The sequence below is a fragment of the Bubalus kerabau genome, chromosome 7 (genome assembly GCF_029407905.1).
Source record: "Bubalus kerabau isolate K-KA32 ecotype Philippines breed swamp buffalo chromosome 7, PCC_UOA_SB_1v2, whole genome shotgun sequence".
Lineage (NCBI taxonomy): Eukaryota > Metazoa > Chordata > Mammalia > Artiodactyla > Bovidae > Bubalus > Bubalus kerabau.
This window is the reverse complement of record NC_073630.1, coordinates 86,415,201-86,703,558: the sequence shown is the minus strand read 5'-3', so window position 1 is coordinate 86,703,558 and position 288,358 is coordinate 86,415,201. Positions and strand designations below refer to the sequence as shown.

At 37.1% G+C, this 288,358-nt stretch overlaps 2 long non-coding RNA genes across 2 annotated transcripts; both read left to right on the top strand.

Moving 5' to 3' along the window:
• The first annotated feature begins 60,615 nt into the window (after positions 1-60,615).
• LOC129657922 (uncharacterized) lies at positions 60,616-201,500 on the top strand. The gene is made up of 3 exons (XR_008717170.1): positions 60,616-60,740; positions 201,033-201,136; positions 201,266-201,500. It is a non-coding gene; the product is annotated as an uncharacterized LOC129657922 (long non-coding RNA).
• On the top strand, positions 67,498-70,412 carry LOC129657923 (uncharacterized). Its single transcript, XR_008717171.1, has 3 exons — positions 67,498-68,173; positions 68,267-68,370; positions 70,215-70,412. It is a non-coding gene; the product is annotated as an uncharacterized LOC129657923 (long non-coding RNA).
• Positions 201,501-288,358: the final 86,858 nt, after the last annotated feature.

Here is a 288,358-nt window from a genome sequence, read left to right as displayed (position 1 = left end):
AGTCCCCCCTGACCGCTAATCCATTCTTCATACTCATTAAAACATTTGTACCTGCTTTGTTTCTGATGATTAAGTGGACCATGTTAACGTTATTAAAGGATTCTTTTCTCTTTCTTGCTATTTGTGAACCCAGTTCCTGAACATTATCTCCTTCAGCCTGGCCTATAGGAAGGCAGCTACCACTGAGATTCTTGGTGATGCTGGTGTCCTCCTCACCAAGGCATTCCTTAATGCTTTAGTAAATGAGTGCCCTTCCATGGAATATATTAAGCTTTGAAATATATCTTGATATCAGTAAAATTAGTCCTATCATATTTATCTGTTTTTTACTATTTTCTTTCCTGTTATTTATCTATTAATTTCCATATTAACTTTATACTATATTTTTCAATTTCCACTCAAAAACTATTGGGATTTAGATTGACATTGCATGCTGTGATAGGCAGTAACAGTCTTAACTCCTGATTCTCTGATGGCTCCCAAGATAACCACTTCCTAGTACATATGTCTTGTATAATTTCTTCCCCTTGAGTGTGGGTAGAACCTGTTAATATGATGCAACATTATTCCCTTGATGATGTTATGTTTTATGAGAATTATAATAAGATTGTTACACTTATGGTTGCATTATAAAAGACTCCAATTGGCAGAATAGAGTGAGGATCACCTGCTGGACTTAAATAATAAGCCAGCATGTTATGAGAGGACTATATTGTAGGAACCTGTTTTTGAACTGTGGTGTTGGAGAAGACTCTTGAGAGTCCCTTGGACTGCAAGGAGATCCAACCAGTCCATTCTGAAGGAGATCAGCCCTGGGATTTCTTTGGAAGGAATGATACTAAAGCTGAAACTCCAGTACTTTGGCCACCTCATGCGAAGTGTTGACTCGTTGGAAAAGACTCTGATGCTGGGAGGGATTGGGGGCAGGAGGAGAAGGGGACGACAGAGGATGAGATGGCTGGATGGCATCACTGACTCGATGGACGTGAGTCTGAATGAACTCCGGGAGTTGGTGATGGACAGGGAGGCCTGGCGTGCTGCGATTCATGGGGTCACAAAGAGTCGGACACGACTGAGCGACTGAACTGAACTGAACTGAACTGAACTGAGTCGTCTATAGGAACTGAGAGCAGCTCTAGTTAACAGCCAGCAGAAAAACAGAGACTTCCACTGTTGCTGTACAACCTTGAGGAACTGAAATCCACCAACATGAAGCTCATTTGAGCTTCAGATGAGACTGAAGACCTGACTGACAATTTAATTTCAGCCTTAAGGTACCTTGAACAGAGAACTTAGTTGAGCCCTGATCAAACTTCTGGCCTATAGAAAATGGTAGGTAATAAATGGGCATTATTTTAATCTGTTAATTCTGTCATAACATGTTACTCAGCAATAGAAACTTAACAAACATTCTATAGCAAATTGATATCAGTATAATATTGAGCTGCTGATCCTTACATAATTTAATACTTTACTTATGATGTCTTATTTATCTCAAAACTGAATTTATGACATTCTGAATAAACATATTAAACATGCTATTTTAATTTCAGAACAACAGTTTGTGGTAGCAAAAAAAAAAAAAAAGTAAATCACCCAAATTCACAAATAAAATCCATCAATATTAGAAAAGATACATTATTTGTGCTAGACCTTATACTGGAATAAAATGATAAAATGTAGCTGACACAAAGACAATTGCACTAATTTTATCAACATATAAATAAAGATAGATCTCTGGAGCTAAAGTTGAGTCAAAAAGCAGTTGTGGCAGGGAAGATAAAGTACAACTTCATTATTTAAAATTTGAAATGCACAGAACTCAATAGTACAATTTTTGAGATATAAACATCAGTAAATCAAGGAAGAAAAATGAGTTTAGTAAATACAAAATTCAGGAGAGTAGTTACAGCTAAATACAGAAAGCTACATAGAGACCCAAGAGTGCTTTTCAAACTGAGAAGTAATTTGGTTGATTTTCATGTATTTTTATTATTTTATACCATTAATATACCATATAAATATCTGTGTATATTCAACAATCGATAAGAATAAAATAAAAGAGTGCTAGAAATCCCTAGGCTAATTGTTCATGCTTTATTAACAGTGTCATAATAATATGTTATTTATGCAGGACATAGTCAAAGATTTATCTTCTCAGTAATGTGTGAAATGAGAACTGTGACATTAGAGACATAGACTAATGTATCGCCATTTCTCCTCTCATTTAGAATTGAGATGATATCAGAAGATAAATTAGTTCTGTGGTCTCTTAGACTTGTGCTAGGTAACATGAGTTTCTTTTACCAACGCATTGTCAGTCACCATCCTGAGTTTAGATTCATGATGATGCTGTTTCCTCTGTAATAATAGCCCAGAGAAAGACAACAGAAACCTTAATGCTTAGCTTTAGCCGTATCTAATGGAAGAAAATTGCTGCTTTAACTTCTTACTAACTGAGATTGACTGGCAATTACTCACCTCTTTCCTATCAGTGTGTATACAGAGATTAATGTGAAACTAAATATTCTAAAGTATCAGTTTCTCACCTTTTCTTTTTACTTCTAAGAAATCATTAAAATAAAATGTGGTTACTGCTAGAATTTTGGAAAACATATAATACAGAGAAACTGAAGAAAAAGCTAGAATAACAATATCAGCATTTTGAGTGCAATTCCTTTAGTTTTTTCCACATAAAAATACTGTCATAAAGAAAATTTTGTTCCACCCTGGTTTTTTTTTTTTTCCACTTAGAATTCTCTCATGTCATTGCTATTCAAATACATGATTATAAATCACTGCGTATTTCCTATATGAATGATTTGTAATGTAATTAATTTCTATCCTATTAATAGACATGAATTTGAGTTCAATGTTTTGCTATTATTTAAATGCTGCAAGTGAATCTTTCTTTGAAAACTGTCTTTGACAGTGTATTGATTGTCTTCTACTCTTTGTAAAATATTAATTTAGATGCATTTCTAAGTCTTACATCTACCCTTATCATGAAAGGAAATTCCAGTTCTATTCCTTCAATTTATTGTTTTATTTCTCTTGACCTGCTTTACTCTGTCAAGTTTCTGGTTTGCCACATTCATTCTGTCTTATTTTTTGGTGTAGAATTGAGGAGCCATGGAGAAAATGTATAGGGATATCATAGAGTTGGATTAATCTAGTGGGAAAGGTTTTTGTTTTTGCTGTTTTTTAATGTCATCTTGAAAGAGGGCAGCTTCACCAAGTGAGAGAGTAGGTGGAAAAAAGGAAATTTTTAAGAATGGTTGTTCTTATCTAAGATAAATAGTTCCACAGGAGTGTTATAAAAACAGAATAAATTGTTTTGCTTTAAATTTTATATTGGTTGATGATTTGGTGCCTTTTTTGACTATGATATTATTTTAAACTGGAATATGAAGGTCATTGTTTCATTAATTATATACATCCATAAGGAAAGATCAAAGTACCAGCATACCTTGGATCATGGAGAAAGTAAGGGAGTTCCAAAAAAACAGCTTCTTCTGGTTCATTGACTCCACAAAGCCTTTAACTGTGTGGATCACAACAAACTATGGAAAATTTGTAAAGGTATGGGAGGACGAGACCACCTTACATGTCAAGGAGCAACAATTAGAACTGGGCATGGTTAAAAATTGGAAGGGAGTAGTATATTACTACTCTGCTTACTTAACTTCTATGCAGAGTACATCATGGGAAACAAAAGGATGGATGAATCACAAGCTAGAATCAAGATTGCTGGGAGAAACAACACCAACATCAGACATGCAGATGATATCACTCTAATGGCAGAAAGTGAAGAACTAAAGAGCCCCTTGATGAAAGTAAGACAGAAGAGTGAAAAAGCTGGCTTGAAACTCAACATTCAAAAAACTAAGATCATGGAATCCAGTCTCATCACTTCATGGCAAATAGAAGGGGGAAAAGTGGAAGCAGTGACAGATTTTATTTTCTTGGGCTCCAAAATCACTGCTGAGTGTGACTGCAGCCATGAAATTAAGGCATTTGTTCCTTGGAAGGAAAGCTATGACCAATGTAGACAGCATATTGAAAAACAGAGACATCACTTTGCAGACAAGTCAAAGCTATGGTTTTTCTAGTAGTCACATACAGATCTGAGAGTTGGATGGTAAATATGGCTGAGCACCGAAGAACTGATGGTTTTGAATTGTAATACTGGAGAAGACTCTTGAGAGTCCTTTGGACTGCAGGGAGATCAAACCAGTCAATCCTAATGGAGATTAACCCTGAATATTCATTGGAAGGACTGGTCTTGAATCTCCAATTCTTTGGGCACCTGATGCACAGAGCTGGATTATTGGAAAAGCCCCTGAAACTGGTAAAGATTGAAGGAAAGAGAAGAAGGAGGTGGCAGAAGATACGATGTTTTGAGAATATCACTGACTCAATGGATATGAATTTGGGCAAACTTGGGGACAGAGTTGAGGACAGAGGGGCCTAGCTGCAGTCTATGGGGTCGCAAAGTCAGAAATGACTTAGTAACTGAACAACAACAGTCTCCATATTCAGTGAATCAAAAATGCTAATGATCAAATCACTTTCAAATTAAATTTAAACTATGAAGGAAACTATGGCAAACACCTCATATCAATACCGAAATTGTACAAAATGAAATAACCAGGTATCATTTTTCCAACTATCAACTTTACAAACAGTTTTGCACAATGAGAATATTCCACTTATGTATGAAATAAGTACTATTGGCATTCTTAAATCAAACTACTGAAGAGGATATATTGACCTAATCTTTAGAGAAAGCAATTTTGAGAGGTCATGAGAGAACAGTGATCTTTCCTTTTTATTGTTGTTCAGTCTCTAAGTCGTGTCTGGAGTTTGCTCACATATATATCCATTGAGTTGGTGATGCTCTTTAACCATCTCATCCTCAGTCAGTCCCTTCTTCATTTTCCTTCAGTCTTTCTCAGCATTAAGATCTTTTCCAGTGAGTCACTTCTTCACATCAGGTGGGCAAAATATTGGAGCTTCAGCTTCAGCAACAGTCCTCCCAGTGAACATTCAGGGTTGATTTCCTTTAGGATTGACTGGTTTGATATTGCAGTACAAGGGACTCTCAAGAGTTTTCTTAAGCACCATAATTCAAAACCATCAATTCTTTGGTTCTCAGTCTTCTTTATGGTCCTACTCTCACTTCTATACATGGCTACTTGAAAAACCACAGCTTTGACTTTGTTAAAAATGTAATGTCTCTGCTTTTTATTTATTCATTTTTTCTGCTTTTTAATATGCTGTGTACATTGGTCATAGCTTTCCTTCCAAGAAGGAAAATTAGTCTTTTAATTTCATGGCTTCTCTCACTGACGGCAGTGATTTTGTAGCCCAGGAAAATAAAATCTGTCACTGCTTCCACTTTTCCCCCTTCTATTTGCCATAAAATAATGAGACTGGATGCTATGATCTTAGCTATTTGAATGTTGTTTCAAACCAACTTTTTCACTCTCCTTTTTCACCCTCATCAAGAGGCTTTTTAGTTCATCTTCATTTCCTGCCTTTGGAGTGGATTCATCTGCATATCTGAAGTTGTTCATGTTTTGCCTGGTAGTCTTGATTCTAGCTTGTGATTCATCTACCCTTTCATTCCTCATGATAAACTCTGCATAAAAGTTAAATAAGCAGGGTAGCCGATCTACAGCCTTGTTGTACTTTTTCCCCAATTTTGAACCACTCAATTGTTCTATGTCCAGTTCTAATTGTTGCTTCTTGACCCACACACAGGTTTCTCAGGAAACAGTTAAGGCAGTCTGATATTCCCATCTCTTTAAGAATTTTTCCATAGATTGTTGTAATCCACTTAGTCAAAGACTTTTGCATAGTCAATGAAGCAGAAGTAGCTTTTTATGGAATTCCTTTGCTTTCTCCATGATCCAACAAATGTTGGCAATTTGAACTCTGATTTCTCTGCCTCTTTGAAATTCAGCTTGTACATCTGGAAGTTCTTCATTCACATACTGCTGAAGCCTAGTTTGAAGGATATTGAGCATAACCTTGCTAGCATGTAAAATAAGTGCATTGTCCAGTACTCGAATATTCTTTGTCATTGTCCTTCTTTGGGATTGGAATAAAAACTGACCTTTTCCAGTCCTGTGGCCACTGCTAAGTTTTCCAAATATGCTGACATATTGGGTGCAGCACTTTAACATCATCATCTTTTAGGATTTTAAATAGCTCAACTGGAATTCCATCACCTCTACTAGTCTTTTTCATAGTAATGTTTCCTAAGGCACTTGACTTCACTCTCCAGAATGTATAGTTCTTCTGTGTATTCTTGCCACTTCTTAATTTCTGCTTCTGTTATGTTCTTATAGTTTCTGTCCTTTATTGTGCCCATCTTTGCATGAATTTTCCCCTTGATATGTCCAATTTTCTCGAAGAAATCGCTAGTCTTTTCCATTCAATTCTTTTTTCTCTATTTCCTCTGCACTGCTCATTTTAAAAGGCCTTCTTACCTCTCCTTGATATTCTCTGGAACTGTGCATTCAGTTTGATATATGTTTTCCTTTCTCCATTGCCATTTGCTTTCCTTCCTTTTCTTGTAAAGCCTCCTCTGACATCCACTTTGCCCTCTTTGTTTTTCTTTGAGATGGTTTGGTCCCTGTTTCCTATACAGTGTTAAGAGCTTTGGTCCATAGTTCTTTAGGCACTCTGACTACCAGATCTAATCCTTTGAATCTATCCATCACCTCTACTGTATAAATATAAGGGATTTGATTTAGGTCATACCTGAATGGCTTAATGATTTTACCTACTTTCTTCAATTTAAGTCTGAATTTTGCAATAAGGGCTGATGATCTGAGCCACAGTCAGGTCTAGGTCTTGTTTTTGCTGACTGTATAGAGCTTTTCCATCTTTGGCTGCAAAGAACATAAACAATTTGATTTTTATATTGACCATCTGGTGATTTCCACGTGTAGAATTGTCTTGTGGGTTGTTGGAAAAGGGTGTTTACTATGACCAGTGTGTTCTTTTGACAAAATTCGGTTAGCTTTGTCTTGCTTCATTTTGTATGTCAAGGCCAAACTTGCCTGTTATTCCAGGTATCTCCTGACTTCCTGCTTTTGCATTGCAACCCCCTCTGATGAAATGGACATTTTTTTGGGGGGGGAGGATGATGGTTCTAGAAGTTGTTGTAGGTCTTCATAGAACCTGTCAACTTCAGCTTCTTCGGACTTAGTGATTAGGTCATAGACTTGGATTACTGTGATATTGAACTGTTTGTCTTGGAAAGGGAACTTAAATAATTCTGCCATTTTTGAGGTTGTATCCAAGTACTGCATTTTGGACTCTTTTGTTGACTATGAAGGCTACTCCATTTCTTCTAAAGGATTCTTGCCCATGGTAGTAGATTTAATGATCATCTGAGTTCACTTTACCCATTCCTGTCCATTTTAGTTCACTGATTCCTAAGATGTCAGTGTACAGTCTTGTCATCCCCTGTTTGACATGTCCTATTTACCTTGATTCATAGACCTAACATTCCAGGTTCCTATGCAATATTGTTCCTTACAGCATCAGACTTTACTTTTGCCACCAGACATATCCACAACTGAGCATTGTTTCTACATTGGCCCAGCCACTTCCTTCTTTCTGGAGTTATTAGAATTGCTCTCCACTCTTCTGCAATAGCATATTGGACACCCTCTGACCTGAGGGCTCATCTTCCAGTATCATATCTTTTTGCCTTTTCATACTGTCCATGGGGTTCTCCAGGCAAGAATACTGGAATGATTTCATTTCTTCTACCAGTGGACCACATTTTGTCAGAACTCCTTACTGTGACTCATCTATCTTGCATGGCCCAGCACCACATGGCTCATAGTATAGTGTTTATTTGCTCAGTCATGTCTGACTCTTTGCAACCCCATGGACTGTAGCCCACCAGGCTCCTCTGTTCATGTGGATTCTTCAGGCAAGAATACTGGAGTGGGTTGCCATGCCCTCCTCCAGGGGATCTTCCCACCCAGGAATTGAACCAGGGTCTCCTGCATGACAGGTGGATTCTTTACCTGCTGAGCTACCAGAGAAACCCTGGTAGCTCAACTTAAGGTGAGCGTGTAGCTTACATCTACAAGGTTTAAGCTTATGGTGCATGGTGTTGGATTCCAGATCTCTGAAGGAGAAGATTTAGCTTCCAGGTACCAGGCTTGATTACTCAGAGCTTTTGGATGACAGAAGTTTCATTACAGTGAAAAAGGACAGAGAAAGCTTCTGACATCGACCTCAGAAGGGGACAGAGAGTGCCCTCCCCTCTGCCCCGCTAATCTTAGCAAGGAAGTTATATATTTTTTCAATTGGCTATTACAGTAAATCAAAAGAATGTATCAAGGTTGTAAAGGTCTTATCAGACCTACTCCCACATTTACATTTTATGATAATGGGATTAAAATTAACAATAGAAAGATCTTACTAGACCCACTCCCATAATATACATTTCATTTGACAAGGTTAGGCAGAGGGTCTTAAGAAGGAGAAATATGTCTTCCAGCAGGATACATTGTTGTTCTATAATCATTGGTACAGAGTTTAAACTAAGTTGTTCTGTTGTGTAATCATCAGCTCTGGGCTTAAAGAAAAAATGGTTTTATGTGATTAGGATGAAGGAATGTACAAAAATTTTTGTCCTTTTCTCTTTCTGGAGAGCCCCAGGCCCCTTTTTTCTTGGTGAACCCAGACTTCATATCAACCTATCTAAGAATTGACTCTCTCAATAACTTCATTGCCTGATGCAACTCTCTTTGCCACAACAAGTCTGTGATCCATGAAGGAAGGGGAGGATATGGAGATTTTATTTCTTTAATTGTATACCTCTATGTTTGTTAGTTATATTTATCTATTAATTTTCATATTTGTTGCAATTTTCTCCCTCATCTTTATCATTTGATTTTCATTGTATTTTAGTTTTAAATATAGATATTAGCCCATGGCCCTGGCTGAGTGCTGAGAAGATGGTCAAATTGTAGAGGAAGTTGATGTGTTAACATTTTATGTAGTCAAATCAATTAACATTTTCCTTTATGATTTAATCTATTATTACATTCTCAGAAAGTCCTTGCCCATTCTGTATGTTCGGAATATGCTCACCTACATGTTTTAATGCTTATATTTATTGCATTTGTCTTGTCCAGTTGGACAAGAAGACATAACCTAAGAAGAACTAAAGAGTCTTTTGATGAAAGTGAAAGAGTAGAGTAATAAAGTTGGCTTAAAACTCAACATTCAGAAAATGAAGATCATGGCACCCAGTCCCATCACTTCATGGGAAATAGATGGGGAAACAATGAAAACAGTGAGAGACTTTATTTTTGGGGGGCTCCAAAATCACTGCAGATGGTGACTTGCAGCCATGAAATTAAAAGATGCTTGCTCCTTGAAAGAAAAGCTATGACCAACCTAGACAACATATTAAAAAGCAGAGACATTACTTTGCCAACAAAAGTCCTTTTAGTCAAAGCTATGATTTTCCCAGTAGTCATGTATGTATGTGAGAGTTGGACTATAAAGAAAGCTGAGTACCAAAGAATTGATGCTTTTGAATTGTGTGGTGTTGGAGAAGACTCTTGAGAGTCCCTTGGAATGCAAGGAGATATAATCAGTCCATCCTGAATGAAATCAATCCTGAATATTGATTGGAAGGACTGATGCTGAAGCTGAAACTCCAATAGTTTGCCCACCTGATGCAAAGAACTGACTCATTGAAAAAGACCCTGATGCTGGGAAAGATTGAAAGCGAGAAGAGAAGGGAATGACAGAGGATGAGATGATTGGGTGGCATCACTGACCCAATGGACATGAGTTTGAGTAAGCTCCAGGAGTTGATGATGGACAGGGAAGCCTGGTGGGTTGTAGTCCATGGGGTCCCAAAGAGTCAGACACGACTGAGTGACTGAACTGAACTGTCCAGTTGGAATTTGTTTTGGAATACAGTATGAAAAAAAATTTACTTTTCCCTTACATGATTATACAATTATTCCAATGTAATATGTTAAAAATATCAACTTTTTACTCTTATTAGTAAAATGATTTTTATTATATATAAAATTTCTAATATATTACACTAATCAATCTATGATATCTAATATTCAGAGTAACTTTTATGATAATTCCAAATTTATCTTGTACTTTAATATACAAGAATGCATCTCAGTAATCACCTTTTTAAAAAATGTCTCTGCTGTTCTTATTGTCTTCTTTTTCTGTAACATTCATAATTATTTTGCCATGTTATTTAAAAGTTGATTAGAAGTAGATTAAACATCTATGTTGATTTGAAAAATATTCTCTTTCCATTTATCAAGTATTTTAAATACTTCATTAAAATATAGGAATTACTTCATTCATTCATTTTGTATATCTTTTTGTATCTTTTTGCTACCTGGCATCATGAAAGGCACCTTGGATTTAACAGTATACTGACAAGACTCTGCATTCTAAACCCCTTGGATTGTATTCATGTGGTGATAGAAAAAGATAGAATATATATTCTTTACTGATGGTAATAGGAAATAAATCATGAATAATAAACTTGGTGGCAGTGAAACTCATATGTGAAAGTTGCTCAGTCTCAGCAACTCTTTGCAACTCCATGGACTATACAGTCCATGGAATTCTCTAGGCCAGAATACTGGAATGGGTAGCCTTTCCTTTCTCCAGGGGATCTTCCCAACCCAGGTATCCCACATTGCAGGTGGATTCTTTACCAGCTGAGCCACAAAGGAAGCCCATGAATACTGGAGAGGGTAGCCACATCAGATCAGATCAGATCAGATCAGTCACTCAGTCGTGTCCGACTCTTTGCGACCCCATGAATCGCAGCACGCCAGGCCTCTCTGTCCATCACCAACTCCCGGAGTTCACTCAGACTCACGTCCACATAGTCATGTTTATTTTTTTATTTTTTTAAATTTAATTTTATTTTTAAACTTTACATAACTGTATTAGTTTTGCCAAATATCAAAATGAATCCACCACAGGTATACATGTGTTCCCCATCAGGGCGGTGGAGCCTGGTGGGCTGCTGTCTATGGGGTCACACAGAATTGGACACGACTGAAGCGACTTAGCAGCAGCAGCGGCAGAGATAATTTTAGCTTTTCTTCATAGAATGTAATCTGTTGATAATGTAACCACCAACTGAAATGTTTCTGATTACAATGTACATGTTTCTATGTAATTTTGTTATCTACTATTATTTCTGTGAGTATACTCAAAGAACACTTTATTTAAAGTTTTCATTTCTTTTGAGTTGCTCAATTGATTTTTACAGATTTTTCAGTATCAGAAAGAAAATCACAAACAATTGCTTACCTTTGCTTGCTGAAATTATTTGTATCAGTAATGTCATGGTATCCAGTTGCAGCTCTGTGTTTGTTGTTTGTTCCCAAAATAAAGTTCTCATCAGTACAAACTTTTGGTACTCTGTTATTGTTATGGGAAACAATCATTTAAAATACATTATCTTCTCTGAGTCACAGGAAGCTTATTTTCTATACATTACTGGCCAAGAAATGAAAGACTGAGAAGTTTTTATCATTGTTCTGAAACAGAACTTCAGCTGAGAATTCCCTGTTACTTTTCTCATTAATTATATGGTAAGAGGAAAAATCTCCTTTAACATCTGTAGTTTTCCCTTTCATTTTTTCCCACATCTTTTCCCCTACAAAAATTATCACTAAATTTTTGGGTATTGTTTCTTTCTGCTGCTGCTGCTGCTGCTGCTGCTAAGTCACTTCAGTCGTGTCCTACTCTGTGCAACCCCATAGATAGCAGCCCACCAGGTTCCACCATCCCTGGGATTCTCTAGTCAAGAACACTGGAGTGGGTTGCCATTTTCTTCTCCAATGCATGAAAGTGAAAAGTGAAAGTGAAGTCATTCAGTCATGTCCGACTCTTTGTGACCCCATGGACTGCAGCCTACCAGGCTCCTCCGTCCATGGGATTTTCCAGGCAAGAGTACTGGAGTGGGTTGCCATTGCCTTCTCTGGTTTCTTTCGGAGAATGACAATAAGTCTTAATGATCATAAAAGTATTTAGAGTTCATAAAATGCTTTTTGCAAACAAGATTCCAGTTGTTTCTATGAGGTGGGGAAAGGAGCGTTATGTTATTGTTTGAATGAGCAAAAGATTAGGAAGTTATGTGGTCTCAGTAAATATCATTTTCCTTTTATGCTCAGGAAAACTAAAGAAGGAGTTTATTGGGTAGGCAAGAGGATACACAGGGCAAAACTGAAGAGCTAGTGATACTCTATGCCAAGAAGAAAACTCTATGATATAACATAGTTAAGATCGTTAAAGTAGTTTGAAATAAATGATACTCCTTCAGTTATATTATAGAGTGAATAATACCCTAAAACATCACTTGTTTGCTTGCAATTTATGATTTTAGCTTCAGTAATTTCCACTGAACACAATACCCAAAATGGTATATGAGTTCAATAAATATGTTCTTCAAATCAATTTGCATTTTATGGAAGGATTTATAAATGATTAACTAATGAAGGAAAAAATCATTTCCTTTGCTAATTCATTTTCCAATGAAAGATAATTGATGTGTATCATATTTTAAAGGAATAACTACAAAAAAGTAATACATTTAATACATCAAGAAAAAATACAAAAAATAATATATAATATCAGTATTTTCACCATTATGAATTTAAAACCATTCATTTTTCCATATTTACCTCATGTTTTGTTAGTAAGTATATAAAGTATTTCAGCTAAATGTTGAAATGACCAATAACCCAATCATATTTTTCCTTTCTTCTTCCTCCTTCAAAGTACTAAATTTTGGTAACCAAAATTTTGGTGTATATAGAGTGGTATAGTATATAGCATTATTTCTTTATATGTATTAACATTTTGCACTTTTACTTCTTTAATATTGTGCATTGTATCATCATTATGCATAATATTCTGTAATACAGCTATTTTTCATTAAACAAATATTTGTTGAATCTGAATTATGTGGTAGGCTCTATTGGATGTGAATGAACAAGTGCAATATCCTGCCCTTCAAGAACTTACATTCTAGAAGGATGGAGGAAGAGAAAACAAATGAACATATTATATGTAAAAAGGTGATAAAAGTCATGACAAAAAATAGAGTTAGGGAGTGGAATATATCAAGTGGAAGTATGAAAGAAATATTGCTATTACAAATAAAATAGTCCTTTACTGATAACTTTCAATTTTATCAAAAATCTGGAGAGAAATGTAGACAAGGGATGTTTGGATTCCAGGCAGGGGAAATTGAACATGCAAGCAAAAATCTTTGAAAAAAGAACATGCAGAGAATGATGCTAATCCTGAATAATCAGGGAGAATGGAACAAGATGAGAAAAGAGATGCTGCAGGGATTGGATCTTGACAAATAACTGTATATTTATCACTCAATAGGACACTTTTAAGAGTGAGAGGGAGCACTGTTAATAACTAAGTTGGAACAGCAAATATAAAACAGGACTCTGTTGGGCAAACAGATTTATAATCAGGCTACACTATAAGCCTTTAACTCAAGTTGAGATGGGAAAAGTGCTGGTGTTGTTCAGAACTGTTTAATATAACACCTGATTTAATGGGGTGTCTGTAACAGTTGTATTGAGAGTAGAATGAAAAGGACATGAGTGAAACTGGTAGATGAGTTGAGAGGCTACTGCTATAATTCTGGATAAGAAAAACTGGCATGTTCTAGAGAGATAGTAATGGGACTGAGAAGAAATTATTGAGTTCTGGATGCTAGATTTACTGACATATTTTTCTATGTTATTTTTTATTGCTTTGCACATGTGTGCATGAATTGATTGGTTTTAACTATAGTCAATAATTTCTATGGAGTTCTGTAAATTTTTGTTTCTATGCATTAAAAAAAAAATTCTGGATACTAATTATTTGCTATTTATAGGTTAATTTTTCCTAAAATTAAAATCAAGTATTCTAATGTCACTTATAGTTCCTTCATTTGTTCAATATATTTATGTAAATTTAATTCAATTTAGTCAAATTAATAATAGTTTACTCTAAATTATGGTTTTTTTGTTTTTGATATTTTTTCTAAAAAATGCCTTCTGATCTCAAGATCATAGAGATCTACCTTTTATTTTAATGCTTTTAAACCTTTACTCACTCAGGAGTTTATTTTTGTCCATGGCATATTCAAGAATCATTAACCTGTTTTTGATCTACTTTTTTCTCTTTGATCTATTTGTCTCTTTCTGTGTCAATATGCTACTATCTTAATTTCACAATTTCATAATCAACCTTGATATCTGGTAGGGTGATTTTCCCCACTTTATTCTTAGTTTTGAGAATTGTATTGGTGATTCCTTGTGTCATGATTCAACTATCTGCATTTTAATATCAGTATTTCATATTTTGTAAAAATTTTATAAGATTTATATTGATAGTAAGTGAAATCTGGAGAAAGCAATGGCACCCCACTCCAGTACTCTTGCCTGGAAAATCCCATGGACGGAGGAGCCTGGTGGGCTGCTGTCCATGGGGTTGCTAAGAGTCAGACACGACTGAGCGACTTCACTTTCACTTTTCACTTTCATGCATTGGAGAAGGAAATGGCAACCCACTCCAGCGTTCTTGCCTGGAGAATCCCCAGGACGGGGGAGCCTGATGGGCTGCCGTCTATGGGGTCGCACAGAGTCGGACATGACTGAAGTGACTTAGCAGCAGCAGCAAGTGAAATCTATAGATTTACTGTGGGAAAAATGGCATTTTTATTTTATTTATTTTTTGTTTATTATTTGATTTATAATGAAGTATAGTTGATTTGCAATATCATGTTAGTTTCAGAGGTACAGCACAACTCAGTGATTTTATATATATAGTCTTCAGATTCTCTTCCCTTGTAGGTTATTAAAAAATATTGTTTATATTTCCCTGTGCTATACAATAGGCCCTTGTTGGTTATCTATTTTATACAGAATAGTATACCCACTCCAGTGTTCTTGCCTGGAGAATCCCATGGACGGAGAAGCCTGGTAGGCTGCAGTCCATGGGGTTGCACAGAGTCCGACACGACTGAAGGGACTTAGCAGCAGCAGCAGCAGTGTGTATATTAATCACAATCTCCTAATTTATCCCTCCCCCACAACCTTTCCCCTTTCATAACCATAAGGTTGTTTTCTATGTCTATGAATCTCTTTCTGTTTGGAAAATAAGTTCATTTGCAACTTTTTTCTTTTTTTTTTAGATTCCACATATAAGTCATATTGTACAATATTTGTCTTTTCTGTCTGGATTACTTCACTTGTATGATCATCTCTAGGTCCATCCATGTTGCTGCAGATGGCATTATTTCATTCTCTTTTATGGCTACTATACCATTGTGTGTGTGTGTATCACACCTTCTTTATCCATTCATCTGTCAATGGACATTTAGGTGTGTCCATGTCATGACTATTTTAAAATAGTGCTGCAATGAACATTGAGATGTATATATCTCTTCAACGTATAGCTTTCTCCTAATAGGCCCAGGAGCGGGATTGCAGGATCATGTAGTAGCTATATTTTTAGATATTAAGGAACATCCATACTGTTCTCTGTAGTGGCTGTATCTATTTACATTTCTACTAACAGTTTAAAAGGATTCCCTTTTCGCCACACCCTCTCCAGCATTTATTGTTTAAGAGTTTTTGGTGATTGCCATTCTGACAAGTTGATGTGATATCTCTTTGCTTTTTTGATTTGCATTTCTCTAATGATCAGAGATATTGAGCATCTTTTCATGTGCCTTTTGGCTATCTGTATGTCTTCTTTGGAGAAATGTGTATTTAGATCTTCTGCACATTGTTTGGTTGCATTGTTTGTTTTTTATTTTGAGCTGCATGAGCTGTTTGGCTATTTTGGAGATTAATATCTTTTCAGTCAGTTTGTTTGCAAATATTTTATTTTTGACTTGTTTATGGTTTCTTTTGTTGTATAATAGCTTTTAAGTTTAATTAGGTTCCATCTCTTTATTTTGTTTTTGTTTCCATTACTCTAGGATATGGATCCAAAAATACATTGCTGTGATTTATGTCAGAGTTATTCTATGTTTTCCTATAAGGGTGTTTTTTTTTTTTTTTTTTAAGCCTGATTTTATTTTATTTTTTTAATTATTTATTTTAATTGGAGGCTGATTACTTTACAATATTGTAGTGGTTTTATTTTATAGTATCCAGCTTACATTCAGGTATTTAATCCATTTTAAGATTATTTTTCTATATGATGTTAGATGATGTTTTGATTTCATTCTTTTACATATAGCTTTCCAGTTTTTCCAGCAACAGTTATTGAAGCCTGTCTTTTCTCCATTGTATATTCTTGCCTCCTTTGTCATAGATTAATTGTATATAGTAACTCAGTCGGTAAAGAATCTGCCCCCAGGGCAGGAGACCTGGGTTTGATTCCTGGGTCAGGAAGATGCCCTGGAGAAGGAAATGGCAACCTACTCCAGTATGCTTGTCTGAGAATTCCACGGACAGAGGAGCTCAGCTGACTACAGTCCATGGGGTCACAAGAGTTGGGCACAACTTACTGACTAAACCATCAGTCAATCATAGGTGCATGGGCTCATTTCTGGCATTTCTATCCTGTCCCATGGATTTGTATTTCTCTTTTTGTGCCAATACCATACTGTCTTGGTTGCTATAGCTTTGTAGTTTATGCAACCAAGACTATGGTCACTGTTTCTCATAATTCCCATTATAAAATTATTGTTGTGTACCTAAACGTTAAGAATTTATTTCTGCCACTGCCCTCATGAGAAAACTTTGATGAGATTTCATTTCTTCCAGGCCAAAATCTAAACCTCCTGTTTGATGTAGTCCTGTTTACCCTGTTTCTACAATCTCATATCATGACCTCCTTGTCTCCTTACTTCTCAACTCTTTTTTCTACTTTCCTAAGAGTCACTGAAATGTCATATGTCTTTGACCATCACATGTCTGAGATGACTCATCTTTTACTTTTTCATCACCATTCAAGGACACTTTACCACCTAAACTGCTCAACTAAGATAAATTATCTTTTATGGTTTAGTTTATATGTGATATCTTGTCATCTTTTCCCTTCTCTGGTCATAATTCTTCAGTTCTTCCTCACATTCAATAAAATACCTCACATTATATATATTGAATAAATATGTGTATATATAGCTTTCCAACAGAAATTCAGAATCACCAATTACTATGTGGCCATTTATTTTAGGTTAATATTTTATAATACTTAGTAGAATATGTTATTAATATTTTAAATCATTTACATGACATATATGTCTAACATAAATTAATTTATATGATAGCTTCTCAAAATGATTGATTATTTATGTATTGCTGAGTCTAGACCCTAAGCCAGATTTTTGTCTAATGAGTTGCTGGAAAATGGTGGAGTAGAAAGTTGTGTACACATCTTCTCCTCTGAGAACTCCAAAACTACAACTCTCCGCTAAACAACCACTGACTGGAGAATGTTGGAACCTACCAAAAGGATACCCCATGTCCAAAGGCAAAGGAGAAGCCCCAACAAGATGGTAGGAAGGGCAAAACCACGTTTAGAATCAAACCACTTACCTGCCAGAGACACTCAGAAGGCTCAAACAAATCTTGTGTGCACCAGGACCCAGTGACCCCATAGACTGAGCCAGAACTGTGTTTGAGGGTCTCCTGCAAAGGTACAGCTCATCAGTGGCCTACCACAGGGGCAAGGGCTCTAGATGCAGCAGACCTGGATATGGCATAAGCCCTCTTGGAAGAGGTCGCCATTAATGCCACCATTGAGCCTCCAGAACTTACACAGGAATGGGGAAACAGACTCTTAGAGGGCAAAAACAGAACTGTGTGCACCAGGACCCAGGAGAAAGGAGCAGTGATCCCACAAGAGACTGGCCCAGACTTGCCCATGAGTGTCCAGGAGTCTCTAGGGGAGGCATGGGTCGATGGTGGTTGCAAGGTCAGGGAAACTGAGCTCAGCAATGCAAGGCTGGGGCCTTTTGAAGGAGGTTGCATTATCTTCATTACTTCCACCATAGTTTGGCTTCAAGTTAAATAACAGGGAGGGAACACAGCCCCACCTATCAACAGAAAATTGGATTAAAGATTTACTGAGCATGGCCCTGCCCATCAGAACAAGACCCAGTTTCACCCTCAGTCAGACTCTCCCATCAGAAAGCTTCAATAAGCTGCTTATCCTTCTCCATCAGAGGGCAGACAGAATGACAACCACAATCACAGAAAACTAACCAAACTGATCACATGGACCACAGCCTTGTCTAACTCAATGAAACTATAAGCCATGCCATGTAGGGAAACCCAAGATGGATGGGTCATGGTGGAGAGTTTGACAAAATGTGGGTCACTGGAGAAGGGAATGGAAAACCAGTATTCATGCCTTGAGAACCCCATAAACAACATGAAAAAGCAAAAATATAGGACACAAAGATGAACTACCCAGGTCGGTAGGTGCCCAATATGTTACAGGAGATCAGTGGAGAAATAACTCCAGAAAGAATGAAGAAACGGAGCCAAAGCAAAAACAACACCCAGTTGTGGGTGTGACTGGGGATAGAGATAAAGTCCGATGTTGTGAAGAGCAATATTGCATAGGAACCTGGAATGTTAGTTCCATTCTGCTGCAGCTGCTGCTAAGTCACTTCAGGCATGTCTGACTCTGTGCGACCCCTTAGATGGCAGCCCACCAGGCTCTGCCATCCCTGGGATTCTCCAGGCAAGAACACTGGAGTGGGTTGCCCTTTCCTTCTCCAATGCATGAGAGTGAAAAGTGAAAGTGAAGTCACTCAGTCGTGTCCGACTCTTAGTGACCCAATGGACTGCAGCCCACCAGGCACCTTCGTCCATTGGATTTTCCAGGCAAGAGTACTGGAGTGGGGTGCCATTACCTTCTCCCTTAGTTCCATGAATCAAGGCAAATTGGAAGTGGTCAAAAAGGAGATGACAAGAGTGAACATCGACATTTTAGAAATCAGTGAGCTAAAATGGACTGGAATAGGTGAATTTAACTCAGATGACCATTATATCTACTTCTGTGGGCAAGAATCCCTTAGAAGAAAAGAAGCAGCCATTATAGTAAACAAAAGAGTCTGAAATGCAGTACTTGGATGCAATCTCAAAAGCGACAGAATGATCTCTGTTCATTTCCAAGGAAAACCATTCAATATCACAGTAATCCAAGTCTATGCCCCAAGCAGTAATGCTGAAGAAGCTGAAATTGAACAGTTCCATGAAGATCTACAAGACCTTCTAGAACTAACACACAAAAAAGATGTCCTTTTCATTACAGGGTACTGGGGTCCAGCCCCGGTGAATCCAGGGAATTCGAAGAGGAGACGGCTTCCGCGATCAGGATATGATAGCTTTAATTAAATATTAATTAGAGATATAAAGTGTAATAGAATGAGGATAGCTCAGTAGGAAAATTCAGTGGAGAAAAGAGGCTGAATAATTTAGTTTACGTGGAAAGCTAGTAAAATCCCAAGGCAAGGAATTTAACTCACCTACGTAGGCTGCAGACGTCTTCCCATTCTCCCAAAGGAGAGGAGACACTAAGGCCTCCCTGGTCAGATCTCAGAAGCCCAGGCATAATTAGTAGGCTTGACAAGCCTCCACGTTCCAGATGGGGATTCAGCCAGAAGGTGAGAGAAAGAACGACATGGGAGACCAGTCTTTCGAGGAACTGATCCCATTTTTTATTTTTCCAGGGTCTGTTTTTATACACTGAGATGTTATACAAAAGTCATGCGGGGTCAGCAGTCCTGACTTTTATTAAAGTCAGATGCTTCATACAAATGTATACAGAGGTCTTAGGGGTGTTACATCATCTTCTGGCCAGGGGGCCTGCTGACAATTTATGACCCTCTCCTTGTGACAGCGGTCAGTCAACCAGAACACTTATTTCTCCAGGGATGATTATTCTTAAAACAGACGCCACCTTCCGAAGGTACTAGATAAAGTTACATTCCTATAGGGTGAGGGTGTAGTGGGTTTTAATTAGGGAAAGAATTTGCTTAGCCTAAAATATCAAAAGTTAATACTTATTTCATCTATATATTCATTAATGTGTATAAGGGCAGGGGATGTGGAGACTTAGCAGCAAACATTGGCTCAACAAATGAAAAACTCTTCATCAATACAATTTCTAATCAGCCCACTATACTATACTAATAGTTTTCTAACTTCTCTAAAGAACCTGTTTTTAGAAGGTTTAAAGCATCTCGTGCCTCTCACGGTTGGGAAGCTGTGAGCAATCACATGTGGCTGGACAAACCTGTCAGGCAGGCTAGAGAACCTTCAGAGGAGTTTATAGGTTGAAACACTCCTATCACGCCCAGGGATTATTATTAACTGGAGCTCTAAGTTAACTCCTTCTCCGAAAGAGGTGGTGGGGGACAGCCCCCCATAAAGTCAGAGGTGTAGGTGAGAGCACAAAGTAGTAAAGTAGGCAGACTCTGGTTTTGGGGGTAGATGCTCGAGAATTTCCAGGGGGACTCCTGAGGCTCGATCCCGCCTTTGCGTATGTCAAGCCTCCTTCCTCATGACCTTTGCCATGGGCGGAGGTCCTCACGCTGGCTCCTGGCAACAAGGGACTGGAAAGCAAAAGAAGGAAGTCAAGAGATACATGGAGTAACAGACAACTTTGGCCTTGGAGTACAAAATGAAGCACGTCAAAGGATAACAGAGTTTTTCCAAGAGAACACATAGGTCATAGCAAACACCCTCTTCCAACAACACAAGAGAAGACTCTACACATGGACATCACCAGATGGTCAACACTGAAATCAGATTGATTATATGCTTTGCAGCCACAGATGGAGAAGCTCTATACAGTAAGCAAAAACAAGACCAGGAGTTGACTGTGGCTCTGATCAGGAATGCCTTATTGCCAAATTCAGACTTAAATTGAAGAAAGTAGGGAAAGCCACTAGACCATTCAGGTATGACCTAAATCAAATCACTTATGATTATACAGTGAAAGTGACAAATAGATTCAAGGGATTAGATCTGATAGACAGAGTGCTTGAAGAACAATGGATGGAGGTTCATGACATTGTGTAGGAGACAGTGATCAAGACCATTCTAAAGAAAAAGAAATGCTAAAAGGCAAAATGGTTCTCTGAGGAAGCCTTATAAATAGTTGTTAGAAGAAAAGATGCAAAGGGCAAAGGAGAAAAGGAAAGATATACCCATTTGAATGCAGAGTTCCAAAGAATAGCAAGGAGAGATAAGAAAGCCTTCCTCAGTGATCAATGCTAAGAAAGAGGAAAACAATAGAATGGGAAAGACCAGAGATCTCTTCAAGAAAATTAGAGATACCAAGGGAACACTTCATGCAAAGATGGGCACAATAAAGGACAGAAATGGTATGGGCCAAACAGAAGCATATTAGAAGATATTAAGAAGAGGTTGCAAGAATACATAGAAGAACTATACAAAAAAGATCTTCATGACTCACATAACCATGATAGTGTGATCATTCACCTAGAGCCAGACATCCAGGAATGGGAACTCAAGTGGGCCTTAGGAATCATCACTATGAACAATGCTAGTGGAAGTGATGGAATTCCAGTTGAGTTATTTCAAATCCTAAAAGATGATGCTGTGAAAGTGTTGCACTCAATATACCACTCAAATACGGAATACTCAACTGTGGCCACAGGAATGGAAAAGGTTAGTTTTCATTCCAATTCTACAGAAATTCATTGCTAAAGAATATTCACACTACCGCATAATTGCACTCATTTCACACGCTAGCAAAGTAATGCTCAAAATCCTCCAAGCCAGGCTTTAATAGTATGTGAACCATGAACTTCTTAGATGTTCAAGCTGGATTTAGAAAAGGCAGAGGAACCAGAGATCAAATTGCCAACATCCATTGGATCATAGAAAAAGCAAGAGAGTTCCAGAAAAAACATCTACTTCTGCTTTATTGAATACACCAAAGCTGACTGTGTGGGTATCAACAAACTATGGAAAATTCATCAAGTGATGGGAACACCAAACACTTGACCTGATGCAGATCAAGAAGAAACAGTTAGAACTAGACATGGAACAACAGACTGGTTCCAAATAGGGAAAGGAGTACATCAAGGCTGTATATTGTCACACTGCTTATTTAACTTATATGCAGAGTACATCATGCAAAATGCCAGGCTGAATGAAGCACAAGCTGGAATCAAGATTGCAGGGAGAAATATCAATAACCTCAGATATGCAGATGATACCACCCTTTTGGAAGAAAGCAAAGAGGAACTAAAGAACCTCTTGATGAAAGTAAAAGAGGACAGTAAAAAAGTTGCCTTAAAACTCAACATTCAGAAAACTAAGAAAATGGCATGGTCCCATCATTTTATGGCAAATAAATGGAGAAATAACAGAAACAGTGAGAGAATTTATTTTCTTGGACTCCAAAATCACTGCAGATTGTGACTGCAGCCATGAAATTAAAGGATGCTTGCTTCTTGGAAGAAAAGCTATGATCAACCTAGATAGTGTATTAAAAAGCAGAGACCTTTATTTTGCCAACAAAGGTCCATCTAGTCAAAGCTATGTTTTTTCCAGTCATCTATAGATGTGAGAGTTGAACTATAGAGAAAGCTGAGAACTGAAGAACCGATGCTTTTGAATTGTGGTTCTGGAGAAGACTCTTGAGAGTCCCTTGAACTGCAAGGAGATCCAACCAGTCCATCCTAAAGGAAATCAGTTCTGAATATTCATTGGAAGGTCTGATGCTGTAGCTGAAACTCCAATCCTTTGGCCACCTGATGTGAAGAACTGACTCATTGGAAAATACCCTTGTGCTAGGTAAGAATGAAGGCTGGAGGAGAAGAGGACGATAGAGGATGAGATGGTTGGATGGCATCCCCAACTCTATGGACATGAGTTTGAGTAAGCTCTGGAAATAGGTGGTGGATAGGGAAGCCTGGCATCCTGCAGTCCATGCGGTCGCAAATAGTCGGACAAAACTGAGCAACAGAGTGAGAGCCTGAACTGAACTGTCTGATATTTTAAACAAACAGATCATAATCTTATCAAAATGCAAAATTTATCAGGTAATTTTGAATTTCTTGGATCCTCAAGCTCTTGTCCCATTATTAATTTTACTATAATTGTTCATGTCTGTGTCAAAACTTTCCTTGATGATGAAGATTCTTTGAACATATTGAAAATTCAAACAATGTACTTATGAATTTCAAGAAAATTTTGAGGCATGTTTTTACAACTAATGCCTCTTTTCACATTCCTTTGTTTCAGTTTCATCAGTAGTGCTAAAATGTTGGGTCATGTCTATTAGACAACTCCTGAATTTGCTCTGCCAGAGGGGCAAATCAGCAGTTGATCCACGTGTTCCTTTATTTTGAAGACACATCTTGTTAAGGCTGAGCAGATAAAAAATAAATATACCAACCTAAAATTTTGGTTTCAGATCTGATTTACTGTGATAAGCCTAGATTCAACTTGATTCTAATCCTGGAAATAGGGTCAGTGGGTGTCCATGAGAACTTAACATTAGAAATAAGACTACAATAAATCAGGTTTCCTAGTTAGAATTTCTCTGTCATCTGCTCTCATTGTTTGCAAGTCCATTCAATATCTAAACACATTCGTTATGTGAAGGCATTTTTATGAGAAGGGGGAACTTTCTTTTTGAACAAAATCTAAAAGTTATTATAGTGAGCATGTAGGCAGAATTACAGATATCACTATCTTATAGATTCTTTCACCTTTAATTATTAACTTCCCTTCATAAATAGTTCTTATTTAAAAAAACAAAAACAAAAACAAATCTTGATTTCTTGTAAAAAAAAGAAAAAAAGTGTCTTTTTAAATATCACCTTGAATAGGATTTTACAAATCCAGCATTTCTTCTTTCTTGGACTATATCTGTTTCACTGTTTCAGTTCAGTTCAGTTCAGTCTCTCAGTCTTGTCCGACTCTTCCCGACCCCATGAATCACAGCACACCAGGACTCCTGTCCATCACCAACTTCTGGAGTTTACTCAGACTCACGTCCATTGAGTCAGTGATGCCATCCAGCCATCTCATCCTCTGTCGTCCCCTTCTCCTCCTGCCTCCAATCCCACCCAGTATCAGAGTCTTTTCCAATGAGTCAACTCTTCACATGAGGTGGCCAAAGTATGGAGTTTCAGCTTTAGCATCATTCCTTCCAAAGAAATCCCAGGGCTGATCTCCTTCAGAATGGGCTGGTTGGATCTCCTTGCAGTCCAAGGGACTCTCAAGAGTCTTCTCCAACACCACAGTTCAAAGGCATCAATTCTTCGGCACTCAGCCTTCTTCACAGTCCAACTCTCACATCCATACCTGACCACAAGGAAAAACCATAGCCTTGACTAGATGGAGCTTTGTTGGCAAAGTAATGTCTCTGCTTTTCAATATGCTATCTAGGTTCATCATAATTTTCCTTCCAAGGAGTAAGCGTCTTTTAATTTCACGGCTGCAGTCACCATCTGCAGTGATTTTGGAGCCCAGAAAAATAAAGTCTGACACTGTTTCCACTGTTTCCCCATCTATTTCCCATGAAGTGATGGGACTGGATGCCATGATCTTCGTTTTCTGAATGTTGAGCTTTAAGCCTAGTTTAAAATTAGCATACTTATTGGAGCTTGAGAAGGTAAATACAAAAATATTTATTTTTCACATAAGTTCTTAACAAATTGACAGATGAAGCAAAGATGAATAGGTAGGGGGCAGGGAGGGAAAGCAGTTTTATTGCTTTATAAATGTTGAAGAATTGGTTTATGTGTATGACCAAAATGTATTTCCAAGTGCCAAACCACATAGACTAATCCAAGGCAGAGCCTGACAACTCCCTGACCTCCCAAACAAGAGCAAAGCCTTTTCTACTGAACATTTGCTATAGATTGGAGCACCCAGAGAAAATGCTTTTCGTGGACAGGAAGATACTCAGAAGACAAAAGAAAAGACAGGTTCAGCTTGGCGCACCTATAGTGCATTTCCAAACTTACCCAAGTGGAAATGTACTTCTTTCAGAAGGACTGAATTTTGCGGTGGAAAAATGAAAGGAGAGTTACCCTAACTGATGTTCCTTCAAGCCTAGACATAAAGTCAGGAGAAGGAAGCTCACTCCAACATTTATTTCATTCAGTTTGTAACGTGAATCAGGAGCAGTAAAATCTGTTGAATTGCTGCTGCTGCTGCTGCTAAGTTGCTTCAGGAGCAGTAAAATCTGTTGAATTAGTTAGGTTAAATTTTACTGTTCAGGCAGATTTAGATGGCCTTTGGCTCCTGGTACTTGCCTTCAAAACATGGCATCCTTCAGGGTGACCATGGAAACAAAAACGGATTCACTAATCTGACTGCTCCTCATGATTAGCAGATAGCAATAGAAAATTTATCTTAAATTCTACTTTTGTCATAATTTGGTCAAATATCATTTTTTTTTGGTAGCATCAGAGAACAAGATCATTAGTTTTACACATTTAAATGGCTCAGCAAATTATGACATTTAAAACATCATCATACTGAATTCTTGTTTCTGAGAGTTTCAGTGTCTAAGGAGTTTAACTGAACAGCTTACAATACATGAACATTAGGAAGAAGATCATCTACTACCTGTATTCAGCTGTTATTAAACCTATTTCACTCAGATCCCATGCCTTCCTCAGTAGCTATGTTCTCTGAACCTCCACTCATGTGTCTCAGTACATGGATAGACAGACAAGTAGATAGATCATAAATATTCTAGCCATGTGTCGATGTTTTACTATACATACTTTTGGGGAATTTTTAGGAAGACCCAAAAGAATAACAATGTTACTAAATAGCCTATAATTGTATCTTCGTTTTCTTTCTTAAAAAGAAAACAAAAGTTAAAATAAACATTGACCTTCAGTTCAGTTCAGTTGCTCAGTCATGTCCGACTGCTTGTGATCCCATGAATCGCAGCACGCCAGGCCTCCCTGTCCATCACCAACTCCCGGAGTTCACTCAGACTCACGTCCATAGAGTCAGTGATGCCATCCAGCCACCTCATCCTCTGTCCTTCCCTTCTCCTCCTGCCCGCAATCCCTCTCAGCATCAGAGTCTTTTCCAATGAGTCAACTCTTCGCATGAGGTGGTCAAAGTACTGGAGTTTCAATTCAGCATCATTCCCTCCAAAGAAATCCCAGGACTGATCTCCTTCAGAACGGACTGGTTGGATCTCTTTGCAGTCCAAGGGACTCTCAAGACCTTCAAGCTCCCCTAACTTTTCAGATAAATGTTAGGTGGGGTAAAAATGCAGCATGAGTTGAATAGGTGCATGAGGTCTCTAAGTGTCCTTTTTTTCAATGGCATGTTGTGCTGTGGTATTTTATTCCTTTTAAGCACACTTTTCTCGATTTTTGTTAGCAACACACTGATGAAGATGTCATAGTGAAAATAATCACTGATAAGCATTGTTTGAGAGACATTTTAAGCAAAGGGTGTAGGGGGATAAAGGAGCCATAAAACACAGAGGTTGCATGGTCTCTTCGAAGGAAAGGTATGTAATGTGATTAGCTTTTACTGCTTGCTGGGCTCAGCACTGGGAAATATGCTGAAAATTCCACACCTCCAGACTTTGACAAATGAGATCTGTTTGCCTTTTCTTAATAGTATAGATGTCAAACTTTTGTTTCACATTTGTTGCTTTTTTTGTTTGTTTGTTTACTACTTCGTCAAAATGATACCCATAATTTTAAAAGCAGTGGAGATTAAATTTTCTGTGGAGAGTAAAAGTCAGCATGGTTTTAAGACCAAAGGAGTTTTTCAAAGTATTCGCTTTTTCTTAGAAAGTAATTGCTCCATTAGTACACAGATTATTATTCTAAATCCAATTTATGAGAGTGTTACCACGTGCCAGTTATAGCATTCTGCAATACATTAAGTAATACTTAATATCACTGATGAATTGCTTAAATATCTTTGCACATTATGCAGTCTCACTATGGAACCACCCACTAACAAATAGCAGTTAAAATATATACATGATTGCGTAGAAAGTGAATAATGTGGCATTTCAATTTATGGTTTTAACTAGGATCTGATTTTCTCTCCTAAAGGTCCATTATGTCAGTTCATTGCTTGTAGTTTTTTTTTTTTTTTTTTTTTTTTTTTTGCCTTCTTTGTCATGTTTTTCCCCCTTAAATAGATCATTTATAGTGACACATAAACACTTACCACTGGCTTTTAATCTTTTGGAATGTATGGCTTTCAGGTTCTGGAGAAACTTAAAGCTTTATATAAAAATAAATGAAGTGGATTCTTTTTGAATTAATCTCAAAAATATACAAGCAACTCCTGCAGCTCAATTCCAGAAAAATAAGCGACCCAATAAAAAAATGGGCCAAAGAACTAAATAGACATTTCTCCAAATAACACATACAGATGGCTAAAAAACACATGAAAAGATGCTCAACATCACTCATTATCAGAGAAATGCAAATCAAAACCACAATGAGGTACCATCTCACGCTAGTCAGAATGGCTGCTATCAAAAAGTCTACAAGCCATAAATGCTGGAGAGGGTGTGGAGAAAAGGGAGCCCTCTTACACTGTTGCTGGGAATGCAAACTAATACAGCCACTATGGAGAACAGTGTGGAGATTCCTTAAAAAACTGGAAATAGAACTTTCATACGACCCAGAAATCCCACTGCTGGGCATACACACCAAGGAAACCAGAAGTGAAAGAGACACGTTCCAATATTCATCACAGCATTGTTTAGAATAGCCAGGACATGGATGCAAGCTAGATGTCCATCGGCAGACGAATGGCGTATGTACCACAGAAAGCTGTGGAACATATACACAATGGGATATTACTCAGCCATTAAAAAGAATGTGTTTGAATCAGTTCTAATGAGGTGGATGAAACTGGAGCTTATTATACAGAGAGAAGTAAGTCAGAAAGAAAAACACCAATACAGTATATTAACGCATGTATATGGATTTAGAAAGATGGTAACGATGTCCCTATATGCGAGATGACAAAAGAGACACAGATGTAAAGAACAGACTTTTGTACTCTGTGGGAGAAGACGAGGGTGGGATGATTTGCGAGCATAGCATTGAAACATGTATATTATCATATGTGAAATATATCACCGGTCCAGGTTCAAAACATGAGACACAGTGCTCAGGGCTGGTGCACTGGTATGACCCTGAGAGATGGGATGGGGAGGGAGGTGGGAGGAAGGGTCAGAATGGGGAACACACGTACACCCGATGTGAATGTATGGCAAAAAACACCACAATATTGTAAAGTAATTTCAGTTCAGTTCAGTAACTCAGTCGTGTCTGACTCTGCAACCCCATGAACTGCAGCATGCCAGGCCTCCTTGTCCATCCCCAACTCCCAGAGTCCACCCAAACCCATGTCCTTTGAGTCGGTGATGCCATCCAACCATCTCATCCTCTGTTGTCCCCTTCTCCTCCTGCCTTCAATCTTTCCCAGCATCATGGTCTTTCCCATTGAGTCAGCTCTTTTCATCAAAGGATAAGTGGTCAAAGGATTGGAATTTCAGCTTCAGCATCAGTCCTTCCAATGAACACCCAGGACTGATCTCCTTCAGAATGGACTGGTTGGATCTCCTTGCAGTCCAAGGGACTCTCAAGAGTCTTCTCCAACACCACAGTTCAAAAGCATCAATTCTTCTGCACTCAGCTTTCCTTATAGTCCAACTCTAACATCCATACATGACCACTGGAAAGACCAAAGCCTTGACTAGATGGACGTTTGTTGACAAAGTAATGTCTCTGATTTTTAATATGCTTTCTAGGTTGGTCATAACTTTTTGGCCTCCAATTAAAAAAAAAATGTAGCCTCACTTTCAATAATCACACTTTTCAGTGGGTTGCGGTAATTGAATACAGATTGTCTATTACTCTCCAATCTTAAATCTTTTCTACCACTTTCTACTTGGGTTTCTCTTACCTTGGGCATGGGGTATCTCTCCACGGCTGCTCCAGCAAAGCGCAGCCGCTGCTCCTTACCTTGGATGAGGGATATCTCCTCACTGCTGCCCTTACTGACTTTCAATGTGGGATAGCTCCTCTAGGCCCTCCTGCACCTGCGCAGCCACCATTCCTTGGACGTGGGGTTGGTCCTCCCGGCCTCTGGGAGTCAAGAAACACCTGGAGTAGCAGGCAAATTTGGCCTTGGAATACAGAATGAAGCAGGGCAAAGACTAATAGAGTTTTGCCAAGAAAATGCACTGGTCATAGAAAACACCCTCTTCCAACAACACAAGAGAAGACTCTACACATGGACATCACCAGATGGTCAACACCTAAATCAGATTGATTATGTTCTTTGCAGCCAAAGATGGAGAAGCTCTATACAGTCAACAAAAACAAGACCGGGAGCTGACTGTGGCTCCAATCATGAACTTCTTATTACCAAATTCAGACTTAAATTGAAGAAAGTAGGAAAAACCACTAGACCATTCACGTATGACCTAAATCAAATCCTTTATGATTATACAGTGGAAGTGAGAAATAGATTTAAGGGCCTAGATCTGATGGAGTGCCTGATGAACTATGGAATGAGGTTTGTGACATTGTACAGGAGACAGGGATCAAGAGCATTCCCATGGAAAAGAAATGCAAAAAAGCAAAATGGCTGTCTGGGGAGGCCTTACAAATAGCTGTGAAAAGAAGACAAGTGAAAAGCAAAGCAGAAAAGGAAAGATATAAACACCTGAATGCAGAGTTCCAAAATATAGCAAGAAGAGATAAGAAAGCCTTCTTCAGCGATCAATGCAAATAAATAGAGGAAAACAACAGAATGGGAAAGACTAGAGATCGCTTCAAGAAAATTAGAGATACCAAGGGAATATTTCATGCAAAGATGGGCTCGATTAAGGACAGAAATGGTATGGACCTAACAGAAGCAGAAGATATTAAGAAGAGGTGGCAAGAATACACAGAAGAACTGTACAAAAAAGATCTTCACGACCCAGATAATCACGATGGTGTGATCACTGACGTAGAGCCAGACATCCTGGAATGTGAAGTCAAGTGGGCCTTAGAAAGCATCACTATGAACAAAGCTAGTGGAGGTGATGGAATTCCAGTTGAGCTATTTCAAATCCTGAAAGATGATGCTGTGAAAGTGCTGCACTCAATATGCCAGCAAATTTGGAAAACTCAGCAGTGGCCACAGGACTGGATAAGGTCCGTTTTCATTCCAATCCTAAAGAAAGGCAATGCCAAAGAATGCTCAAACTACCACACAATTGCACTCATCTCACACTCTAGTAAAGTAATGCTCAAAATTCTCCAAGCCAGGCTTCAGCAATACGTGAACCATGAACTTACTGATGTTTAAGCTGGTTTTAGAAAAGGAAGAGGAACCAGAGATCAAATTGCCAACATCTGCTGCATCATCTATTTCTGCTTTATTGACTATGCCAAAGCCTTTGACTGTGTGGATCACAATAAACTGTGGAAAATTCTGAAAGAGATGGGAATACCAGACCACCTGACCTGTCTCTTGAGAAATCTGTATGCAGGTCAGGAAGCAACAGTTAGAACTGGACATGGAACAACAGACTGGTTCCAAATAGGAAAAGGAGTACGTCAAGGCTGTATATTGTCACCCTGCTTATTTAACTTATATGCAGAGTACATCATGAGAAACGCTGGACTGGAAGAAGCACAAGCTGGAATCAAGATTGCCGGGAGAAATATCAATAACAGATATGCAGATGACACCACCCTTATGGCAGAAAGTGAAGAGGAACTAAAAAGCCTCTTGATGAAAGTGAAAGTGGAGAGTGAAAAAGTTGGCTTAAAGCTCAACATTCAGAAAATGAAGATCATGGCATCCAGTCCTATCACTTCATGGGAAATAGATGGGGAAACAGTGGAAACAGTGTCAGACTTTATTTTTTTGGGCTCCAAAATCACTGTCGATGGTGACTGCAGCCATGAAATTAAAAGAACTTACTCCTTGGAAGGAAAGTTATGACCAACCTAGATAGCATATTCAAAAGCAGAGACATTACTTTGCCAACAAAGGTCCGTCTAGTCAAGGCTATGGTTTTTCCAGTGGTGATGTATGGATGTGAGAGTTGGACTGTGAAGAAGGCTGAGTGCCAAAGAATTGATGCTTTTGAACTGTGGTGTTGGAGAAGACTCTTGAGAGTCCCTTGGACTGCAAGGAGATTCAACCAGTCCATTTTGAAGGAGATCAGCCCTGGGATTTCTTTGGAAGGAATGATGCTAAAGCTGAAACTCCATACTTTGGCCACCTCATGCTAAGAGTTGACTCATTGGAAAATGCTCTGATGCTGGGAGGGATTGGGGGCAGAAGAAGAAGGGGACAACAGAGTATGAGATGGCTGGATGGCATCACTGACTTGATGGACGTGAGTCTGAGGGAACTCTGGGAGCTGGTGATGGACAGGGAGTCCTGGTGTGTTGCGATTCATGGGTTGCAAAGAGTTGGACACGACTGAGTGACTGAACTGACTGATCTGACCACTTTCTAACACATATTAATTTATATGGACAAAAGTATGAATATAAGAGAAAATTTGGATAGCCATCACAGTAGCATTCTTTAAAAAATTTTAAAAGATAAACAGGAAACATTAAAATATTAGGGACGAACTTTGATCTACTTGAGTCAGATCCAATGAACTACTCGTATCTTGTAAGTAAAGAACTTCCTTTAGAAAATGATCATATCTATTTCCATTAAAGTTTGTTTAGATTTACTAATCTGATTTTTTGTAATTTTTTAGTTGAGCTATCTTAGTTTTTTCTTGTTATAGGAAATATTAGGTAACATTTTAAAGAATTATGATTGCATTTCCCTCTATTCCTCTTTTTCTACTCAGCTTTTGTTGTTTTTAGGTGACAGGGCAGCTGGTGGAGTTGGGTACACATAGAGTTCTGCGTATCTGCTCTTTATTAACCAGTCTGGAGTGATCAGTCTGCTTGAACAGAGAGTATGGCTTTATCAGCAACACTTGTTGCATTTCAGTCCTAGTCCTGGCTCTCCAGTGCAATTCTCTCATTATTTATAAGGTTGAATGAAATTTATTAACCTTTGAATGATTTTGTGTGTGTGTGTTTGTGAGTTGCATGTTAATTTTCTTTGCTCCTTTCTATTTTTTGCTTATTCATTATGTCAGGTTGGTTTATTTCTCTCCCTTGGTTCTTGTCTCCTTGCAACAAAAATTTGGAACTACAGAATAAAGGGTTTAAAATAATAGACAAGTTTTAGCTCAGTTGCAACTCAACTAGACAGATCTTTTATTAAACAGACACTACCAAAACATGGGAGCAAGCTGATTCCAAAGTAATTGTCAAAATGATCCCTCTTGGCTTCCCTGTTTTTATGCTTCCCATCTCTGTCTCCTCCTTTTGGTTGTGCCCTGTGCAAATACAGCTTGTACAAGACACCAATCAAGATGGGAAATGCAAATGGGCATTTGAGCACATGCATATGCTCAGTTGTCCCAATTTACATAGCAGTAGGCTCTATTGTGCCAGTTTTTCCATCATACATATAATCAGATGTATATATGTGTAGAATATTTATGAACCCTTTATGGACTCCTAGCTGCCTAAAGTTACTTGAAACCCCTGTGGGTAGTTTGCATCCATTGTGCTTTGGATGCATGTACAGAAGCTGGAAAAGTCTCTGTGGTTATTTTGTAGCCTATCTGTGACCTCCTCTGGGTGTGTTGGGATGGAGTTTAGAGATCAGCTTGCATCCTTTTCTGCTAGGACTTTAAATATTTTAAATGTTAGTGTACTTAAATTTATCAATCTTTTGCTCTTTATGGTTTCTGCCTTTGGTATTATGTTAATAAAGTTTTTCCCTTCACCAGAAAACAAAAAGACTTCCATATGATGATATTTTAAGGAGAGGTTCTATTCATTTCATATTTACTACAGTAAGACAATAGAAAACAACAGAAATCAGTTTAGACTAGGGAGTAGGGCTTTTTCCCTTGATTATTTAATAGCACTCCTTATGAAACCCTCTTGAGAAATCAGTATGCAAGTCAGGAAGCAACAGTTAGAACTGGACATGAAACAACAGACTGTTTCCAAATAGGAAAAGGAGTACGTCAAGGCTGTATATTGTCACCCTGCTTATTTAACTTACATGCAGAGTACATCATGAGAAACGCTGGACTGGAGGAAGCACAGGTTGCAATCAAGATTGCTAGGAGAAATATCAATAACCTCAGATATGCAGATGACACCACCCTTATGGCAGAAAGTGAAGAACTAAAGAACCTTGATAAAAGTGAAAGAGGAGAGTGAAAAAGTTGGCTTAAAGCTCAACATTCAGAAAACTAAGATCATGGGATCTGGTCCCATCACTTTTTGGCAAATAGATGGGGAAACAGTGGCAGACTTTATTTTGGGGGACTCCAAAATCACTGCAGATGGTGACTGCAGCCATGAAATTAAAAGATGCTTACTCCTTGGAAGGAAAGTTATGACCAACCTAGACAGCATATTAAAAGCAGAGACATTACTTTGTCAACAAAGGTCCGTCTAGTCAAGGCTATGGTTTTTCCAGTAGTCATGTATGGATGTGAGAGTTGGACTATAAAGAAAGCTGAGCACTGAAGAATTGATGCTTTTGAACTGTGGTGTTGGAGAAGACTCTTGAGCCCCTTGGACTGCAAGGATATCCCACCAGTCCATCCTAAAGGAGATCATTCCTGAGTGTTCATTGGAAGGACTGATGCTGAAGCTGAAACTCCAATACTTTGGCCACCTTATGTGAAGAGCTGACTCATCTGAAGAGACCCTGATGCTGGGAAAGATTGAGGGCAGGAGGAGAAGGGGACAAGAGAGGATGAGATGGTTGGATGGCATCACAGACTCAATGGACATGAGTTTGGGTATACTCTTGGTGTTGGTGATGGACAAGGAGTCCTGGCATGCTGTGGTACATGGGGTCACAAAGAGTCAGACACGACCTAGTGACTGAACTGAACCGATGAGTGAGCTGCTCATACTCTGTGCACTTGGAAAGCAAAATTATCTGGTTCAAGGTAGAACACTCTTCTTCCCAGGTAAAATGGTCTACTTCCCAGGTGGTGCTAGTGGTAAAGAACCCACCTGCCAATGCCGGAGACATAAGATGCCAGTTCAATCCCTGGACTGAGAAGATCCCCTGGAAAAGGGCAAGGCAACTCACCCCAGTATTCTTACCTGGAGAATCCCCATGGACAGGGCAGCCTGGCAGGCTATAGTCCATAAGGTTCCAAAGAGTTGGACATTACTGAAACGACTCAGGACACACACGCACACACACACACACACACACACACACACACACAGTGCTCTTGGTTTTTCCAACTCTATGGAACAGAAATGAATATTTCACAAATTTCAGAACCCTTTCTTAAGTCAAATATCTCTGAAAGACAAGTAGTCAGCTGTTTAAAACCGGATCCTTAGTTTCATGCATCTCTGAGGTACCTGGAAGATGTGGAATTTTAATGACAGTATCTTTTCATCCAAATTTCACAATATAATATATTAGATCAGAATTTCTAAATTGGTGCTAAATGAGCATTTCTGAAATAGTCCATTTTGTAGAAAGTGCCTTATGTTTATATTACACTTGATTGAAAAAATTCCAATAGCTTCACATCAACTCTGTGTAAATAAAGAGAAAGTAGAATGACAATTTAATACCTCTGGGTAGATTCAGTTAAAGATTTTGTGAAGTGCCTTAGAGAAGCACTTAAATTATTAATAAAAAATCTAGACTAGAGGTGATACATACAAACTGATCTCTGGAATCTAGAAAAAGGAAGCAGAGGAAAGTCAGAAGGCAGTTTGCTAGGTGAAAGCTAACTATAGGTAATCATTTACTTCTCAATTCATTTTATAAATTACATAATCACATTTATTTGATGACTGCATGGTTCTGACAAACCTATGTGGAGATTAGGTTTCTAATTTATGCCAAGTAGATCAGAATAGCTATTTAGTAGAGGAATTGTTATATGCTTTATCAATTTTGCCTTTTGGAACTCTTTATTGGAAAGGCAATTTTGAAGTATTATTTTTAATTCAATTTAAGATACTTTGTTCCTGAATCACTTCTAAAAGTAAGGACACTTTGGCTTTAATTTCCTAGTTTATATTATCAGGCTTTTTTAAAAAATTTACTAAAGACATGATGAAGCAGATAAATGCACTAATATCTTTTGATTTTTTTTTTTCTTTTTGTTCTATAGTTTGGATTCTGCAGATATCTGAGTGGACACCAATGGTTAGTTTTCATTGTTAAGTAATAAGACATTTTTGCTGAGTGGAAATTAAAGATCATGAATAACAGGGTTCCAGCAAAAAAAAACAGCAATATCAATAATAATTCTACATCATTAAAATTTTGTAAGAAAGCAGTACGTAAATTTACAAGTTCCTCTAAATCTCAAATTAATGACCTTGATATATTTCATTCTATGATGACTTTTTATGCTATGATTCTGAATCTATATCTCATTTATCATTTAGAAAACAAATCAAGTTGCATATATTTGTGTGTGTTTAACTGATTATTTAGTTGTATATGTATTTTATTTTCCTAAGGATATTATAAAGTTATTGTCCACAACTCTATATTTGACAACAAAGTACAATGATTCTTGAGAAAAGGGATACAAAGTGAGCCCTAAAATTGCTCTCCTTTCATTTTTGAAGAGTTTTCAAGTTGCAGAAGAGGGAAGTGAACAATTGATAATAAAAAAACAAGATTCTTACTGTTGTCTAGGTCATTTCTTCACTATTTAGGAGTCTGAACAGTGACTTGATTTGAAATCTGATTGACTTGAAAATTTAATGATATAGAAAATTTACAGTTGTCATTAACAATGTTTTATTGTTTTAGTCCTCTTATAGTCTTTAAGAAACAGTTTTTAAAATTTTGTAGCATTAAATCTTTTAATTGGTGACCTACTGACCGATGTTTGGGGAAAATTGATATAAATATTAAACAGATGGCAGAACTAAAATGAATCTCAAACCCAAGGCTCCATCCTTTTGATGCTGTTATAATTTCTCAGATAATATTGAGATGTTGTTATTGAATAACATGTTTTCGGATATTGAATTATTCACTGATTACCTACTATATCAATAATCATTACATGAGGTATGTTTTAGTACTTTTGTAAGGTTTTTCTATTCATTGTTTCTTTCTCTATCTTTAACCTAATTGTGGTTTGAGTCTATCCAAACTTTACCAGTCTTTCAGTTCTGATTTAGTCTGTATCTTCTCAATCAGGTCATCACTAATCGTGAGGCCCTTCTATGAAGTTCCAACTCTTAATGTCCCAACCTGTCTTTGCGAAATAATTATTATACAGTTATCTGATGCCTTTTCTTATAGTTAAATTTTGTTATACATATTTTAACGGTGTATGAATTCAGTTCTGTAAGGCAAGTTCTTTTGATTAGCATAGTACTCACTGCTCAAAGTGTTGAGTTAATAATTAATATCTTTTCCAGTGATGGTTTCTTGGACACATTCTACTCTGAAACATTTTACAAAATGCACTGAAATGCATACTTGCTCTTGTAGAATCTCTTGAACATCCTAAAAACTATAATAAATTCTTCTTTGAGTTTTTTTAAATTAAATATTCTAAAATGTATACATTCTCTCCTGGGTGGCTAAAATTGCAATGTATTTTATTTCACCATGACCAATGAAACCTGCAAGTGATAACATGCCAATCTTTTCCAATTTTGCATGCTATTTGCAATCTAGATAATTGCATGCCCTTTGGAAAGTACTTGATCAGACATCTAACTAAATTTCTCATAAAAGTTAAACTTTACCACCAAAAGAGAGATAATATGTCTCCAACTCTTTGAGGATTTGTGGTTAGCATGCCCTTTGTTAAGTCCCACACTCAGAAGGAATATTTATGAGGTAGGTTGCTGCCTTTACCAGACTCCCAACACTTTTAATCCATAAAATACAAATAAAGTTTGTCTATATGAGAGAGACCCTAAAATTTCTGGGGTAGATGAGGTGGATTCTCGGTTATAAACATTTCAATGCACACATTTTCACTCTGTCTTTCACTCTGTCACCTAGGAAGCTTATCAATCCAGGAAGTTAGTTGGATTCATCAAGTAGGATAACCTGGGATTTATTTAAATTCATTTAAAAAGTTAATTTTTTAAAAAATTTGGTATCTGAATTCTTATTGGTAATATATTAGTTTTGTACATCTCATAACAGACCATGACATGTGCTGCTAGCAAAATTCCAGACTTAGGCTACCACTCGGTAAATATTAGAGCAACTGCACCAGTGAATCTAGGAGGTAAAGTGTTAGAGATTGATGACCACCCTATAATTGTGAATCCAGTCTGCATCTGGGGCTAAAAACTGGTAACATGCGCTGGGCTTCCAAACTATATCCCTTTGGCACTCACTGCCTTGTTAATGCAAGTACCTAAAGGCTCCTTCTGACTGCAGAGGCCTTAAGTAGAACAGGCTGCAAGTGCTAAGGAGTTAACCACAAATGACCTCTAGTCAACAGCAGCCTGCAAATGACAAATGGGAACTGGCAAATAAATGCTCTAATTCTCCCTCTCCTCCTACCATAAAACTTAAGGGTATATTTCTCACTGCCTACCAAATGTCCTGATCCAGATGGAATCCTAGCTGTCCACACAGTGTTAACCTGTGTATGAAAAAGCCTGGACCAGCTTCCTTCACTTCCTTGCCTCACTTCCCTACTTTTCTAGATTTATCACCCCAATAAACTACTTGCACATAAAACCTAATTTCACAGTCAAGCTTTTGGGAGAACCCAAGATAAGCCATATACCAGAAATGATTATCTTGTCTTTGCATTAACTGCTCTCAAAGTTGGCTCACTTAGATCTGGCATGGAAAAGATAGAAGAATAGCAAGAGTTATTAGCCTCTCAGTGAATAAGTAAATTTTAAATCAAAATTGCTGTCTTTCTCATGAGTCTGTTTTCAGTATGTTTCACTACAAAAATATGTTTTTAAAAAGTAGCAGAAACAATTAGTATTCTGAATCATTGTGTTATATGTTCTAAACATATGTCCTAGTTGTTATCAATATTTGTTTAACAGCATAATAATAAATATTGTCACCTATAAGCATTTATGTCTTTCTACTTTGATTTTCATAGGGTTACTGCTCAAACTGACTTTGATATTTTTCACTGAGTCTGTCAGTATAAACAAACTTCTTTTAAATTTAATATTTTATTTGATTCCCCTGAAGAAAGTTATATTGATATTTTAATCTAAGGTGCTGTTTTTCATTTTGGAATAGTGAATTTATACTATTCAAGGTTTGTAAAAGAAATTTAAGTTGATTTATTGTTCTTTCTCATGTAAGTGATGCCATTTGGTTTTCTAAATAGAAAAAAAAAAAAATCATTTGATTTCCATTCTGGCTTTTTGCTGATTTATATATCTCAGTACAAATTATAATTAAGTTCTATATGTCTCAGTTTCTGTATATGACAAGTGGAGACTTAGAATTTCAGTTCAGTTGCTAAGTTGTGTCTAACTCTTTGCTACACCATGGACTGCAGCATGCCAAGCTTACCCGTCTGTCACCAACCCCCGGAGCATGCTCAAACTCATGTCCATTGAGACGGTGATACCATCCAACCATCTCACCCTCTGTTGACTCCTTCTCCTCCTACCTTCAGTCTTTTCCAGCAGCAGGGCCTCTTCCAATGAGTTGGCTCTTCACATCAGGTGGCCAAAGCACTGGAGCTTCAGCTTCAGGAACAGTCCTTCCAGTGAATATTCAGGGTTGATTTCCTTTAGGATTGACTGACTTGATCTCCTTGAAGTCCAAGGGACTCTCAAGAGGCTTTTCCAACACCACAGTTCAAAAATATCAGTTCTTCGGTGCTCAGCCTTCTTTATGGTGCAACTCTCACATCTGGACTACTGGAAAAATCATAGCTTTAACTAGATGGACCTTTCTCGGTAAAGTAATGTCTCTGCTTTTTAATATACTGTCTAGGTTTGTCATAGGTTTTCTTCCAAGGACACTGTCTTAAATTTCATGGCTGTAGTCACCATCTGTAGTGATTTTGGAGCCCAGGAAAATAAAGTCTGTCACTGTTTCCACTGTTTCCCCATCTATTTGCCATGAAGTGATGGGACCAGTTGCCGTGATCTTAGTTTTTTGAATGTTGAATTTTTAGCCAGCCTTTTCACTCTCCTCTTTCACTTTCATCAGGAGGTTCTTTAGTTCCTCTTCGCTTTCTGCCATAGTGTGGTGTCATCTGCATATCTGAGGTTATTGATAGTCCTCCTGGCAACCTTGATTGCAGCTTGAGCTTCTTCCAGGCTGTATTTCACATGATGTACTCTGTATATAAGTTAAATAAGCAGGGTGACAATATATAGCCTTGACTTACTCCTTTCCCAATTTGGAACCAGTCCCTTGTTCTATGTCCAGTTCCAATTGTCGCTTCTTGACCTGCACACAGATTTCTCAGGAGGCAGGTAAGGTGGTCTGATATTCCCATCTCTTGAAGAATTTTACAGTTTGTTGTGATCAACACAGTCAAAGGCTCTGGTGTAGTCAATAGAGCACAAGCAGATGTTTTTCTGGAACTCTCTTGCTTTTTCTATGATCCAGTGGATGTTCGCAATTTGATCTCTGGTTCCTCTGCCTTTTCTAAATCCAGCTTGAACATCTGGGAGTTCTCAGTTCACATACTTTTGAAGCCTGGCTTGGAGAAATTTGTATATTACTTTGCTACCGTGTGAGATGAGTGCAATTGTGTGGTGATCTGAACATTTTTTGGCATTACATTTCTTTGGGATTGGAATGAAAACTGACCTTTTCCATTCCTGTGGCCATTGCTGAGTTTTCCAAATTTGCTGGCATATTGCTGGCTTTCTTCAAAATGATGCTGCCTAAGGCCCACTTGACTTTGCATTCCAGGATGTCTGGCTGTAGGTGAATAATCACACCACCTTGATTATCTGGGTCTTTAAGATCTTTTTTGTATAGTTCTGTGTATTCTTGCCACGACTTCTTAATCTCTTCTGCTTTTGTTAGATCCATACCGTTTCTGTACTTTATTGTGCCTTTTATTTTTATTCTGTATTTTATCTTTGCATGAAATGTTCCCTTCGTATCTCTAATTTTCTTGAAGTGATCTCTAGTCTTTCTTATTCTGTTGTTTTCCTCTATTTCTTTGCATTGCTCACTTAGGAAGGCTTTCTTACCTCTCCTTGCTATTCTTCGGAACTCTGCATTCAGATGGGTATATCTTTCCTTTGCCTTTCACTTCTATTCTTTTCTCAGGTATTTGTAAGGCCTCCTCAGACAACCATTTGTCTTTTTGCATTTCTTTTCCTTGGGGATGATTTTAATCATCCCTTCCTGTACAATGTCATGAATGTCCGTCCTTAGTTCTTCAGGCACACTGTCCATCAGATCTAATCTCTTGAATCTGTTTGTCAATTCCACTATATTATTGTAAGGGATTTGATTTAGGACATAGCTTTTATCCTCCATTTTTAATATCAATATATGATTGAAAAATCATGAGATGATTTGTCAGAAAATAATATTGCAAATGATTTGTCTCCTCAACCAGCACATTTAAGTAGTTAGGGTTAATTTTGCTTGTACATTTTCATCCCTAAAATTCAAGTAAGAGAGATAGAAATGAATTATATGGAAGACATACCACTTGGGTGTGATGGGGTAGGGAGTTTTAAGAAGTTTGACTTTATACTACTCTCCTTGCTTGTTTTTTTTTCAAATTGGGTCATAGTTGCTTTACAATATTGTGTTAGTTTCTGCTGTACAATGAAGTAAATCAGCTATATTTTTACATATATCCCATCCCTCTTGGACCCTTCACCCTCTGCCCTCTTTCTACCATCTAGATTACTGCAAAGCACTGAACTGAATTCCTTGTTACATGCTGTGCTCCTTGTTACATGCTACATGCTAGGTTCCCACTAGCTATCTCTTTTACATGTAGCAGTGTGTATGTGTCAGTCCCAGTCTTCCAGTTCATCTGCCCCACCCTGTCATGTCCACTTGTCTGTCCTCTAGATCTGCCTCTCTCCTCCTGCCCTGCAAATAGGTTCTTCTAGATTCCATATATATGCATTAATATACATTACTTATTTTTCTCTTTCTTACTTCCTTCACTCTATATGACAGACTCTAGGTCCATCCATGCCTATGCAAATGACCCAATTTTGTTCCTTTTTATGACTAATAGTCCATTGTGTATGTGTACCATAGCTTCTTTATCCATTCATTTGTCAATATGAACAGCTCATACATCTCAATATAAAAAAACAAACATCCCAATCAAAAAATGGGCAAAGACCTATATAGACATTTCTCTAAAGAAGATACACAGATGGCTAAGAGTCACGTGAAGAGATTCTCCTTCCTATTTGACATAAGATATCTAAAGGACTGGGATATGGTGTGTGCTGCTCTGATTGGCTACATCTTCACCAGTTCCTTTTTTTTAAAGGCTCTGGTTTTCACCTTTGCTAACATTTTGGTCACCAACAATAAAGTGACAGCTGCTTCTGTAGTGCCTTGATAAGCAGAGACATTGCTTAACTCCAAGGAGACATCCTTTTCTCATGGACAACACTGTAGTCTACATGGCTGGGAACATCTCCACTGAGGAGCACTGTAGTGCAGAACATACAGTCTCTTATCTAGGTGTTAGAGCTGCAGGCTCACCCACCTCTCCCTCCACAGTCTACTTAGCCATTATTCTGGCAGTTGATGATTAATACTTCTAAAGGCTGTCAAAGATTCAGTATTTCCCATATTCCTGGTGCTACCCACTCCTCCTGCATTATCTTATATATAATTTTGAAAACAATTCTGGGCAGTGTCATGTTATTCCCATTATAGAAATGAGGGCACTGAAGCACATATCTGAAACTTAAAATACATCCGCTCAGCTCTTAAGTTCCTTAGATTGAGAATGAGGTGGATGCAGTTTAAATTCTGTTTTTCCACATACCAGCCAGGTAGCCAAAAGCGAACTTCATAGTCACTGTGAACAGCATCTGCCAATTCTGAAGCATAGTCTAACAGTAGCTACCCTGCATGGGTTAGGAACGTTTGGTGAGGCCAAATGAACAAGTCATAATGAGATGATTTACACAGTTTGTAAAAAAGAAAGCACCACCCATAATAAGTTGTAATTATATATATATATATATATATATATGTAATTGTGAAGTCATATTTTTAAAAAATTATTTATTGATTGGTTTTTGGTTGTGCTGCGTCTTCATTGCTGCCCCGGAGCTGTCTCTAGTTGCAGTGAGTGGGGGCTCCTCTTCGTTGTGGTGCACAGGTTTCTTTTCATTGAGGTACCTTCTCTTGTTGCGGAGCATGGACTCTGGAGCACATGGCCGCCTCCAGTAGTCGTGGTGCAAGGAGTTAATTGCCCTGAGGCATGTGAAATCTTCCTGGACCAGGGATCAAACCTGTGTCCCGTGAATTGGCAGGAGGATTCTTATCCACTGTACCACCAGGGAAGTCCTAATTTTATATTTTATTATTCACACTTGTTTAGTTAAAGGAACATAGCATATTTGTTTCTTACTCAGAATCTCCATAGATAGAAAATGTCAATGTATTATATCCAATGGCAATTTCAGTTTCAAGGATTGAAATGATCAAGAAATTCTCCTGCCTCATACTCTCTTTCTTCTACTTCTTCCACATACACTATTCCAATTATGTTGGCTTTTTAAATAACCAAGGCTAAAATATTAAATCTTACATTAACAAGATTTTTGAAAATCCCCAATGTTATCAAAGCAAAACCATTTGCTTTCATTTAAGTTCATTCCCTATAACTAAGAAGTTTGATGAGAAAGGTAATTTTGAATGTTAAAAGAAAACACTGGTGAGTTTTTTTGCTACTTCAGAAGTTTTATTTTTTTGAGTAAAACAATATTTAAAGAATATCCCTGAGAAACAGAGTTCATAAAGTTTAGTTTTTTGAACAGATCTTCACAGAAGGGAGGCTTTTTCATGTAAATGAATATGAAACGTGCTTTGGAGGTTCATTTTATTTTTAAAAAGTTAAAGGAAGGTGATTGTGTGTGATGATTAAATTTATATGTCTAATTGGTTAGGCCATGTAACCCATATATTTAGTCAAACACCAATTAGATATTACTATAAAGGTATATAAAGGTTTTTATTTTTTAAGAGTGTTGGTTGATCAGTCATATCTGACTCTGTGACCCCATGGACTGTAGCCCACCAGACTCCTCTGTCCATGGAATTCTCCAAGCAAGAATACTGGAGTGGGTAGTCATTCCCTTCTCTAGGGGGTCTTCCCAACCCAAGGATTGAACCTGGGTCTCCTGCATTGCAGACAGATTCTTTACTATCTGAACCAAGAGATTAACATTTAAATCAGTAGACTGAGGGAAGCAGATTACCCTCTAAAGCATGAGTGGCCTCATTCAATCAGTTGAAATCTTTGAGAGAGAAAAGAATGAGGTCCCCCATGGAAGAGGGAGTTCTGCCTCTAGCCCACCTTCAGACTGGAGCTGTAATATAAACTGTTCTCTGGATCTCCAGCCTGTTGGGCCTATTGTGCAAATTTTGGATTTATCTGTCTCCCAGATCACATGATCCAATTCCTTAAAATAAATCTCTGTGTATCTACACGTATATTGGTTCTGTTTCTCTGGACAACCCTGACCAATACACTCTTTGTCCATCCTTTATAGCTCTCAGTGGCACACAGTGGGTGCTCAGCAAGGAAAAATGATGAGCAACAAGTGCTTTGAAGATGACAATTTTCCATAGAAGACATCCAGGAAGCACATGTTGTCAGGAGTTCATACACAATTTCAGCAGAAACTCCCCAATTTTTCCTAACTTTTCTCTGAATACCCTCTGATACTTTCCTATTTAGATAATTTTCAATACTGAGCTTGATTTCATGGCTTCTCAGTGAAGATAAGCATAACCTTTTTCAACCCTTGCCCTCCCTTCTTTCTTTTTCTCTTTACTTTCTAACCCCAAAGGGCATCTGATTTATTCCTGGCTGCACCTTCTAAAATCTCTGAACTATGAAATTACATAATTAATAGACAGTTGAATAAGGAAGTAGTAGAGTGCCAGAAAGTTCACACTCTATGCTCTTCTGTCCCCTCACCCCCAGCTTCCCCTTGGACAAACACATTTATGGCAGCAGATACAAAGGCAATTAGCTTTGAAAGCTCTGGCATACAAGAAGTCCCCATACAATAGCTTGGATAAGGAGTGGTATGTATTAAAAAGCTCTGTGAGTATTCACCACCATCTGCTCCTATCAGGACTGTCAGTTCTGCATCAGTCCCTCTCTCTCCCATACCCTTCTCCTACACACCATAGGGGTGTCCTGTGTTATCCTTGGAACAGCCATCATCTGGCAGTGTTTTTAACATATGTGCAGCAAGTTTCACTGCTTTAACTCGTCTACTCAGAAGCCCACTAAACTGAGAAAAAAATACTTTATTTTTACATGTGGAATGTTTGCAATACAATAGACCTTGCTATATTTCTTAAAATAAGAATATTCATTCTGTTAAGTTAAAGTCTACACCTTATTTCCTGCATGTGTGTGGGGCGTTGGTGCCTAGGCCATGAAAAATGATTTCAGCTGGGTTTACTCTTCATAGCCATACTCATTCAAAACTAACATTTTTCTTTTTAAAGATAAAGGATTTACAAAATTGCCTCAAAGATTATCTGGAGCTGAAAATATTTTAGAGTATCTATACAATTAAATCCAGTTCTCTTGCCTGGAAAATCCCATGGATGGAGGAGCGTGGTGGGCCGCAGTCCATGGGGTCGCACAGAGTCAGACACGACTGAAGTGACTTAGCAGCAGCATACAGTCCATGGAAGCGGGGGGAGAGAGAGAGTGTTCAGCAGTTTCCTGAAGGATGGCAGAGGGAAAAGAAAAGACACTGTGAGAAGAAATATAGGTCCCTACATCATTTTCATGACATTTTCATATTTGAAGACTGTGTAAGAACTAATTCTGTGGTCATTCTGGAACAAAAAATAAATGCTTAAACACACATACATGACTCTATCTTTCAAAACAGTAAATAATTACCAGAGATGTATGCCTGAAATGAGAATTACTACACATAGTAAAACAAAGAGGTTCACTGATATGGATAGTTCTAAATGATATGAAAAAAAAAATGTGTGAGTGTGTTCTCCATATCACTCCAAGAACAGAAGTCTGATGGACATGCTCTCTATCCATTTTTTGCAGAAACCAAATATGAGAGATTCAGTTGTTTGGCAAGGTGTCAGAGTAAACTGTTACCATACAATCTGGAAGCCTCCTAGCATATGTTATCATTGATCAGAAACAGAAAGTCTAAACAAAGGCCTTTTCACAGGGTTTATTATTTTATGTTTAAATTTCTGGTTTTGATTTTCTAATATTTCCTTTAATGAACAAGATGAGCTAGAAGAAATTTCATAATGTGCTAATGAAAATTGGTTTTGGAATGGCTTTTGTTTGCTGGAAGATTTTTTATTACAGTTTCAATTTCCGTGCTTGTGATGGGTCTGTTAAGATTTTCTATTTCTTCCTGATCAAGTTTTGGAAAGTTGTACTTTTCTAAGAATTTGTCCATTTCTTCCTCGTTGTCCATTTTATTGGCATATAATTGTTGATAGTAGTCTCTTATGATCCTTTGTATTTCTGTGTTGTCTGTTGTGATCTCTCCATTTTCATTTCTAATTTTATTGATTTGATTTTTCTCCCTTTGTTTCTTGATGAGTCTGGCTAATGGTTTGTCAATTTTATTTATCCTTTCAAAGAACCAGCTTTTGGTTTTGTTGATTTTTGCTATGGTCTCTTTTGTTTCTTTTGCATCCAATTTTATTTCAATCAACATTGATTTAGTTACCTTGCTTTGTTAAAAGACAATATGCAAGTGGGAAGGTAAAGAGAACATTTTACCCTATTGGTTCTGTGTATCCATGTCTATTATGGTTGATAATGAGCCAATGGCTAACTAAATATTTCTATCTTCAGGAATCAATGTAAAGACTTATAGAATTGTATATATTTAGTATAACTACATATCAAGTTTCCATTTGGCTTGAAATTCCCTGGTCAAAAGTATAAAGATGAAATTCCATAAAAGGAGACTTCATGAAATTTGTATGTATATATGATCTTACCTTTCAGTTAATCCTTTACAAATTAGGCATTAAGAAATTTGGTAAATAGCACTCACAAGCTTAATTGACCTCAGTTCCTGAATTTTTCTGTATCCTTTTGGTCCAGACTCTTTGCTTCACTTTCTTCTGAGAGCAGCTAGATACTGTTAAACTTTGCTAGTAAGGAACCTGAATTACTTCAGAGATCTGTACAGATTATGGTGAGTTCCATTACTTCCTTGTTGTTGTCCAGTCTGTCATGTAAAAGTCTTTGCAACCCGATGGAATGCAGCATACCAGGCTTCCCTGTCCTTAACCATCTCCGGAAGCTTGCTCAAACTTATGTCCACTGAGTTGGTGATGCCATCCAACCATCTCATCCCCTGTTATCCCCTTCTCCTCCAGCTTCAATCTTTCCCAGCATCAGGGTCTTTTCAGTGAGTTGGCTCTTTCACCAGGTGGACAAAGTATGAGAGCTTCAGCTTCAACATCAGTCCTACCAGTGAATATTTAGTGTTGATTTCCTTTAGGATTGACTGGCTAGATCTGCTTGCAGTCCAAGGGACTCTCAAAAGTCTTCTCCAGTACCACAGTTCAAAAGCATAATTCTTCGGTGCTCAACCTTCTTCATGGTCCAACACATGACTACTGGAAAAACCATAGGTTTAACTATAGAAACTTTTGTTGACAAAGTAATATCTCTGCTTTTTAATATGCTATCTAGGTTTGTCATAGCTTTTCTTCCAAGGAGCAAACATTTTTTAGTTTTATGGCTGCAGTCACTGTCTGCATGATTTTGGAGCCCAAGAAAGTCTGTCACTTCTTCTATTGTTTCCCCATCTATTTACCATGAAGTGATGGGACTGAATGCCATTATCTTAGTTTTTTAAATGTTGAGTTTTAAGCCAGCTTTTTCACTCTCTCTCACACTCATCAAGAAGCTCTTTAGTTCCTCTTTACTTTCTGCCATAAGGGTGGTGTCATCTGCATATCTGAGATTACTGATATTTCTCACAGCAATCTTGATTCCAGCTTTGCTTCATCCAGTCTGGCATTTTGCATAATGTATTCTGCATATAAGTTAAATAAGCATGATGACAATATACAGCCTTGACGTACTCCTTTCCTAATTTGGAATCATTCCGTTCTATGTCTGGTTCTAACTGTAGCTTCTTGAACTGCATACAGACTTCTCAGGAATCAGGGAAGGTGCTCTGTTATTCCCATCTCTTTAAGAATTTTCCACAGTTTGTTGTGATCCACACAGTCAAAATCTGTTGTGAAGTTTATAAAGCAGAAGTAAATGTTTTTTTTTTGGAATTATCTAGCTTTTTCTGTTATCCAACGGATGTTGGCAATTTGATCTCTGGTTCCTCTGCCTTTTCTAAATACAGCTATACATTGGAAAGTTCTTGGTTCATGTACTATTGAAGCCTTCCTTGTAGTGGTGGTTAATCGCTAAGTCATGTCCGACTCTGGCAACACCATGGACTCCTCTGTCCATAGGATTCTCCAGGCAAGAACTGAAGAAGCCATTTCCTTCTCCAGGAGATCTTCCCAACCAAGGAACTGAACCCAGGTCTCCAGCATTACCAGCAGATTCTTTACCAACTGAGCTACAAGGGAAGCCCTTCCTTAATTTCAGCTTAATAAAATCTAGGTTCAAGGAATTCGTATGTTCAGCATAAATTTAAAATCCCCTAAATTCCTTTGTTGGGCTTCCCAGGTGGTACTAGTGTTAAAGACCCTGCCTACCAATGCAGAATACATAGGAAACATGGGTTTGATCCCTGGGTTGGGAAGATCACCTGGAGAAGGGCATGGCAACCTACTCCAGTCTTCTTGCTTAGAGGATCCCCATAGGCAGAGGAGCCTGGTGGGCTACAGTCCATAGGGTCACAAAGAATCAGACACAACTGAGTGACTTAGCATGATCGGCCATAGCATGAAATTCCTTTGAGACAATGGCATAAATGAAAAATACATACAAACAGGCAAAAGTATGTGATTCTTCTGCAAGAAACAAGTTAGAGGTACAGATTCAAAATGAATTTGTGCTGTTTGAAGGTAACCAGAGAATAACTGCAAAATACTTTTATGGCAGGAGAGAGCAAAGACCAATTCAAAGGAACAGTTGAAGTTATAAGAAGGAGAATAATGGGAGGAATCATGCCCCTGAGAATCTTGAAAGAGGAATTAGCTTTGCTGATGAGGGAAATGGAAGTTTACTGAAAACAGGAGTATTTAGAGGAAGAATATAGAGAAAGTCAAAGAAATTCTTGTGAAATAGATGCTTCCCCTCCTCCCTCCCCCCCACCCCCCCCAGAGAGGAAGAGGATTAACTGTGAAGAACAAAGAATGTAAACAGTTTAAAGAATGAACAAATAGCTTCTGTTAGACATGAGAAAGACATGTGGAAAATGAGGAAGTCATGAGGAAAATGTAGCAATTTGTAAGAATTCTGAGGATGTGGCCAAGAAGAGACAAACAAGGATTGCAGTGATTCCATCTAGACCAGTTTTATAAGTCTCTTAATTGCTTTGTTCAGTCTGGATAGGGAGTAAATGAGTAGATAAGGGAGGTAAAGAAAAAATAAGACAGCAGTTAGTCATATCTCACCAAGATCTAGCACTGATGGGTGACCTCACTGCCTCAGTCAATTGTGAAAGTACTGGACTTATTTATGGTTGAGGATTGGAACCATGATGATCCTCTGAAAGAATTCAGGGATGAGTGAATGATTAATGGGCTGTAGGATGCACTGGAGAACCAGTGGAACTCCTCACTAGGAGTAAACAGAGAGTCATGGAGCAAGAGGTCCTGATGAAGCTGGAAGAAGTGGTTGAAATGAGGATACGTAAGAAAGAAAGAAAAAAAAAGGATGTTATGATCAAGAGGGAGATTTAATCTTAGAACTGCAATATTTTATATTGATGAAGTAGCCTAGGACATTGTTCTGCTTGTGGAAAGTTAAAGTAGAGGGAAATATTAGACTTGAGAAAGCCAAGAAACTCTCACTTGACATTGACTATTTTTTAAATCTAAGAGTTTTTTTTTTCCTTTGCTCAAATGAGTTTAATAAATTTTTGAAATTATTTTAAATCCAAAGAAATTGCTAATTTGGTATGATTAATAGTTTCCTGTGGTCTGTTTCCAAATCTCTTGTAAAGCACAGTGTTCTAAATTAATCTTGTGCTTAAAACTTAGTGTTATCACTCCAAATATAGATCCCAGTGTACACAGCCAAATTTATGATGAAATTGTTTAACTGGAAATTGTAGCAATTCCTCTGCAATTTCTAAAGCCTGTGAAGAATAGGACATTAGATGTATTTGCTCACTTCACATTTTTTTTAATTGAAGTATAGTTGATTTACAATGTTGTTTTAATTTCTGATGTAAAGCAAAGTGATTCACATATACATATATATATATACATAATTTTTATATTATTTTCTATTATGGTTATCATAGGAAATTGAATATAGTTACCTGTGCTATACAGTCAGCCCTTGTTGTTTCTCCATTCTATATATACTAGTTTGCATCTGCTAACGCCAAACTTCCACCATCCCTGCCCCAACCCACCCTCCTTGGCAACCATGTCTGTTCTCTATGTCTGTGAGTCTATTTCTGTTTTGTAGATAGCTCACTACAAGTCTTTATTTGAATGTTCTGCAATATACCAAGTCTCAATAATATGGACGAATGCATATTAAAATTAGAAATAAAACAGAGGCAAAAAATCCATGAATTTCTAATTTCTTGTGAATTTTGCCATAGATTTTGTTTTCATCTGGGACCACTAAAGTGGTTTCACAAGAAAAGATCTCATCTTTTAGATCACATCCCTGTTATTCTGCCTCTTTTCCTATGTTGTTGCCATATCCTTTTGTTTCACTTACATTAGTTAGAATTGAGACCATCTTTTTTGTTGTTGTTTTTCAGTCACCCAATCATGTCTGACTCTTTGTGACTGCAACACACCAGGCCACCCTGTCCCTCATCATCTCCTGGAGTTTGCCCAAATTCATGTTCATGGCATTGTTGATGCCATCCAGCCATCTCATTCTCTGATGCCTTCTCCTCCTGCCCTCAGTCTTTCCCAGCATAAGGGATTTTCCAATGAGTCAGTTGTTCCCATCAGATGACCAAAATATTGGAGTTTCATCAGTCCTTCCAGTGAATGTTGAGGGTTGGTCTCCCTTAAGATTGACTTTTTTGATCTCCTTGCTATTCAAGGGACTTTTAGGAGTCTTCTCCAGCACCACAGTTTGAAGGCATTCATTCTTTGCCACTCTGCATTCTTTATGGTCCAACTCACAACCATACATGACCACTGGGAAGACCATAGCCTTGACTATATGGACCTTCATCAGCAGAGTAATGTCTCTGCTTTTCAACATACTGTCCTGGTTTGTCATCACTTTCCTGCCAAGAAGCCATCATCTTCTGATTTTATGGCTGCAGTCACCATCCACAGTGATTTTGGAGCCCAAGAAGAGGAAATCTGTCTCTACTTCCACCTTTTCCCATTCTATTTCCCATGGAATAATGGGGCCACATTCCATGAGCTTAGTTTTTTTTTTTTATATTTAGTCTTACTAAATATTAAGAGAACAGCTTACTAAGAGACCATCTTACTTTATACAAATAGCCCACTGAAATATGAATTAGTAGGACTTGGCATATAATTATGATTTTCCTGGATTATTAATTTTTATATTATTATTTTCTTTGGAAATTCATGAGAAAACAAATCCCATAAAGGGCAGTGTAAGAATTCTTCAATATTTTAGCTGTGAGGTTTTACTTGATGTTTTTAAGAATGTCTGTGCATAAAAATGTTAATGCAAATTAGTTGAAAATAGCCTTTGAGATTTCCTGTTTCTAATTTTTTTTTTTTTTCCTGAGTAAGGTATATTGGAGCTGGAGGTAATACACTTAGCAAGTTTATGGCCTCAGTAACATAAATGCTTTCAGAGGTCCATATTAAAAGCACATTTTGTTTAGCTTCCTCTGTCTTTAATCAGCCCAGCATGATTATCTGACTCACCCTGATGTAGCCTTATCATGAATGATCCCTTTTCTCCATCAGCAGACCTAATAAAACACACATATATATAAACACAGAAAACTTGTGGGTAAGCCCATAAAATGCATAAAGGGATTTTCTAATATCCTACTATAATATATCAGACCCCAGTGATTCTTTATTTAATTAAAAATTGTATGAAATATTAAAAGGTTATTTTCCATTTACAGTTATTATAGAATATTATATTCCCAGTGTTGTACAATACATCCTTGAGAATATATTACATCCAACAGAGTGTACCTTAAACTCCCCCAAATTGAAATTGCCCCTCATATTCCTCTTCCCTCTGGTAATCACTAGTTCGTTCTGTATCTGAGTCTGTTTCTTTTTTGTTATATTCACTAGTTTGCTGTGTTTTTCAGATTCAATGCATAAGTGATATGATATATTATTTTTCTTTCTCTGACTTATTTCGCTCAGCATAATGTGCAAAGAATGCTCAAACTACTGCACAATTGCACTCATCTCACACGCTAGCAAAGTAATGCTCAAAATTCTCTAAGCCAGGCTTCAACAATACGTAAACTGTGAACTTCCAGATGTCCAAGCTGGATTTAGAAAAGGCAGAGGAACCAGAGATCAAATTGCCAACATCTGCTGGATCACTGAAAAAGTGAGAGAGTTCCAGAAAAACATCTACTTCTGTTTTATTGACTACGCCAAAGCCGTTGACTGTGTGGATCATAACAAACTGTGGAAAAGTCTTCAAGAGATGGGAATATTAGACCACATGACCTGACTCCTGAGAAATTTGTATGCAGGTCAAGAAGCAGCAGTTCGAACCAGACATGGAACAACTGACTGGTTTCACATTAGGAAAGGAGTACGTCAAGGCTGTATATTGTCATCATTCTTATTTAAATTCTACGCAGGGTACATCACGAGAAATGCTGGACTGGATGAAGCACAAGCTGGAATCAAGATTGCAGGGAGAAATATCAATAAAAGCCGAGACTTTATTTTGCCAACAAAGGTCCATCTAGTCAAGGCTATGGTTTTTCCAGTAGTCATGTATGGATGTGAGAGTTGGACTATAAAGAAAGCTGAGTGCATAAGAATTGATGCTTTGAACTTTGGTGTTTGAGAAGACTCTTGAGAGTCCCTTGGCCTTCAAGCAGATCCAACAAGTCTATCCTAAAGGAAATCAGTCCTGAATATTCATTGGAAGGACTGATGCTGAAGCTGAAACTCCAATACTTTGGCCATCTGATGCAAGGAACTGACTCATTTGAAAAGACCCTGATGCTGGGAAAGATTGAAGGTGAGAGGAAAAGGGGATGACACAGGATAAGATGGATGGATGGCATCATGGACTTAATGGATATGAGTTTGAGTAAACTCTGGGCGTCAGTGATGGACATGGAAGCCTGGCATGCTACAGTCCATGGTATCGTGAACAGTTGGATACAACTGAACAGCTGAACTGAACTGAACTGAATGCTCTTCAAGTACATCCATGTTGCTGCATATCAGACCCCAGTTGATACTTCAAGTATGCTTGCAAAAAAAAACAAAAAAACAAAATCTTCCTTTTTCATCCTAGTCTAAGAAATCTAGTTGTGTATTTCTTGGTAGTGTTTACAATCATAAAACAGATGCTAAAAAAGTATATATTGACATACCAGGATAAGTTACTTCACTGTTTTCAGCCTACATTTCTTTTTTTTAAAGCTCAAATTCTAGCAAGGACTGCTTTCTCCACTCGTATAATTAATGTTTTTCTTTGAGTGGGTTTCCCTAAAGTATTCAAATATTTTGGTGCAAAGAATATTTTGTGCAGACCCAAGAAATGAAAGGGAGTCTTTTTTTATCCAGTTTATTTATTTTTTTTACTTTAAAATATTGTATCGGTTTTGCCATACATTGATGTGAATCTGCCATGGGTGTACATGTGTTCCCCATCCTGAACCCTGCTACCTCTTCCCTCCCCATCCCATCCCTCTTGGTCATCCCAGTGCACCAGCCCAGAGCACCCTGTATCATTCATTGAACCTGGACTGGCGATTCGTTTCACAGGTGATAATTAATTTACATGTTTCAAGGGAGTCTTTTAAAAGGAGAAGCAACAGAAGATTGTAAGCATGTTACCCACAGAATTTGTATGATCCAGTGAAAATGCAAACTATAATTCAATAGGTCTGGAGCTAGGCTCAAGGTTCAGCATTTCTAACAACTTTCCAGGTGATGTTGAAACTGATCATTGCTAAGTAGATGCCACTCTCACTCTTTTCTTGCTGCTTTTATTTGTCTACTAGTGCCTCCTGAGGTATCAGATAAATTGAAAAACCAGAAACATTCCTGGATCCTCTGTATTTACATGTATATATCTGGAGAGTTTTCTAAAAAAGTGTTCTGTATGTAATGGGTAGCTGTCCTTTGGGCCAGCAGTTTCTTGATTCCGTTCTCTAGAGGCTAGTATTATAACTTTACTGTTATAGGCCACATAATAATAGCAGGATCAATGTTGAGAGGGTGTCAGGATGCTTGTATCATATTTTATACTCTGCATATAACTGGTTATATTAGACTAATAATCTTTCAGTACCCTTTCAACTTGGTGATTAAAATTCGGTGAGCACAAGACAGACTTATTTAGCCTAAGATGCCACTCCTTGGTATTTATTAGCCTTGAATAATAAACATAGCTGTGTGTCTCTCTGCTGAGGTTGCTTTTTCCAGTGGGAAGATGCCTTTTCAAGATGACTTTAAAGTCTAAAGATTTTTAATTCCTCTTAAAACTACTTTTTTCTCCCTCTCTTTCAATTCAGATCTATTTTAAGAGGAAAGACCACACCCACAGGCCCCTGATGATCAATTATTTCCTCTGCCTGAATTTTTGTTATGCAACCCAGCTAGGTCGCACTGCTACAGGGAGGCTCACAAGATAAATTGCCTCCCTTTGGCTGTGTCGTTTTCTTCAATTACACAAACAGCAACTGGAGAATCTGGAGGAGATGAGAACTACAAGAATTCTGGGAGATGCTAACGATTAGCACTTGCATTATTAGTCTCTGGAGGTTATTAAAGCTCAGAGTCCCTCATGGCATTGTCAGAATAGCAAAGTGACACAGAAGCAGGCAGCAGTCAGGAGGCATCATTCAGCAGCCTAGGATAACATGCTCCTCGTGCACAGGGCCCTGTGCCCCCAGAGTCCCTCAATCCGCCCAGGAATCAACAGACCCTGCCTGGCCATGATGGGTTTAACTATATCTAATCAGTCTGGAGGGCTGATAGCTGTGAAAAGCCTTGTTACCCTGGGAGGGAAGCCTATCTTTCTCTAATAAAACAGAATGTAGTTCCTGTACCACTGGTTTCCTAAAGTGCTCTCCTTTGTATTATTAATTTTTTGAAAGTGCAAGTTTGGGAAAGTCTTTAGAGATGCCAAGCTTATCAACTCTATTCATCTTCTGAGTGAATACATTTCTTTCTGAAAATAATGCTCTTGGAATGCTACTTTGTTTGTGGTTCTCCTAGGAGAGCGTTTTCTATCTCTCTGCTATTCTGCTCCATTTGAGAGTGAAGCTTGTAATGATACGACTGTCAAAAGGAAAGAAAACATCCTAAGACATCATGGACTGAAGCATCCGGGAAGGGTAAACATTTGCCAGTAAAACCTTTAGTACTATGTATGGTGCAGGCGCTTCTTCAGCTTGCACTACCAGTGCTCTCTGAGCAACTGCTTGGAGGCACAGGATGAACTCCTAAAAAAGAGTGGAAGCTTACTGACGACATGCAGGTAAATAGCAGAGCAATCCACATACGAGGGGTTTTTGTGCATTTCAGGATAGGAAAGTGAGAGGCAGATGCTGGCTCAGCATACATAATGTGAAGCAGAATGCATGGGAAAGCTATGGGCTTGGGAGTTAGACTTTGCCATCAAACACAGATCTGCTTTGCAGCTTTGGGCATGTTCCTTTCTATTTCTGTTTTCCATTTTTCTTTTTACTAGTAAAATGAGGCTCATGATATCTTCTGCACGTGGTTGTTGAAAGGATCAAATCAAATTGGTATGCATTAGTTTCCTTGTATATAATTCATGACCAGTAAATGTCAGCTTTGCTAGCATTCTTTCACAGGCAGTGTTTGCTGCTGATTCCTTCATTTCTATCTCTTTTATAGTTCTTAATACATTTCATTGAAGTTATTTGTGTTCAAGTCTGTTTCAGATCAGATCAGATCAGATCAGTCGCTCAGTCGTGTCCGACTCTTTGCGACCCCATGAATTGCAGCACGCCAGGCCTCCCTGTCAATCACCAACTCCCAGAGTTCACTCAGACTCACGTCCATTGAGTCAGTGATGCCATCCAGCAATCTCATCCTCTGTCGTCCACTTCTCCTCCTGCCCCCAATCCCTTCCAGCATCAGAGTCTTTTCCAATGAGTCAACTCTTCACATGAGGTGGCCAAAGTACTGGAGTTTCAGCTTTAGCATCATTCCTTCCAAAGAACACCGAGGGCTGATCTCCTTCAGAATGGACTGGTTGGATCTCCTTGCAGTCCAAGGGACTCTCAAGAGTCTTCTCCAACACCACAGATCAAAAGCATCAATTCTTCAGCTCTCAGCCTTCTTTACAGTCCAACTCTCACATCCATACATGACCACAGGAAAAACCATAACCTTGACTAGACGAACCTTTGTTGGCAAAGTAATGTCTCTGCTTTTCAATATGCTATCTAGGTTGGTCATAACTTTCCTTCCAAGGAGTAAGTGTCTTTTAATTTCATGGCTGCAGTCACCATCTGTAGTGATTTTGGAGCCCAGAAAAACAAAGTTCGACACTGTTTCCACTGTTTCCCCATCTTTTTCCCATGAAGTGGTGGGACTGGATGCCATGATCTTCGTTTTCTGAATGTTGAGCTTTAAGCCAACTTTTTCACTCTCCACTTTCACCTTCATCAAGAGGCTTTTGAGTTCCTCTTCAGTTTCTGCCATAAGGGTGGTGTCATCTGCATATCTGAGGTTATTGATATTTCTCCCGGCAATCTTGATTCCATCTTGTGTTTCTTCCAGTCCAACGTTTCTCATGATGTACTCTGCATATAAGTTAAATAAACAGGGTTACAGCATACAGCCTTGACGAACTCCTTTTCCTATTTGGAACAAGTCTGTTTAGGTTTCAATTTTCTCTTGGACAGGAACAATGTCTTATGATATTAAGATTATTAAATGTGGAGTCAGAATACTTTTAGCCAATAAAAGTTTGTTCATTAGTAACTATAGGGATGGCAATACTTCTCAAAGTAGCCATGAAGATTAAATGTGAAACCACAGTATGTACCCTCCCTTGACACAGTGCTTAGCACAGAGTAGTCTCTATGAAAATGTTAGGTCCATTCTTCCTTTCTGTCTTTTGTACATTTATGGCCTAGCAGATTTTAACACGGATTTTAAATGTATAATACCATTGCTTAATGAATGAGGGAAACTACAAACAAGCAATGCATGAGTGAAATAGAGCATTGGAAAGAAAGTCAAAGATTCTAATTCTGCCTTTGATTTTAGCTGTGTGACCTTGAGAATGCACTGCTGCGCTAGGCCCCAGTGTCTGTCATTAGAAAGGAGGAATTGAGTTGAATGGACTGTATAATACAGTGTGTTTTTTCCTAGGTTTAGTCTACATGACACAAAAATCTGAGATTTTGTAAAAATCGGTAGCTTTTGATTTATAAGAAAACATCTTTCAGAAACACAGAAATGCCCATAGTAAATGATAGAACACATTTTTCTCTAACATGATATGTATGGTAGGAGTGAATGCGAAAGAGTAAGAGGTCCTTGGAGATCCACAACAGTGGCTTCATTCACTTGTTTAATGACAGCGATTCGTTTTGGATAATGGAGAATAAGACACTTCAGTATCAGTCTAACATTTCAAACTTACTAAAAGTCATATCTTACTATAAAGAATCTCTTCACAGTGAAGAAATACTGAGGCCTTAGATGCAAAGATATGCCTTGGCTACTTCTACAAAATGACACATAGATGCTGTACTACATGGTGATTTTAAAACTGGTTCTCAGAGTGTGGTCCCTGAACTAGCAGCTTTAGCAACAACTGGAAATGTGTTAGAAAAAAAAAATCTCATTTCCCACCCCAGACCTTCTGATTCAGAAGCTGTATGGGCAGGTCCAGGGATCCATGGTCCCTGTGATTCCTGCTTCATGCTGAAGTTTGAGACTCAACTACTTTCAGGAAAATAAAATCTTTAATGCTGACCAGTCTTCTGAAGCTAGGCTTCTTGGCTGTTCAGAATTTATCACAATGAAGTTCTTTCTCATACAGCAGAAAATGTTTCAGCATTTCAATATATAATATATACTAATGCTCACATTAATTAATTAATGCCATCGCTTCATGGCAATTAATTAATTCCATCATGGCAATAATTAATGCCATCACTTCATGGCAAATAGATGGGGAAACAATGGAAACAGTGACAGACTTTATTTTTTTGGGCTCCAAAATTACTGCAGATGGTGAATCCAGCCATGAAATTAAAAGATGCTTGCTCCTTGGAAGAAAAGTTATGAAAAACCAAGACAGCATATTAAAAAGCAGAGACATTACTTTGCCAACAAAGGTCCATCTAGTCAAAGCTATGGTTTTTCCAGTAGTCATGTATGGATGTGAGAGTTGGACTATAATGAAAGCTGAGTACCGAAGAATTGATGCTTTTTAATTGTGGTGTTGGAGAAGACTCTTGAGAGTCTCTTGGCCTGCAAGGAGATCCAACAAGTCCATCCTAAAGAAAACTAGTCCTGAATATTCATTGGAAGGACTGATGCTGAAGCTGAAACTCCAATACTTTGGCCACCTGATGTGAGGAACTGACTCATTGGAAAAGACCCTGATGCTGGGAAAGATTGAAGGTGGGAGGAAAAGGGGATGACAGAGAATGAGATGGTTGGATGGCATCATTGACTCGATGGACATGAGTTTGAGCAAGCTCTGGGAGTTGGTGATGGACAGGGAAGCCTGGCGTGTTGCAGTCCATGGGGTCACAAAGAGTCAGACATGACTGAGTGACTGAACTGAATGCTCACATAGTCAAAGACTACCCTATGTTCTTCCACTTCCTAACCATAACAATGATCATACTCATTTGTTAGAGAACAGTGAAGCTCTGATTTGAATAACAATAAGTCATTTATTTTTACCTATTGTTAGTATAGATACAAGTATTCTTTTCTTTCCTCTCTTTTAGAAAATACGCTCTCAAATCCTCAGGATAGAAAGGACTTCTGAAGAGTTTGGGATGAAATCACTTTGCTTCACACACCAAGGCCCCAGCAGGCATGTTGCCTCTGAGCTTAGAGTGACCACAATGTCACCTGCTCATCACGCTTCCTTTTGTTGAAGCAAAGGGAGAAATCAGCAGCCGTGGGTGCACCTGACTCTTTTGCAAGTTTTCTGTATGTTCCTATTCCACTTCTTTCAGTCTCCTTTAGTTTCAGAAATAATGAGAAGAGTTTCCCTCCTGTGTACTTTTTATCATAGTTAGAGGAAAGAGAAAAACCTCATTAAAATAATGAAGTGATTTCAGCATGATTAATTATGTCCCAAAGCCATTGATGTCCATTGGTAATGAAAACACTCAACTATCCTCAGCTCTGGTTGCAAGATAAAGTTATTTGCTCCTTTTCAGAAACTGTGGATGTGTAGAAGGGAGCAGGCTCTGGCAAAGCCAAACTTAGATGAATGATCTCTTTCATCTTGTGCTGCAGCTGGATCAATTTGGTCACCAGGAATAGACAGATTTTATCCGAGCCTTCTGACAGAAATTCATTTGGCACCGAGAAATCATTGAGGAGTTTGCAATGTCTGTTGTCAATGAAATGAATTTAAGCATGGAAAAAGGAAAAATCCTTCAGTTAGACATAATGGAGAGGAAGAAAATGAAAGCTCACCAAACATTACAAGCTATTCTGTCAAAGAAATGTGTTTTATGGCTAATTGAGCAGTGTAGTTGGATGATATGTGTGGTCACCTGCTTAGCTTGGCCAGATCTTTGTTTCTAAAGTATAGATTTTAAAGACATTAACACACATTAGTGATAAATAATTGTTTTTTATTATAAAGGGAAAAATATATGAAATTCATTGGTTCTTAATGTCTGCTTAACTGATATAGGGGAACTTATCCTGATCAGCATTCTTCAACAGAGGAAACAATTGCATGTATTTTTACTGCTGTTTTGAACAGAAAGTAGATCTGAAATCACATTAATCATCATGATAAGGTTTTATGAAGTTCTAAGTAAAACTAAAGGTAAAACAGCAGGTGTTTGGATTTTAATTAATAGGGATAAGAGGCTTTCTTGTACCACAAAAGGAAGCTCCATAGTCCCTGGCAACAGATGAAGACATTTCGAAGCACATAACTTCTTCCAAAGTGAAACACACAAATAAATAAGTTATTAGAGAAGACCTAGAAATATGGATTGACTGTAAATGGAGTTTACAGCTTGATATATGTGAATTGAGCTCAATACCAATAACACAAATGCTCAGCCATAATAGAATTCCTAAGAGAGAGGGTGGTTATAGGACTCAAAAACCGTTATAGCAATCCCCTCTCTCTATAATGGCTAATCTTTCTCCAGTCATGTTCTGTAGGTAATGCTGTAGATGGGATTTAGTCATTTAATTATGAGGCTAGGGGAAAAAGGGTCATAAACCAAAGCTCATGTTACCCATGTAGAAATAAAAACTGACTGTCTTAAATCCATCTCATTGTGGTAAAAGCAGAGGGTTGCTGGCAAACATGGAAGTATTTTTATTCTAAGATAAAAAGTAAGATTTTTGTTATACACATTTTGAAATTAACATTTTCTGTTTCTTAGTATTTTGCTGATAGTCTTCAAGACTACCATATAAGTTACAAGGATCATTATCTTGGGATATTTACAAACTTCAGCTATTTCAGGGAAGATCTGTTTATTCAGCACTAACTATGTAAGAGGTATTGTGCTTCTAAATACTTGTTTTCCTGTAACCCATATTAAATCTTTTTGTATCAAGTTAATGGAGTCAGTTGATATTTGAAACTGTTTTCTTATAAGCCAGCTTCTACATTCACAGAACAACCATTTCTGCTATACACTACCTCCTACACAGGTATTTATTGGCTTTTCAGGTTTGAGAGCAATGGGTCTCAACACTGACCATAATATTAGAATCACCTGGGGACCTTTACAAACTACCAATACTTGTTTCCTCCTGCAGGTCAGTTAAATTAGACTTGCTCACAGGTGAGTCTCAGGCAGTCATGTTATTTTAAGCTCTCTAGGTGATTTTAATGTGATCCCTACAGCCATGTGGAGAAGGCACTGGCGACCTACTCCAGTACTCTTGCCTGGAGAATCCCACGGACGGAGGAGCCTGGTGAGTTGCAGTCCATGGGGTCGAGAAGAGTCAGACACGACTGAGCGACTTCACTTTCACTTTTCACTTTCATGCATTGGAGAAGGAAATGGCAACCCACTCCAGTGTTCTTGCCTGGAGAATCTCAGGGACGGGGGAGCCTGGTGGGCTGCCGTCTATCGGGTCACACAGAGTCGGACACGACTGAAGCGACTTAGCAGCAGCAGCTACAGCCATGATGGAGAGCCACTATTTTCCAATTTTGACTAAGAAGTCAATGTGTATTTCATTTTTTTTTCATTTATTCACATTTTCCTCTTCCAGGCTTAAAATAATTAAGTGATGGCCAACTCTCTGCATCTTGTGTTATAGATTTAAATATTCTATTTATTGTAGTTCTCACCTTTGGCCAAATATATTTTCATTGATTGAAATATAACTGAAATTAGTACAGAGTCTTGGAAAACACCAAAATCCAAGTTTTGTTTTCTAGGTTGAATTCTGTAATTAATTAGTTATTTCCTCTTAGGTGAGAGTGATTTGGGAAAAAAGCCAAAACTATTGACAAAAGTAGAGCAGGATATCATTTTATTGGCACTTATTTTCATAATTAAAATTCTGCATGCTTTAGTTACTTGTTTACCTTCTGTCATCCTTCCCCATTCTCTGTTGTTGACGTTGGTCCTTAGTTTGGTCTTTTAACTAGGGATTTTCTTCTGGCGAATGGTTCATTTTTGCCTATTAATATTTTAACATACTATGAAATATTTAAGACTTTGAAAATGGCATAAAGAAGAATGTAACAAATACCCATTTACCCAGCTTAAGAACTAAGATATCAATCCAACTGAAGCCCCCATGCAGCTCTTCTTTCCTCATTAGGATGCCAGATTTAGCAAAGATACAAGCCACCAGTAAAATGTGAATTTCAGATAAACCACCCCAAACTTTTTACTTGTCCCAATTATTGCATGAGACATGTGTACTAAAAATATTGTTGGTTTTCATCTGAAATTCAGCTATCACTGGGCATTCTCTGTTTTATTCAACAACCCTACTACCAACTCAACATGTATTTCTTTCTACTTTTACTATGTATGTAATGATTTAGCAGTTTATAAAAATGGCACCATATCTTAATATATACTCATTGTATGTATATCTTTGAAACCTTTTTAATTAGCCTAGTTTAATGTTTGTGGGTCCCCTATTTCATTTATACAGCTCTACTTCATTTTCAACACTGAATAGTATTCCACTGACAGAGATGGCAGTGGCACCCCACTCCAGTCCTCTTTTGCCTGGAAAATCCCATGGACAGAAGAGCTTGGCAGGCTTCAGTCCATGGGGTCGCTAAGAGTTGGACACGACTGAGCGACTTCACTTTCACTTTTCACTTTCATGCACTGGAGGAGAAAATGGCAACCCACTCCAGTGTTCTTGCCTGGAGAATCCCAGGGACAGGGGAGCCTGGTGGGCTGCCATCTATGGGGTTGCACAGAGTCGGACACTACTGAAGTGACTTAGCAGCAGCATTATTCCATTGAAAGACAATTCCATAAATTAGCTACACATTCTTCTGGTGGACATACATTTCTAAATTTTTGCAATTACAAACAGTGCTTCTATGAACATTTTCTAGTCTCCTCATGTAAGTATTTATTTTGGATTTACATCTAAGAATAAAATTGCTATGTTGTGCATTGTATATAACATTTCTATTAATCATTGATTAGCCAATGCTTGAAATGGGACAAAATTTGAATCTTTTTAGATAGGTTGAATATGATAATGATACATTTATTGAAAGTTTTACATGTTCATATTCTGGTCCTGGATGACTTATGTATAACATCTTATTTTATGATCCCCAAGTGCTCTGGCATATACACTGTAAAAATATGCTGATAACGATGATGACTCTAGTTTTGACAATTGATGTGTTTTTAACTACTTGCTTATTTGATACACATTACATTCCTGGCAGAGGCATTAATTCCATTTCACAGATGAGGAAACAGGGTTAGGGAAGTTATATATTTATCTCAAATCCTTCAGAACACCAGTACATGGTAGACCCAGGACTGAAACTTTCATTTTCTAAATTCAAACTTCAGGTTTTCCTTTCTTTATTATAACTCCTAAAGGCATTTAAATGTTGATAAAGTAATTATGGTATTTCAGAAGTATCTTCTTAATATTTTCTCATATCAACAGATTATTTAGGGAGCATATATTAATAGTCTAATTGCTTTGAGAAATGTGGCAAAACATATACTGTATTTCTTAACTTGGAATATATTTTGTCTTAAAATAAGTGCCAAATTGCATTTAGCTGATAGCACCAGATGTAGGCATGCTATCTCTTCACTGCATATCTCCAAGCCTGCTCAGTAAACTGTGTTCTCTCATAACTGACAGAGGTTTAAAAGAGAAAAGACTAATGGCAATAATCATGCAAACACTGTTATTCCTAATATTTGCTAACACTCACTCAACAAACAAGAATGTTATAAACAAAATTCCTGGGATTATATTATACTTAAAACTAATTTTTTATATTATAAAAACCTATTTTATGCCTCTAATTGTAGATAGAAAAATAGAAATTCCAAGAGATTAGGTAATTTACTCCAAATTTTATTAAATCAATGAAGTAGAACCAAAGTCTAGACTTTTAATAAGAAAGAAAAACTGTCAATGTTTTCTAATAATTTCATGAAAAGCTTAGATTCTGTAGTAGGCAGAATAATGGCTCTCAAAGATATCCTTGATGATCTTTGAAAGCTGTGAATATGTTATTTTCAAGGCAAAGGGGATTTTGCAGTTGGATTTAATTAAGGACCTGGAGTGGTAGAGAGTAGCCTGGATTGGCCAGGTGGGCCCCATCTAATCACACGAGTTCTTAGAAGTGGAGACCCTTTCCCATCTGAAGCCAAAAGAGAGCACAAACAGGGAGGAATGATCAGAGGCAAGCTTGCCAGCTCTGAGGTTGGGGATTAAAGCCGTGATCCTAGGAACACGGGCAACCTCTAGAAGCTGGAAAAGATAAGGAAATACTCTCTCGTAGGTCATTTTGTAACCCTACCAAATCCTTGAGTTCATCCCAGTAAGACCTATTTTGAATTTCTATGAAATGCTTCTGGAAAATTTTGTGTTAAGCTATCAGGTTTGTGGTAAATGTTTTACAGTGGCAATAGAAAACTAAAGCATGGTACAGTTTGACTATACAGCTATAATGTTTGTGTAGGTGATAGGTAAGCTCAGTAATTCAACATGTATTTCTTGATAATTATGATGATACTTATAGTTAGGAGGAATAGTAACCTTTGAGATAGGAATCCTGGTACCTCATAATTTATGTGTGCAATAATCAGCTTGGCTTTTATTTTTAAATGCTGATTCAAGGTATCTAAAAAACTTCTACTTCAGAAGTTCTAGAGTAGGATCCTATGGAGATGCAATATAGAACAGTCATTTTGGGAAATTGTTTAGTATTTAGAAACCCAAATGTATGTCTTCTGATAAGTAAATCAACTTTAGTACAACCATACAATGGATGTTTCTCAGAAATAAGTCATAAGCTACTAATAAGTATGCTGATATGTATGAATATAAAAATTATTGTTTAACAATTTAGACACAAAAGACAACATTGGTTATGTTTCCATTTATATGAAATTCTGAAAAGGGAAAAACTGAGGGGAAAAAAAGAGAGACAGAAATTATATCACAATTACCAGAGGCTGTGGGTTGAAGAATGGGATTGATTGCAAGCGGGGATGAGGGAACTTTGTAGGATAATTAAAATGTTCTATATCTCTATTATGGTGGCAATTATAAGACAGTATGTCTTTGCCAAAATTCAGTGAAATTTAAGAGGGTGAATTTTACTTTATGTACATTTTATTTTAGTACACTGGACTTAAAAAAGTAGTCTGTTTATGTCTTGGAATGCACTTTTAAGTCAACAACCACAACCATCTCACACAGTTTAGAAAACACTGAGCTCGTGAATTTCAGGTTAAGAAATAGAAACCATGTTCTTTCAGTTGATTCCTAACAAGTACTAATTAAGCCATAAAACCGCAGTGAAAATTATATAATAGGAATTCTCACTAGGCTCTGAAAGGACTCAACTCTCATCCAATTTTACACATCCTAAGAGAGCCATGAATTTCAGGTCATTGTGTTCATAGAGATATAAAGCATCCTGCTCCAACTAATCTTCTCAAAAGAGAAAAGAAGAAATCCTAGACTTGTAAAGGAAACTCAGAATTCATCTTTTACTTCTGTGAATCCATCTGGTTTGTAGTATGAGTTAAGTTCCTTCAAGAAATCTTACAATTAAAATCTCTGTTAAAAGGGGAAATGTTGGTAAAACAATAGGCTTTAAAAGTAAAACATTTTTAAAACTATTAAAATTCATTTAGTGTAACGTATAAAGGCTTAAGGATTCTGTTTAGTGACTTTGGGTTTAAAAAAAAAAACCTGAGCCATTGCATGAAATATGTTGATGTATTTCAAAATATCAATTTTATTTCTTCTCTACTATCTTATACTTTTGGAGAAGGAAATGGCAACCCACTCCGGTGTTCTTGCCTGGAGAATCCCAGGGACAGGGGAGCCTGGTAGGCTGCCATCTATGGGGTCACACAGAGTCGGACACGACTGAAGTGACTTAGCATAGCATAGCATTAGCATCTTATACTTTATAGCAAGAAAACTTTCTGGCACTTAGTAATCTGATAAGAGGTTGCCTGAAAGTCTATAAAGTTCTCCTAAGCCAGAGACTGAGAATCTAGGCAGGGTTTTCAGAATGAGTCTGGTTGATATTTATTGTTAGGCTGTGGTAGGATTCCTGATTCCTTGAGTACAGTAAAATAAAGGAAGTTTCCAAAGGCATTCACAGGGACAGTGCATTTTTTTTTTTAATTGAGTTATAGCAATATCAAGATTGATAGCAGAGAATGATTAAATTTTTGAAAGTGGATTTAACTATTGTGTAAGGGACTTGTTAACACAGTGTAGGTGGGTATTGTTAACTAGAGTGGTTGGAATGTATTGCAACAGGCCAGGTGAGTAATGCTGCAGTGTTGGTAAGAATAAATTCAAGAGGTGGTAAGGCTCAGAAACTTGGCGACTAATTATATAGCTAGAATGAGTGAGAAGGAAAGTTTAGGGATGGTTCTAAAGATTACTAGATATTCAAGAAATTTATCTTAAACTGCTAGGTTCCAGAGCAGTGATTTTTAACACTGGCTTTAGAGCATATTGATGTACCTCAAACCTTGCACAGGTGTACCACCAAACTCTGATCAACATAAAAATTCTACTTTTGTTCCACCTTAATATTCTGGGAGCTTCATTTTAGAAGACACCATTTTTCCAGGTTCTTTATTTCCATGAAATATTGTGCCCCTTTTTACTTTTTTATACAATTCAATTTTCTTGAGTGATTCAGTATATCTCTAAGAGTGACATTCTTATAGGATAAAGGCCATTAATCTTAATATCACTTTTTATCTGACTGGAAACTCCTTTCACTGAGTGATAGTCAATTCTGGCATGCCAAACCTCCAGATTTAGCTCCAGAGAGCTAAAATAGCTCTCTAAAGACTTTTTAACTAAAGTATGTCAGTGGGGAAAAATTAAAAAAAAAAAAAAGGAAAAAAATTCTGAAAAATAAAGCCCTACTGTTTGATTTCAGAACTTTGTCCTTCTACCAAAGTCAAGGTCTGCAGAAAGTGTTGACAACTTGATCTGTAATTAAAAGAAAAGGTACTTACAAGAACCTATCCCTATGCTTTATGGTATCCCCCGAGGTCATTTAACTGACTAATTTGGACAGGCTAGACAAAAAACTGAGGGCCCAGACTCTTCTCCTTTTATAACTCTGCAAACATAATCCCAAATTGATTGGTCTCCAATACATGAGAACCAAATGAAAAATTAATTAGATTGACTATAACCCTGACATGAGCACTTTCCTACTTTGATGCTTTGTTTATTTGATCCTTTTTCTTTTGATTTATCAATAAAGTAGCCCATGTGGAAAAAATAACAGAAGAAAGGTAAGGGCAAGCATCAAAAGAATCCAGACAACTGCAAAACTGAGCAGTCTCTGCAAAATGTAAGATACAGAGTTGGTCTCTAAATATTAACTGCACATAAACAATATGTTAACATGAAATCAGTATTTTTCTATTATTAAACTTACAGACTTCTGTATATTCTACTTTTCTATCTTTACATTGGGAATAACAATTTCTGTTAATGTTTATTTCATTTCATCTATACCTAAACATTCATTAAAAAAACTGACTTAAACTATTATAATCATAGAAAATTAAACGTTTCATGCAATGAAACTTTCTCACTTTTATGTGTGAAGTCACTCAAAGCCTTGGAGGCTAGTGGTGGTATTGAGGGATAAGAAATCATTTCCCTTGACTCCTATGCCTGTGCTCATTAACTTTATTTAGAGTTTCAGTAATCATAGTTAGCTCCATATCCTTCCAGCAGGAGAGTAAGTTTTTATGGCACTAAAATATCATCTCAAGGAGATGAGACAAATATCATAGCCAACGTCAAATGTGGTTATGGATATAATTATTTTATTCTTGATTCTAGAACCCAAAACTAGGTCTATAGAAATCCACATGTCAAATATAAATAATAGAAATTGTTTTATTTATATTACAAAGTACATTGTAAGCATTTTAGTCAATGGGCATCATAATTTTCCTAAAATATTTGACTTTTTTACTTGGTATTCAATAGTAAATGAAATACAGATTCATCAGGTAATGTGTCATAAAATTTTTGACTTGATCTATAAGAAAAATATGAAAATTTCTGATCTTTGAAGGTGAATTCTTTAACTGAATTAGTTACTAAAATCACTAATTCAAAAGTTCTTTAGATTGAACTAACTCTTCAGATTAATGTTAAAAATTGGCCTATGGTAAAACACAAGTTATTTAATAAGTTGTGCTAGGGAGAATAATGTCCCCAAAGATGTCCACATCTTAACCTTAACATTATGAGTATATTACCTCATATGACAAAAGAGATTTTGGAGATTGGAATTAAAGGATTTCATGATAGCTATATTATCCATGTGGAGCTAATGTAATCACATGGTCCTTTAAAAGTAGAAGAGGAAGGCAGGAGAGTTGCTCAGAAAGATGCAAGGATAGGAGAAAAAATAAGAAATGAGAGATTCAATTTCATTGCTGACTTTGAAAATGGGGGGGATGGGCAAAGGAACACAGGTGACTCCTAGAATCTAGAAACAGCTCTCTGCTGATAAGTAGCAAGGTAAAAGGGACCTCTGTCCTACCATGGCAAGGAACTGAATTTTGTCAGCAACCTGAGTGAGTAAGCAAGTTGATTCTCTCTTAGAGCCTCCAGAAGGAAACAGCCCTCGAGTCAACCTGATCTTTAACCCAGTAAGTCTCATCTCAGACTTCTGTCCTGTAGAGTATAATAAGAAAGGTGTTTTTAGCTACTACATTTGTGGTAATTTTTTATTGCACCAATAGAAAATAATACACAAGCCATCAAAGTATCATGAAAAGAACCAGATGTATTGGTAACTTGTGAGCTGCTGCTGCTGCTGCTAAGTCACATCAGTCATCTCCGACTAGTGAGTATTAATCTTTACAATATGCCAAGCCAAATTCTAAGCCATACTCTTGGGACTGTATACAAAATTTGCTTGTATATCTGTATGGTATGCTGTAAGGTATGCTGTTGATCTAGTCTTGTTTGTTTGCTTGGTTATATTTTTAATTAATATAGGAGATGGCTCTTGTGGAGCCAGTCAACTTTACAATTATCAACAGGGAAACTTTCTTCCATTGAATGAAGACTTGTGAGGAAAATAACTTAAGATCTTGCCTGCTCTGAGGCAAAATTATTAAGAAAAAAATGTGTCATCCTTTCACCTCAGCAGTAGCTACTTCAGTCAAGAAATAATCAATATAAATATTCTAATTGATAGTTCAGTCACTAAATCAATATGGACTGAGAACTTTCTGTCAATTACTCTCTTAGACAACAATGATGTAGTAACAAGAAAACGAATATGTATCTTCATAAAGCCTGGGATCTATAAATAGGCAAGTAAATAGGTATAATAATTTGGGAAAATCATATTTAACATTCACCTTAGGAGGTGAGGTTCAAGGAACATAACTACTCAGTGAGTAGCTAAGAAGAAAAGTGGTTTCTGAAAAATCATTTCAGAGATGTTGGATCCATTTAAGCACATTGGTTTAGTTGAGTGGACTACACAATAATATACCATTTGTGCTAAATGCTTTATATGGAGAAAGCAGTCATTACTAGAATTTGAGGTTAAAAAAAAGAAATGTAGGTTGAAAATACCAAAGTAACTTATCCTGGGATGTCAATATGTACTCTTTTACCATCTCTTTTATGATTGTAAATACTACCAAGAAATACACACACTGGGTTTATTATGGACTATGATGAAAGAGGAAGGAATTGGTCTTTTTACAAGCTGATTTGAGACAGCCAGACAGTGTCATAACTGAATTGATAAGGAATAGTCAGAACCTAACTGAAATTCAAGGTATGACTTCCCTGGAAGTTAGCAACTATATGAGTGTGTGTGCTTGTGGGAGAGATCACGTGTGGGTATTTGACAGTGTTCCTGACAAAAGGATGTATACATGCAAAAAGTAGGAAGAACAAGGTTTATCAAGAGAATTACATTAGGTCAAAATGACAAGAACATGTGATGTAAGTTACATAATGTACATTTTAACATAATTTCTCAATATAATTACTTAAACTTATATAGGATTATTAATTACTGAGATATTATGCCAAAATATTTGGGTCCAGGGAGCACTGATAGATGTTTAGCAGAAACAGCTTTTCCAAATGATAAATTCTTTATATGATGAGAGCTTTGGTTTATCCTTCCTTTCCTCCTTTCCTTATGCCCTCCTTCCATGAGAATTTATTAAACACTTGTTAGATGTAACTAACTCTGCTGGGTATCAAAGACACAGAATGGAAAACATAAAATGATTAGTGTGTGATACGTACTGTGATAGGGTCTTATGAAGAGGTACCTATTCTGTTTGGGCCATAATGAGGGTTTATATGGTAGGCTGGCTAAACATGATGCTTGATTTGAATAAAGATGATTAGGAAAGGAGGATAGCAGGATCCTGTGACAAACTAGGCATAGGGAAGCGTGTGTAAAGACAGAGGTATAAACAAGCATGATGTATTTGAAGAACTGTCAGCAGTTTACATTGCTTTAGTACAGAGTGGGAATGGAGTGTGATAAGATAGAGTCCCCATCATGAAGTATGCTACATTTGAACTAACACATGAATCAAAGCAGTTGGAATGTTTTAAGTGGGATTGATTTTCCAAGTACAATGATAATTATATATATATATATCCTTATTTAATCACTTATTAAGATATTTTCTGTTTTTACATATATAGAGAGCGGGAGAAGGCGGAGGGAGAAGCAGTGAGAAAAAGTTGACCTCGTTCTTAAAGTCAAACCATCTGAGTCAATAGCCTGCTTAAACCTGGTTCTGTTCCAGTGCAATGGAATATTTATTATTTTTGAGGAATCACTTGGTGGCACTGTAAATGATGTAGGAAACATTGAAAAAAGAACAGTCCATTGCAATAATGAGTGTGAAAAATAATCATGATCTTATCAAAAGGAACTTGTGGGTATAGAAGAGACTAAGCAGGTTTTAAATGCTTTGAAGAAGCAAAATTAATAGCACTTGACAACAGGAGGTGAGGCTCTGCTGCTGCTAAGTCGCTTTAGTTGTGTCCGACTCTGTGCGACCCCATAGATGGCAGCCCACCAAGCTCCTCTGTCCCTGGGATTCTCCAAGCAAGAATACTGGAGTGGGTTGCCATTTCTGAGGTGAGGCTCAGAGAAAAGCAAATGTGGTTGAAAATCCTCCCTTTCTAAATTTGGTAAAGGGTTCAGTTCAGTAGCTCAGTCGTGTCCGACTCTTTGTGACCCCATGAATTGCAGCACACCAGGCCTCCCTGTCCATCACCAACTCCGGGAATTCATTCAAACTCACGTCCATCGAGTCGGTGATGCCATCCAGCTATCTCATCCTCTGTCGTCCCCTTCTCCTCCTGCCCCCAATCCCACCCAGCATCAGAGTCTTTTCCAATGAGTCAACTCTTTGCATGAGGTGGCCAAAGTATTGAGGTTTCAGCTTCAGCATCATTTCTTCCAAAGAACAGCCAGGACTGATCTTCAGAATGGACTGGTTGGATCTCCTTGCAGTCCAAGGGACTCTCAAGAGTCTTCTCCAACACCACAGTTCAAAAGCATCAATTCTTCGGCGCTCAGCCTTCTTCACAGTCCATCTCTAACATCTATACATGACCACAGGAAAAACCATAGCCTTGACTAGATGAACCTTTGTTGGCAAAGTAATGTCTCTGCTTTTCAATATGCTATCTAGGTTGGTCATAACTTTCCTTCCAAGGAGTAAGCGTCTTTTAATTTCATGGCTGCAGTCACCATCTGCAGTGATTTTGGAGCCCCCCAAAATAAAGTCTAACACTGTTTCCACTGTTTCCCCATCTATTTCCCATGAAATGATGGGACCAGATGCCATGATCTGGTTAGAGGCATGGAATTTAGAAAACAAGGAAGAGAGTGTTTGATAGCATGAGAAAGATGAGGAAGTCACATTCGGATATTTAATGTAGAGAGACTTTTGAGAAACTCCAAGTGTGAGTTTCTTAGGACCATGGATATAAGGCTCTAGGATTGAAGTGAGTTTGTGGAAGGAGATAAAAATTGGAGTAATTATTATCAGGAGTGGTGCCCATGAATTTCATCATTTTCTGGCTCTTGAATTTAAGAGTAAATTGGATGCTTATTGTCTTCTGGAAAAAAGCCGTCGCTCAATAGTTCTTATATGGTCCTGCTTATGTTTCCTGTTTCTATTTTACCCAAAATCTTTCCAAGCAGCAACTCCAACCTCAGCCCCACTTTAAAAAAAATATATTTTTGGCTATGCTGGGTCTTTGTTGCTGCATAGACTTTTCTCTAGTTGTGGCACATAGGCTTCTCATTGCGTGGCTTCTCTTGTGGCAGAACACAAGCTCTAGAGCGTGAGGACTTCAGTAGTTGCAGCACATGGGTTTAGTAGTTCCAGCTTCTTGGCTCTACAGCACAGGCTCAGTAGTTGTGGTGCATGGGCTTAGTTGTTCTGAGCCATGTGGCATCTTCTCTGACCAGAGATCGAACCCGTGTCTCCTGCATTAGCAGGTAGATTCTTTACCACTGAGCCACCAGGAAAGTCCTCAGTCCCACTTTTCATTCATAATCATATGAGGCTCTTTAGCCCTCTGAATGCTATTGTCTTTGATTGTTTTAGTCCAGTATACTATGTTCTCTCTCTCCTTTGAGGAGTCACACACAGTATTTTTTCAGGATACTGTCCTTTCCTTTCTTTAATTGACTAACAGTCACTCATCCTTTCAAGCTCCATTTAGATGTTACTTCACATGGCGTAAATTATTTGACAACCTTCATCCTCCTACATTTATTTGTCTTAAGGAACCCTCCCATGTGCTCCCAAAATGCACAATATTTTTCCAATATCTTAGTTTAACTATATGTTTACTTGTCTATATCCACAAAAGGCTCTAAGTCATATAACTCTTAAGTTCTTGTCTTATTCACCATCATGCTGAGAAACTAGCACTTTTTAGAGTGCTAAAATACCTTTAAGAAAGGTATGAAATTTCTTAATGAATAAACAAGAAGGAAAAACAGGAAGGGACGCTTGGGTAAAAACAAACTTTTAAGCTGTACAGAAAATAATCTTAAAATCATATAGGAAATATCAGAGTGAAAGATTAAACCAGAGAAGAATTTCACAGTATCCAAAAAAGAGCTTCCCACAGAGGAAGAGATCAACAGGTTGAGCATTGTAGATTTCAAAAAGCAATAATGTACTAGATTTTGCAGTTTGGAAGTTGACTTTGGAACCTATACTGATAGATGTGCCTTTGATTTCAGCATCAGATTATAATGAGTTTTCTTTTGAATGAATGAAAATAACAGGTCTTCTCATTAACACACACACACACACACACACAACATTTTCCCCTTAACACAAAGGAGAAATGAGTACCCATAAATAATTTAGTCAGTGCTGGCTTAGAATTCTAAATTTTTAATACATACTAAAATGCCTAATTGTTGCACATAACATAGCCAAACATTAAAAGATCTTTTACAGATAAGGTGGATATAAATACAATGTCAATATTATACCAAACTTCTATGCATATTATAGGATACAAACAGTAAATAATTTCTCCCAAAAGTTGCAAAAAGCTTTCTGCTGGCCTTAATATGATGGTAAATTTAATGTGTTGAATTTTTTATTTTTTCATTTTAATACTGACATATGGTCAGTCTATATCTAACCAAAGAAATATTCTTATGGATCATTTTTGAAGGTGGAATTTTCTGTTTCACTTAGGATACCAGTTTTGAAAGGTGAAGGATCATTAGTATCAATAACCTTTGTGAGAGGTTATTGTCTTCTAAACTGTCTTTTTATTTTCATGAACTTCAATTTTTAAATTTATTTTTAATTGGAGGATAATTGCTTTATAATGTCGTGTTGGTTTCTGGCACACAACAATGTACATCAGCTGTAAGTATACATTTATCCCTTTCCTCTTAAACACCTTCCCACCACCCCCATCCCACTCCTCTCAATCATCACAAAGCACTGAGCTGAGTTCCCTGGGAGTGTTTCACCCATAGTAATGTATATGTTTCAATGCTACTCCCCCAATTTGTCCCTTCCCTTCCCTGTCTGTGTACACAAGTCCATTCTCTGTCTGTATCTCTATTCCTGCCCTGAAAATAGGTTCATCAGTACCATTTTTCTAGATTTCCATATATATATATGCATTAATATATGGTATTTGTTTTCTTTCTGACTTCACTCTGTATAATTCTGAGTTCATCCATTTCAGGTCAACTGACTCAAATTCATTCCTTTATATGAATTAATATTCCACTATGTAAATGTACCACAACTTTTTATCCATTCATCTGTTGGTGTGAACTTCAATTTTGATTAGATAAAAAACTTAGCTCAATTTAAAAGTTCAGGAATAAATATCCCTAGGCAGATCTTCCTTAAAAGAAAGGAAGAACTCTGACTTCTATGAAATATAAAATAAATATGACATACGTTTGAAAATATATTTACTGTTAATACATTCACAATATTCAATGCTAGTTAAATAACTTTCACTTTATGTGCCATCCTTCTATGCAAAAATTTAGAGTTATTGGCCTTTAATTAAAAAAATATTAACAACCAATCAATTACACCCTTCTCTCAGTATTTGTAGCATTCTGGATATTTTGTTTGCATTGCTCTTCAGCTATGTGATGAGTCCTTGTGGCTCAGCTGATAAAGAATCAGCTTGCATTGTGGGAGGCCTGGGTTTCATCCCTGGGTTGTAAGATCCCCTGGAGAAGGGAAAGGCTATGCACTCCAGTATTCTGGCCTGAAGAATTCCATGGACTATATAGTCCATGGAGACGCAAAGAATCAGATACAACTGAGCAACTTTCACTTTGACTAGCTGCTGAATTACGAGTTTGAGTAAAACACCACCCTGTTTCCTTCTGTCTGCAGACATGCAATAGAATTTCAATAAATCTTAGGAAAATATGTGTATAAACAAAGGCTATATAATTAAGGGGAAAGTTTGTGAGATTCTGCATGTTTTATAAGGAAAATCTAAAGAGTAAGAAGGGAATAGCATTATTATGAAACCAGGGGTCTATGATTTGGTTCAAGATCTGTATTTACATAAACTTTTCAGGTCCTCATTTGTGGAATGTGGAGAGCTTATTTGCTAAATGATATCTGAAGATCCCTTCCAGCTCTATAAATTTTTAATTTGCCATTGCCACCCAGCAAGGCAGTAGGCTATGGAATCCTTATCTCTGGCCACTTGGGTGAACATTTCTCTAAAGATCTGCCTTTTCTGTGGTATAATACTTTCTGCAGTAACATCTGAGACAATTCCAACAAACTCCATAAAGCTGATTTTTGGTAAATTAATCATAAACTGTAAGATTATAATCATAATAATGATATTACATGAAACTAATGCTATTTTATGTATCTGATATCTCAGGTCATTAAACAACCATTTTGCACATATCGTAGATTGTCTGATTTTTTTCATTTGCAAGATTTTATGATTCCCATTTTATCTTCAAGGAGAGAGATTAAGGAGTAGGTAACTGCTCAGAGCTACACAGCAAGTAATTATGACATCAGGGTAACACCTCCAGTCTCTCTAGCTCCTAAGCACATGCTTATTATTATTATATTATGCCCATGGTAAAATAAAGCTCAGTGTGGGTCCAAATTGGGCTGGGTTTTTTTTCAAAGTTTGTGTGTATGGCTTTTCCTATTATTGTTGTTAGGAATGAGAATTTTCATACTCTTAGGGATTTTTTACTTTCTGAGATATTATAATAAAACTTTTATTTACAGTTTTACTGAAACTGCAAACAAAGTTAAAAAAAGAAGGTGGATTTACTTCTCTCTGAAACACTAGATGGTTTATTGTTGAATTTTGATGTCAGGGAATTTTAAAGAGATTCAAATATTAAAATGGACATAAGGCTGAAGATGATATATGTATAAGATGCCATTGGTTAGAACATCTTAATTATACTTATTTCTTATTAACCACATTAGCAACTACACATATACATTATCTGTGTAAGCAAAAAGTAAAAAGAGGGAAGGAAAAAAGAAAGAAAGTGGAAGAAAGAAAATAATAGCAAATATTTACTTAGTACTTGCCTTCCAGGAATGGTTCTAAATGCTTTACATGGAAGATTTATTGTAACCCTCGCTAAGGAGTTCATGTATATGTACGAATACAGTGGACATCTGTCAAACTGGTCAATTTGACTACCTTTTTTAATTTAAACACTGCCTTTCTATAATTGGGGAATTCACCATATTATGATTAACACCTTTAATATGGAATTAAAAATTTAAATGTATGGCATGTTTTTCAGTAACGATGCAAATGTAATTTAGATGAGGCTTCCTTCTCTGTGCTGATGATGAGTACATGGGGCTTAGTTCTTTTTTCAGGTGAGGTCCCTTTGCTGGCAGCAGTAGCTGTTAACAATAGTTGAATTTTTGGTGGTTGAAACTTGGTGATCTTAGCTGCATTGGTGACAGTTTCTTTACTGTTATCATTTCAACTAAGATGTGGGATGTTATATTTCTAGAAGCCTGCCTCAATATTCCTCTAGGCTTCAGTGATACTGTGAAGTTAGGTGAATCACTTAATTTTTTTCTGGCCTAAATTAGCCATAGTGATGATTTGCTATCATGACCACTAACCAATATTTCCTTTGTGTGTGTGTGTGTGTATATATATATATATACACACACACACACACACACACATATATGTATGAACACATAGTCACATAGATGTATATACATTCATATGTGTATTATATATGTGTGTGTATATATATATACACACACATATATATGTATATATTAGTGACATTAAACTCCTTCAGTACAGTCAAAAGGTAACACTTAACTATGTGATGCTCGGTAGTCTGCTAGACCCATTGAGCGGGCATTGTAATAATACATTCTCATAGCCCTGTAGGATAAGACAGTTGGCTGTCTTTCATTCCCACGCCCTTCAAAATTACAAATGATTGAATATTTATTTGAATTTCTTCATCCCTCTTGAAAATCCTAAGGAAGGAACCATGCTATATGCCTCTCAGAATGAAGAAAATAGCATTTTAGGGCATCCCAGTTTGTAACTGAGAAAAATTATCTATTAGACATGCTGAATAAATAGCTGCTGTAACTATTATTCTGATGGTACAGGATAAGGGAAGTTAAGACCTGTGTTCAGGTGCACACACTAGATCTGTCCCAGGCATCTCACTGTAATACTGTGCTCCACATTTCCTTCCTTCCATGTTCATGATATCACTCTATTTTCAGTTATTCAATCAGAAATGAGGGCCATCTAGGACTTGTTTCTTTTTATCCACTATAGTTAATTAGCAGTTGATTCTACTAATTATTTCTCCTACATATTGCTCAAATCCATCAAAGGCTCTTCATTTACCTTGCCAGTTTCCTAAGTAGATTTAGCCTTCTGCATTTTCCTTTTTCCTTTGGTTAACATCAATCTATTCTCTACAAAGAAGCCATGATGATATGTTAAAACATGTATGTAAAAGATGCATATAGGATGAGGAAACCATCAATCATTTCACTGCACCTTTCAAATACAATTCCATACCTTTTCTGTAGACACAAACTTTGCATGATATGTTACGTATCTCTTTCAGCCACCTGAAAGAGGTGCATAAACTTACCTCACTTTACATCCCACCATGCTAATCTCTTCCCCTCCCCGCCATGATGTATTATGAATTTGATTTTCTAGGTCCTAAGGGTGATTTTTTTCTTTCCTATGGGTTGTCTTATAACATAGATCATTCTGGTTAACTCCTCTATCATATTTAAATAAATACCATATCCTTAGGGAGTATTCCCCTGAACTCCCAGACCACATGAAATCTCATAGAACCCTGGATATCCCCCTTTGTATCCATCATCAAACTTGATTTTCATTGTCAAAGCTTGATTTCCTATGCTCTGACCTCTGCAGGGGCCAGAATGTATTTACTTTGATAATAGTAGTAATAATGGTAATGATGGTCATGTTCTTATCAGTTTATACAGTACATTGTTTTCCAAGTGCCTGTTGCATGCAGTTTTCAATGAGTTGTAGCTTGAAGCCAGACTAACAAGAGTAATCTGAAACTGAATCACCTGAGTGTTAACAACTATACATTCTTCCTGCTGGAGGCTAAACATATTCTGTAACTGTGGATGATCCTGAGTCTTGAGGGATACATCAACCTATTAATGAAATGTTGTGGGGCCAGAGATCTACTCTGGGGGTCTGCAATATTTATGTTATATGTGTGTGTGCTCAGTTATGCCCAACCCTTTGTCACCCCTTGGGCTGTGGTCTACCAGGCTCCTCTGTCCATGGGACTTCTCTGGCAAGAGTACTGAAGTAGGTTGCCATCTCCTTCTCCAGGGGATCTTCCCAAGTGAGGGACTGATCCCTCATCTCTTGTATCTCCTGCACTGTTCTGTGTTTAGTCACTTTTTGTGACCCCATAGACCATAGACCTCTAGGCTTCTCTGTCCATGGGAATTCTCCAGGAAAGAATACTGGAGTGGATTGCCATGATCTCCACCAGGGGATTCTGGCATCCTAGGGATTGAACCCAGGTCTCTGGCATTGTAGGCAGATTCTTTATCACTGTGTCACCTGGGAAGCCCCTTCAACATTTAAGAGGTCTGTGAAATGGAGAGAGGTCTCTTCAATTGAAGCTGAGAGTTGAACGTGTAAGTCGTCTTTGGTGAAGGAACAACTATTCTGTGTTAAGAAACTTTCCCGTGTTACTAAGCAAGTGGGGCCATTCTAGTGTGGCAGAAATCCTAGAGTCAGTCTAAACCTTACTGATCACCTTTGAGGTGCAAGTCAAATGTGGTAAACTCATGGGGTCATTTATCAGAATCTTGTTTGCAGGAGGAATGACACTGCTCTGAGCATTCTGGAATACAGCTCCCAAGTAATAGGCATTTCTAAAGTGAAATTACCAGGTAGTAGTCCGAGTGCTTTCTGCTTCAGCACATGATAGCATATTATTTCCACAGTGTTGACAATAATGGGGCTCCCACAAAGTGTTACTGCTCCATCTGCTCCCCAAAGCCTGATATTTTTGGATATTAAAAATGTGATACTTTGGTACAGGTGGTGTGATTTATCATTTAATTGGCATTTATTTGACCTCTAAAAATGTTGAGTAGTTTTTTATACACTTATTGGCCATTTGGTTTCCTTTTCTTTGGTGAAATTTCTTCATGGTTCTCCCTCACCCTCAGTTTTTCTATAGTTTTTAAACTGATTTATAGAGGTTCTTTTTCCAGTTATGTTTAAATTACTTCAATTTGTGACTTGCAGTTTCCTTTTCACAGTATCTTTTGATGAGTATAAATTATTTTTATTATACTTTGGGTAATCTTACACTTGGTACTTTTCTTGTGTCTTGGAAGAAAGCTACCACCATCTCAAGGTTATAAGATATTCTTTATATTTTGTTGTACAATGTTAGCCTTTTATGTGTGTTTATATTTCATCTGAAATTTGTTTTCATATATTGTATGAGAAAGTGAAGTCGTTCAGCCAGGTCCGACTCTCTGAGACCCCATGGGCACCAGGCTCCTTCGTCCTAGAAAATCCCATTGTATGAGGTATGGCTTTAATTTCCTTTATTTACCATAGGAATATTTAATTATGCTGACCATCATTAACTAAATAGCCATCCTTTCCCCAGTTTCTGCAGCATCATCTCAATCATCTACGATTTCCCCATATGCATGTCTGCTTCATTTTTTAATTCTGTGTGCTTGTTTTACTTCTATTAGAAGAGTGGTGATTTAAAATCCAAAGTATGGAGCGTGGGTTAGAAAACCGAATCTGCTACCTTGTACAAATCACTTAACATCCTTGTGTCTCAAACTCCTTATTTGTAAAAATAACTATAATAGTATCCTCATCATAAAGTTATTATGTATCTTGCACAAAGAGTCATATGTATAGGTTATATCATTTTTATTATTAGTTGTTCAGTCGGTCAATCGTGTCCAACTCTGCAACCCCACAGACTGCAGCACTCCAGGCTTCCTTGTCCTTCACCTTCTCTCAGAACTTGCTCAAACTCATGTCCGTTGAGTCAGTGGTGCCATCCAAGCATCTTACCCTCTGTTATCCCCTTCTCCTCTTGCCTTCAATCTCTTCCAGCATCAGGCCTTTTCTAATGAGTTGGCTCTTGATTATTAGTATTCCTGTGATAATACCATGCTGTTCTTACTAAAATATCTTCATTATAAGTTTAGGCATTTTCTGAAGTCAGTTTACATTATTTTTAGTCTTCATTACGTGTTTGGCTACTTCGAAGCTTTTGCTCTTCCACACATATCTGAGAATAATGTCAATGGATCCATTGAATAGAAACATTTTTAATTTGGAGTGCATATGATAAAGTTAGGAGAGTTACTGCTTTGTCATGAGCCTTCTATTCATGATCTCAGTAATATCTCCATTTATTTATGTCTTTCAAGCAATTTTATTTTCCATAGAAAGGTCATAACATCTTCTGCTAGCTATATTCTTAGCTCAAATTTTTGTTGCTATTAGAAAACACATTTTAAATGTCATTTTCTTAGCTATTTGTTTCTGTGTTTGATTCTACCTGACCTATTGTTTTAGGTCTATCTTCTCTCCTTTCTGCTGTATCTAATCTGGTTTTCATTTCTATAGGTACATTCATCCTTTTTTCTGCTTTACTCCAGCCCACATTCTTTCTAATTCCATTTTTTTTTAAACCAGACTTTCTCTGAATTATTCTTTCCCTTTTGAGCTCCTATTCTACAGAATTGGTTGTTTCCTTAAATTTACTGAAACCATCAGTTTCTTCAGGTATATATTTTTGCCTAAATCCTCTCCATATGCCTTTTGTATTTTCCTGTTCCTTGTAGTCATTTTTTTGCATTGTTTCTGGATAGCTCCTTGCCACTTCATTTTCAATCACTGCTTGTATGCCATTTCCTCTCGGGTTATTGGATGTAGAAGGTGTTTGTCAGTGTATGTATAGGGTATGTCAATGGATAGGGAAAGAACCAGGACTCTACTACTAACTAGGAGGAATTATCCCTGTTGCAAAAGGTTGTCTGTGAGAATGTGTTCTGTAGCATTTTCCCTCTCAGCCCCTGAGTTCAGCTTTGCACAGCTGCTGATAATGCAGTCTCTCCCTCTCCTGCCTCTGGAGTCAACAGACTGCTTTCTGTAAATAGAGCTTGTCTGTGGCATTCCTCACTTCTTCACACAATCTGGTTTCAGGGGAAATTCTCACCCTCCATTCATGCACATTGTTTCTGTTGTTCTAAAGAAGGAATTGCTAGGTTTTGCCCCTCAGAGATTTTGCCTTCCTATTGAGAGCTGCAAGCTTTGTCTAGAGCTGCAACCTTATCTTTTATTTCTACTCTATATGTATTCACTCATTCATATGGCAAATATTTCCAAGTGCAATATGCTAAGTACTTTGTTCATTTCTAGGCAACATTTGATTACATGAAAAATTATGGAATATGACCTCAAAGCACTTTCATTCTTATGAAGAGAGTTCTGCTCATGACAATACAGTAAATTAATTGCAATGATAGTTATGTCTGTGCTGCAAGACAAGGAGGATGCCTAAAGCTGCCTAACTGAAGCAAAGGATTGGTTAATTCAAGAAACAGGAGATAGACCTGCTAGATGTAGTGTACCATGCTCTGTGAAGAAGCAACAGTGACTAAAATAGACATGATTCTTGTCCTGATAAAGTTTATAAACTAATTGATTAAGAACAGTGACTTTTACGATGATGGATTAAGAATGGGCAGTTTTCCACAAGAATGAAGAATAATGTTCTAGTCAATAGGAAGCATGTGCAAAAGAAGAGAAACTTTAGAAAGTAAAACACGTTTAGGAAATTATGCCTAAGCTAGAACTAGATTGCAAAAATCAAGCAATGTTTGTGAAGTTGGAGCTGCCAGGTAAGATGGGGCCATAGAGGAAATTACGTTGTGTTCTATCACTGCAGTTGACGTTTTGTCCTATAGATATAGAGGTGGGATCACTGGAAAAGAAACTAACAAAGAATACCCTCTTCAGATTAGTATGTTAGTGATAATACATAATAAATATGAAAGATGGGTGAGAGAAGATCCAAACTTGAATCTGGACTTTGTGCAATATATCCACATTGATAGACAAGGAAGAGGGAAGTTCTGAGTGTGAGTAGTTGCAATAAGGTTGGAATGAGAGAGGTAACAAAAATGGAAGAATTTTTTAGATAATTAGCTCTGGAGGATAAGGGGAGCACTTCAGTTCCTCTCAGATTTCTACTTAAAAGAAGGATAAATCTTGGTGTGTTTATCAAACCAGGAAATGTCATATTTGTGATACATATAATAGTTAAAAAAGATTGGTCTGAAAATTTATAATAAGACCAAGTTTTGAAAAGTAGTCTGAACACAAGAGAACTGGAAGTAATCAGTCATGTCACCTTTTCATCTCTATCCATTTCTTGGGCTAAATGAGTTTTCATTTATGTTTCTTTCTACAAATTTGTTATTATTCCCTCTGTGATTTGGCTTCTTCAAGGTTCATTGTTTTGTTTTGTTTTGTTTTCCTTTCTGTGACATCAGATTCCGCTTGATCTTAGTTTAGCATGAAATAAAATCTGGCCTCAATTTTACACTCTGGAGCCAAAGGACTCAGTGTCTGTTCTGCGTCCTATTCCAAATTCCTGATTATCAATCACTATCAATCACTAATAACACTATCAGTGTTACTGAATTAGGTCCTGTGGACCCCACTTAGGCTCAGTCTCACCAAGGTCTCCTGCCTGTGCAAGGAAAGCTCTTTTTCTTTTCTGGGTTCATGCAGCCAAAAACAAAACCAAACCTGAGATTGCAGCAGCATAGCTTTACTCAATGGCCAGAGAATGGAGAAGTGGAAATTAAGTTCACAGATCAACTCACCTTAATGTCAAGAGAGATTTGCTTTTAAGGAGTAAGGACAGTTGGAGAAGGAATGAGACTAATGATGGGAAAGAGGCAGGATTTTCCTGGAAATAGGGTGCCATCCTTTTTCTGTCCTTTTATTGGGGTGTCTGTGACATCTTGTCACACAGTCAGTAGGTGGTGTTATTTAGTATGCTAATATAGTAAAATTAGTGTAAAATGAAACTCAGGGTCTGCTGGTGGTCCCACTCATTGCTGTCTTGGTTTTAGCTGTTTTTGTTTGTTTCTTCCTACAGCTTCCTTCTTTGTCTAGACTCTGACTTAAAGATATGTTAGGGCTTTCCTGATAGTTCAGATGGTAAAGAATCTTCCTGCAATGCAGGAGACCTGGGTTTGATCCCTGGGTTGGGAAGATCCTCTGGAATAGGAAATGGCAACCCACTCCAGTATTCTTGCCTGGAAAATCATCGACAGAGGAGCCTGTTGGGTTACAGTTCATGGTGTTGCAAAAAGTCAGACATGGCTGAGCAACTAACACTTCACTTTGCTTGGTTGGGTGTTAAGCAAGGGTTTGGTTCCACCTATGGTAACAAAAGAATAAAATGACCACTCCCAGTTGAGTCAATGGTGGTTTCTGAAGTATATGGGCTTGCTCCTTTCAGACACTGGGTGGAGTAGACCATTTTTGAGAAAAAATGTATGGATGAAGAGGACACCACAGGAATGTATAGTATAGTTACACTCCCCAAAATCATTAATGAGTAGTCATACATGATTCAGAGAAGGCACTGGCAACCCACTCCAGTACTCTTGCCTGGAAAATCCCATGGACAGAGGAGCCTGGTAGGCTGCAGTCATGGGGTCGTGAAGAGTTGGACGCAACTGAGGGACTTCACTTTCACTTTTCACTTTCTTTTTTTTTTTTTTTTTTTTTTTTTTTTAATTTTATTTTATTTTTAAACTTTACATAACTGTATTAGATTTGCCAAATATCAAAATGAATCCGCCACAGGTTTACATTCACTTTCATGCATTGGAGAAGGAAATGGCAACCCACTCCAGTGTTCTTGCCTGGAGAATTCTGGGGACGGCGGAGCCTGGTGGGCTGCTATCTATGGGGTCGCACAGAGTCAAACACGACTAAAGCAACTTAACAGCAGTAGCAGCAGCAGGATGCATGATTAGGGGGAAATAGTGAGCTTAATTTTGAGTATCGATGTTGAAAAGCCATTGTCATCCAAGCATTAATAGAAAGAGTCTTGGTTCAGTTCAGTTGCTCAGTCATGTACAACTCTTTGCAACCCCATGGACTGTAGCACCCCAGGCTTCCCTGTCCATCACCAACTCCGGAGCTTGTTCAAACTCATGTCCATCAAAATGGTGATGCCATTCAACCATCTCTTCCTCTGCCATCCCCTTCTCCTTGTGCCTTCAATTTTTCCCAGCATCAGGGTCTTTTCCAATGAGTCAGTTCTTCGCATCAGGTGGGCAAAGTATTGGAGCTCCTGTAAGTATTGAACATCCTATAAGCCTTCTCTATTTTCAGCTGTCAATATCCACCTCTTTCTTCTCAGTACATTTTCAAATGTTATCTTTTATTCATGGAATAATTTCTAAACATTTTAACAAAATGATATGCCTCTTAAACAAAAAGCTTTTCTTAATTCTCTTCTAGCTTTTATTTTTTGACTTGCTTTAGAGTAAGGTCTTAATATTTCATCATTTCTTATTCTGAGTTGAAAGATTTCTGAGGCTATAAGGCTGATATAACTTCATACCATGATATTTGCTGCTGAGTTATGCAAAATTCTTCCATACCTAGCAGGTACTTCATGCATAATCATTGCAATGTGAGTAAAAGAGAACCTTAGACAGGGATCTAGACTTGCAGGAAGTGTAGAGATCAGGAAGAGAAAAAGGTTGATAGTAATCAAACTGCCTTGCTAGTGTCTGTAATGAGGACATTTTGCTTGTTGGGTTGATTTTGCATAAGTAAAATGTTAACAAAACAAAACAAAACAAAAACAACCTCCAGTAAAATTAGCCATGGTTTATGGATTTACAAGTTTCCAATTTAAGTAACTTGATTTTCATTGAATTGATCGATTGCTCTTGAATGGGATAAATGGCTTATTTGTTTTGGCATCGTTAGACAGAGCCCCCTTTTGAGATGAAACTGCAAAGGCTGTTCAATCATAGTGTTTCTTAAATAGTTACAAGTCCCTATGGACTGAATGAGAATTTCAAGCTAAATTTTAGATTCATTTAAAAAAAATGTTTCATTTCACTATTTGAATATATAATTTGAAATGTTATAAAATAGAAGAGAGTTAAAATATCAGAAAAACTAGCAAAAATGCCATAGGAAGTATGATTCTTTTTTTTTTTCCCTCAAGTTTAGCAATTTGCAGATATAGTGCTTGATTCTGGCTCTGGTTTTAGCTATTTAAGAGATTTTATTTTGAATTTAAATGACAAACAAATCTTTCTGTCTAAACCTTCCAGGTCAACAACTTTACCAAGAATATTGTAAAAGTGTTTTAATAATAAAAATTAGATACTAAAACAAATATACTCTAAAAATTCTACTTTGAAATACTTTCCCATTAGCAACACAAGAAATAGTTACAATTTTTAAATTTTTCAAATATTGTCTTAATTTGTTATGATAGAAAGAATATTTTGAATTTTAGCTCTCTTGTACTCAGTCAAATTACCTAAGTTACATTGTCCTGATTTTTCTGATCTATATAGGAAGAGTAGTAATAATATCTTGGAGAAGGAAATGGCAACCCACTCCAGTATTCTTGCCTGGAGAATCCCATGGACGGAGGAGCCTGGTGGGCTACAGTCCACGGGGTCACAAAGAGTCGGACACGACTGAGCGACTTCACTAATAATAATATCTGGAACACTAGCATTTTAATGTAACAACCAATGTGATAATACAAGTAATATGCTAGATACTTTAAATATTACTATAAATTGAAATATGATTACTATTTAATGTTTGTAAAAGAAAACAATTATTGTGATATACTGTAAGTTAGAAAGTCTTTATATTCCTTAAGAAATGCAGTTACTGTGAAGGGAGTTTTCTTAACTTTGGGCTTAAATTGTTACATAAAATCAAGATATGACAAAACCACCAGAGAGACCATTGCCTAAGAAAAATCATGAAAGGAGATAAAATTTTAGAAGTATTTTTGCTATAAGGGCATAAATGAAAGACTGTGATAGATATGAAAGGTGAATCTAGCAAAGGGAAACTGAATTATATGGGAAGAATTGGATGGGCTAAGATAAGGGTAATGTTTTAAATAGTCAAGACTTACTTAGAAACCAAATAATGGTGCCCAGAAAAGCTGTATTTTTGTCAGATTCTGATTCAGATTTGGGGACAAAGAATCTACATTTTAAACAAATTTCTCAGGTAATTCTGCTCAAGGAGGTACATCTATCTATACTGTCAATACACATTACTGTAGACCTTTCTATGACATGTTCAATTCTACTTTTTTTTTTTCCAAGAAATACTAAAATAAGAAAAGTGATTAAATGTTAATAGGTAATGAATTTAGGTTAATTACTTCTCAAGTTAAAAGCACATCATAAAAATACAGTTAGAAGCAACAAAAAGAAATATGTCTTCTTGTTTGAGAGTATTTAAATTTTGTTGTGTTCTGTCTTATGAAGAGTAGAGATCAGTTTAGTTTGGATCCGTGTAATAGAATGACACGTAAAAACTGAAGCTACTCGAGGACAAATAATGTAAATAATACGTAAATTCTGCATGATCGAATAAGAAGTCTATGTGCAGTTCTGAGTAAGTTGAGAGAGTCTGTGGGACTTTTCCAATGTTCATATGAATCACTAGAGGGCAACATGTACTATACCTTGAAGATCCCATCACAGACAGTTGTCTATAGTTACAAAGAGTGAAGGCAGAAGTCAAACTGGCTGAAGTCAAAGATAAAATTGTAATGATAATTCTGCTAAAATGATCAGGTAATTTAGCCAATTGCATGGAAGCAATCAGTAGCAATTATTTAATAAGAAAACCTATTGAATGAACTATTAAAGTTTTTCTCAATTTTTGAAAAATAAGCAGACATAGTCAATGTCCTCTAAAAGTCATGCACACAATCATGCAGAATATTTAACAGCCATGAAAAATGGACTCCTTTTCTATCTCTCAAACCTGCATCAATTACAGAAGGACAGCACAGTCACTTTACTCTGTACAGAGTACCGGCCTGTATAGAGTGTGGGCTGATTTTATTCTATTGCATTTCACAGGCTCATTTGATCATTGCTTTGGTTTAAAAACTATGAATGAAGCTACCAACAGAGAAAGAGCTGGCAATTGACTATCTTTTCAACCAGAATAAAGGAAAAAGAAACTAACATCATAGAAATCATAGTTCTGATTTTCATACTTCTCATATTTTTATATCTAGAAAACAATGTTTTTGTTGTATCTTCTTTTAATGATATGACATTATAAATCCATTTTGGAGTCAAGTTGCTTATAAGAATTAAATTAAAAAAAATGAATTTAATGAATTTCTGACTTCCAAAGACTTAAAAAAAAAAAAAACAGAAATGTGGAAAAATACAGATTACTGTGGTAGAAAATCTGAACATAGTTCTGAAAACAGAACTGCATGGTTTAAACATTACTTTCTTTAAGAAGTGAAGTTTCTATTTTACTAAATGATGGTCTAAATCTGATGTTTCAAACACAGCAAATTGATAGTTACCAGTTATTTTTTAAAACACTTTGTGTGTGCTGGGCAAAATACTTTATATTATCTCAATTAATTGGAGTTATCACCATATACACTTTTTTACATGGATAAACTGATTTTTAGAGTTGAGTTTACTGATGAAGCTGAAGCAAAATTCTAGGCAAAGAATTCAGACCCTATTTTCTTAACTACTGTGCTTTTCTACTTTCCATGGTTAGATGCTATCTCAGGAGAAAAATAATAAGGTCTTAGGCATGTTTGCCAGAAAGTGGGTATATACATTTCATATTCATTCAAAGCTGCTAAGTCACCTCTATTTTACTAGTCTAAAGTCAATATGAAAACATTATCCAGGTTCACATGCTTGGAAAATGTATGAAAGAATTGAAACATTTATATATAAAATTAATTTGGCTTAATTAAAAACAGTAAACCTTGGTTCAACCTCAATCTAAAAAGTATACTGGCAGTTGGGAGTTGGAGAATATATGTTAAAGTGAATCTATTTCATGATTTTCAGGAAATAGTAGGGGTCTCTAAGAAAAACTATGCATTCATTCATTAATATTTTTAAGCATCTTTTTTGAAGATATTAGAGGAAAAATGAGGCATTATTCCAGCCTTAAAAAATTGAATGGCTTCTATTTCTGATTTGGTATCCTAAATTCCACTTCTCTAGTTGCGAGTTAAACCACTGATCAGTGAAACGTTATTGAGGAGGGAAAAAACCACAAACACCAAAATCTCTGAGATGCCTGTGACCTTTGGAGGTGTGTCTAATTTTGTGCTTCATTCCTTAATAGAACTTTATAGAAATTCAGAACTTATTAAACTCAAATATTCAATACACCATGCAAAAAATAAGTCTAAACTACTCTAATTAACTTTTTATTTTTTGAAGTTTTTTTTTTCAGTTTTGTTTATTTATTTAGTTATTTTTACTTTACAATATTGTATTGGTTTTGCCATACATTGACATGAATCCGCCATGTGTATACATGTGTTCCCCAATTGACTTTTTAAAAAAGTGATTTTATACAGAGTGAAGTAAGCCAGAAAGAAAAACACCAATACAGTATACTAACGCATATATATGGAATTTAGAAAGAAGGTAATGATAACCCTGTAAGCGAGATAGCAAAAGAGACACAGATGTATAGAACAGTCTTTTGGACTCTGTGGGAGAGGGAGAGGGTGGGATGATTTGGGAGAATGGCACTGAAGCATGTATAATATCATATACGAAACGAATCGCCAGTTCAGGTTCGATGCATGATACTGGATGCTTGGGGCTGGTGCACTGGGACGACCCAGAGGGATGGTAAGGGAAGGGTGGAGGGAGGGGGGTTCAGGATGGGGAACGCGTGTATACTCATGGTGTATTCATGTTGATGTATGGCAAAACCAATACAATATTGTAAAGTAATTTAACCTCCAATTAAAATAAATAAATTTATATTTAAAAAAAAAACTCCTAGAGATTTAAGTGAGAGTTAAAAAATGTTAGTTGTACCTTTCAAAGAACTTTGCAAAAATGTTAATCTCCTATATCAATCCAGAGAGCTTAGGCAGTCACCAGAGTATAGGCTATGCTGCAATAATAAATAGTCCCCAAATTTGAGTAGCTTAAAACCTAAAGTTTTAGTTCTTGCTCCTGTTGCCATTCCTTGATACATCAACTGAGAGTTCAGCTCTCATGTAGCCATTATTCTGACTCTGGAACCAGCCTGCCTGCAGACCCACTATCTTGAACCTTGGTTCTGAACATGGCAAAGAGAAAAGGGAACTCCTGTGTTACCTCAGCATTATGTACTTTGTTATACATTTTGGACTGGAAGCAGTTTATAATTCATGGCCCAGAATTACTCACATATCCTTGCTCAACAACATGGAAACTCACTTAAAAAAAAAAAAAAAAGGCAATCCACTATAGTTCTGAAATGGAGGAAACCAAAAGTTGAGTGAATAGCAATAATGGCTATTACAATTCTCAAATGGCAACAACAAAATCCCTTTCTTTTTTACCCAAGTAGGATACCTAAATTTTACACATGATTTACACAAACTGAGTTTGAAATGAAATTTTTGACAATATTAAAAAATGTTGTAAGATTAAAGTTTTTTTAAAAAAATATTTGGTATAAAAGGGATTTATAATGTTGTGTTAGTTTCAAGTATACAGAAAAGTAAATTAATTTATATGCTTAGCCACTTGAGTTGTGTCTGACTCTTTGCGACCCTATGAACTATAGGCTGTCAGACTCGTGAGTACATGGGATTCTCCAGGAAAAAATATTGGAGTGGGTTGTCATTTCCTTCTCCAGGGGATCTTCCTAACCCGGTATTAAATTAGTTATTCACATGTATATATTCACTCTTTTTTCCTTTTTAGATTATTTTCCCATATAGTCTACCACAGAGTATAGAGTAGAATTCCCTATGCTATAAGGTAGGTTCTTAATAGTTATCTATTTTTATATTTCAGTTCAGTTCAGTTCAGTTGCTCAGTCGTGTCCGACTCTTTGTGACCCCATGAATCGCAGCACGCCAGGCCTTCCTGTCCATCACCAACACCCGGAGTTCACTCAGACTCACATCCATTGAGCCACTGATGCTATCCAGCCATCTCATCCTCTGTCGTCCCCTTCTCCCCTTGCCCCCAATCCCTCCCAGCATCAGAGTCTTTTCCAATGAGTCAACTCTTTTCATGAGGTGGCCAACGTACTGGAGTTTCAGCTTTAGCATCATTCCTTCCAAAGAAATCCCAGGGCTGATCTCCTTCAGAATGGACTGGTTGGATCTCCTTGCAGTCCAAGGGACTCTCAAGAGTCTTCTCCAACACCACAGTTCAAAAGCATCAATTCTTTGGCGCTCAGCCTTCTTCACAGTCCAACTCTCACATCCATACATGACCACAGGAAAAACCATAGCCTTGACTAGACAGACCTTTGTTGGCAAAGTAATGTCTCTGCTTTTTAATAAGCTGTCTAGATTGGTCATAACTTTCCTTCCAAGGAGTAAGCGTCTTTTAATTTCATGGCTGCAGTCACCATCTGCAGTGATTTTGGAGCCCCAAAAAATAAAGTCTGACACTGTTTCCACTGTTTCCCCATCAATTTGCCATGAGGTGATGGGACCGGATGCCATGATCTTCGTTTTCTGAATGTTGAGCTTTAAGCCAACCTTTTCACTCTCCACTTTCACATTCATCAAGAGGCTTTTTAGTTCCTTTTCACTTTCTGCCATAAGGGTGGTGTCATCTGCATATCTGAGGCTATTGATATTTCTCCCGGCAATCTTGATTCCAGCTTGTGTTTCTTCCAGTCCAATGTTTCTCATGATGTACTCTGCATATGTTAAATAAACAGGGTGACAATATACAGCCTTGATGTACTCCTTTTCCTATTTGGAACCAGTCTGTTGTTCCATGTCCAGTTCTAACTGTTGCTTCCTGACCTGCATACAGACTTCTCAAGAGGCAGGTCAGGTGGTCTGGTATTCCCATCTCTTTCAGAATTTTCCACAGTTTATTGTGATCCACACAGTCAAAGGCTTTGGCATAGTCAATAAAGCAGAAATAGATGTTTTTGCTTTTTCCATGATCCAGCGGATGTTGGCAATTTGATCTCTCATTCCTCTGCCTTTTCTAAAACCAGCTTGAACATCAGGAACTTCATGGTTCACGTATTGTTGAAGCCTGGCTTGAAGAATTTTGAGCATTACTTTACTAGCGTGTGAGATGAGTGTAATTGTGTGGTAGTTTGAGCATTCTTTGGCATTGCCTTTCTTTGGGATTGGAATGAAAACTGACCTTTTCCAGTCCTGTGGCCACTGCTGAGTTTTCCAAATTTGCTGGCATATTGAGTGCAGCACTTTCACAGCATCATCTTTCAGGATTTGGAATAGCTCAACTGGAATTCCATCACCTCCACTAGCTTTGTTCGTAGTGATGCTTTCTAAGGCCCACTTGACTTCACATTCCAGAATGTCTGGCTCTAGGTCAGTGATCACATTATCGTGATTATCTGGGTCGTGAAGATCTTTTTTGTACAGTTCTTCTGTGTATTCTTGCCACCTCTTCTTAATATCTTCTGTTTGTGTTATGTCTGTACCGTGTCTGTCCTTTATCGAGCCCATCTTTTCATGAAATGTTCCCTTGGTATCTCTAATTTTCTTGAAGCGATCTCTAGTCTTTCCCATTCTGTTGTTTTCCTCTATGTCTTTGCATTGATTGCTGAGGAAGACTTTCTTATCTCTTCTTGCTATTCTTTGGAATTCTGCATTCAGATGCTTATATCTTTCCTTTTCTCCTTTCCTTTTCACTTCTCTTCTTGTCACAGCTATTTGTAAGGCCTCTCCAGACAGCCATTTTGCTTTTTTGCATTTCTTTTTCATGGGGATGGTCTTGATCCCTGTCTCCTGTACAGTGTCACTAACCTCAGTCCATAGTTCATCAGGCACTCTACCTGTCAGATCTATGCCCTTAAATCTATTTCTCACTTCCACTGTATAATCATAAGGGATTTGATTTAGTTCATACCTGAATGCAGAGTTCCAAAGAATAGCAAGAAGAGATAAGAAACCCTTCTTCATAGATCAATGCAAAGAAATAGAGGAAAACAACAGAATGGGAAAGACTAGAGATCTCTTCAAGAAAATCAGAGATGCCAAAGGAACATTCCATGCAAAGATGGGCTCCATGAAGGAAAGAAATGGTACGGACCTAACAGAAGCAGAGGATATTAAGAAGAGGTGGCAAGAATACACAGAAGAACTATACAAAAAAGATCTTCACGACCCAGGTAATCACGATAATGTGATCACTGACCTAGAGCCAGACATTCTGGAATGTGAAGTCAAGTGGGCCTTAGAAAGCATCACTACGAACAAAGCTAGTGGAGGTGATGGAATTCCAGTTGAGCTATTCCAAATCCTGAAAGATGATGCTGTGAAAGTGCTGCACTCAATATGCCAGCAAATTTGGAAAACTCAGCAGTGGCCACAGGACTGGAAAAGGTCAGTTTTCATTCCAATCCCAAAGAAAGGCAATGCCAAAGAATGCTCAAACTACCACACAATTGCACTCATCTCACACGCTAGTAAATAATGCTTAAAATTCTCCAAGCCAGGCTTCAGCAATACGGGAATCATGAACTTCCTGATGTTCAAGCTGGTTTTAGAAAAGGCAGAGGAACGAGAGATCCAATTGCCAACATCTGCTGGATCATGGAAAAAGCAAGAGAGTTCCAGAAAAACATCTATTTCTGCTTTATTGACTATGCCAAAGCCTTTGACTGTGTGGATCACAATAAACTGTGGAAAATTCTGAAAGAGATGGGAATATCAAACCACCTGACTTGCCTCTTGAGAAATCTGTATGCAGGTCAAGAAGCAACAGTTAGAACTGGACATGGAACAACAGACTGGTTCCAAATAGGAAAAGGAGTACGTCAAGGCTGTATATTGTCACCCTGTTTATTTAACTTACATGCAGAGTACATCATGAGAAACACAAGCTGGAATCAAGATTGCTGGGAGAAATATCAATAACCTCAGATATGCAGATGACACCACCCTTATGGCAGAAAGTGAAGAGGAACTAAAAAGCCTCTTGATGAAAGTGAAAGTGGAGAGTGAAAAGGTTGGCTTAAAGCTCAACATTCAGAAAACGAAGATCATGGCATCCGGTCCCATCACTTCATGGGAAATAGATGGGGAAACAGTGTCAGACTTTATTTTTTGGGGCTCCAAAATCACTGCAGATGGTGACTGTAGCCATGAAATTAAAAGACGCTTAGTCCTTGGAAGGAAAGTTATGACCAACCTAGGTAGCGTATTCAAAAGCAGAGACATTACTTTCCAACAAAGGTTCGTCTAGTCAAGGCTATGGTTTTTCCTGTGGTCATGTATGGATGTGAGAGTTCGACTGTGAAGAAGGCTGAGTGCCGAAGAATTGATGCTTTTGAACTGTGGTGTTGGAGAAGACTCTTGAGAGTCCCTTGGACTGCAAGGAGATCCAACCAGTCCATTCTGAAGGAGATCAGCCCTGGAATTTCTTTGGAAGGAATGATGCTAAAGCTGAAATCCAGTACTTTGGCCACCTCATGTGAAGAGTTGACTCATTGGAAAAGACTCTGATGCTGGGAGGGAATAGGGGCAAGAGGTGATGGGGACGACAGAGGATGAGATGGCTGGATGGCTTCACTGACTTGATGGATGTGAGTCTGAGTGAACTCCGGGAGTTGGTGATGGACAGGGAGGCCTGGCATGCTGCGATTCATGGGGTCACAAAGAGTCGGACAGGACTGAGCGACTAATCAAATCCTATCTGAATGGTCTAGTGGTTTTCCCTACTTTCTTCAATTTAAATCTGAATTTGATAATAAAGAGTTCATGATCTGAGCCACAGTCAGCTCCTGGTCTTGTTTTTGTTGACTCTATAGAGCTTCTCCATTTTTAGCTGCAAAGAATATCATCAGTCTGATTTCGGTGTTGACCATCTGTTGATGTCCATGTGTAGAGTCTTCTCTTCTGTTGTTGCAAAAGGGCATTTGCTATGACCAGTGCATTTTCTGGCAAAACTCTATTAGTCTTTGCCCTGCTTCTTTCCGTATTTCAGGGCCAAATTTACCTGTTACTCTAGGTGTTTCTTGACTTCCTACTTTGCATTCGAGAAGAAATGGAGTAGCCATCATGGTCAAGAAAAAAGACCGAAATGTAGTACTTGAATGCAATCTCAAAAACAACAGAATGATCTCTGTTCGTTTCCAAGGCAAACCATTCAATATCACAGTAATCCAAGTCTATGCCCCAACCAGTAACACTGAAGAAGCTGAAGTTGAATGGTTCTATGAAGACCTACAAGGCCTTTTATAACTAACACCCAAAATAGATGTCCTTTTCATTTTAGGGGACTGGAATGCATTTTTATATTTAGTAGTGTGTATATGTCAATCAGGGTTTCCCTGATAGCTCAGTTGGTAAGGAATCCGCCTGCAATTCAGGAGACCCAGCTTCATTTCCTAGGATGGGAAGATCTGCTAGAGAAGGGATAGGCTACCCACTCCAGTATTCTTGGGCTTCCTCTGTGCCTTAACTGGTAAAGAATCTCCCTGAAATGCGGGAGACCTGGGTTTGATCTCTGGGTTGGGAAGATCCCCTGGAGAAAGGAAAGGCTACCCACTCCAGTATTCTAGCCTGGAGAATTCCATGGTCTGTATAGCCCATGGGGTCACAAAGAGTTGGACACAACTATGAAAGTGAAAGTTGCTTGCGTCAATCCATAGCTCCCAATTTACGCACTCCCCTCCCCAATCCCCTGGTAACATTAGTTTGCTATATATGTGACCTGACTTCTGTTTTTCATTTGCTTTAGATTCTGTTCTCATGTAGGCCATTACAGAGCATTGAGTAGAGTTCCCTGTGGTATATAGCATGTCATTATAATCTATTTTATAATGAATAAAATCTAAGGCATTAACATCTAAGAGGTTTCTTGTTTGATTATGTTCATAAGAAAAAGGATAATAAAAATTCTGCTTTTCCTCTGTCTAGATTGACTTTGACAATAGAGGTTCTTATCCCAGTTTTACAGACTGACAGATGACTATGTCTGTTTTTGTTTTTAAATTACATATAAATTAAGTTTGCAGTTTCAAAAACTTAACCAGCTTTAAGTTAGATCAATATTGCCTTTTTGTAATAGTTCAAGATATCTTAGTCCCCTCTCAACTGCTCTGTTTTTGAATGCATCAACTAATTTACATGTGTTAGTTGCTCAGTTGTGTCTGACTCTTTGCGACCCCATGGACTGTAGTCCACAAGGCTGCTCTGTTCACAGAATTCTCCAGGCAAGCATACTGGAGTGGGTTGTTATTTCCTCCTCCAGGGGATCTTCCTGACCTAGGGATCAAACATGTTGGATCTCCTGCATTGCAGGCAGATTCTTTACCATCTAAGCCACAAGGGAAGCCCTTTAATTGTATACATATGCTTATTTTATGAGAAATGTTTATTTCTTATAAATTATCCCATTAGCTTTCCTAGTACCTTTTCTTGTCATTAAAAATGATTTCAGAATCTTATAAACTAAATAAATTATAACTCAAAACAGCTGTTATTGTTGTTCAGTCATGTCTGACTATGACTTAATAAAGTCCCATGCACTGCAGCACACCAGGCCTCCCTGTCCTTCACTATCTCCTGGAGCATGCTAAAACTCATGTCCATTGAGTTGGTGATGCCATCCAACTATCTCACCCTCTGTTGTCCTCTTTTCCTCCTGCCTTCAGTCTTTTCCAGCATCAGGGTCTGTTTTAATGATTTGCTTCTTCACTTCAGGTGGTCAAAGTATTGGACCTTCAGCTTCAGCAACAGTCCTTCCAGTTGAGTATTTAGGGTTGATTCCCTTTAGGATTGATTGACTTGATCTCCTTGCAGTCCAAGAGATTCTCAAGAGTCTTCTCCAACAGTTAAAAAACATCAATTCTTTGGCACTCAGTTTTCTTTATAGTCCAACTCTATGACTACTGGAAAAACCATAGCTTTGACTAGATGGACCTTTCTTGGAAAAGTAATGTCTCTGCTTTTTAATACGCTGTCTAGGATTTTCATAGCTTTTCTTCCATGGCACAAGCTCCTTTTAATTTCATGGCTGCAATCATCATCTTCAGTGATTTTGGAGCCCAAGAAAATAAAGTCTGCCACTGTTTCCATTGTTTCCCTGTCTATTTGCCATGAAGCAATGGGATCAGATGCCATGATCTTAGTTTTTGAATGTTGAGTTTTAAGCCATTTTTTTTTCACTATCCTCTACACCTTCATCAAGAGGATCTTCTATTCCTCTTTGCTTTCTGTCATAAGGGTAGTATCATCTGAATATCTGAGGTTATTGATGTTTCCTCCTGAAATGTTGATTCCAGCTTGTGCTTCATCCAGCCCAGCATTTCGCATGATGTACTATGCATGTAAGTTAAATAAGCATGGTGACAATATACAGCTTTGACATACTCCTTTCCTAATTTTGAACTAGTCCATTGTTCCATGTCTGGTTCCAATTGTTGCTTCTTGAACAACATACAGGTTTTGCAGGAGGCAGGTAAGATGGTCTAGTATGCCAATGTCTTGAAGAATTTTCCACAGTTAGTTGTGATCCACACAGTCAAAGGCTTTAGCGTAGTCAATGAAGCAGAAGTAGATTTTTTTCTGGAATTCTCCTTCTTTTTTTCCTATGATCCAGTGGATGTTAGAAATTTGATCTCTGGTTTTTCTGCCTTTTCTAAAACCAGCTTGAACATTTGGATGTTTGTGTGATGTTGAAGCATGGCTTGGAGGATTTTGAGCATTACTTTCCTTACATGTGAAATGAGTGCAATTGTGCAGTAGTTTGAACATTCTTTAGTATTGCCTTTCTTTGGGATTGAAATGAAACTGACTTTTTCTAGTCTGACCAGAGCTGAGTTTTCCAATACTGCTGGCATATTGAGTGCAGCACATTCACAGCATCATCTTTAGGGATTTGAAATAGCTCGACTGGAATTCCATGACCTCCACTAGCTTTGTTCATAGTGATGCTTCCTAAGGCCCACTTGACTTTGCATTCTAGGATGTCTGGCTGTAGGTCAGTGACCACACCATCATAATTATCTGTGTCATAAAGATCTTTTTTGTGTATTTAGTTCTTCTGTGTTATTCTGTTAGTTATTCTGTTGTTCTGTTAGTTATTCTGATGTTATTCTTACCATCTCTTCTTAATCTTTTGCTTCTGTTAAGTCCATACCATTTCTGTCCTTTATTGTGCCCATCTTTGCATGAAATTTTCCCTTGGTATCTCTAATTTTCTTGAAGAGATCTCTAGTCTTTCCCATTCTATTGTTTTTCTCTATTTCTTTGCTTTGCTCATTTAGGAAGGCTTTCTTATCTCTCTCCTTGCTAGGAACTCTGCATTCAGATGGGTATATCTTTCCTGTTCTTTTGCCTTTCATTTCCCTTCTTTTCTCAGCTATTTGTAAGGCCTCTTCAGACAGCCATTTTTCTTTTTGCATTTCTTTTTCTTGGGGATGGTTTTGATCACCTCCTCCTGTATAGTATCACAAACCTCCACCTGTAGTTCTTCACGCACTCTATTAGATCTAATCCTTTGAATCTGTTTGTCATTTCCACTGTGTAATTGTAAGGTATTTGATTTAGGTCATACTTTATTGACCTCCTTATTTTCCCTACTTTCTTCAATTTAAGTCTGAATTTGACAATAAGAAGTTCATAATGTGAGCCACAGTCAGCTCCTGGCCTTGTTTTTTTCTGACTGTATAGAGATTTTCCATCTTCAACTGCAAAGAATATAATCAGTGATTTCAGTATTGACCATCTTGTGATGTCCATGTGTAGAGTCATTTCTTGTGTTGCTGGAGGAAGGTGTTCGAATAGTGGATTCTCTTGGTAAAAACTCATTTATTTGACACCATTCAGATCAAACAAATGCAGTTCTTTTTCTTATTACTATTTTGTGATTTAAAAAAATACCTAGAGGTTTTTTCTTTGCTGTTCTTTCTCTTTAAAATCAAGCTTGAAATTGAATTTACTTTGTACACAAATGACTTTAAAATTAAAAAAAAAAAAAAAACTTGCAAAGATAGGAGTAAATGACATATTCACAGCATAAGCCCTTAAGTGTCCCAGACTATTTGTGGCACAAACAAATGAAAATTATGATACTCACTGTGAGAAAGGGTACTATGCCTGTTTTCCAAACATTTCAATGTATAATAAGGATTTGAGTCCTGTTCTTATTAAAATCTTGACTTTTTTCCTTCATTGATTTTTTTTTTAATAATCCGATGTTTGCAATTTACTGCATAAGTAGACATTTGAAAGGAATGGTAAATGGATGAAAGTGTGCAGTAATATATTGAAACAAGGATGGGTTAACTATCTAAAAACTCAATATTTTTCACAGGATAACATTAATAATGAAAGGAAATAGATGGAAAGGTAAAGGGAAGAAGGAGAATCATGAATTAAATACAAGAAAGCATTTGTCGTTAGAAGATGACAAACTAGGAAAATATTAATTCAAGAAATATATTTCAGAGAAGGTAACACAGATTAGTTTTTCTTCATCACTTAAAACTTTTAAAGTATAAGTATTGTCATGTTCTGCTATTCAGGCTCCATAATTTTTTTTACTTTCTGAGAACTGAATAGTCCTTCAAATATTTCTTATACCACTAGGGTGCCATTCAGTAAATTGCTTTTTCATAAGCACTAAATTGCACACTAATGTCTTGAGAAAGAAAGCTATCTACTCCCTAGGATTATAAATATTATCTCATTAGTTCTAAAAACACACCTATGAGGATGGAAAAGTAGAAATGGGAAATATTTCTTTCATTTTAGAGGTTGAACTGTTGAGACATGGAATGCAGAATATCAACATTCTCAGTATTTCATATTCCAGAACTACTAATATAAAAATCTAATGTTTGAACTACTAAATAAAGAATTTACAACTCTGCAGCTATTCATGTGTCAATCTTTGCAAAGCATGTGCTAGGGCCTATGAAAAGTCTGCTTTATAAGTCTTTGTTAAATTTATCATGGCAAGGATTCCTTGCTATACTAGTAAAGGCGGACAAGTGAGAGAAATGGTAAATGAATAAAATGAGGTAGCAACATGTTCGGAGAAGGCAATGGCACCCCACTCCAGCACTCTTGCCTGGAAAATCCATGGACGGAGGAGCCTGGTAGGCTGCAGTCCATGGGGTCGCAAAGAGTCGGACACGACTGAGCGACTTCACTTTCGCTTCTCACTTTCATGCATTGGAGAAGGAAATGGCACCCCACTCCAGTGTCCTTGCCTGGAGAATCCCAGGGACGGGGCAGCCTGGTGGGCTGCCGTCTATGGGGCCGCACAGAGTCAGACACAACTGAAGCGACTTAGCAGCAGCAGCATGTTTAAATAAAGTAGGTGAATGGATGAAACTTTGAGCTTTGCTGAAGCCCTTGGGTCCTTAATGGGCCACCTTATTCTGCTGGCCCTGATTCCTTTTGACATAGCTTCATTCTGTGTCAAGATTAGTACTTAGGTCTAAATTATCTAACACCATTTCCCTAAAGAGTTCTGTCTCTTTTAACATTCACAAACATACTCAGTCATCCCCAGACCTTTACTCTCTTCCTTCTCACAGTCGGATTTTTCTCAGCAGTCAGGGCCCTTGGCTATGCCAGTCCATTTGACACATCTGGAACTTCAGAAAGCAGGATCCTTGTCCTAATATTCTTTTAACTAGGTGATTGATAAACCTCTATATAAGTATTTGAATTAAGCAGAAGTGTCTAGGGAGGTTTTTATCTCTACTGACTAACAGCAACCAAGCCTAAAACTCTGACTAAAACCTCACTAAACCTACACTAGCCTGCTGGGTTTTGCAGAACTACGTGTGGGTGCTTCACAGATGACTGAAGAGGACACATGGGACTTCCAGTTTAAAAGTCTATCTCAGGCTCTGGCTTTACTTCCTTTTCAAACATGTTATCATTTGTTCTCTGCAGAGTGCCTCGCTGCAATTATGACTGTCCCAGAAGTCATTATGTCTTTACTGTTCCAGTGAACTAATTTTACTTATTTCGTAGATTAGAAAAAAATGAAAAAGTTGACTTTAGGGGAAAAAAAAAACTATTTGGAGAAAAGCCTATGGTCCTTATTTTTAAAGGAATATAGACTCCCCATTTAAAAAGTTTTACTAATAGAATACTTCAAAGGGGAATTTCAACTGGTTAAATTAGGACAATGAGAAGACATGTCCAGGAAGAAGACTTGATTTTGTCATAAAATAAATTTGAACGCTGGCTTCCTAGTACTTTTTTTCTTTGAGACCTGAAAATGAGTAATGAGGGTCAGATTAGCTGCAACACAGCTACCCTTACCTAAAGGACCTATTTCAGTTATATCATACCCAGTTAATGATGATCTTGTGCTGTTGAATTATCTTCAGTGATTGATGGGGCCAGAGATGCTGAAGTTTTCAGCACTGTTTTTCACTCTCTGTGACTTGACTTCGTCTCTTTTTACTTATGTTTTTTAATTGACATATAGTTGATTTGGCATGTCATAGAATCCCAGGGACGGGGGAGTCTGGTGGGCTGCCATCTATGGGGTCACACAGAGTCGGACACGACTGAAGTGACTTAGCAGCAGCAGCAGCAGTTTTACATTTCGTCAGATTAGGATCAAATGAAGAAACCTCATGCATGCTTTCTAGGAGAGCTTTTCACCTTAACATTAATTCTTCTTTAAGGAAAAACCTTTTTCCTGAGATAATTAAGTACAATGACTTTGGATTTATTCCCTCTTCCTTCTACATACATGCTAAATAGTCTGAATCTGTACAAGTAATTCCCTTTCTATCTTGCCTTAGCTGGTAAATATCTATATAAATAAATATTTCAAAATTAAGTTATACACATGTATATACACACATGTGGAGCTTCCCTGATAGCTCAGCTGTTAAAGAATCCACTTGCAATGCAGGAGACCTGGATTCAATTCCTGGGTTGGGAAGATCCCCTGGAGGAGTGTATGGCAAACCACTCCAGTATTCTGGCCTGGAGAATCCCCATGGACGGAGGAGCCTGGTGGACTATAGTCCATGGGGTTGCAAAGAGTTGGACATGGTTGAGTGACTAAGCACAGCACACAGTTGATTTACAGTATTGTGTTAGTTTCTGCTATACAACAAAGTGATTCAGTTACACATACATATACACATTCTGTTTCTAAATATTCTTTTCCATAGGATATTAAATACAATTCGTTTACCATAGGCTACTGAATATAATTCCCTGTTTATTCATTCTGTATATAAAAACCTAGCATGCTAATACCAAGCTCTCATGCCACCCTTCCTCCAATCCCCTCCCCCTTGACAACAACAAATCTGTTTTCTATGCCTGTGAGTTTCTCTTTTATAAATATGTTTGTTTGTGCAATAGTTTAGATTCCACATATAAAAGTGACATGGTATTTGTCTTTCTTACTTAGCATGGTAATCTCTAGTTGCATCCATGATACTAAAAATGGCATTATTTTTTCTTTTAATGGCTGAATAGTATTCCATTGTATACATGTACCACTTCTGTATCCATTTATCTGCCAAGGGACATTTAGTTTGTTTCCTTGTCTTGGCTATTGTGAATAGTGCTGCTATGAACATGGCAGGTACATGTATCCTTTTAGATTAGAGTCTTGACTTGGTCTCTTTGCAGTGCTTTGCCAATCCTCCCCTTTATTTCTTTTCTGCAACCAACTGAAAGCAAGGTATTAGTCCCTGTCTTTATCTTACTCTGTTCAAGCTACTGAATGGCTCTTGAACTTGGAATGTATGAAAAGGGCTAAGATGACAGTTAAGTTTTCAGAACCCCAATTAAATACATTAAAGGTACCAATTTTGCGAGTGACATGGTACTAATCTTTAGCAGCTACCTCAGGAAAGGGGCTCTGAGGTGACCTTTACCCGATGATCATAACAGATGTCTGGTTTAGAAACTATTCCTGAAATCACAATTTCATTGACATCAACCAGATTAAGACAATGTGAAGTTTTAATTTTCTCTTTAATAGCTGCTTCCTTTCTTCAAAAATAATTGCTGGAACTATATCATAGTACTATCTCCCTTGGAGGAAGGCATGATTGCATAATGGTGTATGATCATAAATTTTGGGTACCAAGTGGACCCATGGGATGAATGTCCAGATAAGTGGCTAAACTTTATTTCTGGATATTTCTAGAAGACATCAGCATTTGTATTTGTGGACTGAATAGAGCAGATGGTCCTCCTTTATGTGGGTGGGCGTTATCTAATCTATTGAGAACCTGGATAGAACAAAAAGTCAGAGGACAGCTGCCTGTCTGTGAGCTGGAACATGGATCTTGTCTTGCCCTCCATACTTTTTCTTGGGTCTTTAGACATATATTGAAATCTACACCATTAGCTTTCCAATTCTTAGGGCTTCAAATGATACCACCAACTCTCTTGGGTCTCCAGCTTACAGAAAGCAGACAATAGAACTTCTCAGCCTCTGTAATTGTATGAGCCAATAGTTTATAATCAACCTCTCTTTCCTCTTCTGTCTCTTAATATACATATTATATACAAATATTTATGTGTAAGCATTTATGTTCAAGAGTGTATCCATAAAGTCTTAGTCCCCAGTAGTGCATGGTAGAAATAAGACTTTGGAGTCAAATTTGAGCCCAATTTCCTATACTGACTTATACTGACAATGTGACTTTAAAATGATTATCTACTTATTCTTGGTATATTTTTTGTATCCCTATCCAGATGTGTTTTCTATTCTCCTCACCGGTTCTGTTTCAGGAGGCTGGCCTATATAAGTTGCATCACAGGGGCTCTTTAATGCTCTAGCTTCTAATTAGGGCCAACTCATGGAGGAAGTGGTAGATTAGAAAGCAGAGAAATAGATCACATTTATCACCCATTTCCCTTCCTGATGACCTGTATTCTGTGACCTAAGGGCAGAGCCCCTGTCCCATGATGGCCTTTTTCTTCGTCACCTCAGTTATAACACTCCAGGTGCTTGGTATCTCTCCCTTCCCTTGAGATTGCCTGGAATTAGGAGTGGTGAGGTTTCCATAGTCCCTAGCTCCAGAGCTTCTCAATATTTTTTTGATTTTCCTTCAATCTGCCAGAAACATTTACAAATTGTCTCTTTTATCTTCAATTTCCTTTTTCTAGTATGCTCTGTTTTCTGCCAGGAGTATACCCTGTCCTACAATTGTTTTCACATCTGAAAAAGGGTGTTGGTAATAATTTTATAATTATTATGAAAATTGAATAATACACGTAGAATGCTTAGAACAGTACCTGCTGCTGCTACTTCATAGTAACTGAAATAAGTGGGAACCATATTACTAATGCTATTATTCATAATTTTCATAAAACTTGTTTCTGATGGTCCAAGGCAATTTAACCTTTAAGACAATTGTCACTATCTGTGCCAGTCTGGGAACTCCAAGAAGTGAAACAGGGATGGGATTAAATGTGTAAAAGATTTGAGTGTCTGTGGGAACTTCTCTGAAAGATAAATGCACAAGGAGAGGCTTCAGACCACATTTCAGGGTTGATGCATATGAGAGGAGGGTGTGGGAAGGGAGAATAATTAAATAGGCAGTCTTAGATGGTAGCACTTTTCCAAAGGAAGTTTGGATAAAGTCACTGGGAAATCCTTGAATGAAGATTGCTCATTAGAGAATTCCCTTATACTGCTGGAATGAGCCCACTCTAATACCCCCAACCACAATTAATTATTGACTGAGGAGGACTATGGGGAAGTGAGGCATCAGCAGAAACATGGCAGTCAGTTGAAGTTTCTTCCTGCCACAAGAGATTTGGCGGGTGTATTTCCATGGCTCTAAATTATAATATTTTTTATGTGTAATATCAAAAGTTAGGTTGGCTGAAAGTAAGCAAAGATGCTTTAAATACCTTATGGATATTATCTATCATTGCATTTCTTCATATATCTACCTATTGGCTCTTTCTATTTCTTCTTTTGAGAAATGTCTATTCAAGTCATTTGCCCAAATTTTAATCATATTACTTTAAAAATTGAGTTGTAGGAGTTCTTTATGTATTTTGAGTATTAACTCCTTATCAGGCATGTGGTTTACAAATATATTTTCTCATTCTGCATGTTGCCTTTGCACTGTTGATTGTTTCTTTTGTTTTTAGCAAATTTTTTGGTTTAATGCAGTCTTATTTTGTTTTTGGTGCCAGGAGCTCTGGTGTCATATTCAAAAAATCATTGCCAAAGCCAGTGTTAAGGCTTTTCCCCTTATGTTTTGCTCTAGTAGTTTTATTATTTCAGGTCTTAAAAGTATTTCTCTTTAATCTATTTTGAGTTGAATTTTTTTTATATTATAAGATAAGGTCCTACTTCCACTTTTACAGTCTTTTCCCCATAGTGTGTTCTTGGCACCCTAAAGATCAGTTGACAGTAAATGTGAATTTAATTCTGGTCTCTGTACCTGTTTCATTGTTCTGTCTCTCTCTTTTTTAATGCCAATTTTGCACTGTTTTTATAACTATAGCTTTTGTAATACATTTGAAATCAAGATGTATGAGAGCTCCAGACTTTTTTTTTTTTCAGATCATATGATAATTTTATTTTTAATTTTTTTATTTCACTTTTCCATATTTTGATCAAGATTGCTTCAACTCCTTGAGGTCTTCTGTTCTTATGAATTTTAGAATTTTTGTTTCTGCAAAAAAAAGCAGTTGGAATTTTGATAGGGATAGCATTTATTTGTGTAGATTATTCTAAGTAGCATGAATTTTTTAATTATATAATTCTAGAAGATGAACATGGGATATCTTGTCTGTTGTTCTTCATCAATGTTTTATGTGTATAAGTCTTTAAACTTTTGGTTAAATTAATTTCTAAGTATTTTATTCTTATTGTTGCAAATGGGGTAGTTAATTTCCTTTATGGGTAATCAGTTAGCATATAGAATGCTAGTAATTTTTGTATGCTATTTTCATTTCTTGCAAATAAATGGAATTAAAGTTTTTGTTGAGTAGGTTTTTTCTTTTTTTAATATGCATGATCATGTCATCTGCAAACAGATCACTTTACTTTTCCTTTCCTATTTGGATGCTTTTCATTTCATCTTAATTATTCTAAGACTCCAGTACTTAGGTTTAATAGAAGTAGTAAGACTTGGCATCTTGCCTTGTACCAGATCTTTGAGGAAAAGCTTTTAGTTTTTTACCCATTCATTATGATGTTTTTCTTATATGGTCTTTATTGTGTTGATGTACATTCCTTCTATTTTAATTTGTTGCTATTGATCTTTATGAAAGGATGCTGAATTTCGTGAAGTGCTTTTTCCAATTGAAATGCTCAGATGATTTTTATATACATTGTGGTTTATTTGTTTTTATCTGTTAATGTGGTATATCACACCTTTGTATATGTTAAATCATCCTTGCAACACAAGATTTATCCCACTTGGTCATGGCATCTAAATTTTTTAAAGTACTGTTGAGTTGAGTTTGCTAGTATGTTGTGAAAGATTTTTTCACCTATGTTTCTTAGTTAGTGGCCTATATATAGTTGCCTTGTCTTGTGATGGCATTGTCTGGCTTTGGTATGAAGATGTTGTTGGCACTAAAAGATGAGTTTAGAAGTTTTCACTCCTATTCTTTTTTTTTTTAAGAGTTTGAGGAGGTTTCATATTAATTCCAGAGAAGGCGATGGCATGATGGCACCCCACTCCAGTACTCTTGCCTGGAAAATCCCATGGATGGAGGAGCCTGGTGGGCTGCAGTCCATGGGGTTAGGAAGAGTCAGACAGGACTGAGCGACTTCACTTTCCCTTTTCACTTTCATACATTGGAGAAGGAAATGGCAACCCACTCCAGTGTTCTTGCCTGGAGAATCCCAGGGATGGGAGAGCCTGGTGGGCTGCCATCTCTGGGGTCGCACAGAGTTGGATACGACTGACCCGACTTAGCAGCAGCAGCAGCAGCTATCTTCTAATTCCTTTCTGATTACCTTTTTGAGCCAGTGGTTGTTCAAAAATATTTTGTTTGCTGCTGCTGCTGCTAAGTCGCGTCAGTTGTGTCCAAGTCTTCATGACCCCATGGACTGTAGGCCTACCAGGCTCCTCTGTCCATGGGATTTTTTAGGCAAGAGTACTAGAGTGGGTTGCCATTGCCTTCTCTGATATTTTTAGTTTCCCTATATTTGTGGTTTTCCTTGTTGTCTTGCTGTTACCAATTTCCAGTTTTATTTTATCATGGTCATAAAAGATACTTAGTATCATTCTGATCTTCTTAAATTTTTAAGACTTACTTTGTGAACTAATATGTGATTTATTTTGGATAATGGCTGTTTGTGCACTTGAAGTGTGTGTATTTATCAGCTGTGGAGTACAAAGTTCTGCTAGGTCAATTTGATCTACAGTATTGTTTAAGTCAGTTGTTTTTAATTTTTTCTGTATCTGGATATTTTATTCATTATTGAAGTGGGGTATTAAATCTAATATTATTGTATTGCTGTCAATTTCAGATATGTCAATATTTTATATACTTAAGTGCTCTGTTAGGTGCATATATACTTAAAATTGCTTTATCTTCCTATTAATCTTTTTTATCATTATATGATCTGCTTTGCCTCTAGAGAGTTTTTCATTTGATCTATTTTACATAAGTATAGCAATTCCTGATTTTAAGAACAGCCTGCAGGGCCTTCAAACTTATCACTTGGTTCTCTGTAGACTCTAATGAGTTTGCAAAAGCCAGGCCCTGTGAACTCTGAGACACACAAATGAGAAGCCAAATCCTCAAGCATCAGAAAGAAAAGTCAAAAGTTTATGAGTAGTCCAACTCCTCATAAGCGAGTAGTCCAACTCCTTCCAGGAGCAAGTTTAAGGGCTGGTCATTGCAGCTGGATTGAGCTGGTGGTGTGGTGCTGCTGCTGTCGCTTCAGTCGTGTCCGACTCTGTGTGACCCCAGAGATGGCAGCCCATCAGGCCCCGCTGTCCCTAGGATTCTCCAGATAAGAACACTGGAGCGGGTTGCCATTTCCTTCTCCAATGCATGAAAGTGAAAAGTGGAAGTGAAGTCCCTCAGTCGTGTCCGACTCTTAGAGACCCCATGGACTGCAGCCTACCAGGCTTCTCTGTCCATGGGATTTTCCAGGCAAGAGTACTGGAGTGGGGTGCCATTGCCTTCTCCGGAGCTAGTGGTGAGGGAGCAGCTATAGGAAGTGCCCACATGCTCTTTCAAGCTTGCTGAGGAGGACACTTGTGTGCCCCATCAGCTCTCCATGAAGGCTAATTAGAAACCAGACCTTCAATCAGCACTGGAAAAAGCCAGCACTCTAATCTTTTCCATGAAGAATCTGAGAGCTGGGCTTTGTTGCCTCTTTGCACCGAGCCAGGGGGAGTATTTCTGTGCCTGATTAAAATTACCCCTTCCCTCTCAGAAACCCAAAGGACTGGGGAATGCCAGGCCCCATCAGTTTTCAGAGATGGGTGAGTTAAAAGCCAGTCTCTTGGTTAGAGGTAATGAAAATGAGATAGTAGATGTGTAGCCCAACTATTTTTTGCTCCTCAAAAAAAAAAAAAAAAAGCTGGAAGTTGAGGATTATCTCCTGATTATATGTCAGTGGGGTGGGGTTTATGGTGAGAGAGTCTCAGCTTTTCTTACTTGCTTTAATCTCAGCTTTTCCTACATTCAATTTGGGTACTTTCTCAGTTACTTGTTGTACAGGACTATAACTACTTTCTGGATTTCTCTCAGATGGGAATTAATGCATGTACAGCTGGTTACTCATAGTGTCCATGGGTGGAAGGTTGGAGGCTTCTGCCATCCTGCTGGCTCTACTTAGAGAAGATCATTTTTATTCAGCTTTTTTTTTTTTTTTTTGGTGTGTGTGTGGTGGACTCATCTGTTTGGAACAGCTCTTCAACTGATCTAATTGTAAAGAATACTAAGAAATGGAGCTGACTCAAAAATTAACTGCAATTTGTACACTCATTTACACTGAAAAATGATCTCTTTAACATCAGAACTGAGAGCACCTAGTGCGCTTCTTCTCTTAATGAAGGGTATATGACTAAGGGAAACTGAGGGGATGGTTTAATGTAGAAATTCTATTTCCTTTAATGGCAGCTTCTATTATAATCTCAGTAGATGCAGAAAAATCATTTGACAAAATTTAGTATCCTTTCATGATAAAAATCTCAACAAAATGGGTATCGAGGGAATGTGCATCAACATAATAAAGGCCATATATGACAGGTCCAAAGCTAACATTACACTCAACAGTGGAAACCTAAAAGCTTTTCCTCTAAGATCAGGAACAAGATATGAATGCCCATTCTTGCCACTATATTTAAGATAAAATTGAAAGTTCTAAACTTAGCATTTAGAAACCATGTGCTTAGCTGAAAGGGAAGAAAAGACATTATGAATATGACTATGAAAGATGTTTGGACTGGGGAGAGAATAGATTTTATTGAGGAGGGGTTTCCCAGGTGGCTCAATGGTAGAAGAATCCACCTGCTAATGTAGGGCATGTGGATTCAATTCTGGGTCAGGAAGATGCCCTAGAGGAGGAAACGGCAACCCACTCCAGTATTCTTGCCTAGAAAATTTCATGAACAGACGAGCCAGATGGGCTATAGTCCATGGGGTTGCAAAGGATCAGACATGACTGAGCACACACACACACACAGCTCATGAGATCCTATAAGCTGAGTCACTATATCATTGTCTAACAGAGAAAGTTAAGAGTAAAAAGGAGGCCTATTGATAATGTCAGGATAATAAGCAAAAATAAATTTGTTCTTACAAGCTTTGGAATTTCTTTGGGAAACAAGGCTTTCAAATGGAAACTTTAGAACAAACTTGAAATATATCAAATTTGTAAGTTTTGTCTTTTCTTAAAATTCAGGAAAAAAAATGTGCTTCAGTAAGATTTTTAAGTACCTTGATTTTAAAGGTAGCTACTAGATTCCTCAGTCTTCAGCTTCAGCTCTTTACTTTGGTTGAAACAAACACAAAGAAATTTTATTAGCTCACTTGTATATATAAGCCATTAGGAAAGAGGGAGATGTAGAAGCATAGGAGCTGAATGACTTGTTAATTCACAGTATTCTCATTCCAGGCTACTGCAGCCTCTTACAGAAACTTTGCTTACTTATGTCGCATATGCAAGAGATACATTTCAATATACTCTTTTATTAGAGCAGTGCTTTATCCACATTTTCATTAATTGTATTTTGTTTTATAATTCTATTATATGACCTAGCTTCATGATTTGAATTGTGTTCCAGTATTTATCAAAATGCTTCTATGGACTTCGTATGAGCTACACAATTTATTCTCCTAATGCATCTGTGAAAAATATAATAAAATGTTGGGGAGGTTTATGAGAAAGAAAGGCAGATGGCATGAATGATATCTCATTTTTCTGAAAAAGAATATAACAAGGATGGAAAGTGATACACTGTGAATGCTTTGCAGTGACAAAGATTGTAATGAGAATCTGTATGAACATAACTGACTGCATTCTCATTATACTCTCTGGATTGTAATCTTCTCATCTTCCTTGGAGGCTGCGCCCATCCTCCACTGACTGATGAGTCTTCCACAGAGCTCTACTTCAACTTGCTTTAAAAATATTTTTGATATAAATGGTCCATTAGGAAAAGCAAGTAATAAAAATTTCAAAATTGCTAGAGCTCTAATTCTAGTGACTGGTCAAGAAGAGATCTCTTATTTGCTAGTGTGAAAGGTTATTAGTTAGTACTTTAATAGAAGCATTATTTCAATCAAAAACTGTCACTTTATTCTGGGCAAGTAAAACCTATTGGTTGTGGTGTTCACAGCACAAGATTTAGGTGATTGGAAAAATCAAGAAAGAAATGTTTATTAACAGTAAGATTCTAGGGATTTCTTTGGTGTTCCAAGTGCTAAGACTCTGCACTCCCAGTGCAGGAGACCTGGGTACCATCACTGATGAGAGAACTAGGTGCAACGTGCCTCATATAAGACCCGGCACAGCCAAATAAATAAATAAATCTTTTTTAAAAGAGAAAAAGTTTAAGGAGTTTCTTTAGAACTGCATTAATATTTTATTATAATAATATGTAAAGTTCTCTAATGATATTTCAAAAATTTAAATAAAGTTATAAATTTACAGCTGACAATTTTAAGTATTTATAGCAATATATTCCATAAGCTAAGTGTAGAATAAACTTAAAACTTGGTGAAGTGATTTCCTATAAAAAGGAATGTGGCACAAAGTTTATTACTGAATCCTAACAATTTTAAAATAGTGTTTTAAAAATTAAAGAATAACTTCCTTAACTAATAATAATAAAATGTCCTGGAAAATATTATCAAATAACTATGAAAAAGTATAAGCATTACCAAGCTACAAGCAATGTTTTTACCTGCTGCTGCTGCTAAGTCACTTCAGTCATGTCCGACTCTGTGCAACTCCACAGATGGCAGCCAGCCCACCAGGCTCCTCTGTCCCTGGGATTCTCCAGGCAAGAACACTGGAGTGGGTTGCCATTTCCTTCTCCAATATGCTTTTACTTGTTATCCCCTATTGTCTTGAGAGCCAAAATTAATGGGATGAGCCTAAATAAATAAATAAAGTTACTAGTACTGGAAATGTAGTCATAAAAAGGACTTGAACACATGTATACCTGTGGTGGATTCATTTCGATATTTGGCAAAACTAACACAATATTGTAAAGTTTAAAAATAAAATTAAAAACAAAAAGAAAAAAAAAAAAAAAAGGACTTGAGTTTGAGCAAACTCTGGGAGATGGTGAAGGACAGGGAAGCCTGACATGCTGCAGTCCATGGGGTTGGAAATTTGGACGCAGCTGAACAACAACAAGAAGTCACAAAAATAACATCAAGACGATTTAAATTTTAATTCAGAAAATCTGTCCATCTTTTAAAGAAAATTAACTGGAGTAGAACTAAGTAAGAGTTCAGAGATTTGTCCACATATAAACACAGTGCTTAATGTTTTTATTCAATCTTAACAAAAAATTGAATTCAGTCACTCAGGCATGTCCGACGCTTTGTGACCCCATGGACTGCAGCATTCCAGGCTTTCCTGTCCATCACCAACTCCTGGAACTTGTTTAAACTCATGTCCATCGAGTCAGTGATGCAATTTAACCATCTCATCCTCTGTCATCCCCTTCTCCACTCACCTTCAATCTTTCCCAGCACCAGGGTCTTTTCAAATGAGTCAGTTCTTGGCATCAGGTGGCCAAAGTATTGGAGTTGTAGTTTCAACATCAGTCTTTCCAATGAATATCCAGGACTGATTTCCTTTAGGGTGGACTGGTTGGATCTCCTTGCAGTCCAAGGGACTCTCAAGAGTCTTCTCTAACACCACAGTTCAAAAGCATCAATTATTTGGTACTCAGCTTTCTTTATAGTCCAACTCTCACATCCATACATGACCACTGGAAAAACCATAGCCTTGACTAGACAGACCTTTGTTGACAAAGTAATGTTTCTGCTTTTTAATATGCTGTCTAGGTTGGACATAGCTTTTCTTCCAAGGAGCCAGCGTCTTTTAATTTCATGGCTGCAGTCACCATCTGCAGTGATTTTGAAGCCCCAAAAAACAAAATCTCTCACTGTTTTTACTGTTTCCTGAGACGATCAGATTATCTTTCCTGGAATTTTTAAAGTAGAATATGAATTTGATTACATATGGTAATTGAACAAACGTGGTAAAGACCTAGGTGCTAAGGACATTTTGAGGGGAAAATAAAGTAAGTTGAATTTGGAGTGGGGGTGGGGGAAACAGAGCAATAGAAACAGTAAAACTTAAAACTACACCACGTGGCTCACAAAAATTAATTATGTAAAGCAAAGTTGCCCAGAATTCCAGTGATACTCCCTTCCAGATTACTATCTTTCCTGAGTTTTCCAGTGTATTCCTGTGTCTGTTCAATCTATTAAGACTGGATTTTTGTTTATTGTAAGGCTTCTGCTGCTGCTGCTAAGTTGCTACTAAGATGTAAATGAAGTAAATCAATTTAGGATATACAAGTGAGTTCTCTGGGCCAGGTCTTTTCAGAGCTACTTAAATTCTTTCTCCACTTACAAATGGATTAATAATGACCACCTATGTGCAAAGAATTGAGTGAAAGAGGTAAACTCTGACCGTGTTTTTCATTTAAAAATGAGTCAGTAGATGGAAGATGTTACTGTAATGTATTTTATATAGCATTAAATACTAGTAATAAAAAAAAAAAGGAGTGAAGTTTCATTTGTTCCCATTTGAATGAGCTTTGATATAACAAAGTAATTATTAAACTAATATTAAGTAACATAAATCCCATGGATTTGTTTGGCCAGGGAAGTACTTCAGTGAGACTTGAATTCAACCTACGTGCAGGAGTAGCTAGACTTTCAAAAAATCTAAATACACTTAGGTATCAATAATTAAACTAATGAGAAATATGTCAAAATGAGTAGTCTCCTTATCAGCTCTGTTTAAGGCTAGATTCAGAATTTTAAATCTTCAAACTTGATTTCCTGCTTTCTCTTAAAGAAAAGCATTTAGTCCAGCTCTCCTGTCAGATAAGCAGTTGATGGGCTAAATGGATGCAGTGACTCCATCCATACCAGTAGCAGACAAGGTGGAGAATTGATTTTATTTATTGGCAAAAACAAAGTCTCTCTTGCATTAATGGTAGACAGATATTTCCAAGAAATAAGCCTTTGCTTTTATCTCCTCACTACTGGCTTTCAGGCTCAGTGGTCAAGGATGAAATACACCTGGTAAAAGTCATCAGGATGGGGAACACATGTATACCTGTGGCGGATTCATTTTGGTATTTGGCAAAACTAATACAATTATGTAAAGTTTAAAAATAAAATAAAATTAAAAAAAAAAGTCATAGGTTTAGTCTGAAAGATAAACTAATTCAACTTCATTAACATTTTTACTTTAAATATGAACACACCTAATCTTGAAACTGTAATTAAATGAAAGGAAGTGATTATTGATTTTATTGCATTCAAAAACTGTAAACACATTTTAAAAGGCTGTAGTCTGTATGATCACATTGCCACCTGAGCTTTGCACAGCTAATTAATATCTTAATTTATTTTATTACCAAGAATACAACAACCCAGAGGAGGCTTTCATAGAAAGACTGCCATTAAGCTTTCCCAAAGACCTTTCTTACCTGTGAAGTAATTATATGTAACACAGGGAAATACTCTCATGTTTTGTTCAGGGTGTACCCTTTTTAATAGTCCTCACTAAAATTTAGGATCATATATGGGATCTTTTGTGGAGAAGGCAATGGCAAACCACTCCAGTACTCTTGCCTGGAAAATCCCATGGACAGAGGAGCCTGATAGGCTGCATTCCATGGGAACGCTAAGAGTCAAACACGACTTCACTTTCACTTTCATGCATTGGAGAAGGAAATGGCAACCCACTCCAGTGTTCTTGCCTGGAGAATCCCAGGGAAAGGGGAGCCTGGTAGGCTGCCATCTATAGGGCTGCAAGGGGTCGAACACAACTGAAGCGAAGCGACATTGCAGCAACAGCATGGGATCTTTTGAGGGAGGTCACCATTATCTTCATTACCTCCACCATAGTTTGGCCCCAGGTAAACAGCAAGGAGGAAACCCAGCTCCACCCATAAACAGAAAATTGAATTAAAGATTTACTGAACACAGCCCCGCCCATCAGAACAAGACCCTGTATCCCCCTTAGTCAGTCTATCCCATCAGGAAGCTTCATCAAGCCTCTTATCCTTCTCCATCAGAGGGCAAAGAGAATGAAAAAACACAACCATAGAAAACTAACCAATCTAATCACATGGAAAACAGCCTTGGCTAAATCAATGAAACTATGAGCCATGCAAAGTAGGGCCACACAAGACAGGTGGGTCATAGTGGAGAGGTCTGACAGAACGTGGTCCACTGGAGATGGGAATGGCAAACCACTTCAGTATTCTTGCCTGAGAACCCCATGAACAGTATGAAAAGGCAAAAAGATAGGTCACTGAAAGATGAACTCTCCAGGTCGATAGGTGCCCAATATGCTACTGGAGTTCAGTGGAGAAACAACTCCAGAAAGAATGAAGGGATGGAGCCAAAGCAAAATCAACACCCAGTTGTCATGTGACTGGTGATGGAAGCAAGGTCCGATGCTGAAAGAACAATATTGCATAGGAACCTGGAATGTTAAGTCCATGAATCAAGGCAAATTGGAAGTGGTCAAACAGGAGATGGCAAGAGTGAAGGGTGACAGTTTAGGAAGTAGGGAACTAAAATGGACTGGAATAGTGAATTTAACTCAGATGACCATTATATCTACTATTGTGGGCAAGAATCCCTTAGAAGAAATGGAATAGCCATCATAGTCAATGAAAGAGTCTGATCTGCAATACTTGGATGCAATCTCCGAAATAACAGAATGATCTCTGTTCATTTCCAAGGCAAACCATTGAATATCATGGTAATCCAAGTCTATGCCCCAACCAGTAATGCTGAAGAAGCTGAAGTTGAACGGTTCTATGAAGACCTACAAGACCCCTTAGAATTAACACCCCCAAAATATGTCCTTTTCATTACAGGGGACTGGAATGAAAAAGTAGGAAATCAAGAAATACCTGGAGTGACAGGCAAATTTGGCCCTGGAGTACAGAATGAAGCAGGGCAAAATCTAATAGATCTAATAGAGTTCTGCCAAGAGAACAAACACACTGGTCATAGCAAACATCCTCTTCCAACAACACAAGAGAAGATACTACACAAGGACATCACCAGATGGTCAATGCCAAAATCAGATTGATTATATTCTTTGCAGCCAAAGATGGAGAAGCTCTATACAGTCAGCAAGAACAAGACCAGGAGCTGACTGTGGCTCAGATCATGAACTCCTCATTGCCAAATTCAGACTTAAATTGAAGAAAGTAGGTGAAACCACTAGACCATACAGGTATGACCTAAATAAAATCCCTTACAATTATACAGTGGAAATGAGGAATAGATTTAAGGGACTAGATATGATAGAATGCCTGATGAACTATGGATGGAGGTCCGTTACATTGTACAGGAGACAGGGATCAAGACCATCCCTAAGAAAAAGAAGCAAAAAAGAAAAATAACTATCTGAGGAGGCCTTACAAATAGCTGTGAAAAGAAGAGAAGCAAAAAGCAAAGGATAAAAGGAAGATATACCTATTTGAATGCAGAGTTCCAAAGAATAGCCTTCCTCAGGGATCAATGCAAAGAAATAGAGGAAAACTATAGAATGGGAAAGACTAGAGATTTCTTCAAGAAAATTAGAGACACCAAGGGAATACTTCATGCAAAGATAGGTCAATAAAGGACAGAAATATTATGGACCTAACATAAGCAGAAGATATTAAGAACAGGTGGCAAGAATACACAGAAGAAAAATACAAAAAAAAGATCTTTTTGACCCAGATAATCACAATGGTGTGATCATTCACCTAGAGCCAGACATCGTGGAATGTAAAGTCAAGTGGGCCTTAGGAAGCATCACTAAGAACAAAGCTAGTGGAGGTAATGGAATTCCAGTTGAGCTATTTGAAATCCTAAAAGATGATGCTGTGAAAGTGCTGTGCTCAATATGCCAGCAAATTTGGAAAACTTGGCAGTGTCCATGGGCCTTGAAAAGGTCAGTTTTCATTTCAATCCTTAAGAAAGGCAATGCTAAAGAATGCTCAAACTATTTCACAATTGCACTCATCTCATAGGCTACTAAAGTAATGCTCAAATTCTCTAAACCAGGCTTCAGCAATACATTAACTGTGAACTTCCAGATGTTCAAGCTGGTTTTAGAAAAGGCAGAGGAACCAGAGATCAAATTGCCAACATCCTCTGGATCATCAAAAAAGCAAGAGGGTTCCAGAAAACATTTACTTCTGCTTTATTGACTATGGCAAAGCTTTTGACTCTGTGGATCACAATAAACTGTGGAAAATTCTGAAAGAGATGGGAATACCAGACCACTTGACCTGCCTCTTGAGAAATCTGTATGCAGGTCAGGAAGCATCAGTTAGAACTGGACATGGAACAACAGACTGGTTCCAAATAGGAGTATGTCAAGGCTGTATATTGTCACCCTGCTACTTTAACTTATATGCAGAGTACATCATGAGAAATGCTGGGCTGGAAGAAGCACAAGCTGGAATCAAGATTGCTGGGAGAAATATCAATAAGCTCAGATATGCAGAAGCTCAGGCTTCCCTGGTAGCTCGGACGGTAAAGCGTCTGCCTACAGTGAGGGAGACCAGCGTTTGATCCCTTGGTTGGGAAGATCCCCTGGAGAAGGAATTGGAACCCAATCCAATATTCTTGCCTGGAAAATCCCATGGATTGAGGAAACTGGTAGGCTACAGTCCATGGGGTCACAAAGAGTTGGACACGACTGAGTGACTTCACTTTCACTATGCAGATGACACCACCCTTATGGCTGAAAGTGAAGAACTAAAAAGCCTCTTGATGAAAGTGAAAGAGCAGAGTGAAAAAGTTGGCTTAAAGCTCAACATTCAGAACACTGAGATCATGGCATCTGGTCCCATCACTTCATGGCAAATAGATGGGGAAACAATGGAAACAGTGGCAGACTTTATTTTTGGGGGATCCAAATCACTGCAGATGGTGATTGCAGCCATGAAATTAAAAGACACTTAATCCTTGGAAGGAAAGTTATAACCAACCTAGACAGCATATTAAAAAGCAGAGACATTTCTTTGCTTTCAAAGTTCCATCTAGTCAAAGTTATGGTTTTTCCAGTAGTCATGTATGGTTGTGAGAGTTTCTTGGTCCATAAAGAAAGCTGAGTGCCAATGAATTGATGCTTTTGAACTGTGGTGTTGGAGAAGAATCTTGAAAGTCTCTTGTACTGCATGAGATCCAACCAGTCCATTCTAAAGGAAGTCAGTCCTGAATATCCATTGGAAGGACGGATATTGAAGCTGAAACTCCAATACTTTGGCCACCTGATGCAAAGAACTGACTCATTTGAAAAGACCCTGATGCTGGGAAATATTGAAGGCGAGAGGAGAAGGGAATGACAGAAGATGAGATGGTTGGATGGCATCACCAACTCAATGGACATGAGTTTGAGTAAACTCTGGGAGTTTGTGATGGACAGGGAAGCCTGGCATGCTGCAGCCCATGGGGTTGCAAAGATTCAGAGAAGATTGAGCAACTGAACTGTACTGAACATGTAATTTTATGGTGAGATTTTCAATTGTGAACCATAGATTCAAATTATGAAATATTGTTTTAGAAGTCTCTTCCAAAAAATACAATTATTAAGATGTATCATGCATATAAATGTATATTGCATTGTTTTATAAAGGTAACTTTAAAATCAGTGCTTAAACATTTTACAAGGTTTGTTGAAATCAGTCCTTTGGGTATATTTTCAATATTCATGAAAATGTGTCTTGTAACATGTAAAACTGCTACAAAAAATGTTTTACAGTAAAATACAGAAATTTTTATTCTGTTCTATAATTTTGGAATTATTAATGTAAATTGAATATTTAGAGTATAATATGATACAGAATAAATATTTTAAAATTTATATTTGAGTGTCTATATATATTAGGTAAGATATTTAATGGTTTATATATATATATTTAATGGTTTATATATATATATTAGGCAAGATATTTAATGGCTTGTTGTTAGACTGTTAATGAGTTAAGAAGTTGACTAAAAGGCTTCCTTGGTGGCTCAGATGGTAAAGAATAAAACAAATTATAACCATTCATAAAAGAAGCACAATTGCAGCCAAAATGAAGGTGTTCACTTTTGTTAAAAACAGTAAGATCAGAAGCTCTAATATTAGACTACATAGGTTTGAGAGCTGATTCTACAACTGACCAACACTAGGAGTCTGGGAAATAAATGGAACCTTTTAAGGACCTTACAGATGAAAAAAGTAATATGTGAATGATGATTATATTTTTCTAACATTAATTTAAAATTTTGCCTTTTTGACTTTTAGAATCAAAGTAGTAACATGTAGATTACCTGAACTATGGTCATTATTATTATTCTTGCAGTTTTTCTTAAGGTATTTAACAAAATAATCAGGTAATATTTTTGAAATTTTGTTAGTGTTCTTTAGCATGTTGATTATCATTTTCCATTTGTTTTTAAAAAGGAGGACTTCCCTGGTGGTCCAATAGTTAACACCCTTCCAGTGCAAGGGGCTGTGGGTTCAATCCGTGGCTGGGGAGCTGAGATCCTGCATGTTCAGTTCAGTTCAGTTCAGTCGCTCAGTTGTGTCCAACTCCTTGTGACCCCATGAACTGCAGCACGCCAGGCCTCCCTGTCCATCATCAACTCCCGGAGTTCACTCAGACTCACGTCCATCAAGTCAGTGATGCCATCCAGCCATCTCATCCTCTGTCGTCCCCTTCTCCTCCTGCCCCCAATCCCTCCCAGCATCAGAGTCTTTTCCAGTGAGTCAACTCTATGTATGAGGTGGCCAAAGTACTGGAGTTTCAGCTTTAGCATCATTCCTTCCAAAGCAATCCCAGGGCTAATCTCCTTCAGAATGGACTGGTTGGATCTCTTTGCAGTTCAAGGGACTCTCAAGAGTCTTCTCCAACACCACAGTTCAAAAGCATCAATTCTTTGGTACTCAGCTTTCTTTATAGTCCAACTCTCACATCCATACATGATCACAGGAAAAACCAGAGCCTTGACCTGATGGACCTTTGTTGGCAATGTCTCTGCTTTTCAATATGCTATCTAGGTTGGTCATAACTTTCCTTCCAAGGAGCAAGAATCTTTTAATTTCATGGCTGCAGTCATGAATCACTGCAGTCACCATTGGCAGTGATTTTGGAGCCCCAAAAAATAAAGTCTGACACTGTTTCCACTGTTTCCCCATCTATTTCCCATGAAGTGATGGGACCGGATGCCAGGATCTTCGTTTTCTGAATGTTGAACTTTAAAGCCAACTTTTTCATTCTCCAGTTTCACCTTCATCAAGAGGCTTTTTAGGTCCTCCTCTCTTTCTGCCATAAGGGTGGTGTCATCTGCATATCTGAGGTTATTGATATTTCTCCTGGCAATCTTGATTCCAGCTTGTCTTTCTTCCAGTCCAGCATTTCTCATGATGTCTGCATATAAGTTAAATATGCAGGATGACAATATACAGCCTTGACATACTCCTTTTCCTATTTGGAACCAGTTTATTGTTCCATGTCCAGTTCTAATTGTTGCTTCCTGACCTGCATATAGGTTTCTCAAGAGGCAGGTCAGGTGGTCTGGTATTCCCATCTCTTTCAGAATTTTCCACAGTTTGTGGTGATCCATACAGTCAAAGGCTTTTGTTTAGTCAATAAAGCAGAAATAGATGTGTTTCTGGAACTCTCTTGCTTTTTCCATGATCCAGCAGATATTGGCAATTTGATCTCTGGTTCCTCTGCCTTTTCTAAAAGCAGCTTGAACATCTGGAAGTTCACAGTTCACATATTGCTGAAGCCTGGCTTGGAGAATTTTGAGCATTACTTTACTAGCATGTGAGATGAGTGCAATTGTGTGGTAGTTTGAGCATTCTTTGGCATTGCCTTTCTTTGGGATTGGAATGAAAACTGACCTTTTCCAGTCCTGTGGACACTGCTGAGTTTTCCAAATTTGGAGATCCTGCATACCTAGTGGCCAAAAAAACAAAACATAAAACAGAAATAATATTGTAATCAATTCAATAAACACTGATAAAATGGTCCATAACAGGAAAATTCTTACAGTTTAAGGAAAATAGGTCACGGTGTTTAGAAGCTATTAGTATTTGGTTAACTTGTTCATTTATTAACGTACTTATTGCCTACCATGTTGAGCACTTTGCCAGACACAGTTTTGCAAGAGGCATGCTTTCAAGGAGCTATTGATTCAACAAAGGACACAGACAAATAAGAGTATTTTAAATACCAAGAAGTGATTATTTTAGATCAGATTATTTTATACCAGACTATAAGACATGGTTTTATTTCTAAACAAGATTTCTGGGAAATTGCAATTAAACTTATACATAAAAGATGAGAAGAAATGTAACGCCAGTAGAAAAACAAAGTTCTTGAGCAACAAGAGCAAATACCTTATTTAGGATAGATCATTTGTTCTAAAGCACATCAGATGGCTGTTATTCAAGAATATAATGTATTGGAGGACTGGGGCATGATATGATAGTTTTGTAAGAACTAGAACTATAGCATTTAGAGATTTATAGGTTATGGAAATAATTTGCATTTATTCTAGATACAAAGGTGAAAATTAAAGGCTTTAAGTAGTGTACATAATGTGATTTTCTTTGTCATCCCTCTTACTGATAACTGGGTAGGAACAGGGCAAGAATGAAAAGATGGCAGTGACTTAGGAGTAACCCAGATATGGAGGTATAATGCTGGCTTAGACAAGGGCAGTGTGGAGAGCGGAGAAAAGTGGATGAATTAGGTATATCATTTGGAGGTAGAATAGACAAGATCTGATGGATTGATTGTAGTGTATTAGAGGGAGAAATCAAGAAATGCCTTCTAATAGCTGAGTGTCCTTTAGCTATAATTTGAGTAAAGTTAACTTTTAGTAGAATTAAATGTGACACAGCTGTTTGCATATGTTAAAAGCCAAATAACTAGAGAAATGCCAAATTATTGCTGATAGTAAAGGAATATCTGCTGAGAAGTATATTGCTTCCTTAGAAATCTAAAGAGAACAGTATCCTTCCATTTAAAACATTCTTGAAATCAAGTGTTCATTTTTATTCCCTCTGAATGTTTCCATGATGTTTGGTTGGAAAAATTTTAGACATTACTGGCTTCAGATTCTTTTTCCAAAATGACATCATAGTCTGATACTTAACACCTTATGGAAATTTGTATTGTTGCCGAGGAGACTGTGATGGGAAGAACATGTGACAGACAAGGTTGAGGCTTCAAATTAGGAGTGTTTTTAGGAGCAATTAAAGTATTTAATTTATTTCAGTAAGTTTATAAACATTTCATGCTCCTAAGTACTTGAAAACTGTAAAGGTTAGCAAAAAAACCCTTTGCATCATTTTAGAAAAGTGCATGCTTCCACTCATGATCCCCTTGTCACTTGAATAGCACTCAATGTACTCAAAATTATAGCTATTACAGAAGAAATTGTGAGTTAAATACAGGGAGGTGTATAAACTACACTTATTGCCAACACAGTGCTAAGCACTACCCATCCCAGTATGATACCATCAGCGAAAGACATAGAATCTGTGACACCTATGTCCGACTTTGTATTTCTTTCACTTTTTATGTCAGGACCATAAATTTAATCTTTCAAGGAAATGTGAGTTGTTTTTCTTCCCCTCAGTTTGCTGGGTACCTTCTAAATACTCTCTGTGATAAATATTTTGTTGAGTGAGTGCAATACATAGTGTTGTCTAGTAATTTGAGATTGGTCTAGTTATACTATTTGACAGTCTCTTTTATTAATAGTAGTTTATACAGCTAAAAATTAGATCCTAATCTCCAATACTTTGGCCACCTGATGCAAAGAACTGACTCATTTGAAAAGACCCTGATGCTGGGAAAGATTGAAGATGGGAGGAGAAGGGGTGGGAGGAGAAGGGGAGGCCAGAGGATGAGATGGTTGGATGGCATCATCAACTCGGTGGACATGAATTTGTGTAAACTCCGGAAGTTAGTGATGGACAGGGAAGCCTGGTGTGCTGCAGTCAGTTCATGGGGTCGCAAAGAGTAGGACATGCCTGAGCAACTGAACTGAACTGACTCTTCATTTGATCTTTTTAATATCACAGAATTATCTTTTTTCTTGAATAGAGAATGCAACCCTCCCCCCCCCCCACTTTATCTGATACTTTAATAGTGGCAAGAGAAATGAGCATAACATGGTTAAATACAATCTCTTAACACGAAAATGTTAATCCTCAAACTCTTTTTCAAGCAATATTTTAAATTCTCTTTCCCATCAGTGTTTCACCAGAACTGTCAAAAAAGAAGACAACTTTGTTGATTGACCTTCAATTTCATTTTTGTTGTAGATAAATATTATCAGGAAAATGCCCTGAAGATAGGTGGTTGTAGAGTGAAGAATAAATTGTTCCTCAGGATATATAAATTGAAAAATTGAGCCTTGCAGGCCCAGGGAATTCACTGAAACTTGAGCAGTTAGTGATCAATAACAGCCATGCATACAAATGTACGTGGTTCCAGGAAATGAAACTAGAGAATGTAGACACTTGCATTTTCCACTAATCTATAGATACCATGTTTTCAAATTCTATCTCAACGTATGCCATATTGAGAACGTGTCTGGATAGTAAATTTAATGAATGCCAAGATCCTCCCTATTTTGTTTAATAATGTATTCTCAGTAAGTAATATGCTTCACATAAAACAAGTATTTTCTATTTAATCTCAGTCCATAATTGTAGCTTTATTAATTCTCTAATACATGATTATTGTAACTTAACACTACAACATATAGTTGAATTATCACATTTATAATGTATCCTTGTCTTTCTCACTTCATGATGGAGCCTAAGAATTGAATTCATATTGATCCATTATAGAATATACTGGTTCAGAGTAAATTCTTAGGCATTAGAATATTTTGTTAGCTATAGAACTTGTACATGTAGTTTATGCTTAAATTTCAGGTGTTTTATTTTTTAAGGTGATCACAATTTTACTTCTAGCATTCTCTATGCTAAGTATGAAGTGAAGTGAAGTGAAGTGGCTCAGTTGTGTCTGACTCTTTGCAACCCCATGGACTGTAGCCTACCAGGCTCCTCCGTCCATGGGATTTTCCAGGCAAGAATACTGGAGTGGGTTGCCATTTCCTTCTCCAATGCTAAGTATAGATAAGGAAATTTCTATTTGAAAAACCTATCAAAGTGTCTGCTACCTTTTAAGCTCTCCATGGATGCCAGGTATCATCAACAATAGCAGTTTAGAATACAAAGAAATCTGGTCCTTAATTTTAGGATTCTTAATATTAAATATTATGGCACTTTAGTCTCAATAATATGTTACTATTAGGTCCCTGCTGGGTACAGAGCACACGTTTATATGACTATAGATTATCTAACAATTATGCCTGAGAGTCAGAGAATAGGACATAACATGACATTTTAGTAACAGAGAGGAATGAAAAAGCAACTGCCACAATGGAATATTTGTATCTGCCTTTTCTAAAGTGCTTCAACAGATTAAATACCTCAGGCTGGAACACTCTTCTGAGACTCTCATGCCACGTCTCATGTTCTGAGAAAGCTCTTCAGAGAAAGTCACCTTGAGTGTTCTTACCAATAACCTACAAACTGCTGTGACACAGAGAACTGTGTAGAAGGTTTTTGAATCAGATTTTACTGATGAGCTACCCTTTGTGACCACATACTTTACATGTTACTGACTTGGTTAAAGTATAACTAAGCCTCTGCTCCGATGTCCTCTGAGAAGAACACTGGGGCATGTTTTTCACAGAGATATTTGTGAGGCTAAATTTTAATGTTGACTTGGGAAATAGCAAGTTTCAGTTTTGGCAGGTCCTCAACATACAAAAGATTCAATTTACATCACATGAGAAAGAAATGTCATGCTGTTTTCGGTGTTTTAACGTTGTAAGAGATGACTTATAATAGTAAAAATGCAATTTTAAAGAATCATTTGTGGTAAAAAACCAATTTAACTGGGAACAGTTACACAGAAATGTGAAATACAATAGAAAATATTCGGTACATTTAACAATCAACCCTGTTTTCTGGTGTACAATTCTAGAGCACTCATACCACCAAAATGTTTAAAACTAACCTTAATAAGTTCATACTTGTTATATTTGTAATCATGTCAACTGATGTTGTTTATGGGACTGGTTTCATAAAAATAATGGTGTTTTCTTCTTTACTGGAAGATATTAATTTAGTAACATTTTTGGTATTTGAGCTATTATTAAGGATATTACATTGGGAATTCAATATGGTTTGTATTACCACCCTAAATCTTAGTAACATTTAATATTTGCCTTATACTTGAATTTAAATTATTAAAATGCCCAGCCATTGTAAATATGTGTTCCTTATAGAAACTGAAGGTGGGTATATAAAAATCTAATGATAACTCAGAGAAGGTAAATTCAATTAAGAGAGACCATTGAGCGTTAACCAAATAGAAGCACTTCTTATTTAATAGTTTGCACATAGATATGGATCTCAGGAGTTATAAAATGCAATATCTCTAATTTTGACTTTTAGTGGTAGGTAATTTTCTCATTCTTTCTTTATATCAACTTGAAGATTCTTAATCTATCAGCTTTGAATTATTTTTATTAAATTAATTTGAGAAAGGAATAGGCATTTTAAATGGTAAGTGGTCATAAAGCATTTACAATAAGTTTTAAACCTAGTTTTGTAATTTACATTTTAATATTCACTTATACATTTCTAAGTACTGAAACAACCTTATAATAAAGAGCTGAGAAATATTCTAATTTATTCCTCCTGTAAATGTTCAATTCTGTGCTCCATATATTTAAATCTACCCCAAGCAAAACACTAACTTTAGAAGATATTTTCTTCTCAAAACTTCCCTAAAAAAGTGAAATAGCACTGACAGCTAAATGTTCAGATTTCAAAGAGAGTCCCTATACAGTTATAGGCTAAGTTGGGAATGAATAGATTGAGAGATGAGATTTCAAATTATGCTTTAGATACTGGGATTCCTCAAAATGAGCTTTTCTATTCATTGAACACATTTCTTTGATTACTCATTTTTTATATTTCCTTCAATTTCAAATATTTTGATTAAAAACTTTTTCAGCACAACTAGTAATGTTTCAGTATTTTTCAGCAAGTTACCCAAAGTAAGAATAAAGATCCTTGTGTTGTAATAAAACCAAAAACAGTTATTAGTTAGCACTAAACCTAATAAACTACTAGATATACTTTTAAAGTCTTCTAAATATTTACTAAACTCTCTCTTCTGTTTATATCTCAGTATCATTTCATAATTTTGTCAATTTTCTTCTCTTGATGTTCAGTTGCTAAGTTGCATCCAACTGTTTGCGACCCCACGGACTGCAGCACACCTCTTTTCCCTGTCTCCTGGAGCTTGCTCAAATGTATTTTTCTAGCAGCTCATTTTTCAGTTGTAATTTTTGTTGAATGCATTTTTAAAGTATTTATTCATTAGTATGTTGAAGACAGTCACTGCTTGCATTGGGTTGTAAGTATCTGAGGTCTCTTCTGTGAGTAAAAGTTTACTTTGGTAACATCAATTTTGGGAAATGAGAAAACACAGTCATTTGCTATTCTTTTGACAAAGTAACCACATGGATACTTTTTACATAAAAGGTATTTCAATATTATCTGAAACGATATTTCTAGAATTTGATAATTAATAACTCATGTAGTAATCCAGCAATTGTCTAAGTAATTCTGAGGAACCTCCAAGACCATTTCAATAGCCCCAAACCATAGTTAGAATCACTGTATTCATTGCCACACACTCATAGGGGGAAAAATCAGTCCACTTAAGGGTTTTGCCTTTTCATACTGTTCATGGGGTTCTCAAGGCAAGAATACTGAAGTGGTTTGCCATTCCCTTCTCCAGTAGACCACATTCTGCCAGACATCTCCAGCATGACCCGTCTGTCTTGGGTAGCCCCACAGGGCATGGCTTAGTTTCATTGAGTTAGACAAGGCTGTGGTCCATGTGATCCACACATCCTGGAATGTGAAGTCAAGTGGGCTTTAGGAAGCATCACTATAAACAAAGCTAGTGGAGGTGATGGAATTCCACTTGAGCTATTTCAAATCCTGAGAGATGATGCTGTGAAGGTGCTGCACTCAATATGCCAGCAAATTTGGAAAACTCAGCAGTGGCCACAGGACTGGAAAAGGTCAGTTTTCATGCCAATCCCAAAGAAAGGCAATGCCAAAGAATGCTCAAACTACTGCACAATTGCACTCATCTCACACGCTAGCAAAGTGATGCTTAAAATTCTCCAAGCCAGGCTTCAGCAGTAGGTGAACTATAAACTTCCAGATGTTCAAGCTGGTTTTAGAAAAGTCAGAGGAACCAGAGATCAAATTGCCAGCATCTGCTGGATCATCGGAAAAGCAAGAGTTCAAAAAAAACATCTATTTCTGCTTTATTGACTATACAAAAGCCTTTGACTGTGTGGATCACCACAAACTGTGGAAAATTCTGAAAGAGATGGGAATACCAGATCACCTGACCTGCCTCTTGAGAAACCTACATGCAGGTCAGGAAGCAACAGTTAGAACTGGACATGGAACAACAGACTGGTTCCAAATAGGAGAAAGTGTACATCAGGCTGTATATTTTCACCCTGCTTATTTAACTAATATGCAGAGTACATCATGAGAAATGCTGGGCTGGATGAAGCCCAAGCTGGAATCAAGTTTGCCAGGAGAAATATCAATAACCTCAGATATGCAGATGACACCCCCCTTATGGCAGAAAGTGAAGAAGAACTAAAGAGCCTCTTGATGAAAATGAAAGAGGAAAGTGAAAAAGTTGGCTTAATGCTCAACATTCAGGAAACTAAGATCATGACATCTGGTCCCATCACTTTATGACAAATAGATGGGGAAACAGTGAAAACAGTGGCTGACTTTATTTTTCTGGGCTCCAAAATCACTGCAGATGGTGATTGAAGCCATGAAATTATAAGACACTTACTGTTTGGAAGGAAAGTTATAACCAACCTAAACAGCATATTAAAAAGCAGAGACATTACTTTGCCAACAAAGGTCCATCTAGTCAGGCTATGGTTTTTCCAGTGGTCATGTATGGATGTGAGAGTTTGACTATAAAGGAAGCTGAGCGCCAAAGAATTGATGCTTTTGAACTGTTGTGTTGGAGAAGACTCCTGAGAGTCCCTTGCACTGCAAGGAGATCCAACTAGTCCATCCTAAAGGAGATCAAGCTGGGTGTTCATTGGAAGGACTGATGCTGAAGCTGAAACTCCAATGCTTTGGCCTCCTAATGTGAAGAGATGACTTATCGGAAAAGACCCTGATGCTGGATAAGATTGAGGGCAGGAGGAGAAGGGGACGACAGAGGATGAGATGGTTGGATGGCATCACCAACTCAATGGACATGGGTTTGGGTGGACTCTGGGAGTTGGTGATGGGCATGGAGGCCTGGCGTGCTGCAGTTCATGGGGTTGCACAGAGTCTGACATGACTGAGCGACTGAACTGATGTAAGGGTTTTGGAGTACTAAAAATTTATTTTGTTAAATCTCACCCTATAAATATTTTGTGTAATAAAATGGGAAGGACACAATGAAGCACTTCTGAATAGCAAAGACAAGGGTTGTCTGGAGGAAATGTGTGGGTGCAAGCTGTTTAATCTGAAGACTGAACTAGTCATTAACCTGGCAGCTAATCTTGAAGAAACTAATACCTGCACATTTTACTCTACTATCAAAGATTTGCACAATTATTTGAAATGATAGTGTTTTTCAACTTAATAGCCACATGGATTTTCTTCATATGCTTTAATAAGAACAAAACCTTAGCAGTTTAGGTACAGAAGCAGGTATGAGAATTGAACTATCTTATATCATATGTTAAAGGGATTTAGTCTTCATATTAACATTTTGTATTGGAAGATATCTTTTTCTATAAAAATATTCTAATATTCAATGGGTTTATTTTTGTTTTTAATTTATTTTTAATTAAAGATAATTGCTTTACAATGTTGATGGTTTCTGCCATACAATGTGGATCAGTGGTAAGTATACATGTATTCCCTACCTCTTGAACCTCCCTTCCACCTCCCACTCCATCCTACTCTAGGTTGTCACAGAGCACTATGTTGAGCTCCCTGCTGCAAATTCCCACTGGCTATCTACTTTACATATGGTAATGTATATGTTTCAATGCTTCTCTCTCAATTTGTCCCACCCCTTCCTTCCCCTGCTATGTCCACAAGTCTGTTCTCTGTGTCTGTGTCCCTATTACTGCCCCACAAATAGGTTCATCAGTTCAATTTTTCTAGATTCCATATATACTTGTTGATATACAATAGCCTATTACACAGAGTGAAGTAAGTCAGGAAGAGAAAAGCAATGAGTTTATTTTTGTTTAAAATGAATAAATATCTTTTAGAGTTCTTAGTTTGAATTTCTAAGAGAGTAAATATTAAGGACTTTAGCCCACAAAAATAAAAGCTCTTTTGGGCTCTGAATAATTTTTAAGGATCTTAAAGTGTCCTGATTATATCAAACAATTTCATTGATAGAAATATATCTCCTTTTGTTTCAGTCTACAAACTGTGACCCTGCCAGACTTTTCCATTTTCCTATAAATTCTATCTTTAATTGATTAGTAAATTAAAATCAAACTCATTTTTAAAAGAAATTTCAAAAAATCATTTTATGAGTTGTTCATTCATTCACCTATTAGATATTTGTCACTTGCCTCCAATGCGTCAGACCTGGAACCACTGTTAATCTTATATGACCTTCTTTCAGCTTTATCCAGATGTTCTTTGTTACATCATAGTCTGCATCCCTGTTTCCATGTCTGCTTCTCCATTTGACTCTTAATTCACTAGTGATCTTGACATCAGCACTGACTATAATATTTGGTAAAAAGTAATATGTATCCAATTTCTTGGAAGAGTATCCTAATTACTATAAGTTAGTCCCATTTTCCACAAAGGTTTCATAATAAACTTTCATAGACAGTAATTCACATTAGATCTAGTAGGTTTGTTGAAACTAAGGAAAGCTGGTAACAGAAATATGAAATGATTTATCACTACATTTAAATGAAGTTTAAAGCATGATATTTATGTCTCTGGCTACAAAATAGTATATCTATTTTGGATCTACAGTCATGTAGAAAGTTAGATGTAACCACAGAAGTGGGGATTATGGTGATGGGACCACAAGGCAAGGGATGTTGGCAGCCACCAGATGCTAGATGAAGCAAAGAAGATATTCTCCTCTAGAGACTCTAGAAGGGATGTAGCCCTTCTGACACCTGGATTTCCACCCAGTGAAGCTGATTTCAAACTCTAAGCTATAGAACCATACAATAATGTGTTTCAAGCCATCAACTTTGATAATGTTATAGCAATCATAGTAAAATAATGCAAATAAGAATAAATAAAATTCTATATACCCTAAAATGTACTTAAGAAGTGGTAACTTAAAGCTTACTCAGATATACTTTTATCTGTTTTGAAGCTGCCTCTAATGCAAAATTATAAATTCTACTGAAAAGTCCATACTTTTAAATATATTGAAAAATTTGCTTTTACTCAAATAGACTATAGGTTTCTCTAGAGTTTTTAAAGTGAAAAAAATAGTAGTACTTCAGAACTTTCTTTAGTTTCTGAATTTTAAAAGTATGTTTTCATGGAACTGAATATATTCTTGATCATTCATTAAAAGGGCAATGTATTCATGGCAAGTGGTTAACAAGACTTCTAATTCTTTTGTTTTCTCATTCTGCACTATAGTTACAATATAATATGACAAACCCCACCCCAAATTTTATTGTATAACTTCAGTCCTATATAAATGATCTGAAATCACATTAAGATACCACTTTAGACCCACTGGGATGACTGAAGGACTGACAGCTGTTGGAATTGTCACACATTGCTTGTGGAATTGGAAAATACTATAGGCATATTGGGAAAGACCATCACAGTTACTAAAAATGTTATACATAGTTACACTATGACACAACAATAATACTTTGAAGCATATACCCAAGATATCTGAAAATATGTATCTGTTCACTAAAATGGTATACAGATGTTCATAGCAGCATTATTCATAGTAGTCATGAGCTACAAACAAAGCAAATGTCTGTCAACCAATGAGTGGAAAAATAAAATGTGTTTTATCCATACAATGGAATACTATTTGGCAATAAAAAGGAATAATGTTGATACAAGTTCCAACATGCTTGAAATGCTTGAGAAATTATGCCAAGCAGAAAGGGCCAGTCCCAGAGGACATCATATTGTATGATTCCGTTTATATGAACTATCAGAACAGGCAAATCCAGAAATAAAAGGTAGGTTAGTGATTGCCAAGGACTGGAATGGACAAGATGGAATGACTTCTGACTGATAATAAGTATTGGGTTTCCTTTTGAAGTGATGAAAATGTCCTTAAATTAGAAAATGTTGGTGGTTGTACAACTCAGCATACCAAAAGCCATAAAATTACACATTAAAAGAGTGAATTGCATGATAATCATAGCTCAAAGCTGTTACTTATAAAACAGGAATGATCTTGCTGCACCTAAATACTTAACTTTATTTGTCCTACTAAAAATGCAAGAAAGTTTTTTCAAAACATTTGTCATTCTCTTCTGGGGCCATCTCATCCTGATTCTGAAGTTGGGAAGAAATCATATATATCTGTCTGATTTGATAAGGCAGGCACAAATTCCACTGGATGCTGAGTCTTTTAGCACTGGATGCTGAGTCTTTTAGGGAGGACAAAGTTCTAGTTTTATGGAAACAATTTGTTTTGTTTTAAAGGGAAGTGAGTGGAAAAAACAGAAGGCAGAGTTGTCAGCACGACCAAGTCATTATCACCCTCCCCACATATAACAAATGAGAAAAGTGAAACTAAGAAGTTAAATATAATAACTTGCTCAAAGAAGCGTAGCTGGCAAATGATTAAACCAAGATTGCAATCTTGGATAGGAATTCTCAAATACTTAGATTATAAAATGCTAATGTTTTTGAATTATGAAGATGGCTATTATACTAGCTAATACATAGACAATATTGTGTAGTTGCTAAGTCCTCTCCAACTCTTTTGCCACCCCATAGACGATACTTTGTAGCTAAAACTCTTGAAGAATTTCACCTTTATTCAGCCATTTGGTTCTCATAACACTAAGGGGTATCAATTCTACCATATCATTATCTCTATTACTGATGAGGAAATTACAGCACAGAGAGGATGAATAACTAGATTCAAAGTAACTGCTATGGAATGTAAACCCAAACAATCTGACTCCAGATCTTATGTTCTTCATCTCTATGTTCTGCTTTTTTAGTAATTGTCAATTACTCAAATAGACTATAGACTATTTGAGTAATTGAATGCCCACATTTTATGACTGTCTTCTACTACTTACTTTATTGTAGGAACTTTAAATCTAGTATAAAAAGTTAAAAATATGTAGTTTCCTCTCTGTGAAGTGAAGTGAAAGCCACTCAGTTCAGTTCAGTTCAGTTCAGTCGCTCAGTCGTGTCCAATTCTTTGAGACCCTATGAATTGCAGCACGCCAGGCCTCCCTGTCCATCACCATCTCCCGGAGTTCACTCAGACTCACGTCCATCGAGTCAGTGATGCCATCCAGCCATCTCATCCTCTGTTGTGCCCTTCTCCTCCTGCCCCCAATCCCTTCCAGCATCAGAGTCTTTTCCAATGAGTCAACTCTTCCCATGAGGTGGCCAAAGTACTGGAGTTTCAGCTTTAGCATCATTCCTTCCAAAGAAATCCCAGGGCTGATTTCCTTCAGAATGGACTGGTTGGATCTCCTTGCAGTCCAAGGGACTCTCAAGAGTCTTCTCTAACACCACAGTTCAAAAGCATCAATTCTTTGGCACTCAGCTTTCTTCACAGTCCAACCCTCACATCCATACATGACCACTGGAAAAACCATAGCCTTGACTAGACGAACCTTTGTTGGCAAAGTAATGTCTCTGCTTTTCAATGTGCTATCTAGGTTGGTCATAACTTTCCTTCCAAGGAGTAAGTGTCTTTTAATTTCATGGCTGCAGTCACCATCTGCAGTGATTTTGGAGCCCAAAAAAATAAAGTCTGACACTGTTTCCCTGTCTATTTCCCATGAAGTGATGGGACCAGATGCCATGATCTTAGCTTTCTGAATGTTGAGTTTTAAGCCAACTTTTTCACTCTCCTCTTTCACCTTCATCAAGAGGCTTTTTAGTTCCTCTTCACTCAGTCATGTCCAACTCTTTGTGACCCCACGGACTATATTCTCCAGGCCAAAATACTGGAGTGGGTAGCCATCCCTTCTCCAGGGGATCTTCCTAATTCAGGGATCCAACCCAGGTCTCCCTCAAAGCAGGTGGATTCTTTACCAGCTGAGCCACCAGAGAAGCCCAACAATTCCTCTCTGTACATATCCAAATTTATCCATCACTCAAGTACCAAAACTAATGCACAAAACTTCTATAAAGACTTTTATGATTTCTAAACCAAGTGTAAATTGCCCCTCTCTAAAATCCTATCTTAATTTAGTTGTTTCAACTACCCATTTCAACACTGAAGTTGATTTGTTTGGGTTCATACTTACCTTTCTCTGATAGACCATTCCCTTCAGGAGCTTACAATCTATGTATAATTCAACCTTGTAGTAAATACTCAATACATATTGAGAAATAGAGAGTGTGTGAATGGGCTGAATGACATTTCCAGTCATGATATCACTGTGTAAATGAATGTATTATTTTGTTACTTCCTCTGAACAAGAAAAGGAAATTTTCTAGTGTTAGTATTGTATTCTCTAGAACCAGCTTTAATCATAGTAGATTTATGCACTGAAGTTACTAGTAAATCCCTTTTAGTATTGATCCTGTTAGAATAGTGAGTGACTGGACAATTTCAATTTTGTAAGGTAGAACATTTAGCAGTGACATGTCAGAAAGACCTGTGCTCTATTAGAAGTAGCAGCAGATTTATTCCCAGCATTTATCTAGTTTATGCAGAATTGCTAGTCTCTTTTATCCTGTATATGACAGATTCATGCTTCTCTACATGTTTATTTCTAGATGAAGGGAGTTTTGAGGTCAATTTTCAGATTGTTAGAGAAGCTGCTGAGTTAAACTGATGAATGTTCGGGGTACTGTAACACTGTCTAAAATGCATTTTTCTTCCACTAGCATATTTTAAAATGAGAAATGAACCTTTTAGAAATGGGCAGGTTCAGAAGTAGCAGATTATGACCGGGCTAGTTACACAAATCCAATTCCCTTGTAAATAAATGGAATTTCAAAAATCAACAGTCTGAACTGATTTAAAGTCAACTGGAGTAAAAGCAATAGTTGTTCTTTATTTGCTGATTATTATGTTCTAAATACTACCCTGGGTGGTTTAGCTCACTTAATTTTTGCAACATCCAGAAAGAAAAATAGCAGAACCATTTGGAAATCAGGAAAATAAGGTTCAATGCAGTGTTGTGTGTGCTTACTTGCCCAAAGAGGTCAAAGTGAAAAGGTAGAATTCCAGCCAATATCATAACTAATTCTGTGCTTAATATGGCCTTTTCACTATATCACAATGTTTTTAAATAATAAGTTTGCTTACTTTTACCATAAATATAATTTTTTGAAGATTTATTTTGATGTAGAACCATTTTTTAAAGTCTTTATTGAATTTGTTACAAATTGTTTCTATTTTATGTTTTGTTTTTTTGGCCACAAAGCATGTGGAGGCTTAGCTCCCTGACCAGAGATCATTTCACACCCCCTCTATAGGAAGGTGAAGTCTTAACCACTGAACCACCAGGGAAATCTCACCACAAATATAATTTTGAAACAGTTTTTGGTGGGAATTACAATGCATAACTCTGATTGTATAATCCAGTCCTTGATTATATGTAATCTAATAATTTGTATTCTATTAAATACATTTTATTCTCAAGATTCTAGGTATGATAGAGCTGTAATTTCCTTTTACCATTACCTGTTTTCACTTTTGACACTAAGGTTGATTAACTCCAGGGACTGGCGATAACATTGTCTGTGTAGACTTGACAACCAAGAAGAGTAAGATCACTCCATCTACAGACAATGTTAATTCATTCAATAACTATTTATTGACAATCTAATGAGTGCTTATGTATCAGGCACTCTTTTTAGGGTCCATCATATTACTATTCAAGGAGCTCACAAACCTCAGAGAGAGAAAACAGATACTTATTAAATAACGAGTACTTACAGTATGTCAGGAGTTGCAAAGCTATGTCTTAACTATGTGATTCCAAGCAGGTTCTAGATTTTAAAAAATTTCAAGGGCTTTTAATATAAAAGACAGCAATATAGTTTATCTTAGTAGTTTCAATTTAGTTGTGGGATTTTATACAATTTATTTCATATTTATAAACCTCAGCTTTCCTGTTAAATGATAATTAACTGAATTCATAAGCCTGTTAGAATTAAATGAAGTAATGCTTGTGACTGAAACATGCTAAGCAGTTGATAAAGGTTTGCAAACATGTTATTCTCTTTTTGGAGAATCAAAATGCACATTGTGATTTAAGAAGTGAATTCTGCAGTAACATAGCTCTGTTTAAACTTGTTTAATCCAGACTCACTTAACTATGATACATTTTTTTCAGATAATATTTATAGTAACATGCATAATTATTTTTTAAAAGAACACATTTTGGAAAATGCTGATGTAATGATATTCAAATGTCTGAATGTAAAATGAAAAAAAGAATGTCTATATTACATAATATGTAGATACATTTATAATAATTTTCATAATAACTTACACTCTTAAAAGGTCTTGATATTTAGTTTAGTGGTCAATAAAAATAGTTGATGGCATAAAATCTTGGGTTTAATTTCTGGTGACACTATTTATTAATTGTGGGGTTTTGAGAAATATTAGGTCTCTCTGAAGCCTCAGTTGTAAAACTGAGAAGATATAATACCCGTAGATGTGTAGACAAGTGAAATAATGGAAGAAATATGTAATGTATAATGCCTAACATAAAAGTTCCTCAAAAAATTTAGCTGCTGACATTACTAGAAATTTCATCACTGTTTTAATGACTACTTTTAGAGTATTGACATGACCTATTCAAAATATTGATACTTTCACAATTTATAGTATTGTCACTTTCTATTATATGTGTACTATATATATTATATAATTCTAATATTATGTATTGATGAGTTAAGTGGCCTAATAGAAATATCAGCATTATTCCGTGGAACGGAACACAAAATATCAATTCTCTAGCTCTTTTCTCTGTGTGCAGTTATATAGATCATTTCCAGCTTTGTATTATTAGAGAGAAGTGACATTTTCCCAGGATTGTTTTCCATGACACGGTGCTAACTTCTGCTGACTCTTATAATCTGGTTTGGTACTGAAGAGACATTCTAATAAAAGAAGATTTTTTTTTTTCCTTTTGTAATTATACAAATATCATCAACACTCTTAACCTAAATTTAAAATTCTATTCTTTCCTCCCCTAAAAGCAACCCATAGGAGCTTATCTATTAATGTTAAATATGAAAAAATCCTAAGTGTTAACACCACTGACTTGCTGATGCAAGAATGGTATAAGGGAATATCATCAGTGGTGTGTAAATTGTAGATTACTTTTTTTTTTTCCAGTTTCATCCAGTGGTTTTACACTGATCCAGCTGGAACCTCCCTTCATTCGTTTCCTTTGTTGACAAGGGCTGTGTGATGCAGATAGCTTACAAAGGCTAAGGGTAATGAGTGCTCAGGGAACAGGACAAAGCAGGGAGAGATCAAGCCTTGACCACTGTATCCCTGGTACACTTCTTAACACTGGAGCTAACTGAGATCATGCTTAAGAAAAAAAAAAAAAAGCCTGCCAGCTGCTTCCAAATGGGAAGTCAGCCGCACCTGCTCTCTTACCAGTGAATCAGTTCTTTCAGTTGGCTGCTGATTGAACACTTTATGAGACTTTTTTTAAAAAGAAATTAAGATGTTGGGAGGGACAAAAATCTTTCTGCATAAGAAAACAGTGAATAAGGGTTTATGTTTGTATCTTGAAAACTACTGAATTTGAGTGGACTGAGGTAACTTCCCAGATCTGGGCATATGTGTATAAGCATTTGGGAAGGTGATAGAATTTTCATTATATTCTGAAATTGCCTAGAAAACAAAACAAAAATAGTGTTGAGACCCCTTAGCTTCTTTTCAAACCAAGAAAGTGAGGCCCACTATGCTGTTAATAAAGGCATTTTATTATGCAAATACTTCCTCCTCACCAAACATTTAAGTAAACATTTCTACAGAACATTGTTCCAAGTGCTATTTGCTTTCCCACTGACTTTTAAGGATACTTGTAAAACACCATGTTGGTTTGCATTATTTTCTTTAGAAAAATATCTGAAATTCAATAGCTATTTTAGCATTGTGCTCTCCATTTATTGCATTCCCAAGTGTCATTCAAAAGCAGTACCTGGGACTCATTTGGCATTTAGAATACTCATGCTTGATCATGAAGTGACAATAAGTTGAGTGAATTTTTGTTTCCTTTCAAAGATGTTTTCAATAGTTTTTGAAAAAAGTTATCAGATTTAGTGAGAAAAATGCAGGAACTGTGGAAATATGAGGCCAGTAAAATGTTCAATAGTATTTTTCCCTAACATTTATTTATTGAAACATATTAAAGTTGGCTATATGGGAATAAACATGAACAAGATGCAAACTTTACCCTCAAAATATATAGTATAATAGGAAGGATAAAATGTTAATAATAACTATGTAAGATGTTAAGTGTTACAAAGAAGGTATAAATAAAATCTTATGAGAGTGCAGAAAAGGTGGGATTATTTTTCAGTTGTGAATAATGAGGCATGTGTCTTGTAGTAAGTGCATGAATAAATAAACTGGTACATCCAGACAATGAAATATTATTCAGCACTAAAGAAATAAGGTATCAAACCATGAAAAGACATAAAGGAAACTTAAAGGCATATTGTTAAGTGAAAGAAGCCAATCTGAAAGGGCTACACCCTGTATAATTCCAACCAGATGACAGTCTGAAAAGGTAAATCTATATAGATGATCAGAGGTTGCCAAGGGTTAGGGATAGAGGGATGAATAGGCGCACAGAGGAGTTTTAGGACAGTGAAAATACTCTGTAGGAAAATATGATGATGGGTACATGTCATTATAAATTTGCCCAAAACTAAGAAAAATATAATACTGAGTGTGAATTGTAAGGCAGGCTGTGGTTTGTCTGACCACAATTTGTCAATGTAGTTTCATCATTTGTAACAATATTCCATCCTGGTGGGAGATATTGATTATAGGGAATGCTGTGCTTGTGTGGAGAGCTTCCCAGGTGGCTCAGTGGTAAATAATCCATCTTCCAAGGCAGGAGATGCAGGTTTGAACCTGGAGTCAGGAAGATTCCCTGGAGAAGGAAATGACAACCCTCTCCAGTATTCTTGCCTGGGAAATCCCATGGACAGAGGCCTGGCAGGCTATAGTTCATGGGGTTGCAAAGAGTTAGACACATCTTTGTGGCTAAACAACAACAAATGTATGTGTAGAGCCAAGAGAAATATGGGGAATCTCTGTACTTTTCTTTCAGTTTTTTCTGTGAACTTAAAACTGCTCTAAGTAATATTTTTAAAACAGTAAGTCATGCTTGGGAGGAGATAGAATTATTGCTTAGCCTGGAAGGAGCAGTATTTTTTCTTAGAGGTTTAAGATAGGCTCCTCAGAAGATCTCTCTAAAACAGAAAAAGTCTATCCTAGAAAAATATTGTCATCTCATTAAAATTATGATTTTTTCACCTAGTCAAAATGAGGAGAAGTCCATCACAGAATGATGGAAGAGGCCATACTTAGGATGGATTTGTACCAAATGTACCTTGGAAATACAGTGGTATTGGAATTTGGGACAGAATTAGTGCTATGCAGATAAATGTTTAATTGCTATCTTTGGTGAAAGAAAACCTGTTTCACAGTGCTTGCCTTTTTTTTTTTTTTTTTTTGGTGTAAATATTCTTACCTTGACAGATATCAAGCTATCAGTGCAGATATTATATCACTGAACACGGGGGAAAAGAGACATGCACATAATTAGCTCTTCTGTGTGTATCGTGGTCTTCAGGATGCCACTGAACCAAACCCTGAGATTAGACTGTGGGCACACTTACATTTCACTGCTTTGTAGACTGAACTCTGTTCTATGCTTAATACAAATGCATTGAAATTTAAGAGCAAGTGAATAATATGACTTTTAATAGTGGTCAGGTTTTAAGTTATGATTATGTGATTGGCCTGAAAAATACACAGGTATAAAAGGCCTAAGAATGATACACAGGAAAAAAAAAATAGCTAATTAGGTATGTACAGTGAGAAAAATGAAGACATCAGGGATGAATATTCTAATGCTATTATTTAAGTATTCTTGTGTTAAACTGCCTATATATCCAGAATTCTTTTTTGTTTCCTGGTTCAGTCTGTTCCTGAAAACTGCTTTACATTTTTTCTCAATAACTGCTTCATAAGTCTGTATGACAGTTGGGATTGCGGAGTAGGTATATCAATTACTGTCACTGAATCTACATTTTTAGAAACTAGTGAGAGCAGCCAATGCTATCAAGAGACAGAATTAAGATTCAGCTAGAAAAGGGGGGAAACTGATATTGACACCATGTATGCTTGTGAGAAATTTGTTAAGAACTGTATGGAAAAGCACTTTGTGTCTTACCATGCAAATATGAATAAGGTTGCAAGTATGAATAAGGTAAATAATTATTAAGAGGCAAATAATGATAATTAAAAATGTTGTCTTGGCTGTGTTGAACAGGCAGGATGGTAAAAGTGAGATTTAATTGCATACTTTCATTCAATTTTATTGCCTGAAGAATCTTTGCAGCATGGAAATTCCTCATCTCCACTGGAAAGCTAAGAAATCTGACTCATGGAGTAGAGCATGCCTTCTAAATTCACATAAGTCAGTACCAAAGCTTCAATCAGAATTAGATTGGGTAACTTACATGTCCTGTTTTGCTTTCCACTACAGCTACATTAAAATTTCCACTACATTAAAATTTCATTTTAATGAAATTAAAAGACGCTTACTCCTTGGAAGAAAAGTTATGACTAACCTAGATAGCATATTCAAAAGCAGAGACATTACTTTGCCAACAAAGGTCCGTCTAGTCAAGGCTATGGTTTTTCCTGTGGTCATGTATGGATGTGAGAGTTGGACTGTGAAGAAAGCTGAGTGCTGAAGAATTGATGCTTTTGAACTGTGGTGTTGGAGAAGACTCTTGAGAGTCCCTTGGACTGCAAGGAGATCTAACCAGTCCATTCTGAAGGAGATCAGCCCTGGGATTTCTTTGGAAGGAATGATGCTAAAGCTGAAACTCCAGTACTTTGGCCACCTCATGCGAAGAGTTGACTCATTGGAAAAGACTCTGATGCTGGGAGGGATTGGGGGCAGGAGGAGAAGGGGACGACAGAGGATGAGATGGCTGGATGGCATCACTGACTCGATGGACCTGAGTCTGGGTGAACTCCGGGAGTTGGTGATGGACAGGGAGGCCTGGCGTGCTGTGATTCATGGGGTCGCAAAGTGTCGGACACGACTGAGCGACTGAACTGAGCTGAACAACTGTTTAAATAATTAAGTAAGAGTGAAAGTGGTAAAACGTCTAAAATTTTTAAAAAGCACAATAAATCAAAACTAATAGTCAAGAACAGCAGTATGGGGTCACTCTTCTAAGCCATATTCTTACTGTTACCCCAAGAACATCATGGTACTTGCTTTGAACTCTCACTTCTGTAATTCACCTGTTATAATTTGATAAGTTTCAGCTTATTTGAACAATTCTAACCTGACTAACAATAATGAGGTGATTTACATGGTACTTTCCATCTGCATTCTCCACTCCAACCCTGATTATTGGTGCCAGTAATGTCACCATATGTAAGGATTTGGGGGGAGGCTTGCATATATGAATTGAGTTCTTGAAGCTTCTGTGAAAATATCTTAATGAGCTAAGGGAAAAAATAGTTATTGAAAACAAAATATTTTCTTTGTCACTGACAGAATTAAAAAGTGGTATTTTTTTTAAACTGTTGGGGGTTGATATCTTTTTCTACTCATATATTACTATCTTAAAATATAAAAATTTGCATTCACCTACCAAATACCTGGTTATGTTATGCCTGAGTGAGGGTGTGGAATGGTGGTAGAGATAAGGGTATATGTGTTGACACAAACTTTCCTAAACCATTAAGTATCACCTAAACCACAGTATTAAATTAAAAAATTTTAAGGAATATACTTGATTCATATCCATATCTAGATACTAGCAAGTTTCAAATGAGGTGCTTGATAAATAACCACAGAGGTTGAAAATACAGTCATTAAGTTTTAGAAGATTATAGATTGTTGGGGCTTTCCCAATGGCCCAGACAGTAAAGAATCTGACTGCAAAGTAGGAAACCTGGGTTAGATTCCTGAGTCTGGAAGATTCCCTGGAGAAGAGAATGGCTACTTACTCCAGTTTTCTTGCCTGGAGAATCCCTTGGACAGAGGAACCTGGCGGGCTACAGTCCATGGGGTCACAAAGAGCTGGACACAACTGAGTGAATGACACTTTGAGACTGTTGAAGATGTTTTATGTGTTTGTTTCTTGACTGCATGAAATAAGTGAAGGGAATAGTTGGAAAATGGGATATTAAATAATTTTAAACATACTCTAAATTTATAAACATATTTTCCAGAAATCCATTGAGTAGTTCTATAACTCTTCTACAATCTAAGTGGATAAAGATATTTGAAAGAATCAGAATGTTAAAACATGCTACTGTAAACATGGTCATCATTTTACTTATTTCCAAGTTCCTATTTATTCTTTACTGCTTAGGGTTTCATTCCCAAAGATCAGTTCTCTCTTGGTATTAAAGCTGTTCTCTGGCAGAAATGCAGTGGTTAGGGGAGACATTAACATGTCTTTTCTTACTAGTCTAGGTCAATGCTTTAGTGCATGTTGTGTCTGAGAAGGAAATGGCACCCCACTCCAGTACTCTTACCTGGAAAATCCCATGGACGGAGGAGCCTGGTAGGCTGCAGTCCATGGGGTCTCTAGGAGTGGACATGACTGAGCAACTTCACTTTCACTTTTCACTTTCATGCGTTGGAGAAGGAAATGGCAACCCACTCCAGTATTCTTGCCTAGAGAATCCCAGGAACGGGGGAGCCTGGTGGGCTGCTGTCTATGGGGTCGCACAGAGTCAGACACGACTGAAGCAACTTAGCAGCAGCAGTGTGGAGCCAGGCTTCCTGGATTTGAATTTCAGCTTCATAGCTTAATATCTGTGTGATTTAAGGCAAAGTACTTAAACCCTAAGCATTCATTTGCTCTTTGGGGGAAAATAATAAGAAAATAGTTACGTCTTATATAATGTGGTGAAGGTTAAAGAATTCAGTTCACTCAATTCATTCAGTAAAAACTAAATAAGTACCATTCTTATTACTAAAATACAAAAGTATACAGCCAACCTGTGAGCAGTTGCTGACCAAGAATTAAATGGTTTTTTACCATTTATTTATTTATTTTAAAATATAAATTCATTTATTTTAATTGGAGGTTAATTACTTTACAATATTGTATTGGTTTTGTCATAGATCAACATGAATCCTCCACGGGTATACACATGTTCTCCATCCCAAACCCCCCTCCCTCCTCCCTCCCCGTACCATCCCTCTCAGTTGTCCCAGTGCACCAGCCCCAAGCAACCAGTATCATGCATCCAACTTGGACTGGCGATTCGTTTCATATATGATATTATACATGTTTCAGTGCCATTCTCCCAATCATCCCACCCTCTCCCTCTCCCACAGAGTCCAAAAGACTGTTCTATACATCTGTGTCTCTTTTGCTGTCTCCATTTAAAAGACACATCAGGTCTCTAGGTCTGTTACTGTGCCTGTGAGCTATGGTTGTGACTCATTTGTCTTCTCATCTAGAATCTGATTCTAGTTTTGCCTTTTGCTGAATCATCCCCAACACTGTCTACAAATTTACTAAGCATATCATGGTTTTGGGAATTGTAGTGAAAACTTTAAAGGTCCTATAGAAGAATCATGTTTAAAAATCCTGCTCACCTCTTATCCAAGCCTCACCTTATCCCTCAAATTTTGCTCCAAGAAAGGGTTATAAAACCAACATCACTGGCAATTTTGTCCTTTCCCAGGAAGTTACCCCCAGAGAACCAGAATCTCCTCACCATCTTTATAATACTAAGTAATTAAGACTAGATCCATTGTCTACCTTTAAACTTCTATATGCTTTACCAATCATTTGCTGCTCCCCCAGCAAAAGAAACTTCCAGTGGAAGAATTATTTATAATTGATTAACAGCTATATAAAAATTTTCTCCTCTTTCCCCCTCTCCCTCCCTTGCTCCATTTATTTTGATTTGTATTCAATTATGTTAGGCAAGTATTTTCCAAAAAAACTCCTTCTCCAACCTGTAACTCATAGACTTCTTATTTGTTAAGGAAACAAACATGAATCAGGACTGGAATTTGGGGTCGCAAAGAGTCGGACACGACTGAGTGACTGATCTGATCTGGGAATGGAGACTTCATTTCAGTAAAACAGTCTTTATGAATGTGACACATACTATTTCTGAAATAGAGGGCCCATTGTTACTTAAGACCATGTGTATCATTCAGTAGGTTATAAGTAGATTAGATTTCATAGATTTGAGCACTTAGCATTCACATCCTCAAAATATCTACTTAACATATCCTTATAAGTTGTATTAGCATTGAAACTACCTTCTTAGATTAGTCTCTGTACATAAACCACCTTGTATTCAGTAAAAGGAAACAGATATAATTAATCAGTTGTCTTAAGTTACCAGGAATATTAATATATTTCCACACATACACACAAAAAATCAGTTCTTAGCACTCTATGCCTTCAGAAAAGATGGACTTGTTAAGAGTTTACAGATACTGGTAATCAGAATGTGGCTTTTTGATTGCTAGGTACCAGAGATCAAACTGCCAACATCTTTTGGATTATCGAAAAAACAAGAGAGTTCCAGAAAAACATCTATTTCTGCTTTATTGACTATGCCAAAACCTTTGACTGTGTGGATCACCACAAACTGTGGAAAATTCTTAAATACCAGAGCATCTGATCTACCTCTTGAGAAATCTGTATGCAAGTCAGGAAGTAACAGTTAGAACTGGACATGGATCAACAGACTGGTTCCAAATAGGGAAAGGAGTACGTCAAGGCTGCATACTGTCACCCTGCTTATTTAACTTATATATAAAAAGTACATTATGAGAAATGCTGGGCTGGATGAAGCACAAGCTGGAATCAAGATTGCAGGGAGAAATATCAATAACCTCAGATACCTGGATGATACCACCCTTATGGCAGAAAGCAAAGAACAACTAAAGAGCCTCTTGATGAAAGTGAAAGAGGAGAGTGAAACAGTTGGCTCAACATTCAGAAAAGTAAGATCATGGCTTCTGGTCCCATCACTTCATGGCAAATAGATGGGGAAACAGTGGAAACAGTGACAGACATAATTTTGGGGGGGCTCCAAAATCACTGCAGATGGTGACTGCAGCCATGAAAATAAAAGACACTCACTCCTTGGAAGGAAAGTTATGGCCAACCTAGACAGCTTATTAAAAAGCAGAGACAACAAAGGTCCATCTAGTCAAGGCTATGGTTTTTCCAGTAGTCATGTATGGATGTGAGAGCTGGACTCTAAAGAAAGCTGAGTGCAGAAGAATTGATGCTTTTGAACTGTGGTGTTGGAGCAGACTCTTGAGAGTCACTTGGACTGCAAGGATATCCAACCAGTTCATCCTAAAGGAAATCAGTCCTGAATGTTCATTGGAAGGACTGATGCTGAAGCTGAAATTCCAATACTTTGGCCACCTGATGTGAAGAGCTGACTCATTTGAAAAGACCCCGATGCTGGGAAAGATTGAAAGCAGGAGGAGAAGGGGACAACAGAGGATGAGATGGTTGGATGGCATCACCGACTCAATGGACATGAGTTTGAGTAGGCTCCAGGAGTTGGAGATGGACAGGGAGCCCTGGCGTGCTGCAATCTACGTGGTCGTAAAGAGTCAGATACTACTGAGTGACTGAACTGAACTGAACCAGAGTTATTATGATAACACCTTGAACCATAGCATTAAATGACCTGAATCCATTAAAAGGGAATTCTGTTTCTAAGAATTAAGTAAGGCAATATGTATTTTGAAGCTTATAAATACATTCATAAAATGATTCTTTGGAAGAATCAGCAGCAGGCTTTGCTAATGATGGATCATTTATTGTGGTTTGTATAAGCAGTTTGAAATACCTATGCTGGTAAGCATTTAAAGTCAAAACATCAAAATTTTAAAAACATGAAGACAATATATCTATAAAGCACATGTGGAAATAATGAGATGAATTACAACAAATTTACACTAGGCAGAGGCATGTGAAACAGTCATACAAATAAGATGAAACTTTAGCTTCTGAGGAAAGAAAACCAATGTGGATTGAATCGTACACATTCTAAAAAATGCAAGAACAACTGAAAAGTCACTGGTGGTAAAGCCGCATTTAAAAGATTCATAAGGACTGGTTGTACTGCTTCTACCTTTATCTGTGACTTACAGAAATGACTTTCTGGTAGGGGTAGAGGATGCTCTGTGAGATCTACCTGCCACAGACTGAGGTCAGCACTGTCCCACTATCAAGCCAAGAACTTTATTTTCCTTATTTTACTGCAGTGATTAATTATATTCACTATGCCTTGGTTAATTTGCTCTGAATTACTGTACTTGCTCTCTTTTCATCAAGCTCATTTGCCTTCCTAACTGAGTACAGCATATAGACAATAACACTACGGTCCCATTAGTTCAGATGGCAGGTGGGCTTTAGCATGGAATCCAAATGTTAATAAGTAATATAATTAAAAAAGTTCAGTACAGGCACAAGAAGAGAGGAAGAGGAAAAAGGAAAGGCACATTCATCCTATTTAAAGGGTGGGAAGCTTTGTGATTAAAGAGAAAAATAAGGTTTTGTTGTTTTTTGTTTTTTTTACAAATTTTATACATGTCATATTTCATGCGTAGAAACAACACAAACCAACTGAAAAATAGGGACACAGATTATTCTCTGACTCTTGGAAGAACTTGGTTTATATCCTTATGGAAAAATAAACTTCTGTTCCTGTGCAGTAATATTACCAGAAACTAGAAGAAATTAGTGTGGAGATATCAGCTCTTAGCATTAGGACTTGATTTGTGCAAAGGATAAACAAGAACTTTTTATCTTTGCTTAATGAGCAAACCGGCTCCAGAGAGATGCAAAACTATTTTGGCAATGTGCCTACAACTTATGTCACAGCTCCCAGGAACAAGGTGCTGGCCCTGATGGTGCTTACATTAGGGACTTCACAGCTCATGCATTTTTGCCATGCTTCTCCCTCACCCAGGGTTACGTGGCCACAAGGGACAATGCACCCTTTGGATCATTTGTGGCTTATGAATTGTAAATCCAAAGAGAGGGAGAGACAGCTTGACTAAACCCAAATTATGTTACAATAGATGGTAATGAATGTCCTGCTTTAGCAGGATAATAGAACCCCTGCTTATTGGCAGTCGTTCAGACTCTATCTCTCTCATCAATTTTCTCTCTTGGCCTTGACCCTAATCCAGCAATTGCACATCCCCAGCTGCTCTTTAAGCTGCCTCATTAGCAGCGCACCATTGGGCAGCTCCCATGACAGCCATCCAATGGGATGAAAGTGACATGGGGCCAAAGACTGTTACTGATTGGCAAGCATTGCAATGAAATATGAGACAGGGTTAGATGATATATTTGTAGAGGCTGAACTGTTAAGGAATCTTAGGCACATGTAAACTTCACTGTTCAGCACTTAGGTTTTTTAAAACTTTAGGGGCAAAAAAAAAACACCACAAAATTCTCCATATACAACATAAAAATTTATTTGGTACTGGAGATATTTTTAAATTAAAATGTAAAGTCTTTTTTTTTTCACTTAATAAAATGGATACTTTAGCCGCAAAATAGCTTCAATCTCGTTGATACTTTTCACAGATTCTTATAGTCGAGAATAGTTTATAATTCAGAAACATGCTATTTTCAAAACCATTAAGAAATGGGTGAAAGATATCTATATCATCTGAGAATCTAGTAAATGTTATCTATTCTTTTCCTGTTATAAATCTAGTTTACATTATAAATTCCAAAAAAATGTTAATTGTAGTGATAACCTAGCATTTAGTTAAATACTACTCAAAATAACATTTTCAAAGTACAACTCAAAAATTTTCATCATGATCTGTACACTATCACTGAATTTACTCCAGTTTTTTTCAACAATTTATGTAATACCTCACTTAATACTATTTAACAACCTCCGTGATAAAATAATTTTTATCTATGTTGGTATTACTTTTAGTTCTTTCAAATCTAGATAAAAGTAATTCTCTCCAGTGAAGTCATAAATATCACTTGTTACGTCTTAAAACTTCTCAACTTTCATATATTTAAATGCTTGAAGGCATGAAATGTGCCTCTGAACTAATTCTATAAGGGTAACTACTTATTAGCTAAGTGAAGGCAAGGAAAGGAGAAAGTATTTCAGACAGAGAGAAAGCCACATAAAAATACCCTCAATTACCTCTGCTGCTGCTGCTAAGTTGCTTCAGTCATGTCCGACTCTGTGCAACCCCATAGATGGCAGCCCACCAGGCTCCCCCGTCCCTGGGATTCTCCAGGCAAGAACACTGGAGTGGGTTGCCATTTCCTTCTCCAATGCATAAAAGTGAAAAGTGAAAGTGAAGTCGCTCAGTTGTGTCAGACTCTTAGCAACTCCATGGACTGTGGCCCACCAGGGTCCTCCGTCCATGGGATTTTCCAGGCAAGAGTACTGGAGTGGGGTGCCATTGACTTCTTTAGTGCATGTTTTAGTTTATTCTTGGAATGTAATAAACAGCCATCATAAACCCAGGCTAAGTTAAGGGGTCGAGGATATATATATAAGGATACACACACACACACACACACACACACACACACACACCCTATTGGAGAAGGCAATGGCACCCCACTCCAGTACTCTTGCCTGGAAAATCCCATGGACAGAGGAGCCTGGTAGGCTGCAGACCATGGGGTCGCAAAGAGTCGGACACAACTGAGCGACTTCACTTTCACTTTTCCCTTTCATGCATTGGAGAAGGAAATGGCAACCCACTCCAGTGTTCTTGCCTGGAGAATCCCAGGGACAGGGGAGCCTGGTGGGCCACCGTCTATGGGGTCACACACAGTCGGACGCGACTGAAGCGACTTAGCAGCAGCAGCAGCAACACATCCTATATATATATATATATACACACACACACACACATCCATACACATGGACAGGGAAGTAAACTAAGTGCAACTTCAAGGACATCCAAGTAAAAGAACCCTCACATGGGAAGATCTCATTGTGAAAAAGAATTATCATTCACAACCTAAGTCAGTTCCAGAGATTCAGCACTAGAAATACATGATGATTTAATTAGATACTGCATAGTCATTCAAGTCAACTACATTCTCTAGTTATTCTTTTATTTATACATACTGGCCAATTCTTCTTTAAGACTTTCAAGAAACACAATTGTTTTAGTATAACCAGACACAAGATGTACATTTTTATAGCAATACAAGTCATATGTTTGTGTTAGCTGCCTTGAATCGCATGTTTTTCCTTGCTCACACAAATTATAATTAGGGAGAGGGTTAAGGGGATTCCCTGGTGGTTCAGTGTTAAAGGACCCACCTGTCAGTACAGGAGACATGGGTTTGATTCCTGGGTCAGGAAGATCCCCTGGAGACAGAAATAACAGCCCACTCCAGTATTCTTACCTAGAAAATCCCATGGACAGTGGAATCTGGAGAGCTACGATCCATGGTGTCTCAAAAGTGTTGGTTAAGATTTAGTAACTAAACAAACTACAAAAAAAAAATTACAAATGATATGAAGGCTCAGTGGATATGATTGAGAGTGGAGCTGTTTAAGGCTACATATTGCTGTAGGGCTCTGGGAGAAGCAGTTTGCTTTTAAGACCGGTTATTGGCATGACAAGCAAGTCGAGGATGCTAAATTTCTTATAATATAGGCCATGGAAGATCTCTGTGATATGCAGACCATGTGAGATTTTTCTTAACAAAGTGAAGTTAAACATTTTACATTCCCCAAAGCTAAAATTCTATTAGTTACCTATATGATGTGTTCTACTTCTCTAGAAGTAGGATGCATTAATTTTTCTTTGAATACATTGGACATTAGGTGAATAAAATATTTTATGGTTCTATTCAAGGTAGTCCTTTCTTTTCCTAGTCTAAGTTATTCTTACCTTTCTCTTTTTATCTCAACTTTCACTCCATTATTGAAGTCTTTCTTTACTTCACATTGAATCCCTCTTCATATCTATAACATTTCCAATGATTAAGCACATAATCACTTATTTATTTTTACTTATTTTGTACATTTATATATTTTTCCACTATTGAGAAGTCTGAAAATCCAAGATTTTATTTTATACTTCATTCTATTACCTCTATCAGATCAGATCAGTCGCTCAGTTGTGTCTGACCCTTTGCGACCCCATGAATTGCAGCACGCCAGGCCTCCCTGTCCAACACCAACTCCCGGAGTTCACTGAGACTCACGCCCATCGAGTCAGTGATGCCATCCAGCCATCTCATCCTCTGTCGTCCCCTTCTCCTCCTGCCCCCAATCCCTGCCAGCATCAGAGTCTTTTCCATTGAGTCAACTCTTCTCATGAGGTGGCCAAAGTACTGGAGTTTCAGCTTTAGCATCATTCCCTCCAAAGAAATCCCAGGGCTGATCTCCTTCAGAATGGACTGGTTGGATCTCCTTGCAGTAGTGTGTGTTACAGACACTCAGACACTCCAACTAACAGACACTCAGTTGTGTCTGTTAGTAGGAATGCAATAGATACTACTTAATTGAAGTGATTGAGTATAAGATAAAGAATTTGAGAACTATAAGAGTGTTTCTGAATCTATCTGAAGTAAAGGATTCAATTAATTTTAGGGGGTCTTTCAGAAGAAGGCAATGGCAACCCACTCCAGTACTCTTGCCTGGAAAATCCCATGGAAGGAGGAGCCTGGTAGGCTGCAGTCCATGCGGTCGTGAAGAGTCGGACATGACTGAGACTTCATTTTCACTTTTCACTTTCATCCATTGGAGAAGGAAATGGCAACCCACTCCAGTATTCTTGCCTGGAGAATCCCAGGGATGGTGGAGCCTTGTGGGCTGCCATCTATGGGGTCGCACAGAATTGGACACGAATGAAGGGACTTAGCAGCAGTAGCAGCAGCAGCAAGGGGTCTTTCAGAAATGCATGATTTTATAAATCATAAACAGAAATGAGTCATTTTTATAGATTTCTTTTTATTTGACTTCTAAAATGTCTTTACTATAAAATAATATATGACTTGAACTTTCTTAAAAAGAGTGTCTCATTTATCGTAATTGCTGTTTTCAATAAAATGTGCTCACTAGTGACAACATTCATTCTTTAGTACACTAGAACCATTTGCAATCAAGAGTCCCCTTCAGCTTATTTCTTCTGCAATAAGAATGAGTACATTTGGGAATATATCTGCTGACTCAGAGTCTCCATAACATAGTGAACTGCCTATATTGATACAGTCACAGAGATTTGTGACAAAGCTCTGACTTGGTAGTAGAGATGTTAAAAAGGGATCTATCTTATTCATAATGCTGTGCTGTCTTAAAACCAGAAGCATCAGCCTTAGCCATTGTCCATCTACTTTAAGAAAAGTACTAGCTTATCTAGTGTAAAAATAATGAAAAGCAATGGATTTTTTGCTCTTAAACTTTAATGACTCAGAATGAGCATCATGAATGGTCAGCATGTAGTAATCTGTTGAACTAAAAAGATTTGTAAAAGTTAAGAGCCTACTATTTTAAATATAATGTGTTCAAGTTTTTTGAGTTCTCATTTCACTATATTCAACTATCATTACATTTTAGGGTCAAACACAATAAAATCATTCAATATTTTATATACATATTAAATAAATGATATAAATATCCAATTTTCCCAATAAATATTTGTGACATGCTAGACATTATGATGTGAAATGGAACAACAAACAGGCCTTTTATATAACATGCAGCCTCAAGTGCCTGTCTGTAGGAAAAGATTTTGTTAACTATAGTACAAGAGTGAAATAAGTATGATTAAAAAAAAAAATAAGCGTAAATACTATTGGATTATATGTTAGGGAGAAAGTTTTTTTCCTTAAAAAATAAAAGAAATATGGAATATATATTTTTCTGAGTCCTGAACAATTAATGTATCTCCAGACAGTCAAAACAGTAGGGGAAGCAATTCTCAAAGAATTGTGCAAACAGAGACTTAGATAAATGAGAGTTCTCAATGTGTTAGCAGAATGCTGTGCAAAGTATAGCTGGAATAGGCACTACCTGTTTAGGCAGTGCTCTCCCGCAAGTAAGTAATCTGTTCTGAATATTCCACCTATTCTTTCCTAAAAGTCTGTTGTATTAAAATGGGCATAAGTTGCCTTTCTTTTGAAATCTGTTGGAAGTCCGAATGGAACATGGGTCTAAGGCAAGGAAAAGATTGCCAATGCAGCCTCTATACTTGTTCTTAAAGGAGCCAATAGATTTCTATGTGATCCAACCAGTTTATGGGATAGTAGAATTAAGAGATTTGTGAAAAAGTTCTGGCTTGGTTGATGAGATGCTAAAAAGGGGACTATTTTATTCATAGTGCTGTGCAGTCTTAAAACCAGAGGCATCAACCAGTCCCACATTTCAGAGTGAACTGACCCATCTATTTCAAGAATGAGACTCAGTCTCTCATGTTAAAAGCAAGTCTAAACAGGGTAAAGTTATCTCTAATGGGATCAAGACTGAATGGTGATGTGGAGCGATTTAGAAGAGGAAGACAGGATATTTGTGTTGAAAAATGGATGGGAAACAAAATTGAAGATAGTACACCAACAACTCTTTTTCCTTTTTATAAGAAAATAAGAAAAGTCTAGGGTATTAAATTTTAGTGTGGGCTTTTGCTTAGCAATCAATCAAGTTGCTTGGGACATATCCTGAATGAAGCCTCAGTTAGGAATAGTAATAATCATATTATTATTATGACTATTATTATCTTGTACTTATTGATTACTTTCTATATTTCAGGCTTTGGACCAAGTAAATTAGAACATTATGTTATATCATTACTAACACATTTTGTCCCTGCTTTGATGATTAGGTGATTGAGGCTCAGAGAAGCTAAGCAGTTCACCCAAATTGACCCAACTAATAAATAATGGATCCAAGATTTTATCACACACAGTTTATTTTCACACTTTCAATTTCTTATAAAGAAGTAACATTTCTTATTTTGAGACAGAATAGAAAGAGAGCCAGGTAATATATGTAGGGGCAATGAAGATTTTATTCCAAAAGTACAAATGTTATGAAGATCCAGTGTATTCCTAGGTGAAAAGTGAAAGTCGTTTTATCGTGTCTGACTCTTTGCTACCCCATGAATTGCAGCCTGCCAGGCTCCTCTGTCCATGGAATTCTCCAGGCAAGAATACTGGAGTGGGTAGCCATTCATTTCTCCAGGGAATCTTCACAACCCAGGGATGGAACCCAGGTCTCCCGTTTTGCACGTGGATTCTTTACTGTCTGAGTCACCAGGGAAGCCCAAGAATACTGGAGTGGGTTGCCATTTCCTTCTTCAGGGGATCTTCTTGACCTAGGGATTGAACCTGTGTCTCTTGCATTGGCAGGTGGATTCTTTACCACTGAGTCACCAGAGAAGCCCCTGACTTTGGCATTTGTTGATGTTGTTTAGTCACTAAGTCTTGCCCCACTCTTTGCTACCCCATGGACTGTAGCATGCCAGGCTTCCCTGTCCTTCACCGTCTCCCAGAGTTTGCTCAAACTCATGTCCACTGAGTTGGTGATGCCATCTAACCATCTCATTCTCTGTATTCCCCTTCTCCTCATGCCCTCAATCATTCCCAGCATGAGGGTCTTCTCCGATGAGTCAGCTTTTCATATCAGGTGGGAGAGGGGAATGGTTATCCACTCTGGTATTCTTGCCCAGAGAATTCCATGGACAGAGGAGCCTGGCAGGCTACAGTCCATGGGGTCATAAAGAGTCGGACATGACTGAATGACTTGGGCAATGGCCGCCTCCTATTAGAGAAGGCCAGAATAAGGGTTCAAATGTATGTACGACACCAAAATGATACTATTCAAATATAAACCAGCCCACTGTCTAGTAGGCTGCTTGTTGAAGAGAAATTGATCTCAGAACTTTAAAGATAAATTCATCCTTTAGTGGATTTAATCCAATAATTTTAATAACTGGGATATTTGTATTTATCTTAAGATCTGTTGTACACAGTATTGGTGGCTGGGTGAAGTAAAACATCAGTATTTACACCTCCATCTGCAACTATGTCTCCATATTAAAATGGTAGTAGTGACAGAGGGAAACCCTTGCTGATTGCAGATGCTGAGCCATGGAAAAGACATTTCCCAAGTGGAACCACTACAAAAATGTATGAAGCAGGCAAAACACTTAGAGAAAGGGAAATACCATAATTGCTGCTGTCAGCTCTAATGGACAAAGACAGTTTGGTCTGCCTGTAGGACTGGTGCTGTAAAGAGGGTTGGGTCATTTACTTTGCAATATCCAAGGAGGAATTCAACTTCTGTATTAGTCTGGAATAGTCCTAATGGTCTACATGTCTGATTAGATAAGAGAACATAGTTAATATTTCTCTAAATTATTAAATATTTATCACACACATATGATATTCTGTTTAGGAATATATGTTCCAATCATTGCAAAACTCCTATGAGGTAGAACTTTTATTATACCTTTTTTATTAAAATAGATTAGAAAATAGGATCAAAGAACTGTACATACCTATAGTTAACAGCAGAGCCTATATTTGAAACTGATCAGTTTACTTAGAATCTAGAGCTTTCGGTCACTATACTAAAGTAATAATCTCTAAGTAGCATCATTAGTGATTACAAGGCAGATGGAGGCGAATAATTCTAGGAACAGACGAAGATGATTTAAATGCTTGTAACTGACTTGCAACTGAAGGAGAAGAGGTTAAATAGGATTAGGGCTCAACCTACCAGATCAGAGCTGAGAAGGGAGTTAACTCTAAACATGAGGATTCCATGCAAGATCCCAGACATGAAGAAAAACTAGAGTGTAAATAGCCAACTGAATGAGATTTAAGACAGGATTAATGAGAAATATTTTTCCCCAGATTTTGTGAAATCTAATGGACACTAGATAGTGGGCTTATTGCTACATGATGACCTAGAAATGGCTCATTGGTAACTGTGGCCTTCTACTGCCCATTGATCAGGATTGCCTCAACACTGGTCTGTAACCAAAGCCTGTGGGTGACAGACCTTGGTGATTGACAAATATAAACTGTTACTTTTAAATTTACATCTCAATGTTCCTGTAGCCCATGGAACCATGAACTACATATTTTATGAGATAATTTATGGTTTGCCTTTCAAATACAGAACTGTGTAAATATACCAGAGTCTCACCTCAATATATTATTTGTTACACAAAAGCATTCAGTGTTGAGTAGGCCTGTTTTGGATACCATGCAAGACAATATTATTTACTGAAGCATAAAATAACTTATATGCCAATATCATTTAAAATTTAACATTAAAATCTCCAGTCTATCAATCCTTGAACAACATGGGTTTGAACTGCATGAGTCCACTTATACGTGGGTTTTTTTTTTTTTTTTTTTTTTATCCCCAATAGCAAATAGTACAGTACTGCAATCTATAGATGTGGAGAAAACTCTGATGTAGAATGCTTACTGTAAGTTATGCATGGATTTATGACTTTGGGGAGGTTCAACACCTCTAATCTCTGAGTTTTTCAAGGGTTAACTGTATATAGAAACATCAACCTATTGAAAGAGGATAGATATGTTTACATTTATCACCATTTCAAGCACCCAATCAGATTTGTTTTCTAATTCATTGGGAAGATCAACATGTATTGATAAATAATAGGTGAAATTGATAATGTTCATCTATGAGCTAAGAAAAAAGGCAGTTCCATGATTTTTCTGGTACATGGTCCTGAGTCTTCCAAAGTCCTACTTGTTTCTTTTTTTCCCCACATTTCCATGTATGCTCAGTCGCTCAGTCATGTCTGACTCTTAGCAACCCAATGAACTGTAACCCAAGTTCCTCTGCCCATGGGATTTTCCAGGCAAGAATACTGGAGTAGGTTGCCATTTCCATACACTATCACTCTGTTTTGATCTCAAATGGATATCTGATACAAGGGTGAATAGATTAAAATGCCAAATGTTCTGAAATTGCAATGCATTCAATATTTTTGTGCCAAGTTGAGGAACAGTTTCAATACCAACCTTTTTTTTATTATCCTTTTCTTTCCTTGAATAGAGTTTCCACTGAATTGAAAAGAATCCCCATGCACCAAATGATATAGGGCACAAAAAGGAGACTTGTGCCTAACGATCTATACAGACATATAATCAAGTAGTAATTGTAAACCTAGCTGATATGTGACTGGAGTACAGTGTTAATGAAATTTCACAGCGGTTCTGGTAAGATGGTGATGGTTATTAAAGCTGACCCCCTTCAGCAACGTAGATTGCCTTAGGTTTTAATTTTATTTTGACAGGATCCTTTATTACTTTTTCTGAAATCAATATTGACACACACAGCACACTGTAGAAAAAGCTAAACAATGCAGTACACTCAGCAGTGAAAATCTGAGCAACAGGTGGTTTATATTTTTAGCTGCTACATATATCATGCACTGCAGAAAAATTATATGTGACACATGGAAAAATGCTATGCATGCATTAATGGCATTAAATGCATTTAATGTAGGCTCCAACTTTATATCCAATAAATATAAAAAGCAGTATGATCTGTCATCACTTTTGAAGGCTTCCTTAAAATGGATGGTTAAGAAAGGTTACTATAAGTTATATACTAATTCTACTTTGAAGTACAAAGGCAACTTTGAATATAGACCTTAATTTTTTGAGACTACTTAAAACAAAACTCTGAGACAGACAATACAATTTGATATATAAAATGGATCTTATAGACTATCATATTAATTAAGCTCTCACAAGTAGAAATCCTTAGTTAAGTGACCTCAGAATAAGAACTAATGTCTTAGGCAACTATATTTTCTCCAAAAAGTATCACCTTTGAAATTTATGATTAAATATTTCAACAAGCAAAATGACTGAGGACTTTCAGCTACAGTTCAAATGAGAATACCTATGTATAGATATGTGTGTGCATTTCTGAGTACTTGTGTATATAGATGCATATATAAAGAAGCATTAATTTAGCTATTTGTATTCTACTACTCCTAATAATATTTCAACCACACCTTCTTGCCTTATTGACAACTCTAAGAAGATTCATCTTTCTACTTCTCAAAATAAAGTTGTGATAAATTAATATGGTTTTGTAATATTTTATTATATACTTATTATTATATATCAAAATTCTCCAGGCCAGGCTTCAGCAATATGTGAACCGTGAACTACCAGATGTTGAAGCTGGTTTTAGAAAAGGCAGAGGAACCAGAAATCAAATTGCCAACATCTGCTGGATTATCGAAAAAGCAAGAGAGTTCCAGAAAAACATATATTTCTGCTTTATTGACTATGCCAAAGCCTTTGACCATGTGGATCACAATAAACTGTGGAAAATTCTGAAAGAGGTGGGAATCCCAGACCACCTGACCTGCCTCTTGAGAAACCTATATGCAGGCCAGGAAACAACAGTTAGAACAGCATATGGAACAACAGACTGGTTCCAAATAGGAAAAGGAGTATGTCAAGGCTGTATATTGTCACCCAGCTTATTTAATTTATATGCAAAGTACATCATGAGAAATGCTGGGCTGGAGGAAGAACAAGCTGGGATCAAGATTGCTGGGAGAAATATCAGTAACTTCAGATATGCAGATGACACCACCCTTAGGACAGAAAGTGAAGAGGAACTAAAACGCCTCTTGATGAAAGGGAAAGAGGAGAGTGAAAAAGTTGGCTGAAAGCTCAACATTCAGAAAACGAAGATCATGGCATCTGGTCCCATCACTTTATGGGAAATAGATGGCAAAACAGTGGAAACAGTGTCAGACTTTATTTTTTTGGGCTCCAAAATCACTGCAGATGGTGACTGCAGCCATGAAATTAAAAGACGTTTATGCCTCGGAAGGAAAGTTATGATCAACCTAGATAGCATTTTTTTTTTAGCTTTTTTTTTTTTTTAACTTTACAATATTGTATTGGTTTTGCCATATATCAAAATGAATCCTCCACAGGTATACATGTGTTCCCCATCCTGAACCCTCCTCCCTCCTCCCTCCCCATACTATCCCTCTGGGTCATCCCATTGCACCAGCCCCAAGCATCCAGCATCGTGCATCAAACCTGGACTGGCGACTCTTTTCATATATGATATTATACATGTTTCAGTGTCATTCTCCCAAATCATCCCACCCTCTCCCTCTCCCACAGAGTCCAAAAGACTGTTCTATACATCAGTGTCTCTTTTGCTGTCTCGTATACAGGGTTATTGTTGCCATCTTTCTAAATTCCATATATATAGATAGCATATTAAAAAGCAGAGATATTACTTTGCTAAAAAAGGTCCGTCTAGTTAAGGCTATGGTTTTTCCTGTGGTCATATATGGATGTGAGAGTTGGTCTGTGAAGAAAGCTGAGCACCGATGAATTGAAGCTTTTGAAATGTGGTGTTAGAGAAGACTCTTGAGAGTCCTTTGGACTGCAAGGAGATCCAACCAGTCCATTATAAAGGAAATCAGTCCTGGGTGTTCTTTGGAAGGAATGATGCTAAAGCTGAAACTCCAGTACTTTGGCCACCTCATGCGAAGAGTTGACTCACTGGAAAAGACTCTGATGCTGGGAGGGATTGGGGGCAGGAGGAGAAGGGGACGACAGAGGATGAGATGGCTGGATAGCATCACCGACTCCATGGACGTGAGTCTGAGTGAACTCCTGGAGTTGGTGATGGACAGGGAGGCCTGGCGTGCTGGGATTCATGGGGTTGCAAAGAGTTGGACACAACTGAGAGACTGATCTGATCTGATCTGAACCTATCATGCAAGTTTTGTGTCATCTTTAATTAGGCACTAGTGATTTTTTTCAATAATTCCATTAAAAAAGCATTTGGAGTGAAAATACTCACAATGGTTAAAAACAACCACCCACAAATAAGCTTGCTTTTATGCTGGAGAATGTCCACAAAACTATCAAAGGATCACTTGTGAGTAGTTACATGGATTTCAATTAATATAACTCACATATTAAAATGAATTCTAGAAAAAAGATTATGTGAGAATACAGAAAATAGGTTATATTATTAGAAGTTAAATTGATTAGCTTGATTTTTATGACAGGCAAATAAATAAATGGTGAATTATAATTCCTAAACTATATATAAATTTTTCTTCATTTTGCATAAAAACATACAAATACTCTTTGAAGCTGTGAAGCCCTGCCATTACATTTATGCTCACTAAGCAGTGTACCGTAATTATTTAACTAGTGTTTCAATATTTTTGTGTATGCAGCATCGCTGAGCCATTAGAAACCCTGTATTATTGTGTTTTTTTCCAATTACCTGAACATCCCCTGGGCCCAAGAAGATGAATAAGTTTTTTTAGATTGCTGACTCTCTTACCCTATTAGGAATGATTCTGCTTGTTGTTTCTACCACATAAACCTAATTTTATTGGTGTTTATTTAACAACCTCAGACTTCTTATGAAGTTAATTTTAAAAGCCTTTTAAAGACTATATAAATATAATGGGAAGGTAACTAATGTCTTACTACTGAAGTTATTCACTCATATACAAAAGTAACATCACTATTATATAAATTTTTGTTTAATTCAAATGATTTTTTTTTCCTTTCCAACACTGAGAGCACCTGTTTACTCACTCCACTGAGAATATGCAAAAAGCAAACACACAAGGAACAATTAAGTGTGTCCCAAAAATTGGAGCATTTGGGATTTAAGTTAGTAATAAATATAAAATGTCCTCACAGTAGATACTATTATACAATAAACATCATTTGAAGTTACTTGGTTGGACAATATATGTTACTATTACACACTCATTAACTTTTAATTGACTTCAATCAGGAGGAAGAAATATGGACAAAATGACTCTCAATAATATTCCTCTTCAACACTATTCATCAATAGTATTTATCTTCAATCAGTCAGTTGAAGACAGACTGTGACAATTATGGGCATTGAAAAACAGGGTAAATACTATTGACAACTATAGGCATTCTTTTTTAAAAAAAGTAAAACTTCTTTTCTAAGATTAAATTTTATTAGAATAGTTGATTTACAATGTTGTATTAGTTTCTGCTGTACATCAAAGGGATTGAGTTATACATACATGTATATGCACTCCTTTTTAGATTTTATTCCCATATATATCATTACCGAGTACTGAATAGAATTTCCTGTGCTATAATATCAGGGAGCAACAGTTAGAACTTGACATGGAACAACAGACTGGTTCCAAATAGGAAAAGGAGTACATCAAGGCTGTATATTTTCACCCTGCTTATTTAACTTCTGTGCAGAGTACATCATGAGAAATGCTGGGCTGGAAGAAGCACAAGCTGGAATCAAGATTGCCAGGAGAAATATCAATAACCTCAGATATGCAGATGACTTCACCCTTAGGGCAGAAAGTGAAGAGGAACTCAAAAGCCTCTTGATGAAAGTGAAAGAGGAGACTGAAAAAGTTGGCTTAAAGCTCAACATTCAGAAAATGAAGATCATGGCATCTGGACCCATCGCTTCATGGGAAATAGATGGGGAAACAGTGGAAACAGTGTCAGACTTTTTATTTTTTTGGGCTCCAAAATTACTGCAGATGGTGACTTGCAGCCATGAAATTAAAAGACACTTACTCCTTGGAAGGAAAGTTATGAGCAGCCTAGATAGCATTTTCAAAAGTAGAGACATGAGTTTGCCAACAAAGGTCTGTCTAGTCAAGGCTATGGTTTTTCCTGTGGTCATGTATGGATGTGAGAGTTGGACTGTGAAGACAGCTGAGCACTGAAAAATGGATGCTTTTGAACTGTGGTGTTGGAGAAGACTCTTGAGAGTCCCTTGGGCTGCAAGGAGATCCAACCAGTCCATTCTAAAGGAGATCAGCCTTGGGTGTTCTTTGGAAGGAATGATGCTAAAGCTGAAACTCCAGTACTTTGGCCACCTCATGTGAAGAGTTGACTCACTGGAAAAGACTCTGATGCTGGAACCGATTGGGGGCAGGAGGAGAAGGGGACAACAGAGGATGAGATGGCTGGATGGCATCACCAACTCGATGGACGTGAGTTTGAGTGAACTCCGGGAGATGGTGATGGACAGGGAGGCCTGGTGTGCTGTGATTCATGGGATTGCAAAGAGTTGGACACGAGTGAGCAACTGAACTGAACTGAACTGAATATTAGGTTGGTGCAAATGCAATTGCAATTTCAGACAATTAATTTTAAATCACTATAACTAGGCTCAAACATATCTTAATTTTTTTTAATTTTTTATATATATTTTTTATTTTATTTTTTAACTTTACAATATTGTATTGGTTTTGCCATATATCAACATGAATCCACCACAGGTATACACGTGTTTCCCATCCTGAACCCTCCTCCCTCCTCCCTCACGTACCTGTTAATCAGAATAGGAACCATTACAATCAGCACATTTTTGTCAATGCAAAATAAGTTTGTTTAGTCCTGTAGCATAAAAATCCACACTTCAGGATTCAGCAAATTTTGGAAAACATTTTCTGCTTCCTGTTGGTTGTAGAAGTATTTTCCCTGCAAAAAGATTTCCAAACCCTTGAAGAAGTGGTAGTCAGTTGGCAAAAGGTCATATGAATATAGCAGATAAGGCAAGACTTCAAAGCCCAATTTATTCAATGTTTGAAACATTGGTTGTACAAAGTGCAATTGGGTGCTGTCATGGAGATAAATTAGACACTTTCTGTTCAACAATGGTGGCTGCAGGCATTTTAGTTTTCAGTGCATCTTATCAATTTACTGAGCGTACTTCTCAGATATAGTGGTTTCACCAGGATCAGAAATCTATAGTGGACCAGACCAGCAGCAGACCACCAAACAGTAGTCATGAGCTTTTTGTGTGTGTGTGTGTAAGTATGGTTTTGGGAAGTGTTATGGGGCTTCTTCTTGGTCCAACCACTGAGCTGGCTGTCACTTGTCATATAAAATCACTTTTTTTTTCACACATCACAATCCAATCAAGAAATGGTTCATGTTGTATGAGAATCCATAGAATAAGAGAATAAGAGAAGATGACATTTCAAAACAATAATTTATTTATTTATTTTTGTTTTCAGTCAGTTCACTAGGCACCCACTTATTGAGTTTTTCACATTCCCAATTTGCTTCAGATGTCAAATGACCACAGAATGGTTGATGTTGAGTTCTTTGGTAATTTCTCATGTAGTTGTAAGTACTCATGCCTTGAAAATCCCATGGACGGAGGAACCTGGTAAGCTATAGTCCACGGGATCGCGAAGAGCCAGACAGAACTGAGTGACTTCACTTTCTCTTTTCACTTCCATGCATTGGAGAAGGAAATGACAACCCACCCCAGTATTCTTGCCTGGAGAATCCCAGGACAGAGGAGCCTGGTGGGTTGCCATCTATGGGGTCACACAGACTCGGAAACGACTGGCGTGACTTAGCAGCAGCAGCAGAATGTAGTTGTAAGAGGATTCGCTTCAGTGATTGCTCTCAGTTGGTCATTGTCAACGTCTGATAGCTGGCCACTACACTCATCTTCAAAGCTCATTTCTCCTTTGCAAAACTTCTTGAACTACCACTGCACTGTACATTTGTTAGCAGTTCCTGGGTCAAATGCATTGTTGATGTTGCACATTGCCTCTGATGTTCTATGACACATTAAGAACTCAAATAAGAAAATCACTGAAATTTGCATTTTGTCTAACATCATCTCTATACTCTAAAATAAATGTAAAGTAAAAAGCAATTAATAAGTTATTAGCAAAAAAATAAAAATAGAGAAAAACCCATTAAAATGATGTATAACATAACCACATCTATTTAAGAATGTATTCCAATATTAAATGGCAAAGTTCAGCAATGCAAAACTGTAATTACTTTTGCACCTGACCTGCCTCTTGAGAAACCTGTATGCAGGTCAGGAAACAGCACTTAGAACTGGACATGGAACAACAGACTTGTCCAAATAGGAAAAGGAGTATGTCAAGGCTGTATATTGTCACCCTGCTTATTTAACTTATATGCAGAGTACATCATGAGAAACGCTGGGCTGGAAGAAGCACAAGCTGGGATCAAGATTGCTGGGAGAAATATCAATAACCTCAGATATGCAGATGACAGCACCCTTATGGCAGAGAGTGAAGAGGAACTAAAAAGCCTCTTGATGAAAGTGAAAGAGGAGAGTGAAAAAGTTGGCTGAAAGCTCAACATTCAGAAAACAAAGGTCATGGCATCTGGTCCCATCACTTCATGGGAAATAGATGGCGAAACAGTGGAAAAAGTGTCAGACTTTATTTTTTGGGGCTCCAAAATCACTGCAGATAGTGACTGCAGCCATTAAAAGACGCTTACTCCTTGGAAGGAAAGTTATGAGCAGCCTAGATAGCATTTTCAAAAGCAGAGACATTACTTTGCCAACAAAGATCCATCTAGTCAAGGCTATAGTTTTTCCAGGAGTCATGTATGGATGTGAGAGTTGGACTGTGAAGAAAACTGAGTGCCGAAGAATTGATGCTTTTGGACTGTGGTGTTAGAGAAGATTCTTGAGAGTCCCTTGGGCTGCAAGGAGATTCAACCAGTGCATCCTAAAGGAGATCAGCCCTGGGTGTTCTTTGGAAGGAATGATGCTAAAGCTGAAACTCCAGTACTTTGGCCACCTCATGCGAAAAGAAAAGACTCTGATGCTGGAAGTGATTGTGGGCAGGAGAAGAAGGGGACGACAGAGGATGAGATGGCTGGATGGCATCACTGACTCGATGGACCTGAGTTTGAGTGAACTCCGGAAGTTGGTGATGGACAGGGAGGCCTGGCGTGCTGCAATTCATGTGGTCGCAAGGAGTCGGACACGACTGAGCAACTGAACTGAACTGAACTGAGTAGTAGGTTCTTATTATCTATTGTCAGAGAAGGCAGTGGGAACCCACTCCAGTAATTCTTGCCTGGAAAATCCCATGGACGGAGAAGCCTGGTAGGCTGAAGTCCATGGGGTCTCTAAGAGTCAGACATGGCTGAGCAACTTCATTTTCACTTTTCGCTTTCATGCATTGGAGAAGGAAATGGCAACCCACTCCAGTATTCTTGCCTGGAGAATCCCAGGGATGGGGGAAGCTGGTGGGCTTCTGTCTATGGAGTCGCACAGAGTCGGACAGGACTGAAGCGACTTAGCAGTAGTAGCAGCAGCATTATTTATTGTATACGTTCATGGTCATGTTCAGTTGTGTCTGACTCTTTGTGACCCTTTGGACTGTAGCCCACCAGGTTCCTCTGTCCATGTATTTTCCAGGCAAGAATACTAGAATGGATTGGCATTTTTTCTTTGTATCTATAAGCCTTTTATTTTGACTGTTTTGTCTTTTAGATTCCTTATATAAGTGAGGTCATGTGGTATTTGTCTTTGTCTTACATCTTTAACTTTGCATAAAACTTTCTAGATCCATTCATGATATTGAAAATGGCATGATTTCATTTCTTTATTGGCTGAGTAATATCTTACTAAAGATATATATATATATATATATATATATATATATATACTCATATATATATATACACACACACACACACCCCACATCTTATTTATGGACACTTAGGCTATGTCGACCCACTGCAGTGTTCTTTCCTGGAGAATCCCAGGGATGGGGGAGGCTGATGGGCTGCCATCTATGGGGTCACACAGAGTCGGACACTACTGAAGCAACTTAGCAGCAGCAGCAGGCTACTTCGATATTTTGACTATTGCAAGTATGCTGCAATGAATCCATTATCAATATGAATTCTATTTAGCTAGATAAGACATCAAGTAATTGCCCATCAGATAAGTTATAATTATATTTTGCAATTTAAATCATAAAGACAATAGAATAGCAATACAAATACATTATTTTGCCTCTGTAGATGAAATAATATATATAAATCTATGGCTTTACTATTTTAGACATACATAATACATACAAAAATAAATCTCTCCTAAGGCCACAAAAGTAAGATGTATCATCAAACCATCTCAGATTTCCTAAAAATTAGATTTATCCAGTTTACTTTTTCTCAAAATTTTCTTTGTTTTCTTGCAAAAATAGGAAAAAGTTAAAAATCTATTTCAGGATATCATGTTGATCACATTAGGTTGAGTTTATTCAAGCTTCTCAGAAGATTTTTTGAAGGTACACCTCCCATTTCCCAATACAATGTTTTATCTTTTAATATGGGATTACTTTATGTGATTACTCTGCTAACTCTACTTCCAAAACGACTTCCTTGGTTGACAATGCTGGTATGGAAAATTTATAAAACAGATTACATATGAGGCTTTTCTATCAGTGCCTAACAGCTAAAACAAAAAACAGAATGTTAGAGTTGATTTCATGCACATTTTTTTCTTGAGTTCTCTTAATTCGTTTCAGGGTCTCTGCTTTACTTTTTTCATTTTCTCCAAAAAAACTTGTTAGAATTCATAACTGAGGGAATTGTTCCATAAATCCCTAAACACAGAAGCAGAAAAAGAAATTTGAAACTAAAAATAAAACATTTTTTTCTCAGTGAAGTCTCCTCTATCAAGTACTTTACTTCAGAAAATTGAATATCCCTTGCCTAACATATTTTCATATATTCATTTTCAAATAATCTGGAGATCATTTTACAAATACTCATATTGGACTGTAGGTTTTCTTCTTCAGCTAGCAAACAAAGGGCTTTGTATTGATCCTTTCATTTTCACGTATATGTAGGCTGAATATTATCTACCTCATACTATTGTTGGCACATTTATATTTGCACTATAAAGTCAAAGTTACAATAGGTAATCTAAAAGGTCAGTCCATCAAGGATTATCTAAGGCAAAGTTTAGCATATAGGAGTGAAAGATCATGGAACCTCCATACAGGACCCTCTGTCAAACCACGCTTATTGTCACCATAACGCTGTACTCAATAAGATGGCATTAGAGACTGGACTAGAGTTAGTAGAATTGGGAGTCTAGATCAGGATCTGACATACCTGTTGTGTATTCCCAGTAAACCGACAGGCCTATTCAATGCCACAATATAACCTTAACACTAGGTCTTAATTTTGCATGGATTTTAAGACTCTTTTTGTTTTTAGGAAAATGTCTTTTTTACTAAATGGGTAAGCAAAACTGGATATTGTTTTACTTATCCTTATGGTATTCTTATGAAGAAGGCACATGTCAAGGCTTATAATCTTTACCTTGTGAATAGGGGAGGTGTTAAAAGATGAAACTGTTTTTGTCAGTTCGAAAGCTGAAACTAGAATTCCTAAGAATACTGATTCATGGCCAGTGCTCTTTCCCTACAGTTGTCTTTCACTTTGGAAGAATGTAAGATTATAGTCCACACATAATGTGTAGTGTTTGACTCTGCATGTACCCAGTTTCTGTTTGCCTTTAGAATGATCTCCCTATCTACTGAGACTAGTGCAACTAGTGCTAAGTACGGGCTTCCCAGGTGGCTCGGTGGTAAAGAATCCTCCTGCCAATGCAGGAGACATGGGTTTGATCCTGGGGTTGGGAAGATCCCCTGGAAAAGAAAATGGCAACCCTCTCCAATATTCTTGCCTGGGAAATCCCATAGACAGAGGAGCTTGGCAGGCTATAGTCCATAGGGTCTCAAAAAAGTCAGACACAACTTAGGGACTGAACAACAGCAATGCTAAAAATTATGTTTACCAGTTGACCTTCAAAAACATACATACCCTGACAAAATTTTTAAGAACAAATTTCTAAGGAATATTTGTAATCATTTATAGATACTGGACTACTTAAACATGTGTTTTAAATGTATATACTAAAATTATATATTGCATATTATAGAATATGTAACTATATATTACAAAGTATAAACGTCAATTGTTTCTAGAGCTGGTTTATGTTGTCTCACAGAGCATATTATTAAATTTTCAGGACTTTCATAAGTACAAACTGGTTTTATATTACATATCAAAAATAAAGTAAAAACAAAGGTAATACATACTAAAAACTTACTGTTTCCTAATTATGTTACACACTTTACTTTTCTCTCTGCTCTATACATCTTGTATGTGTATATTTGAAATACTATGTGACATTGTGCTGCCAAGGCTCTCTTTTCAACTACTCTCTCAGTGAAGTCACTTTGCTGCTGCTGCTGCTGCTAAGTCGCTTCAGTTGTGTCTGACTCTGTGAGACCCCACAGACAGAAGCCCACCAGGCTCCCCTGTCCCTGGGATTCTCCAGTCAAGAACACTGGAGTGGGTTGCCATTTCTTTCTCCAATGCATGAAAGTGAAAAGTGCAAGTGAAGTCGCTCAGTCGTGTCCTATTTGGCCATAGTGGGAGTGCTTACACCATTGAAGTTAGCAATTTTCATAGACCAGATCTTAATTTATTGTTTTATTCATTGTCTAAACTCGGTTCTGTAGATTAGCTGCTTATTTTTATACAAAAATTGTTATGGGAACCTAGGCATACTGGCTGTGTTTGTACTCCAATAACAGAGTTCAGTAGTCACAACAAAAAGTCATGTGCCTAGCAAGCTTGAATCATATACTATCTGGCCCTTTAAGAAGCTTGCAAAAACTTTGTTCTCTACTCATGAAAACAATGGAAAAAATGCTAATAATGCGGTTGAACTTTAAAAGTGTGTTGTGACTTTGGCTGTTATATTGTGAATAATACAGAAGAATACAAATTTATTATTTTATTATTGAAAAAATTATCCATTTCACCAAAGTCCCTAACATTACTGATAAGTGACGTTTTAATGTATATCTTCTTTGTTTCAATTGCATCATGCTCATTAAGGTAAATAAAAATATCCACTAACATTTGTCAAAATTATATTTATTAATAACTTGGCAACCATAGTGGCTATAGGTACAAGCATTTATCAAAAGCCTATAAAAACATATTGAGAAAATCAATTTCCAGTATGGAATTTAGAATAAAGAGTACTGCATATTTTTTAACGGAGAGACAGGTTCATCCTTTACCAGAACACTACCACCTAAATCTGTGTGCTTTTACCTTCCTTAAATCTATTATAGAGGTATATAATTGTATTATATAAATACAACTATACAATGGTATGTACTATACATATACCTAGTATAATATGTAGTTTTATTGTATAATATTTTTGACTGTGTTAGTCACAAATAACTTGCAAATTGGATTTATTTGAAGAATTGGCAAAATTCATACACAGAAAGGAATTATTACACTATGAAAAAGCTATTACACCCATTGCAACTCTATAGAAAAAAAAATCACATTACTAATTTTATACAGCTATCAGTTTATTGATCCAACTGTTTATAAAAAGGCAACCATTTTAAATAGACTGCTTTTTTCAAATTATCAAATACTTTTTCTACTTTTTATCTCATCAATAGGTAGAATTAAAGATATAAAAAGTCTGAACAATCAGTGTGTAGTGTATTGTCTTATGTAAAAAATTAAAAATAGAGAACCATCTTTCTCTGCAATCAAGAAGTAAGGCTTTATTCTTTTCATTTTTCACAAAATAGCAAAAATTACCTCATTAATAGTTTTTCACTATCAAGACTGAATTACTTCCTCTACTTGTTAGAACTCCAAGAGGACTCAATAATTTCACATTTATTGAAAGAAATTGAAGGAGGCAGACTATAATCTAGGGCTGTGTAATTCAGTATTTCAACGAATTTTATATTCAGCATGAACCAACAAAGCTTACATGATGAGTATTTCAGTTGTTGAATGACTCCCTTACAGTTCCATTGTGAGTATGCTATTCTATAATATATTTCAGAAATTAGGTTTTGAAGCTTCAGTGAAAGTAAATTTCAGTGTTCTCCACTGTAGCTACATGATATATGAAGATAAAAGATTGAAAACAACAAAAACTAAAAGGAACTTAGTAATATATTGTTTAAAGAAATGGGAACTAAAACTAAAACAATTTATTCCAACTAATTAGTCAAATACATATCTGTGAATTAAAACAGAATGTTGATTGTAGTTGCTGGTTTTGATGGAGAAAATTGATGAAGGATATAAGGAAACACCTGTGGAGATTGGACAATATAAAAGCAATTTAAGCAAATTAAGGAGTATTTTTCTTTATATAGTACAGTAGAGGCTATAGAACTGGGAAATTAAGGATTGTATCTACAGGGATGCATGGATGTATTTGTCAAGTTTTGCTGAGGAACTGATTAAAGACTGGGAAAGGCGATGGCACCCCACTCCAGAATTCTTGCCTGGCAAATCCCATGGACGGAGGAGCCTGGTAGGCTACAGTCCATGGGGTTGCAAAGAGTTGGACACGACTGAGCAACTTCCCGTTCACTTTTCACTTTCATGCATTGGAGAAGGAAATGGCAACCCACTCCAGTGTTCTTGCCTGGAGAATCGCAGGGACAGGGGAGCCTGGTGGGCTGCCATCTATGGGGTCACACAGAGTTGGACACGACTGAAGTGACTTAGCAGCAGCAGCAGCAGCAGCAAATATTCTTCAGATGAATTACAATAGGAGTTTCCCAGAGTGGTTCCAAGCCTGCCACACTGGTTTTTCATAACAGAGAACTAGCCTCTGTCTATTTTATTTTGTCTTGTTCATGTTTGGTGGGAACCTGCAGAATTTTATTGAAATACTACCTGGGAGGCAAGAGTCACATGAAAGGCAAGTGCCATAATGGAGATAAGGCTTTATAAGAGATGATGCCAAAAGAGATGGAATAACAAGGTCCAGATGCAGTAGTAACAGTAAATTGAAACAGGCGAGCACATCTGGGCCACAAATATAAATAGTGTGCTAGAATTTGCTGGTGACTGATGCATGCGGCCATTTAAACCCATGGAGAACTTTAAAAACCTTGATGCTCAGACCATAGCTCAGAATAGTTAAATTAGAGCATCCGAATGTAGGACCCAAGCATTCTTTTTTTTTTTTTTTTTAAAGTTTCCCAGATCTTTCCAAAGTGCAACAAAGTTGACATCTGTCTTAAAAGAATTTAAAGAGCAGATTGCATGTTAGAATAACCTGGGAGCTTTGGTGCACCAATACCTGAATCTCTCCAAAAGCTAATCAATTCAATCTCTGGGGATAAGGCCTCAGAGTGAAGATTAACTGTGTAATTTAGACACCAATTTATGTCTGACTTATTTTCACTAAGGTAATTCCAGTCTGGGACAATATGAAACCAAATGAATTGAACAAACTACAAGGATGCCAAAAAATGAGTAATGGTTTACTTCATGAAAGCTATTATATGATTTTCACACTTGAACTTTATTACATTTTAATTTGATTACCCTGTGTATAAAAATATATTAAATGCAAATTAACATTTCAGGTATCATTATCATTTCACAGTATTGTAATTTTTATGAAAATACTATTTGATTTGAAATTTCTAATGCTGAAAACATTTGACTTTTATTAGTGCCATGTAGTTAAAGAACTAAAATAGAAACTCCCTAAATCCAATTCAACCAAGAAGATTCAATTCCTTCAGCCCCCATTTTGTAATTCTTCATTGTCATGAAAGTCAAAGCATGTGAGTAATATTGTTCTTCAACACTGTGAAAGGAAATTGTTACATCAATAATTAATGCTCTGAAAGGTTAAATTTAATTTGAAAGTAGGTGATTTTCTCTTGCCAGAGTTATGGACATTGAAGGTGACAGACTTCCTTGTCATGGGAAAGCTAATGCTAATTGGGTAGCTTTTCTTATATTGTGCAGTTACCAATATAATTTCTGTCTATTTATCAACTGTTGGAGAAAAAATTTTATTTTACTTTAAAATTGAGGGAGAGAATTTAGAATGAAATTAGAAGGAAATTTTAAAATTGACAAAAACGAAAGTGCTGTCAGAGTGCATGCATCCTGAAAGTAAACTGAAATTTTAGGAATACATAATAGAAATAAATATATTTTCTGAGAAAAATGGAATTCTGATCTTCACTGTAACATATTTTTATAATTTCCTTGTTTCAATTTACAACATTTACTTGAAGATATATGGCTTTCATTACTACATTCAGAGATAAATTCTATACAGTTGTAGATAAGCCTCTAGTTAAAAGAGTACTTGAAGGAAGAAGAATGCAAATGAATAGATATCTCTGTAACAATATCTGATTTACTGGTCTAGTTAACTACACTAATTAAATCAAAGTGCATCACAATTTATTATTGGAAAGCATTTTCTCTAAATGTTAAAAAAATTTGTATTCATGCACTGTATAATAGTACACTTTATTTTGTTAAGTTGGATAGAGAATAGTCAAGCAAGTTTGACTTGTCAGGTGTTAACACATCAATCTAACTGATGTTGAAGAGTATGGCTTTACCTTTCTCAATTGAAAATGACTGTTTCCTTAGTCTAGCAAATCTTTAAGTGTAAACAGTGGTAGACACACACACACACACACAAAATCATTAGCTGGGCTCATAGCCAGAGGCTAGTCATTTTGTTGTGAGTCTCATGGAATGACAAAAATGTTCCAGTGCCCTCCTCATAAAAGACTTTTTCAAGCACAAGTTTATTTTCAAACAAAAGACGTACATCTGTGTATTATTTTCTATTGATTCTCTTAATTAAGTTACTTCATGATAATTTGTCAGTAAAGCATTTAATTTATACCAATGAAAGACGTTCCTGACTCTGAGAAGTGAAATTGAATATTTCTTGTCTTAGTAACATGTTTGGGTAAGACAAGTCCAGGGATATGCAGGGCTGAAGAGAAAGCTTTCACAGTTTATTCTTCATAAACAAATGCCCCATTTAAAGTATACCTGTAGTGGATTCATTTTGATATTTGGCAAAACTAATGCAATTATGTAAAGTTTAAAAATAAAATAAAATTTAAAAAAATAAATAAAGTCTAGAACACTAACATTTCTGAAGGTATATCAAGAATTATGGCCTGCACATCCACATAGAAAAACTTTAAGGATCCATGTGCATGTGTTGAAATAAGCACTTGCAGAGATGAGAAAATAATCGGGGGGTCTCTCTACCACACTTTCTTTGTTAAAACAAAATTCTTCACTTATCTCCCACTAAGAGAAATCCATGTATGATTTATGCTACACTATATTTAGTAGAAGATAGATGACTATTTGATGGAATAAATGGGCTTCATCATTAATTCTATTACTTTGTATATGAAAAACATGCTAAAGAAATTCCCCCATTCTACTCCACTCACATGTGAATTGGTGAAACTACAGAAGTTTAGATAGCTTCCAATTTCTAAAGCTTCTTTAAGGTCACTTAGAGAAATGGATGAATTAGCAAACATCTGATAGATAGCCTAAAGGGACATAACCTATTCACTAGTAAAGCTTGTGAGCTATGAAAATTGAGCAATTACCTGAGGAAATGCTTTGTGGAGCCATGACCTTTGTCCCTTGTTGTCTCCATGGAGACTACAGAAAAACTAATTGTGTATACTAGCTAAATAAATGTTGATATGCATTATGGGCAGAAAAGGACAATCATGATAAAATATATCAAACATTTTTTTCTAAACCTTACCTATAAGTCTTTGGTTGGTAGTTACCTACTTCATAGTCAGGAAAATTGAGGTCCACACCAGGTCCTCTTGATATGTGTAGAATCAAATGGCAAACTAAGAAATTATCAGATATTTTGAATTTACTGAAGTGATCTGTCCATTGAATTTTACCACCCTGATTGCTAGGGATGGATATATCAATAATGATGTATGTAAAAATGTAAAAAAATCATTTTCCCAAGATGTCTTCTTTCCCATTCTAATCATCTCCATTAAATTAATAAATGTGTGAGTGTCCAGGTCTTTTTCTTTCATCTCAAAATTTTATCCACATCAACACATGGAATCTTCAGCCTTAGAAGAGATGAATTTAGAAGGAGAAAGAAACCCCTCCAGTCACCAGAGCAGGTGAATTACCAGGTGATAGTCATTAAGATGGCACGTATTCAGCCAGATTTCTCTCTCATTTCTAATTTAAGAATTACTATAATAAGAAAGCAAGAGCAAAAACTGCTTTTTGTTCCTCAAAAACAAAAATTGAACCTCTATTGAAGGGAAAAATGGAAGGGAAATGTAGTTTATTAAATTTCTTATTAAATCCACTGTCTCATTTTCATTTGAGCAATTACCTTTCCAAAGCTAAAAAAAACAGCTGTTTAGCAAGTGTTTAAAGTGTGCATCTTTACACATTGAGACAACTTAGCTGATATGCATATGTGTTAACATTAGAGATGTTCTGTTCTTCAGTAATTGTGTGTTACTTTGTTTTCTCAGATCCTGCAAAGACAACATGACCAATTGTTGTATAATGATGATGAATACAGAATAAAGTTGTTCCCTCTTATAAGGGGAATCTAAAGAAGTATCAAAAATTGACTATTTTCCTAATTACTCAGCTCTAATTCTTCATCCCATACTGAAGTGACCAAGGCAATGCAACTTACTTTCTTCTTCTCTGCAGCACTTGTGGCTACATAAATGACAGAAGTTCCTCTTCCATCACACTAGCAGTCATGGTGTTTAAAATTCAGAGATTCAGTTTAGGTTTAAAAAAAAAAAAAAACAAACTCTTAGAAAAGTAACCCAAAGTAAACATTTTTGTTAAAAATCTGCTTAGTATAGCATGATATAAATCAGAATATTTTCAAGAACCATCATTCTAATTGTGTTCTAAAAAATTGCAAGTTAAATGATTGAAAAATGAATTATTAGGGAAAATTTGTCTTCAGTCAAGCATGAATCTCTCTCTAAAGTAAGTGGTTCATTCTGAATAGTGGAAAAAAGTAGCACTTGGGATTTTTTCTTTATTGTAAGTGATTTGATGACTGAACTTCAATGTAATTAATATGTTCAGTTCGGTTCAGTCGCTCAGTCATGTCAGACTCTGTGACCCATGGACTGCAGCAACAAGGCTTCTCTGTTCATCACCAACTCCTGGAGTTCACTCAAACTCAAGTCCATTGAGTCGGTGATGCAATCCAACCATCTCATCCTCTGTTGTCTCTTTCTCCTCCTGCCCTCAATCTTTCCCAGCATCAGGGTCTTTGCAATGAGTCAGTTCTTCACATCAGGTGACCAAAGTATTGGAGTTTCAGCTTCAGCATCAGTCCTTCCAATGAATATTTAGGACCGATTTCCTTAGGAGGGACTGGTTGGATCTCCTTGCAGTCCAAGTGACTCTCAAGAGTCTTCTCCAACATCTCACTTCAAAAGCATCAATTCTTTGGTGCTCAGCTTTCTTTATAGTTCAACTCTCACATCCATACATGACTAATGGAAAAACCATAGCTTTGACTAGATGGACCTTTGTTGGCAAAGTATGCTTTTTAATAAGCTGTCTCTGCTTTTTAATGAGCTGTCTACGTTGGTCATAGCTTTTCTTCCAAGGAGCAAGCGTCTTTTAATTTCATGGCTGCAGTCACCATCTGCAGTGATTTTGGAGCCCCAAAAAATAAAGTCTGACACTGTTTCCACTGCTTCCCCATCTATTTGGCATGAAGTGATGGGACCTGATGCCATGATCTTAGTTTTCTGAATATTGAGTTTTAAGCCAAATTTTTTGCTCCTCTTTCACTTTCATCAAGAGGTTCTTTAGTTCCTCTTAACTTTCTGCCATAAGGGTGGTGTCATCTGCATATCTGAGGTTATTGATATTTCTTCTGGCAACCTTGATTCTAGCTTGTGCTTCCTCCAGTCCAGCATTTCTCATGATGTACTCTGCATAGAAGTTAAGCAAACAGGGTGAAAATATACAGCCTTGATGTATTTCTTTCCCTATTTGGAACCAGTCTGTTGTTCCATGTCCAGTTCTAACAGTTCTAATTAATACATTAGGATAACTTAAAATGCATTTTTGGCACAGAGATTATTAACAATACAAATTTGTTTCACCTATCTACTCAGTGATTGTGTATTGCAGTTCAAGTGTTGTGAAATTCACAAATGAAAGCCCTGTCAGAAGTAAAGACTTAAGCTTCCATTTCTATACTTTGCTGAGGCATGCATGTGTGCCTAGCCCTGTCCTACTCTTTGTGAGCCCATAGACTGTAGCCCACCAAGCCCCTTTGTCCATGGAATTTTCCAGGCTGGCCTACTGGAGTGGGTAGCCGTTCCCTTCTCCAGGGGCTCTTCCCAACCCTGGGACTGAATCCAGGTTCCTGAATTACTGGAAGATTCTTTACCAGCTAATCACTAGGGAACCCCAAGAATACTGGAGTGGGTAGCCTATTTCTTCTTCAGCAGATCTTCCTGACTCAGGATTTGAACTGGGGTCTCCTGCATTGTAGGTGAATTCTTTATTGACTGAGCTACTAGGGAATCCAGATATTGAGACAGTTGAATTCAAATTTGTATTACTAAATACAAATTGTCACCTTTAACAAGGTTTGCTAAATGCTCACTGCAGATGGTGACTGCAGCCATGAAATTAAAAGACGCTTACTCCTTGGAAGAAAAGTTATGACCAACCTAGATAGCATATTGAAAAGCAGAGACATTACTTTGCCAACAAAGGTCCGTCTAATCAAGGCTATGGATTTTCCAGTGGTCATGTATGGATGTGAGGGTTGGACTGTGAAGAAAGCTGAGTGCCAAAGAATTGATGCTTTTGAACTGTGGTGTTGGAGAAGACTCTTGAGAGTCCCTTGGACTGCAAGGAGATCCAACCAGTCCATTCTGAAGGAGATCAGCCCTGGGATTTCTTTGGAAGGAATGATGCTAAAGCTGAAACTCCAGTACTTTGGCCACCTCATGCGAAAATTTGACTCATTGGAAAAGATTCTGATGCTGGGATGCATTGAGGGCAAGAGGAGAAGGGGACGGCAGAGGATGAGATGGCTGGATGGCATCACTGACTCGATGGACATGAGTCTGAGTGAACTCCGGGAGTTGGTGATGGACAGGGAGGCCTGGCGTGGTGCGATTCATGGGGTCGCAAAGAGACATGACTGAGCGATTGAAATGAACTGAATTGAGTGAAATGTGTTGGATATTTCTGTGGACATATTTTACATAATGTACATATGATATGTTTATCTTTGTACTTTTAGGTTTACTTTTCGCTGGTAGTATTTTGAAAGAGGTGGAAAATTTAATTTTGAAAGTTATACTGCCATTGGACATCTGAAGTACAGTTCCTCTGTGTGGAGGAACATAGGGATATTGGTTTTAGGAAAACCCTGAGACATACCTTTAGAAAAATTTAGTTTGGGAAGTAGATGAACCAAGAGAATGGGTGAGATGATGTGGATGTAAAGTGAGAAACAACATAAACTAAGAATTGTATGCTTAGAAACATCATACTGTAAGGGTGTATCCAAAAAAGTAGACCTATAAAATGGAGTTAGTAGAAAGAGGATTCATATAGGAACAAGAGAGAAATGCTATCATGGGAAATAAGGGGATATTCTCAAGGAAAGGAAACAAAGCATTAACTGTAGTGGAAATATCAAATATGTGTAAGTATTGATCATTGGAACAAGCAACAAAGACCATACTGGTGAGCTTCACAAGATGATTCAGAAAAGAGATGAGGTCAAGACTACTTATTTGGAGGAAGGGATATAACAACATGGATATTACTCTTGGTGACATTTTCCTTCATGACTTTTATCGAAAATGAGAGAAACATAACAGAAGCTAGATGGGAACCTAGATAGACAATCTGCTTCTTTGTTGGTTTGGGTATAAGAAATGGGACAAGTTCCAGAAAAGATGGGAGGAACTGGAATCAGATCAAGTGGTGGGACTGGACGGTAAATTGTCTGCCTGCAGTGCAGGAGGCCCGGGTTCGATCCCTGGGTCGGGAAGATCCCCTGGAGAAGGAAATGGCAACCCACTCCAGTATTCTTACCTGGAAGATTCCATGGATGGAGGAGTCTGGTGGGCTACAGTCCATGGAGTCACAAAGAGTCAGATACAACTGAACGATTTCACCTCACTTCACTTCAGGGGAAAAATGCAAGTGAGGGTGAGAGGAGATAGTATTAGGAGTTGTGGAGATAAGAAGTTGAATGATTTCATGCCTTATACATTGAATGGTCTCTACAAAGCCAGAGATAAACTTCACAGTTGGAAAAGGGAGAGTGGCTTTGAAGATGCTTTAGGAATAGTGGTGGATGTCTGGAGTGTGTCCATGAGGAATGGATTTTAGAATTCCAGAAGGAAAGCCCTTCTAGGAGGTTAGGCTTCAGTATGACTGTGGAGTGATTTGATAAAATGTCATGTATATACCCAGTCTTGTTATCAACAAAGTAAAATAACTTTTAAGTTATTTTGCTAAGTTGCTTCAGTCGTGTCCGACTCTGTGCAACCCCATAGATGGCCTCCTACCAGGCTCCCCTGTCCCTGGGATTCTCCAGGCAAGAACACTGGAGTGGGTTGCCATTTCCTTCTCCAATGCATGAAAGTGAAAAGTGAAAGGGAGGTCGCTCAGTCCTGTCCGACTCTTAGCGACCTCATGGACTACAGCCCACCAGTCTCCTCCATCCATGGGATTTTCCAGGCAAGAATACTGGAGTGGGGTGCCATTGCCTTCTGCGAAAATTTCCTAGTGTAGTTGTTGAAGCCATCTATGTTAATAAGAACAGTTTATAATATCTGAATGCATAACTTGTAGGTAAAATTCCTATATGCACTTAAGGTTTTTGCTTTGTTTTGCTACATGTTCTAAGGAAAAAACACCTTTAATAAATAATTTTGCTTTCAACCTAAGAACTAAGTCTTAGCTTATAGAACTTAATAGCATATATTTTCTCATTTGTATCAACTGAAATGTTTCTGCCCCTGAAACTAATTTAACCTTTTAATGCTTTATTAGGTACAACTACTACTTATCTAGCAGTCGCTAAGTATCAGCCACTGTATTAAACATCTTACAAATAATTCTTATAAAAAATCAATCCTCATATAAAGCTTAATAGGTTAACAATTATCATTCTCCTTCAAAAAATGAAGAATTGGATTTTGGAGTGGTTAAGACTTTTTACCCAGATAATATAGCTACTGAAAGTTGGAGCCAAGATCCAGACTCAGATTTATCAATTCAGAATGTGAGCTCTATAGCATTTGTTATGTGGTTAGAAGAGTTTCTGCTAAGAAGAGACCCTCAGATTGCTTCTCTAGAAGAAGAGTTTCATGGGAAAGGCAACGAGGATATTCTTCCCATGATATTGCCAAGATTAATTACATTAGGGAGTTCTTCAGAGATTTCCTACAGATACTATGAGCTTTTCAAAGGTATTTTAAAAGAGAATCTTTTTAAAGGAGAACTTAGAATAAACTCACAATATAAAGGTTTAGCCTGGAAATATTGAAATGACACGAAGTAAACACAAGCATTATATAAATGAAAGGTGTAATGAATTAGTCTCACATGATATTCACAATAAGACACTGCCTGAAATCTTTTTTTTTTTTTTTTCTTACTGTGGATAGTATTCCAGCTCACTAATTTCTGGGGAAAAACCAGAATATCTTGGGAATTAAAAGGGAAAGAGGAAATGGGGGAATATCTGAGATTGCCATGCTAACAATGTTAAGTTAAATGGTTTGGAGATTGCTGATTTTATTACAATATGTTCTTATAATTTTTTCCAGTAATTTCACATCTTCATATTTTGATTTAAAATCTTTATTTTTATGTTCAGTTCTTAACTATTAAAATAGTGAAAGGAAAATCTAGATGTTTTAAAATTTCAGAGATTTATAGAAATATAGCTCTGTTTTCTGTTATTCTGTTAAAATATAAAGTACCCTAAACCTCACCCTAATATTTTAAGATTTTATTCTTCTATGCTAGACCCTGCCACAAAGTATTGAAAATATAGCAAAGAATATATACACACACACACACACACACACACACATATATATAGCCCCCCTCCATCTATTTTTAGTGTTTATAGTAACAGACTGTAAAGATAAATAGCAGAATCCAGAAATGCTCTTGAACTCCCTTGCAAGGCATAAAAACTTGCTATTAAATGAAAGTAGATGCTCTCTACATCTTAGCTAAGTCTTTATTTCACCGCTGAGAAATAGATTAACTAAAGCTGAAACATTTATGCTAACCAGACTGAGTTACAGTGTTAGCCCATTGACCATCAGCCTCCCCTGTAGTCATGATTGTTACCACAGAGTGGTCCCTGCTAATTAATTTCCTAGTTAGGTCACAAGGGAGCACTTAGGGAAGAGCTGTTATAGTTTCTCCCTTCTAACCTGGCCAGATAAATCAGTGATCACAGTTTATTTTTAAACCTTTTAACAATCATCATTTTCAGAAGTAATTCCACACTTAGGAAATATTTTATATTTCACTGTATTGCTAGGATTTTTCACTGACAGTAAGACAAAATGCAAAATTACATTTATTTCACTTTTGCAAAAACAGTACAAAATGCAAACCTGCCATAGTCTGCTTTTGCTTTAGTCTTATCTTTGGGCTAAAAAGGGATGGTATGGGGAGGGAGGAGGGAGGAGGGTTCAGGATGGGGAACACATGTATACCTGTGGCGGATTCATTTTGATATATGGCAAAACCAATACAATATTGTAAAGTAAAAAAATAAAATTAAATTAAAAAAATTTATAAGGAAAATACAATTTTCTTCTTCCCTAGAGATGAAGGCAGATGGTATCGAGTATGTTTAGCTCTTCCAGCAACAGTTTTCTATAGCATTAGCAGTAAATCTACCATTTGCAATCTATTGTCTATTTAAATCTATTTAATTTACATTTAACAAGACACCTCTTATTCTTGTGAGTTAATTAAAGGGTTAGTGACTATTAAAAAGATACTAATTGAAATGCAATAAATAAGATAACTGAGTTGGTGTGTAATTAACCAAATTTACATAAGTAATAAACATCGTTTTGCAGTCTTCTGGAATGGCCTTGAACTAACGCTGATAGTCTAATCGTATACAAGAACAAGTGTCTAGGCATTTAATTAGCATAAAACTGAATAGTGGTGGCAAATTAATTGTATATAAATTTTTTAAGTAACTGCCAAAGAATAATGTAATGGTGCTTTATGTGGTCTTTTAACATTATAGGGATGCCTATTAAATTTTCAACGTGTCTTTTCAGGAAGAGAAATATTTCAGATAGAATGCAAACCAAGGTCTCCCCTACCTAGGACTTGTGTTTTTCTACAGCCACCACAGTTATTTTTTGAGGCCCTAGTTTACCTTGATGGAGAAGGCAATGGCAAGCCACTCCAGTACTCCTGCCTAGAAAATCCCATGGATGGAGGAGCCTGGTAGGCTGCAGTCCATGGGGTTGCTACGAGTTGGACACGACTGAGCGGCTTCACTTTCACTTTCACTTTCACTTTCACGCATCGTAGAAGGAAATGGCAACCCGCTCCAGTGTTCTTGCCTGGAGAATCCCAGGGACAGGGGAGCCTGGTGGGCTGCCGTCTATGGGGTCACACAGAGTCGGACACGACTGAAGCGACTTAGCAGCAGCAGCAGCAGTTTACCTTGAATATGTCCCTCAGTGCTGTCTCCTACATGTCATAATTCTCAATTTGAGAAATGAAACATTTCTATAGAACTTTCACAGGACAGTCCAAACTTTCTCAGAAAATTCAGGGTCCTTCCAACTTCCTAACTTATAATGGGCCTATATGTTTAAGGTAAAATTTAATAGAAAATACACAATTTACAATTCTTAATAGTTACAAAAGTAATTGTGTATTTTTTCAATGTGTGTGAATCTGTCTGTAGAATACATTAATGAGTCATTAAATGGAGGCCTAAAATCTCTATTCTGTGTTACTTGGTGATACAGCATTGATGGTTCAAGTAAATGGTCATCATATGCTCTAAAAATGAGGACAAATGGAAAAGGGACAGAAAGCCAGCAGTAAATCCAAGGACTTTAGTGTTTAGAGTATAGTTATGGAAAGATATTTTCTGCTCTGATATTATGCATAGCGATGGTTTTCACGTGTATTAATATGTCTATGATAAGCAGGTTAAACATATTCTCTGAATATGTTGCCTTTATTTATTTATTTTTTTTAGGAGCCAATTCTAATTTAAATTTATTTATTTTAATTAGAGGCTAATTACTTTACAATATTGTATTGGTTTAGAATGTTATTTTTTGGTAGCTTTTGAGGAGATCAGTCCTGGATGTTTTTTGGAAGGACTGATGCTAAAGCTGAAACTCCAGTACTTTGGCCACCTGATGCGAAGAGTTGACTCATTGGAAAAGACTGATGCTGGGAGGGATTGGGGGCAGGAGGAGAAGGGGATGACAGAGGATGAGATGGCTGGATGGCATCACTGACTCGATGGACGTGAGTTTGAGTGAACTCCAGGAGTTGGTGTTGGACAGGGAGGCGTGGCGTGCTGCAATTCATGGGGTCACAAAGAGTTGGAGATGACTGAGCGACTGAACTGAACTGAATTGACCTATATACATATTTTCTCCATTTAAATTCTTTGAGTACCTTCGTTTGCTTTATTTGAAAGAAATACGATTTTTTTTTCTCTGTAAGATAAGGTCATCATATAATACTCATTCACATACAAGACTATGTTGTAATTAATAGACACTTGTGTCAAAATTCACAAAGTATTTCTGATTTAATTCTTAGCTTTTTGCTTTTGTGGTCTACTTATTCAATCTCTACCCTCATTGAAAGTTAAAAAAAAAAAATGGGTTAAAAGCCAGAGAAAAATAATCTCTAAGCAAGATGGATTTAGATAAAGCAAAATAGAAACAAATACTGTTATATTTTCACTGGAAAGTGTCTATTAAATGGCTTAGCCACTGAATATATTGATGGTTTCAACAGTGGAAGTAATTCGTCAGAAGTGAATCAGCTTAGATATTTATTTTTAAAGAATTTACAATGTTTTACAAGAACTACTTAAGGAATACTGTATCATATAGTGAATATATGTTTTCAAGTCAGGTTTACACCTGCCAAAATGATCTGTTACTATCACTGGAACTATAAATTACCCTGTGTTCACCTGAGATACAATGATGTAATTCAGAGAAGAATTATCCACATCCTTAATATAATACATTAAGTCTTCATACAATAATGAAAAGTGGTAGTTGCTTGTTGCGACCCCGTGGACTATAGCCTGCCAGGCTCCTCTGTTCATGGAATTTTCCAGGCAAGAATACTGACGTGGGTTGCCATGCCCTCCTGCAGGGGATCTTCCTGACCCATTGCAGGCAGATGCTTTACCGTATTTGATGGCAACAATAGTTTTTAGAGCTTTTTGCCCAATGTGAGAATAATATGATTATTTTTTGGAACTATTTTCCCTTCTTGTTTGGTTTCTCATCAGCATATTCTGTGAGGACATTTCTTGCAATGGATAATATTGTGGCAAAAAGCTCTCTTTTCCTATTATTGATAAGGGTTGCTTGTACATTTGGATAGTACAAATACACATAAATTTAGAGGTGTAAAAAATTAGTCAACATTATTAAAATAATCAGTTAAAAATTTGAAAACATACATGTTATATTTATATATATTTCTTTTTATATAAATATGTTAACTACTGCATCAGTAAATGGGATGGACTCCAGGTAGTTGAACGTTCTCTCTTCATAATCCATAAACCAAACATCTAAACTATTCTAACTCTCCTCACTGCTTTCCCTCATTAGGAAGCTTGTCTGTACTAAGCCATGATCTCTCAAACTATGCTTCTGTTGCACATAGATGTTCTATTAAATTCACATAAGGAGGATTTTTATAAATTCACTGAGAAGAAAATAAGAGCTAATATTTTCTGAAGTTTAAGTTTTATTAACCCTTTGGCATTTGCAAGGAGAGCTTGCAATTATTTACATAATAAATGAAAGCATAGCAAATGCTAACAGAAAAATTGTGAGCCTTTTTAGAACTATAGAGCCTTTTTTTTTTTTTAAACCAAGTGTGATTTCTATTTGCCTTTATGGAATATAGGCACTTGCTGCTGGTAAAAGTGATTTATATTTTGAATGATAAAATCTAGTATGTCAATATTTCCTAGAGTTCAGGGAAGAATGGTCAGCCCATGAACACTGAGAATGCTGGCACTAAGCTTTTAATTTAGTATTCTTCAGTTTCATCACTTGACTCACATTTCTTTGCCTCCTCCAGAATGCTGATTTGCATTCTTGCTGTTGAAGTGGAGTAACTAGCTATTTTTTTCTGTAGGTGACTCTAACGTAACTGTTCTGCCTGAGGAAAAAAAAAATTGTCAGCTTTTCTCCTCACACTCATTTCTCCAGTAAAGATGACTGTCTGAGGATCAGATCTCTGTTCCTGTTGTCCTCTTCCAACACAGAAGACATCCGAGTGTGGGTTGACTGGGAACAGACTGAATCAGAGACTTCTTTGCAGAAGGAGTCTGAGGGATACCTCAGGAAAAGCATCTGTGAGAAGCATCAGAAGGAAGCAGGGTTGTAGACAGGGAAGAGAATTGCAATACAGTTCCAACCATGGCGTTAGTATATCCCACAGGGATCTCTGGAGTTGGGATGACCCATCAGAAATGTTTCAGATTGAGGCAGGACCTGGAGCTTTTCTTTTTCATGTTGCCTTAAAAAAAAAAATAATTGAAGGATAACTGTTTTACTGTATTTGTTAAAAATTTGCAGTTTTACAACACTGTAAATATTGTAAAATATGTTTCTGCCATACATCAACATGAATCAGCCATAGGTATACATATGTCCGCTTCCTCTGGAACTGTACTCCCACCTCCTACCGCATCCAACAACTCTAGGTTCCTTTCATTTCTGGTGGTCATTGGGTGAGTGTTATCCCAAGAGAGGTGTGTGAACTTGAGCAAGGTAGTTCCCTTTCACTCTCCAAGGCAATTCCGTGGTAAATATTAAACTGTGAGTGGCCAACAGCCAGCATTCCAGGTGGTGTAAGCATAAATGACTTGGTCTCAAAGGCAAGTATATGGTTGATGCACCAAAGTATTCAACTGAGTCTGTTGACTAACACAGTCAGGAAATTTTGCTGGTCTTTCATTAAATTAATTGCCACGTTACAGCTATCTGTGGAAAGACAGTACCACTTTTTAAAATAGCCATTAAAATCTTCTGAGAGAGAAAATATTTCTCTTAGGGTGTTTAATAAACTAACCTCAACCATGTGTATGCAAGTATACAGATAAGGATAGAAGACATGTGGGCATTTTTTATGAAATTAATGTTGACATTTTAAAAGAAATCCCCAAATTCAGGTTATAGCTAATAACCAATTGATATTGAATTGAATCATTCATAAAAAATAATGATCTTAAATCATAGATTTTTTTGTCCTTAAATATTATCTAGATTAACTATATAAAAGTTATTATGTTTTCTTGACTTCATGCATAGGAAATGCAAAATCTAAGATAAGAAAATTTCAAATATTATAGATAATCTCACTATTATACTGAATTATAAGTATCATATTTAAATAACAGGGATTATTGTTTTCTACATAAGAAATGCTTAATTAGAAGCAGAACTGGGCAAAGCTATTTCAGTGTTACAGTTATTTTTCAATTGCTCAGTTGTGTCTGACACTTTGCAACCCCATGGACTACAGCACACCAGGCTTCCCTGTCCTTCACCATCTCCTGGAGCTTGCTCAAACTGATCTCCATTGAGTCAGTGATACCATCCAACCATCTTGTTCTCTGTCGTTCCCTTCTCCTCCTGTTTTCAATCTTTCCCAGAATCAGGGTCTTTTCCAACCAGTCAGCTCTTTGCATCAGGCGGCCAAAGTATTGGAGTTTCAGCTTCAAAATCAGTCCTTCCAATGAATATTCAGAACTTATTTCTTTTAGGATTGACTGGTTTGATCTCCTTGCTGTCCAAGGGACTCTCAAGAGTCTTCTCCAACAATACAGTTCAAAAGCATCATTTCTTCAATGCTCAGCCTTCTCAGTAGGACTTTTAAATCATTGAATTTGATCCTGGGGATTTTATAAGACCTACAGACTGGTTCCAAATAGGAAGAGGAGTTCGTCAAGGCTGTATATTGTCACCCTGTTTATTTAACTTATATGCAGAGTACATCATGAGACACGCTGGACTGGAAGAAACACAAACTGGAATCAAGATTGCCGGGAGAAATATCAATAACCTCAGATATGCAGATGACACCACCCTTATGGCAGAAAGTGAAGAGGAACTCAAAAGTCTCTTGATGAAAGTGAAGTGGAGAGTGAAAAAGTAGGCTTAAAGCTCAACATTCAGAAAACGAAGATCATGGCATCCGGTCCCACCACTTCATGGGAAATAGATGGGGAAACAGTGGAAGCAGTGTCAGACTTTATTTTTTGGGGCTCCAAAATCACTGCAGATGGTGACTGCAGCCATGAAATTAAAAGACGCTTACTCCTTGGAAGGAAAGTTATGACCAACCTAGATAGCATATTCAAAAGCAGAGACATTACTTTGCCAACAAAGGTTCGTCTAGTCAAGGCTATGGTTTTTCCTGTGGTCATGTATGGATGTGAGAGTTGGACTGTGAAGAAAGCTGAGCACTGAAGAATTGATGCTTTTGAACTGTGGTGTTGGAGAAGACTCTTGAGAGTCCCTTGGACTGCAAGGAGATCCAACCAGTCCATTCTGAAGGAGATCAGCCCTGGGATTTCTTTGGAGGGAATGCTGCTAAAGCTGAAACTCCAGTACTTTGGCCACCTCATGCGAAGAGTTGACTCATTGGAAAAGACTCAGATGCTGGGAGGGATTGGGGGCAGGAGGAGAAGGGGACGACAGAGGATGAGATGGCTGGATGGCATCACCGACTCCATGGACGTGAGTCTGAGTGAACTCCGGGAGTTGGTGATGGACAGGGAGGCCTGGCGTGCTGTGATTCATGGTGTCACAAAGAGTCAGACAGGACTGAGCGACTGATCTGATCTGATCTGATCTGATTATGTAAATCAAATGGTATTACAGTTTTCATTTAAATTTGGTTTGACTGTACTCTAGTTAGCTAGGATCTATCATCAGTGTTTCTATTAAGATCTGTTATTGCAAAGTGAGGGCTTCCCAGGTGGCTCAGTGGTAAAGAATTCACCTGCCAAGCAGTAGACATGAATTTAGTCTATGGGTTGGGAAGATCCTTTGGAGAAAGAAATGCAACCCACTCCAGTATCCTTGCCTGGGAAACCCCAAGCAAGATGAGGAGATCCCATGGTTAGAGGAGCCTGGTGGGCTACTGTCTATGGGGTTGCAAGGAGTTGGACATGACTTAGTGACTAAACAATTATGAAGTGGGGAAATCTTAGGATATGACCATATAGTTTTTTGAGCATAACTGATTTGTACCATATTAATTTCCTCTTCCTGCACCCTATAATGAAGTACGATTTGTATATCAAGAAGAGAATAGCAGATTCCATCATTTGTAATAAAATAAACCTGGTGTAGATTAGTTACTGAAGTGAGTGTAAACCCTAAAGGTCCATGTGCTTTAATTTCTGCATTTATTCAGTCATAAATATATATCACTTACCTTCTTAAACAAAAATACATATTATTTACCTTCTTACACATATAGCACTTGGCTTTAGCTGGTCAGCCCCTTGAAAATCTGCTGAACAATTACATTTTGCAGAAAAGTCAGTGGAAATAATGATTAGCAGGTTCATTATTAAAGACCCAACTTAAAGTTATTACTATATAGACAGTACATAAATTTCATAAATTATATATACTTCTGTAACTAAGTAGCAAATAACTTATATTAATATTTGGCTGCTAAAAACACTGTATATCTAGAAACACTGATGAACAAATGAGTGTACTAATTTGTGATAGCATCTCATTAATATCCTTGTCCTGGACAAATGGTATTACAAACAAACGTAAACAATTTCAGACAAATGGTAGCAAATTTACAGTTTTAAAATTTCCCCCCAAATCAAAACTATTGGTGCCTCAGGCTGTTCATTATAATAGGAAGTTGAACAGTTCCATGTTTTCTAGTCATTCTAAATCAGTAACTGAGTATTCAGTATTCACTTAACCAATGGCCCTTTTTATAATTGAAATTTCAATCAGTTGTTTTGCAGTAATAGTCCCTTGAAAGCAAAAAATACTTTCCATTTGTTATTCCAGACCTGATGGTGACTAGGAGAGTAAACTAGTGAATACTGAACTATAACTTCTGAGAGTACTGGTTCTACTGAGCTGTATATCTTGTAACTGGAAAAGCCTGTTTCCTTCTAAGTAAAAAATGCTTCTATGTTACATTTACAGTACATTAGCACTGGCGTTTTGGAGAAGGCAATGGCACCCCACTCCAGTACTCTTGCCTGGGAACTCCTGTGGATGGAGGAGCCTGGTGGGCTGCAGTCCATGGGGTTGCTAAGAGTCGGACACGACTGAGTGACTTCACTTTCATGCATTGGAGAAGGAAATGGCAACCCACTGCAGTATTCTTGCCTGGATAATCCCAGGGATGGGGGAGCCTGGTGGGCTGCTGTCTATGGGGTTGCACAGAGTTGGACACAACTGAAGTGACTTCGTAGCAGCACTGGCGTTTATAGAATTTAGGAAATTTTATATTATCATACAATTTATACAGATTTGTCATCCTCTTATTTCTTTTTATGGGTACCATCAGCTTCGGTGGTATTTTTAATTATACAGTGGTTGTTACTCTACTGTTAAGAAAAGGAAAACACAGACAATATATCTTAAGAAAAAAACAGATCATTATAGGGTGTCTCTCACATTTTAGAAGACATGAGCTATTCACCTGCCACAAATGTCATCTACAAGTGCTCTATTAACACAAGTGTACTCTGCAGTGGGAACATTTGCACATTCATGAGTTATATATGAGTCTCCTATGAAATATTGAGACTGCCTGTTTAGTCTTCCAGAAGAGGATTCAACTAGTTTACTCTCCTAGTCACCATCAGGTCTGGAATAACAAATGGAAAGTATTTTTTGCTTTCAAGGGACTATTACTGCAAAACAACTGATTGAAATTTCAATTATAAAAAGGACCATTGGTTAAGAAAATATAGTAGGGAAGAAAATATTCCAAACATTACATATACCTTATAAAAAGTACACATAGACAAATTAAGAGATGTTAATAAAAATTACTCATGGATATGCTTTGTCAATTTACCTTAGTCAAATGTGTCATATCTGAGTTAAGCACTCTGTCATTTAGAGAACCTTGAATCCAAGCTTACCTTAGGGATTTATACCCATGAAAGTGAAAGTGAAAGTGAAAGTCTCTCAGTCCTGTCCAACTCTTTGCAACCCCATGGACTGTATAGTCCATGGAATTCTCCAGGTCAGATTACTGGAGTGGGTAGCCTTTCCCTTCTCCAGGGGATCTTCCCAACCCTGGGATCGAACCCAGGTCTCCATCATTGCAGGCAGATTCTTTACCAGCTGAGCCACAACAGAAGCCCCTATACTCATGAATAACTTTGGAGTATTTATCACAACTGGTAATTATACACAGTGATTCTAGTAAAATAGAACCATTATACAAAACCTCCAATTATATAATTATAGCGTGCTGTGTCATCATACTGAATATGGTTCTTTTAGACAAAACATTGTTCAAAGTACATAAAAGTTCTTCTGAGTCTGAGCCCAACTCCGGTATTCTTGCCTAGAAAATCCCATGGACGGAAGAGCCTGGTGGGCTACAGTCCATAGGGTTGCAAAGAGTTGGATATGACTAAAGCAGTTTAGCACAAAAAGAATATTATAACTGTAAGGCATCAGTTCAGTTCAGTTGTTCAATCATGTCCAACTCTTTGACCCTATGTCCTACAGCATGCCAGGCATAGGTGAGTAGAATCATATCCTTCTGAGTTTTGCTTAATATCCTTAAAATTACTATCAGTTAGTCTTGGCTAATCTTTCACCAAAAAAAGGAAAATACATGCTCAAAAGCTGAAAAACATTGTAAATTAAAAAAAAAAAATAGCTATATTTGACTGACTTTTTTCCTAGGTTTGGATTTGAAATAGTTTTGGCATGTTTCACTTGAACAGATTTAGATGCTTTGTAGAGGTGAAATAAAAGATGACAGGTTAATTAAACATTAGAGATGTGCCAAAGCACAGACCCCCTCCTCGTCACAGGGTTCAGCAGGTGCTTCCATCCCAAGTATGATATCTTGGTTGTAGGTAAGTTCACAGCTAATTAGGATCCTGCTGGATGATTGGCTATTCAGTCAGTTCAGTGGCTCAGTCTTGTCTGACTCTTTATGACCCCATGAAATGCAGCACTCCAGGTCTCCCTGTCCATCACCAGCTCCCGGAGTTCATTCAAATTCATGTCCATTGAGTCGGTGATACCATACAACCATCTCATCCTCTGTCATCCCCTTCTCCTCCTGCCTTCAATCTTTCCCATGATCAGAGTCTTTTTCAATGAGTTGGTTCTTAACATCAGGTGGCCAAAGTATTGGAGTTTCAGCTTCAGCTTCAGTCCTTCCAATGAATATTCAGGATTAATTTACTTTAGGATGGAATTGTTGGATCTCCTTGCAGTCCAAGGGACTCCAGAGTATTCTCCAACACCACAGTTCAAAAGCATCAATTCTTTGGTGCTCAGCTTCCTTTATAGTCCAACTCTCACATCTTTACATGATTACTGGAAAAACCATAGCTTTGACTAGATGGACCTTTAACTTCCTTGAATAATTTGGTATTCAGTGTTTAGGAAAATTAGCATGAGATCACTAGAGTAGCATGCAAATATTTAATAAAGTTAGTATTAATCCACATAAGCACTGTGTTTCTTTCAAAATTTCACTTAAATGAACAGAAGTGGAAGATAGGGAAAACAAAGATACAAAAACCTATCCCACAAGAAGCAACCCAAAGTTAAAGAAACCATGATATTTTACCTAAGCTTCTAATGATGTAACTAAAAAGTTTATATGTCATGTAATTAGCTATGTCTGAATATCATTAATCCCTTGGTGATAGATTTTTTAATAGATGGGATAATCTGAGATCATGCTTACACTAGAATCTCAGAATTCTAGGAACTCCTATAATTCCCTAGTACTTACTGATTTGCACTCCCTCGGTTGGATTCTAATCTCTGTTACCATTGTCTTTTTCATCTGCTTCTTCAGTCTCAGGTTTCTATTGGACTAAAATCTCCTTGAGGACTGCTGTCTTTTATGTTAATGCTTATCACTAGAAACTAGAATCAAAACAATTGCAGAAAAATCTCATTAAATATTTAAGGAAAATTAGTGACATCATTTCAGGTTGCATACTCTATTTTTATTTATAATTTATAACTAGTAATAGATTAAATAAATCAAATTTTAAGTACACAATTTACTTTTGTGTCTAGCTCAACTTCATGGCAAATACATGGGGAAACAGTGGAAACAGTGATGGACTTCATTTTTGGGGCTCCAAAATCACTGCAGATGGTGACTGAAGCCATGAAATTAAAAGAGGCTTACTCCTCAGAAGAAAAGTTATGACCAACCTAGACAGCTCATTAAAAAGCAGAGACATTACCTTGCCAACAAAGGTCTGTCTAGTCAAGGCTATGGTTTTTCCAGTAGTCATGTATGGATGTGAGAGTTGGACTATAAAGAAAGCTGAGAGCCGAAGAATTGATGCTTTTGAAGTGAGGTGTTGGATAAGACTTTTGAGAGTCCAGATACGCAGATGACACTACCCTTATGGCAGAAAATGAAGAGGAACTAAAAAGTCTCATGATGAAAGTGAAAGAGGAGAGTGAAAAAGTTGGCTTAAAGCTCAACATTCAGAAAACGAAGATCATGGCATCCGGTCCCATCAATTCATGGGAAATAGATGGAGAAACAGTGGAAAGAGTGTCAGACTTTATTTTTTTGGGCTCCAAAATCACTGCAAATGGTGATTGCAGCCATGAAATTTAAAGACGCTTACTCTTTGGATGGAAAGTTATGACCAACCTAGATAGCATATTGAAAAGCAGAGACATTACTTTGTCAACAAAGGTCCATCTAGTCAAGGCTATGGTTTTTCCAGTGGTCATGTATGGATGTGAGTTGGACTGTGAAGAAAGCTGAGCACTGAAGAATTGATGCTTTTGAACTGTGGTGTTGGAGAAGACTCTTGAGAGTCCCTTGGACTGCAAGGAGATCCAACCAGTCCATTCTAATGGAGATCAGCCCTGGGATTTCTTTGGAAGGAATGATGCTAAAGCTGAAACTCCAGAACTTTGGTCACCTCATGCGAAGAATTGACTCATTGGAAAAGACTCTGATGCTGGGAGGGATTGGGGGCAGGAGGAAAAGGGGACGACAGAGGATGAGATGGCTGGATGGCATCACTGACTCATTGGACATGAGTTTGAGTGAACTCTGGGAGTTGGTGCTGGACAGGGAGGTCTGGTGTGCTGTGATTCATGGGGTCGTAAAGAGTTAGACACGACTGAGCGACTGAACTGAACTGAACTGAACTGGACTGCAAGGAGATCCAACCACTCCATCCTAAATTAAATCAGTCTTGAATATTCATTGGAAGGACTGATGCTGAAACTCCAATACTTTGGCCACCTGGTGTGAGGAACTGACTCATTGGAAAAGACCCTGATGCTGGGAAAGATTGAAGGCGGGCGGAGAAGGGGATGACAGAGGATGAGATGGTTGGATGGCATCACAACTCAGTGGACATGAGTTTATGTAAATTCTGGGTGTTGTTGATGGACAGGGAGACCTGGCATGCTGTAGTCCATGAGGGCGCAGAGTCAGACACGACTGAGAGATTGAACTGAACAATATCCTTAAGGGCTTCCAACACACCTTTATTCCTTATACAGAATCTCTTGTATATTCTATATTTCTGTGGATTTTCAGGGATCACACAAACACATACTCTAAACACTGATTATTTTTTCTATAATGTTTTTCTCTTTATTCTGAAGTACACTGATGTCTCATTTCTGTGGATCCAACCCACTTGTATATTCATAATAAGGAATCTGTATTAATAGAGCATGTTAAAAGAATACTAAAAATAAAAAATAAATCACCCAAAAGTCATTTATATTTACTGTTTCAATTCTTTCCACTCTAAGGCATATGTATTTCATGAGGAAACTAACCACACCAAATATCAAAGAGGGAATTATGACTCTGCTTGGCCATGTGTTACTAGACAAATATGCCAGGTCTGGGTCCCAAAATGATGAAATGCCTTCAAGACAACCCGAGAGAAATAACAATTCGGAAAAATGTGTGCTTAGCTTTCATTTGTCCACCTCTGAGTACACTATTAATTTTGTGGTTAAAGAGCTATTACAAAAAAGAACAGAATGAAGTAATATTCAGCAGGTGCAAGGCAATATGTGCACACTATCGGCATCAAGGAGCCACCTGGGTTCATCTAACTCCAGCCAAACCAATCTTTTATCCAATAACACAAGATGATTCAGACACAGAGAAAACCAGTGCACAGTATTGCAAGTTACTTACTCCTAAGGCAGTGATATACATTAGCTGTTTGGTCTTGGTCTGTCTGTTTTTCTCTCTCTGTGTGTGTATTAACTATCCATCCACCCAGATATGTGTATATGTATTTCCATCTATATGAAAATATATATTTATATATAGATATAGTTCTATATGTCTTCTTCAAAAGTTGAGATGTCCTAAAAAGATGAATGCAGCCATTTTATTTTACTATTAAGGAAAAATGTGTATTGTTCTCTAAGCACAAGCAATCTATAAGTATTTATAGCATGCTCATTAATATTTTTGAGTATTATAAACAGTGGCCAAAACTACATACTTGGTATCAGATTGTCATGACTTTATTTGTTCAACAAATATCCAGAGATTTTAAGCTCTATCCAAGATAGTACTGTGTAGTATATGAACTTCAACTGTGTCTCAGTTTCCTCTCATTCATAATTAAAAAACAATAATAGCTCTACTAAACAATGTTGTTAGTAGGACGAAAGTGAAAGTGGTTCAGTTGTGTCCGATTCTTTGTGACCCCATGGACTAGATGGTATGGTCTGTGGAATTCTCCAGGCCAGAATACTGGAGTGCATAGCCTTTCCCTTCTCCAGAGTATCATCCCAATCCAGAGATCAAACCCAGGTCCCCTGCATTGCAGGGAGATTCTTTACCAGCTGAGCCACCAGAGAAGCCCAAGAATACTGGAGTGGGTAGCCTTCCCCTTCACCAGGGTATCATCCCAACCCAGGGATCAAATCCAGGTCTGCTGAATTGCAGGGAGATTCTTTACCAGCTGAGCCACCAGGGAAACCCAGCAATACTGGAGTGGGTAGCCTATCCCTTCTCCAGAGATCTTCCCGACCCAGGTAGCCAAGCAGGGTCTCCTCCATTGCATGCAGATTCTTTACCAGCTGAGCTACCAGGGAAGGATGAGATGAGCTAATACAAAGAATGTCTTTAGGAAAGGGTTAGCCACTTATTAAACACTGAGTTTGTGTTTAATTATAGATCCATCCTAAAACCTTGTTATGTGATTACAGAGATCAGGTCCAAATAAATCCTCTTACACCACAGTCTAACATTCTGTCCAAACTACATTAGTTTATTATTATTATTTTTTTTTACATTAGTTTATTAGATACTATTTGAAAGGAAAAGAGTATTACTTGGGACTAGGATACTTTTATATGAAAAACTATTACTTTGATAGTCATTGACCATTATCTTTGTCAGTAGGAAAGATAAGCATGAGAATTTGGAAGATTATTGCTTAGCTAATCAATTTCTTTTCTTTTTTTTTTTTTTTTTTGGACTTTTCTACTGTCAGTAGTGCCTTTATAGCTCAGACCTAGAAAAGGTGCCACTTATCTTCAATATTAACCTCACAGGTGACATTACTGTTTGTAAATTAGAGGATCTGTGAAAAATGGTTCACTACTAATATATAGTTTGCCTAAGTTATAGATGAGAAAACATAAGGACATGGATTCTATTTAGTTTCCCAATGAGTACTTTCATCCTTGATAAGAAATAAGAGACTTGAGTATTTCTTTTTTACTTTCTTTTAATCTGTGTTACTTTCTATTAATTTTTATTTTATATTGTAGTGGCTTCCAAATGGCTCAGATGATAAAGGCCCACAGTGCAGGAGACCCCAGTTTGATCCCTGGGTTAGGAAGATCCCCTGGAGAAGAGACTGTCAACCCAGTTCAGTATTCTGGCCTGGAGAGTCCTATGGGCAGAGGAGCCTGGCAGGCTACAGTCCACAGGGTTGCAAAGAATTGGACATGACTGACCAGCTAGCACACTCACACACAGTTGATTTACAGATGTTTTAATTTCAGGTGTATATCAATGTGATTCAGTTGCACATCTGTATATATATGTATATATTATATACACACATATGTATGTATGGATATACACACATGCATATGTATGTATACTGCTAAATCACTTCAGTCGTGTCCAACTCTGTGTGACCCTATAGACATCAGCCCACCAGGCTCCCCTGTCCCTGGGATTCTCCAGGCAATAACACTGGAGTGGGTTGCCATTTCCTTCTCCAATATGTATGTGTGTATATATATATATATATATATATCCATTCTTTTGCATATTCTTCTCTTATATAGGGTATTGCAGAATATTGAGTTGATTTCCCTGTGCTATATAGTTGGTCTTCCTTATTTATCTATTATATATATATATATATATGTATATATATAATTGTGTAAGTGTTAACTCCATACTCCTAACTTATCCTTCCCACTAACCTTTCCTATCTGATGAACATAAGACTGTTTACAAAGTCTATAGATATATTTCTGTTTTATGAAAAAGTTCATTTGTACTTTTTTTATATTACACATATAAGTGGTATCATATGACAATTTGTCTTTAGCTGATTTATGACACTTAGTATGAAAATCTTAAGTCCATCCGTATTGCTGCAAATGACATTATTTCATTCTTTTTGTGGCTGAGTAATATTCCATTATATATATGTACTGCATCTTTATTCCTCTGTCGATAGGCATTTAGATTGCTTTCATGTCCTGGGTATTGTAAATAGTGCTGAAATAAATGTTGGGGGTATATATGTCTTTTGGAATTGTGGTTTCCTTCAGGAGTAGGATTGCTGGTTATTTTGTAGGTATGCTGCTGCTGCTAAGTCACTTCAGTTGTGTTGGACTCTGTGCGACCCCATAGATGGCAGCCCACCAGGCTCTGTCGTCCTTGGGATTCTCCAGGCAAGAACACTGGAGTGGGTTGCCATTTCCTTCTCCAATGCATGAAAGTGAAAAGTAAATACTTTTAGCCTTTTGACAAACCTCCATACTATTCTCCATAGTAGCTCTACCAATTTACATTCCAACCAATAATGTAGGGGGGGCTTCCGTTTTCTCCACACCCTCTCCAGCATTGTTTTTAGACTTTTTGATGATGGTCATTCAGACTAATGTGAGTTGATCCTTCATTGTAGTTTTGATTTACATTTCTGTTAGTGATGTTTAGCAACTTTTCATGTGCTTTTTGGCCATCTGTATGCTGTTTTTGGAGAAACTTCTATCTTTTGGAGATCTTCCACCCATTTTTTGATGGGGTTCTTTAACTTTTACATGGAGTTGCACTAGCTGCTTGTATATTTTGGAGTTTAATCCTTTGTCATTCACTTTGCAAATATTTTCTCCCATTCTGTGGGTTGTCTTTTCGTTTTGTTTATGGTTTTCTTTGCTGTACAAGAGGGTTTGAGTTTAATTAGGTCACATTTGTTTGTTTGTTTGTTTCATTTTCATTACTCTAGGATGTAGAACAAAAAAGACCTTGCTGCGATTTGTGCCAGAGGGTGTTCTGCCTATGTTTTCCTCTGAGAGTTTTATATTAACTGGCCTTCCATTTAGGTCTTTAATTCATTTTGAATTCCTCTTTGTGTTTGGTGTTAGAGTGTGTCCTAATTTCATTCTTCTCAATGTGGCTGTCCAGTTTTCCCAGCACCACATTTGGAGAGACTTTTTTCCATTGTATATCCTGATCTCTTTTGTCATAGATTAGGTAACTCTAGATGCTTAAATTTATCTGTGAACTTGGTGTCCTGTTCCATTGATCTGTACTTCTGTTTGGGGGCTAGTATCACAATGTTTTGATGACTGTATTTTGAAGTATAGTCTGAAGTCAGGGAGCCTGATTCCTCTAGCTCAGCTCTTCTTTCTTAAGACTGCTTTGGCTATTCAGGGTCTTTTGTGTTTCCATACAAATTGTAAATTTTTTATTTTAATTCTGTAAAAAATTCCAGGTTCCTACATAGGCTGCTTTGTGCTATGTTCCAGTGCATGTGAGACCTTATGTGCACCCTCAAAAAATGAAGTCTCTGTACCCCCAGCCCTTTGGAGCTCCAGCATTCAAGCTCTGCTGGCCTTCAAGGCTGAGTTTTTGCAGGCATGCTTTATCCTGATACCAAACTCTAAGACTTTCTTGGCAGCTATTTTTATGTGGGCACATCCCTTTGTAATCTGTGTGGGTTTAATTTTGTGTGTGTAGGGTGTGTGTGTGTGTGTGTGTGCATGTGCACATGCTAGGGCTGTATTTGGTATGAATGTCTACCACCTCTTTCTGCACTGTATGCTGGCTGTTATCTCATTGATAGGGTGTTTGACTGGTGTTGTGATGAGCCTGCCCTGATTATTGAGCAGGGCCTCCCCTTTGCTCTGTGGTTGCCACTGCCTTGTCAGGAGCTGTGTTTGTTCTTTCGTTGTTGAAGTAGAAGTCCCCACATCTCTTTTTTATCTGTGTTTCTGATCTGAGGTGTGAGGTATGCAATACTGGATCATCCTCACCAGAAGAGAAGCCACTGAGTATTCCTTTCTGGAGCTGTTCATCTGTGTGCATGCTCTGTTGTGTCACTTTTCACTCATTGTTTTGAGATCACTAGTTACTCTGTTGTTGGCACTACTCTCAGCCCAACCTTAACTGGGTATGCTGGCAGTTGGGCCTGGTGGTGTTTTCACCCCAGGCCACCAGTGTAGGTCCACTGACGTCAGTTCCTAGGATTGCAGGAATTATGGATCTGGGCCCACAGTGGGTGCTATGGGGGCAGCTTAGACTCTGATCTGGCTCAACTCCAATGTGTGCACACCCTCAGAGTTCACAGCTGCTAAAGCTATGGACTTCAGCTGGAGTCCTGGTCTCAGTTGCAGAAGCACTCACCTATCCAGATGTTTCACAAGTGCTGAGTTTACTAAGACAGTTGCAGGACTTTAATCTGTGGTTTGCACAGCAGCAAGGAGATATTTCAGCTCTTCTTCCTTAGTTGCACAGCCCCTGGAGCTCAGCTTTGGTATCAGCTCCACTTTTGTTTGTGAGCCGCCCACAAGAATCTGCTCCCAGACCAGGAGAGAAGGGGCACAGGCAGTGGCTGACTCGGGTGTGAGGGGCACCCACTCCAGCAGTGCTTAAGGATAGAGAGGCTCTGCCCTTCACACATCACTCAACAATGGTGCTTTGCTTCCATAGTGATCTGGACTTCCTTCAGGAGTATTCCTGGTTGTAGAAATCCTCACTCCTGCTTCCTCATGCTGTCTCTGCAGGTCCTCTCCCCAGGTTTCCTCTCCAAATCCCATGTTCCAGTACTCAGCCCCTGTCCACTCTAACAGACACTTATCTCAGGCTGGAGATTGCAGGGTTGTGGCACGGAACATCTGTAGATCTCACTCTGGCCTGCTTGCCACAGACCTTAGTTGCATCACTTTCCTCTGATAGTCCCTGAATCTCCCCTTTTGTCCCAAATGTCCTCTTCATCTATGAGGGAGCTTCCCCAGGTGTGGGGGCCTTGCCTCTCCTTCAGTTCCTCCAGGGGCACAGGTACCATCCACTTTTTCTTTTATTTTTTCCCTCTTTTTTCTCTTTCATTCACTCAGTTACATGAGGATTTTTTCTTGTCCCTGTAAGTGTCCAAGGTCCTCTGCTAGAGTTCAGCAGGTGCTCTGAAAGAACTGTTCAGTTTGTAGATGTACTCTTGGTGTCCCTGTGGGAAGAGATGAACTCCACATGCTCCTACTCTTCGGTCCTGATGCCAGTCTCTTTTTCTTTCACACTTTACTTCCGTAATTGTGGGGTGACAACCAGCATTATCATTTTTTTGGTCTGTTTGTAGAAAACCCTTATATTGAATTAAAAAGAAAAATAAGCATGAAATATTCTAAATATTTTATAGTTATTTCACTATTACAAACATCTTAGGGGAAGTTGGAGATAACAAACATTTCTGTTACTATTCAACTGTTGGAAAGAAAGGTTTAGTTCTTTGGAATATTGGTCTAAGTTTTCTGTGCTCATTATTCTTAAAAAACCTAAATACTTTCTTTTTAAGAAAAGTGTCAATAAAAACCCCAATCTTAAAGTGGTTGGATTATTGCAGTGTTTGATTCAGATAATAGAACAAAGTTTTGTTTTCTGTTTCATCGTTAGATCTATATCATCAATGAAAATTGATTAATTGTTAATTATAGATGTTGTCTGAGCATATTGCAGCTTCTTTCTTCATTGTACAAACTAAATTGTAGAACATAAATTGAAAGAAATGTGTTGAAAATTTAAGAATTTTACTAGAGTAAGAACAGAGCGTTTATTTTATTAATAGCCTAAACAATTTATTTAGATAATTCACATCAGTGAGCTTTTAAACCAATTTTATTACACAATGTGCTAAAACAGTGAAAATGTTTTAAACTATACTCATCCCTTTTTAGGAGGAAAAATTTTTTTTTTAAGTCTCATTTACAATTTAATTCTAATCCATTTGACTTGACAAGCTAAATGTGAGAATATAAACAGAAAACCTGAAGGGAAGAGGAAAAAATCTCTTCAGAGACAGGCTATTTTTCTTGCCACTCTGTTAATATGTCAAGAAGAGGGTCTGAGCAACTTGGGGGCTAGAATGATTTATAGTGACTCATTCATTTTAATTATCCTTCTAAAGTTTTAAATAAACACCACACAAACTCTTTTTGTTTTTCTCTTTTGGTTAATGTACCTCTTCTAAGAACATCTTACTGTAATTAAATGATCAAATTCAGGCTGTGACAATAGAAAAAGCTATAAACCTCTTTTAGGTTTCAGGAAGTACAAAATTATTTCACTTCCTCTGACACCATAACTTTTACTCTTTGATTGATGTTTCCTCAAACTTTCTATCTAGTTTCTAACATCACCTTAATGTTGAAGAAACAGAAATTGTTGAAAACTGGAGACACTGGAAAAATAGATAAGATGATTTCACACATGTATACCTGTGGCGGATTCATTTTGATATTTGGCAAAACTAATACCATTATGTAAAGTTTAAAAATAAAATAAAATAAAAAAAAAGATGATTTCTTGTTAGGATAATGAGAATCAACTGCTGCTGCTAAGTTGCTTCAGTCATGTCCGACTCTGTGCGACCCCATGGACTGTAGCCTACCAGGCTCCCCCGTCCCTGGGATTCTCCAGGCAAGAACACTGGAGTGGGTTGTCATTTCCTTCTCCAATGCACGAAAGTGGAAAGTGAAAGGGAAGTTGCTCAGTCATGTCCGACTCTTAGCGACCCCATGGACTGCAGCCTACCAGGCTCCTTCATCCATGGGATTTTCCAGGCAACAGTACTGGAGTGGGGTGCCATTGCCTTCTCCGAGAATCAACTGAGATATCAAAAAAAAAAAAAAAAAAATGTTTGGCCATGGAGAAGAGGACAATAAAGAAAAACTAAAAAAAAAGATCATTTATTTTAGCACTACAGAAATTTCCAAATTCAATTTTATTGCTTAGGATGAGCATCTAAATGATAAACAAGTCATTTATTTTTTATAAGTTATCCAGTATTGAATCTAATGCTGCCTTTATGTGCTTCAAAATATCTTACTCACCTAAACCAATCATGCTGAATAGAAAAGCACACTGTCATCTGAAACATTTACCTCTTTTACTGAGCTTCCCAAGTGTGTACTCATATTTTCCAAAGTAAGTTTAAAAGTAATTTTATAAAAACAATTTTGTGTTCTATACTACTGTAGTTTCTCTTAGGTATATATGAAATATATAAAAATATATATATGTTATATATTACATTTCCTCAGTACCTCTCATATTTCCAGATTTTATTCCAAAGAGTACACAAATTAATAAAAATATACATTTTAAAAAGATTCATTTATATTATTCTTTATTATCTCATATGAGCACAGTACTTTGCAAAAATTAGAAGCCTTCTTAGACCTGTATTAAATTTTGCCAGCGGTGTGAATGTATGCATGCTCAGTAACTTCAGTCACGTCAGACTCTGTAACTCTATGGATTGCAGCCTGCCATGCTCCTATGTTCATGGGATTCTCCAGGCAAGAAAACTGGAGTGGGTTGCTATGTGCTCCCATCAGAGGATCTTCCTGACCCAGGGATCAAAACTGTCTCCTGTATTGCAGGCAGATTCTTTACCCACTGAGCCACAGCTTTGCCAATGATAGCATTATAAATATTGTTAATATCAACAGTTTAAATTTGGACAGACTTTTTAAAATGTAAATCCTAATAAGGTTGAGAGTCTTCAAAAAGTAATAAGCACCTTATATTGCATGGAAATTCTATTTCTGTATTTTTAAGGGTTGAATGAAATATCCTTTACCTTGTGGCTCAGCTGATAAAGAATCCTCCTGCAGTGCGGGAGACCTGGGTTTGATGCCTGGGTTGGGAAGAACCCCTGGAGAAGGGAAAGGCTACCCACTCCAGTATTCTGGCCTGGAGAAGTCCATGGGGTTGCAAAGAGTCGGACATGACTGAGCAACTTTCACTCACTTACCAAGCTAGGTTTAAAGTCCAGGAAAGTAACAACAATTTAACAATCAATGTCCAAATTGGAGAAGAGTAGCAAAAGACCTTCAAAGACAGAGGCTAGGAGGAAAAGAGAAGAAGATGAAAAATTAAAATTGCATCTCAACCATCTACTTGACTTTCAGATATTGTACATTGAAATGTGCCATTGCAAACATCAAGGGATATTTATATGGGTTATGTTATGTTATGACAAAGGGGTCTTAAACTCAGTATGACTGGCAATAAGGCAGATGATTAAAAAGATGTAATAATGACTATACATTGCAAGATTTATTGAAGAGACTTTTTGGTTAATTTACACATCTTATTTCCATGTTTCTCTTTGTCCACATTGGCTCTAATATGCTGCGCTCAACCAAACACTAGTTTTCTTACCCCTCCTTACCCATATTTTGTGAATCCATTTGAATATTTCATATTCAATAAAATTTAAACTGAATGGATATTTGTCACTCTGGAGCCCATGATTTGAATTGTTTAATTATTTTCAAGCCTCTTTTTTTTTTTTTTTCCCACTTTAAACTCACCTGTGTTGGTGTTGGGACTCCCAGGTGTGTATCCTATAATAAAACCAAAAGGAGCTGCTTATTGAGTATTATGCTGCTGAGAAAATTATTTAAGTTACTACAACAAAGTGACTACTACTAATAATATGACTTCCATGTAGCATAACTGGAGTATGAATATCTACTGCTTGATCTGACATAAGTTCTGAATTTCAGGTCTTATGACAACTTTATTTCTCACTTTAATTAATAAAATTGCAATCTGTTTTTTTTCTTCAGTCTCCACCGTTTAGTTAGCATAAGGTAGTCCCTCAGGGACTGATTATCCCTGAAAATAGAAAGAAGAACATCCCTGAGCTTCCAAAGCAGAGAGCCAGATGCAGCCAGTCTTCCCTTTGATCATTTTATTATAATTTACATCTTTATCCATTCTAATGATTTCTAAAATGAGGATATAGATGTACTTGTTTCCAAGCAAACCTTTTAATACACCAGTTGAACAACCTCTGATTTTGTTAGAAAATGTTAATTTAATTTCAAATCAAGTATTATATTTAGTTCATCTTGATCAGCAGAAAATTTGTCAAACTACAGTATACTAATGCATATATATGAAATTTAGAAAGATGGTTACAATAACCCTGTATACGAGATAGCAAAAGAGACACTGATGTATAGAACAGTCTTTTGGACTCTGTGGGAGAGGGAGAGGGTGGGATGATTTGGGAGAATGCCATTGAAACATGTATAATATCATACATGAAATGAGTTGCCAGTCCAGGTACGATGCACAATACTGGATACTTGGGGCTTGTACACTGGGATGACCCAGAGGGATGGTATGGGGAGGGAGGAGGGAGGAGGGTTCAGGATGGGGAACACATGTATACCTGTGGCGGATTCATTTTGATATATGGCAAAACCAATACAATATTGTAAAGTTAAAAAATTAAATTAAATTAAATTAAAAAAAAGAATTTGTTTGTAAATATGAGTTGAATAGGGTTAAAGTTTTTAAATGTATGTGTGTAATTCAGCATCTGAGTTTTACTAACCCCCTAAAAATGTCCTAGCATGATTCCTGGAAGCTGTGTATTGTTATTTCACATGGCAAAAGAGTCAAAGGGTCTTTGCAGATGTGAGTAGGGATATGGGAAATTGCCCTGGGTTATCCAGTTGGCTGAATCTAATCATGAGTCCTTTAAATAAAAAAATCTTTCCTGGCTGATGTTAGAGCTAGATATGACAATGGAAGGAAGGTCCAAGAAATGTGATATTTCTGGCTTTGAAGATGAGGAAAGGAGAAGACAACCTAAGGGATGTAGGTGATCTCTAGAGGTTGGAAAAGGCAAGGAGACATTTCTCACCTAGAACATTCAGGAAAGAACAGCCCTGCAGACATCCTAATATCTGACCAACAGAAATGCAAGATAATAAATTTGTTTAAGCTGATGAGCTTGTGGAAATTTGTTATGGTGGCAGTAGAAAACTAATACAGTGAATACTTTATATGAGATATATCAAGTATAAGAAAAAGATACCTGTGAAAATATCTTGTAATCGTGAAGATGAAGGCTAAGAATGAAACAAGAATTCTTGGAAACTCAACTGCACAAATAGAGCATGCTATGGGTTTGTTAGGAGGATTCCACTGCTTAATAATGTGCTTTAAATGATCTATCATTTATGTACAGAGAATGCTCCTAACAGGACAAAGATCTTAAAATCTCAACTCTGGGAAAAAGGATTGACAACAAAGAATCTAAGAAGATGCAACGAATGTGAATACAAAATTAAAGTAGGTTACCGACCTGTTTTTTCTTTCAGTGATATTCTTATAGTGACAGTAAACAAAATGTCCCTTATTCCAATTAAAAGGAAACTAGAAGAGGTAGATTGGAGCTCATTATGATTTTGCTTTTTACAGGTTGGGTTTTTGGAACCTGTGAGACACTTGCCCCAGCTTTTTCAAACTCTTCTTTGCTGCCCATGATGAATGTGTAGCACAGTCAAAGGGAAGAAGATAGAAAAATCAGAGATTGCTTGGTTATGTTTTTCCTTTGGTTAATCCAGATTTATTGAGATATAATTGACACCATTGTGTAAGTTTAAGTCTATAATGTGACTGGATGTATGTATATATTGCAAAATGCTTACCACAATAAATTTAGTTAACACATCCTTCATCTCAGAAAATTATCATTCTGTTGTTATGAAAAGAACATTACAGCTTTACTTTCAAATAGCAATTTTCAAATTATACAGTATTGTTAACTGCAGTCACCATGCTGTACCTTAAATGACTGGAACTGATTCATCTTATAACTAAAAGTTTGTACTCTGACTGATGAATTCCCAGTCCACTCACTCCTCAGCCCCTTGCAACCACCATTCCACTCTGTTTCTATGAATTAAAAGATTTTAGAATGCACATTCACTTGGGATCACACAGTATTTTTCACTTTCTGCTTGACATATTTCACTTAATATAATGCCTCCATGTTGTTGCAAATGACAGGATTTCCTCTTTTTTTGTATGTGGCTGAATACTACTCTATTGTTTATATAAACCTCATTTCTTTATCATTCATTTGTTGATGGACACAGGTTTTCATGTCTTCATTATTTTGAATAATGCTGCAGTAAACATGGGAATACAGATATCTCTTCAAGATAGTGATTTCATTTCCTTTGAAAATGTACCTACAAGTGAGATTACTGGAATGTACTATTATATCATTTTTTATGAAATCTTTAGAATTTTCTGTGTATAAACCAACAAGGACCTACTCCATAGCACAGGGAACTCTATTCAATGTTAGGTAGCAGCCTTGAGGGGAGGTGCATTTGGGGGAGACTGAATACATGAATATGTATTGCTGAGTTCCTTTTCTGTCCACCTGTAGCAATAACAACATTGCTAATTAGCTATATGCCAATATGAAATAGTTTTAAAAATCGTTTCTTCAGAAAACATAAAATTTTCCTTATTTCCCAATTTTAGAATATTTTTATTATTTTTTATTTCTTGCCCAGTTGCCCTAATTAGGACTTCCAGTACTCTGTTGAATAAGAGTGACAAGAGTGGGGACTCTTTTTCTTTTCTTACTTTCAGAAAGCCTTCAATCTATCATAGCTGAGTATGATGTTATGGGTTTGTCACATATGACTTTTATTATGTTGAGTTATGTAACTTGTATACTCAATTTGTTGAGAGTATGTATCATAAAACTGTGCTGAATTTTGTCCATTGTTTTTTCTGCATCTATTGGTATGATCATATTATTTTTATCTTTTTTTTCTGTTTATGTGGTATATCCAATTTATTAACTAGTGTATATTGAACCATTCTTGTATTTCAGGGATACATTCCATTTGATCATGGTGAATAATCTTTTTAATGAACTATTGAATTTGGTTTACTAGTATTTTATTGAGAATTTTTGCATCACATTTATCAGGAAAAATGGCCTATAGTTTGCTTATCTTGTAGTATTCTTGTCTGCCTTACATGGCTTTAGTTCAGTTCAGTTCAGTCGCTTCATCATGTCCAACTCTTTGCGACCCCATGAATCACAGCACTCCAGGCCTCCCTGTCCATCACCAACTCCCGGAGTTCACTCAAACTCAAGTCTATCGAGTCGGTGATCCCATCCAGCTATCTCATCCTGCCCCCAATCCCTCCCAGCATCAGGGCCTTTTCCAATGAGTCAAATCTTTGCATGAGGTGGCCAATGTATTGGAGTTTCACCCTCAGCATCAGTCCTTTCAAAGAACACCCAGGACTGATCTCCTTTAGGATGGATTGGTTGGATCTCTTTGCAGTCCAAGGGACTCTCAAGAGTCTTCTCCAATACCACAGTTTAAAAGCATCAATTCTTCAGCACTCAGCTTTCTTCACAGTCCAACTCTGACATCCCTGCATGACCACTGGAAAAACCATAGCCTTGACTAGATGGACCTTTGTTGGCAAATATATCTCTGCTCTTTAATATGCTATCTAGGTTGGTCATAACTTTCCTTCGAAGGAGTAAGCATCTTTTAATTTCATGGCTGCAATCACCATCTGCAGTGATTTAGGAGCCCCCCCAAAAATAAAGTCTGACACTGTTTCCACGTCCATTTACCATGAAGTGATGGGGCAGATGCCATGATCTTAGTTTTCTGAATGTTGAGCTTTAAGCCAACTTTTTTGCTGTCCTCTTTCACTTTCATCAAGAGGCTTTTTAATTCCTCTTCACTTTCTGCCATAAGGGTGGTATCATCTGCATATCTGAGGTTATTGAAATTTCTCCTGTCAATCTTGATTCCAGCTTGTGCTTTGTCCAGCCCAGCATTTCTCATGATGTACTCTGCATATAAGTTAAAGAGCAGGGTGACAATATACAGCCTTAACATACTCCTTTTCCTATTTGGAACCAGTCTGTTGTTCCATGTCCAGTTCTAACTGTTGCTTCCTGACCTGCATACAGGTTTCTCAAGAGGCAGATCAGGTGGTCTGGTGTTCCCATCTCTTTCAGAATTTTCAACAGTTTATTCTTATCCACCTAGTCAAAGGCTTTGGCATAGTCAATAAAGCAGAAATAGATGTTTTTCTGGAACTCTCTTGCTTTTTTGATGATCCAGCGGATGTTGGCAATTTGATCTCTGGTTCCTCTGCCTTTTCTAAAACCAGCTTGAACATCTGGAAGTTCACGGTTCATGTTTTGCTGAAACCTGGCTTGGAGAATTTTGAGCATTACTTTACTAGCTTGTGAGATGAGTGCAATTGTGCGGTAGTTTGAGCATCCTTTGGCATTGCCTCTCTATGGGATTGGAATGAAAACTGACCTTTCCCAGTCCTGTGGCCACTGCTGAGTTTTCCAAATTTGCTGGCATATTGAGTGCATCAGTTTCACAGCATCATCTTTCAGGATTTGAAATGGCTCAACTGGAATTCCATTGATCTCCACTAGCTTTGTTCGTAGTGATGCTTTCTAAGGCCCACTTGACTTCATTCCAGGATGTCTGGCTCTAGATGAGTGATCACACCATTTTGATTATCTGGGTTATGTAGCTCTTTTTTTGTACAGTTCTGTGTATTCTTGCCACATCTTCTTAATATCTTCTGCTTCTGTTAGGTCCATACCATTTCTTTCCTTTTTTGAGCTCATCTTTGCATGAAATGTTCCCTTGGTATCTCTAATTTTCTTGAAGAGATCTCTAGTCTTCCTCATTCTGTTGTTTTCCTCTATTTCTTTGCATTGACCACTGAGGAAGGCTTTCTTATCTCTTCTTGCTATTCTTTGGAACTCTGCATTCAGATGCTTATAACTTTCCTTTTCTTCTTTGCTTTTCACTTCTCTTCTTTTCACAGCTATTTATAAGGCCTCCTCAGACAGCCATTTTGCTTTTCTGCATTTCTTTTCCATGGGGATGGTCTTGATCCCTGTCTCCTGTACAATGTCACAAACCTCCTTCCATAGTTCATCAGGCTTAGGTATCATTATTATGCTATCCACATAAACTAGCTTGAAAGTGTTCCCTCATTTTCAAATTCCTAGCATAAATTCTTCTTTAATATTTGATAGAATTCACCAGTGAAACCATCTGGTCCTGACATTTTCTTTGTTGGAACAGTTTTGATTGCTGACTCAGTCTCATTGATTGTTATCAGTCTGCTCAGGTTTCTATTTCTTCATGATCTAGTTGTGGTAGGTTGCATGTTAGTAAGAATTTATCCATTTCTTCTAGGGTGCCCCATTTGTTGGCATGTTATTATTTATAGTAGTCTCTTTTTGTTGTTGTTGTTTAGCCCTTAACTCATGTCAGACTTTTTGTGACCTCATGGACTATAGCACACCAGGCTCTTCTGTCCTGGACTATCTCCCAGAGTTTGATAAAATTCATGTCCATTCAATTGGTGATGCTATATACCCATCTATTTATCTGCTGCCCCCTCTCCTTTTGCCTTCAATATATCCCAGAATCAGAGTTTTTCCCCATGGGTCAGCTCTTCACATCAGGTGACAAAAGTATAGGAGCTTCAGCATCAGTCTCTCCAATGGATATTTAGGATGATTTCTTTTAGAATTAACTGGTTTGACCTGCTTGAAGTCTAAGGGACTCTCAAGAGTCTTTCCAGCACCACAAATTGAAAGAATCAGTCTTAAGCACTCAGCCTTCTTTATGGTCCAACTCTCACATGTGTACATGATTACTGGAAAAACCATAGCTTTGACTATATGGACCTTTGTCAGCAAAGTGATATCTCTGCTTTTTAATATGCTGTCTAGGCTTGTCCTAGTTTTTCTCCCAAGGAGCAAGTGTCTTTTAATTTCATGGCTGCAGTCACCATCCGCTGGAGTTCAAGAAAAGAAAATCCATCACTGCTTCCAATTTTTTCCCCTTCTCTTTGCCATGAAGTGATAGGACTGGATGCCATGATCTTAGTGTCTTGAATGTTGAGTTTCAAGCCAGTTTTTTCACTCTTCTCATTCACCCTCATGAAGAGGCTCTTTAGTTCCTCTTCACTTTCTGCAATTAATGGAAGAAAGTCTCTTTTGATGCTATGTATTTCTGAGGTATCAGTGGCGATATCTTTCATTTTTAATTTTACTAGAGTACTCTTTTTCATAAGTCTAGTTAAATATCCATTTTTGTTTATATTTAAAAAAATGAGATCTTACTTTCATTGATCATTTCTAGTGTTTTTAATTCTGTTTCATTTATTTTCTGCTCTTACCATTGCTATCTTCTTCTTTCTATTTATGGACTCTGTGAGAGAGGAAGAGGGTGGGAAGATTTGGGAGAATGGCATTGAAACATGTAAAATATCATGTATGAAACGAGTTGCCAGTCCAGGTTCAATGTATGATACTGGATGCTTGGGGCTGGTGCACTGGGACGACCCAGAGGGATGGAATGGGGAGGGAGGAGGGAGGAGGGTTCAGGATGGGGAACACATGTATACCTGTGGCGGATTCATTTTTATATTTGGCAAAACTAATACAATTATGTAAAGTTTAAAAATAAAATAAAATTTAAAAAAAATTGGGGCAAAGTGTAATCATTTTTTTTAATTAAGTTATTAAAGATAGCTTATTTAAGATTTTTTTTCTAATTTAAGTATTAATTTATTGACTATGCTAAAGCCTTTGACTGTGTGGATCACAATAAACTGTGGAAAATTCTGAAAGAGATGGGGATACCAGACCACCTGGCCTCTTGTGAAACCTGTATCAGGTCAGGAAGCAACAGTTAGAACTGGACATGGAACAACAGACTGGTTCCAAATAGGAAAAGGAGTATGTCAAGGCTGTATATTGTCACCCTGCTTATTTAACTTGTATGCAGAGTACATCATGAGAAACGCTGGGCTGGAAGAGGCACAAAATGGAAGCTAGATTGCCAGGAGAAGTATCAATAACCTCAGATATGCAGATGACACCACCTTTATGGCAGAAAGTGAAGAAGAATACTGGAAATAGAACTGCCTTATGATCCAGCAATCCCACTGCTGGGCATACACACTGAGGAAACCAGAAGGGAAAGAGACACGTGTACCCCAATGTTCATCGCAGCACTGTTTATAATAGCCAGGACATGGAAGCAACCTAGATGTCCATCAGCAGATGAATGGATAAGAAAGCTGAGGTACATATACACAATGGAGTACTACTCAGCCATTAAAAAGCATACATTTGAATCAGTTCTAATGAGGTGGATGAAACTGGAGCCTATTATACAGAGTGAAGTAAGCCAGAAAGAAAAACACCAATACAGTATACTAACGCATATATATGGAATTTAGAAAGATGGTAACAATAACCCTGTGTACGAGACAGCAGAAGAGACACTGATGTATAAAACAATCTTATGGACTCTGTGAGAGAGGGATAGGGTGGAAAGATTTGGGAGAATGGCATTGAAACATGTAAAATATCATGTATGAAACAAGTTGCCAGTCCAGGTTCGATGCACACTACTGGATGCTTGGGGCTGGTGCACCGGGACGACCCAGAGGGATGGAATGGGGAGGGAGGAGGGAGGAGGTTCAGGATGGGGAACACATGTATACCTGTGGTGGATTCATTTTGATATTTGGCAAAACTAATACAATTATGTAAAGTTTAAAAATAAAATAAAATTAATTAAAAAAATAAAATATAAAGTGCCTCTTGATGAAAGTGAAAGAGGAGAGTGAAAAAGTTGGCTTAAAGCTCAACATTCAGCAGACTAAGATCATGGCATCTGGTCCCATCACTTCGTGGGAAATAGATGGGGAAACAGTGGAAACAGTGGCTGACTTTATTGTTTTGGGCTCCAAAATCACTGCAGATGGTGATTGCAGCCATGAAATTAAAAGACACTTACTCCTTGGAAGGAAAGTTATGACCAACCTAGACAGCATATTAAAAAGCAGAGACATTACTTTGTCAACAAAGTTCCATCTAGTCAAGGCTATGGTGTTTCCAGTGGTCATGTACAGATGTAAGTGTTGGACTATAAAGAAAGCTGAGCACCAAAGAACTGATGTTTTTGAACTGTGGTGCTGGAGAAGACTCTTGAGAGTCCCTTGGATGGCAAGGAGATCCAACCAGTCCATCCTAAAACAGATCAGTCCTGGGTGTTCATTGGAAGGACTGATGTTGAAGCTGAAACTCCAATACTTTGGCCACCTGATGTGAAGAGCTGACTCATTTGAAAAGACCCTGATGCTGGGAAAGATTGAGGGAAGGAGGAGAAGGGGATGACAGAGGATGAGATGGCTGGATGGCATCAGCGACTCAATGGACATGATTTTGGGTAAACTCTGGGAGTTGGTGATGGACAGGGAGGCCTGGTGTGCTGCAGTTCATGGAGTGGCAAAGAGTCGGACACAACTGAGCAACTAAACTGAACTGAACTGAAGTATTAATAGCTATAAACTCTCTTAGGACCACTTCTTCCTGTTATGAATATCTAGTTTTGTACTATTTTGGTCAGAAAAGATATTTGGGATGATATTAGATTTTTCTTAAAATTGCTCAGTGAGACTTGTTTTGCTTCCTAACATATGATCTCTTGGAGAATGTCCAGTGTTCCAATGTACCCTTGAGAAGAATGTGTATTTGCTGCTATTGGATGGAATGCTCTATATGTGTTGGATGGATATTTTGGTCTAAATCATGGATCAAATAAAAAGTTTCATTGTTGATTTTCTGTGTTGAAAATGTTGTTGAAGTGTTTTACTATTGTACTGTTGTCTATTACTCCTTTAATATCTGTTAGTGTTTATCTAATTAATTTAGATGCTGGGTGTATATGTATTTTAATTGTTATATTCTCTTGATGACTTGACTCCTTTCTCATGTTTTTCTCTTGTTACAGTTTTTAGCTTAATTCTATTTCAACTAATAAAATATAGCTACTTTTCTCTTTTGGTTTCCTCTTACTGAAATATCTTTTTTCATTCCTTCACCTTGAGCCTGTGTGTTCGTGTAGCTGAAGTGAGTCTCTGATAGACTGAGTACACTTATGTCTTGTTATTTATTTATTCCTTAATTAATTCAGAATTTTATGCCTTTAGAGAAAGCAATGGAATTCCAGAAAAATATCTACTTCTGCTTCATTGACAACCCTAAAACCTTTGACTGTGTGGATCACAACAAACTGTGGAAAACTTTTAAAGAGATGGAAATACCAGACCATCTTACCTATCTCATGAGAATCCAGTATGAAGGTAAGAAGCAACAGTTAGAATTAGACATCAAAAAAGGGACTGGTGCAGAATTGGGAAAGGAGTATATCAAGGCTGTATATTGTCACTCTAGTTATTTAACTTTTAGGCAGAATGCATCATGGAAAATGCTGGGTTGGACGAATCATATGTTGGAATGAAGAATTCCCTAAGAAACAACAACAACCTCAGATATGTAAATAACACCACCCTAATGGTGTAAAGTGAGGAAGAACTAAAGAGCCTATTGATGAAAGTGAAATAAGAGAGTGAAAAAGCTTTCTTAAAACTCAACATTCAAAAAGCTAAGATCATGGCATCTAGTCCAATCAGTTCAAGGCAAATAGATGGGGACAAAGGGAAAGTAATGGCAGATTTATCTTCTTGGGATCCAAATTCACTGTGGACAATGACTGCAGCAATGAAATTAAGACGATTGCTCCTTGGAAGAAAAGCTATGACAAACCTATCAGTTCAGTTCAGTCTCACAGTCGTGTCTGACTCTTTAGTATCCCATGGAGTGCAGCACATCAAGCTTTCCTGTCTATCACCAACTCCTGGAGCACACGCAAACTCATGTCAGTTGAGTCAATGATGCCATCCAACCATCTCATCCTCTGTTGTTCCCTTCTTCTCCTGCCTTCAATCTTTTCCAGAATCAGGGTCTTTTCCAATGTGTCAGTACTTTGCATCAGGTGGCCAAAGTATTGGAGTTTCAGCTTCAGCATCAGTCCTTCCAATCAGTCCAATTCAGGACTGATTTCTTTTAGGATGGACTGGTTGGATCTCCTTGCAGTCCAAGGGCTTCTTAAGAGTCTTCCAATACCACAGTTAAAAAGCATCAATTCTTCTGTGCTCAGCTTTCTATATAGTCCAACTCTCATATCCACACATGACTACTGGAAAAACCATAGATTTGACGAGACAGACCTTTGATGGCAAAGTAATGTCTCTGCTTTTTAATATGCTGGCTATGTTGGTCACAGCTTTTCTTCCAATGAGCAAGCATCTTTTAATATCATGGCTGCAGTCAGCCTCTGAAGTGATTTTGGAGTCCAAGAAAATAAAGTTTGTCACTGTTTTCTCATCTATTTCCCATGAAGTTATAGGGCCAGAAACCATGATTTTAGTTTTCTGAATGTTGAGTTTTAAGCCAACTTTTCCCACACTTCTCTTTCAGTTTCATCGAGGCTCTTTAGTTCTTCTTCATTTTCTGCCATAAGTGTGGTGTCATCTGCATATCTGAGTTTATTTATATTTCTCTCAGCAATATTGATTCCAGTATGTGTTTAATCCAGCCCAGCATTTCACATGATGTACTCTGCATATAAGTTAAATAAGCAGGGTGATGATATACAGTCTTGACATCTTCCTTTCCCAATTAAGAAGTAGTCTATTGCTCCACGTCCAGTTCTGACTGTTGCTTCTGGACGTGAATACAGATTTCTCAGAAGGCATGTCAGGTGGTCTGGTATTCCCATCTCTTTCAGAATTTTCCACAGTTTATTGTGACCCACACAGTCAAAGGCTTTGGTGTAGTCAATACAGCAGAAGTAGATATTTTCTCAAACTCTCTTGCTTTCTCAGCAATCCAACAGTTGTTGGCAATTTGATCTCTGGTTCCTCTGCCTTTTCTAAATCAAGCTTCGACATCTGGAAGTTCATGGTTCACGTACTGGTGAAGCCTGGCTTGGAGAATTTGAACACTACTTTGCTAGCATATGAGATGAGTGCAATTGTTTGGTAGTTTGAACATTTTTTGCCATTGCCTTTTTTTGGGATTGGAATGAAAACTGACCTTTTCCAGTCCTGTGCCCACTGCTATGTTTTCCAAATTTGCTGGCATATTGGGTACAACACTTTCACAGCATCAACTTTTAGGATTTGAAGTAGCTCAACTGGGATGTCATCATTTCCACTAGCTTTTTTTGTAGTGATGCTTCCTAAGGCTCACTTGACTTCACATTCCAGGATATCTAGCTCTAGGCAAGTGATCACACCACCGTGGTTATCTGGGTCAAGAAGATCTTTTTTGTATATTTCTTCTGTGTATTCTTGGCACCCCTTCTAAACATCTTTTGCTTCTGTTAGGTCCATACAATTTCTGTCCTTTATTGTGTTCATCTTTGCATTAAATATTCCCTTGGTATCTCTACTTTTCTTGAAGAGATCTCTAGTCTTTTCCATTCTATTGTTTTCCTCTTTCTTTGCATTGATCACTGAGGAAGGCTTTCTTATCTCTCCTTGCTATTCTTTCAAATTCTGCATTCAAATCGGTATATCTTTCTTTTTCTCCTTTGCCTTTTTATTTTCTTTTTTTTTTCAGCTATTTTAAAGTCTCCTCAGACAACCATTTGGCCTTTTTGCAGATTTTTTTTTTTCCCTTGGAGATGGTCTTGATCCTTGCCTCCCATACGATGTCATGAACCTCCATCCATAGTTCTTCAGGCTCTCTATCATATCTAATCCCTTGAATCTGTTTGTAACTTCCACTGTATACTCATAATGGATTTGATTTAGGTCATACCTGAATGGTCTAGTGGTTTTCCCTACTTTCTTCAACTTAAGTCTGAATTTGGCAGTAAGGCATTCAAGATCTGAGGCACAGTCAGCTCCCGGTCTTGTTTTTGCTGACTGTATAGAGCTTCTCCATCTTTGGCTGCAAGGATATAATCTTCTGATTTCAGTATTGACCATATGGTGATGTCCATGTGTAGAGTCTTCTCTTATTTTGTTGGAAGAAGGTGTTTGCTATGCCCAGTGCATTGTCTTGGCACAATTCTGTTAGTCTTTCACCTGCCTCATGTTGTACTCCAAGGCCAAATTTGCCTATTACTCCAGGTGGACATGAATTTGAGTAAACTCCAGTAGTTGATAATGGACAGGGATGTCTGGCATACTGTAGTCCTTGGAGTAGCAAAGAGTCAGACATGACTGAGCAAGTGAACTGAACTGAACTGAACTGAACCATGTGTCTCTTGACTTCCTCCTTTTGCATTCCAGTCCTCTATAATGAAAAGGACATCTTTTGTTGGTGTTCTAGAAGGTCTTGTAGGTTTTCATAGAACAATTCAACTTCAGCTTCTTCAGCATTACTGGTCAGGGCATAGACTTGGATTACTCTGATATTGAATGATTTGCCTTGGAAACAAACAGAGATCAGTCTGTCGCTTTTGAGATTGCATCCAAGTACTGCATTTTGGACTCTTTTGTTGGCTATGATAGCTACTACATTTCTTCTAAGTGATTTTTGCCCACAGTAATAGATATAATGGTCATCTGAGTTAAATTCATCCATTCCAGTCCATTTTAGTTCACTGATCCCTAAAATGTTGATGTTCACTCTTGCTATCTCCTGTTTGACCCCTTCCAATTTGCCTTGATTCATGGACCTAACATTTCAGGTTCCTATGCAATATTGCTCTTTACAGCATCAGATTTTGCTTCTATCACCAGTCACATCCACAACTGGGTGTTGTTTTTTCTTTGGCTCTAGCTCTTCATTCTTTCTGGAATTATTTCTCCACTGATTTCCAGTAGCATCTTGGACATCTACTGAACTGGGAAGTTCATCTTCCAGTGTCCTATCTTTTTGCCTTTTCATACTGTTCATTGGGTTCTCAGGGCAAGAATACTGAAGTGGTTTGCAATTCCTTTCCCCAGTGGACCATGTTTTGTCATAACTCTCCACCATGACCATCTATACAGCATATTAACAAGCAGAAACCATCAGTGTGCTGACCAAGGTCCATTTAGTGAAAGCTATGGTTTTTCCATTAGTTGTGTATAGGTATGAGAGTTGGCCATAAAGCAGGCTGAGCTCCAAAGAATTTATGCTTTCCAACTATTGGGCTAGAGAAGATTTTTGAGACCCTCTTGGATAGCAAGTAGATCAAACCAGTCAATCCTAAAATAAATCAATCCTGAATATTCATTGGAAGGACTGATGCTGAAGCATCAATACTTTGACCACCTGATGCAGAGAGCTGACTCATTGGAAAAGACCCTGATGGTGGGAAAGATTGAGGGCAGGAGGAGAAGGGGATGACAGAGGATGAAATGGTTGGATCCCATCACTCATTCATTGGACATGAGTTTGAGCAAACTCCAGGAGATAGAAGCCTGGCGTTCTGTAGTCCATGGGGTCACATAGAGACAGATATGACTTAGTGACTGTACAACAATAACTCCTTTCTCCTTTTTTTCCTTACTGCCTTCCTTTGTGAATTGATGATTTTCTTTGATTCTCTTTTCCTTATCTTCTGTGCATTTACTAGAGGCTTTTTTTTTTTTTTTTTTTTTTGCTTACTTTCAGGCTTACTTAAAAACCTGTTTTAGATATCCAAGTTTATTTTAGGCTGATAAATTAACAGATCACATACAAAACAATATAACTTTTTACTAACTCTGAATTTTATCTTATTGATGTCAAAATTATATCTTTTCATACTGTGTATCCATTAAATATTTTTATAGCTATAGCTCTTTTTAATACTTTTTGTCCTTTAACTTTTATACTACAGTTCATTGGCTAACTCAACACCTTATTTCAGTTACGTTATTCTGAATCTGACTATATACTTACTGTTACCAATGTGTTTTATATTTTCATATATTTGTATGTTACAAATTAGTGTATTTTCATTTAACTCTGAGGAACTCCTTTCTTGTAAAGCATGTCTAGTGATGATGAACTCTGTGTTTGGAAAAGTCTTTATAGCACTTTCATTTCTGAATGACAGCTTTGTAGGGTAAATACTTCTAGGTTAGCATTTAAAAAATCTTTTTACAATGCTTTGAATCAACCACCCTCCACCCCTGGCCTATAGTGTTTGAGAAATCTACTAATAGCTTTGTGGGGTTCATGAAGGTGTATAGCTGGAGGGCCAAGCTACACATATGCCTAGTGGTACAGGTCAATGACTGAAAATAGGGTCAAATTCAGACCCACAGTAGCTGTGGAGGCCTTGCTTGTCTGCATGCCCTCCATGGCTGCAGGATGTCACCACAGGTGTATATGGCAATAAAAGCTGGTGACAAAATTCAGACTAGCAGCTTGTAAATGCACAACTGGAGGTCTAGTACCAGGTGTGTGCATGCCAGTGGGGCCAGCCCTTGGGGTCTAGGCTGACATCTTGCACTCATGTAGTCCCAGAGGCTTGATTTGCTGAGCTGGCTACCAGTTTAGATCTCTGGCTCAGACAGGAGTTGGGGGAGAACCTGGGAGAGGACCTAGTAGAGTCTGTATTGTGAATACCAGTGAGGTTTAAACTGGTGAAATTTGCTTTTTGTGGCTTTGCTGGCTGTTGGTTTTTTCTGTATAGCAGGTCACTGGGAACTGTGGTCACTCCCAATGAATGGCTGATACTGGTAAACCCCTACTCTTCTTGTTTGCAGCCACCCCTATTCATCTCAGCTTTGCTGGGCTCTGGGTAAGGTGTAACCCAAGCAGACCCTTCCAGCTGTGCCCTGCAAGGCAAGGAAAGCTAGTGGCTCACCCTGCACTCCCTTTCCTAGTGAGGGACTCTCTTTTGAGCTGGGTATTCCTTCCTGGTGCTGAGCAGTGACAGCCAGGGGGATGGGATGATACAGGAAAAGGGACGCTGTTTCTGCTTCCCCTTTGTGTGGTTATTCTCAGGCTTTTTATTCTACTGTGTTGGTGAAGTTTCTTAAATGGAGTTCTGAGATCTCCCAGAGCTGTGTTTGTTGACATTTATCAGTGTTTTGATATTTGTGGGGCAACAGAGCCTAGAGTCTCCTAATTCACCTTCTTGGTGATGTCATGCTCCTCAGTTATGTTTTTTCTTCATAGAATATTTGTTCATTTGTGTGCCAGTGTTTCAAACTTAGTAGCTTTATAATATGATTTAATACTTAGTAAAATATGTGACCTTGATCATTATTTAGCTTTTTGCATTTTCTAGTTATTCTTATGTGTTAGTCTTCAAAATATATTTTAGAGTCATTATTATTATTTATGTTATTTTGACATTATCAAATAATAAAAAAGTGCATAATTCCTCTTTGGATATTAGTTCAGTTAAGTTCAGTTCAGTTGCTCAGTTGTGTCCGACTCTTTGCGACCCCATGAATCGCAGCACGCCAGGCCTCCCTGTCCATCACCATTTCCCAGAGTTCACTCAAACTTACGTCCATACTCTTCAATTACCAAAACGTATCCTATTTGTATGAATTGAGGGCTTATCCTAAATGTACACAGTGACTTTAGAAATTAACTAATAATATATATTGATTAATTCACTCAACAGTTATTAATTAAGTCACTACTATGTGTCATCCCCTGTTCTAAGCATTTGGATACAAAATAAGCCAAACTCCCTGCTTTTGTGGAACCAATGTTCTGGCAGAGAAAGAGATAAAACAGATGAACATATTCTATATATATTAGTCAGCTATTGCCATAATAGCAAGTTGCTATGAATTTTGTGGCTTAGAAAAATAAACATTTATCTTTCTTGCACCTTGATCTGTGGGTGGACTCAGATGATTGTGCTTCAGTTTGTGCATAGCCTGGGCTTGGCTCAAGGCTGCAGAATGGTTTCTCTTTCATGGGGTTCCTCATTCTTTCTCAACCAACAACTACTCAGACGTATTCTTCTCACAGCAGATGCCCCAGGAACAAACAAACCAAACCTCACAGACTTGTACAAACCTCTGCCTACATCACATCCACTCACATGCTACTGGCCAGATCAAGACATGTGGCCAGGGAGTTACATATCATCTTAAAATGAAAAGGGGAAAGAAGTGAATACTTTCTTGACAAGACTGTAATCCACTGCAGCGTGTGAGAAGGTGATGAATTCTATGGGAAAAAAAGTGGAACAGGGGAAAGGTTATTGAGAATTTGGGAGGTTTGAGGTACAATAGTGTAAATATTAAATAGCATAGCCTAAATGGTCCTCTCTGAGCTGATGTTTAAGCACAGACCTGAAGAAGCCAAGGGAGTTCTCCATGTGGATACCTGAAAGAAGAGCAGTCTAGACAGAAGGAACAGGCCATTGGATAGTCCTAAAGTGTGAGGATGTCTGCTGTCTCAAGGAACAACCAGCAGACAGTGTGGTCAGAGTGGAGACAAGGAGAGTGGAGAGAGGTAGGAAAGGGATCTGAGAGGTAACTGGAGGCAAGATCCTTGAGGCTGCGTAGGCTGTTATAAGGGCTTTGGTTTCTATTGAGTGAATTGAACATGACAGAGGAGCCAATAAAGAAAAATTTTAGGACAACACATTGCCTAAGACAGCATAAAAACTATTCCCTAGAGAGCTATCTAAACTGGGCTTCAGTGATAGCTGTAGCTTCTCTTTGAATGTTAGAAAATACAGGTATTCAAAATGTTAGTTCATGAAGTTAATGAATAGAATATCATTCTGACATATAATTTTTTTAATGTCAAATGACTAATCATTATATCTTTCTGGGTCAGTTAATTCAAATATAGGTAGAGGTAAATAGAAATATAATGTGATAGTCAAAAAATGTTTGCCTCATCCCAAGTTGAGAGGGCGAAGAGAATGCCATTCCACCTCTTATTCCACTAGTAGCTAAATCAGTCCCTTCAAGATTTTAGAAGCTTTTGGATAGTAACCCATTTATTATGCCTTTTCATTTAAATATAGGACTTGTTAACTTGTCTCATTTTTGTGTATTTCCTAGTTCTGAAAACATTGTTGAGGGTTTCTAACAATCTTATGCCCTGTTTTGCAGACTGAAAAACTGAAGTGTATATGAGATTTGCTCTCAGGGATCCTTGAGTCTGTTAAGATGGAAGAGGTACAGACATTGTTAAATTTGTATTAAAAAAATAATAAAAAAATAAAAATACAAATCTGGCAGAGTTACGTTTCATGAGAAATTTTAGAGATTCACAGGAGAAAGGGTTAACACTCTAAACACTCTAACAAGCAACAAAAAGGGTCAGAATGTAAATGCCTGTGAGAACAGACAGGTAAGGTAAAGTAGTCTAGGTGGAAAATAAGGGCATACACTGTATATAAAACACAGGCACTTTCTTTTATTTTTTTCTTAGAATAGCTAGATAGTGCCTTTATTTTTTATAAAAACAGGTAAATATGCAACAATCTTTTTTCTTTCCTAAGGAAAATGTAGGCTGTTTATATTAATAATGGTCAATCTATCTTTTTGTATTGCTAAAGCACATTTGTCAAGGTTTTACCACCTAGTGAGAAACTTGAGCAACTTGTGATTTTTAGTTTCACTAACAGTTTAAATCAAGGTTGGCAAAGAATTTGGAGCCCATAACCATTATTATTATTACTTAAAAAAAATCCTTAACCATTACAATGTATTTAAAATAAATGATTTTCTGTAACTCTGTGGATAAATTATAGAAAAATATATAAAACATACTATTATATAATGTTATTTGTAATAAAAGTATTATAATATATACCTTTATATATTACATATATGACTATTATTCTTTCCTATCTTATGTGGATTTATATATAAGTATTATAGATGTGGGTTTCCCAGGTGGTGCAGTGATAAAGAATCCACCTGCCAAGCAGGAGACACAAGAAAGTCAGGTTTGATCCCTGGGTCAGGAAAATCCCCCGGAGTAGGAAATGGCAACCTGCTCCAGTATTCTTGCCTGGAAAATTCCATAGACAGAGGAACCTACTAGGCTCACAAAGAGTAGGACATGAGTGAGCGTGCACATGCACACACACACACACACACATGCACACATTATAGCCGTATCTTATATACATAATATATGTATATTCATGTTTATAATGACTATGACTCTTCCATATATTTCACTTTTTATATCGTTCCACTGAAATTTTATTTTTACTAGATTGACTCTAGTATCAAAAAAAAAGAAAAAAGGAGAGGAGAAATAAGCAGTTAAATGTAGTCTCTCATTTAATGATTTGGGCTTCCTAATTGGTTTTGGGGTCCAGTTCCTCACTGCCATGGCCATAGCCCTCATGTGAGATTTCCCACGAAGTGAAATACATAGCAAGGGGGCAATGTCATTTTGTTGTTGTCATTTTTCTGTCACCAAGTTGTGTCTGACTTTTTGCAACCCCATGGACTGCAGCACTCCAGGCCTCCCTGTCCCTTACCATCTCCCAGAGTTTTCCCAAGTTCATGTCCATTGAATCGGTGATACCATCCAGACATTTCATTCTCTGTCACCCTTTTATCCTTCTCCCTTCAATATTTCCCAGTATCAGAATCTTTTCCAATGAGTCAGTTGTTCGAAATAGTTCAAGGGACTCTCAAGAATCTTCTTCAACACCACAGTTCAAAAGCATCAATTTTGGGGGACTCAGGCTTCTTTATGGTCCAACTCTTACATCTATACATGACTACTGGAAAGACCATAGCCTTGACTATATGGACCTTTGTTGACAAAGTGACATCTTTGCTTTTTAATACACTGTCTGGGTTTGTCATAGCTTTCCTTCCAAGATGCAATCATCTTCTAATTTCATGGTTACAGTCACCATCTGCAGTGATTTTAGAGCTCCAAAGGAGGAAATCTGTCACTACTTTCACCTTTTCCCCTTCTGTTTGCCATCCCTTTTCCAGGAGATCTTCCCAACCCAGGGATCAAACCTGCATCTCCTGCTTTGCAGGTTGACTTTTTACTGTCTGAGTCACCAGAGAAGCCCTAAGTTCATTTTAAGTACTTACTTATCTGACATGATTTTAAGTGATATTGACCCATGAACAAAAAGTTATTGAGTTTTCAATTCTCTTTCAATCCTTCTTATTATATAAAGAAAAGACTCAGAGAAGAGCTAACTTATACCGAAAACTGTCCTTTTCAACCAAGTGTGGGTAGTCTTTGGCTGAAAGTCTTAGATGGCAAAGATACCTACCTAGCTAGGATTCAAGAACGTGATTGTGTTTCCTTGAATTTAGTTTCTATTTCTGTCAAGTAATACTATTGTGCCATTTGTAATGGTAGTAATTTAAAGTTTCCTGTTAAAATGAGTCACTGAAGAGAAAAAAAAATGTTAAGTAAATGCCAGTATTTATTATGTGTACAACATCTATAAAAATGAGAGCTGATTATTCAAGTTTAGGGAGCATAAGCCTACTTCACACCTTATTTTCCCTCATAGATTTCTGTAATAGCTTCTTAAGTGTTCTTTCTACCTTTTTTTTTTTTTTTGCCTCTATACAGTATTACATTTTCATCACCTTAAACACGAGTCTAATAAATACATCTTCTTGTTTTAATGGTTCCCTCATTGCCTGTGGAAATATATAAACTTTTTGGCATAGTATATATACAAGGGTGTTCAATATCTGAGCCTTAGGTCTTGTCATCACTTTTTCCTATGTACTCTGTGTCTGCCATACCAAATCACCCAAAGTCCTTAATCATGACATCACAGGCACATTCGTCATGCTTGAAAGATATGCATTCTTCTATTCCCTTGAATTATAAACTTCTCTAACTTTATACACATTTTCTAGTTTTTGATAGTGACAATGATACAGAGAAACATAATTAAAAAATTTGAAAACAAGGGGCAAAGAATATTTGTCTTATGCTCATGAGGCCACAGGGAAGATGGAGGTAGTTGTGGTTTAGAGAAGGCTAGCCACAGGGTCCAATCGTGCTAACTGATAATGTGTACCAGGTCCTGCCATATCTTCTGATATTCAAGAGAAGCTGCAACTCAGATATTGGATGTAAAACACATCAATTTGTAAATGTTGCATCAGACATAGAGTACTAAATATAAAACAGATAGCCAAGTCCTACTGTATTGTACAGGGAACTATATTCAATATCTTATAATAACCTATAAAAGAAAATAATCTGAAAAAAAATATATATATGTATAAAACTAAGTCAACTGGCTGTATACCAGAAACTGACACGACATTGTAAATCCAGCTTTACTTCAACTAAAAAAAGAAAACAGTAGGATCAGGTTATTAAAAATTGAAGAAGAGTGTGTCTGGGCCACAAAAATGCAAGTGTTGGCTGAATTCAGGTAGAGGAAGAAGTGATTTGCAAATGTTCCCTAAGGTAATGTTTTTGTTATGGTTTGAAAGAATAGTAGGAATTTTTTACCTCAGTGAAAATCATTTCTAACAGTCTATATTCAGCTTAGGTTCTCACTTAATACAATATATGAGAAGAACCATCAAGTTGACATGCACTTATATAATCTGTTTCCACCATAAAACTTTTCTTGGTATTGAAATAAGAGAGAACAATGACATAGATGCCTTTGCAAAGGTGAAAACACATGCTTCTAAATTTGTGTTCTCATACCTTGACCAAAACATCACCCCCTTCTACAACAAATATTATGAATCAGTTAGTGGGTACTGTTGCCTCCCAGAAAGAATTTCTGCGAGTTAGTAGATACAAAATTTTACAGCTGCACAAAAGGTGATAAAACACTTTCTAAACCATGGTGTTAGTTTATTCACGATAAACTGAAGCACATTGTGACCGAGAAGCATTAACTCTACTGTAGTTGCACTGTTTCCTTAATAGACTCCTTTCCATAAGCCTTTGGTTAAAATCCTTCAAATAACTGAATAGCCGATCAACAATAAAGCCCAGGGGGTTTCCAATAATGGTTTTTGTTTTTGATTCTTATTATTTTCAAACGTTCTCTGATTGAAAAGATAAATTATTCCCATTAATTAAAGAAATCAAATTTTCTCCGTCTCTAGAAAGAAGCATGGAAATAAATGTAAACATAATTTTGAAATCATTGCCTGAGAATATATAATTGACAGAAGGAAAAATTTTCTTTTATAAAATGTCTTTTCTCTGGAGGCATTCTGTTATGAGTTCTTTTTATTTAAAACGATTTTCTAAAGAATATTTTTATGAGAAATCACGGTAATACTGTTTCAGTGCTTCAGCATCACTTCAATTGCTGTCTGACTGATACAAAATGTAATCATGATTTTACTTAATTTTGCTGGATCTTACTTATTCCATTTCCTAGAAGAAATTTTTTTTTCCTTCTTTCTTCCACCTCTTGTCTGCTGTCTCTGTCCCCTCCTTCTTTTTACTGAAGCACCCTTACCTTAATTTCAGTAAACCCTTGAACTTAATAGATTCTCTCAGCAACCTCCCCCTTTTACTTCTAGCTCTCTTGAGACTGTATTTCATGGCAAAACCCGATTAGCTTATTTTGATGTTTTTATCTTTCTGTGATTAGGAACCAGTCCATGCAGCCAAAACAGACAATTTTCTGAGGGTACTAAGTGGGTTTTCAGATCTCCTGTGAGGAGGGATGAACTTCAATAAAACATTAGGGCATACCAAAGTTGACTGCCTTGAGTGATGTAACATCTTATGTGGTTCCTGCCTTTTACTGTAAGTTTACACTCCCATGAACATTAACTCTGCCTGTCTGCAGTGCCTTAAGTGAAGGTTTGCACGCAAATATGGCCTCCATGAAAGTTACCTCGGGCTAAAGTACTTCCATCATCGACAAAATTAAGCGTCACAGTAAGTCTCTGGTGGTTTAGTTGGCCTCAGATTCAGTTGTGGCTCATGTTTTATTAATGTGGTGAGATTGTCCTTTATTTTCAGCCTCCCACAGCAGGTGAGCTTGTCATATTCACTAAAAGAGAACGAGAGAAGATTGCCAACCACTTGCGCGAATTGTTTCCACTGTTCTTAATTTCTGTTGAGAGGCACGCAATATAAACAAAGTTTTACTTAACTGCTGGAACATTTGTCAAGGATTTGATACACGCAAACCCCGTTTCTATGCTATGCTATAAAAAATAGTGCAGTGGGCTTCCCTGGGTAACCCTGTGCATGCCAAGCGGAATCTCACAATGAAGACCTTTGGCTACTTCCTCTGGCTTTAGCCTAGTGGAAAGAAATCTACCTACCCAGAAAACTAGATGGGTGGCCCGAAAATAAATTAAAAATTCACAGTCAGCTAGAGTAGAAAGGTTCTGAGCTCTACTCATGTTTAACTTTACCCCAGCTGAGTTTCCTATGGCGAACATTTTTTTTTTTTTTTCCTTTTCAGAATAGAAAATGCCAAATGCCTTAAAGTTATACCAGGTGTAAAAAGCTAAGTTCTTGAAGTTCTAACACGCTAGAAAAACCTTAAATTTTATTATATTCTCTGTACCCAATACACCATTTAATACAAAGAATATCTTTCTTTTGAATTATCAGAAATAAGAAATCATGTATATCACAGTAAAAAAGATAGCTCTTACTGTGTTTAATCTCTATTAATGTAAACATTCATCTTTTTTAGAAAACAATTATTTGCTGTAATTAAAGATTGTCTTCTCTCAAATAAAACCTACAGTTTAAAAGATCAGGGGAACAAATCTATACTGCAAATAATGATACATAACATCCTGATAAATGGATTCTATATATTAATTATGTTTCCTGAATCTTGAGAAATGAGCAAACTTATATCATTGCTTTTTATAGACTGTGTTTTTCAGTTGCTAAATAGTATCCAACACATTGCAACCCCATGAACTGCAGCATGCCAGGCTTCCATGTTTTTCACTATCTTCCAGAGTTTGCTCAACTCATGTTTATTGAGTCAGTGAAGCCATCCAACTATCTCATCATCTATTGCCCCCTTCTCCTCTTGCCCTCAGTGTTTCCAGCATCAGGGTCTATTATGAATATCCATTCATAATCCATAATACAAATCAGGGAATGCTTTCTCCAGTATATTAATATATTCATTGAATAATAGGGAAAAATACACTATTAATGTCTTAAAAAATTTTGGTCTGAAATTATCTAGTTTGATCACATCTGCCAGTATGTTTGCAAATCTGGTAATTTGACTGTTAGTTAAATGCGCATGCCAAACACTCCTTCTTCTCAGTTTGTACTTTGGAGATACTTAACTGTGAAAATCATCCTTCTGTTTTGATTTACTTATATCTAATAAAAGTTTCTAGAATAAACACATTATATGTAGAAGCTGAAGTTCATAGTTGATACTATTATAAACCTAAAATTGCTTAAAAATCTGCTTAATTAACTTTAATGATCTAAAATTAATGTTAAACCTCGAATAGCCAAAGCTATCTTGAGAAAGAAGAATGGAACTGGAGGAATCAACCTACCTGACTTCAGGCTCTACTACAAAGCCACAGTTATCAAGACAGTATGGTTACTGGCACAAAGACAGAAATATTGATCAATGGAACAAAATAGAAAGCCCAGAGATAAATCCACGCACATATGGACACCTTCTCTTTGACAAAGGAGGCAAGAATATACAATGGATTAAAGACAATCTCTTTAACAAATGGTGCTGGGAAATCTGGTCAACCGCTTGTAAAAGAATGAAACTAGAGCACTTTCTAACACCATACACAAAAATAAACTCAAAATGGATTAAAGATCTAAACGTAAGACCAGAAACTATAAAACTCCTAGAGGAGAACATAGGCAAAACACTCTCCGACATACATCATAGCAGGATCCTCTATGACCCACCTCCCAGAATATTGGAAATAAAAGCAAAAATAAACAAATGGGACCTAATTAAACTTAAAAGCTTCTGCACATCAAAGGAAACTATTAGCAAGGTGAAAAGACAGCCTTCAGAATGGGAGAAGATAATAGCAAATGAAGCAACTGACAAACAACTAATTTCAACAATATACAAGCAACTCCTACAGCTCAACTCCAGAAAAATAAATGACCCAATCAAAAAATGGGCCAAAGAACTAAATAGACATTTCTCCAAAGAAGACATACAGATGGCTAACAAACACATGAAAAGATGCTCAACATCACTCATTATCAGAGAAATGCAAATCAAAACCACTATGAGGTACCATTTCACACCAGTCAGAATGGCTGTGATCCAAAATCTACAAGCAATAAATGCTGGAGAGGGTGTGGAGAAAAGGGAACCCTCTTCCACTGTTGGTGGGAATGCAAACTAGTACAGCCACTATGGAGAACAGTGTGGAGATTCCTTAAAAAACTGGAAATAGAACTGCCTTATGATCCAGCAATCCCACTGCTGGGCATATACACTGAGGAAACCAGAAGGAAAAGAGACACGTGTACCCCAATGTTCATCGCAGCACTGTTTATAATAGCCAGGACATGGAAGCAACCTAGATGTCCATCAGCAGATGAATGGATAAGAAAGCAGTGGTACATATACACAATGGAGTACTATTCAGCCATTAAAAGGAACACATTTGAATCAGTTCTAATGAGGTGGATGAAACTGGAGCCTATTATACAGAGTGAAGTAAGCCAGAAAGAAAAACACCAATACAGTATACTAATGCATATATATGGAATTTAGCAAGATGGTAACAATAACCCTGTGTACGAGACAGCAAAAGAGACACTGATGTATAGAACAGTCTTATGGACTCTGTGGGAGAGGGATAGGGTGGGAAGATTTGGGAGAATGGCATTGAAACATGTGTAATATCATGTATGAAATGAGTTGCCAGTCCAGGTTCGATGCACGATACTGGATGCTTGGGGCTGGTGCACTGGGACGACCCAGAGGGATGGTGTGGGGAGGAAGGAGGGAGGAGGGTTCAGGATGGGGAGCATATGTATACCTGTGGCGGATTAGTTTTGATGTTTGGCAAAACTAATACAGTGTTTCAGGTTTAAAAATAAAATAAAATTAAATTAAAGACCTTAAAAAAATAAAATAAAAGAATTTTACAGCATGGATAGGTCCATCATAGAACCGACTGATATCAAAAATAAATTTTAATATGTCATATTAATAGATATGGAAATATGGAAATATCTATTAGAGAATAAATATCTAATAGGAAAACCAGAGCTATATAAAATTTGTTAAAATTGGAATACTTATTAACATGATTATTCATGGTTTATTTAATTTATTGAAATTGTGCATGCTTGTGTGTATGTTTGTATGTGTGCATATATTGATCTACCTAAATTTATATTTGTTTTGTGATTTACTGAATGAACTAAACTCAAAGAGATACAAATAGGAAAAAAAAATGTTGTCACTCCTTTACATCATTAAAATGTTTGCTTTTCTAATTGTTACTTGATTATTTAAAAAAAAAAATATGCCTTTCAGAGGGTTTTCCTGGTGGCTTGGTGGTAAGGACTCTGCCTGCAATGTGGGAGATGCAAGAGACATGGGTTTCATCCCGGGATCAGGAAGATACCCTGGAGGAGGAAATGGCAACCCACTCCAGTATTCTTGCCTGGAATATCCCATGGACAGAGGAATCTGGTGGGCTACAGTACATAGGGCCACACAGAGTCAGACACAACTGTGCAACTGAGCACACACATGCCTTTTGGAGAATCATGATGTGATTCTAGTATCTGCAAACACATATTTTGCATTTTTTTCTTTTAATTAATACTTAGAAACATTTTATTTCTATATAAATGTAATATATTTAAAAAATTTCTTTTGAATGGAGAAATCAGTTGTTTTATCTAAGTAGAAAAAAGAATATTATATTTTTAAAAGGACTAATGGTAATTTCAAATGCAATGCATTTCAGTGTGGAAGACTAATATTTACTGTTCCTAAGAGGAGTGGTTCAGGTACCTTATCTATAATCTGAACACAAATAATTGCTTAATTAATGTTAATTTGAGACTTCCCAGGTGGTTCAGTGGTAAATAGTCTACCTGCAATGCAGGGCACTCAGGAGATGCAGGTTCGATCCCTGAGTCAAAAGACCCCCTGGAGGAGGAAATGGAAGCCCACTCCAGTATTCTTGCCTGGAAAATTCCATGGACAGAGGAGCCTGGCAGCCTACAGCTCATGGGGTTGAAAGAGTCTGAGCACAAGGTTAATTTCGAATAACCACCTTGACTTCTGCTTATCTAGGACTGACATTTCAACTCATGTCATTATATAAGGAGAATCATGTGGTTTGGAATCATGCAGACCCATTGAATTTTTCCACCTGTAACACAAAGATGATAATAGTCCTTGGACTTCCCTGGTGGCTCAGATGGTAAAGCATCTGCCTACAATGTGGGAGACCGGATTTGATCCCTGGGTTGGGAAGATCCTCTGGAGAAGAAATGGCAACCCACTCCAGTACTCTTGCCAGGAAAATCCCATGGACGGAGGAGTGTGGTAGGCTATAGTCCATGAGGTCGCAAAGAATTGGACATGACTGAGTGACTTCATTATCACTATCACTTACTTTCTAAAAGTATGATTAAGTAGCTGTATTTTTTTAATGACGGCGCATGCTGACATAATGTTTGAGCATTTCATGGTAGACAGTATTCTAAAAATGTTCCCCCACAATTCCTGCCCCTTGGCTAATAAACACTAACCTAGGTGCTACTGTGAAAACAAAACTACTAATCATCTAACCTTACAATAGGGAGATTATCTTCCATTGTCTGGGTAGACTCAGCCTGAATACTTGAGTCCTTAAAAATTGAGACCTCATCCTCTATGTGGGGTCAAGAAATGGAACACATGAGGGCATCATTGGTGGCAAGAAAGGTGAAGATGAAGGGAGGGAAGAGATTCAGAGTGTGTGCATTAGACCTGCTGTTGCTGGAAAGCCTACTTGTAAACCATGAGGAGGAGTGGAGACAGCCACTACGAGCAAAGCCAGGTCCCTGAACTGACAGTCAGCAGTGACACAGGGACCCTCTCTTCTAGTTGCAAGAACAAAATTTAGCCAACAATCTAAATGAGCTTGACAGCAGGTTCACTCTCAGAGCCTTGAGAAAACAAAGTAGCACTGTTGACACCTTAACTTCAGCTTCGTGAGACACTAAGCAGAGAACCAGCTGAATTGCACATTGCCTAGACTTCTGACCCACTCCCCCAGTGTGAGATAAACAGGTTTTGCCTTAAGCCACCAAGTTTGGAGTGGTTTGTTACAAGGCAGTAGAAAACTAATACAGACTTATTTTCTAAGCAGGAGTAATGGCAAGTGTGCAGTTACTGGGATGAAAGGATGCATTTATTGTTATGAATAACACACAGTAAATAAATGAATGCATTATTAAATAATACACAAATATTAAAGAAACTAATGAAGATGGAAAGCAGGTAAACTCTGTTTTCAGAGAAAGTGGGTAAATTCTTACCTTAAACCTGCAATGGTTACACAAACAAAAAACAGGAAGTGATGACAATGCAATTATTCAGTCTATTTGACGTAGTGAAGAAGATTGCATTGAAGGCCTTGTTATGAAAGACAAGATGAGAGAGAAAGCCAGCTCAGAAAAGAAGTGAAGGGAATGATAAATGAGGATGAAGATGGCAAATTTTGTGCTGTATTGAATAAAGCTTTCAAGGATTTAATGACTCAAAAAACAATTCTGCCAGACAGTGCTGCTTATGTAACTTTAGCTGATTTTGACTTAACATAAAACTAGAATGAAAATCCTGTGATGTAGTCGCAGCAGAAAGGGCGCTACTCAATAAAAGCAATAAAATACAGAATGTACTGAGAAAAAAAAAAAAAAGAAAATGTTGCTGATTGTTCTCCCTAGTGATCCATATGGTGCAGTCACTTCCCCTTAATTTCTGTTCAAATATCACATTATCAATGGGACTTTTCTAACACTCTATAAAAATGGTAAAATAACTCCCACACCCCATTTGCAACCTCTCTTTGTAAGCTTCATTTTTCTCTGCAAACCTCATGAAGAAAATGCTTACTTATTTATTTTTAATTATCTCTTTTTCCCACTTGATTCATGAGTACCAGAAGCATGTCTATTCACTGCTCTATTTCCAACACCTAGAAAGTTATATGAGATGCTCAATAGTTGTTTGTTAAATGGATGAAAGGAAAGCCCAAACATTTGACCCCTGTTTGGAATACTGTACTCCATGTTGCCCTTCCCCTCCATCATTATTCTTTAAGCATTCCAAAATGTGAATGGAACTATTGAATTTGTGTCAAACAAACTGAAATCAAAATTAGATTAAAATACTTTTTATTTTGAGAAATTCTAACAACCTAATCAGTGAGAATTTATCCATTAATCTTCTTGATGTTAGTAATTTTGGCCATTTATTTTAAGAGTGCTTATCTTTATTTCATCTATTATAAATTGAAGTCTAAGAAAAGGATGAATATGTATATCATAATACACTAAAGTGTTTCAAGCCTCACTTTATCATCAATGGCATTCCTAAGAATTTGTAACTTTCAGAATTTTTACTCAAATTCTAATCCAAATGAGGCATTGGTAACTCTGGATTAACACTTTAATTTTAAAAAAGAGTTTATTTAGAAACAATAGAGTTCAAAAACCTGCTTAGCATCATGCAGTAGGATTAGTATTTAGTCCACCAGGCTAAGGAAATAGCAAGGCACCAATGTTTGCTGAATAATGAGAAGGCAGACAGATTGAAGAAACTTCTCCTGAAAGAGCTGGTCCACAGATTCCGTTTTTATCCTGTAGTATTGTTTGTTAGCACCTTGTAATGTTTCTGATTGCTATGTGGTCTGTTCCAGAACAACAAGCCAGAGAGAATTCAGATGCTGATATGTCTATGTTCTTTGAAGGTTATTCCTGCCTCATTTTTTGAATCTTAATTTTGGTTTCCTTTCTACATAGTTTCACATTTTCTTTGAAATATAAAGCTAAATGGCAACAAGAATTATTTGTGTAAAATGAGTTCCCAATGTGAAGTTTCATCCAATAAACAATGCCTATGGTTCAATAATGCAAGTGGAAAATCAGAATCACATTTTAAAATAACTGCAGAGTAACATAGACTAAAGTCAGTTCCTACTACTTAATTAGATTTATTTGTATGAGAAGATGTTCAGGATTATTTCACTGGAGATATTATTTTAGACTTTCTCCTACAGTGCAATAATTATTGACACTATTTTCAGCTAACCACAGCATTTTGACTGAGAAGTAATTCTACCGTCACTTTTCTGTCACATGGTATAACTAATAGGCTAAATTTTTCCAGCAAAGCACATTAGATATGTGAAAACAATTCAAAGCCAGTAAATGCAGTTACTTGGGAAACATTATGAGGAAATGTCACACCATAACATTTACCTACGATGTTTTATTCTTTAACCCTCAAGCACTTTTGTTGTTTCCTGAGTGGAGATTAGTACCTTAAAAAGCTTTTATTAAACATGTACAATCTAAATGAAGCACTCAACCAACTGTAAATTCTTTCAATTAGACTTCCTGCAAATGACAGATGAGTGTGAATGTTCAATAAACCTCTGAATACTAGTGATTTAGGGCTAAGCAGAGCTAGAGGATTTCTAGCAACAGATTGAATGCAATTGATTGTGTGGTAAAAGGTAAGCAAAGTATGTGGTTGTTCCTTGTTTGCCCTTTCATTTCCTTAAGTCAAGGGAGGATACTTGCGATGCAGAATTTATATTAATGTGCTTTGAGCAACAACTTAGGGCACAGAAAAGACACAAAACTCCTAGATTAACAATTGCATTATTTCAAGGCACCAGACCTCAGCTTCTTTTGAGCAATATAAGAATTACTTGCAGATAAGGAAAAAAATTCACCCAGAGTGTCATTTATTTGTTTTTGTTGGTATGGAGGAACAATTTCTATTATTTCTTTACAGACCATAATTGACTTGCTTTATACACTCTGATGGAAGCTTAGTATATGTAATGGAATTGCTTTCGGTCATATTAGTGATTTTAAAATTTGACGGTGACAGCCAAACATATCTGCCTAAATAGAATATTTGACATTTATATTTATTTTCTGGAGTTGTATATTTAATCTCCTATGGAGTAAATTTTAGGCCCTGTAAAATTTCTAGATTAATGACATGGTCATGAAAAGTAAACAGTATTTGCCTTTTAAATAGGAGGACCATAATATTAACTTTTAAACTTGTTATATTTTATTTGGTTATATATACAGGCATGAGTCAACTCCTCCCATGAGTTGGCCAAAGTACTGGAGTTTCAGCTTTAGCATCATTCCTTCCAAAGAAATCCCAGGGCTGATCTCCTTCAGAATGGACTGGTTGGATCTCCTTGCAGTCCAAGGGACTCTCAAGAGTCTTCTCCAACACCACAGTTCAAAAGCAGCAATTCTTCGGCGCTCAACTTTCTTCACAGTCCAACTCTCACACCCATACATGACCACAGGAAAAACCATAGCCTTGACTAGATGGACCTTTGTTGGCAAAGTAATGTCTCTGCTTTTCAATATTCTATCTAGGTTGGTCATAACTTTCCTTCCAAGGAGTAAATGTCTTTTAATTTCATGGCCGCAGTCACCATCTGCAGTGATTTTGGAGCCCAAAAAAATAAAGTCTGACACTGTTTCCACTGTTTCTCCATCTATTTCCCATTAAGTGATGGGACTAGATGCCATGATCTTCGTTTTCTGAATGTTGAGCTTTAAGCCAACTTTTTCACTCTCCACTTTCACTTTCATCAAGAGGCTTTTGAGTTCCTCTTCACTTTCTGCCATAAGGATGGTGTCATCTGCATATCTGAGGTGATTGATATTTCTCCTGGCAATCTTGATTCCAGCTTGTGTTTCTTCCAGCCCAGCGTTCTCATGATTTACTCTGCATAGAAGTTAAATAAGCAGGGTGACAATATACAGCCTTGACATACTCCTTTTCCTATTTGGAACCAGTCTGTTGTTCCATGTCCAGTTCTAACTGTTGCTTCCTGACCTGCGTATAGGTTTCTCAAGAGGCAGGTCAGGTGGTCTGCTATTCCCATCTCTTTCAGAATTTTCCACAGTTCATTGTGATCCACACAGTCAAAAGCAAGAAGGGGACGACAGAGGATGAGATGGCTGGATGGCATCACTGACTTGATGGACGTGAGTCTGAGTGAACTCCAGGAGTTGGTAATGGACAGGGAGGCCTGGCATGCTGCGATTCATGGGGTCGCAAAGGGTCGGACACAACTGAGCAACTGAACTGAACTGAACTGACTGATACAGGCATACCTCATATTATTGGACTTTGCTTTATGATGTTTGCAGATACTGCATCTTTTACAAATTGTGAGATTGTAGCAACCCTCCCTTGTCAGATGATGGCTGGAACTTTTAGCCATCATATGATAAGGGAGGGTTTAGAGTATTTTAGCGGAGAAGGCAATGGCACCCCACTCCAGTACTCTTGCTTGGAACATCCCATGGACGGAGGAGCCTGGTGGGCTACAGTCCATGGGGTTGCTGAGGGTCAGACATGACTGAGCGACTTCACTTTCACTTTTCACTTTCATGCACTGGAGAAGGAAATGGCAACCCACTCCAGTGTTCTTGCCTGGAGAATCCCAGGGATGGGGGAGCCTGGTGGGCTGCTATCTCTGGGGTTGCACAGAGTCGGACATGACTGGAACGACTTAGTAGCAGCAGCAGCAGCAGCAGCAGCATATTTTAGAGTAATTCTAGAGTATTTTTTAATTAAGGTATATACATTTTGTAGACATAATGCTATTGCACACTCAATAGACTACAGTGTAGTCTAAACAGCTTTTATATTCACTAGGAAATAAAAAAAACTTCAAGTGCCTTGCTTTATTGGGTTATTTGTTTTATTTTGGTGATCTGGAACCAAACCCACAGTATCTCTGAATTATGACTATGTTCATCTTTAAAATTAAATAAAGTCCTGGAAGTCAAAACTTGATCATTTATATATACACATATTGTGTCAAGGTATGTTGTGATAGGAAGCAACCCTATATCTATGTCACTAATCAAGTTTAATTCTATTAAAAAATAAACTGCTTCCCTTGTGACCCAGCTGGTAAAGAATCTTCCTGCAATGCAGGAGATCTGGGTTTGATCCCTGGTTGGGAAGATCTCCTGCAGAAGGGAAAGGCTACCCATTCCAGTTTTCTGGCCTAAAGAAACCCATGGGCTTAATAGTCCATGGGTTTGCAAAGAGTCAGACATGACTGAGAGACTTTCACTTTTCATAAAAGATAAACTAAGGTACAGTAAAAATGTAAGAATCTGAGTAAAAATTTATTCTAGTCTAGCAGCACCAAACTGAAAGTTTTTAGTAGATTTCCACTGATAGGAACCAAGGGAAAGACTTTTAGAGAGAAGATGCTTAAGTAAAGCCAGGGAATTATTTCATTGGCAATAGTTTAAGCATTTGCTCTATTTGGTAAAACCTTGTTGGCTATCTGTGATTGGTTAAGTATCAGTTTCTCAACCTTGAGGCATTTATGGGCTTAGGTTTTGGTTTGCTTCTGTAGGATGCTATGGCACTAAATCCACCCCACTCTAATGGCCTCAGTTCAGTTCTGTTCAGTTCAGTCGCTCAGTCGTGTCTGACTTTGCGAACCCATGAATCGCAGCACGCCAGGCCTCGCTGTCCATTACCGTCTCCTGGAGTTCACTCAGACTCACGTCCATCAAGTCAGTGATGCCATCCAGCCATCTCATCCTCTGTCGTCCCCTTCTCCTCCTGCCCCCAATCCCTCCCGGCATCAGAGTCTTTTCCAATGAGTCAACTCTTCACATGAGGTGGCCAAAGTACTGGAGTTTCAGCTTTAGCATCATTCCTTCTAAAGAAATCCCAGAGCTGATCTCCTTCAGAATGGACTTGTTGGATCTCCTTGCAGTCCAAGGGACTCTCAAGAGTCTTCTCCAACACCACAGTTCAAAAGCATCAATTCTTCGGCGCTCAGCTTTCTTCACAGTCTAACTCTCACATCCATACATGACCACTGGAAAAACCATAGCCTTGACTAGACGAACCTTTGTTGACAAAGTAATATCTCTGCTTTTGAATATGCTATCTAGGTTGGTCATAACTTTCCTTCCAAGGAGTAAGCGTCTTTTAATTTATCAGTTCTCATTCATGTTACTTGTCCATTATATGTTAGTTGCTCAGTCCTGTCCAATTCTTTGCAACCCCAGGACTATAGCCCTCCAGACTCCTCTGTCCATGAATTTCTCCAGGCAAGAATACTGGAGTGGGTTACCATTTCCTTCTCCAGGGGATCTTCCCAACCCAGGGATCGAACCTGGATCCCCCACTTTGCAGACAGATTCTTTACCATCTTAGCCACTAGGGAAGTTCTAGTTGTCCATTAAGAGATCCCAATGGAGATATCAAACATTGTCAATTATGGAGTCAGGCCCACTGAGCTGTCACTACCTGACAAGTTGGTTATTGCTTCAGAAGAAAAAAATACATTTTGGTATTTCTCAGTCTACTGGTGGTACATGTTATGTTCACTTACAATTTACAAAGTAGCTAGTTTTATTTGCAGTTTCCAGAAAGCAAGTGAAAAATGTTCTGAATGCCACCTGATTTTATAGTTTTTTTCTTAACACAATTTTATTATTTTTTTTAATTTTTTTCTTAAATTTTATTTTATTTTTAAATTTTACATAATTGTGTTAGTTTTGCCAAATATCAAAACGAATCCACCCCAGGTATACATTTTAAAATAAATTACAATTGGCATGGCATTATTACAATAGGCATGGCAGAGATAAAGGGTTGCCAAAATTGAATACATCTTTAATTATACATATGCAGGAAATGCGAGTTCCATCCCTGTGTTGGGAAGATCCCCTGGAAAAGGGCATGGCAATCAACTCCAGTATTCCTTTCTGGAGAATCCCATGGACAGAGAAGCCTGGCTACAATCCACTGTTTGCAAAGAGTCAGACACAACTTAACTGAATTTGCGTGCATGCATGCATGCTTATACAGTGATGGTGTTGGACCATTCTGTACTGAAGTTGTATCAGTTTGCTGCTACAAAAATAACACAAAGCTACAAAAATTTACCTCAATGATATTTAAAAATAAAGAGCAAGCTAATACAGGGGTCAGTAAACTACAGCTTGATGGTCCAATGAGATCTTCAACCTATTTTTGCACATCACATGAGCTAAGAATAGTTTCTATAGTTTTAAATGGTTAATAGAAATTTAAATATTTTATACACATGAAAATAATATGAAATTCAGATTTCAGTCTCCAGGAGTAAAGTTTCATTAGAACAAAACCATGGCTATTGGTTTACTTTATCTACGGCTGGTTTTGTGGTACAGTGGGAGAGTTGATAACTGGTACAGAGACTATCTGGCCCCAAAGTTGAAAACATTTATTGTCTTTTCCTTTATGAAAAAATGTTCTCTGGTACCTGAACTGAAACACTGGCTGATTTAGCTTGAGTTTACCTGGAATGGCTCTACTCATGTCTCTCATCTTTCCTTTGGAATTAGTGATCATGTTCCTCTCCTGGCAATGATGACAAGCAAGAGGATGAGAGATAAATATTTGTATGGAGTAAAGATATTCTGGAATACCCATACAGTGAATATTTTGGCACCAGAAAAATTTGAAATAATTTATGCTTAATAGAATTTAGATCAAAGATGCCAAAAAGAAATCTCTTGAAATAGCTACAAACCCCTGGAGGAGGGCACAGCAACCCATTCCGGTATTATGACCTGGACACTTCCATGGACAGAGGAGCCTGGTAGGCTATATTCCATAGGTTGCAAAGAGCCAGACACAACTGAAGCAGCTTAGCACACACACACACATGCACGCACATGCTTGAATGATTAATACACAACAAGCATCTTGAATATATTTATTTTGTTTTAATTCTAGGTATTGGAATTTATCTTTTGTAAATGAGAAAACTGAGATGCTAGATGTATTAGATAATTTCCACAAATTTTTGTAACTAATAAAGTGATAAAATAAGGATTGGAGATTCAGATATATCTGCAGTAGGCATGACCATGTGTTTTGGTAGACATGAAGGGTTCTAGTTTTTGAGTATTTCCAGCCTAATGATCAATAATTCCTCTTTTATTCTTAAAATTGTTTGGTTTAGATAATTAATTAGATGGTCACTATAGTCTGAAGCAAACTCTTTCAACTGCATCTCTTTGAATTAAAGTAGTGTGTTGTGTGATAAGTCACTTCAGTTGTGGCCAACTCTTTGTGACCCTATGGACTTGGCCCGTCAGGCTCCTCTGTTCATGTGATTCTCCAGGCAAGAATACTGGAGTGGGTTGTCATGCCCTCCTCCAGGGGAACTTCCTGACCCAGGGATTGAACCCAATTAAAGTAGAACAGGAAACTAAATGTAAAAGCCCTGTATAACCTACTAACCTGCCTTTGTCCTAAGTTAAAATATATTTATAAAAGGCTAATTTCTAGAAATGAAATCTCTGCTGTTCAGGACTTAATCCCTTTATTTCCATTATTATAAGTGAGGAAATTTTCACCACATTGATCTCAGCATTATGGGAATTATCTCTGAGTTTCCTAACATGTTGGAACATTTTTCCCACTTCCATTTTTATATATATATATATATATATATGATCAATCCTGTATTTCCTATATTTTGAAACACATTTTTATATACCCTGTGTGTTTTGACATTTTAAAAGTTTATTACATGGCTTATATAGTATATACTCAGTAGTAGGAAATAATTTTGGAAGATTTTCATACTAAAGCCGATTATGACTGTTTTCCTGCATTATGAGAATTGCTCTCTTATTTCTCTAAATGAATCAAAAAGGATATGTATAACTGGACAGATTTATAGTTATACCCAAATATTGTTAAATGGGAGGCTGTGAAAAATAAGGTTTTATTTACTTGACTGTTAGTATTATAAGGTGGGCTTCCCTGGTGGCTCAGGCAGTAAAGCATCTGCCTGCAATACAGGAGACCCAGTTTCAGTCCCTGAGGCAGGAAGACCCCCTGAGGAGGGCATGGCTATCCACTCCAGTATTCTTGCCTGGAAAATCCCATGGACAGAGGAGCCTGATGGATTACAGTCCATGGGGTCACAAAGAGCCGGACACAACTGAGCAACTAACACTTTCACAATAAGGTAGAGTTGAATTATTCAGCAATTTAAAATCTTTGATTAATTAGTCCTTCAGTTTAACAGTTTACAATTAGAATAGCTGTAGAAATTTCTCCACTTAATTGTGTTCTTGAATGTATTGTTAGTTTTAGTTTTTCTGGCCCTAAACCTTACCCTGTACAGAGTCTGGTATTCAATTAGCGTTTATTGACTGACTGACTGATTGACTTAATATACTAAATCAGTGCACTTAAAAGGTAAATTTGAGCTCTTTTATTTTATTAGAAGTCAGTGATAAATCTCTTTGTATATAACATTTGTTCCAACTTTTTGAGAAGGAAGTTTTACTAATAAAACCCCAGTGATCATATGAATTAACTTAAGCAGAGAATATTGTCAGTGAATGCTGACAGTAATATTTCTTTATTAAAAAAGTTCTCTACTAGATGCTACACAGAAAAATACCAAACCCTATTATTTTTTAATAATATACTTATATTTAAGAAAGTTTTGGGCTTAGCAACCATGGCTAATAAAGGATGAAAATTTGGGAACATAGCCAAACATGACTTTGAGAAAACAATTTCCCCCTTTGAATTATGTATTAGAATAGCCACTTGACAATTATGGAACTCTGATGCTAAAAACTCCCATGGTTGGAAAGTCTTCATTTAAACATATTTTATGTTAATAATAGGAGTGAGAATTAAGATCAACCTATGTACATGTATGCACTTTTCTTAAGACATACAGTAGAAAAGATAAGGGAGGAAAAGCTAGCTTTGTGTATTTATTAGATTGTTTTTTCATGATCACAGGACAGTGTGTTCTCCAATATCTTATATTTTTTCTTAACCATAGAGCGACTATGGGGAAAAATATATTAGGTTCTTTTTGACGAAAGATATCTGAGGTGAAAACAGATTCTCACTGGGTAAAACGTACATGTGCTATAGTATATAACAAGTAGGATCCTGCTAACAGCCACATTCTAGTTGTGGCAGTTATTGGTGTTTAGATTGTAACCTTCAACATCATGTAGACAACAACTGCAAGACCTTTATACTGGGTCATTTAGAAAAGATAAAATCAATGCCCCTACTTACTGGAATGAGGCTAGGACAGAGGTAATGGGCTTTATGGGTCACTGTTATCTTCAATTTATTTTGTCTTTTCTTTTCTTTCTTTCTCTCTTTTTTTTTTTTTTTTTTGAGCAGCTGGTAATCGATTGTCAAAATAGCTACATATAAGGATATTCATATCCTTTACAGGATTAATTTTATCATATTTTGCTGTGTGCCAGGCTTGAAGGCAGTACTTGTTTAAAGTTCCCTCAGCGATCACAGTGTCAAAGCAGAGTGGAGAATCACTGGGCTAGAGCTCTGATGGAGAACATTATTTTCCTCAGTCTCTTACTGTCCTTCCTAAAAAGGATGATAGGACTCAATTTTAAATAGATGTCTTTGAGAGAGGTACAGTTAAGAGGAGAGTGATGATGCCTACAGGCTTCCTGTCTTCTGTCTTCTGTCTTCCACCTTTGATGCAGCTGTCTGATGGTCCCTTTTAGCATGGATGTGACAGGGAAGAACACGTGAGTGAGGACACTTGGATCATAGCTTGCTTCCTGTGCAAGACGTGAGCCATGACAAGACCAGTTAGTGCCAGATAGAGAGGAAATGGCAAAGGAGCACAAATGAAGAGCAGTATTGAGAGGGAGGATATATTTTTGTTTTCCCAGTTCAGAAATAATTGAACTAGAGAAAAAGAAAATTTGAAGATACATGCCCGATTCTGTGCAACCCCATAGATGGCAGCCCACCAGGCTCCTCCATCCACAGGATTCTCCAGGTAAGAATACTGGAGTGGGTTGCCATATCCTTCTCCATGAAGATACATGAGAGAAATGTATTTTTTTAAAACTTACCCTGAAAAAGATGAAAGTGATACCAAATTAATTGTATCTCTTATTAAACATGCATTTAGTGACTGTCACTAGGGCTGTGCAAACTAAAGACATGAATAGACACTTATGCTTTTTGGGAAGATATAAGGAATAAACAAATAGCTTTAAGCCAGAAATAAACAGTTTGTTATCAAAGGATTACTTATATTTTTCTGCTTTCTCTAAGTGCCATTAATATTTTCCTAATGACCTATTGTTATGATCTTTACAGACTGGGACCTAGGGACTAGAGTGGATGAAAAGGGGGACGCGGGGAACCCAAGCCTCTAGTGAAACAAAGGTACTTTATTTGTGGCAGCGTGTGTTTATATATCTTTATACAAGGAAGCTTTAGGCAGCAAAAATAAAGTTGAGCAAAAACAGAAGCAGGTGAATAACAATCGTCACACAATCGTCACAGGGCCAGAAGACAATCCATATCCTGAGTAATAGGGACGTAACTGAATAGTTTACAATAAGGTAAAATGTCACTGAAGGGAATCCACGCATGCGCTCTGTCTCATGACTTCAGTCCTGAGAACTGCGTGCAGCTCGGCTGGTTCCTGTTTTCCAGGAACTGATAAGGAACAGAGGGCCCTTGAGAAACAGCACACAAAGGAAGAAAACAACCTGTTGGATTCCTTAAAGTTGAAGGTCCCCTGTCAACATATTCTGCAACATATTCTGCAATATTACTTTCAAACAAAAAGAGAACAGAAATAATAATACCAATTTTCTATAAAGAACAGAAGAAAATCCTACCCCAACACGTTGATACCGGAGGCAAAAAACAGAAGTATTTTGAGTCCTTAATAGAATAATCACAACAAAAGTCTGAAAAGTAAGTAAATGAATTAATATATAATTATTGTAGTATTTAAATTGGCATCTCATTCTTGTCATATTCACTGAGCATAGTGTAGAGAATTAACATAAAGGAAATTATAATTTTCTAGAACTATAACCTTCCCCCCAAATTTAGAAAATATTTAGTCAAACTTACATTTTTTATTTGTAGAAATTGAAACCCTGAGAAATTAACTTTTATGATATTAAAATTTCTGACACGGTACTAAAAGCACTGTTTTAACACTCAATTTTGTGTTTTGAAAGTTATTTCAAATAAACTATGAAAAAGTCAACTAGATTATTATCTCAATATTTTAATATATTGATAACAAATATTAGAAACATGTTTCTCAAAATCTCAACATAAAAGTTGACATATATTCAAAAAAGTAAATGCACATAAAGTGAAATTCTAGAATGTGCAATAAGTATTTTTATAAAAGTTTCTCAAAAAGAAAGACTGAAATCCATTAATAATTTATTAGAGTTTAGGAATTTAGGAACACTCTGTTTAAAATATTTTAACCATAAAGAACACTACTGCTATAATAGATTGAAAATATAGCACTGTGCCTCATAAAACCTTCATAGTAACAAATACAGCTATATAAAAAGCATTTAAAAATTTTTAACATGTTTTTAGTTAATTTAAATCCTTGGAGAGTTTTTATAAGCACTTTTTATAAAATAAGAAAAAATAGTAGGTGATACCGCAACCTGCTACATTAATGGAAATGATATAGCAAGACAAAAATAGAAATTCCAAAAGATCACACACAAAAAAGCAAATCTCCTTTAATAATATTAAGACTAACTCTATTTTGTCATAAAAAATTGATTAGTTTTTAATATAGGTACTATGTGGATTAGTATAGTTTGAAATTTCCTGATTTCTGTGAGACACAACTTGGAAAAGAATTGATAAAGGTTTTTGGAGAGTCTGAGACAAAGCAAAATTAATCATTGCTTTCCAAGTCTAGCAGATGATACATTGAAAAATTATGTCCAAATTAACCTTCATAGATTTGTAGTAATTATAATATGCAGATTTTTATGTTTACTTGACTAAAAGTCTGTAGTAAGGTGAGATTAACATCGGTTCTAGTACATATTATGTTTCTCAATTTGGAAAGATATATGAAAGAAGAGAAATTATTTCATAACACAAAAAGACTTTTTCTATTTAGAAGTGAATTTAAAGTAAATTTATGTTGTGTCAAGTCATTTTAGACAAAATGTACTGGGGAAAGAAAGAAAGCAAAATGATTGCTTCACAGATGCCTCTAGTTCACATGAAGTACTAAGACTGTGTGAGAGAGAGACTGAAAATCACTCCGAGTTCTGTTAAATGCTTTTGCTGACATATTAAAAGTAAATAAAAACCTGTCAAAAATGCTTGAATTGATGTAGAACTTTGATAGTCACATTATTCTAGGCATGAACACTGGAGTGGGGTGCCATTTCCTACTCCAGGGGATCTTCCCAACTAAGGGATTGAACACCAGCCCCACCCCCACCCCCGTCTCTGCATCTCCTGCATTGGCAGGTGGATTCGTAACCACTAGCACCACCAGGGAGGCCCCTAACAGTCCTCCAGCTGAATTTAAATATCACTCTGTATTTCTGAGGTGTTCAGTTATTATATGAGCAGAACATAATAGAAATACATCATTTCTTCAACCATATTTGTACCCATAATCTTACACTTTTTTATCTTAAAGAAAATAGTATTTTAGGAGTAAAGACCACAGATTATTTCCAAATTAAGATAAATAAACATAACAGTATATCCATGATGTCTGTACATCACAACATACAAAACGACACCATGTAAATATATAGGTTTTTCCAAAATCCCTTTAATTGTTATTTTCAGGAAAAGAAAGCTTATTGTAATCTATTTCTTAAAAAATTAAAATAAAATAACAGACTAAACCAGAACTCTAAAAATCAGTTGAGAATAAATGTTTAACTCTTTTTTTCCTTTCTATGGATGAAAGAAAGGTCAAATGAAATGGTCACGATATAGGCCAGAAACTTTCTTTCTCCTCTCATTTCATCTCCACCAGAGTTTTCTAAATTCAGTGCTTGGCTTTCGGCTTCTCTTCTTCATGGATCAGTTCAGTTCATTTCAGTGGCTCTGTCGTGTCTGACTCTTTATAACCCCATGAACAGCAGCATGCCAGGCCTCCCTATCCATCACCAACTCCCAAAGTCCACGCAAACCCATGTCCATCAAGTGGGTGATGACACCCAACCATCTCATCCTCTGACATCCCCTTCTCCTCCTGCCCTCAATCTTTCCCAGCATCAGGAACTTTTCCAGTGAGTTAGCTCTTCACATCAGGTGGCCAAAGTATTGGAGTTTCAGCTTCAACATCAGTCCCTCCAATGAACACCCAGGACTGATCTCCTTTATGATGGACTGGTTGGATCTCCTTGCAGTCCAAGGGACTCTCAAGAGTCTTCTCCAGCACCATAGTTCAAAAGCATCGATTCTTTGGTGCTCAGCTTTCTTTATAGTCCAACTCTCACATCCATACATGGCCACTGGAAAAACCATAGCCTTGACTAGATGGACCTTTGTTGACAAAATAATTTCTCTGCTTTTTAACATTCTATCTAGGTTGGTCATAACTTTCTTTCAAAGGAGAAAGCATCTTTTAATTTCATAGATGCAATCACCATCTGCCATGATTTTGGAGCCCAAAACAATAAAGTCAGCCACTCTTTCCACTGTTTCCCCATCTATTTGCCATGAAGTGATGGGGACCGGATGCCATGATCTTCATTTTCTGAATATTGAGCTTTAAGCCAACTTTTTCACTTTCCACTTTCACTTTCATCAGGAGGCTCTTTAGTTTTTCTTCACTTTCTGCCATAATGGTGGTGTCATCTGCATATCTGAGGTGATTGATATTTCTCCCAGCAATCTTGATTCCAGCCTCTGCTTCTTCCAGCCCAGCGTTTCTCATGATGTACTCTGTATATAAGTTAAATAAGCAGGGTGACAATATAAAGCCTTGACGTACTCCTTTTCCTATTTGGAACCAGTCTGTTGTTCCGTGTCTAGTTCTAAATGTTGCTTCCTGACCTGCATACAGGTTTCTCAAGAGGCAGGTCAGGTGGTCTGGTATTCCCATCTCTTGAAGAATTTTCCACAGTTTGTGGTGATCCACACAGTCAAAGGCTTTGGCATAGTCAATAAAGCAGAAATAGATGTTTTCTGGAACTCTCTTGCTTTTTTGATGATCCAGCAGATGTTGACAACTTGATCTCTAGTTCCTCTGCCTTTTCTAAAACCATCTTAAACATCTGGAAGTTCATGGTTCACATTTTGCTGAAGCCTGGCTTGGAGAATTTTAAGCATCACTTACTAGCGTGTGAGATGAGTGCAATTGTGTGGAAGTTTGAGCATCCTTTGGCATTGCCTCTCTTTGGGATTGGAATGAAAACTGACCTTTTCCAGTCCTGTGGCCACTGCTGAGTTTTCCAAATTTGCTGGCATATTGAGTGCAGCACTTTCATAGGATCGTCTTTCAGGATTTGAAATAGCTCAAATGGAATTCGATTGATCTCCACTAGCTTTGTTCATAGTGATGCTTCCTAAGGCCCACTTGACTTCACATTCCAGGATGTCAGGCCCTGGATGAGTGATCACATCTTCGTGATTATCTGGGTCGTGAAGATATTTTTTGTATAGTTCTTCTGTGAATTCTGGCCACCTCTTCTTGATATCTCTGCTTCTGTTTGGTCCCTACCATTTCTGTCCTTTATTGAGGACATCTTTGCCTGAAATGTTCCCTTGGTATCTCTAATTTTCTTGAAGAGATCTCTAGTCTTTCTCATTCTATTGTTTTCCTCTATTTCTTTGCATTGATCACTGAAGAAGCCTTTCTTATCTCTCCTTGCTATTCTTTGGAACACTGCATTCAAATGGGTATATCTTTCCTTTTCTCCTTTGTTTTTTGCTTCACTTCTTTTTGCAGCTATTTGTAAGGCCTCCTCAGACAGGCATATTGCTTTTTTGCATTTCTTTTCCTTGGGAATGATCTGGATCCCTGTCTCTTGTACAGTGTCAGGAACCTCCATCCATAGTTCATCAGGCACTCTGTCTATCAGATCTAGTCCCTTAAATCTATTTCTCACTTCCACTGTATAGTCATAAGGAATTTGATTTATGTCATACTTGAATGGTCTAATGGTTTTCTCCACTTTCCTAAATTTCAGTCTGAATTTGGCAATAAGGAGTTCATGATCCAAGCCACAGACAACTCCCGGTCTTGTTTTTGCTGACTGTATAGAGCTTCTCCATCTTTGGCTGCAAAGAATATAATCAATCTGATTTCGATGTTGACCATCTAGTGATATCCATGTGTAGAGCCTTCTCTTTTGTTGTTGGAAGACCGTGTTTGCTATGACCAGTGTGTTCTCTTTACAGAACTCTACTAGCCTTTTCCCTGCTTCATTCTGTACTCCAAGGCCTAATTTGCCTGTTACTCCAGGTGTTTCTTGAGTTCCTACTTTTGCATTTCTGTCCCCTATAATGAAAAGGACATCTTTTTTGGGTGTTAGTTCTAGACGGTCTTGTGGGTCTTCCTAGAACTGTTAAACTTCAGCTTCTTCAGCATTATTGATTGGGACATAAACTTGGATTACCATGATATTGAATGGTTTGCCTTGGAAATGAACAGAGATCATTCTGTCATTTTTGAGATTGCATCCAAGTACTGCATTTCAGACTCTTTTGTTGACTATGATGGCTACTCCATTTCTTCTAAGGGATTCCTGCCTGCAGTAGTAGATATAATGGTCATCTGAGTTAAATTCACCCATTCCAGTCCATCTTAGTTCACTGATTCCTAGAATGTTCACTCTTGTCATCTCCTGTTTGACCACTTCCAATTTGTCTTGATTCATGGACCTAACATTCCAGGTTCCTATGCAATATGGCTCTTTACAGCATTGAACCTTGCCTCTATCACCAGTCCCATTCACAACTGGGTATTGTTTTTGCTTTGGCTCCATCCCTTCATTCTTTTTGGAGTTAATTCTCCACTAATCTCTAATAGCATATTGGGTTCCTACCAACCTGGGGAGTTCATCTTTCACTGTCCTATCTTTTTTCCTTTTCATACTGTTCTTGGGGTTCTCAAGGCAAGAATACTGAAGTGGTTTGCTGTTTCCTTCTCCAGTGGACCACATTCTGTCAGACTTCTCCACTATGACCCATCTGTCTTGGGTGGCCCCATACGGTATGACTTAGTTTCACTGAGTTAGACAAGGCTGTGGTCCATGTGATCAGACTGGCTAGTTGTCTGTGATTGTAGTTTCAGTTTGTCTGCCCTCTGATTCCCTCTCTCAGTGCCTACCATCTAACTTGGGTTCTTCATGGATACTAGTTGCTTATTCTGAAAGGTGCTCACATTGTTTCTTTTGCAGATGAAGTTAATAAGAAAGGACACTTTTTTTTGTTGTTATTTTGTCAACAGCTTTCTGATCTTGTATTGTTATATCTGAAAAATCTAAGGTTTAAACTGTAGACCATCAATTTGTAACTTGTGTATTTCTTGAATTTTAGTTTCCCCAAATAAAATATAATTGTGGATTCATTTGAAGCAAGGGATGTTGTAGAGAAAATTGTATTCCTTTGTATTTTATTTAATTTTTTATTGTGGTAAATATCACATATTATAAGATAATACATACACACACAGACAAGGGATATCATAATGCATTTTTAAGGTTAACTTAATATATGCCCTACAAACAGATTGTAACTTTTTCCCCATGTGCTATATACAGTAGCTTCTCATTAGTTATCTGTTTTATACATAGTAGTTAATATATGTTAATCCCAATCTCCCAACTTATTCCACTCCCTGTTTGTCCCCAAATGTCCATGCATTTGCTCTCTACATCTGTGTCTCTATTTCTGCTCTGCTAATAGGTTTATCTGTACTGTTTTGCTAGATTCCACATATGTGTTAATATATGATATTTGTTTTTCTAACTTCACTCTGTGTGGCACTCTCTGGATTTGTCCAGGTCTCTGCAAATGGCACAACTCCATTCCACTTTTATAGCTGAATAATATTCCACTGCATATATGTTCTATGTCTTGCTTATCCATTCCTCTGTTGATGGACATTTAGGTTGTGTCCATGTTGTGACTATTGTAAATAGTGCTGCAATGAACACTGGGATGCATATATCCCTTTGAATTATGGGTTTCTTCAGGTATGCCCATGAATGGGATTGCAGGATCATATGGTAGCTCTATTTTTAGATATTCAGGAACCTCTATACTGTTCTATATAGTGGCTGTATCAGTTTACAATCCCATCAGCAGTGTATAAGGGTTCCCCTTTCTCCACATCCTTGACAGCATTTATTGTTTGTAGATAATTTTGATGATGGCCATTGTGACTGGTGTGAGGTGATATGTCATTGTAATTTTGATTTGCATTTCTCTAATGATTGATGATGTTGAGCATCTTTTCATGGGCTTCTTGGCCCTATGTATGTCTTCTTTGGAGAACTGTTGACTTAGATCTGCATATCCTATGATTCAGTTGTTAGTTTTTTGGTATTGAGTTGCATGAGTTGTTTGTGTATTTTGTAGAGTAAGCACTTGTCAGTTGCTTCATTTGCAGATATATTTTCCTATTCTGAAAGTCTTCTTTTCATCTTATTTATGGTTTCCTTTGCTGTGCAAAAGCTTTTAAGTTTAATTAAGTCCCACTTGTTTATTTTTGTATTTATTTAATCCTTTGACAGGGATCATGACATAATAAAATACTTATGTGATACCACTTACCATGTGCGTTCAACCCCATGAATTGGACTTCACCTTTCTGTTCTCCTCATCATTTATCATGATGGTACCTTATAGACAAATTCCTCTTAGTTTATGTGTTAGTCAGGGTTCTCCAGAGAAGTAGCATCAACAGGGAAGAGATCTGAAGAGATTTATTATGAGGAATTGGCTCCTGCTTTTATGGAGGCTGAGAAGTTCCATGATCTGTCATCTGTAAGACATAGACCCAGGAAAGCAAGTAGTATAATTTCAGTCCAATTCCAAAGGCCTAAAAACAGGGAGCTGATGGTGTAAATCTCAGTCCAAGGGCAGAAGACTGATATCCTAGCTCTAACAGGAAGACAGCCAAAAGGGGTGAATTCCTTCTCCATTTACCCTTTTATTTTATTCACACCCTCCAAGATTGGAAGATGCCCACACACATTGAGAAGGGTGATCTATTTTACTCATTCCACTCATTTAAATGCTAATCTTGTCCCTGTGTATTTAACTTATATGCAGAGTACATCATGAGAAACGCTGAGCTGGAGGAAGCACAAGCTGGAATCAAGATTGCCAGGAGAAATATCAATAACCTCAGATATGCAGATGACATCACCCTTATAGCAGAAAGTAAAGAAGAACTAAAAAGCCTCTTGATGAAAGTGAAAGAGGAGAGTGAAAAAGTTGGCTTAAAGCTCAACATTCAGAAAACAAAGATCATGGCATCTGGTCCTATCACTGCATGGGAAATAGATGGGGAAACAGTGGAAACAGCGTCAGACTTTATTTTTCTGTCTGTTAAGTTGGTGATGCTTGAATGCTTGAACCTACTGATCATATTCAGTAGGTTCCTAGTTTTATCCCTAGCACCTAGCCACACTGCCCCAGCCATTCTTTTTCATACAGTGAGCTCCTTCCCAGTCAAATTCAGCTGCTTTCTCGGGAGTGAGGAGCGGTTTCATATACAAACTCCTTAAGAAGAGGGATGTAGATAGAAGAGGTGAAGTTTACAGCAAAAATATAAGAGAAAATGTTACTTACAAATGCAGCTTTTTATCTTATATACACAACACATCCATATACTCTTGGCAACATGCATGCTCAGTCATGTCCGACTCTTTGTTATCCCATGGACTGAAGCCCGCCAGGCTCCTCTGTCTCTGGAATTTTCCAGGCAAGAATATTGGAGTGAGTTGCCATTTCCTTCTCCACCTGACTCAGGGATCAAACCTGTGTCTCTTGCATTAGCAGGTGGATTCTTTACTACTGTGCCACCTGGGAAGCTCCCTCTTGACAACTTGTATTATAAAACTTCCTCAGCTCATTTCTCTTCTATAAACCTGTTCACTTCCTCAGTTTTTAAAATTTTAGGTACTAGAATCATGAATTTCTCAAACTACAGACATAGAAACCTGCATTCAGTGTTTTACAAAGTGATATCCAATTTCAGGTTTCTTTCTTCAATTCAATAATTTTTTTTTTAATGTACACTTGCTTCCCCTGACTTAGCCAACACCTATTGTCTTTTGCCTGATTACTTTCAACAGCATTTTTCCCCCCAATCTCCCTATAGCTGGCCTTTCATTTTATTCTTTTCTCCACCTTAAAGAAGTTTGAATTTCTTTGTATAAATGATATCTTTCATATTATTCTTTGGTTTAAAAATATGCTTTTTTAACATATAGGATTATGCCTAATATCTCTAATTTGGAAATACAATCCTTTAGAATTTTTCTGTATCTACCTATTCATTTATTTTCTATTTTGTGACCTATGTTGCAGAGTTAGTAAATCTCTATTTATTTCTTTATGTATGGTGTTCTTACATGATTCTTTGCCTCTCAATATACACTTCTATTTAAAAAACCCTATCTTCCTCTCTGCCTGAAAGATACCTACTTATTTTCAAAGCACAGATAAATTATCATATTTCACTTTGATAATGTCAGATTCTACAGAGAATTAGTTGCCTCATTTTCTCTAACAATGATATCAACAAGAATAATCACAGACTTTTATGTGTCATTTACTTCCCATCATGTTATGATTCTCTGAAATACTATTTAATTCAACCAAGATAATATAAGCTGAGGCCCTACTTCTTAATCAGTCCTTTGAAAAGCTCTTTGAATGAATGAGTCCTTGAGTGAGTAGATTTGCAAAGAATTCTTTCATACTTAGATGTACATACTCACTGTATAGTGTTCATTTAGTCCTGCTGTTTCTCATGCGTTTGCTTATCCTGCTATTGATCTAAAAATACATTCCCACTATTAATACATGTTTTTATCCTATTTCCACCCAGATTTTTCTGAGATATTATGAAAAGAAGTTGACTTTCTAAAGTTCTCTATTTCATATACTTACCCATACCCCAAATAGGTTATCTGTATCCATAAGCAATATGCAGCTTCTAGTCTCTGTTAAGGAGCTTACATTTTAATGAGAAGCTTGGTAATGATAATTAGGGAAAAATAATGATGAGGTAATTAATACCTGAAGGCATCAAAGTCATGCTTAGAAGAAAAGAGAAAATTAATATTTACATGTGTGAATATTACATGTGAATCTGTGTTTCAGTAACATAAAGTATTACATTTTGTATGTGGTTTATTAAACACTTAGGTCTTAGAAAAATGTGTCCCTACTAGGTTTACTCATATGTTCTTCCGTATCCCATCTCTATCCCTCCCCCACCTATAAAAAATAAAACACATCATATAAATGCACATAGAATGCTGTCAAACAAGAACTCATTTATAATATTCTGTACCTTCCTCTGGAAGGTATTCTGTTAAGAGTATGCAGTGATACCAGACAACTGTTACATTGAAGTCTACCAATGATTCGTTATTAATAAGTCTCTCATACTGAATGACACTAGAAATAAAAGAATTACTCTTTATTTAATCCAAATACTGCCATAAAATATTCTATCTGTGGTAACACTTTGCCTCAAAGAATTATTATAGGACATTAGTAAAACGTGCCAATAAAAACATTATAGCACAATAAATTTTAAACATACATATTAAGTGTAATTTGACATGGCTCAGTATTTTAAAATATGCATTTATTATATTTTTATTCAAAGACACTTATCTAATTTTGAGTTACTGACAAATTGAATGCATGAAAATTTATTAACTACTATTTAGTCCTTTTCAATTACTCCACATTAGCTTTCTTTTTTTAAATTTTCATTTTATATTGGAGTAGAGTTGATTAACAATGTTGTGTTAGTTTCAGATGTACAGCAAAGTGATTCAATTATACATATATAAGTATCTATTCTTTTTCAAATTATTTTCCCTTTTAGGCTGTTACAGAATATTGAGCAGAGTTCCCTGAGCTATACAATAGGCCCTAGTTGATGATCTGTTTTAAATATGATAATGCTGCTGCTGCTGCTAAGTCGCTTCAGTCGTTTCCTACTCTGTGCGACCCCATAGATGGCGGCCCCCCAGGCTCCCCTGTCCCTGGGATTCTCCAAACAAGAACACTAGAGTGGGTTGCCATTTCATTCTCCAAAGCATGAAAGGGAAAAGTGAAAGTGAAGTCGCTCAGTCATGTCCGACTCTTCGCGACCCCATGGTCTGCAGCCTACCAGGCTTCTCCGTCCATGGATTTTCCAGGCAAGAGTACTGGAGTGGGGTGCCATTGCCTTCTCCAAAATATGGCAATGGGTACATGTAAATCCCAAACTTCAAATCTAAAGACCATTGAGAGGAACCTGGGTATAAATTCTTTTTCATTTCACCTCAGTATCCATCTCTAAATTAGCAATATCATAATAAAAACTAATCTTTATGGAGCTTTGTGCTAGTTATAACACTGAATTATCTCTAACCCAATGAGTTAGAGTCTATTAAATTTATCATGCTAACTCTACATATGATGGAAGTGAAACTTGCACAGATTATGAAAGTCTCCCAAATAATTTTCAGTTCAGTTCAGTCGCTCAGTCGTGTCCAACTTTTTGCGACCCCATGAATCGCAGCACGCCAGGCCTCCCTGTCCATTACCAACTCCCGGAGTTCACTCAAACTCACGCCCATCGAGTGGGTGATGCCATCCAGCCATCTCATCCTCTGTCGTCCCCCTCTCCTCCTGCCCCCAGTCCCTCCCAGCATCAGAGTCTTTTCCAATGAGTCAACTCTTTGAATGAAGTGGCCAAAGTACTGGAGTTTCAGCTTTAGCATCATTCCTTCCAGAGAAAACCCAGGTCTGATCTCCTTTAGAATGGACTGGCTGGATCTCCTTGCAGTCCAAGGGACTCTCAAGAGTCTTCTTCAACACCACAGTTCAAAAGCATCAGTTCTTCAGCGCTCAGCTTTCTTCACAGTCCAACTCTCACATCTTACATAGGTATAAAGTCAGATACTCTAGATCCTGAACCTTAACCACAATAAGTCCCTTCTTAGGAACTGTGACTGAGAAGTTTATCCAAGTCTATGTTTATAACTATCTGACTATGTCTTGTTGTTTACTTGCCAAGTTGTAACTAACTCTTTTGTGACCGTATGGACCATAGCACATCAGGCTCCTCTGTCCATGGGATTTCCCAAGCAAGAATACTGTGATAGGTTGCCATTTCCTTCTCCAATGATGATGTCTAAGTCTATTAAAAAAGATGCTAAAATCTAGATTTATCTCAGAGAAATGATGCTAATACTATGTTGATTGAAAAAAATAATTTTAGAGGATTTTTCCTAACTCAATAATGTTACTATATTAACTTTTCCCCAGTTCTGTGATACTCACATATACGTGAATAGATGAGGCAACCACTCACTTAAAATCAATATACTATGCATGTTATTAATATAGAGAAGATATTTTATAGTGAAATCTAAAGAAATTTTTAGACACTCAAATATCTAAAAGTTAAGACTATCAACATTTTTACAATAAAATATTAGTTCAATTCTGTCCAATTTAAATTTGCTTTTTTTCCTCTTTTAAAATTTCTATTTCTATTATCTGTGTGTGTATATATATATATATATATATATATATATATTATTTTGAAAATACAAAAAAAAATGATCTCATTACATAAGATGTTGACTAAGTTCCTTAACTGAAAACAGATAGCAGTGACTTAAAAGAAGATAATATAATAATACTCTTCTGTTTTCAAAATGCTGCCATATGAGTTAGAGGGATGAGGTATTTTCTGTATTGTTGCTTTACCATTCCTAAGGATGTTGACCTTAACATGACACATTTGAATCAGATTGAATGCCTGAAAGCAGACTTGAGTAGTGAGCAGTTTTCTTTTACAGGAGTGATTATAAAGTTTCATTCATCATTCCTGCTCCCATCTTATTGTACATAAGTCAGATATATGACTATTCTGAGTTGCAAAAGTAGTCTCGCTAGTTTCTGGAGAAGGAAATGGCAACCCACTCCAATATTGCTGGGAAAACACTACGGACAGAGGAGCCTGGTGGGCTACAGTCCACAGGGTCACAGAGTAGGACATGACTGAGCATGCACACTCATCATCACCTTGCTAGCATAGTCTCTAATTGGGTGCTTGTGTACCCAGGTGAAATTATCAATGCTCTGTTAGTAAAAGAAAAGGAGAAGGGGTTGTTGGCATAAATAATCATTAAAGAAAATAATTTATTTCTAAAATCTTTAATATTAATTTCTATCCAGTATGTTCAGTTCAGTTCAGTCACTCAGTCGTGTCCGACTCTTTGCGACCCCATGAATCGCAGCACGCCAGGCCTACCTGTCCATCACCAACTCCCAGAGTTCCCTCAGACACACGTCCATCAAGTCAGTGATGCCATCCAGCCATCTCATCCTCTGTCGTTCCCTTCTCCTCATGCTCCCAATCCCTCCCAGCATCAGAGTCTTTTCCAATGAGTCAACTCTTCGCATGAGGTGGCCAAAGTACCGGAGTTTCAGCTTTAGAATCATTCCTTCCAAAGAAATCTCAGGGCTGATCTCCTTCAGAATGGACTGGCTGGATCTCCTTGCAGTCCAAAGGACTCTCAAGAGTCTTCTCCAACACCACAGTTCAAAAGCATTAGTTCTTCAGTGCTCAGCTTTCTTCACAGTCCAACTCTCACATCCATACTTGACCATTGGAAAAACCATAGCCTTGACTAGACAGATCTTTGTTAGCAAAGTAATGTCTCTGCTTTTCAATATGCTATCTAGATTGGTCATAACTTTTCTTCCAAGGAGTAAGCGTCTTTTAATTTCATGGCTGCAGTCACCATCTGCAGTGATTTTGGAGCCCAGAAAAATAAAGTCGGCCACTGTTTCCACTGTTTCCCCATCTATTTCCCATGAAGTGATGGGACCAGATGCCATGACCTTTGTTTTCTGAATGTTGAGCTTTAGCCCAACTTTTTCACTCTCCACTTTCACTTTCATCAAGAGGCTTTTTAGTTCCTCTTCACTTTCTGCCATGAGGGTGGTGTCATCTGCATATCTGAGGTTATTGATCTTTCTCCTGGCAATCTTGATTCCAGCTTGTGCTTCCTCTGTTGAGCTTTAAGCCAACTTTTTCACTCTCTACTTTCACTTTCATCAAGAGGCTTTTTAGTTCCTCTTCACTTTCTGCCATGAGGGTGGTGTCATCTGCATATCTGAGGTTATTGATCTTTCTCCTGGCAATCTTGATTCCAGCTTGTGCTTCCTCCATCCCAGCGTTTCTCATGATGTACTCTGCATATAAGTTAAATAAGCAGTGTGACAATATACAGCCTTGACGGACTCCTTTTCCTATTTGGAACCAGTCTGTTGTTCCATGTCCAGTTCTAACTGTTGCTTCCTGACCTGCATATAGGTTTCTCAAGAGGCAGGTCAGGTGGTCTGGTATTCCCATCTCTTTCAGAATTTTCCACAGTTTGAAATAAACATGTGGAATGCACTACTCATTCCTCAGGTTCGATGATATCTTAAGAAAGAATTCAGAAATGTAGATTCAAGTTAATCCATGTAGCAAGCAAACAAAAAATAGAAATAGCACCCAAATACATTCTTTAAAAAATTAAATTTATACTTGAATATAATTTATGCTTGAAAACAATTATATATCCCAGGATATATTTAACACTTTAAAAATGCTAAAAATATTTCAAAGTGGACACTTGTTCTTTTTTAATTATTATACTTATCTAAATTAACTGGCCATTTTTTCTTATTTTCCACACTGTGTCTTAATACATCTTCCCATTTTATGTGAAATTTAATGTTTCATACTAATGTATATTAATTTCACATAGTAATGCTTTACTAATTATATATATATTTTTGTTGGAGGCTAATTACTTTACAATATTGTATTGGTTTTGTCATACATTGACATGAATCCACCGTGGGTGTTCATGTGTTCCCCATCCTGAAGCCCCCCTCCCACCTGCCTCCCCATCCCATCCCTCTGGGTCATCCCAGTGCACCAGCCCGGAGCATCCTGTATCATGCATCGAACCTGGACTGGCAATTCATTTCACATATGATAATAAACATGTTTCAATGCCATTCTCTGAAATCATCACACCTTCGCCCTCTCCCACAGAGTCCAAAAGACTGTTCTATACATCTGTATCTCTTTTGCTGTCTCGCATACAGGGTTATCTTTACCATCTTTCTAAATTCCATATATATGTGTTAGTATACTGTATTGGTGTTTTTCTTTCTGACTTCACTCTGTATAATAGGTCTAGTTTCATCCACCTCATTAGAATTGATTCAAATGTATTCTTTTAAATGGCTGAGTAATACTCCACTGTGTATATGTACCACAGCTTTCTTATCCATTCATCTGCTGATGGACATCTAGGTTGCTTCCATGTCCTGGCTATTATAAACAGTGCTGTGATGAACATTGGGGTACACATCTCTCTTTCAATTCTGGTTTCCTTAGTGTGTATGCCCAGCAGTGGGGTTGCTGGGTCATATGGCAGTTCTATTTCCAGTTTTTTAAGGAATCTCCACACTGATCTCCATAGTGGTTGTACTAGTTTGCAGTCCCATCAACAGTGTAAGAGGGTTCCCTTTTCTCCACACCCTCTCCAGCATTTATTGCTTGTATACTTTTGGATAGCAGCCATTCTGACTGCCATGAAATGGTACCTAATTGTGGTTTTAATTTGCATTTCTCTAAAAATGAGTGATGTTGAGCATCTTTTCATGTGTTTGTTAGCCATCTGTATGTCTTCTTTGAAGAAATGTCTGTATAGTTCTTTGGCCCATTTTTTGATTTGGGTCATTTATTTTTCTGGAATTGAGCTGCATGGGTTGCTAGTATATTTTTGAGATTAATTCTTTGTCAGTTGCTTTGTTTGCTATTATTTTCTCCCATTCTTAAAGCTGTCTTTTCACCTTTCTTATAGTTTCCTTTGTTGTGCAGAAGCTTTTAATTTTAATTAGGTCCCATTTGTTTATTTTTGCTTTTATTTCCAATATTCTGGGAGGTGGGTCATAGAGGATCCTGCTGTGATGTATGTCGGAGAGTGTTTTGCCTATGTTTTCCTCTAGGAGTTTTATAGTTTCTGGTCTTAAGTTTAGATCTTTAATCCATTTTGAGTTTATTTTTTGTGTATGGTGTTAGAAAGTGCTCTAGTTTCATTTTTTTACAAGTCGTTGACCAGTTTTCCCAGCACCATTTGTTAAAAACATTGTCTTTTCTCAATTGTATATTCTTGCCTCCTTTGTCAAAGAGAAGGTGTCCATAGGTGCGTGGATTTATCTCTGGGCTTTCTATTTTGTTCCATTGATCTATATTTCTGTCTTTGTGCCAGTACCATAATTTCTTGATGACTGTGGCTTTGAGTAGAGCCTGAAGTCAGGCAGGTTGATTCCTCCAGTTCCATTCTTCTTTCTCAAGATCGCTTTGGCTATTTGAGGTTTTTTGTATTTCCATACAAATTGTGAAATTATTTGTTCTAGCTCTGTGAAGAATACCATTGGTAGCTTGATAGGGATTGCCTTGAATCTATAAATTACTTTGGGTAGTATACTCATTTTCACTATATTGATTCTTCTGATCCATGAACACGGTATATTTCTACATCTATTTGTGTCCTCTTTGATTTCTTTCACCAGTGTTTTATAGTTTTCTATATATAGGTCTTTTGTTTCTTTAGGTAGGTATATTCCTAAGTATTTTATTTTTTTCATTGCAATGGTGAATGCGATTGTTTCCTTAATTTCACTTTCTGTTTTCTCATTATTAGTGTATAGGAATGCAAGGGATTTCTGTGTGTTGATTTTATATCCTGCAACTTTACTAAATTCATTGATTAGCTCTAGTAGTTTTCTCGTGGAGTCTTTAGGATTTTCTATGTAGAGGATCATGTCATCTGCAAATGGTGAAAGTTTTACTTCTTCTTTTCCAATTTGGATTCCTTTCATTTCTTTTTCTGCTCTGATTGCTGTGGCCAAAACTTCCAAAGCTATGTTGAATAGTAATGGTGAAAGTGGGCACCCTTGTCTTGTTCCTGACTTTTCGGGAGATGCTTTCAATTTTTCACCATTGAGGACAATGTTTGCTGTGGGTTTGTCATATATAGCTTTTATTATGTTGAGGTATGTTCCTTCTATTCCTCCTTTCTGGAGAGTTTTTTTTTTTTTAATTATAAACGGATGTTGAATTTTGTCAAAGGCTTTCTCTGCATCTATTGAGATAATCATATGGTTTTTATTTTTCAATTTGTTAATGTGGTGTATTACATTGATTGATTTGCAGATATTGAAGAATCCTTGCATCCCTGGGATAAAGCCCACTTAATCATGATGTATGATCTTTTTAATATGTTTTTGGATTCTGTTTTCTAGAGTTTTGTTAAGGATTTTTGCATCTATGTTCATCAGTGATATTGGCCTGTAGTTTTCTTTTTTGTGGCATCTTTGTCAGGTTTTGGTATTAGGGTGATGGTGGCCTCAGAGAATGAGTTTGGAAGTTTATCTTCCTCTGCAATTTTCTGGAAGAGTTTGAGTAGGATATGTGTTAGCTTTTCTCTAAATTTTTGGTAGAATTCAACTGTGAAGCTCTCTGGTCCTGGGCTTTTGTTTGCTGGAAAATTTCTGATTAGAGTTTCAACTTCCATTGTTGTGATGGGTCTGTTAAGACTTTCCATTTCTTCCTGGTTCAATTTTAGAAAGTTGTACTTTTCTAAGAATTTGTCCATTTCTTCCAAGTTGTCCATTTTATTTGCATATAGTTGCTGATAATATTCTCTTATGATCCTTTATATTTCTGTGTTGTCTGTTGTGATATCTCCATTTTCATTTCTAATTTTGTTGATCTGATTTTTCTCCCTTTTTTTCTTGATGAGTCTGGCTAATGGTTATTCTTAAAAGTCGTTTCCTAGTTTGAGTTCTGCTTCTTATTTATTAACTTACTGCTTTTCTGTGATACTTTAGAACTTTGAAAGCTTTCTGTTTTTAGTAGTCAAGTCCACCAATAATATTCCTTCAGGGTCTTTTTTTGCTTTTTCCCCCATTTTAATGAGGGATAATTGACATACAACACAGAATAGGTTTGATATGTACAACACAATGATTCGACTTGCATACATTATGATATGATTACCACAATAAATCTAGTTAATGTTCATCCCATATAGATACAAAAAAAACAAAAAAACAAACAAAAAAAAACACTCCTTCTGACGAGAACTCTTAGGATTTATTCCTTTAGCAATTTCATATATGTCCCACAGCAGTGCTAACTAATAGAGCTCATGTTGTACATGATATGTCTAGTGCTTACTTATAACTGGGAATTTGTACAGGTTGAGCCCTTCATCCAATTGCCTCTCCTTCTACCTACTCCCTACCTGTGATAATCACAAAATTACTTCTTATACTATGAGTTTCTTAAAACAAAACAAAACAAAACTTTCCACACATAAGTGAGATTATACAGTATTTGTCTTTCTCTTTCTGACTTATTTCACTTAGCATAATGCCCTCAAAGTCCATTGACAGTGTCACAAGTGACACGATTTTCTCCTTTTTATGGCTGAAAAAATACTTCATATATACATACATATGCTGGCAACTTCTTTATCCATTTAGCCATCATTGGATACTTAGGTTGTTTCCAAGTCTTGGTTATTGTAAATAATGCTGCAATGAACATATGGGGAGAAGATATCCCTTTGACATATTTAGTTTCCTTCAGATACACACTATACCCTTGAACAACACAAGTCTGAGCTATGGAGGTCTAATGTGTGGATTTTTTCAATAAAAACCTTCAGAACTAGGTCTGTGGTTGGTTTTGATTGAATCTGCAGATAAAGAATGACAGATACAGAACTACAGATACAGAAGTCTTAATATGGGACCTGAGCATCCCCAAACTTTGTTATCCCTAGTGGTTCCTGGACCCCTGTTGATACCAAGGGTATCTTCTGTATACTTCTCGGTATATAGAAGTATAATTGTTAGCTCATATGATATCTCTATTTTTAATTTTTTGAGGAGTTTGAGTGTCTTTTTAATGTTCTTTTTGGCCAAATATTACTTCTCATTTCAAGATTAGTAGCATTCATCCATATAATCATTTTGTTCTATTTTTTTCCCTCATATGTGGGTTTTTTGTTATAAAATAATACACAGGAATGATTAGGAAGAAAAAAGATACAGATTAGCTCAGTTTAAAAAAAATGTATGACAATCATCACTTCATCTTGTCATCTATAAAAATTAAGCTGCTCATTATTTCCTGTTTTTTTAAACAGATGAGTAGAGAACATTTTATAAGATTTTTAATAGAAATGATATGTTACAAGAATTAATGTAGCAATTGTGCACCATCTATTTTTTAAAGGTATCTTTATATTGCTTGCTCCAGGAGTTGATGATGGACTGGGAGGGCTGGTGTGCTGTGGTCCATGGGGTTGCAAACAGACAGACATGACTGAGAGACTCTATCGAACTGAACTTATATTGCTTGGAGATTTGGGTTGAATACTTCTTGAAATGCAGATAACTGGCTAAGTTTTTATTTTATTTTTTTAAATTTAATTTTAGTTTTTAACTTTACAATATTGTATTGGTTTTGCCATGTATCGAAATGTATCCACCACAGGTATACATGTGTTCCCCATCCTGAACCCTCCTCCCTCCTCCCTCCCCATACCATCCCTCTGGGTCGTCCCAGTGCACTAGACCCAAGCATCTATTATCTTGCATAGAACCTGGACTGGCAACTCATTTCATACATGATATTACACATATTTCAATGCCATTCTCCCAAATCATCCCACCCTCTCCTTCTCCCAAAGAGTCGAAAAGACTGTTCTATACATCAGTGTCTCTTTTGCTGTCTCATACACAGGGTTATTGTTACCATCTTTATAAATTTCATATATATGCGTTAGTATACTGTATTGGTATTTTTCATTCTGGCTTACTTCACTCTGTATAATAGGCTCCAGTTTCATCCACCTCATTAGAACTGATTCAAATGTATTCTTTTTAATGGCTGAGTAATACTCCATTGTGTATATGTACCACTGCTTTCTTATCCATTCATCTGCTGATGGACATCTAGGTTGCTTCCATGTCCTGGCTATTATAAACAGTGCTGCGATGAACACTGGGGTACACGTGTCTCTTTCCCTTCTGGTTTCCTCAGTGTGTATGCCCAGCAGTGGGATTGCTGGATCATAAGGAAGTTCTATTTCCAGTTTTTTAAGGAATCTCCACACTGTTCTCCATAGTGGCTGTACTAGTTCTCATTCCCACCAACAGTGTAAGAGGGTTCCCTTTTCTCCACACCCTCTCCAGCATTTATTGCTTGTAGACTTTTGGATCACAGCCATTCTGACTGGTGTGAAATGGTACCTCATAGTGGTTTTGATTTGCATTTTTCTGATAATAAGTGATGTTGAGCATCTTTTCATGTGTTTGTTAGCCATCTGTATGTCTTCTTTGGAGAAATGTCTATTTAGTTCTTTGGCCCATTTTTTGATTGGGTCATTTATTTTTCTGGAGTTGAGCTGTAGGGGTTGCTTGTATATTTTTGAGATTAGTTGTTTGTCTGTTGCTTCATTTGCTATTATCTTCTCCCATTCTGAAGGCTGTCTTTTCACCTTGCTTAAAGTTTCCTTTGTTGTGCAGAAGCTTTTAATTTTAATTAGGTCCCATTTGTTTATTTTTGCTTTTATTTCCAATATTCTGGGAGGTGGGTCATAGAGGATCCTGCTGTGATGTATGTCGGAGAGTGTTTTGCCTATGTTCTCCTCTAGGAGTTTTATAGTTTCTGGTCTTACATTTAGATCATTAATCCATTTTGAGTTTATTTTTGTGTATGGTGTTAGAAAGTGCTCTAGTTTCATTCTTTTACAAGTGGTTGACCAGTTTTCCCAGCACCACTTGTTAAAGAGATTGTCTTTAATCCATTGTATATTCTTGCCTCCTTTGTCAAAGATAAGGTGTCCATATGTGCATGGATTTATCTCTGGGCTTTCTGTTTTGTTCCATTGATCTATATTTCTGCCTTTGTGAGACTCATCAAGAAACAAAGGGAGAAAAATCAAATCAATAAAATTAGAAATGAAAATGGAGAGATCTCAATAGACAACACAGAAATACAAAGGATCATAAGAGACTACTGTCAGTAATTATATGCCAATAAAATGGACAACGTGGAAGAAATAGACAAATTCTTAGAAAAGTACAACTTTCCAAAACCGGACCAGGAAGAAATAGAAAATCTTAACAGACCCATCACAAGCACAGAAAATGAAACTGTAATAAAAAATCTTCCAGCAAACAAAAGCCCAGGTCCAGATGGCTTCACAGCTGAATTCTACCAAAAATTTAGAGAAGAGCTAACACCTATCCTACTCAAACTCTTCCAGAAAATTGCAGAGGAAGGTAAACTTCCAAACTCATTCTCTGAGGCCACCATCACCCTAATACCAAAACCTGACAAAGATGCCACAAAAAAGAAAACTACAGGCCAATATCACTGATGAACATAGATGCAAAAATCCTTAACAAAATTCTAGCAATCAGAATCCAACAACACATTAAAAAGATCACACACCATGACCAAGTGGGCTTTATCCCAGGGATGCAAGGATTCTTCAATGTCTGCAAATCAATCAATGTAATACACCACATTAACAAATTGAAAAATAAAAACCATATGATTATCTCAATAGATGCAGAGAAAGCCTTTGACAAAATTCAACATCCGTTTATGATAAAAACTCTCCAGAAAGCAGGAATAGAAGGAACATACCTCAACATAATAAAAGCTATATATGACAAACCCACAGCAAACATTATCCTCAATGGTGAAAAATTGAAAGCATTTCCCCTAAAGTCAGGAACAAGACAAGGGTGCCCGCTTTCACCATTACTATTCAACATAGCTTTGGAAGTTTTGGCCACAGCAATCAGAGCAGAATAAGAAATGAAAGGAATCCAAATTGGAAAAGAAGAAGTAAAACTTTCACTATTTGCAGATGACATGATCCTCTACATAGAAAATCCTAAAGACTCCACCAGAAAATTACTAGAACTAAGTAATGATTATAGTAAAGTTGCAGGATATAAAATCAACACACAGAAATCCCTTGCATTCCTATACATTAATAATGAGAAAACAGAAAGAGAAATTAAGGAAACAATCGCATTCACCATTGCAACGGAAAGAATAAAATACTTAGGAATATATCTACCTAAAGAAACTAAAGACCTATATATAGAAAACTATAAAACACTGGTGAAAGAAATCAAAGAGGACACTAATAGATTTAGAAATATACCATGTTCATGGATTGGAAGAATCAATATAGTGAAAATGAGTATACTACCCAAAGCAACTTATAGATTCAATGCCATCCCTATCAAGCTACCAACGGTATTCTTCACAGAGCTAGAACAAATAATTTCACAATTTGTATGGAAATACAAAAAACCTCGAATAGCCAAAGCTATCTTGAGAAAGAAGAATGGAACTGGAGGAATCAACCTGCGTGACTTCAGGCTCTACTACACAGCCACAGTCATCAAGACAGTATGGTAATGGCTGAGTTTTTATAAGGCCCTACAGTTATTGGATTTTTATAGAAATTTTACTCAAAGATCTCTGTACTAGACTAGATATTCATAAGTCAAAGAGAAACTAGCTGTATTTTTATACTATATTATCTAATGGCTAACTTACTGGAGAGCATATGGGAGGAGGTAATACTATGCTTAATGCCTCATCCTTCCTGTGTACCTGGTCAGGGCTCAAGCTCACCACTGTAAATGGTTCCCTGACATTTGTCAGAGGAGTAAAGACAGACCAAGTATCAAAGTTTCCTTGAAAGTGGGCTTTGAATCTTACTCCCATATATTCAGGAGCTTTTATGTTATGAAAAGTGAAAGTGTTAGTTGCTCACTCATGTCTGACTCTTTTTGACACCATGGATAGCCCAAAAGATTCCTCTGTCCATGGGATTTTCCAGGCCAGGATACTGGAGTGGGTAACCATTCCCTTTTCCAGGGAATCATCCTGACCCAGGAATCAAATCCAGGTCTCTTTCACTGCTGGCAGGTCCCTTACCATTTGATCCAGCAGGGAAACCTGGTACTTTTTTATGTTACAGTGGCAAATTTTATTGGATAGTGAAAAGGTCCATCGAGTCAAGGCTATGGTTTTTCCTGTGGTCATGTATGGATGTGAGAGTTGGACTGTGAAAAAGGTTGAGCCCAAAGAATTGGTGCTTTTGAACTGTGGTGTTGGAGAAGACTCTTGAGAGTCCCTTGGACTGCAAGGAGATCCAAACAGTCCATTTGAAGGAGATCAGCCCTGGGATTTCTTTGGAAGGAATGATGCTAAAGCTGAAACTCCAGTACTTTGGCCACCTCATGCGAAGAGTTGACTCATTGGAAAAGACTCTGATGCTGGGAGGGATTAGGGGCAGGAGGAGAAGGGGACGACAGAGGATGAGATGGCTGGATGGCATCACTGACTCGATGGACGTGAGTCTGAGTGAACTTCAGGAGTTGGTGATGGACAAGGAGGCCTGGCGTGCTGCGATTCATGGGGTCACGAAGAGTCGGACACGACTGAGTGACTGAACTGAATTGTGCCTATTGATATAGCCAAATGGATTTATTTGCTGTATTCTTTTTTCTAATTTTATTTCTTAATTATATTTAATTAATAAAGCAGTAATTGGTGAATGACCTTTACTACTTTCAGATCATTCAGATCAGTCGCTCAGTCGTGTCCAACTCTTTGCAACCCTATGAATCGCAGCACGCCAGGCCTTCCTGTCCATCACCAACTCCCAGAGTTCACCCAGACTCATGTCCATCGAGTCAGTGATGCCATCCAGCCATCTCATCCTCTGTCGTCCCCTTCTCCTCCTGCCCCCAATCCCTCCTAGCATCAGAGTCTTTTCCAATGAGTCAACTCTTCGCATGAGGTGGCCAAAGTACTGGAGTTTCAGCTTTAGCCTCATTCCTTCCAAAGAAATCTCAGGGCTGATCTCCTTCAGAATGGACTGGTTGGATCTCCTTGCAGTCCAAGGGACTCTCAAGAGTCTTCTCCAACACCACAGTTCAAAAGCATCAATTCTTCGGTGCTCAGCCTTCTTCACAGTCCAACTCTCACATCCATACATGACCACAGGAAAAACCATAGCCTTGACTAGACGGACCTTTGTTGGCAAAGTAATGTCTCTGCTTTTCAATATGCTATCTAGGAACTTTCCTTCCAAGGAGTAAGCGTCTTTTCATTTCATGGCTGCAGTCACCATCTGCAGTGATTTTGGAGCCCAGAAAAATAAAGTCTGACACTGTTTCCACTGGTTCCCCATCTATTTCCCATGGAGTGATGGGACCAGATGCCATGATCTTCGTTTTCTGAATGTTGAGCTTTAAGCCAACTTTTTCACTCTCCACTTTCACTTTCATCAAGAGGCTTTTGAGTTCCTCTTCACTTTCTGCCATAAGGGTGGTGCCATCTGCATATCTGAGGTTATTGATATTTCTCCTGGCAATCTTGATTTCAGCTTGTGTTTCTTCCAGTCCAGCACTTCTCATGATGTACTCTGCATATAGGTTAGATAAACAGGGTGATAATATACAGCCTTGACATACTCCTTTTCCTATTTGGAACCAGTCTATTGTTCCATGTCCAGTTCTGACTGTTGCTTCCTGACCTGCATACAGATTTCTCAAGAGGCAGGTCAGGTGGTCTGGTATTCCCATCTCTTGAAGAATTTTCCACAGTTTATTGTGATCCACACAGTCAAAGGCTTTGGCATAGTTAATAAAGTAGAAATAGATGTTTTATCTGGAACTCTCTTGCTTTTTCCATGATTTACTACTTTAAAGAGCTAATTACTTCAACTCTAACACAGATTATACAAATTATATCAAGCAGAACAGTACCTTTGCTATCAACTCAAAAACTGTTTATTAACTCTCAGATATACTATCTAATGGCAACATCTAGCAGAGATTTACAAATTTTTATTAAACTTAAAAATCTATGCCTTTAGAAATCTATTAAGAAATCTAACTAAAAGAAAAGTATATAAATCCAATATCATTATCTTAACTTAGGCTGCTGTAACAAATAACCAAAGATTTGGTGGCTTAAACATAGCCATTTGTTTTTCATCATTCTGAATGAAAGTTTTAAACCAGGATGCCAGTTCTGTGTGATCAAATTATGATTAGGACTCTCTTTGTGGCTTACAGATGGTTGTTTTTGTGCTTTATCCTCAAATGGTGGAGAGAGGTGAGTGGGGAGCAGGTGAGGAGAACAGGCTCTCTAGCCTCTTCTTATGAGGGCACTAATCTCACCCTGAGGATCATACCCTCATGACCTCATCTAACCCTAGTTATTCTCCAAAGGCCCTTCCTCTAAATACGATTACATTGGGATTTATGTCTTCAACATATGAATTTTGGTGGTACACAAACATTTGATCATTAACTACTAGGAATTGTGTTCATGATATAATTCTTCCAAAGATTACATATAAAATATTATGAATAAAATTTTAAATGGCTTTTGTTTTCATAAAACACACAGATATTACTGTAGGTCTTACTGTAGAAGCATTTTATTACTGCCTGTGATTTACGGTCTTGTGATGGAACTTCTACTGCTTCAGTAAACAAAAGAAAGCAATTTCAAATTCAATTATTAAAATGCTAACATTAGTTTGGTATGGAACCAAACAGAAAATCACTTTTGTCCATGGCTTAAAAAGTAGCATTATCCACAGTGTGAAGTAACTTGAAACCATTATGGAGCCAAATGCAATGATATTGAATAACTTTATTTTTCTTGATGTATTCCAAGAGCTATATTTTATTAAATTCAAAACTAAACTAGTCTCACCTGGGACTTTCCAGGAAGATTCCTCTTGTAAGCTTTTATCTCAAAAATGAGAGGATGAAACATTTGTTCACTTCTATTTTGTTGAACACCTCTTACACTCTTCAAACATATGTATATTTTGCCTTTTTCATTTCTGCTTCTCTTCCATTTTTTTGTCTTTTTCCCCCATAAAGTGAACAGAGGTTTAAAAAATATGTAATTATACAAAAATGCTAAGGTGCATTTTTTCACATTAATGTATCCTAATTGAGATGCACAATAGAGTTAATGATAAGTCACAGCTTAGATGTTTCTTGATGTTTCTTTTTTAGTGGTTCACTAATAATGGTACATCTTATAATAAGTGTTCTCTTAGTGTGAAATATAGTTTAATAAAGCACTTAGCATAAGCACTTAGCTGTAGACATGCAAAAGTTGGCTATTGTTTGCTCTGTACTACTAATCACAGAGCAAGAAAAAACAAATAAAGCAAAATGGTCTTGCCCCTGAGGGCCGATAATATAGCATCAGTTAAATTGCTCAGTCATGTCTGGCTCTATGCGACCCCATGAATAGCAGCACGTTAGGCTTCCCTGTCCATTCAACTCCCGGAGTCCACCCAAACCCATGTCCATTGAGTCGGTGATGCCATCCAACCATCTCATCCTCTGTCGTCCCCTTCTCTTTCCACCTTCAATCTTTACCAGCATCAGGGTATTTTCAGATGAGTCTGCTCTTCGCATCAAGTGGCCAAAGTATTGGAGTTTCAGCTTCAACATCAGTCCTAACAGTGAACACCCAGGACTGATTTCCTTTAGCATGGACTGGTTGGATCTCCTTGCAGTCCAAGAGCCTCTCAAGAGTCTTCTCCAACATCACAGTTCAAAAGCATCAATTCTTCAGCACTCAGCTTTATAATTCCAATTCTTCGGTGCTCAGCTTTATGGTTCCAAAGAATAGCAAGGAGAGATAAGAAAGCCTTCCTCAGCAATCAATGCAAAGAAATAGAGGAAACAACAGAATGGGAAAGACTAGAGATCTTTTCAAGAAAATTAGAGATACCAAGGGAACATTTCATGCGAAGATGGGCACAATAAAGAACAGAAATGGTAGGGACCTAACAGAAACATAAGATATTAAGAAGAGGTGGCAAAAATACACAGAAAAACTGTACAAAAAAGATCTTTATGATCTAGATAATCACGATGCTGTGATCACTCACCTAGAGCCTACCATCCTAGAATGTGAAGTCAAGTGGGCCTTACAGAGCATTACTATGAACAAAGCTAGTGGAGATCAATGGAATTCCAGTTGAGTTATTTCAAATCCTGAAATATGATGCTATGAAACTGCTGCACTCAATATGCCAGCAAATTTGGAAAACTCAGCAGTGGCCACAGGACTGGAAAAGGTCAGTTTTCATTCCAATCCCAAAGAAAGGCAATGCCAAAGAATGCTCAAACTACCGCACAATTGCACTTATCTCACACGCTAGTAAAGTAATGCTCAAAATTCTCCAAGCCAAGTTTCAGCAATATGTGAACCATGAACTTCCAGATGTGTAAGCTGGTTTTAGAAAAGGCAGAGGAACCAGAGATCAAATTGCCAACATCCGCTGGATCATGGAAAAAGCAAGAGAGTTCCAGATAAAACATCTATTTCTGCTTTATTGAGTATGCCAAAGCCTTTGACTGTGTGGATCACAATAAACTGTGGAAAATTCTGAAAGAGATGGGAATACCAGACCACCTGACCTGCCTCTTGGGAAAGCTGTATGCAGGTCAGGCAGCAACAGTTAGAACTGGACATGGAACAATAGACTGGTTCCAAATAGGAAAAGGAGTATGTCAAGGCTGTATATTGTCACCCTGCTTATTTAACTTATATGCAGTGTACATCATGAGAAACATTGGGCTGGAGGTAGCACAAGCTGGAATCAAGATTGCAGAGAGAAATATCAATAACCTCAGATATGCAGATGACACCATTCTCATGGCAGAAAGTGAAGAAGAACTAAAGAGCCTCTTGATGAAAGTGAAAGAGGAGAGTGAAAAAGTTAGCTTAAAGCTCAACACTCAGAAAACTAAGATCATGGCATCTGGTCCCATCACTTCATGAGAAATAGATGGGGAAACAGTGGAAACAGTGTCAGACTTTTTATTTTTCTTGGCTCCAAAATCACTGCAGATGGTGACTGCAGCCATGAAATTAAAAGACATTTACTCCTTGGAAGGAAAGTTATGACCAAACTAGACAGCATATTGAAAAACAGAGACATTACTTTGTCACCAAAGGTCCATCTAGTCAAGACTATGGTTTTCCAGTGGTCATGTATGGATAACATAGCATGGCAAAAGAGTACATAATAAATCTGAGCTCACTATCTCAATAACATCTATTTTAATGTTTTCAATTATCTCTAATCTTTTCCCTCTTATTTTCTGCTTCCCTGTTACTGTGTCCTTGGGCACCAACATCAGAGAAAAACAAAAAGAAAAGTTCTACCACTAAAGTACTATCAAAATTGTAGAAAAGTCACTGTTATTTAGTTGCTAAGTCACATCCAACTCTTGCTAAGACCCCATGGACTATAGCCGACCAGGCTCCTCTGTGAATTTTTCCAGGCAAGAATACTGAAGTATCTTGCCATTTCCTTCTCTAGGAGATCTTCCTGACCCAGGAATCAAACCTGCATCTCCTGCATTGGCAGGGAGATTCTTTACCACTGAGCCAGTAGAAAAGTAAGACAAAAAAAAAATTATTCAAAAATGATTCAAATAACAGCTCATTTTCTGTTAAAATGTGTTGAAGTAGATCTAAAGTCTTAGGTCTATTTATCATGTGTTTTTCTAAGTATATGTGACCCTTAGGGGAATATTTGGTAGTCTCAAGACTTTTGTATTTTGTACACACTGAGAACTACCAAATGAAAACACTATCTTCCTTCTCTTCTCTGAAATTTAGGATAGTTATGTCTAACTCCCTAGATAGTGTATCTATATGGATTTTAACAGATACTTCAAACCCAAAATGTATGAAAGTTCTTTGGGTATTTGCATTCATTCTCATCATAGAAACAGATGAAAGCTTGTTTCTCCTTTAGCGATCATGGCACCTTTATCATTCTAAGTAAACAAGGAAAAAGTCCTATAATAATTTTTGCCTTGTCTTCATCTCTCATATCCAGTTCATGAACAAATCATATAAACTCTCCCTTTAAAATGAATCCGGAGACTTTTGCTTCTGACCATGACAGGACACTGGACTAGGATTAGCCTTCCCTTTGAAAAAAAACACTGGGAAACTGGATAAATCTATAACTATTTTTTAGATATTGGAAAATAGGAGTCTTAGAAATGTGGTTCTTATGAAAAAAGAAACACATGAGCCTTATGTTTGCACAGGATCTTGATATGGAGGAACTTTCTAGAACACAGTGCATCAAATAGAAATACAAGGAGGATATATGAATTTTATTGATGTGAGGAAAAAGCAATGAGTTTGGGGATGCTGAGGAAGCTAACATTTTCAAGAAGCAGTACTGTATAAGAGGGAGCTGCTTAGAGTGCCTGGAGCTTTCTGGCTGTAAAAGTGCGCAATCTGTAAGGACATGCAACCAACAACTACTGGGGAAATAGAATCTCAAAAACTTGAGGAACTCAAACAGGTTGAAAGGTGTTAGAATTCCAACAACCCAGAATGAAGAGATGTCAGTGAGTACTCAAGCCAGTCAGGTGAAACCCAGAAAGTTTCTTCCTTAGATAAAGCATGACAATAGCCCTAGAATGACTTTTTTTTTTTTTTTTTTTTTACCAGACCTGCCATAACAAAGGTGAAACCATCACTAACTATGGATCAAGATGGTTCTCAGATAAAATAATTGCTGGTAAGAATAAAAGCGTTTTAAGGAAAACAAAACAAAATATAGATACTCTATATTATTCACAGTATTTATCATTGAGTGAAAATTACAAGAGATATAAAGAGCTGAATAATATGGACAAAGGGTATAAAATACTGTCAAGGTTAAGAGAGGAAAATTTGATTGACTATAAGTAGGTACACACACTCAATGAAAACTGAAAACACATGAATGCTCCAAAAGTTTGAAAGAATGTCTTTTATGTTGGTTTTCTAACATATAATTTTTATTCAAATACCTATGATTCAAATATTTTCCAAGACTTAAGTTCTAGGTGTTCAATTTATCTTCCAAATATATTTTTCCCATATGTATCTTCAGTACTTTCCAAATTATTTCTACAGCTTTAAAATAAGATTAATAACAGATTTAGTTTAAATACTTCCAGGCACACCTGAGAAAGCTGTATGCAAGTCAAGAAGCAACAGTTAGAACCAGGCATGGAATAATGGGCTCCTTCCAAATTGGCAAAGGAGTATGTCAAGGTTGTATATTGTCACCCTTCTTAGGTAAGTTACACGCAGTGTACATCATATTAAATGCCAGACTGGATGAATCACAAGCTGGAATCAAGATTGCCAGGAGAAATATCAACAACTGCAAATATGCAGATGATATCACTCTAATGGCAAAATAGCAAAAGGCAACTAAAGAACCTCTTGTTGAGGGTGAAAGAGGAGACAAAGAATGTTGGCTTAAAACTCATCATTCACAAAACTAAGTTCATGGCATCTGGTCCCATCACTTCATGGCAAATAGATGGGGAAAAAGTGGAAACAGAGACAGAATTTATTTTCTTGGGCTCTAGAATCATTACTGGCACTGACTTCAGCCATGAAATTCAAAGACTCTTGCTCCTTGGAAGAAAGCCTGTGACAAAATTAACAGATTAAAAAGCATAGATATAACTCTGCCAACAAAGGTCTGTATAGTCAAAGCTATGGTTTTTCTAGTAGTCATGTACAGATGTGAGAATTGGACCATAAAGAAGGCTGAGCACTGAAGAATCAATGCTTTCTAACTGTGGTGCTGAGGAGATTCTTGAGAGTCCCTTGGACAGCAACAAGATTAAACCAATAAATCCTAAAGGAGATCAATCCTGAATATTCATTGGAAGGACTGATGATGAAGCTGAAAGTCCAATACTCTGGCTAAGTGATACGAAGAAAAATTCACTGGAAAAAACACTGATGCTGTGAAAGATTGAGGGTGACAGGAGAAGAGGGAGACAGAGGATGAGATGGTTGAATGGCATCACCGACTCAAAGGACATGAGTTTGAGCAAGCTCTAGGAGATGGTGAAAGACAGGGAAGCCTGGCATGCTACAGTCCATGGAGTTACCGAGTCAGACATGACTTAGCAACTGAACAACAACAAGGCACACTTTAATAAAACGTTTGTTAGATTAAACAAGAATATGTCTATAAACTGCTAAAGCATGCCATGAGTAATATCTGCACTATTTAAGATGGCACCAGGCACTGACAGATTCCTGTTGAATGGATATTTAGAGTGTGGTGTAAACTTAGTGGAAGAACTTTGCAAACATCATCAGGTCAACTATTATCACTGCATACTTTTTTGCCAGAGTCAGCTACCTCTATCTAGAATTGGCTGCCACCTATGTTATCCCTTCCCTGTTCTCTGTTCTCATAGGTGTGTTATCCTTATATACATTTGTATTTATCACTTGACAATATAATTGTAATTTATTATGTATTTACCACAAAGTTATGCATGGTTAGTAGATAAGAACCATCATATAGTTACCTCTATAATCTTGCAGCTCGGCAAATAATAAATCATCATAAAATTTCACTGAGCAAACAAATAATATACAAGATTTCAGAAGTAACTTGGCTCTGTGAGAAAGGGCCTTCCCTGTCCTGTTGCTTGAAGGTAAAAATTCTATGAGCACTTTAAACTTCTACTCTAAAGCTTAGATATCTGTTGAAATGCAAAAAACACTTAGATATGTTAATCTGCAGGTAGCACAGAACTTGAAACAAAATTCCCATTTTTAATTAAAATTTTATATGGAGAAAATGTAGACTTCCATGCAGTTCTAAGAAATAACATAGATTCCAAGTACCCTTTTCCTAGTTACTCCCAATTCTAACGTCTTGAAATACTATAATATGATTTTTCTGTTGGTGTTTGGTCAAAATAGGGCAAGTATTGACAAACACATTTTCTGTTGTTAGATTGCCCTGTTCTGTTTATTTGTTTGTATGTGTTGTTGTTGTTGTTTAGTTGTTTTTTGTGTGTGTTTTTTTTTAAATAAAATAGGATTTTCTCTGATTTTTTTTTTTGGTTTGTTTGTATGTGCTTTTTTTATTGGTTGTTTTTTTATTTTATGTGGGGATTTTTCATAGGGATAATAGACTTTTATTTGAACTTTTCTGTTGTGTGCCTGTTGATCTAGGTGGTGGTCTCTGCAGTGCCTTGTCTGGGACATATGAAGCAAAGGAAACACAGGAGACTCATCATTATGTCTGTGAAGTCTCTAGGCAGTCTTCTTTCTTCTTTCCATCTTTCAGAGCATTCATATGCTTCTTTGTTTTATGATATCCAGAGTTTTTAGGTTGTAAGAATGAGGACTGGGAGGAATGACATTTGTGCATATTGGTGAACCAGATATGTTTTCAAAATATATCAGTAGAATGGGTTTGTAACTTATGGGAATGGAAAACAATTACAAATGAGATTTACCTATATTAAGCAAAGAAACTGTAGGCTGTATGCTTTAAATAGCAGAAGAGGAATCACAAATGAGAAAGAAAGTAATATGAGAAATATGGCAATACAAAAGACAAATTTTGATTGCTATGCCATTTTTTCCTAAGAGATGGCCCAAGATGACAATATTTCTAAACACACAGAGATTCTCAAAACACTGACTATAAAGAAGGAGGAAATTGTGTCCAACCATAGAAATAGAATTTAATTTGAGTGAACTGAAGATACATCAAACCTATCATATTATACCTAGGCCTTCTTCCAAATAGAAGTGAGATTATAATTTAGATATCTGCAAAAAACAAACATTTGCATTAAATGTGTTTGTAGAATACAATGCTACAGAGAGGGAGGGAAGAAAAAGACAGGGAAAATAAAATTTGTTACAGATTTCAGATTATTGAGCCCTGATATAAAATTTCCTTGTCATTTTAACAGTTTGTTGTTGTTCAGTTGCTCAGTTCTGTCTAACTCTCTGTGACCCCATGGGCTGCAGATGCCAGGCTTCCCTGTCCTTCACCATCTCCTGAAGCTTGCTCAAACTCATGTCCATCGAGTTGGTGATGCCATTCAACCATCTCGTCATCTGTCATCACCTTCTCCTCCTGCCTTCAGTCTTTTCCAGTAGCAGGGTCTTTTCCAATGAGTTGACTCTTTGCATTGTTAGTCATAGGAAGTCATGAACAGGTAAATCAAATAGAAAACTGTACTTGTTGTTTGAGGCAATTAAAGAGGCATGACTATGGAAATAATCAGATTGGCAAATCCACATTAAGGAAGATCACCCATCTGTCTGATCAGGGACTTAACTACTGTGTCTAAAAGTGCTAAGGCATATGATGTTTGCATGCTGCATAATGAAACAACAATCCTTACAAATTTTTAAATTTTTAGAGTAAAATCTTGTTTAAGCATTGTTGTAATGCCGTTCAAGTCTCATCAACTGGGAGCACAAGACCAAAATTCCCCACTGAGAATGGAGATGATTTGGTATTTATGATTGTTAAATCAAGTTGCTTTATTTAGCAATAGCAGAAAATGAAGCTGATTTGTCAGCAGTGGCTGTATGATATGATCATTCCACACTCCAGAATTTTGTAATTGGTAGGATGTTATAATTTTGTCTACAAGGAAAGATTTGGGTCTTTGATTCATAAAAACTCTTCTTTAATAACAAAATTTAAAAGAAAAGTGTTCATAAAAATAGTAGCAGAGCCAAACTTCAGTATTCTCAAATAAGGCATAGTATTTTAATGAATAAACCAGTTTTTAAAAGAGAGAGGAAAATAAATTTGTTTATAGATCACATGAATAGCTGTTTCATTGATGTAATTATAGATAGGAAAAATCAGTTTTTCTATATAACTATAATTATCTCCTTAAAACTAGAGAAAATGAGAATGATTTTTTTCAAATGTGAAAATACAGGGGATATAGCTAGTGCCGATTGTGACTTTTCTGGCTAGTGAATAAATTTTGAAATTTGGTATTAAAAAGACATTTGAGTCTTAACTTTTTATCAATCACTACTTTCAGATTCAACGTTGTCATATGTAAAACAGAGATAATACTCATTATAGTGGAAAGTGAAATAATAGATGAAAAAAGCTTGAAATTTAATACTTTTACTATAATACATTTCATAGCATAAAATATTCATGCCTTAAACGCTTAATCTTTGTTTTACTCTAAAATATATGTTCAGTTTCTAAATCTCACAAGAAACTGAAATTCAGGGAGGATAAATAATATTCCTAAAATCACCGATGAGTGACAGAGGTGGAATTTTAACTCCTGTCTTTAGAGTATGTATAAGAAAAAAAAAAAAAAGCTAACTCCATTACTCTAAATTTGTTCCAATAATATTAGTATACCTGAACATTCTTCATTATATTTCTCCTATAGGTGGCTGCAATGTACTTTATCACTTATCTCATTTCTCCTTTTATATTTTACCTTCAGTTCAGTTCAGTTCAGTCACTTAGTTGTGTCCGACTCTTTGTGACCCCATGAATTGCAGCACACCAGGCCCTCCCTGTCCATCACCAACTCCTGGAGCCTACCCAAATTCATGTCCATCGAGTTGGTGATGCTATCCACCCATCTCATCCTCTGTTGTCCCTTTCTTCTCCAGCCCCCAATCCTTCCCAGCATCAGGGTCTTTTCCAATGAGTCAACTCTTTGCATGAGGTGGCCAAAGTATTGGAGTTTCAGCTTCAACATCAGTCCTTCCGATGAATATTCAGGACTGATTTCCTTTAGGATTGACTGCTTTGGTCTCCATGCAGTCCAAGGGACTCTCAAGAGTTTTCTCCAACACCACAGTTCAAAATCATCAATTCTTCGGCACTCAGCTTGCTTTATAATCCAACTCTCACATCCATACATGACTACTGGAAAAACCATAGCTTTGACTAGATGGACATTTGTCAGCAAAGTAATGTCTCTGCTTTTTAATATGCTGTCTAGGTTGGTGAGAGCTTTTCTTCCAAGGAGCTAGCATCTTTTAATTTCACAGCTGCAGTCAACATCTGAAGTGATTTTGGAGTTCAAGAAAATAAAGTCTGTCACTGTTTCCATTGTTTCCCCATCTATTTGTCATGAAGTGATGGGACCAGATTCCATGATCTTAGTTTTTTGAATGTTAAGTTTTAAGCCAGCTTTTTCACTCTCCTATTTCACTTTCATCAAAGGCTCTTTAGTTCCTCTTCACTTTCTGCCATAAGGGTGGTATCATCTGCATATCTGAGGTTATTGATATTTCTCCTGCGATCTTGATTCCAGCTTGTGCTTCATCCAGCCCGACATTTTGCATGATGTACTCTGCATATAAGTTAAATAAGCAGGGTGACAATATACAGTCTTGACATACTGCTTTCCCAATTTGCAACCAGTCTGTTGTTCCACGTCTGATTCTAACTGTTGCTTCTTGACCTGCATACTGATTTCTCAGAAGGCAGGTCAGGTGGTCTGGTATTTCCATCTTTTGAAGAATTTTCCACAGTTTTTATGCATATAGTTAAAGGCCTTGGTGTAATCAATAAGGCAGAAGTAGATGTTTTTCTGGAATTCTCTTTCTTTTTCTAGGATCCAACAGATGTTGGCAATCTGATCTCTGGTTCCTCTACCTTTTCTAAATCCAGCTTGAACATCTGAAAGTTCACAATTCATGTACTGTTGAAGCCTGGCTTGTAGAATTTTGAACGTTGCTTTGCTAATGTGTGAGGTGAGCACAATTTTGTGATAGTTTGAACATTCTTTGGTGTTTCCCTTCTTTGAGATTGGAACGAAAACTGACCTTTTCCAGTCCTGTGGCCACTGCTGAGTTTTCTAAGTGTGTTGGCATATGAATGCAGCACTTTCACAGCATCATCTTTTAGGATTTTAAATAGCTCAACTGGGATTCCGTGACCTCCACTAACTTTGTTCATAGTGATGTTTCCTAAGGCCCACTTGACTTCGCATTCCAGGATGTTTCATTCTAGGTGAGTGATCACGCCATCGTGGTTATCTGGGTCATGAAGATCTTTTTTGTATAGTTCTTCTGTGCATTCTTTCTACCTCTTCATAAATATTTTGCTTCTGTTGGTTCCATACTATTTCTGTCCTTTATTGTGCCCTTCTTTGCATGAAATGTTCTCTTGGTAATCTCTAATTTTTTTTGAAGAGATCGCTAGTCTTTCCCATTCTATTGTTTTCCTCTTTTCTTTGCACTGATCTCTGAGGAAGGCTTTCTTCTCTCTCCTTGCTATTCTTTGGAACTCTGAATTCAAATGAGTATGTTTCCTTTTCTCCTTTGCCTTTAGCTTCTCTTCTTTTCTCACCTATTTGTAAGGCCTCCTCAGAGAACCATTTGGCCTTTTTGCATTTCTTTTTCTTGGGTACAGTCTTGATCCCTGTCTCCTGTACAATGTCACAAACCTCCATCCATAGTTCATCAGGCACTCTATCAGATCTAATCCCTTGAATCTATTTGTCACTTCCACTGTATACTCATAAGGATTTAATTTAGGTCATACCTGAATGGTCTAGTGGTTTTCCTTATTTTTTCAATTTAAGTCTGAATTTTGCAATAAGTTCATGATCTGAGCCACAGTCTGCTCCTGGTAATTTTTTTTTTTTTTTCTGACTGTATGGAGCATCTTCATTTTTGGCTGCAAAGAATATAATCCATCTGGTTTTAGTATTGACTATCTGGTGATGTCCATGTGTAGAATCTTCTCTTGTGTTGTTGGAAGAGGGTGTTTGTTATGACCGGTGTGTTCTCTTGGCCAAACTCTGTTAGCCTTTGCCCTGCTTCATTTCGTACTCCAAGGTCAAATTTTCCTATTACTCCAGTTATCTCTTGACTTCCTACTTTTGCTTTCCAGTACCCTATGATGTAAAGGACATCTTTTGTGTGTGTGTGTGTACGTGTGTGTTTGTTCTAAGAGGTCTTGTAGGTCTTCATCAAACCGTTCAATTTCAGCTTCTTTAACATTACTGATTGGGGCATCAACTTGGATTACTGTGATATTAAATGGTTTGCCTTCAATGATATCAAGGATATCTCTTGTGTTACTAAAGAAAAGTCACTTAATAGTTGATGCCTCAGTTTCCTATCTGTGACATGATGATAATAATTAAGCAATAAATCTACCTACCTTGTCAGTTTGCTGAAGGATTGAAATAAGAGAAGTAGTTATAAAGGGCTTAGAACAGTACCTGTTACATAGGAGTTTTTCCTTAATATCTCCATGGTTGCACTTTTTTAAATTGATTGTCAACAAAGGCCAAATGTTGCTAAACATGCATGCCAGACTTGTATGAGTAGGAATAATATTGTTTTCTTCTTTAGATGGAAATTATAAAAGTGAAATAGAAAATGTATACCAAGGAACTAGTTGTACTTTTAATGAGACAAAGCAAATGCCCATTGCATTGGAAGCTGGAGAAGACAATGTATTCTTCATGAAATGTTCAGTTCCAACTCTTATGTTGTCTTTGTTCTCCCAAATCTTCAAGGGTAGCAGTTTAATATAGCACCAAGCAGTTTCACCAAAATAAAGGAATGTCCATGTATTTTTATAAGTGAGAAAGAAGTCACTTGAACAATCACAGCTAAAAATCTTCAAGGTATAGAAAGTACAAATTATAGTTTAAACATCATAATAACTAAAATGGCTTTGGATAATTCATATATCCTCCTCAGAGTTTAAAATCTATAATTTAAAATTCATAAACTTTTGTTTCTAGGAAAAAGACCTAATACTCTGTTCCCACCTGTAGAGCTTTTGAATATTGTAGACCTTTAAAAAATAGATTAATGATTATTAGAAATCAGATTTTACTAGAAATATCTAAGTTTATTCATTACAATGGTAACATGTGAGAGAAATGAGATATTATTTATTGAATTATATAGTAAACAATAAGGTCATTGGAAAACACAATGTTCAGAAATGAAGTATAAGGTTAGTGGTCTTTGTTCTCCTAAAAATATTAAAATAATTTATAGTAGCACATGTTTACATTTTTTGCTGCTCTATCTACTCATAACTGAGTATGTGCCATAGATCCATAATATGTTTTCAAATGTATCATGACTGTTTCCTCTTGGCCTTTGACTAAGATCAAGTGTTATGTGTTGTCTCAAGGGACTCTAGCCTGCAAAAGCCAAGAAACAGATTGTTATCTAATAAGCATTTTAACTAAAATGATGGTAACCGATATTACACTATGTGTTTGATTATTTATGAGTAATCCGTTGCTCAGTAAAGATGTTCAAAGCATTAGCCATAATGAATCTTCATCATTGTCAACCATGTCAGACAGTAATCACACTCCATATTTTTTTCTATTCTTTTAACTCTTTTTCTTTTGCCACTTGATTTGTTAACAAAAAATAAGTTAAGCATAGCTTAAAGTCATAAATCCTATTGGTTTAGAAGTATTTGACTTTTTCTTTTCTGCTGTCAAGATATTAATGGAACACCTATTGTATTCACTGTAGCATTTTTACAGACTCCTTAGGAGACAGGTAATTATGTAATGGATGGATATTAGACAGTGTGTGTGTGTGTGTGTGTGTGTGTGTGTGTGTGTCCCTACAGAGTCCCAGAGAAAACTGGGAGGAACTGCACTTTTTTTAGATTCCCATGTTTCAGCAAATAGTTTCTTTGCCTTCATGCAACTGTCAACACTCAGGTGTAACCAATTAAGATGTATCACTGTGTGATGGGGAAATCACTCATTTCTTACCCATTACTTGTATTTCTCATTCTTTGCTCAGATAAATCATATATTATTGGAAAAAAGAGGAAATCTACTAAGCTCAAGAAATACATCTGCTGTCCTCCTTTGTAGTTAAGGTTACTATTTGACCTTATCTTATAACCCGTCACTGGGGCTTCTGGGGAAGTACTTAAAACACACACACACACACACACACACACACACACACACCTGACCACTTTGACTATTGGCTACTTGTATTTCTACTTCCTTCCACACTCATGGCTGTCACTGTGCGATTGCCTGGTTTTCCCTGAGGATGGCAGAGTAGAAAGGTAAAAAGATATTGGGGGGTTACTAGACCCTGCAATTCATGGGGTCGCAAACAGTCGGACACGATTGAGAGGCTGAACTGAACTGAGACCTCAGCAGCCCTGGCTGGACTGTCTCCAGATTTATCATTAAGTGACAGATTCCTCATTAATTTTGTCTGAGTCAGTCCTTTCTAGAAATCTTATATTCACAGTGAAATCCAATCCTTAGCATCTTCATAAACCATGTATATTTTAGAAAGTACTTTGTAAGAACATAATGCCTTAAGTATCTAAAGAAAGTGATTGATCAAATCTTAGATTCTGAACTTGAAACTTCAGCTTTTATGACACATGAAACTTAAGATATTTTATAGTTACATTTAGTTGCCCTTATTAGGAGTAAATGGTAATATAGAAAAATATTATGATTTAATATTAACATTAATTAATTAATATTAATTCTCATTTGGGAATTAATCAAATCCTAGATTACTAACCTTGACAGACTGTACAATTCCAGGAAAGGAGGAAACATTTTTATCCTATCCAAAATATCCTCAGGGCCTAGCAAATGATTTAAAACATGGAAGATTCTAAATAAATACTTTGAAATAGTTGAGTCAATTAATGAAAAGATGGACAAACACAGGTTGTGCCCAAACGAACAAAACTCATAAAATGTGGATCATTCTTCTTTGATGTTAAAAGACTTTTGTGCATGATTTCTGCCCTTGAATAGGCTCAACAAATAGAGCCCTGCAGTCCACATAAAGGCTTTTGTTTTCTGAGGTGTCTTTTTCTCTTCTCTTCCTCCCTTCTCCTGGTAACCTCCCCCACTCATTCCCTTTTCATGCCTTCCTTTTTCCCTCTCCTCCCTGCTCTCTCCTTCCCTCCCTTCTTTTCCCTTTTTTCTTTCCTTATTTTGTTGTCTCTCACTAGCCCATTTGCTTAGTGCCCCCAGTCTCCATCTTTTCAGCAAGACGCTGTGATCAAGAATCTGACTTTTTGAACAAAGAGATATTGAAAGTGAACACATATGTGTGTGCCTTCTTTTCATGAGAAAAGGAAATCCACTGAATTGTTTTCCAATAATACATGCTGTTTGTTTTTTTCTTTACCTCTTAACCCTGGTTTTCTTTCCTATGTAAGCAGAATAAAATTTTTACTGATTAATTTACATGGCCTAGACCTCATATAAGCTTAGAAGCAGAATCAAAATAACATTTCTTCCTAGAATATTACATTTTAAACCCACTTAAAACATAACAACGTGTAGAGATAGAAAGTGATTTTACTACAGCCTCCAAATATTAGATTGCACATCTCACCAATATTGATTTTCAATACTTCTCTAAGTACAGGAAAAGTGGATAAAAATATTGCAGCCTGTTTTAAAAATAAATTGACCAACTTTACTGATTCTAGATAAATTTCAACTACTACTCCTCATATCTGTAGTTTGATCTTGAACTTAATATCATATGACCCCTGACTCTGTCTCCAGTCAGCTAGATAAAGTCCTGGAACTAGGGTTTGTATAATTTTATGCTACATTTGTTAGTGTCTCTTAGATGAAAGTACAGCCAATATTGGGAAATAAAAGACTTTCTGTTCTCTGGATTCACTGGAAATCTTTGCTCATGTAAACATTTTTGAGATTCAAGTTAGAAACTGACCTTAGTTTATCACTGAAATAGACAACAAAAAAGTGTTCGGGAGGAGTCTCTGGACTTAAAAAAAAAAAAAAATTCCAAGTATCAGCCTTTGGCTTAACAATATTCTAGAGTCACATCACAGGTTGTAGGTTCATTTCTGTATTGATGTTTAAAAGCATATATGATATATATGTTTCATGAGGTGATTTAAAATTATACCTATCACAAAACTCTGAGTCACTCACAAAGTGAAGAATATTGCACTGAATTGCATGGCATCAACTGTGACGTTATCACCTCTGACATCAGTGTAACCTTCTCTGAGAGGCCAATTCCCAGAAAAACTGCCAGAGCCCAGGCTTGAGGAGAAAGTGGATACAAAATATATTAATTTAGAGGCATCAATGCTGTTTCCCCAATTTCCATGGGTGTTTGACATAAAATGGTTATCACTGTTTTATTTTGAGGTTAAACCTTTTTAAATTTTTCTAGTGTATAAAGTTGAATAAGATTTGAATAGTAAGACATGGTACTATAAAATTCCATGTTGATTGTGTTTATATACATAAATACACAACATATTTGGAGGAATACAAAGTATTATTGAAGGTAAACTTCAGGAGGAAAGAGTTTAGTAGTCAAGAAAATTTTAGTGTCATTGGCAGTTTTTGCTCTTTTTCTTGTATTGAGATCTATATATTTATATCAATTGTAATTTTATAATTAAAATATTAAAACATAATATAATAATATATCTCAGAACTGGAAAGGTGGCTTAAAGGTATTTTAGCATATTTGTGACAGAAAATTCTCAGTTTTGATAGATAATAATAGAGTTCAATCTAGAATTAAGACCATCTTTGCTAATCTCGCTGCTTTAAAAATTAACCAAATTGACACTCTGTCTATCAGTACAAATTAAATGCTAATTTACCACTATAAATTTTTAAAAACTCAAATATTTGTTTAAAAACAGCTTACTAATACAGTAATTACTTAAATCTAGAGTTTTTGTAATATATCAATGAGAAAAAAATTTAAATAGAAATAAAATAACTAGATTCTAATATTGCCCAAATGTTTCCTTTTTTATGATCTTTAAATTTATCATTAAAAATATAGATTCTTATACCACTTTCCACATTTCTAGTGTTAAAAATTAATTTATAAATTCTGTCCACATTGTCACATACATCTTATTATTCAACAAAATAATATATGATAAATATAAGTATTTAAAATTATAGTTTAAGTGGATAGAAAATATGCATAGCAGATTATATAAGCATATATGTGCATGCTTTTATTTTTATATTTATTTTAGCAGAACAAAGCAGAATCCAGGAAAATTTAAGTGACAGGAGCAAATATTATGGCTTAGAATTTATACAACTTTTGGCAATAACTTATCCAAAATGTCCATAGAAAGATACAAGCAACTTTCTGCTTGCTGAGAACTACATTTCTGAAACTAATATGTTTGAGAATCTTGAAATTTTTTTGGAAATAAATTAGAGTAAATAGATGAGAAGAGAGTGATGTACAGTATGTCAAGTGACAGCAGGAAATTAACAGAAAAGGGAACCTCTTTATGGAAACCTGAAAAAAAAATCATCAACATTTATGATAAGGGAAGTGTTTGGTCTCATATATCTATGACTACATTTATTTTGCATTATACTGGCAGATGTATACATATAATTTGCTAATTATAGTGGAAAATAAAATAAGTAAAATTACTTAGGAGATTGACTTCCAAATTACAAACATGATTTGTTATATGTATAATATCATATAAGAAACGAATCGCCAGTCCAGGTTTGATGCATTATACAGGAAGCTTGGGGCTGGTGCACTGGGATAACCCAGAGGGATGGTATGGGGAGGGATGTGGGAGGGGGGGTTCAGGATTGGGAACACGGCCGTGGCGGATTCATGTTAATGTATGGAAAAACCAATACAATATTGTAAAGTAATTAGCCTCTTATTAAAATAAATAAATTTAAATTAAAAAAAAAGAAAAAAATGCTTTTTGAGGGGGGAGAAAGCAAAACAAAAAAGTACATTAGTGGTGGTGGTTTAGTTGCCAAGTCGTGTCCAGCTCTTTGCAGCCCCATGGACAGAAGCCTGTGAGGCTCCTTTGTCAATGGGGTTCTCCAGGCAAGAATACTGGAGTGGGTTGCCATTTCTTCTCCAGGGGATCTTACCCACAGACCCAGGGATTGACCCACCTCACCTGCATTGCAGATGGATTTTTTTTACTGCTGAGCCACCAAGGGAAGGCCCCATGTTTTATAGATTCAGTCACTTCAAAAACATAAGCCACTTGAAAGAAACAATTCTGATTTGGGGAAAAAAAAAAAAAAACAAAACTGTAGAAATTAACAATTCAGCTAGAAAAGCTACAGCATTTTTTTCTCTTTAACTTTATTTTTTTTTTTCTGCTTGTATACCATAGATTTATTTTTTTTAATTTATTTTATTTTTAAACTTTACAATATTGTATTAGTTTTGCCAAATATTGAAATGAATCTGCCACAGGTATACATGTGTTCCCCATCCTGAACCCTCCTCCCTCCTCCCTCCCCATACCATCCCTCTGGGTCGTCCCAGTGCACCAGCCCCAAGCATCCAGTATCCTGCATTGAACCTGGACTGGCAACTCGTTTCATACGTGATATTATACGTGTTTCAATGCCATTCTCCCAAATCATCCCACCCTCTCCCTCTCCCACAGAGTCCATAAGACTGTTCTATACATCAGTGTCTCTCTTTTTTTTTTTTTTTGGATACCCCCCAGCCTTCATCTTATTTTTTTTTTTTTAATTTTATTTTTAAACTTTACATAATTGTATTAGTTTTGCCAAATATCAAAATGAATCCGCCACAGGTATACATGCGTTCCCCATCCTGAACCCTCCTCCCTCCTCCCTCCCCATTCCATCCCTCTGGGTCGTCCCAGTGCACCAGCCCCAAGCATCCAGTAGCGTGCATCGAACCTGGACTGGCAACTCATTTCATACATGATATTTTACATGTTTCAATGCCATTCTCCCAAATCTTCCCACCCTCTCCCTCTCTCACAGAGTCCATAAGACTGTTCTATACATCAGTGTCTCTTTTGCTGTCTCGTACACAGGGTTATTGTTACCATCTTTCTAAATTCCATATATATGCGTTAGTATACTGTATTGGTGTTTTTCTTTCTGGCTTACTTCACTCTGTATAATAGGCTCCAGTTTCATCCACCTCATTAGAACTGATTCAAATGTATTCTTTTTAATGGCTGAGTAATACTCCATTGTGTATATGTACCACTGCTTTCTTATCCATTCATCTGCTGATGGACATCTAGGTTGCTTCCATGTCCTGGCTATTATAAACAGTGCTGCGATGAACATTGGGGTACACGTGTCTCTTTCCCTTCTGGTTTCCTCAGTGTGTATGCCCAGCAGTGGGATTGCTGGATCATAAGGAAGTTCTATTTCCAGTTTTTTAAGGAATCTCCACACTGTTCTCCATAGTGGCTGTACTAGTTTGCATTCACACCAACAGTGTACGAAGGTTCCCTTTTCTCCACACCCTCTCCAGCATTTACTGCTTGTAGGCTTTTGGATCACAGCCATTCTGACTGGCGTGAAATGGTACCTCATAGTGGTTTTGATTTGCATTTCTCTGATAATGAGTGATGTTGAGCATCTTTTCATGTGTTTGTTAGCCATCTGTATGTCTTCTTTGGAGAAATGTCTATTTAGTTCTTTGGCCCATTTTTTGATTGGGTCATTTATTTTTCTGGAGTTGAGCTGTAGGAGTTGCTTGTATATTGTTGAAATTAGTTGTTTGTCAGTTGCTTCATTTGCTATTATCTTCTCCCATTCTGAAGGCTGTCTTTTCACCTTGCTAATAGTTTCCTTTGATGTGCAGAAGCTTTTAAGTTTAATTAGGTCCCATTTGTTTATTTTTGCTTTTATTTCCAATATTCTGGGAGGTGGGTCATAGAGGATCCTGCTGTGATGTATGTCAGAGAGTGTTTTGCCTATGTTCTCCTCTAGGAGTTTTATAGTTTCTGGTCTTACATTTAGATCTTTAATCCATTTTGAGTTTATTTTTGTGTATGGTGTTAGAAAGTGTTCTAGTTTCATTCTGTTACAAGTGGTTGACCAGATTTCCCAGCACCACTTGTTAAAGAGATTGTCTTTAATCCATTGTATATTCTTGCCTCCTTTGTCAAAGAGAAGGTGTCCATATGTGCGTGGATTTATCTCTGGGCTTTCTATTTTGTTCCATTGATCAATATTTCTGTCTTTGTGCCAGTACCATACTGTCTTGATAACTGTGGCTTTGTAGTAGAGCCTGAAGTCAGGTAGGTTGATTCTTCCAGTTCCATTCTTCTTTCTCAAGATCGCTTTGGCTATTCAAGGTTTTTTGTATTTCCATACAAATTGTGAAATTATTTGTTCTAGCTCTGTGAAGAATATTGTTGGTAGCTTGATAGGGATTGCATTGAATCTATAAATTGCTTTGGGTAGTATACTGATTTTCACTATATTGATTCTTCCAATCCATGAACATGGTATATTTCTAAATCTATTAGTGTCCTCTATGATTTCTTTCACCAGTGCTTTATAGTTTTCTATATATAGGTCTTTAATTTCTTCAGGTAGATATATTCCTAAGTATTTTATTCTTTCCGTTGCAATGGTGAATGGAATTGTTTCCTTAATTTCTCTTTCTGTTTTCTCATTATTAATGTATAGGAATGCAAGGGATTTCTGTGTGTTGGTTTTATATCCTGCATCTTTACTATAATCATTGATTAGTTCTAGTAATTTTCTGGTGGAGTCTTTAGGGTTTTCTATGTAGAGGATCATGTCATCTGCAAATAGTGAGAGTTTTACTTCTTCTTTTCCAATTTGGATTCCTTTTCTTTTTCTGCTCTGATTGCTGTGGCCTAATACCAAAACCTGACAAAGATCCCACAAAAAAAGAAAACTACAGGCCAATATCACTGATGAACATAGATGCATAAATCCTTAACAAAATTCTAGCAATCAGAATCCAACAACATATTAAAAAGATCATACACCATAACCAAGTGGGCTTTATCCCAGGGATGCAAGGATTCTTCAATGTCCACAAATCAATTAATGTAATACACCACATTAACAAATTGAAAAATAAAAACCATATGATTATCTCAATAGATGCAGAGAAAGCCTTTGACAAAATTCAACATTCATTTATGATAAAAACTCTCCAGAAAGCAGGAATAGAAGGAACATACCTCAACATAATAAAAGCTATATATGACAAACCCACAGCAAACATTATCCTCAATGGTGAAAAATTGAAAGCATTTCCTCTAAAGTCAGGAACAAGACAAGGGTGCCCACTGTCACCATTACTATTCAACATAGTTTTGGAAGTTTTGGTCTCTTTAACTTTAGAAGGCATCTTTGTTGCAAAATATTGTAATATCAATTAATTTCAGGGCCAAGTTAGAAGAAAACTAGAGGCAGAGCATCTGTTCCCAGGTTTTACCTGCTGGTTGCCTCCCTCCTGCAATTTCAGAGCAATAAAACCTCTGCTATCGGATAATTTCCAGAGTAGTCTGGTTATTTCCTTGGTGGTGCAGCAATCAGTCTAAAGGGCTATGCTCACAAGTTTTGGAGCCCTGAGACCTGTTGAGAACTGAGATTTTGCTGTGCAGTGTGTTTGTGTGCCAGTGTGTAGGGGTATAGCTATAATGAGACTGGCTCTTTCACTGTGAGAATGTTTGTTTGTTATGGAAGCTTCTATTGTGTTTTTATTTTTTCCTGGGTGTATTGCACATGCAAATTCTTTATACAGTTATTTTTGTTTGTTTTACTGGTTTTATGTGTCTTGATTTTTTAGAAGCCATAGCAGCATTGAAACTTGACTGTTCATCTGATCCATAATCAATGAACCACATGGATAGTAAGAAACAATATCTGCCCTGGGGCTAGGATGTAAGTTTCATATTTATTCCCTGCAGTTTGAATTGCCTTCAATGTCTAAAATTCTAAAAAGTTCATACCTGCCTGGACATTGCAGTTAATTCTTGGGCTATGTCTGGAAATATAAGTTCTATTGAAACACTCATAGCACTTAGTAAAGGTTCAGTTGCAACTAAAATTTTTCTCTAATTGTGTTCTAATTTTTCTCTAATTGTGGACACTAATAGTGTTCTCTCAAAAATAATAAAACAGTATCTATATTATGTTACATATGCTTTCAGAATTGGTACATGTAGAATATTCCAGTTATAATATATTATAAATTATATACTGTATAATATTAGATTGACAATCATATTAGTACATGTATATAAAGTTGCTTATTTGTTTATATATTATATATATGGATAGACTGTTTAATAATTTTTAATGTAAATAATGTCAGGAAAGTTTACATTTAATTTACAGAAATAATTCAAGTGTTTATCATATTTTATACAATATAAACAAATATATTGTTTATATGCCTTATAATTACTTTTAAATTCCAATTTTCTTTGGCTGATTTGCTCCAAGAATTTACTACTATCACTGAATAATAAAAAAATTATATTATTGGTTTTTTGCATCTATAAGAAATGAAATTATCCTCTGTACAATTATTCTCCTTAAAACAGAATATTGAAGAGCATAGCTGAGTGAATAAAATCAATATTTCTTGCAATTTCTAGAAAATTAGCAAAGTTTAAAAATCTATATGCACCCTGTATTACCATTAATATGTAAAAGTAAGACAACATATATATTAAATGAATCTTTGCAGGAATCTCACGTGATTTTGTAATGCTCTTCTCTGTCACCTAAGTCCTAAGGCTTTACTGTAAACTTGTAATATATAGTAAGTTGTTATCCTTGAAATAGATTTCCCATATATGTCACAAATATTAAAAGGGCTTCCCTGGTGGCTCAGTGGTAAAGAATCCACCTACCAATTCAGGAAATACAGGTTCGATCCCTGGGTCTGGAAGATAGCATGGAGGAGGAAATGGCAACCCACTCCAGTGTTCTTGCCTGGGAAATCCCATGGACAGAGGAGCCTGGCAGGCTAAAATCCACGGGATCACAAAAGAGTAGGACATAACTTAGTGACTAACAACAAAAAACAGATATGAAATTCTAGTCTCCTTAAGGCATTTTATTCTGAATGTATCCCAAATAAGTCAATTAATCAAGACCCTCTATAAGATGCAATTCATTGTCCTTGAGGAGGCAGAATCCCACAATCTCCCCCAAGTGGCAAAGCTAAGCTACCGGAGTAGTCCCACCACGGAAAGGTCTCTTCATATCACAGGATATGCTTACTGTTGCTCCTTTAACATGCTAATCTGTAGATGGTAAAGAATCTGCCTGCAATGCAGGAGAACAAGGTTCAATCCCTGGGTTGGGAAAGATCCCTTGGAGAAGGGAACGGGACCCACTCTAGTATTCTTGCCTGCAGAATCCCATGAACAGTGGAGCCTGGTGGGCTATACATTCCATGGGGCTGCAAAGAATCAGATACAACTGAGCAGCTAACATTGTCACTTTCTTTTCACAAGGTGGAACCTTTCCCAATGCTCACCATTGCTTACTCATAGTGTTGTACAGCTTTTGGTGATCATGCTGGCATTTTTTCTTTTGGATTTTAAAGTACTGATGTGTAATGCTTTGATGGAGAGTGAAGTGAAGTGAAGTCGCTCAGTCGTGTCTGACTCTTTGCGACCCCATGGACTGTAGCCTACCGGGCTCCTCCATCCATTGGAGTTTCCAGGCAAGAGTACTAGAGTGGGTTGCCATTGCCTTCTCCAGAGGATCTTCCCCACCCATGGATTGAACCTGGGTCTTGCACATTATAGGCAGACGCTTTATCATCTGAGCCACAAGGGAAGCACTTTACTGGAGAGTAACACGGATAAAAGTTAATATCTCATTTCTAAGATGGTATCTTTGCAGCCTTTGATGGATGAGGTAAAAGTGTGATTAATAGTGCTGCACTCAATATGCCAGCAAATTTGGAAAACTCAGCAGTAGCCGCAGGACTGGAAAAGGTCAGTTTTCATTCCAATCCCAAAGAAAGGCAATGCCAAAGAATGTTCAAACTACTGGTCAATTGCACTCATCTCACGCACTAGCAAAGAAATGCTCAAAATTCTCCAAGCGAGGCTTCAATAGTGCACAAACTAAAAACTTCCAGATGTTCAAGCTGGATTTAGAAAAGGCAGAGGAACCAGAGATCAGATTTTCAACATCTGTGGCTTCATGGAAAAAGTAAGAGACTACCAGAAAAACATCTACTTCTGCTTCATTGACTATGCTAAAGCCTTTGACTATGTGGATCACAATAAACTGTGGAAAATTATTCAAGAGATGGAAATACCAGACCACCTTACCTGCCTCCTGAGAAGTCTGTATGCAGGTCAAGAAGCAACAGTTAGAACCAGAGATGGAACAATGGACTGGTTTCAAATTGGGAAAAGGAGTAAGTCAAGGCTGTATATTGTCACCTTGCCTATTTAATTTATATGCAGAGTACATCATGTGAAATGCTGAGCTGGATGAAGCACATGCTGGAATTAAGATTACGAGGAGAAATATCAATAATCTCAGATATTCAGATGACACCACCCTATGGCAGAAAGTGAAGAGGGACTAAAGAGCCTCTTAATGAAAGTAAAAGAGGAGAGTGAAAAATCTGGCTTCAAACTCAACATTCAAAACTAAGATCATGTCATCTGGTCCCATCACTTTGTGGCAAATAATGGGGAAACAGTGGAAACAGTGACAGACTTTATTTTGGAGGGGGCTCCAGAATCACTGTAGATGGTGACTGCAGCCATGACATTAAAAACTTCTTGCTCCTTGGAAGAAAAGCTATGACCAACCTAGACAGCAAATTAAAAAGGAGAGGCATTACTTGCCAACATAGTCCATTTAGTCAAAGGCATGATTTTTCCAGTCATCATGTATAGATGCGAGAGTGGGATCATAAAGAAAGCTGAGAGCCAAAGAATTGATGCTTATGAACTGTGGTGCTGGAGAAGACTCTTGAGAGTCCCTTGGACTGCAAGGAAATCAAACCAGTCAATCCTAAAGGAAATCAGTCCTGAATATTCATCAGAAAGTCTGATGCTGAAGCTCTAATAATTTGGCCACCTGATTGGAAGAGATGACTCATTGGAAAAGACCCTGATCTGGGAAAGAAAGAAGGCAGGAGGAGAAAGGGGCAACAGAGGATAAGATGGTTGGATGGCATCACCAACTTGATGGGCATGAGTTTGAGCAAGCTCCAGGAATTGATGATGGACATGAAACCTGGCCTGCTGCAGTCCATGGGGTCACAAAGAGTTGGACACAACTGAGCAACTGACTGAACTGAAATGAATATGGGTAAAAGTTAAGAAATATTTCTCATTTCTGAGATGATATTTTTGCAATTATAATATTTGTTAGATTATTTAAGTGGTGTTCAATAAATAAAAACCCCCTTTTAGATGACTTTGGAATAACTGTATGATGGGGCTCCAACAGACCTTTCTATTAAATCCTCACTAAGAGTTTGGGTGAACTCTGGGAGTTGGTGATAGACAGGAAGGCCTGGTGTGCTGCAGTCCATGGGGTCACAAAGAGTTGAACACGACTGAGCAACTGAATTGAATTGAATTGCCTTAAAGAAGCATCTAAACAACAAACAATAAAGACAGCTGACAATCTGTAGTTATATTCAGATCAGATCAGATCAGATCAGTCG